At 42.6% G+C, this 288,358-nt stretch overlaps 2 protein-coding genes across 3 annotated transcripts; one reads left to right on the top strand and one right to left on the bottom strand.

Moving 5' to 3' along the window:
- Positions 1 to 71,762: 71,762 nt before the first annotated feature.
- LOC137676297 (leukemia inhibitory factor receptor-like) lies at positions 71,763 to 127,784 on the top strand. Of its 2 annotated transcripts, XM_068422998.1 has the most exons (21): positions 71,763 to 71,849; positions 81,064 to 81,170; positions 93,170 to 93,324; positions 94,067 to 94,187; positions 96,215 to 96,366; positions 99,279 to 99,442; positions 100,261 to 100,435; positions 100,716 to 100,985; positions 103,059 to 103,188; positions 105,021 to 105,184; positions 106,631 to 106,776; positions 109,428 to 109,593; positions 109,744 to 109,814; positions 110,243 to 110,456; positions 113,319 to 113,498; positions 115,116 to 115,217; positions 116,827 to 116,994; positions 117,638 to 117,799; positions 118,864 to 118,957; positions 119,509 to 119,587; positions 120,265 to 127,784. In XM_068422998.1, exons 3-21 carry the CDS (start codon positions 93,243 to 93,245, stop codon positions 120,901 to 120,903), a joined length of 3,279 nt encoding a protein of 1,092 aa, XP_068279099.1. In that variant the 5' UTR covers positions 71,763 to 71,849; positions 81,064 to 81,170; positions 93,170 to 93,242; the 3' UTR covers positions 120,904 to 127,784. The 2 variants fall into 2 exon arrangements, with proteins under 2 accessions (XP_068279099.1, XP_068279098.1); XM_068422997.1 differs by lacking the exon at positions 81,064 to 81,170.
- A 6,072-nt stretch (positions 127,785 to 133,856) lies between these two features.
- On the bottom strand, positions 133,857 to 207,345 carry EGFLAM (EGF like, fibronectin type III and laminin G domains). The gene is made up of 23 exons (XM_068422999.1): positions 207,180 to 207,345; positions 189,906 to 190,015; positions 187,802 to 187,885; positions 186,064 to 186,090; positions 181,592 to 181,709; positions 181,192 to 181,327; positions 174,728 to 174,894; positions 167,316 to 167,431; positions 166,735 to 167,071; positions 164,102 to 164,202; positions 162,738 to 162,838; positions 161,481 to 161,625; positions 158,972 to 159,161; positions 155,122 to 155,247; positions 154,114 to 154,357; positions 149,591 to 149,702; positions 147,936 to 148,052; positions 144,828 to 145,008; positions 140,356 to 140,434; positions 139,327 to 139,470; positions 136,676 to 136,759; positions 135,487 to 135,590; positions 133,857 to 134,939 (listed from the first exon to the last, which is right to left on the bottom strand). The coding sequence occupies exons 1-23, from the start codon at positions 207,295 to 207,297 to the stop codon at positions 134,785 to 134,787; spliced, it is 3,096 nt and encodes a 1,031-aa protein (XP_068279100.1). The 5' UTR covers positions 207,298 to 207,345; the 3' UTR covers positions 133,857 to 134,784.
- Positions 207,346 to 288,358: the final 81,013 nt, after the last annotated feature.

Raw genomic sequence — 288,358 nt, 5'->3', positions numbered from 1 at the left:
GAGATTAAGAATGCTTGTGATTCCAAAAGAAAAAAAAATTAGAAGTTGCCTGACCCAAAACCCAAGCCTTGTTCCTTTCATCAGAAGCAGCAGGAAAGGTGCCTGCGTGGGAGTAGCCAAGTGTCTATAAATAAATGTTGAAAATGGGATTTTAAACAAAATCTCATCTTCCTTTATAACATTCCTTTACAACAAAATCTTCTTTATACAATAGACTCTTGTGTTTGCATCCTAAGCACACCCTCTTTTCCCTGCATTCTTCCCTTCTAATACAGCTTTATTTTTTCGAATTTTTCTTTTATTGCTGAAGTGAAGCACAGGCACAAGTCTCAAAAAGGAGTAATAACTACTAACAGTCTTTTTTTTTTAATGCTGAATCTGAATTTAAAATAGCATTTGTTCCTCAGATCATCATCTGAGCAGATATAGGTACTTGCTAAGTGCTGCTGTCAACATTCAGAAACAGGGACAATAGCTTGGTTAAAATCCAGCTGTCATTAGAAAAATCTTTCTAAAAAGAGCTCTGTGGGATTTTCTTTTCATTCCATCTGCCCTTCTTCATGATTTCAAACATACCAGTATTTCTAAAAGTCAAGCTAAGTCCTTTCTAGGTCAGTCATGATCTCCAGGGACAAAAGTCAAAAAGGGGAACTTTAGATGACAGCTTTATCGATGATATATGAGGCAGAACAGAATTCACTGTTGTTTTCTGTAGCTGTGTTAGTTATGCATTGCTGTCAATTAAATATAATTTTCAGCAGTAAAGTAAGCTAACGTGATAGTTGTGGGTGATTTCTTACCCCTTGAAAAGCTCTCCCATACTGGGTAACATCAATCACAGCACATCAGCAGGACATGATCTTGAAAAAAGGATTTGCAGGAGGTTAAAGGAGTAGACTTGCATGGTTGCATATGTAAGATCAGAACACTCATCTGAAAATTGAGCAAGAGGTATGGAAACCGGTATTTCAAACCAGTCGGCCTTTCGATTCTGAAGAAGGGATGATAAATAAGGAGAGAACAGCCTTTGAAGTGATGAGAAACAGTTTGCTGTCACATAAGAAAAAAGAAGGGAACTGGTGGAAGAAATGTGTGGGATGGGATGGGATGGGATGGGATGGGATGGGATGGGATGGGATGGGATGGTCAGAATCCTGGCTGAATCTAAACAGAACTAAAAACACTGCCTCGTACTGGGGACAGATCTCTCTACAGGTAGTTAGAAAGTGGTGACCTGGGGAAAGATGGTAAAATCTCCAGTGGATTCCCTGGGAAAGGAGTGAAGAGGCTTCTCTGAGCAAGGGCCGTATGTGGGGCGTGTAGCTTCCCCAGGACCTGAGAGCTGTCTGATCATACCATACATATACAGCAAACAGCTGGGGTAGAACTGGAGGTTCTTTAAGTGCCTTTTCTGCCTGAGATTGGTGGGATCCCTGACATTGGCTCTGAGTTATTAGCTGGTCAGAAATAGGACATACATCACTTTCATAGGGCCTTAGCTGAATGGCAGTAAACACGCCATACTCCAGATCTTCAGAAGCTCAGCCTATGTGCAGTGAAGCAGTGCTACTGAAAACACAGTCCTACTAATATTCTCTGAAGATAGTATATTTTGAATTGAAGAGTATTGAATGGGACATGATATGCAAAGTGGAACAAGGGAACATGATCTAGAAGATACAACAGCTTAGTTCTGATACCAAAGCTAGGCTGCAAGTGATAGTGAGTGGAGTTCTACTTTTGCAGGCAGTGAGATGCCTCATCATTTGGCCTTGGCATCCAGAAGCAAAAAATTTCTTGTCCTTAAAGACAAGAATTCTCTTTAATTGTGTCAAATTTGTTTAGTGTTGAAGAAAATGATCCCTTTATTGGTCTTTTGTTGGAGGCTGTGGCTGGCCTACTTGGGGATTGAGGTAGCGTCGTCAGCCTCAAAGCTGTGAATGAGACCAGACGTGATACAGCTTTTTGGGCACAGTCAACCAGTGGTTCATGCTTTAGACTGGGCCTTCACAAGGGGATAATATTTCATTTTAAGCTTTCATTGTAAAATTACACTATTGTTCTATTTCAGGATTGATTGAGCATCTGAGGATAAGTATTATGCACTAGCCTGCAAAAAAAAAAACCCAAAAAACCAATCTGGTAAATGTCGAGGAGCTTAACTAGATTTTCCCATGAAGACCAGAGAGAGAAGTGAAGGGAGGGTTGTGGCTGTGGGACCAGCTGAAATCCCTCAGCTGTTTTTGGGCTAATCATGACTGGCTTTGAAGGGAGTGATTCAGCGCAGGAATGTAATTTATTTCCCCCTCTGGTTAGAGAAGGTGTAGTTCAGGCTTTTAACATAGGATCAAATGTTTTCTTGAAATCTCTAGGCTTCATTTAGAGCTTTGAGGAGCTTTGAAGATACTTGCACATCTGTTACCTCCAAGTTATACAATCCATATCCATTGATGCCCACCTGAGATACAGAAGCCCTCCCATATAAATAGGGGGAATTAATGCATCAGTGAGGATGCTACAGTACCACAGAAGCCATTTTGTCCCATCGGCTTCAGTGGGACATTTTATGGATTGGGCTGCTACTCAACACACAGATGGGATTTCTGTGGGCTTTCAGTAGCTCCACAGTTCTGTGGAGCACATTGAAGAAATATCAACCTGAATTACTTGTGAAATCTGATTTTTCCTGCACAGAGCTGCGAAGAGTGCTATACCAGCCTGAGTATATCAACCACTGAAGCTGTATTGAGAAGCCATATCCAGAGACTTTGCTAAAACAAACCTTCAGGTCTATATTTCATTTTGTTCTAGAGCTAAGCTTCATCTTTTCTTTTGGGCTGGTGGCTTAGAAATGCTTTCTGTCTTCCCACGTAATGTTTCTAGGGAGGGAGTCCTTACTTTTGATATTCTGCCAGGAAGGAAACCACATATTCAAGGTCATGACTGCCATCTGAATGTTCAGAGTTGATTGAACACTGATAGCGTGCCATGCAGCTTACCTTCCAAAATTCTGAAGAGCTCAGCTCATGACTTTTTAGTTGCTGGGCTAAACACCAGTTCTGGGTCTCTGTTTTACAGGCCTGCTAAGTTATGTCTAGCCAGCACAATCTAGAGAAGAAATTGCACAGAATATTCCATATCTGAGAGACTTTTAAGCACTTTTAGGAGTCTTAGAAGACTTTCAAGAATCTGTTTCTCACTGCCATGACTAACAGTAATGCTACTGTTGACATAGTGAAATAACAATGCCTTAATCTCTAAATGTTTGATGTGAGAAGGGGGACTTTTAATTTGCCAAATGATAGTTTCACAATGCAAAGTTTAGGGACAACTACCACTTCCATCTTTCAAACATCTGAAGTATAATAAGACAAATCTAAAGTACTTCTGAGCACTCTGTTCCAGGATGACAGCCCTGATCCCATGTTAAAGCACAACTAATGCAAGCCTCTACATACTGCCTTTGAAAAGTGAAGGAGGTTGACAGAAACATCAAATAATGATGCTTATCTCTTGGAGCACTTTTTGGCTGTAGATAATCAGACGCTTTCCAAGTATTGTTGCAGCATATTAAACTACAGCTAATAAGGGCAGGTACCCCTCCTTTTTTTTACTGCTCTGGCACTAACATTAACTGACTCATCCCAGGAAACTGGTCACAAAGAGGAATGGAACCCCTAGTTGTTGGGAGGTGGCTTTGTTTAAAGGACTTCTTTGTTTTCAGAAAACTTTGGAACTCATGGTGCCTCAGTCCAGGGAGACACACGGAACAGAACCTGTTTTGTCTTCTATTGGATTCCACTTTCCATCCTAGTGCAGGATAGGAGGGAAATCACAGACCAGCTAATACTAGTGATGCTAGCCTGCATACAAATTCAGGGAAGAGGTGTAATTAGGATGATGTCCTCCCATTGCATGTAGACACCTGCATAGGCTTTATCCCTACAGGCTTCTCTCTGTGCCAGAAAACACCATAGGAGCAGTTCAAGGGTTCCTCCAAGGCATATCAGAGCTCTCCATCACCTACTAATACAGGTTTCACTTCCTTGTCCTGGTGTTTTCCATAAGCCACATTTCTTGCTTTTTTCCACTCAGCACATAAAGACAAACGGGTTGATTCTTAGGCACTCACAAATTCTTTCCCTATAGACTCTGAGGAGTAAGAGAGTAGTAAGCTACATGGTGAAAATAAAAGTTAACCCTGAAATATTTCCATTTTTATTTTAGAAGTAAAAACGTGCATTAGATTCCAAGTTTTCAGTACTAATTCTCAGCTCTACTTGATTACTGATCTATTTCTGACTTCTGCTTTGTTTCCCAGATGGAATGTCCTTCAGCATCACTGCCTTGTCCCCACTTCAACATTAAATTTGACGCTTCTGACCATAACAGAGAGAGTCAGAGCATACTTAGAAGACCAGTAACTCCCAGAAAAAGCCTGTCTTGCCCTTAAACAGCTTCAGAAAGCTTCAAAAGTTTCAGAGAATGAAACAGTTCTTCAAAATTGCTTCAGTTCCATGAGGATATTCTTCCCTCCAAAAGCACAAAGCTTCAGGTGTTTTCCCAAACGTGCAGAACCGTTCTCAAGCAAGATTTGTCAGAGTTGTCACACGGTGAAGCTAGGAGGAACTTTGCCTGCAAGATATTTAGAGCTTTTCAATACTCTTTCCTTTCTCTGGAAAGCTCAGACAGGTAGGTTATTGTTCATCTAGGAGAAATTCAGAACTGCCTATAAAACAGTGGGTATTTTCTGCTGTACAGAAACCTTACAATATATGATTAAGTATCTTTAATATGGGAACATCTTCAATTGCCTTTAGGACAACTAGAGTTTTATCCAAGTTTTTTCTGCATCTGGACTAGCAGAGGACTGAGTCTGAAGGTTCAAGTAGCATCACCTTTGGAAACAAATTTTCTTTTTTGAAAACCTGAAAGTAACAATTTGCTTAGAAATTCCAAGACAATGCAAGTGAAAGTCATGAGTAAATGAGTGTTGTAAGAGAGAAGAGAGCTTGTGGGAAGGACTCCTGGGAAAGACATGTTCCAGCCACTGAAAGCAAACTCTGTTTTAATGTATAATAACACGTTTCCTTTCCTTTGGTCTGGCTTCCCTCTAGAAAATGTTGCAGTGCAGCTGAGTGGTAAGAAAAAGAAGCTTCTGTCTCAAAGCAGTTTTACTTGGCTTTGTATTGCAGTTATGTACTGGACCACAGAAGTGCACAAGTAAGATCTCACCTGTGCAACAGAGATGAAAATATCTTCTGTCCACCTACTCTTCCAATGATCTCAAAGTCTTCCAGCACTGAATTCAGGAGAAGCTTTCCCATTTTCTGAAAGCAGAGACAGCCTAAAATACATGAACCAGAAGGTGGTTGAAACAACAGAAAGCCCCCACATGTCTTGGTCCTGGTTCTATTCTGTGCACATAGTTTCTTGCTTTTGTTCTGTTAGAGAAGCCAAAGGGCTAACTCCAACATCCCCCACAAATGCATTACTTCCATTATCACACAGCACTACCTATGCTTCATCCTCAAAGTCTGTTTCTCTTGCCCCTCTTCAACACCTGTGAACTCATTGCTTGTATGACTAGAACTACCTAACTCTGATAGCAGTGATCAACTCTGATCTCTATCCATAATGAGAAATGTCAGTGTGCTAATGTGGAAAAGGACAAGGATTGCAGGAGAAGCTGTTGAACTTGACAAATCACAACAGTGAGGTTCAACTCTTGGAGAGCTGAGAAGGTGCCAGGGAGAAATTACAAAAAAACCCAACAAAACATATCCTTTGATCAGGTTTTCCATGTGACTGCTGCTGAGCACTTTTACACAAACAGTATATGAATCCAGGTCCATTGGAGGTCAGGACATACTTGGCATCTGTCAAGCTTGCTAAGTGCTTCAGCTGTAACTCTAGAGTGCTATTAGATGTCTAGACAAACGACCATGGGAAGTCCCAGTAGGAGGTGTGTGTCCTCACTGTACTACGTGTTGCTCAGATGTATTGATAAGAGGATTAAGTTTATGATGAGATGCAACAGATCATTAAAACAAACAAACTGACAGGCTGGGGATGAGGAATCAGCAGCACATGAGCATGGTTTTAACCTAATGACTAGTTGCCTCCACTGGGCAACCTGCCTAACCTTGGTATATCTGAGTTGCATCATTTCAGGGAATATTGTCCTTGAGTGATTAGTACTGCAATAAAGTTACAGGTCAAAAGCCCTGAAACATGACCCATTAGGAAAGATGGAAAGAAAGGTAGTTGTTTAGTCTGGAGGAAAAAAGACTGTGGGGAGGCATGATATATCTTCAAAATTGCAGAAAAGAGGAAAGGAATAAAAAGTTGCAGAGAGGACAGGAAGTAGTGGGTATGAATTGCAACAGCGGAGGTATATGCTAGGTTAGGTAAAGTTTAGTTAGTCTGTCTCTGGGTTAAGTTGCTTGGGACATTGTTGAATCCCCATCACTGAAACTAAGAATGAATTAGACAAGTATCACTGAGAGTGACACAGATACTGTAGATAGGCAGGGACATGACGTAGATGACCTCAAGCTTTCTTCTGGCGGTAGTTTCAGTAATTCTTGTGGTATACATGGAAGGCTGTGTATTTTAGAAGCCGTTTATGAAGGGCCTCTCCTAATCTTCAGGGCTGCTTGATTTTAGAGAGCTTCACTGAACATTTTGTGCAGAAAAACAGATTTGCCCCCTGCCCCCAACCTTTTTTCAGCATCCCATAATCGAGGGGAATATGGGCAGCTCTTTGCAATTTTAGTATTAGTGTAATAAAAGAGGTTTATTGTTTTGTTTCCCTTCTTGTGTTTGCAGTGTCTTGAGTTTGTTTTGCTTATTTGCATTGTCACCAGGTTCAAAGCAGAGAAGCTATAGAGTCAGAAGAAACTTTGTAAAACATTAACAACTGTTCATCATACCGTATCACTGACTGCAGTTGTAAGGGTTTTTTTCTGATTCTCAGGACTGTATGTGATAAACAAATATGCCATTACTATAGTCAAGACTCGTCTAAACCCAACCAAGAGCAGCTAGTCCAAATGTGTAGAGGTTCACAAGGAGCTGAGTGATCAGGGAGCTGAAGAGCTGTCTAATTCTGTAGTAAAGAAGCATACCAAGAGTACAGAACTGACAGCTTACTTGTCACTACTTGTTAGTGTTCTAGGAGAGAGAAATAGCTCTCTCAACTGTTCACTGCAGTGTTTTCCTGCTCCAGTACTGAGCTGGTCTTTGAAGTGGCACTGTCTCTCCATTTCCCTTCTGGCCCTATGATGCATGTTTATGAAATTTTTTGCTTAAGAATAAGGCTCTTTGCCAGCTCTGATTAGGGAACATGGTTGAAGGCATACAATGGGATGATGCTTGCTTGGTTTACTTAACTTGTGCGGAAATGTAGGCAGCAATAATCAAAGGGTGCAAATACAATGCAGTGCCACTCAGAGACACTGGATTGGGAACCAAATGACCATGTTTGTGTGGCACTGCATTGTGTTAAGACCTAGCTCAGGTGTTCCTAACCTTTCCTATAAATGTTATTTCTATTAGTTTGTGATTTGGCCAAATCTGGACAGATTTTCATTCAAGAAATACACAGTCACATATGCTCAGATTGTCCATTATCCTATTGCAAGATATAGTCAAAATTGTGATGTTTTTTAACTGAATTATTAAATGTAATACAATCTGTTTTCTCTTTCTTTTACTCTCAGAAATGGAGGTGGTATTTTGCCAAAATTAGGAACAAATCAGAGCAGTGTAGCAATGCTCCTTGAATGGCTAACATTTAGCAAAAGCAATGAAAGGTATGTAATAGTACAATTGAAACAAAACTTAATATTACCAGCTGTCTTGTTCATGGTCAGTATCATTTAAGATCTTTATTTCATAAAGAAAAGACAATGATGAATCAATTGACTTCTGGCTCGTGGAAAGCTGGTAACTTTTAACTTGAAGTTTACATCTTGCTCTGTTGAAACTAAGCTTTGAACATGGTATGACCTTTGTATTTCTTATAACAGCCAGGCAACCCAAAGTTATTAATAACAAAGTATTTGGAAATGTTGTTCTTGTTCTGAGCTGACAAGTGGCATGCATTGTGTTATCAGTTGGCGCTCTCCTGCATACCTTCTTAGGGAAGTAAATAGCTGGCACATTTGGTTAAGATAATATGGGGACAAGAGCAGGGGAGCTGGGGGTGTTGGAGATAGAAAGGCATTGTATATGGCAAATACCTGCCTACACTATTTGTGGTTCTAAGCTTTGCTTTTTATTCCTCCCTAATCATTAGCCCTGTTAACAATTTTAGATGTAAAGTTAAAGGAAAAGGTTAAGTGCAATTCTTTTTACCCTTTTTTTCAGCTGATAATTCTAAAACCTAAAGCAACTCCTATGACAGTGTGACTCAGAGACAGGAGAGAAGGAGAGAAAGTAAACCGAAGAGACGGTGACATTTGCTGCTAGACTCTTAGAATGCCAAAGAATTGGAGCATGGTAGATGCCTTCAGTATGTGTCCGCCTTCTGAAAAATACAGAAGACCAGAAGAGTGAGTCACTAAAACGTTTTTTAAAATCTAGCATCAGTTTCTTCCGTTTTTGGTGCACTCTGCAGGATTAATGCGATCCACTCCCATCAAGGACACAGTTAGCTGTCTGTCCCCCAACTCCAGAAATACACATGGGTTTTACACAATAGATTCTCATAGAACTGAGCTTAGCACTATGGCCTCTCTCCTGCGCCACACACCAGATGCAGCTGATTGGCCTCATTTGTGCTCCCTTAATCCATGGCATCTGCACATGGGGCCCTGAGCGGGATAGTGGTCATTCTACAGTGTTGCAGCCAGGACAAGAAGGGAGAATTTGTCTGTACCTCATAGCATTGTCTTTGAAATAATTGTCTTTGATGCCCCGCCCCAGCCTCAAAGAGCCCTGCCAGAGGCACACTTCAGAACTGCAGCCAGTCCCTGCCCCACTGCATCACATATGGACCCCTGTTTTTAAAGGAAATACTCCCCATCATGTGTCCTAGCATGCCTCCATCTGTCAATATCAAAGAGAAAGTCACCTGCAAGGACTGCAAATGTCTTATGGTGAACAGCTGATTTTCTTAAACATTGAGTCCTTCCTTTCTTCTCTCAGGCATTTTACAGTAAGACCAGTCTCTGACTTTGCAAAGTCAGTTGTATATTGGGCTAAGTTCCCATATTAAATGTGAGCTTCGTGGGCCATGTGAACCACAGGTTTTACTCATCACTCCTGCAGCCTAATGCATGCAGGTAAAGAAGTACAACTATGTAGTAAGAATAAATAAACCGCAGCTTGCCCTGGTGTAGATTTTCTTAAGCCTGTATTGGCAAAATTATTATAAATTGCTAGTAATATGTCACTTTGAGTGGATCACATGTCTTTTTTTTTTTTTAAGTAACAATTTTTTTAAAATATCTCAGATGAAAAAAAGGTGGGTTATCTCTGCATAAAAATAAATGCATGCATTATTAAATGCTGAAAGATGATTTTAGGCACACTTTTCTGCTGTGCCGCAGTACCAAGTAAATATCATAGAATCATTGCATGAGTGCATGGAAGTGAAAAATCATGACAGGTAATTTCTTTGATGTATTTTGCCTTTGGACAGAGATTGTCTGTAAAAAGGTTATGATTTTCTAAAACTGAGTCATCCTTTGTATGCAAAACAGCTAGAAATAATAAGATTATAACAGACAATTTAAGATTAAGCTTTTATGTATTTGAAATCCTTTTTCTTCCTAAGAAGCCAGCGTTTATAAACACATGATAAACCCCAGAATGTGCCTGATAATAAGACTAGACCTAAATTTGGTGCTGCCACTCTGATCTGTGACGTGATAAACTTGGCCATTACCACTCCAACAACAACTACAGCCACTTCAACTCTGACAATGGGCACTGCCGCCACTCCAACTCCGACAACAGGCAGCCATCTTGGGGGCTGCAGTGGCTGTGGTGCTTGGTTGCCAGCTGGGTTAAACCACAACAATCCAAGATCAAGCACCTCTTTGGCATTCTGCTACCCAAAAACAACATGGGAGGCAAGATGGAGAATATATTTTCCGCTTCCTCCTCCTCCCTTGAAGGTCAAATCATTATTCTGACTGCTTAATGAGAACTGTCATGCTGACAAGCCTGTTAAGCAGACAAGACCTCTTGCAACTAGGAAAGCTAAGGCCTCCTTGGAATTAAACCTTGCAAGAGAGGTCAAGGACAACAGAAAGGGCTTCTTCAAATACATTGCAGGTAAAGCCAACACTAGAGGCAATGTAGGCCCACTGATGAATGAGGTGGGGGCCCTGGAGACAGAGGATAAAAAGAAGGCGGAGTTACTGAATGCCTTCTTTGCCTCTGTCTATACTGCTGGAGGCTGTCCTGAGGAGCCCCGGACCCCTGCGGCCCCAGAAGAAGTCAGGATAGAGGAGGAATCTGTCTTGGTTGATGAGGGCTGGGTCAGGGACCAATTAAGCAATCTGGACGTCCATAAATCCATGGGCCCTGATGGGATGCACCCGCGGGTGCTGAGGGAGCTGTCGGAAGTCATTGCTAGGCCACTCTCCATCATCTTTGCTAAGTTGTGGGCAACGGGAGAGGTGCCTGAGGACTGGAGGAAAGCGAATGTCACTCCAGTCTTCAAAAAGGGCAGGAAGGAGGACCCGGGTAACTATAGACCGGTCAGCCTCACCTCCATCCCCGGAAAGGTGATGGAACAACTTGTTCTTGGTGCTGTCTCTAGGCACATCAAGGATAGGGGGATCATTAGGGGCACTCAGCATGGCTTCACCAAGGGGAAGTCATGCTTAACCAACTTGATAGCCTTTTATGAGGACGTAACCCGGTGGATAGATGATGGTAAAGCTGTGGATGTGGTCTATCTCGATTTCGGTAAAGCGTTTGACACGGTTTCCCACAGCATCCTCGCAGCTAAACTGAGGAAGTGTGGTCTGGATGATCGGGTAGTGAGGTGGATTGTGAACTGGCTGAAGGAAAGAAGCCAGAGAGTGGTGGTCAATGGGACTGAGTCCAGTTGGAGGTCTGTGTCTAGCGGAGTCCCACAAGGGTCGGTTCTGGGACCAGTACTATTCAATATATTCATTAATGACTTGGATGAGGGATTAGAGTGCACTGTCAGCAAGTTCGCTGATGACACAAAACTGGGAGGAGTGGCTGACACACCGGAAGGCTGCGCAGCCATTCAGAGAGACCTGGACAGGCTGGAGAGTTGGGCAGGGAGAAATTTAATGAAATATAACAAGGGCAAGTGTAGAGTCCTGCATCTGGGCAAGAACAACCCCATGTACCAGTACAAGTTGGGGGCAGAGCTGTTGGAGACCAGTGTAGGGGAAAGGGACCTGGGGGTCCTAGTGGACAACAGGATGACCATGAGCCAGCAGTGTGCCCTTGTGGCCAAGAAGGCCAATGGCATCCTGGGGTGTATTAGAAGGGGTGTGGTTAGCAGGTCAAGAGAGGTTCTCCTCCCCCTCTGCTCTGGCCTGGTGAGGCCGCATCTGGAATATTGTGTCCCGTTCTGGGCCCCTCAGTTCAAGAAGGACAGGGAACTGCTAGAGAGAGTCCAGCACAGAGCCACGAAGATGATTAAGGGAGTGGAACATCTCCCTTATGAGGAGAGGCTGAGGGAGCTGGGTGTCTTTAGCTTAGAGAAGAGGAGACTGAGGGGTGACCTCATTAATGTTTATAAATATGTAAAGGGCAAGTGTCATGAGGATGGAGCCAGGCTCTTCTCAGTGACATCCCTTGACAGGACAAGGGGCAAGTGTCATGAGGATGGAGCCAGGCTCTTCTCAGTGACTCCCTTGACAGGACAAGGGACAATGCAAGCTGGAACACAGGAGGTTCCACATAAATATGACGAAAAACTTCTTTACGGTGAGGGTGACTGAACACTGGAACAGGCTGCCCAGAGAGGTTGTGGAGTCTCCTTCTCTGGAGACATTCAAAACCCGCCTGGACGCGTTCCTGTGTGATATGGTCTAGGCAATCCTGCCCCGGCAGGGGGATTGGACTAGATGATCTTTCGAGGTCCCTTCCAATCCCTAACATTCTGTGATTCTGTGATTCTGTGCCCAGTATCCTGTCTCTGACAGGGACCGGTAACAGATGCCTAGCAAGAGCTAGAACAACGTGACCTGCTGCCTGGTATACTGTCCTACTTGTCGGTCTTTGGCAGCTTAATGACTTCCTGAGCCTGTAGTTGCATCTGGACAGTGCCTAACAGCCACTGACATATTCAGTGTAACATTCTTAAATCCTTTCTTGAGCCTGCAAGGGTTGCAGTTTACTGTGCCTTGTTTGTGCATTCTCCTGGGAGAAGCAGGCCAGGTAACAGAGAGGGTGTCTGCTTTTGTTGCCCCCCCCCCCAGCCTCAAAGAGCACCTGAATGTGCTCACCAGGAGCAGGACAGAAAGGTGGGGAAACAGCACTTTCCACAGCATGGGGTGGACCAGGCAGAAGAGAGACACAAAGGCTATATTTCTGTTTCTAAATGAGACAGGCTTAGGAGAGGAGCTCAAACACTGAACTGCTGCGTAGTTGCTAGCACACTGTGGTACAGTTATGGCCTGTGCCAGCTAGCACCCTCTGAAATACTGCCCGAGCACGGTTCAGACGATGGCATGTGCCAGGCTATTCCCAACAGGCATTCATACGCTGAAGCGCTGTCCCAGAACATAGCCCTTTTTCTATTCTTAGACATCTTAAATTGAAAGAAAAAACATGCAAAAAATGTTTTAGAGCAGCATAATCACCACATGGAGCACAAAGGAGACCCAGAGCCAGCTCTGTACAGTGCAGACACTGCCATTTGGCCCAAGGCATGGGAACAGTTGCTGCTCTTGTGTCACTTAACAGAATGAGTGGATCCAGACAGACTGAGAAGCTGATGAGAAAAGCAAGAAGCACACCCCCAGCCACATCTCAGAGGTGACAGAGAGAGCTCTTTTTTTTTATGAACCTGAGGAGTTGTGTGGAACTGGTTGCATATCAGAAATCCACTACACTGCTGGAGTAAAAGTAAGCCTGAATCCAACAGCAAGATAATTAGGAGGCTTATAAACCTTCTTAATATATATTCTGTCTCAATATGACCTTCTCTACTTTAAAACAAGTTTATTCTCCTAGCTTATGTCCTTTCATCTCAAAAATGTTAAAGCTTAGCCAAACTCAAACTACTGAAGCTTTCACAGAGGTGTCCTGAGGTCTTCATTAGACCCATGCTCTGACACACTCATAAAACACTGTCTTGAGCTGTACCTTTCAGCTGTCCTGAACAGGACATTTGCCTTGTTCCACAGAAAAAATATCAGTAAAATTTTACAGTCACTCTTCTGTGTAAGTTGTCATCTATACTACTTCCTTTTAGTCATCATTAACTTGTATAGCATGGTACTTAGGAATACGCCATGTGCCACACAACTTTGGTAATCCAGTCTTGAAAGGCTGATGGACAAGAGATGGAAGTAACTCTTTTCTTTAATCACAGGTATAGCAGCCATACAGAGATTCTCATAAATTTCTCCTCAAAAGGGCACTGGTCTTCCAAATTATCTCTCATCATAACCCTGATTCAACCAAGCTGTGCCAAGCACCATTTTTGGACAATTCAGTCTGACCACTGAATTTAACTACATCTCTTCCAGACTGTTCCCACTGGTTAGCACTAGCTACATGTGGTTGAAATTATGTTGTTCTTTCAGTTTCTTGTTTTCAGTAATCTGAATATGTTTTTTCTGGAAATGGAAAAGTTATCTCTCAACAGACATAAATTCCTGTAACAATATCATCTCCTGTCATTGAATTCACATATTTTGCTTCATAATTGATCACATAAAAGTTGATTTCTCAGCTCTTTAAAAAGAAATATTCAGAACAGAAAGAAAACACAGGAAAAAAAAGCATTTAAAAGGAGAAGAAACATTTGCTGAAAGCACTGCATATTGGTCATATGTATAACAAATATGCACACTTTCCCATTCGTCTTCTCAGTAGCCACTTCATTCCTGCAAGGGATAGAAGAAGACAGCCAGGATAGAGACAGATGTGTAACCTGAGAAAAACAAGAAATCATGATGGTGCTAAATATATTCACCCTATAAATCACTTTGGATGCCTCTTTCTCTGAATCCACAATCCTGTCAGAGTGCTTTGCAACACTTCATCAATTTGTTGTGGAGAATGAAATGGAATGCTAATTTGGGAGGGTTCCTTTTTTCCATTGGCATCTTCTGGTGCCAGTAAATCGCTAGTCCCCTAGGTTGTCATAGCTGAAAAGTCAATATATTGAACTTAGCTAGACAAACTGGGGCCTGATTTGAAGTGTTCAGCTGAGCTCTTATTCCAGATGGGGAATATTCATAGAGAGAACATTAATAAAAGCCATGAGGATGATGAGAAAAGGCAAAAACTATCCCTTGAGTAAAAAATGGACAAAAGTAGAAGCATTTTCTCCTTGACTCATTTCCTGGTTCAGAATGGTTAACAACATACAGATTATTTTTCTCTGCTGCAAATGGCATTTGCTAACATGCAGGTCGAAGTTGGCTGGCAGTAGTAATATATGCTCCAAGAAAAAAGATTTTAGATGTTCAGAGCCCATAATATGGTGAATTCACTGTTTTCACTCTCTTCCTCAATGCACCTTCAGAAGCATAAATCCACTCTTCATAGAGTACATTAGCAACTTGATGCACAGGGACTTCATGCCGTGACACCAATTAAACTTAATGAAAGTTCTGCAGCTGAATTCCCACATGCTCTCAGCTGAAAATGTACTTCTAATGGTGTTTGAACTCATTTTTCTCTATGAGTTTTTCTCTATAAGGTTTTTACCCTTTATGTCTTTAAGAATTGCAGCACAATTTGCATGTTTTGCAGTCGCTATGTCCACATGTTTAATCATGTGTTTTTCGTCATCAGTTGAATTTCAGCAGAATTACTCTGCATATTCTGATGGATAGGGCAGAAAGTGTTGACATACTGCATTGATCTCCACTACCATCTCCACCTGCCAAAATGGATCCTGACTTTGTTCATTTGTGGCAGGTTCTATTAATTTACTTACTGCCTTCAGTTTTTCTGATCATGTTTTGCATCTTGTTCTTCTGTAAGTGCTTTTCTTTTCCCTCCTTTCTATCTTGATTTTCTTCTCAACTGTGTAATCAACAGAGAGTATTTTCTCATTATATATTAATGGTCTGCATGTTTCCAAAGCTTTTATCAGAACTTTTTACCTGAAAAAAAAAGAAACACCCATGTGGGGAAGCCATATAACAGGTCTTCAAAATAGAGCTGTTACTTTTTATTTTATCAGTGACATATTCCCTGTTCATTTAATCATTTACATAAGATTATGTGCTGTTCTGGACAAATTCTGACTTCATTTAGATATCATTGTGTACAGGAGAGCGTCAGAAAGTTCCTCTGTTTTCACAATGCAGATGCTGAGATTGCAGTTTGGGGCAATGCATTGAATATAATCATGCAAGTATTTATAAAAAAGAACACTAGTTTTCATTTTGATCTTACATGCACTCGTTCTAGTAGGGGAAGGATCCCTAAAATCTGGTTGTGTCTTGTGTGTCAAGAAGCAGCAAGAGCATGCCACTCTACAAGGTAAGACAGACCATAAGCAACTATAACACAGACTGTGCTCTCACCAGAGCATAGCCCTATCACAGCTGAACAGGCTGGGCAGAATAAGGCTGCTGATAACTGGTTCCATCAACAGCTCCACACAGGGGGAGGTGGTAAATGAGGTCCAGGGTCCATCCAGGGAGTCTAGTCAGGAGCAGCAGGAGATGGGACCAGCAACAGGACTGTAAACCAGGCTACAAGTATAGGTCCAAGAGTCATCTAGGAGGTAGGACTGAAGGTAGATACACTAACAACATAGCTCAGGCAAGGAGTCAAAGGCCCAGGTCTGAGCTTACTTAGACCTCCATGGGTGGAGGTCCCATGTGAAGCTCGTGAGAGCAATTAAGAACTGTTGGTACACTCACAGTCCTGACAGTGTGGTCTTGGATGAACTGCTTAGTGCCAGGTTTTTCAGCTGTTTCATCTAATTCCTACCTACTTCAAAATTAGAATCAAATGAGCTGTTTAAATGTCTTTAGAAACCTGGCTGCAAATGCAAATGATACTTAGCTGTTAGACACATAAGAAGCTTTCAAGCACATCCCTGAGGTCAGTAAGGCCATTTATTTAGTTGGCAAATGTTTGTATTGCATTTTAGCTTTAATCCCTCTGTCTCTTAGCTTTGTTGTCTTTAAGATGGCATTCTCATGAGGATTAATTAGTTCACACCATGCAAAGAGCAAAAATTTCTACAAACTGCAAAGTGTTATGCTAAGGGTTGCTTTGCATGCCAGCCCTAACTAGAATAGATATTCATACCATATAAGCTGGATGATAGAAGGGATCTGGTAGAACCCATTCAGACTTCTCCACCTCCATGTGCTTGTGCATTTATCAGTTCGTTCTGCACTAACAAGAACGTGGAAAGTTAAAACCAGAGAAGTTTCCTTGTAGTGCTTCAGTAGGTGAGACAGAGGAGCAATGGCAAGGAAGCATGAACCTGAGATGTGCGAAGTTTGACAGATCTGTAGTTTTTTGCAATAAATAGCCTGAACTCCCACGGTGCCTCATGAACCATCCAAAAGAGCCAGAACAGAGCACATGAGAGCACAAGTATGAGATGAGACTGAGTTCAGCTTGAATGCACTTTGTAATGGATAGGGACTGGTCTTCAATGCCGAGGGAACAGAGCCTATTGAACTATTGATCTTGCAAATTCCAAGTGCCAGCATATGACTTGACTTGAGAATGGCAGCTGAGACATTTGACAAGGCATCTGTGGGAGAAGATGAGGATACCATCATAATTTGAAAGGAAAAAGGGTAGGGAATAGAGATCAACCTCTAATGAATTCCTTGATGTCTATATCTAGTGAATATTATGCAACTGTTTGTCATTTTCAAGGCTCATTTTGGATTTTTAACAGTTCATCTATGCGGCTGTATAGCTGAGTTACTAATTTGTAGTAGTGCTATCTTTGGAAGGCAAGCCATTACTAGCTGATTGCTGTAGCAGTATGTTGAGCCAAATTTACCCTGACATGACTGATTGCTCAGGGCAGCCACACAGGTCTGTTTATGGGATTTCCAGACAGTAGTTCACATCCTCCCAATGCTGAACACTTTCTATTTCAGGTCGATGTATCCAGGCTTGGCTCAACACTGCATTACTCCACATTTATGCTGGTAGAATTCCTTTGGACATATTATCCTCCTGATAATAACGCAGGTTTTCAAAATCAAACTTGCACCAGCATGACTTTGATTTTCAGGCAAGTCTGGCTAGAAGGAGGAAACTTTAAAACCCAGTTTTAGAGGGACGGTGAGGTAATGGTACAGGCTAAGAATTTGCATAATCCTTCCTACATAATCCAAGCAATAGAGCAGTTAGGTAGGGCTGTTCAGTGTACATTGGCAAGATGAGGCACAAGGTACCACAGCAGCCTAAAAATAAAGGAAAACAATTATGGAATACATATTCCAGATGTGGAATTATTCTATGACCCATTAAAGGGCTTCGATGTACCTTCTGGAGACCTGAACCAGCTGGCCCAGTCCAGCCCCATGGTTCCCACTGAGGGGCTGGGACCTGCTTTGGCAGCTTGTGCCAGGGTGGGATTTCCAGGCTGTGCCTCTAAATAAGCCATCCTCTCAAGCTACATAGATGACAGCCAGGAGGCTGAAAGGATTTAGCACTGTTCCATTAGCACTTAGAGTGTAGAGCAGATGCAAATGTTGCTCTTCCAGAAAGACCCTGTGACCAGTGGCTTTGTGATGGGAAACAATATGCCTAGCTAATGGACCAGTCAGCAGGGGAGCTGTGAGCCATCATATGGAAAGGGTGAATTGTGTAGCATGGAGAGGCTGAGTGGGGTCTGGGCCAGAGGTGTTAATGGTTTTATATAAATGCCACAAATTTTATTTCAGATTATTTATTTGGTTCCATGCAGCTGCCTTCAGTTCAAAGCTTAGATCTGATACCTATGAGAGAGCATGGTAAGTATGTGTAAGTGCATACAGATGTGAATGTGTGTTGAAAGACTACTGGTCCTGTTCAGCAACTGCATTTTATTCCCATCTGGCAGGAATGAAAATCTACCATGGACACAGATCAATGGATTTGATGGTCTGGGTGTACAGACCTTTTTGGGACCATTCCTAATTCAAGAATGTTGTCCCACTGGTGGCAGTCAGACCTCTTCCTATGTGAAGGGCTAGCAAACTTGAAGCCAAAGTTACAAATCAATTTTTATCCAGTGGGTCATGGCACACATTACAAATCAGTAATCAATCACGCTATCAGAAAATCTGCCTTTTCTGAAATGGCAGTAAGGCTTAAAGAATAATTAACAAAAAGTCAAGATTTTCCAGGTTGTAATGATTTTGCTTTGGTCAGGCTAATTTCCCATGACTTTGATGCTTGTTTCCTATGAACATTTGATCCCTTGTTTTTTATGGAACTAGTTGTCAGCATTTACATTTATTACTGTTCTCACATATCACTATCATCATCCTTTGATCTCACTATTTTTTAAACAATTATGTGTGTATTTAGAGTGCTGTTTTACTTTTAAATCTAAATGTGCCATATGAATTATAAATAATTCCTGGTATAGTTTGTCTTCCTACATACTTAGAGAAGATGTACATTTTTCAGGTTAACCAACATGATTTTGTGTTAGAGAAAGTACATACAAAAGTGATCAGGAACAGTGGGACTGAAGGATATTCACCTATCACTGGATCAGCTTCCCAAATGTTCAGTGTGAATGACTGATGTTCAACAACTGCACAGGCACATGAAATAGCAGTGGAGACGCTCTTCTCTAGAAGCGTGCAGTACACAAAAAATAGAATCTCTTCTACTTACCCAGCAGTAGATACTGCAGATGCCTTTTTACTTTATGGAGTGCTGTCAAAATAGGGTGCAAATCTTTACATTCAATATACGCACTGCACGGAAGGTACAATTAAGAGGAAGAGCCACATTGATTTTTCCAGTAAGAATTCTATTTTTTCTTATTCTTAGCTCCCTGAGAGCCAAGTTATTAGCTATCAGTAGAGGTTGCAGGATGTTTGAACTCTGCTTTTTAGTGGCAAGAAAGTGAGATTAATGGGAGTTCTAGTGTCTCTCTGCTGACAAGAAGTCCATTTCCATTTTTGCTTTTAAAGGAAAGCGACGCATTTCTCGTAATTTGCAGGAAAGCCATCAGCTAGATATAAAGAAAAGAATACATATTCAGCCTCCCTTCTGAGACATGGCATCCTGGTTGTCACACTTACTGGCAAATGAGCATGCAAAAGCCTGCATTGTTGTGTTTGTTGAGCAGTTAAGTGCAGACTTCAGTATATTGGGACTTCTTAAACCACCCACTCCACCCCCCTCACTCAATTAACCCACATGTTGACTTTGCGTTCTCTTCCTGGCCTTCTGTCTTGCATGTTTTTCCTCTGTCTGCTGCAGATAGTTTCACAGAAATCTGTGCTAAAACAAGGTCAACCCTGGTGTCCTTTGTCAAACAACTTTTCCCCAGTGAAGCTTGCCTTTGGGAACTGTGGGCTGTGGGGAGCGAAACACTGCACAAACCATTCTCTGTCTCCACTGGTTTGTGTGCACAGAACTGTAACACAGACTTGTATTTGCCCTGAAAGCTTGTCTAGCACCTTTAGATTGATTGTGCAATGATTAATTTCCTCCTTTTCTTTTCCCAGTCCACACGTACCAGCACCGATAAGAAGAGGCTGCACAGAGCCTTTTAGACTATGTGGTTTCTGTAATGTATTGTTGAACTCCTAGGCTCCTATATTTCACAGAATCATAGAAGATTTCAAGCTGGAATGGACCCATAAGGATCATCGAGTCCAACTCCCTGCTCCTCACAGAACCACGTAAAACTAAATCACATGACTAAGAGCCTTGTCCAGACACTTTTTTGTGAACTGTAGGGGAGTTCCCAAGAAGTAGAAGTAGTATATTGTAAGCCATTCTTGGACTGCTGTACCTAGGTTAGACTCTTCAGCTGTAGTTTTTATGCCAGTCCTGATCAGAGAGCATCAAATAAATTCCATTGTTTTTCACTGTGGAGAGCAAGAAGGAACTGACTGAGGAGGAAGATAGTGAAACCAACAATGTAAGGATTTTCCTCTCTTTTGCTAGCACCAGAGCGCATTTTGGTAACAATATCTCCTCCTCTACGCTTCAGCTTTTTGGGTAATAATCAGTTTGGAAGCTTTAAGCCTGGCAAATTTCAAAATGAACATGTTTGTTGAAAAGATACTTCTCAGTTTTTTGTTTGGTTGGTTTTGATCTGAAAATTATTTTCTGCTCTGTTCTACTGGAAGGCAGGGTAGAGCACACTGTATATAGTCTAGGCACTTGTATAGGAAGGTAAGATTCCTGTCCTCTGAATACATGTGCTGTGTTTGCTGTCCTCTCATACCTGTTTCTCATCTGTTTCTAGCTGCACAGGTGTCTTCAATGACAAGCATTCTGTCGTAGATTGCTGGTGTGTTTAAAGCCAGAGGCAACTTGAAAGGGAAGAAGCCCACTCTATTATCATCCTGATGTACATGATAAAAAGTAAGTAGGAAGATCTAAGCTGCTCCTGTCTGTAGGTTTTATGAGATTGGCTAAGACAGAGAAAAAGAGAAGCAAGTAGTAGCACAGCTGTTACTGTGGTGTTAGGCAACAGCAAGTGTCTGCCAAGCAGTGCTTCTGTGGTCCACAAAAGTGTCTTAACTTTAGCCCAAGTGTGGCCAGGCAATCTAAGCTGCATGCATTTGTGGGGAAAACATGGCATGTCAACGTTGGCTGCTCTGGGACTGGGAAGAAGAGGGAAACGCTGGATTTGAGGAATCAGGGATAGATGGAAAAAGAAGGCATCTGATGATGAAGATATTTTTATAGGAACTGAAAAGGTAGAGTGGAAGGGAGGAAAATACTTGTTAGGAAGTGAATAAAGCCTTGATCAGGCTAATTAAGGCCTATTGGTGCACTCACGGCTCTGACAGCCCTCTAGGAATATTATGGTAGTAGTAGTGAGTGCTGCCGAGGAGAAAGGAGCCATGTGAGGTTGTTGCTGCAGTGAAAGCAAAGAGCGAGCTGAGAAGAAGGAAAGTGATGTCTTTGGGAAGTGCTGTGGAAGGCAGGCAATAGGAGGACAAGGGGAGATCACAGAATCACAGAATCACAGAATGTTAGGGATTGGAAGGGACCTCGAAAGATCATCTAGTCCAATCCCCCTGCCGGGGCAGGATTGCCTAGACCATATCACACAGGAACGCGTCCAGGTGGGTTTTGAATGTCTCCAGAGAAGGAGACTCCACAACCTCTCTGGGCAGCGTGTTCCAGTGTTCAGTCACCCTTACCGTAAAGAAGTTTTTCCTCATATTTAAGTGGAACCTCCTGTGTTCCAGCTTGCACCCCTTGCCCCTTGTCCTGTCAAGGGATGTCACTGAGAAGAGCCTGGCTCCATCCTCATGACACTTGCCCTTTACATATTTATAAACATTAATGAGGTCACCCCTCAGTCTCCTCTAAGCTAAAGAGACCCAGCTCCCTCAGCCTCTCCTCATAAGGGAGATGTTCCACTCCCTTAATCATCTTCGTGGCTCTGCGCTGGACTCTCTCTAGCAGTTCCCTGTCCTTCTTGAACTGAGGGGCCCAGAACTGGACACAATACTCCAGATGTGGCCTCACCAGGGCAGAGCAGAGGGGGAGGAGAACCTCTCTCGACCTGCTAACCACACCCCTTCTAATACACCCCAGGATGCCATTGGCCTTCTTGGCCACAAGGGCACACTGCTGGCTCATGGTCATCCTGTTGTCCACTAGGACCCCCAGGTCCCTTTCCCCTACACTGGTCTCCAACAGCTCTGCCCCCAACTTGTACTGGTACATGGGGTTGTTCTTGCCCAGATGCAGGACTCTACACTTACCCTTGTTATTTTTCATTAAATTTCTCCCCGCCCAACTCTCCAGCCTGTCCAGGTCCCTCTGAATGGCTGCGCAGCCTTCCGTTGTGTCAGCCACTCCTCCCAGTTTTGTGTCATCAGCGAACTTGCTGACAGTGCACTCTAATCCCTCATCCAAGTCATTAATGAATATATTGAATAGAACTGGTCCCAGAACCGACCTTTGTGGGACTCCGCTAGACACAGACCTCCAACTGGACTCTGTCCCATTGACCACCACTCTCTGGCTTCTTTCCTTCAGCCAGTTCACAATCCACCTCACTACCCGATCATCCAGACCACACTTCCTCAGTTTAGCTGCGAGGATGCTGTGGGAGACCGTGTCAAACGCTTTACCGAAATCGAGATACACCACATCCACAGCTTTACCATCATCTATCCACCGGGTAACATCCTCATAAAAGGCTATCAAGTTGGTTAAGCATGACTTCCCCTTGGTGAAGCCATGCTGAGTGCCCCTAATGATCCCCCTATCCTTGATGTGCCTAGAGACAGCACCAAGAACAAGTTGTTCCATCACCTTTCCGGGGATGGAGGTGAGGCTGACCGGTCTATAGTTACCCGGGTCCTCCTTCTTGCCCTTTTTGAAGCCTGGAGTGACATTCGCTTTCCTCCAGTCCTCAGGCACCTCTCCCGTTGCCCACGACTTAGCAAAGATGATGGAGAGTGGCCTAGCAATGACTTCCGACAGCTCCCTCAGCACCCGCGGGTGCATCCCATCAGGGCCCATGGATTTATGGACGTCCAGGTTGCTTAATTGGTCCCTGACCCAGCCCTCATCAACCAAGACAGATTCCTCCTCTATCCTGACTTCTTCTGGGGCCTCAGGGGTCCGGGGCTCCTCAGGACAGCCTCCAACAGTATAGACAGAGGCAAAGAAGGCATTCAGTAACTCCGCCTTCTTTTTATCCTCTGTCTCCAGGGCCCCCACCTCATTCATCAGTGGGCCTACATTGCCTCTAGTGTTGGCTTTACCTGCAATGTATTTGAAGAAGCCCTTTCTGTTGTCCTTGACCTCTCTTGCAAGGTTTAATTCCAGGGAGGCCTTAGCTTTCCTAGTTGCCTCCCTACATCCTCTGACAACGGACTTATATTCCTCCCAAGTGGCCAGCCCCTCCTTCCACGATCTGTACACCCTCTTCTTCCACTTGAGTTTGCCCAGCAGTTCCCTGTTCAACCATGCAGGTCTCCTGGTACCCTTCCTTGACTTCCTGCTTGTTGGGATGCTCTGATCTTGAGCTCGGAAGAAGCAGTCCTTGAATGCTAACCAACTATCTTGGGCCCCCTTACCTTCTAGTACCCTGTCCCGTGGGATTTCCCCTAGCAATTGCTTGAAAAGGCCAAAGTTGGCCCTCCTGAAGTTCAGGGTTGTGATTCTGCTAGATATTCTGTTCCTGCCACATGAGATCCTGAACTCTACCATCTCATGGTCGCTACAACCAAGGCTGCCCTCAACCTTCACCTCTTCAACCAGACCCTCCTTGTTAGTGAGGAACAGATCCAGCAGCGCTCCTCTCCTAGTTGGCTCATCCACCATTTGCATCAGAAAGTTATCATCAATGCACTGGAGGAACCTCCTGGACTGAGGATGGCTGGCTGAGTAGGCCTCCCAGCAAATATCAGGGTAGTTGAAATCCCCCACAACAACCTGGCCCTGTAATTGCGAGACTGCTCTCAGCTGCCTGTAGAAGGCCTCATCACCGTCCTCATCCTGATCCGGTGGCCTGTAATAGACACCCACAACAGTATCACCCCTGCCAGCCTGCCCCTTAATTCGCACCCACAAACTCTCACCTCGCTCCTGATCCGCCCCTGGACAGAACTCAATACATTCTAGCTGCTCACTCACATAAAGAGCAACTCCACCACCTCTCCTTAGTGGCCTGTCTTTCCTGAACAGGACATAGCCATCCATGACCACATTCCAGTCATGCGAGGCATCCCACCAAGTCTCTGTAATTGCCACTAGATCATAGCCCCCCGACCGAACACAGATTTCCAACTCCTCCTGTTTATTCCCCATGCTGCGTGCATTGGTGTACAGGCATTTCAGGGAGCGAGCTGGGCACACCGATTTCACCCCAGGGGGATGGGAGGCCTCCTGGTCTACCTCAACACTAGAGCGTTGCCCCAGTGGTGCAAGCCCAGCTACTACCCCATCCCCCTTCGAATCTAGTTTAAAGCTCTCCGAATGAGCCCTGCTAATTCCTGTCCCAGAACCCTTTTGCCCCTATGACATAAACCTTTCCCATGTATTACCGTCACGCCTGTTGTCTTATAAAACCAGCCATTATCGAAGAACCCAAAGCCCTGCCTATAGCACCAGTCTCGTAGCCAGGCATTTATAGAGAGAATCCTACTATTCCATCCCACGTCATCACCTGAAAATGGAAGGAGGGAGGAGAAAACAACTTGTGCCCCAGACTCTTTCACCAACCGTCCTAGGGCCTTGTAGTCTTTCTTCATCCCCTTCAGACTACGGGATGCAGCTTCTTCCCCACCTGTCTGGAAGATCTGGAGGTAAGACATAGCATCATGCTGAGAGCTTGCAATGTTCAGTTGCTTATCTTCTTGTTATAAAAAAGCGTCAGTGAAACACTAAAAGAAACACCTCCATAAAGCTTATGGCTGTTCCACACTGGACATCTTATTTGCCTGACTTTGGTCTGAAAAGGTTATACCTCCTCTGTGCCAGGAGATGCTGCAGAAATACAGTGTCTAGTAGGATGCCCAAGGTCTGAAGTAAAGTTAATGATTTCTGATTTTGTTTCATTGAAAGTGCAATTCACAAGTTGAAAAACAAAGCCACGTTCAGCCAAGTTTCCTTATTTCCATACATGTTTTCCACAGTCACTCTCTGCACTAATTTTAGCCCTGCAAAACAATGGGAGGAAAAATGTACATGACGGAGTATTGTACATGAGGCAGTAAGGAGGCTTTTGCAGCCTCCCCAGCTTTTGAGCCACAAATGGAATGTCCAAATTTTCCATTCTTTGGAATTCCCCTCAAGTGCAGCTTCCCTGACACTGCCTTAGCCTGCAATTTTACTCTCTCCTACAATAGTGTTCTTGCTACCACCTAATAAATCCCCATGGCTTAATATATTTATGTGATCTGCTTAACAACTGTCCTGATACATTATCCTAAAGCATATTTTACTGCATCTCTTACTGCAGTCACCTTTACTCAGAGAGTGAAGTGGTCTCAGACTATCTCAACTTCTAGACTATTTTAACTTTCCTGTTATAATTGAAGAGGTATAACCCAGGCTCTTCAGGCCTTATTTATAGTAGTTATAGTGGTACACTTCCTTCCTTGGGAAAAAGACATGTACACTGGCAAAAGAGTTGTTTTGCTGTTACTGCCTTTACTAGTTCCTGGAATTCAGTAGATTTACTGACTTTTAGGCTGGTACAACTATAGCTTGAGACCTTCGGTCAACCTCAGTGAAAGGGAACTGAGCTAATTCAAACTACCTTGATTCTCACGCGGGCAGAGCATACACAGAAAGCTACAGTTATCCTGCAGAAACTTGTTTTGTCTATCTAGAAACACCACTGGGGTGTCTGCCAGCACAGTTGTCAGAGAGGTGTGTGATGCTTTTTCCCCACACTCTTAACCAGCATGTCTCTGCCAGGAAAACTTCCAAGTTTAGACTGGCTGTGGTGTGAATGCATCTGTATCATTAAAGTTTGTTTCTGTATTAGAAGAGGACAATGTTGAAGCATTCTAAGTAGCTTTATCATCATCACACTTGTATTAGGGGCTATATCAGCATAAACACTTCAGTACAAGTGAGAATTAGGCCATTTAACTATCATGCACCCTGCTCCTGATGAAAGGGCCCAGTTACAATCAGCTCTGAACCTCTGAGGAAAAACTGCAGGATTTGCTGACTAAGACAAGTTTATATATCACTGGCGAGATTCAGAGTGTCATGCAGTTGCAGTGGTAGTTTTGAAAAAAAAAGTATGGGAGTCAAGCATTAAAATATCCAATAGTTACTGTAGCAACCTGATGGGCCACTACATGTTTCCTGGCTGGTGGCATCCCCCTTGTTTGCTGGGTTTGTTGGGCTGGCCAAGGTTTTTCGGTCCTGATACTTCCTGCAGTTTGTAATGAGACAGGATTCTGTGACCTCTTCAAAGGTTTTCTTAAGCTGCAGACAAGGCTACACCTAGATTTCATGCATTTTGTTTTCAATAGGATTATTCAAGAGAAAAAAGTTTCAGTTGACAAAACACTGGAGTGTCAGAACAGCATGACAGGATGAAGAGACATGCATTGAACTTACAATTTTAATACTTTGCTTATGAAACTATGGCCCTGTCATGTCCAGCTGTGTAATCTTAATACCTTTTTATGTTATGTCCCTTACCAGATGTTGAGGGACACGTCATGTATGTGCTTTTTAGGCAGACTATGAGGGATTGCAAAGTCTTTTACTAGACATTCTGTGCACCCTGCTGTTGAGCAGGAACAGTTTTCTCCATTTTCTAGGAAATTCCGGAAGTACAATTTCAGAATTGTTTCCATCACAAAGAGTTGGAAGAAACCTGCAAATATCTTCCAGGGACCAGAATTGTCCAAGATTTATCCTTTACCTGAGAACCTCGAGCCCTTGAGCTTGGAGAGTTTTCTGGCAAGGATGTGACTTTGTACTTAGGCTGGTTTCAGTAAGACATGGAGAAGCTGAAGGAGGCAACATATCTGTGTGTGTCAGCACTCACATGAGAGGGTGTATAGGAAGAAGGTTCTTGCAGCAGTAGTACCTGACGGCACTCAGAACAAGATTTCTAAGCCACTCGTAGTACCTAGTGTATAGACTCTAGAGGTGATGTTTCTGCTACGACCTGAGACACCCCACCCTTCCCTGTCTGTACACAAAAGATTGCAATGCTTTTCTGCCTTTTAATAGTATTGTGAGAAATCATTCATTACTTTTATGTAAGTGCTTTGCAACATGGCATGCAGGGTCCTGGGAAAATGTTAAAAAAGGATTGACTCTTGTCTCTCTCAAGGTCTCTCTCAAGAGTAGTAAACTGTTTTGGATGGGCAATAGCAGGGTTTAAAGGTAAAGATGATTGCCATTTATCTGAACTGACAAAACTTCTGATGAAGCCACGATGAAGCCACACACCATCCTAACCTGAAACAGGGGAAAAGCTGAGAGAGCATTTGCTTGTCTTGCCTGACTCGAACTATGGGAGTGTACTGCAGGCTCCCACCTCAGCACCCCACCCCAGGCTGTGAGGTGGCCAGGCACGTTCTTGCGTTGCTCACAGAACTAACATAAAGCAACTCTATCAAGAGAATTCAAGCAAAGTGAGAAGCTGAAACGGATTAGCTAGTGTTTCAGTTGGGCTGTTTGCTGGTTTTGATTATTTTTATAAGAAAAATATGACAGTCTAGTTCTCCTTCTTAAATGGACCAAAACCAAATGATGAAGCCTCTAGAATTTTTTCTCAGAACAGAAACTGTGTCCAGCATGCACAACAGACTAGGCAAGTTGTCTCTGGATGGATCTTTTCATGAATTCAAGAGCAACTGCTGTCCTGTCTCACATAAGCTTGCTTCAGAGCAGAGGCAGAGTCCCTCCAGCTCTCCCTAGGCTTTGGTAAATGCATGCAGGGAGCAGGACACACTGTATTTCTGGTACTGTCCTTGGCACTCAGGTGGGTCTCCGCTCAAATACATGCTGACAGTCCATCACCATGATAGAGGCAGTTAATAAAACACTGAGAGCAAGCTTCCATGTCTGCCTTTTCCTCCTGCAGGCCTTTGCACACATGGGTCCTTTTGGTAGGCACAGAGTTGTAAAGGTCATGTTGTTCCAGCCCTTGGAACTTCAGTGTTCTGTACGTCCTTTGAAACTTTCTGTTCGTCGTTACACACAGCTTCCAACCTGTTTCCATCAGCACATTTGCTGTAGGAATCTGTTCTCTGAGTCTCGGTAAATATGACCTATCTTAACTTTTAAGATGAGTATATCTTTAATCTCAAGTTCTCCAGTCAGCTTTTCTACCCTAAACCCATTTCTCAGGGGATGAAGTGCAAAAAGCAGCAGCTAGTTTCTGTAAATGTCTGGAACTGGTCTGAGGAATTTGGTAAAATTTGGGGGATTTGAATATAAAGGGTACTGTGTGTTTTCTGCTTTTGATTTTTCTGCCTCTGCATTCATCTATAATTTGTGGAATCAGTTAAGTCATGTTATGCCACTGACATTTTTGTATGGTGTAATCATTCCTGATTGCTGTCTTTGCCCTTTGCTAGCTGGTTTCTGTCTGCAGTACAGCTCTCTCAAGGGACCACCAATAAAAAAAAAAAAAGAAGAGTACCAGCAAGGCACTTTATTTTCATCTCTGACTGTTTGAGTAAAACAGGTCTCCCATGGAAAATGAAGCCAAATGAAATGTTGAGATAAGTTAATATGCCACCTTGTCATCTTTCTTACCGATTTCTTCCAAAGCAACAGGAATCTGCTTTCATCAGCAAGTCTTAAGCGTTGGTTGCTGGAAGGGAAGCAGTCCACATTCAGTAAGGCATGTGCCTCACCATGAAGGGAAATAAAGGCATGATTCACATGAAACCGGTCCTGTTTCTGCATTGTACCATGTGAACCTCTCCTGACCTCCTGGCAGTCCCTAGCACGTGTGCCTTGCTGTTTCTGGTTACTCTCTGTGTGCCTGTGTGGACAGGTTGTGAAGGAGGCCTGTCCACCCATACAGACAGTGCACTCTGCCAGTTCTGTCCTATGCTGGCCTCAAACAGTGCAACAAGGAAACCATTCTCTGAACAAACTACTGCTCACAGTGTGAATGAAAGGCAGTGTTGTGGCCTGCCACTGGAATTGTCAGCTGAGGCTAGCTGGCTGGGAAACATTGGGAAGCTTCCTCCACTCTGGCCATACGCCCACAGTCATCACTGTGTTGTACTCCCTGTCCCAGATACCTGCACCTTTGGGGTCAGGAAATCTGTAGACAATACCATCCTGGAGCCACAAGCAGTGTTGTAGTAGGGTTTTTACAAAGGCATCCACTTTTGTGTCACTGTCATATTGTCTCAGCTAGCATTTAACCCCAGATGGGTTTTAATCATTACTACAGCACATCTGGCTCTGAGAGGACAAAACAGTGTATGAAGTCCTTTTCATTCAATTTCATTCAAATTCTAAAAAATGGTGAGCTGTGTATGAGGCCTTTTCAAATATAAACAAACACATTCTGGCCAGTCAACCTGGTGATACTAACTTCAGCCAAATACCTGCTAGATTCTTCCTGAGGGTAACCATCTCTTCAGTCTCAGCTGATTTAATCTGGTAAGTCATTAGTTAGTGCATTTGTGAGACAGGACTGTGAGCAATGATGAGAGAGGATTCACTGACAGCTTACTGCTTACAGGCACTGGCTATGATCTTATGTAACTCATTAATACAGAAAGCCAAAGGTGCTGGAGTTCACCAGCATAGCGCATTTCTCAGCAGCTTTCTGCGTGGGATTTGTATCATTTTAGTTCTTCCTATCCTCCTTCCAGTGCTGACTGTGGTCCATAAAATAAATGACAAAAGTGTATTCTAAAAGCATTTGTTTCCAAGCATACTTATCGATACCCACAAGCAAAGAAACAAGCAAAATGGAAGGAACTGAAGTAATAAATGAACATTCACAGTTTAGGCTAAGTTTCATGCATTTATAAGTCAGAACCATTATGGCAGCTCTTCCCTATATGCCTTTCGAATAATTTGTTTAACAACAAAAGCTGAGATGTCTCCTCATGAGCTTATTTCAAGGTATATCTTTTTTTTAATATGAATGCTCTATATTCTTTAAATTTAGCCTTTTGGACATTTTTATCCACTTTAAGTTCTTCTTATAAATTATAATGTCTTGTATCACTGCTCAGCTCTATTATCTGTACAAGAAGGCAATATGAATAATGAGTCTTTCAAAGAATGTGTTATCTAAATCAACCCCATGAAATTTGAATATACATTCAATCTTTTGTGTATGCTAGTGCCTATTACCACACACAAATTCTAGGGTTATGCAAAAATTTTACTAGCAATGTAGACCCTTACATTTGAAAATCTGATCTTTAATATCTCTGTGCATTAGTTCCCATTTGGAGAAACGATGAGATCTAATTGGCCTCTGCAAATTTTTTTGATTAATAGAATTCAAGTCTGGATGGGACCATGGTAATTACTTAATCTGGTATTTTACAGAAGACTGACATGGTGCTCTCCAAGACCAGGGGGAATTCTTTTTGATTGATACAGTTAAAGAAGAAGGACAAACACTCTTCCTTGCAGTTGAAATATACCTTATTTTTCAGAAAACAAATGAATGTAAAGACTTTAAGGGTGAAATTTGTCTGACATTATTTCAGCTTTAGTCTTTGATGTTTCTGTATGTTCCCTCTCCAGTCAACACAGAAATAGGCACTGCAGGCTGACACGTCTAGGAATTATGGGCTCTATCACCTCCAAGAGCCACCTCTCTCTCCCAACTGACTACAGAGGGAACCTAGACAGTTAGTTGAGGACAGATTTTCATAAGCAGTAATGGTAAAGTAAATGCCTACCCAAGTGCTAGTGTGGAGACATGCCATCAGCTCTCTAATGACCAATGCTTACATATCACATTTTTTTTTTAATTCTTTTCTAAGTATATCTTCCCACTGCAAACACTTGCCTGGATCCTTGGTAGATTAAATTGCCAGTTGTGTAAATGAGAACTTTGGTCCTTGTGGTATATACTAAAAGACAGTGAGTTTCTAATATCTTTCACAAATGTAGTAGATCAATTTGGTTTTAATCTCCATTAATAAACCAGATTTTCTAGGCCATGAATCATCTCTGCTGAAATACAAAGGATCAGAAAATAATCCTGCAAAAAGACCCTTACAGATTGTTTGGCCCTTCTCCTTTTCACAGGGTAAGATCATCTCCTTCCTCAAGACAGAACATTTGTCATTCCTAACAGGTATTTGCATAGCCTGTTCTTAAAAGCTTCCAAAGGTGGAGATCCCACCTTTGGATTCTGTAACCAAGCCATGCTAGAGCTTCACTATTTTTCTTAGAAGAAAGTTTTCCTTAAGATTCAAGATTTGTCATTGCAGCTGCAATTTAAAGTCCATTATTGCTGCCTTTGTAGTCTTCCACTCTCTGGGTATGAAGCAGTAGTGGTTTTCTCAACAGCATATTGTCCTGGTTTGGCCTAAACCAGGCCGATTTTCCTTTCAGTGATTTTTACTTTCAGCTAAGTCTCCTCTAAGTAACTGCACTTTCTGAAACTAACTGCAAGTTGGTAGTTATCACTGAGGCACCGGTAGGGATGTTATGCAGAAAGGCTCTTGCTGTACTTGTTCTTGAGAGAAACCAAGGTCACTGCTGAATTCCTCACTGCTTACGAGTGAAGAGCCGAAGGGGGGTCGCAGCTGCAGGGGGGAGCGGACAGGGCAGGTGACCCAAAATTGACCAACGAGGGTATTCCATCCCATACACGTCATTCTCAGTATAAAGCGGGGGGATCACGAGGGTCTCGCTCTCTTTCTGCTATGGCCGGTGTCCAAGGAGGACTCCGTCTGTTTTCCTGCTGCCCCCGATCCCGATCCGTGCATCCCTGAATCCAGCTCTCGACCGTCGCTAGGCCCAGCCTGGGCCTTCCCGGAGCCTGCCCTGCAGTGCCGGTGGTGATGTGGCTGACTTCAGGGGAGCTCAATCTTGGTTTTGTATATATATTTGTATATATTTGATTATTTCTATTATTGTTATTATACTCTTTTTCATTATTATAGTTTATTAAAACTGTTTTAACTTTACAACCCAGAAGTCTCTCTCCCTTTCCCTTTCCCTCTGGGGGGAGGGGGGGGATAACAGAGAGCACCTGCCGCAGGTTTAATAGCCGGCCCATCTTTAAACCGTGACAGATTTATTGGCGCCCAACGTGGGGCTCGAGAGAAGCTCCGACAGGTTGCTCTGATAAGTCAAATCCCAGCTCCAGTGGGAGGAGATCCAGAGAGCTCAGCCAAGAGAGTATATACAGGAAAAAACTTCACTTTTCCCCCCTCCCTTTGTTTCATAGAAATGCAAAGAAGCTTGAGTATTTGATTTCTTTTTCATTTTTCTTTTAACCTCTGTGTGGAGTATATGTGTTACCTGAAAATCTGTCTCTGTCTATCTAGGCACTACTAACATAATTCCTTGTTGATTTTATACTGATGAGGCACTGAGGTATATACATAGGTGAAACTGTTCTCCTAACTTTTGGATACTAAGCATAGACAAAGCATAATTAACAGTGCTTATTAAGAAAGGGCATGCTCAAAATGTAATCACTAGACTAAGTAAGTACAGAAATAAAAGGCATGGCTGTGGGAAAAGCATTCTGCTGGTGGGTTCAAGTCTAATTTCTCCAGATTACAAAAGAGCGTCAAACTGTAGCAGCTGACAGGCTATTGTTCTTTCCAGATACAGAATCTGCTGAGACAGGAAGGTGAGGAGATGGGTAGCTAAGTTTTAACTTGCATGCAAAGCATTGCCAGAACAAACAAGCTTTCTGGATCATTTCCTACCAAGGAGTCAGGGATATCATTTTACTTCAGGGATGTATTAACAACAGAAGGCTGCTGAACTAATGATCTCCGTGTCATACAAAATGCCACAAGCTTCCAGAGTTCAAACCATCCAGTGAAAATGATGGTCCTGTTCAGAAGGCAAAATGCTTGACTATAGTCAACCAAGGTGCATTTACACTATTTGACATCTTCATGCAGCTGTGTGTGATGTAAATGGAAATCAGCTCTGTTTTGTAAGGATTTAGGTCAGTATCCTTTCCACTGTGCACCTTCTGAGTGGTTTAGCAGCTGCAAGTGCATATAGAAGAGTATAGTAGCTCCTCAAATCCACCATTTATCTTGTGAAAAAATTCTTATAAATCTGCAAGTTCTCCCATTCCTTTAACCTTCAGGCTACATGCATACTGTCATGGCACAGGGTCTTCTAGACCACTGCCAGACACCCAGTGTATCATAGAAACACATGACCTAAAGAGAGATGGTGCTTGGTATAATTGGAAGCATCTTGGAGTGTACTTGTATGTCAGTAAGTATGAGATCTTTGTAACGATTCCAAAGTAGGTCTTGATATTGTTGATGCTCGGTTTAAATCTGAATGGGAGCCTAAAATGAGAGTGCTGACTCTAACAGCTACTGTGAAGTATCAGGTTGTTTAATGATTTAGAGACTCAAATCAGACATGCTAGAAAGAACACAGGATCAAGGGTTACAAAGCTGTACACACACAAAAACCTACTCTCAAATTCTTTGAACTTTAGAGAAAGATAAAATCATCTTTCATGGCATTTTTTTCCTTCTGAGCCCTCATTTTCTTCTCTGTTTTTCCATGCTGCAGTGTTACTTGTGGTACTTCTGTCACGGAGAGTCTTTTTCATTATCAGGGTCATGTCTGAATACCTTTGTAACCCCCTTCTTTAGAGCATGTGGCAAAAACAGAGCATACAATAGCTGTGACCAGTTGTAACATCTGTATTTCTGAAACAGTTTTTGGCCAGAGCCTCCATCCAAATATTCACTGCTGAAGAGCCTTCTTGTGTGATGCATGGCTGATTGGCCATGAACAGTAATACATCAGATATAAGCTTAATGCACTGAAAACAATGGTATGGTCTAAGAACAGTGTTACACGGGCATGGAGAAAAAAATGTTTTCTTTTGCTACTGAAAATGAATTGTCTTCCAATAATGTCAGTATGAGAATGAATGAAGGCTGAGGAGAAGGCAGAGAGAGCAGCAGTGAGTAAAGCTGCAGTACAAAAATAGTTAAGAAAAAAATTAGATCACACCTTTATTATATTAAAATTATGTTATAATTTCATTATATAAGTACTTATAATACAGAGATTTTAAACATTATACATATTACATATAAAATATCATACTAACAGACGATGGGTTTACGAGGAACTGGCTCCTCATACATGCAGATTCACTGAATTATTAAGTTATTCTTCAAGACTGTGGCTACTGAGACTGGAACTTGTCAGTCCCCTGGGTGTACCCATAGGTCTTAATTGCATTGACCAGCCTCACCTGGGGCCTCCACCCACACCCTGCTCCTGAAGCCAGGTGCCTTTTTTAAGCTTATGCCAGGGATTTAGTCCCTGATGGAGATACGTTGCAGGAATACCGATCTGTAACTCAGCCACAGCCCAGCCTAGCAGTGGATCCCATTGATCCTGATCTGCGGATTGACTTCCTTGCTTGTTCTCAGACCTGTCTTGTCACTGTGGTCCTGCTTCTTGATCATTGAGCTGTGTCTCACCTTGGGTTGCCCTCATCAAATCTGATCCTGGTCCTGACCTGTGGATTTACTTCCTGTCTTGACCTCAGACCCGCCGTATCACCATGAACTCACGTGATAATCTGGACCCTTTGTTGAACTTGGCTACCATCTCTGTGTCTGTCCTGCTTACAGACTTCTTGGGCAGTGGGGGGTCTGGGGTCTGGCTGATGAGGCCCCTGCCCTGCCATCCCTTTATTGTGCTCAGCTTCTGGTTCCCCACCCCTTAGGGAGCAGCCAGCCCTCACTGTACCCTGAAAAATCTATCCAAAGCACTGTTACCACTGTTGCTTCTCCAAATGACTCTGTTCAGATTACAGGAAAGCTCAAAATATCTATGCTGCATTTCAAAGACCCTCTAAAAGGACATGCTTTCAATCTCTTTTCTACATAAAGTACTGTACAGACTTTATTGTGGAATATTTTAATGCTTGGTAATGCATTAAAATGTTCCAATACAGAATACTTCTGTATTCTTATTAAGTCATATGGAGCTAAAAACAGTGCATCATAACTCTTGGGCTAAGCACCATCCTAGGAAATATGAAAATGGTAAATCTACTTCCCAAAATGGCTTTATGTAGACTTGATGTAGCAGCTCAATGGAACTAGCTTAGGTCTCTGGCAGTACTTTGTGTTGTGCAAACTTGGCATCCCAAGTCTTCCATATTACTAATGGATGTAGGTGTCAGATCAGTATTTTAGTGTGAAAGCCTCCCTACGAAGTTATATTAATTCATGTGTTTACCAAAGGCAGTCATAGGGAGGACTTCCTTGCTGAGATGTATGTTCTTTGCTAACAGATCTGATGTAGAGAGTTGCACACGAATGAGAGCTTCCTGCAGTGAAGAGTAACCTGCATGAAGTGTGGATCGTGAGTGAATGATCCACATTCACTCCTCATGAGTGAATCAAAGTGTTATTCATTTCTTCCAAATAATGTAACTTTAGAGACAATTTTGCCTCTGTTCAGGTTAAAAGTTAGATCTATTAAAGGTAAAAGATTTCCAAAGCCTCCTGCAAGAAAGGAACATTAAATAGTTGAACCACAGGCCTGAACAAAACAAAATCCAGTTCAGCATTGTTTCAAGGAATGAATGAAAGAATAAAGACCTTCTTAAGTTTTATTAGATCTCAAAAAAACTCTGGGACTGCAGACAGTTTGCAGTGTTTTGTTTTTCAAAAATAAAATTGGTTCCATTACAGTCTATGCCATTCCTCTACAATCTATGCTTCAAGTTTCATTGAGCTACAATTAGACTATGGAAGGACCCAAATAAATGCATCCAGTTTTAATATATATACATCCTTTGCCCATATTTGGCATTATTAAGGAAGTAGCTGGTACCTAAGTACCTAAGTATATTGAGAAGTTGGTGCTTGGTTGTAAATTTTGCACAGACTAATATCTTTATTTTTTTTTCCCAAATATTTAACTCTGTGTGTGCCTGTATATACAGTAATGCAGCCCCATTCTTATAGTCAGACTTCTACAGCTGTAGCCTTTCCTACATCAGTGGTACCCTGAACTATGCTGGCAGGATGGCACGAGTTGCTCAGATGAGAACGGGGAGATCAAACTGACGGTTGTATACAGGCAAGTGGTTGAGCAAACTGCTGTCTGTACTTGAAAAAGAAATTGTGATACAGAAACATAACAGAGCTAATCTCTTTGAACAGGGAGAGCGAAAGTTCGCCTGTTCCCTGAATAGTGTCTGACTATACTGGGAATACTCAGGTTTGACTCTGAAAGCTGTGGCTTCAGGGAGCACAAAGTGATCACAAAATAAATAAAGAAATAAAAATACACACATTCCCACACACGCAAGCAGAACAGGGGAAAACAGAAACGGATAAACACTGAGTTCAGTTTATTTACTTGGTTGTGATTGAAAGTCAGTTTCACAGTGAAGGATAACATGGGCCTTGGATTGTTTTTCAAATAGGTGAGGTAGTCTTTTGGTTAGAACTAGAAGAGAAGTAGTGGTTTGAGACAATGCACTTCAAGAAATGAGCCAGAGTTTCAGCGTGCTTGTGTCTCACTTAAGTCTTACTTAAGCCTGAAGCCTTAATTACGTCCTTATTTTATGGGCATTACCGGAGACTTCTAAATTTAAGTATTTGGGTCTAGTAATTCTCAAAAGTCATTTAGGTCAATAGCAGTTTCATGGACTTCAGCAAACTTGAGGTCATGTCCTTAGTGAGAGTATTTAGTTGCTATGTACATATACACATTAAATACACAATATATACATGATTCATGTATTTCCACAGAATAAAGCTATATATTACATATAGCTTTTCCCTGTCTACTAAACATTAGTAAAGAGGGTTAAGTATGCCACGCCTCTTTTTTTTTTTCCTAAGGCAACCTGTTTCAGATGTGAACAATCACATATTTGCAAGTTAATTATTACACAGTGAGTTATTAACTTTAAACACCCTTCATTCCTGAAAGCTAAGTGGTAGAGACATTTTAGGTTGGGGCAGCTCCTCTTACATAAGGGAGTCTTTCTGCCAAGTTATTACCTCAGATAGTCTTTATGTTGTAGGTGAATGTTTATACAGAGATTTCTCTTCACACAACAAAGTGCTACTGGAGAGCTCAGATGCCCAGCGTATGGCAAAAGCAGGAAGAAAGCAGTCTTGTTCTTGATTGATAAAACCAAAGAAAAACCTCTCCAAAAAGAATAGAGAATAGGAAACGAAATGCTGAATTGTAATGCTGTCTGCTCTGGAGTCCTCCTCATTGCTGCTGCTTCCAGCAAAAGCAGAGATGTCTTGACACCTTGCAGAAGCTCAGGAACACCTGGCTGGCTCTCAAGGGTAAGTCTAAACTTGCCTGTGAGTTCACTAGAAAAGCACTAGCATGTTTTTCTTTTTCCACCTGATTTTTCTTTTGAGTTTGCCTAGAGAGGCTCTGGTCAGTGCAGTTTCTACTTCTCAGAAATTCCACCAAACAAATGCTGATACGCTTGGCTTGCAACTTAAAGTGCCAAGTTAAGCAGCTGTCCTGAAGGTCTTGGGCTCCCTTGGGTGCCTGAGGTTTCTACGTCCTTGCAAAAAGAATATAGAAGACAACATAAGTACACACTCCTTTATTTTTCTCTTTTCATTGGTTTGCTGGTCTGGGGACAGCATGTACTAGCTAACAAGTTCTGTCCTTTGCTATTGTTATCCTAAATTGGTACTCTTTGGTCAAACAATTAGATCAGGCAATTAAAGGGCTCTGTTTTAGACTCCCTTTTAACGTATATTTAGATTATGGGCAGCCTAACAAGACTACTGTGGGTGTCTGGCTAGATCCATACAATAGGGTTCAGAACTACTCAGTCAAATTTTCTTTTTTCCCCCCCTAGCCAGGAAAAATATTAGGGTGTCTAAGAGAGAGGAAAGCAAGGGGTTTCTCACTAACCTGTAGTCAGACTATTAAAGAGTGGTGTCTATGAATGAACTTAGGGAAGGCTGAGAATTCTTACAGAAGAAAACAGCTTTGACCCTAAAAAAGACGTGTGAGCAAAAAAAACCTTTCAGATGTTGGCTTGCTTCCCACTCCCACTGGAGTAAGCGAGAATGTCTGTAATTGATTTCAAAGGGAGAAAACCATGCCAGCATGTTCACAGAAATGCTCATTTTCATATACTTCAATATGTGGGACCAAAGTTCTGGCCCTTCTGTAGCTTATGTAATGGAGTAACCTCCAAGGAAAGGGAAAATTGGCTGCTCTGTAGATGTGGAAACATTCATTAATCACGGGATCAGCACTCTAAACATTTCCTGTTTATATCCAGAGTGACACTTCTTTAAATGATATTGCCAGCTCCAATTTGGCATCAATGTCTTATTTTGTAAAAACAAGCTGTTATCAAATTTAACAGAAATAGAACAGTTTCCATGAAGAAAAGGATTCTGAATGGCCTTTGGTTCAGATCTTGTTTCAGAAAACAAACTTTCTTCAAAAGTGGTGATCCAGCCACCTCAGACTGAAAAACTGAAGGGAATCTGGTAGAAAAAAAATAAGTTTCGCATTGTCCTGTATTGTCCACTTCATGAGAAAAACAAAAATGAATCATTATAGAGATTTACAATTGACTGGCTCAGCTTATGGTAAATGAGCCTCTGATGGATGTGTTTCTAAAGAGAAACTGCAGTTGTACTGCTCACACACCCAGAAACATCCGTTCTGATTCTTGCTGTTTGTCACTCATGCTCTTTCAGAATTGCCATGTTCTTTCTCCCTCCCCACCCGCCCCGCCCCTGCCTCAGACCTAAACCTACCTCCTTTTTGTCATCAGGACTCAAATAACACACAGATTTAACATATTTGGGACCACTGCACGAGCATACAGACAGATTTTGCAGGGAGAGAGCGGGAGAGAAGGAATTGGGGGAAGGAAAAAAGCAGCTGAAAGCCAGACCTTTTAATATTCCATTTATATCAGTTGTCTTCAGCATGGCAAGGTCAGGCTCCTCAGGCTAAATGTATACTGGGGAATTCCTATAGTAGGAAACAAAAATCATTTTTTGGCACTGAGTTTAACTGGCGCAGAATAGCTGTGTCCATGCTGCTAAGCTCTTTTGCCCTCCAAAATGGGTTGGCTGTATCCAGACTACCAGTTGGGACTGATTCCTGGAAGCATGTCTGGGAATTGTTTGGGAGAGCCCTATTTGGCCTCAGCTAAAGCCATACCCCACTGTTCAACTGCTTTAACAGTTGAACAGTGATAGGCAGTTGATTGTAGATGTGCACACAAGTTTCCTGGCACTATGTAGTTTACTAGCACAAACATAACCTAATTGACCCCTGGACTGTAATCACTATGGACACTATACCAAAAGAAAAAGTGCAATAAAAGTTTAAATTATAAATATTCTGGGTTCCAGGATCTCTGTGTGGTAATCAGAAAGTTTCACCTTGACACTCTGATGTATCTCCTCTTCCCCCTGCACATGCCTAGCCAGGGAAGAACCTGTATGGTAGGATGTTGGGGGAAGGTAGTGTCAAACCCTGTATTCCCTAGTGCACATATGGCTTTTTCAGGAAGAGGGAAAGACCTTTTTTCAGAGATTATGGTGAAGCAATGCATCCAGGCTCCAAATTTTTCGCTTGCTCGTGTGTCTGAGCTGTCACATCAATGCATGAAAACATCATTCCCAAATGTCAAACTCCTGTATCTCTCACCCCTTGGAAAACAGGTGGGTGAGTAATTCACCTAAGACATGGTTGGTTAAAATATAGTAAATACCAGAACATTTTGTCTGTTCCAACTTCTTATCTGTTCTGCTGTTTCAGCACATGAAAGAAACAGGCTTTAACGGCATATAAACTGCTGATGGAAGTGTGAGTCTCTTGTTGTATTTTGTGTGAAGCAATTGTGATTCTCAGAGTTTGGTTTGCAAGCTAAAATCTCTTTAGCAGTCTCAGCAGAAAATTATTCTTGATGCTTCAGTGTCTTGGCATTTCTAAATCAAGTAAAAAACATTTCAAGAAGGCAGGCTGTATTTTAAACCAAGCAAATTCAGTTCACTGTAAGAGAAACTGTTTAAAATTCAGTGGGTTGTATCAAAAGAGATTACAAAATAGCTTAATGTAGTAATCACCTGTTAAGTGTTCTTAAGTTTAGGTCCCAGGATATGGCCAGCAGAGGAACTGTAAAACTTTGGCTTTCTGTTCAAGCTGTCCTGACATACATTACCCACAACAAGGCATTCAGCCTTTGCCTCTACAACACTGCCTTGTTCCGTGGCAGGGCCAGGAGCGTAGGAATGTGGCTCCCAGCCAAGCTGTTGGGGAGAGAATTCCCTTGACCTGGAGGATTCCAGCTCTCTCCACGTCCGCATCTTTTGTTCAGCACTTTATGCTGTTTGTAATGCCTGCTTCTGCATGCTGCCCACAGCTGCTGTTCTCCCTCCTGCATCTGCCGTTCTCACACTCCCAGCCTGGGTGGCCATGCTGGGTTTGTGCATTGTGGGCTAGCCAGGATGTGGCTACTGAAAGGGCAAACGTGGGGAAGGCCAGAGCTTGGCTATATGTGCATAATATCAAGTCAGTCAATGGTCACAGGCTGAGAATACCACAGTGTTTGAACTAAGGGAAGCTCTTTGTTTCCTTTTCCTTGCACTAGTGACTGGGTTACTTCAGCCTAATAGGAGGCTCTTTATTTCGTGCTGTGAACCTGACCCGTCACAAATCAATTACAGAAAGTCTATAGCGTCTTCCCTCCTACTCCTCCCAGGAAGTGCAGCTGAGAATAATTCCTGATGAATAAACTTGATAGTTCCCAGAGGACTGTATTCAGGGAGCTCGAAGTTTTTCCTTCTTCTTCAAACTCTCACTAAAACAGAGAGACGCATTTCAGGTGAGGTAGTGGTAGTAGGAGAACAGGCATTTTACACTTCATCTTCACCAGCAGGCAATTCCTGACTGCCCCTCTGATATGCTCTGTAACTTTAGAAAGCATCATCACCCAGGGTCTTCTCAGGACGTAAAGTCTTCTGTCTGAGCATCATATGACTGCAAAGCAGCAGGGCTCCAGACCCTTGCTTGGTACAGAGATGGAGTTTTACTTCGTAGTTCTCCCTGGAGTCTGAATATACCAGTTTCTGGGAAGTTTAGGGTTAAAGAAGCAAGTGGTTTATTCTGTTGTAAAGTCAGGAACTATTGTGAATTTATCCTGTGGCTCTGGGTCCAGATGTTAAAGTTGACTGAGGCCTACCTCTCATTCTAAACTCAGTGGTAGTCTACAGAGGAATTAAATTAATCAGCAAAGATTTAAATTACATCTTTTTCCAAAGCCTGTTATTATTCTTTGCTTTAATCATACTTCCATTGGGTCAGCAAATAATAACATTGTAATAACATTGTGCCACTTCAAAAACAGGAAGAAATAGAAATTGCAAACTGAACTGAACTGGCAGAGAAGACGACCACTAGAGATTGCCCAAATGGTGCTGCAGTGTCTGCACATGTTGCAGGGAGACAATAGGAGACAATACAAGGGGATAGAACCTGGTTCTGGAGGCAGGGCATTTGTTCAGGGGATGGAAGATCACAGCCTCTGAGATTTGCATTATTTGATGTGCCTTATTTCAGGCCATGTTTAAAAAGTATGTAAGTATCTAAAGAGTCAGTTTGGTATCTGTGGAATTTCAGATGGGGGCTGGGGTTGTAGGTGCTTTTGAGATCTTATTAGTCACCATTCTGCTGCTTTAAACACTGTAAGAGTCTGGCTTTTTGAGACTGGTTTCTCAAAAGCACTTGGCTTCTCTGAGGGATGAAACAATGAAACGTGAGGGATGCCCAAGATTGTGTAAGTACTGAGTAGCCTCCATTCCCATTCACACTGGTGGGGGTATGGAGATCCTGTCCTCTGCCTCAGTATTCCCACGGCCTGTAACTTAAAATCCTTAGGCCCAAAGGTAAGCTTTGACCTACATGAGATTGCTCCAACAAGTGCTGGTTTGTTGCCAGCTTTTTAATTTCCTTTCCACCTTGCAAGAGTGTTGTGATACATAATTTGCGTTTGCAAATTGCTCTGGCAGGAAGGCACTCTGACAAGCAATATGTTGTGTGCTGCAGTGTTTGGTTTTAGTCCAAAGAGGCAGACTTGGGGGTGATGGTTGACGAGAAGCTCAACATGAGCCAGCAGTGCGTGCTTGCAGCCCAGAAGGCCAACCATATCCTGGGCTGCATCAAAAGAAGCATGACCAGCAGGTCGAGGGAGGTGATACTGCCCCTTTACTCCGCTCTCGTGAGACTCCACCTGCAGTACTGCGTTCAGCTTTGGGGCCCCCAACATAAGAAGGACATGGAGCTGTTGGAGCAAGTCCAGAGGAGGGCCACAAAGATGATCACGGGGCTGGAGCACCTCTCCTATGAAGACAGGCTGAAAGAGTTGGGGCTGTTCAGCCTGGAGCAGAGAAGGCTCCAGGGAGACCTTCTAGCAGCCTTCCAGTACCTGAAGGGGGCCTACAGGAAAGCGGGAGAGAGGCTTTTTACAAGGACAAGTAGTGGAAGGATGAGGGGGAATGGTTTTAAACTGAAAGAGGGCAGATTTCAATTAGATATTAGGAAGAAATTCTTGACTGTGAGGGTGGTGAGACACTGGAAGAGGTTGCCCAGAGAAGTTGTGGCTGCCCCCTCCCTGGCAGTGTTTAAGGCCAGGTTGGATTAGGCTTTGAGCAACCTGGTCTAGAGGAAAGGTGTCCCTGCCCATGGCAGGGGAGTTGGACCTAGGTGATATTTAAGGTCCCTTCCAACCCAAACCATTCTATGATTCTATGATTCTATAAAAGCAGCAGGAAGGAGGCTGTGACTTTATTTAATCCTCTGTATTTCTGAATCCATGTAGAATGCAGCTAGATGGGCCCAGAAATCTCCAGATGTTGGACAACCTCTGAATATGCTTAGTTGCTGTTTTTGAAACTGTATTGGATTTTTTTCTCATGCCATTGACTCTTGCAGGTCCAACACATTTAGCGTCTGCAAGCTGAGAGAGGAGCAACAGTGAAGCTCAGGCTGAATAATGCAGATTGAAGAGATGCCTCTAGGTATCAAGGGTGGCTAAGTCCTAGCACCTTCACCTCTTTAGATATATGTGACTGCAATGAGTGGATTAATTCACAAAGCATAGGAAAGGATACTTAGTTCACTGTAGTGTGTATAGTGGAGGAGATACGCATGTTTGTGCAAGGAGTATAAACAGCAAACACAGTGTCCACAGCAAACAACCTCTGACTCACTATATGGTTATTAGTTAACTTCTTTAACTTAAATTTTCCTTTTAGTTAAAGGGAGAACATTGGAAGTTTGGAGTTTGTACATTCTTTCATCATTTAAGGGAGCTTGCAAGGTGTGCTTAAACTACCTATGGAGCATGGACATGCAAAGACTGGCTGCTTCTTATGCTAATTCAAACACTTGGTGTTGGTTTGATTTTGTGCTTAGCTAGTCCCAACTATTAAGTGCAAGGAGAGAGCTGCTGCTAGCAGTTGAATCTTCTGCTATTTGCTAGCTGGCAGGATGATGGAGGGCTTGGGCAAGAGAAGGAAGCATGATTTGTTGCCTTTCTTCACAGCTTTGAAGAGCCCACATGATTTGTAGCACAAATCATTGTCACTTTATAAAGAGAAATCTTCTTTGGCCAGAAGATCAGAGGGGAATGGGCTTATACATGGGGACTAACATATACAGACATGTATGTCATCTTGGAATTAAATTGTGTGTGTGTGTGTGTGTGTATACATATACACATGGATGTGTGTTGCGCCTATGCACACACATGAAAGCAACAGCGTGACAATGTCTCTGCAAGGAAAAGTAGGGAGAAATTCATAGCTATTTACAATACAGATGCCCACAGCTGAGCTAGTCACTCCACACTTCCTTGCCGTCAGTGGTGAGAAACAGACACTTAGGAGAGCACAATTCTTCTTCTCATCTGAAATTTATCATGCTTTTAAAAGGCTATTTCTCTCCATTATCTGTAAAGGAGCATAGGGCAACATCTTCAGCTGCAGAGATCCATGTTGCAGAGGTGTAACATGAAGTGAGATGAATCCCACCTTTCCTGTTTGACCTCTCCAGAGTATTCCACATACATACATTTTACTGTATTATATGTTGCTTACAATGCTTTTTGTGTGACCTGAGTGTTCACTTACCAAAAGCCAATGAGTAAACCTGATCTGAATCCAGCTGAGAGTTATCACAGAGTTCTCCACACAACAACCCCAGTATTTATTACAGTGGATAGTGCTTTCTCAAATGCAGTCTTCAGTCTAAGAGATCTTCAGTTTTTGGAGGCTTCTTTTTCGAATGAAGTTCGTTTATTGATCTAGATTATAACAAGATCACACACACAGTAGTGTTAGCACAATAAAGAGAGCTCTTCGCCATGCCGTGGGGCAAGGGACAGGAATGTCAAGCCAGTATTTCTGCTAAAATTTTTGTTAGGAGAGAAAGTGTGAAGGACTGGTTTGGCACACAGTTGTTACAAGCTGAATGAGTTTACTTCATCAGTAAAATAAGCAGAGTAGATACCTGTCTCCTGCATACACACCTGGCTAGAACGTTAGAGGGCATCCCCCAGGAGGGGTTAAATAAACTGTGTAATGTAAATGTTCACATTTCAGTAGCATCTACACTGACCACAGTTTTGTATGAGATAAGGTGCATTTCTGAGATGCTTAGGACCGTTCAGGTTCATCTTTTGCTTATTCATACATAGAGATAATGACATAGGTGAAACACAGGGATTTCCTGAGGTATACCCAGATTCACCCTACCTAGCTTCAGATGCTGAGATGCCCAAGTCAGAAGTCCAGTTGTCTTAATTCACTGTGGAGTCAGTGGAGGGAGAGAAAGGGGTACCCCCAGAGACCGATTCAGATTCAGATTTAAATTGCTTTCCGTAGATGCCTCTCTCCACTGACTATAGAAGGATCCTAGAATAACTAAGCACCAAATGTAGGTGCTCTGGTTAAATGGATGAATGTATGGCTTTCACAGGGCCCGCAGCAAGTCCAGATTCAGATCTGCGTTTGGTATGTCAAGGGAAGAGCATATTTTTCCCTAGTTACTCAAGCACAGGTTTATCAGTCAGCAGTTGCTGTGTTTGCTGATAATCTCAAGATCTCTTTCCTGAGAGTGCTGACAGAGGGATACATGGTGTAGACCTTCAGGCTGTACTAGCTAGCGAGAACAGTACTTACAAACAGTTCATTAACTCCACTCACATTAGGTACTTACACAGCGGATGTTTACTGGCTGTCTTGGCTGGAGTTGTAGTGGCAAGTGGTTGCTAGGAGGCACGAATGGATTAATCCTAAACAGAAAGGAAGGAGAGAGAATCAGCTTTTGAAAGCGAAAAGTTTTTGTCCCTTTAAAAAGAGAAGCGTGACATGCAAGTACTCTGTCCTCTGAAAAAAAGCCCATGACATCCAGCTAACCAGACCAAAGTTGGTGCAGGTGCTAGGGAAAATTTAAGGTATAGCACTGGCAATGTGTAGATCAGACCTGCAGGGTACTACTTTCATGCCTCTAGTTTTGATGGTGCAGTGCAAAAAAACAAAGATAATGCTGCCCTGGCTAATGTTGCAAAGAACAAACAGAGATTCTGTCACAACTATTAGACTGACTTGTGAAACATAATAATGTTGTCAGGACTCAGTGCATGGGACCTAGGAACACGTTTTTCCTTTTTGATAAATTCTATAACCAGTTTCAATCAAAAAGCTAAAGTATCCCACTTGGAAACACTCACTATGTTTTCTCTGTTAGTCTGGAGATTTTGTAAGGAACATTTGGAATGAAGAAGTAAGTGCACTTTCTGCAAAACAGTCTTTTCAAAGCAAGAATATTCTCAGGGGTAGTTTTGTGAGGGTTTTTTTTGTGGGGTTGTTTGGTGGAGTTTTGGGGAGGTTTAGTGGTTGGTTATTTTTGTAAAGGGGTTCTGCAGTGCTGGAGAGTAGACCACTCCATCAGGGACTGGAAGGCACTTTAACCCTCCCTTCCACTGTTGAGATGACCTAAGAGGGAATTCTAGAAACCCTACCTCTTTCAGCATGTTTGTGATTGGAAATAGGATTTTGCTGACCCCATGGGGTGCTCTTTGCTATTGCTGAAAATAAAAAGCCTTGTGCAATAGCTGGTAGAACCTACATGGAGCTACTGGAGAGAGTCCAGAGAAGGACCACTAAGGTGATTCAGGGATTAGAGCATCTCTCCTATAAGGAAAGGCTGAGAGAGTGGGGCTGTTCAGCCTGGATAAGAGAAGGGTCTGGGGGGATCTCATCAATGTGTATAAATATCTGAAGGGAGACTGTAAAGAAGATGGAGCTAGGCTCTTTCCAGAGGTGCCCAGTGACAGGACCAGAGGCAATGGGCACAAACTGAAACACAGGAGGTTCCATTTGAGCGTCAGGAAACACTTTACTGTGTTACTGTAAGGTGACTGAGCACAGGAACAGGTTCCCCAGAGAGGTGGTGGAGTCTCCAACCTTGGAGACTTTAACAGCCATCTGGACATGATCCTGGGCAACTGGTGACCTTCTTGAGCAGGGGACTTGGACCAGATGACCTCCATAGGTCCCTTCCAGCCTCAACCATTCTGAGATTCTGTATATGTGGGCCTGGAGAGCATCTGTGGATTTGTGGTTGTCAGAGCTCATGGGAAGGAAGCTGCCCTTGCACATGTAAGAGGATGTTAGTGGGAAAGAGATTGCTTCCAGCTTATCTTTGGATGTCACTGTCCTTGCAAATTGTTGAGGAATTAACACACACAGTAGCACTAACACTTGCAGGACATGGGGTCTGTGGACCAAGCTGAGGCACATGCCTCCTAGGCAAGAAGAATAGCTGAGAAAACTGTTTCATTGTTAGCGACACTTGTTTGCACACCCATGAATCAGCTTGCTTTGGCTTCTTTCCAACTCTGGGACCCAGCTGCCAGCAACCTGGTTTGGGTTCAGCTGATCTTTTGTTTACTTTTTATTTTAAATGTCATAGACCCAGGAGGTTAAAAAAGCAAAGGAGAAAACACATTTAATAACAAGGAGGAATAAGAGTTAACTACATTTTCTTTCATATGTGGGATGTTCACAACCAAGCATATTTGGTAAACACCTGGCCTATATCCTCCTACTACATCATGCTTGGGAGAAATCCTGTGCATGTAGTCTGCTCCTCTTTCTCAAAAGAGGCTGCCTGGGCTCCAGGACGCATAGCACTAAGGAGTCCCACTGGCTTCTGCGAGTGACCTTAGATCTTGTCCATAGCCTTTCTCTTGCAAATTCATCAGGTAAATAATAAGCCATAATACTGCCTATTTTATAGGAAAAAATAGTTTACTTTCAAATAAGTTGACATTGTTTGTTTAGACTCAAGAGAAGAAAAGAGCTTATGTGAAAACAAGTTAGGGCTATATCATTTGGGGTCCCTGGTATGAGGGTGTAACAGTCTTCTTGCTGAGCAGAAGCTGAATAAATGTGAAGGAAGATCTCAGGTGTATATGGGTGAAATAACTCTGCAAGTGTTGGACCCAAACAGCCCTGGCACAACACAACTCTGCTTTCACAGTCAGTTGCTCTCAGAAGTTACAGTTTTTGTGCTCCTCGATATCTACACCCTTTGCTACAACAGGATCTTTTCAGCATGATACACATGCCACATCCCAAGTTGTACTCAAAGACCTTCCCAAGCAGTTCTGGTAGGGTTCCCTAATATGGAAGGTGTGTTTGAAGAGCGGGCAGAAAATAAAAAAGTTATGTAGTCCAGAGTCCTCTGTTTTCAAACGTAATCTTGTTTATATGTATATAACGTGCCAAATCTGGTCTCTCTGTATGAGCTGAGAACTGTAAAGTTGCTGTGATTTGTGTAGGATAAATGCTTCCTCTTGGTATTTTAAAGAATACAGAGGCAGGCTTAAAATAATGTACCAACATAAGAAGTTCTTTAAATAGCACAGGAAATATGATGAACTCTGAGTTCACCAGTGACAACACAGTAAAAGGAAAGCCAGAAATCAGGTGAGACTTTGGTAGCAGGAATGATGGTGGGATAATTTATTCCTCCAGAGGTTATCACATGCTTGACTCTGATACAGGTAGACTCTCACTAATAAAGAGGAGATTCTACCGTGATGGGTTATACTTTCCTAATTATGGAGCTGTTTCTGTGGTAACAGATAGAAGCACATATACCTTGTTTTGGTGGCTTACTGCATGTTTATCTTTAATAGCATGCTTCCAGAAAAATAAGCAGAAAGCAAACAGTGATTTGTAGATAAAGGACAACATGGGAATATTGTTTGTCCTGTTGTCTTGCTTGAACACACTGACAAAATAAAAGTTGGTAAAAAGATAATTCTGGCTACTTTTTAAAGAAATTTCCCTTATAAACTCAGAGCTTCAAGCTCCAATGCCCTTCATATGCTGGACAGAAAAACTCTTGCTAACAGGCACCATATTTAATTATAGATTTAATTATAGTCCTGCAACTAGAACAGTATTCAACATTATTCAACAAGCCTTATTCTTGTTACTGATACGTTGCTGCTATTAACAATTACTGCAGAGTCCAGCTCCCTCCCCTTTATCTGTTGATTTATGTGGGTGTTGCCTCACAGAATTAGTTGATAATCTCATTACAGGTAATCCTGTTTGCTCCTTCTACAAAACAATCTTGTCATGACTGGCAGAGCCCCCTTCTTATTTCTCTTTTCCTTAGTTATTTCAGAGATATTCTCTGGAAAGCATGGGCTTTCAGAGTGAATGCTTATCCTGTTTACTGGCCATAATTCCAGCCTCATCAAATTAGCATGCTGCCCTATCCCTTTCAATAAATATTTTCTTTGGGCCAAACAGCACACAAGTATACTCTTTTATGTTCAGTTCACATAATTGCACTATTCTGAAGCAATTAAATCTTCTCAAAAGACATTTTGGGTTTACATTATCTTTTATGCCTTCAAAAAGTGGTGTCCCTTACAATGTTTCTTTATGGGCAACAAAGTAAAGAAGACTCAAAGCTGCAGTTGCCTGCATATGCTTTTGGCACTTGGATACTGAGGTGCTTAATAAGGTAGATTCACTTAATCCAGGATATTTCTAAAGCATAACTAATCACGAGTGTATTTTTGGTGACTAGCAGCTCTTAATGAGGTTGCTAAAAGCATGTAAAGGTTGTTGAGGTGAATACAAGCATTAGGAGCATGCATACGGTAAACATAACTCTAAACAGCAGTTGTAAAGCAAGGTGAGAACCATAACCACATCTACCTATTTACCTTGTTAAGTGCTAATTGTATTCAACAATAGCATACCTGACTTGATGAGAATTTGCAGAGATACGCTTCGTATTTTTTGTTTTCCTTATTAGTGCTTGTGAAAAGTGCCAAGGAAAATGAAGACTTTATGCTTATTTATATGACCTAGACAGTGAATAAACCCATTTCACGAGTTTGTTTTAATCAGATAATCATTTTCTGAAGTGATGACTTTCAAAAGTACTTCAGTACACCTTATTTATCACGATAGGTTTTGGATCTAAAGAAGGCTCACGTATTTCCTAATGATTCCTTTTATACAGTTCCAAAAGCTATAATATAGTTAGTTATACTGTAGTTCTTCATCATTAGTTGTCACAGAATTTCTACACTAAATGGGGCAAGAATTGTAGGGGAAAGTAATGTCTCATTTTGATTTAGCCCAGAAAAAGCAGATAAGCTTTTTGGGCATGTGACAAGAATCGTTCCACTCAAAAGTCTTGCCTTCAAACTTTTGGACCAAGAAGTACATAATAGGACTATTTACAGCCTTAACACTACATATGTCTTAGTTATATTGTGCATGAGAAAATTTCAGTATAATTACACAAGCTGCAGTTCCATTATCTTCCAGTATCCAGTATCTCAAGACTGCCTGCACAGAACTGCCACACAAGGCAATAAGCGTTGTTCATTTCCTATGATTATTTTTCATCCACCAACTCCTTGAGGCTTTGATCAGGATCCACGAAACAGACAATCCCTGCCAGGAAAATTTTCAGTTTAAATAGGAAAGATCATCCAATTGTGACAATGAAGAATCTCACTGCGGGAGAAGCGAAAGGTTCTCAGCACAGCCTTTAAAGTCACAGCAACTAAATTTATGAGGACAATTAACTGCCTATATATTAGGACCCATATTTCAGCACCATGTTACCAATAAGAACTTCTACAGCAGAGTCAGTTACCATGTAGCTGTCTAGCTGTTTAAAATCTTTGTATTTGACTTCCTGGCTTTAACATTTCTGAAGTTTCTACCATTAGGCATTAGCACTCTGCGTTGGGCTTCACTCAAAAGTCAGACAGCAAGAGGAGGTCCCTGTAAATGGAAGAATTGTTTTTACATCCTTACTCCAAAGTATTTGAAGAAGAAAGACTTTAAATCTAGTCCTGCCACCCCCCAGCTGAGCACTCTAGTCGCTGTTCTTTAAAGTAGATATTTTAGATTGGTAGATATTTTAGACTGTTCAAGTTTTTCTACTTCTCATAAAATGGTGAAATACCTACTTGGAGCAGGGACAAGAATCCTGGTGCTCCACAATTGTATCCTAAGAATCAGGAGACAGAAGCAGTTCTCTTTTTCTTTCCCAAAGACGCTTTCAATAATTTGTATGGAGAGGGATAGCTTCTACAGGAGAAACAGAAGAAAACTGCCCCATTTAACATAGGAAAGACCTGCTATCAAATTTGAACCAGAGGAGATCCCAGGTCACAGTCTGGGTGCTTTAATTAACAGCCCTTTAAGTTACTAATGGAGACTATTTTTTCATGAGAACAGTTGATCTGGACACAAATGGGTCCATCTGAGATGCTGATGAGCAGAAACAGGAGGTACACATACATAGACTCCCCCATCATATAATAGGAAACACATCCCACTAACTGGTACCAGTGTGGGGGAGAGGGAGGCTGTGACCAACCCAGTAAATACCCATCCTCTTATTGTTTCCTCTCAGGCAGCTCTAAGCAGCGCCAGTACTCCTGGCTCTGTGTGTTGGCTTCTGGACCTCCAGTTCTTAGGTCTGTCACAGGCAAAAGGTGTTGAGTGTTCAACCAAATCCTGTTATTTCTGTCTAGGTAAAGAAGGAGTTACATGTTCTCAATGACGAGTGTTGTAGTGTTCACCATCAGTGATGTTCTCAAAGATTTACAGCTGTGGAAGTACGTAAAAGTGAGCCCAGACCTGATTTCCATGATAGAGTCTTGCTCTTTGCAAGGTCTCTTTTTCTCTACTCATCTGCTGCCCTATGGAAATGATTCTTAAAATAGAGGGGCCAGATTTGCAATCAAGTCTATCCCGTGCTTGTACTACTGTATAATAATTTGCAATAAAAATCCATTAGAAATGCCCCTATTAAAATGGCATAGGAAGCATCCCAAGTACTTATCCATTTCAGAATTCTCCTCAGTTTCACTGGTTTCTCTCCTTTAAAATCGGAGCACTTTCGTAGTGCAGAATGTTAGCAGAGCATATTCCCTGGGTACTTCAGGATGTTGGTATTTCTGAGCTTTTTCAGACAGCTGCTCTTCCTTTGACTGCCCCTCTTGTTAATGCTGGCCTGTTTGCCTCATCTCTGTTTACTTTCACCTGTAGAAGTCTTGCAAAACTCTGAACAGTTGGGCAGTTTAGGGACAGAGCCAAAGAAACACCTGAATATCCTCTCCAGTTTAAGCACACAGAGACGCTCTCCATGTGCAAGTTTGGGGTACTTGGTTCAGGCTACTGAGTGCTCTGTAGGAAGACTTTGTAAAGTCTTCTGTATTGCACAGAACCATTATCAGTTTTGAGACAATGACTCAACAGAGCATTTCAGGGTAGAGCTATGTTTTAATTCTATTCTCAAATCCATCTGTGTTCAACAAAGAAAATAAAATCCACTTGAATTAAAACGTGCTTATATAATTTGCTGAATCAATCCTTTACAGGCAGCCTGCTTTTTCTTCACAGTGTTTCACTTCCTACTTCATTGTAGCTATGATCATGGCATCCCAACAGCAGGGAAGTATGGCTGTGCCTAGTATTACAAACAATGGAATTTTAGATAAACATTTCTGAGGAGAAATTCTAAGTCACAGTTTCCTTTTAATAGTTAAATTAGACCTACAGTGGCAACACCACCCTGCAGATATGTATAGTCAGACACAGATATATAGACAGATGTCCAGAGAAAGGGCATTCATGCTGTTTTTACTTAAGAGGACACATAGGGTTTTTTTGATTTACAGGAATTGCCACAGACTTCTAGACGCGACATTGATGAGAGCATGCTGTCTCTTGCCTAAACAATTTCAATTGATTTTATTAAGAAAAAAGAATCTGGGAATAACATCTGCTTTAAAAGACAATATCTCTCTTTCTTATTCTGACATAATAAGTGCTGACAGAAAAGAGCATAGAAGTGTATCTTCTGTGAGATGTCTCAAAGTCTCTCACAGCTGCATTCAGTGCTGTGTTTGGGCTGTAATTTTCAAAGGAGTGCAAGGACACAGGCACACAAATTCTGCGTGAGCTGGGGCCTTTGTTCTTTAAGTAGGTGCCTTTGAAGCTTAGACTTACCATTTGCTGCAAGAAATATTCTTTGCTGCATGTAATATGTACCAGACATACAAGAAACATTGTCACCCAGGCCAAGAGTACTCCAAACTATAGTGCAGCAAATGTAGAATGACATATACATGGTAGCCTTGCTAATAAAGTTTACGAAATCCATGTTGGTTTACACAGACAAGACAACCAACAGTTTAATGGAAATAAACTTTATGGTGAGTGGTGCCATGGAAAGAGAGGTATCATTCCCAGGTGGTCCTTAAGGGCTATACCAAATGGAGGAAAAGATGCCCAACGCTACTTCTGCTTCTTAGGAAGGAGTATCATTGTTTATTGTAGCAGCAAGTGTGGTAGAAGGAGGTCAAGGAGGAGGGGATTATGACTCTCTTTATCTCCACTGACATATCATCAGCCCACTGAAATGGTATTCTCAACTTTTATAAGCTTCAAAGGCAAAACTAAGCAAACTGGCTGTATCTCAAGCTAGTGGAACACCCAGTACATTAGGAATAAATAAGTGTGCTCCCAGCAAAGAAATACCTAACAACATAAAAGATTATTTCTGTGCTGATTGTGATAATAGTTTTCAAGAATCTTGCCAAGTGTGGCACCAAAATAGTGGTGGATGGCTGCAGTACCAAAGTAGAAACAGAAGATGTGGAAGACAGTGAGAGTCCACATCCATAGAGGGAGTGGATGTTTATCATGTAACTATGAACAATGACATAAGATTAATTCATTTTGTCACAGTTAAGGTTACAGTTGAATAGCACAGAAAGTTTCTTAATAAAAATGTTCTCAAGCATATCAGTTTATCTACGTAGGTGGTTCCTAGTAATCAGATTGCATATTTTGTCTGAAGATGCAAGCCAAAGATTGGAAGCATAAGAGCCGGTCACAGAGTGACATCACAAAAGTGATAAGAAGATTCAGTAGACAAGTTGCAGATATAACACAACATCCTGGAGGTATCTGAAAGACAGGCTGGAATAAATAAGGCTTCAGGAGATTTCGTGACAGACTGAACCAAAGAAGATAATTTAGGAGAATTCCAAGTATAAGGAACAAGGGATCATTGAAGAGCTTATGAGAATGTAACTGGAGAGACACACGCAACAGCGAGAATATAACTTCCAAGCTGGTCTCATGCTAAATGTGGTAAGGCCAAAAAAGACCTAAAGGACTGTAGGACTGTGCAGGGTTTGCAGGATTTAGTGGACCAAATGGAGCAAGAAGAAAATGCATATCATGTGGAGTATTTTATAAGAGCTGCAACACATGGAGACAAGAAGATCAGCTGTGAGTGTGATAAAGGACAGAATGCAAGAATGCAGTTATGGACAGAGGGAGGAAGGGAGTTCTTTAATGAGCTAATGTTACAGATAGCTGAGCTGTTTGTAGAAGATACATTTATAAGAGATTTAAGAGGCATTTTGAACTCTCAGCAACAACAAAGAACAAAATGTTGGGAATTTTAGAACTGAATTATTGAAACCAGAGAGATGATGGAAAGAACTTTGTGGGATGGTGGGATAAGATAGCTTAAAGACTATGCAAACTGACCTTGTCGGACTGAAAATAGTGTTTCTCCAGCATTTTTTAAAATGTGCTGAAATAAACAGTAATAAGTATCACAAAACTTCCTGCTTATTACAGTTTATAAATTCCCATTTGTGACATTTTGTATACCCATCCCTTACACAGAAGAGATAACAGCTGAATAGCAATGCGGTTGCTGGAAAATAAGAGTGGGAGTAGACGGAAAGATTGACATGTCATATTAAGGTGTCCTGGGAGTCATGGCACACTTATAAAATTTGCTGGAGGGACTGAAATTAGATGATCTTCACCAGTCCTTCTGATGTTGCTAACAATTTTGGTGCCTACAGAAGAAAGAAAATGTGATACAAAGGATAATTAGAGACTTGAATGAAGTAGAAAGAAAAATGGAACTTGAGATAAATAAAGATAAAACCAACTATTGGCTTTAATCTGACAAGAGGATTTTAGACAAGCTTCTCTAGCAGCTGATAACTGTAGATACCCAAACTTTATTAGCTGAAGTACCTCACAGCACTGACAGGGTATCAGTGAGAACACTGATATTAATGCCAATCTGAGGAGGTAAACGAAGTAGGAATGTGTGTTCCTTTATTTTAAAATCAGAAGACCAGAGTTTAGGATATACGAGACCATTTTCATGTATTTTGTTTCATGTAGAAGTGATGCTTGGTCACTTACTAAAAAGACAAAGAAAGAAACTAAATAACTTCAGAAATAAAATACTGCTCAAATATGTGGGTAAGATTTGATTAGGAATGATGGTGGGGTCAATAAAGAACATGAATAGTAATTTAATCCCCATAGCTTCCATGGACAAAGTGTGTGGTTAGAATGACACGAGACAGACTAAGAAGCATCTAGGAAAAGCCCTTCCACTGCTGCTTGAGGCTGGTCAATCAAAATGAAGAGAAGTGGAAACCGTAAGTTGAAATGATGTTCTTAATACGTGTGACCAGCTATGCAAAAAACATGCCCTAACAGAAGGAGTTTGGGGCAAACTGAGGAGCCATGAGTCATTATGATCTCTAAAACCATGGAGGGGGGAAGGAAGCAAGTACGTGGGATTGAAATAGACCACCAGCAGAGACTTGTGCTTTGCCAGTGTAGCCACATGCAATAAGAGACAGCTGTATAACAGACAAGTACATTGCGATTATGGTCTGCCAAATGGTGAGCAAACCAAATTGTAAGCCATATCACCATTTACATCGTTCCTGAGTTTACTCATCTAGATCTCAGAATAAACAGAAGATGAACCTCAAGTTTTATGAGGTTCTACTTCAGCTTGAACAGAAGTTTGAACATAGTCCCTGAGTCCAAAAAGATGTGGGGAATGTCCAGCTGCTGCTGCTGCTGATGCCTCTGAGATGAAAGTGAGCTGGGTTGTAGGTGCTCACAGTGCACACTGTCCTGCTGGGCTGGCCACACACAATATTGAAAGCAATAATAATTGAGATGTGCCTTACTGCTCATTTGTGATACACTGCAGAAGCTGTGCAAGGAGCTAGTCTGCCCAGAGTTATCAAGCAGGCTGTGGATTTCAAGGCAGACTTAATTACCATTATGAAAGAAAAATCTGTCCCACTTATTTTCTGCAGACTCTATCTTTTTGCCTAAGTATTTGAAAATGCACCTACTGCTGCCCTGAAATACACAGTAGTGAATAATAACACTCCTCATTCTTGCATTTAAAACATCATCCCAGGAGCCAAATGATAGCTCTGTAGCAATTTGAACTATTACAGAAGCAGTTACGTTATAGTTTTCCTGATACAACAAGGCCACATTCCTGAAATCAGGACAAATAGTTTTTTTTTTTCCTCGAAGAGCATGTCTTAAGTTTTGGATGTTCATGCTTGGGGGTGCTTCCCAGTGTATCTAAAGCAGGTGTGCATCTGCTGTCCTTGTCCACTCTGATGCAGCCAACCACCAGCAATTCCCAAACTATTTATTCTGTATGATTTCATGAAACCATGAAGAAAGCATCACCTTTGGGCTTGGAAACTGAAAAAAGGATGTTTCCCTCCTGTCAGTGATTGTTTTTAACTATCAGAATTCTTCTATCTACAATTGAAAACAGAAACGAAAGATAGACTAATGCCTTCTGGGAAGAGTCGATGGAACAGAGATAAGAGAAATTATTTTACAAATATCTTCCATATTTAAAGACAGAGTACAGCAAATGTGACCATACAAGTTGAACTGAATTTGAAGCTAAATCTGTATTTTAAGAATACAAAAACAACTTGGGGTGAGTCACTGGAGAGGCAAAAGTAACCACAAAGTTTGTGCACAGTCTATACAGTGAGCTTGACATGGTTTCCAAAACCTTTAATTTCTGTTGGTTTAGGGAAACTAAACACATCCTTTAAACAAAATGCTTTGTTTTTGCAAAGTTTATGCTTTGCAAAAATGAAAAAGTTACTGAAGACATTAACTCTTCAGTGCTGTAATCATAACAAATGCAGGAAGGATACGTACTGCTGAAAAGCTTGCACACAGGTCACCCTGGAAATGGGTGTCTGAACTATGTGCCTAGCCTGCAAAGTATTAGTTGAAGAGAAGGAATATTCTTCAGCACAGTTGCTTTTATAGTTCAGAGCTTCTCTTCTGGATGGATTTCAAGAGACAGTATGATGGAGGAGATATGATTTCATTAATGTCATAAAAATTAGGTGCCTAGTTTTTGCCAGACAATGCTGAGCTCTAGTGTGGCCACAGACTTGTTATCCAGACTGTTGTCTTCAATAAATCACTAAAATTTCTCTTTGTGCAACTTGTCTCACATACTGAGAACACATCATGCCTACTTTGCTGGTACTTATCAAAATTACTGAATCCATGTTAGTGAAGAAACATTTCTGGCCTCAGAGTCCAAGCAGCTTATCCAAAGTTCACTGAATTCAAAAGGGAGCTTCTCCATGATGAGAATTTGAACAAAGCCTTTAGTACTAACGTGAAATCCTGAAGAGAACTGTGGTTATTCTTAAAGTCATGTTCTATCAGTGTATTTGCATTTATGTCAATGCAAAGATTTTTATTGCCTTCTGTGGAAGCAGACTGGAGAGAAAACCATCATAAACATAAAATATGTTCTGAGTTACTCTGCAGGAAATGAAGAAAACAAAAAACCTATCATAATAGTCTCCTAAAAAATTAAAATTACATTTAAGCAGGTTTTGCTTTACATGTTATATGAACAGAAGTTTGTGATGATGGCAGAAATGAAAATGAATAAACTGTGTTATAAAAAATCTGGTGCCCCTAAAACATCAGTGGAAATTCTCATCACATTCTCACCTATTTGCCTGAGCCTTGAGTGTGCTATCCCCTCTCCTCACAAGGGGAATGAAAATCTTTCGCAGATACTACTTCAGAAGTGGAAAGCCTGTATAAATTTTTCTCAACAACTCACCAAGACAGTGTGAACTGGAACTTATGTTTCATCACTTTTTATCGGTATTATTCAGAGTATATATTATATTTTCAATGCCATAGGTACTTAAAAGCATAACTGCAACTCTCTATTGTGTAGACTGAAAAAGAAATAGTTACCTAAAGTGTCCTGCACTTTTGGCTCAAGGAAACTGCATACACGAGGCAGGTAATTCTTTAAGCAGTGTGTGTGACAGGGGCAATAGAGGTCTTTTTCACCCTTTCTTTGAAAGCCAAGTCACTCTTTAGAAAGACTTCAGGTCTCATCAAGCAGGAAAAAGACAGCAGGAGCCTGAATCCTTAATGCAGTAATTGAGGCACTTTCATGGACTAATGGAAACCTGGATTCTGGTGCTGCTTAAAGGGCTATTTATGTGAAACAGTAACTGGATTCAATGCACACACAGTCCGTGGAGCAGGGGTTAGAATTCAGATCTCCCCTTCTCTTGACAAGTACCCAACTTAACACATTTGAAATGTCATTATCATCTCCCCCATTTTAGTAGGAATCTGGACAAATCTGTGTCTTTCATGTTTTGTATTGGCTGTCTTCTGCAATGAGAACGCTGACCGAAGGCAGTTCCTTGCACTCGGAGCTCAGAGAATCCGTTATGAAAGCCAGATGCTCAAGGGCGAGGCAATGTGTGACTATGAAGCACCTAAGAAAGAACCAGATATTGGAAGCCAGGCTCTCCAAAAACTAATTCAAAGCCTCTTCTAGCCTCAGGTCTGTTTATCTCAGCAGGCATGGGAAATTAGCTCACAGCATCTGGAACAGAGTAATTTCCTCCAAACTGATATTCAAAATTGTAAACCTACACTCATGTAATGTTACTACACATACGACCCTCTTGCTTATGAAGTACTGTGTGTTAAGGATAAGACTGACTGACAGAAAATGATACAGATGCTGTTTAGAGTACAGGAGGAAATATGCTGAAACAGGTCATTATTTGGCTATTATCTGTGTAATGCAGAGGCCAAAAACTTTGAAAACAGATTATTTCTCCCTGTGTATATTGACGAAAAGGTTACCCAAGGTTTTCTATGCATTTGGCTCAAGGATACTGCAATATGAGAACATGTGATTTGTTAGGGAAATCCTATGTGACTCTTCTACAGCAGCTAATCAAGTAAACAAGAAGTGAGCTGGAACTTTCTGTACAAGGAGTTTTACTGGAATCATTCGGAAGCTTTTTAATATACTCAAGCTTCCTTGGGAGGTTCCCTCTGTGTTAGATCTGTTGCTGCAGGCATCATCTCAAACAAATGAACTTTGGACAACTTAAGATTTTGGACTTTAGAAAAGGTTTTTGACCCCTTTAGAAGTTCAGGGTCATGTCATCATGGTGATTTCTAAGTGAGTTGATAGGCTTTTACAAAACATGCTCTACACTTCTATTTTTTAAAGAGAAGAAAGAGCATAAACATCATTTAATACACGTTTGACCATAGCAATTTTGCTGATAATCTTCATGTACAATATGAGTATCTCTATAAGGCCACAGTTCATCTTTTTGCATATCTCCACATGTGGCTTTTCAGTCATTCAAGCTGGCATCTGTCTGTGTCATTACATCTAAAATGATTCAAAACTTCCTATCTTATTCTAAGCCTTCATCTATGAAAACCACCAGTGTAATTCTTTTCTTGACTCCAATGAAAAGCATATGGGCATCACTGAATGCTGAAAGCTCAAGTCCATCATCAAATTATGTCTCTCAGGAGAACTCATGGTAAAGTGTTCTTAAAAATTCACAAACAGAAGACATAAAGAGAATAATTATTGCTGAAAAAGTTTTAACTGACCAAAGCACCTAAGCTCATTCTTATAAATGATTTGTAGCCCTCATTCTGCACTGACATTTCCAGAGGTACATCAAGATCTGCACAGTTTCTGTAACTGAATATGGACATTAAATTTTTTTTTATTTTTTTAAAAATACATTTCCCTTATTCTAATATGAAAGTGGTTGTATTCAGAAGTTGGTGACAGGGGCATTTGGGTGTAATTGCCCTTATTTTGTTCCCTATCTGTTTCTTCTCACTTGGTTTTCTTGTGCAAGCATTTCCACATTATTTCAGAGGGAGGATCTCAACTGAGAACTGTTTGTGTTTGCAGAAACAAATGTGAACAGTGGGTGCCCATCACCTTTCAAATTCATCTCCTTGTCTTTACAGTGGCTGTGCCTGTTGGACTATGCTCAGTGGCAAACACATAGCAATATTTTATGCCAAAATTTGGGAACTACTGGGCTTGCGAAGCCCTGTCCATTGTCCTCAGAGTAATCCTCCACCTTTCTGCCATAACCTCTAGAGCCCCATGCTTTCCATTAGTTTCCAATATAGAAATAGCCTGGGAAAATAATATTTCTCATGCCAGATACACTGACACTAATAAATTTAGTGAAGAATTAAAAAAAAAAACAAATCTGCATACTTACACAAGACTTATTTGTGGATGAAGACTGGACACTGTTGGTGTGTTTAAGTTTTCAGGTTGGTTGCCTGTTCTTTAGGCTACAGTAGTAACCATTCAGGACAAAATTGAAACATCACTTTGGACATTGAGCAACTGTTCAATATTCAGTAGTTATACTTTATATCTAGGATATTTCTAAGATGCATGTATCCTGTCGTTTTGGGTAGTTTTATGTGAGCCTTCCAAGCACCATTGCCTCTCCTGCTCCCCATTTCATTTGAGCAACGAATATAATGCTAGCTGTTGTAGATGATTCCCATTCAGAGAAGGTGGCAGTGGCAGACTCAGACCTTTTGTGATATATTCTGGTTTACTTGCAAAGGACCTAGTAAGACCGTATCCCTGGTACACTGGCCTGTAAGAGCTGGAATCTCTTCCACTGCTTATAGTTTCCTGTTTCTTTCAGCCAGTACTCACAGGAGCTCTCATCTAACTTTCCCAGGTGCTTGTAGCGAGTGATTCTGCAGTGACATCTGGTACTTCCATGCTACTTTCTCTTCCTGCTCATGTCTGTCTTTGTTGGCTATACAGACCTTCACAAATATATACCAGAAGAGTCCTCATAACAAACCTTTGGGGTAGGGAAAACGTATCTTAGTTGAAACCACTTTCTGCTATTTTTTTACAAAATAACAGTAAACTCACACTTTCTCTGGACAATTTTTGATTTCAGTTCTACTATTCTGAAATGGTGGGAAATTGGATAAATATCTAGCAATGCTGAAACACCTCAAGACAGTCCTGTGACTTCACCTGGAAATGAAGAACAGAGTCTTTTATATGTCTTTTGCTAACCTGTGAGATCAGCACCAAAAGATGTGCTTTGTAGAGATTCCAAGCTCTTGTCATCAAAATCATGTCAATAAGATTACACTCCAAAGAGCTCTGGGGAGGCAGAGATCCTGATGCCTAAGGCAGCTCTACGTGATTTCAGCAATTAATACTAATGTATTAAGATTATTTAGGAGCTGCCCAATATTACTTCTCTTTTGCCTAAAAAAAGAGGATTTCATGCATAAAATCCTTCCTTAAGAAAAAGCAAAATGCATTGATCTTGAAACTTGTAAAGATTATTCAGTGTTGCATTGGTTTCAACAGAAAATTGCAAAATCACTAATTGTGTTAATTACATTTGTTTGCAAGAGCAAGCATTAACACACATCTTTTAAACATCATTAATTGGCTTTTAGGAACAAAATTATGGGGGAAGAATGAGTCATAGTGGTAAAGTATCAATCTTTCTAATGATAATGTCACTAAAGTCATCCTCTGCTCCATTCATCTTTTTCAGGAAAAGCTTTGGGAGGGCATGGGTCATATGGTAGAGAGTTCAATTCTTTTCTCACTAAAACTGACAGTAAAGGTTTGCATAGACTTGATCTGCTCTTGCATACATCAAAGACAAGGGATTCATGCTCACTTTGCCTAGCCAGGTTTGATATTAAACATTCATGCTAATAAATATGGAGCTGGTTTATATCCCTTAATAAAATTTAACAGTTATGTAGCTTTATCTTTCCAAACTGCTGGAAGCTGCAAATGACTAGCTAAACACAAAGATAGCGTCTCCTCTCTAATCTTCAGAGTCCCATGCTTCCCATTTGTTTCCAGTACAGAGATTTCCTGTGAAAGTTACTTCTCTGTACAGCTCTGCAATTAAAGGAGAAAATTTAAGGCATCTCTGGTTCTGCAGCTTGTGGTTTATCTCAAAAGGCAGGAGTAGCATCACATTTGGTCAGTGACTGCTGCAGTATGAAATGAGGGCTAGCTCTGGAAATTTCTATGGCACTTGGGACCACAGAGGGTAGCTTTCTTTAAGAAAGTGCAGGAGTAGCCCTTTAACCAGCTTCAGAATAATGAAAGGAAAGAACAATAGGAGGGGGAAGGGAGAACAAAAAGGAAAAAACCAACCAAAACAAGGAGAGAGAGAGAGAGGGAGAGAGGCATTTGCAGAGCTGTAGCAAGACATTTTTTGGTGTTTGAGGTAACACTGTCCCCCAAACTTTCTCTTCTTAAACTGAAATGCTTGCTTCTGGGTCTGTCTGAGACTGTACTGAGTAGTGCCCATTGGAATCAGACCTTATTCTTGTTCTTCCTCTTACCAGCTGTGGGAACCCATCCCACAGGTGAACTGGTACAAATTCTCCCCGAAGCCTTTGGTACACTCCCTCTTTCTGGAGCCAGAGCCAGCTGCACTGCCAGGACAGACTTCACATCCACATGCAATAATAACAGCCAGTCTGCAGTCTCTCTGGCAACCACCTCTTGCAAAAAAAAAAAGCAATGATTTGTGCAACCACCGTCATCTGTGGAGCATATAAGCTTGTCTCCTAGTTCTGGAGTCTCACTCTGGAGTCGTGGGCATTGAAGCAGTCAGATGCCTGTTCTGGTATCACTGCAGGACAGTGCTGCTCTGTACTCCCAGCTCAAAACACTAAAATCAGCCCTTACTTCTTGAGTCACCTTTTCTCACTGCTGCTGAGCTTTGGTTGGCACATACCAATGGCTACTGTAGCTCCTGCCTCCTCCAGCTGTGGAATATTTGGGGAAGGTTGTTACCACTTGGACCCTAAAGAAAAACCTGTTACTGACACAGCTTATGTTCAACTGTAGAAGGAGTGGAAACTTCAGCAAGCCTTTCTCTCAGGGCTCTCTTGTGCGGGTTTCTCTGTGGGAGGAATCAGGCCATTCTGGAATAGCTCAGCACAAAGAGTTGTGTTCCTCCGAAGTCCGGGAAAGCGGTAGGATTGCACAAGATGGGTCAAGGTTGCTGCCTGTAATAAGGGACAGGGTGAATCATAGTGTGACTGTCATGGGTAAATACAGTTTCTTCCCAACTTCTCAGCAAACCTAACTGTTCTGTGTGAAAAATACATGGCCTCTGTACCTGAATACACAAAAATTGCATGCCCTGGAGTGGGGACCAGAAGTTTGCACTTCCCCCTTCCTACCCAGGCACTACTGTTTGCACAATCACCTTCACTTCTCCACCAGCCTTTTCTGCCTCTATAGCTTCACTTTTGTTTTTTAAGGGATGTTCATGCTTCAAAAGCAGAGTGGACAGTGCCCTCTAGCCTAATGAGGTGGTCAGAGCACCCTGTGGACATGGAAACATACCCTCTGGAGCACCCTTGCCCATTGCACCCCAGCTCTTCCATTTCCCAAACAAGCCTTTAACTACTTCTGTAGTTGAAGATGATGTTTCCACTGACATATGATGGCATCTGTTGTTTCTCCCACGTGACTTCATAGAGAGAAAATTCTCTGGTGTTTAAATCCAAGAGAGGGTTTCAGGCCACAAATGCCAATTGGGGAGGTCTGAGGATTGTGGGTATGTAGCACAAGATGTAACACAAAAGATTGACATCAGTGTTATCATCTCCAAAGCCAGGAGAGACTCCATCTAGATGTGACTTCACACAGTGTGTATATTCTGCATCTTAAAGGTCAAGACTTTCAGAGAGTCTTCCTTGGCATTAGTCTTGCTAATTCCAGGCATGAGAAGGAAGACTATATATAAGGTGAGGGGTCTGGAACAAGGCATGGTGGAATTGCTGCCTGTTGGTGCACATCAAAAGAGGCAAGACAACAAAACCTCAGCTTACAGAGCTGTGAAGGAAAGCAAAACTGAGAAAAGAAATGAGACAACAGGAATTTCCTTTTGGCTAGAACAAGTGCCCGGTGCTCAGCAGGTTGCTTCCTGTGAGCCTTCTTCCCTGTTCACTAGATGCCTGTATGGATTTGTAATTATGTATTTTAGGTTCAGCAAAGAGTGTGTCTGGGCTTTGATTTTCTGAGCTCTCAATTTTCCTATAAATGAAGGAGAACTAGCAGCCTAACCAAAAATGACAGAGAACTAGCAGCCTAACCAAAGTACGAGGAACACTAAAACGCTGAGTGCTGCAGTGCCCATAACTTGCACATGTTCATCTCGAGGTTGCATTCCACAGCAGTGCCATGCATATTCCAGGGACGAGGCACAGGCTGAAGAGGCATTCAGCACTTGGAGCTTGCCAGCATGCCAAAGCCAAATACCTTCACTGGGGCTTCACTGAAGTACATCTAAAATTGGAATTAGGAGCCCAATAAAGGCTTCCTGCGTGTATGTTCTCCTGAAAGCCGGGTGTTCCTCCCAGGCAAAATGGTTTCCATGTTCCAGGGGATACCCAAATGACTTGTTTACAGAGGTCTGTGGGGGATGAGCATTGTTCTTATGCTGAGATGTGGGCTCGCAAAGAGCAGAGTCCAGATGATCTTTGCAATTAGGGACACAGCTCTGCTCCTGCAACTGTCACTATGTTGCTTCAGGCAATGGACAAAAGGCAAGTTCCCTGTTTTCCTCAGGTTCCTACTGTCAGTCCATCCTGGCTATTGCATGTGTCCTTGGGTCCCTGGCAATGCCTGAAATACTCCAGTCTAGTGGCTAAGGCACATAGCTGAATGCTGAACTCACCACCTCTCCCAGACTAAAGACAGCCCAGGACTGTGGTTTGACACACGGCAGGAGTGCTCCTTCAACTTTTGCCCTTAGCTGTTTATTCCAGCCCTATAGCCCTTCAATCTATGCCCTTGGCTGTTTATTCCTGTTTATTCCTACCTCCTACCAGCTTTCCAGTGGCTTGACGTTTGTGTTCAGTGTAATTCACACCAGGGGAACTATTCAGTTAAAAAATACCTTGAGGGGAGGTTCATTAAAAAAAAAAAAAGGAATTGTTTCCTTGATCTGTCTTACTGCGTGGACGTGTGCAAAGATTTATGCTAACACAATGCAGTAGTGGATCATAGAAGAAGCGACAGTATGGATGCTCAAGTTCATAGTGCTGGCAGAAAAAGCACCTGCCAAACCCTAATCTAGGCCAATGTGTGTGTTAACTCAGACTGTGCCTCATGCACTCACAGTATCTGTCTCAAGAACATGCTTCGCAGCCTCCCTGGTGAGCTATGCTTCAGAGCAGGGAGCACTGAACAGAGCCAAATGTGAATGTGAATCAGGTTTAGCTCAGTGCTGACAAATGGGGTTTTATGACACAGGGATGGTTGTTCTCTGCATCTCAGGTGATCCAAGTGGGTAAGGATGTTGCCTAGACATCGAGCTTGGCAAAGATGGGAAACAAGACAAAGCACGCTCAGTCACACAATTTTTTGTATGTACAATTCTGGTGCCTCCAGTGCTGTCCACACATGTTCTAAGAAGTGTTTTACAGAAAATAGTTTTCTGCCTGAAGAAGCTTAATCTTACAGCCCTGATGCTACAACAAATCATTCCCTGGGTGGGTAGATCCTTTGGCTTTACTAGGGATGGGCAGAGGCAGATTCAGAGCGCTGTCAATCTGCAAATTAGTGAAAGCAAAGGTGCTTGTTACACCAGAAGGGAGGATGTGAGGATGTACGCAGATATGTAATTAAGTGGGAACTAGGTTAGGATTGTATGTCACTGGTAGAGACGTTTTTGTATAAAAATAAGAACACAACAGAGGACAAAAATAGGTCCACCTTGGTGGAAACTCCTGGAACAGATACAGAATTTGCCGCAGTATTTAACCTAATGCAAACAATTGCCTGCTTTTGTGAAAACATCTCTCAACCTGACTTTCAAATATGCTGGGATTATCTTCTTTACTAGAGTTAGAACTTCTGTTTATGTACCAATACAGACCTTTTATTAGCCTGCAAGAGAACTGTGGTTAACCAGGGCAACTGAGACACACCAAACAATATTTGTAAAGTCAGGCCCAGAAAGGATAAAGTTGCTTCTAATAAATGGATTTTGCCATTGTGTCCTCCAAGGCCACACCTTAAGGTATCTTATTTGTACATTATTTAATACTATAAAATCTCAAGCTCTGATGCACTGTGTTAAGCAGTATTGAAACCCACATCTGAAAAATGACTTGGAAAGACTGACAGGAAGAATTCCAGGAACCAGGTAAATATAAAACTTCATATGCTCCTGAAAAGCACTTGTTAGGTATCTTCACCTCCTCCCTGGTTGAGCTCTCTTTGTCTCCGTACTTTTGCACTGATGCATAGAAATTTGGTTCCAAGCAGTGAGTGGGCTTACAGCTCAGTCCAAGGATAGTATGGGAGAAGGTGTATTTCTTTCCCTGGATATGGTTCAGTGGGGGGAGATGGTGTTGCTGCCTGGAAACTTTGTGCAAGCAGAATTTTAAAAATTCTAGCCACTTATTTGGGATTCACTGAAGCTGGCAGCTCAGCTGAGTTACAGGAATTCTGGCTGAATGGCTCCTGTTGATGTAGAGATCAGCTCTGGAGTGCATGTAAAGTTCATAACAGCTTAGGGTGCTTCAAATTCATCTGACATTCATCAAACATGTTCAGGCCATGGACTGAAGCACAGAAAATCTGAAGCATCAACATACTAAGCTTTGTAGTACAGGGGACATTTCTGTGTGGGAACTCATAGAAATAGAGAAAGTATGGCAATATCTAGCTGATAAACTGGTGAGCAGAAAGGTGTGACTGACGGGAATGGCACTGCATTGGAAACAGAGCCAACACCACAGTGACAAGAATTACTAAATAAGGAGCATAGGTGAAAGTTGCACAGAGCAAGGCAGTATGCTTGAATGTGATACACTGATGTGGAGGAGCCAACAGAGGGCCTTGCAATATTAAGAGTATACAAATGTCTGCGATGTTCTCAGTATCTTTTATTTGCAGATTTCCATGCTTCTCTGGCTATTATAAATCTAAATTAGCTCCTGACTCTCATAAATCCTCTTTTTCATGATGTAATTAGGCCCTTCCACTACTGTGCAAAGTAAGCCTCCTCAATTTCATATCCATAAATCAGACTTAGTTCTAGGACTAGTTCCACCAACCCTTCCACAGTTAGTAAGATTGTTACCATTTGTTGGTGTTTCTTCAGAAATTTATATTTAGCTTCATTTCTTTCCAAGAACTATGCCATATCTTATTTCACTGACTTGAAGACTGACCTCTCATGCTACTGTATGGGACTCAGCAATGGGACGCATCCAACATGATGATTAAGCATGTGCTGAACTTTACACTGCCAGTATAATCAACTGCAGGATGGCACAAATGCTTAGATTGGGAAGCAGGCCTGCAACTGTTAATCAGTTTACAACACATAGATTGTTTTAGCAGAGGAACAGCAGCAGTAGGTCCCTTCTCACGCAGTAGTTCACTGTAGCCACCATAGACATTTGTAACTGAAGTGTTAAGACCCATCTGAATGAAGTACGAATGGAAATGCCTGCATGTGGAAGCATCAGAAGATGCACTATAGCAAGGGTGGAAAGAATGAGCATTAATGGACGTGATGGACATGAACAACAGCAGTCAAATCAAGGAACAGCGAGGAGTGTGTTGCTTACACAAGACCACAAGACAAGACCAAAAATTCAGTCCCCTTTCTCTGATAAAGCCATAGCATAGGCAACTCGTTAGCCACAAAACCATACTCTGATAACATGGGCTCAGATAACATCTTCCCAAGAGGAAGACAGACATAAAGATGACAAAATAAGGGAATAAGGCAATGGGCAGAAACTTTTCCTGGAGGATAAGGCAAGCAAGGATCTGAGGCAAAATCATTGCATAACAACAGCTTGACTCAGGAAGATATAAAAGATCTGTTCAAAAAACTTCTTTGTTGTTGCCACTCATGACAGACATACTTACTGAGAACTCAACAGCAGGTGCCCCTCACAAATGATCCTAATAAGACCACTTGGACACAAAGATCTTAACACTTGGCAGTGTCTGGCAATGAGATCCACCTGCTAGCACCTCTGTACTGCATGGGAGAAGCTTTACCTTCACTGCTGACCATAAGGGTCTTATTATTGGTAGTGAATCCAGTATTTACACACAATGTATTTTTCAGGCATCTGAGGAAAAATTTTTTCCAGTGAAAGGACACAAGTGCCTTCAATTTAATTGTTTTTGGCAAGTAGTGTTTTTCTTTCCATTTCTTTTTAAATTCATGGCACTATCTAAGTTAGTGCAGGTCAGTAGATCAAAGTCTTTCATTGCTTCTCCCTGCAAACACAAAAACCACAATAGACTGTATGGTTTTCCTGCAGACAGGGGAGACCAGGGAATTTTTTGAAGCCCTTTAGAAATATATTGCCAACATGTCACTGGTTTTATGGGCATAGGTCCCTAATGATGAAGAAAATTCTCTGTATTTGAAAAATATTAATTACAAAGGGTTTATTGCTCTGGGGTCAGTGTACTCATTTCCAAGAATAGCTCTGTGCCAGCTTGACAACACGGGGATGCTTCCACTGAGACCTCATAGGAAAGAGCTGTTGCTTTGTCAGTGCACCAAAACACATGCACTATCCACAGTACTCAAGGTTATTCTTGGCGTGAACACAGGCTACTCTTGCTCTTATCACCGCCAGTGTGAGTTTTGTTATTGGCTTTCCTGAATACATTCAGTCAGACCCAAATTTGCTTTGTTGGTTGTATTATATAATCTTTTTTTTTAGGAAAACAGGGATACTCCATAAAAAGAATTATTGGCAGACCTTTCCTGGCAATATTATATATTTACAATCATCTCTGGTGTTTGTAAATGCTGGTAGAAGTACAACCTCTCACACTTCTGGTTAAGCTGTATGGTTTGTAAAGTGTGTGCACAGCTTCTCAGCAAAGGAAGTTCTTTAATATTCTTTATTGGCTAGAGGAAACTGGGTGCCAAATACAACTGTGAAATGGGAAACAATGCACAAAGGAAAAGTTCCAGAACATCAACACATCCGTTCGTTTTCTCTGCCATAAATAACCAACACACCCTTAAATACAAGACTAAAAGGCTCCAGGAAACTCTCATTAATGAAAACGTCCTAGCTGGGCTTCTCACTTTCATTTGGCATTTACATGCCCAAAGAAGTTTTTTTCTGACCTACACAGCAGATATGTTGTTCTCTAAGTACTAAGCACTGAGATAAATGAAGATAAACTAGAATTAGACTACTATCCGGAGAGACTTAAACTTTCCTCTCTCACTCTCCAAAACATTAATGTTGAAAGGCACACCCCTGCTGCTGTTAAAATCAATGACAAAATCCTACAGTGAGTATATAAAGATGTAGTGTGAGTTCCAGCATCCGTCCTTCAGTTTCTGGAAACCAGAGATAAGGCAGAAAACAAAATAAATGGCCTGCATATATGTACTACATGCAGGTAAGTTTCATTATAAAATATTGCAGCTATGATATTTTACAGGCAAGGCCTCATGATGAGACAGGATGCATAGATAGCATATTTTCTGCAGATCAGAAGTAGTAGGGTAATTAGACCAGTCATTTGTCTAGGGGATATTTATATTAAAATTAGCATATTTCACTGTATAAAAAAGAGATAAGTGATACCAACCATCTGGAGCTTTATCACCTTGAAATTTGTACTATACAGAGTTGTCCTAAATAGCATCAGATCTAGAAAGTTTCTTAACTTCCAACTGAGTCATTAAAAATTGAGTCATTAATACAATATCAAAACCTTAAAATAACTTCAGGAACTACCCCTACCTCTGATTTCTCCCGGCAGCTTCTTCCAATTTCACAATCACATTCTTCCGGTTAAAAAAAAAAAAAACAAAACCCCACACCTCTTTCCTCAGTTCCTGTATGGAATGTCTGCGAATTACAGGGAAGCTGCCTTGCTAAATAAAAATAGAAAATAGTAAACATTACTATTGCTTGATTTCATCATATACAAAATGAGCCAGATCATCTGCAATTACTCATGGTACACACGGTACCATGTGGACGGTACAGGGCTTCCTGTACAAGTTAGATGCCTGTGAGTGTTTGCTAAAGGTGAAATAACATGAGCTGCGGAAAAGGAGGTGGTACAATTTCATTTAACATTTTCAATGCCTTTGAAATAAAGTTTTTGTGTTGCTTTTGTGGATGGAAACTTGTATTTGTGGGTCTGTCATCCACAGCACAGGCGCAAGCTGCATCCTTCTGAGCCTTGGATGCAGACTCTGGGAAGGGCACCAGGCTCCAATGAATGAGGTCTGGAAACAGAGAAAGGCAGAGGTAGTCCTCCCTTGGATCGGTCACACAATGAAATGGCTGCCTTCTGGTGCTATGGATATTGCCAGTTTCATTGTGATTTGGCTGCTGTTGCACGGAAAGAGGGCAGGAAGGCTTCTGGGCCAGAATGGGAATGGGGAACTAAATGCAACGATGGTCTTAGGCAGCTGACACACCAAACCTCTTGGTGCCTGGAGTGAAGTCTACACAGAATTAGCCATCCAGCACACCTTCCTAGTGGAGAGACATTTGGGACTGTGAAGAGCTGACTGATGTGCTAGAAAGGTAACTGCATAAACCTCCTAGAAAGAAGACCCCTAAGAGAACTCTCTTAAAGTCTGTCCGTCCTTGGAGTTATGAATGTTCCAATGTGCATCAGAAGACATGATCTTCTGCTTGGGATTCACAGCCCAGGGCTTCTCTCCAAATACTGTTTAAAGAAAACCCTTCTTTCCCAAGAATTGTTTGTGTGTAAGGAGACTCAATCCTTCCTCTTCAGAAGGTGACACAGGTCAACGGATAGACAACTGTCTCAGGATACAAGGCCTGAAGTCGAGTGTGCTCTTGAGCCAGAAGAGAACTGAATTGATATTCAGATGCATGACGTAACCACAAGGTTCACGCATCTCTTGCTGGCCTACTGAAATTTCAATTCTCTTTGCACAAGCAAAAACACTGGAAAGGGGAGGAAACGGTAGATTTCGTCTCTGCAAAATAGCCTGTATTCACTTAGCCTGAGCAGGGAATGTGCAGGATGGCAGAAGACTCTGGCTTTGTGGACCTGAAATCATCTGCTTAGCCAAGATGTGACAGAAGTCTGTCCCAGGACCTCCATATAAGTATTTGCAGTTCTTTATCATCTAGGTTCTGAGAAAAACAATCTACAGCAACTTGGAAAACCTCTGTAGGAAAATGTAAGCACAAAAATGCAAGGAAAACTGAGCAGTTACTTTTTCTCCCTGTTTTGCTGTGGTTTACTGCAGAGAGAAGCCACAGGCTTGCCAACTCTTCTGATTTTTATGGGCCTCGTGGTATACATTTTTTTAATTGCCTTACTCTTGAGACTGTGGGATTGTGAGGATTTCAAGTTTAATTTAAAAGAGAGGCTGGCATGTAGCTGTTGTGGCTTCAAAGAAATGTTGGAGGTCCAGTCCCAGACCTCAAAAACTAGAGGCAAATACAAAGATAAAATGAATCAAGAATCTCCTGGGTTTGGAGGGCCATGGGTACTTGACCGTGTCACGGAGAGAACCTGAAACGATCAGACTAGGTCCGTGACTTCGCTCACCCCCACAGCAGGCCCTCGGCAGCCCGCTGAGGACCCAACGATACCACCGGCCGCCGAAGTATCTCTTAACAACTCAGTCCCCACTACACCCCGGCAGCACAGCTAAAGGCGGAGGTCAGCCTCAAATCCTGGTCAGCTTCGGCCCGATAAAACCTGGACTACCGCCTGCACGCCTCACTCCGAGCGCGGCCGCACAGCGGCCCGTGCCGTGCCGTGCCGGGCGGCGGGAGGCGGTGGTGCCCCCGGGCCAGGGCCGGGGGCGGTGGCGGCGCCGGGCGGTGCGCGGCGCAGGCTCCTCCCGCAGGCAGCCCGCCAGCGGCTCTCCTCCATCCCTCCCTCGCTCCCGCCCCGGCTCCATCCCTCCTTCCTGTCGGCGCTGCGCACTGCTGCCCGCCGGAGCTGGGCCGGCCGGACCGCGCCGCGGGCAGCCCGCGCTCCACCCCCGCGGCATGAGGCTGCCGCAGGGCACGGCGAGGCGGCGGCGGGTGAGTGCCGGGCCCCGGGCCGGGCGGCTTCTCCGGGCGGCGGCCCCGCGCTGGGGCTCCGCTCGCACCTGGGAGGGGGCGGCGCGGGGGGGCGCGATGAGAGATGCCCCCTCCATCCCTCCCTCTGCCCGCCCCGGCAAGCAGGGGCGAAGGGGGGGCTGACAGCCCAGCCGGGACCCGGCAGGGCCGCGGGGGGGTTCCAAGCCCCCCGCCTGCCCTCCCCGCTTTCCTGCCGGCGCAGGCGCTGCGGCTCGGGGCTGGGCCGGGGGCGGGGGACAGGTGGCGGGGGCGGTGCGGGGGCGGCGAGCGGTGCGGGCGCAGGCGGCGGCAGCTTCCCCCGGGGCACGGCGGGGCGACCGGCGGCTCCTCGCTGCCGCTGCCCGGAGCCTGCGGCTTAAATAGAGGCTGTGTTTTGTCAACAGCTCATTCTGCTGGCCGGCAGGTTGGTTGGTGCAAGGGCTGAACTGCGGTTAAATAGTGTTTATGCCTCTTATTGTGCTTTTAATTTCTTTTTTTTTTTTAAATAAGTAGCACCTTTCCAAAAAAAAGGGGAGCTTGGGAGGTGAATCCGGAGCCCCTTCTGCGACTGGGGAGCATCCGGACGCGCTGCGTGCCTTGCCACTGTGCAGGGACACCGGCGCAGTGGCAGGTTGCCGTGTCTATTTTGAGTGATTCAATTTCTAATGTGTTTAAGAGATAGTGTTTAAAAAAGATCTCTCTAAGCCTCTTCTAAGGTAGTTCTGGAAAGAACGTCACTCCCTTGTTAAAATTCAAGTAAGTAAATTTGAACTGGGTGTATTGTGCTGGCATTCTGTGTGTTGCTTCAGTAGGAATTGGTGATATAAATGGTTGGTTTGTTTTTTAATTGCAATGGGTGGTGGATGCCTGGGAACTTTGCTATAAATGGGAGTAAAGCTCTGGATGGATATTAAAATCATCTTGTGCTGGGGAGAGTTGGGCTACAAGCTGCTATGTAGGAATTGTCGCTTTGATTCTTGTCCACAGACTTTCACACTTAAAATCTCCATTGCAAAAATACTTGTATTCCATAACCACGCTGGCAATGTCCTATCAAGTTCCCTTCAGGGAAGCACAGGCATGGGGTAGCTTTCTCCTGTATTTGAAACCCATCTTGTTACCTAAGGCAGTGTGACTTGCCTTTGACATCTCACCTGGAAGTCCGTTGTGGCTTTTTTTCCTTACTGTAAAAGAATTCTTTAAATTCTTCTTAAAGCCTTAGTTCAACTCCACAGCATGAATCCAAACTGTTAATCAGACTTAGCAGGTTTAGTAGCTGTGGGGAAGATTAAGGTCCATGTCGTGCAGTTTTCCCTCTCCAATCAGCATGTGGCAGCGCCAGCTGAGACAGTACGTTGTTTGATGTAGATCCATCAGTGCACATGTGCTTTATATATAAAGCATTGTACATCCTGTAGGGAACGCCTTGATCTGCAGAAGGTCTGTGCTTGTCCTTAACTTCTCAACCATTGTATGGTGTATGGTTTTGGTGGTAAAGATAAGCTTTGATTTCTGTACGCTTTTGGTGATAAAGGTAAGCATGTGCACAGGAGTCTCCTGGATCGGGCCCCAATGTGAATCAAGATGAAAACAAAAATTATGTTTGATGAGGGCAAGGATTAGGATTTGGAAAAGACAGAAGCAAATGCAGGGAGTGGATCCACAGAAGTAGTGCCATATCTGCAGTTGGTTGGTATTGCTCAGCATGGGTTGCCTGTCATTAGCTGTATAGGGGTCTGCAGGTCGCTCCTGAGAGGTCTGCTGAGGCTACTAAGAAAAGACAGTCTAGTGTCAGTAGGCTGTTGGGCTATATATATCTAAACTGCAAGATGTTGCAGAGGTCCACAACTGGCAGTCTTAAAAATCACTAACTTGGAGCTGGTTTGGAGTATAACTTCTAGGCAGATCACCTGATTTTGTTTGATTTTGCTTTCTGTTTACTTAGTCTTCGCATCTTATCACTGTTTCACATATTCAAACTTTTATCAGCGTTATTAAGTGATAACAGTTTCCATTGTGCACTCTGCAAACATATCCCTTTACTCACTTAGAGCAACCAGTGGCAAGCGCTATCTATGAGTTATATTGTGCAAAATCCCTTTATAAGTGTGCTGAGGAGAGGGAGAGACTTAACCTTTAGGTGAGGGCATTCTTGCAGACTTGCCAAAGGCAAGTCAGAAATACATGGGAACAGCCGTATGGGTGGACATGCTCTCCAAAAGAGAGTGAAACTGATTTTCTCAGGTAGCAAAGCTGCTGCTGCTACTTTAGCAGGGAATTCATGGGGCTTTAATTTTCAGGTGCTTGATGAGTTACGATCTATGGCTATAAGGTCACATCTGTTTCAACATCCTGCAGCTCAGGGCTTTAGTAAATGTTGAAAAAAATCTGAATTTATTAATATCCATAAGTAATGCTAGAACAGAGTCTGTAAATCTATTAGAAACAGCTCTCTTAGAGCATGAATATTAGATTGTTTAATCCAGTGGGTGACTGACAGCAAGTTTTATGCCATATGAGAAGATGTATTTAAACTTGATGTGTTAGTAAAAATGCCACCTGAAAGATGAAACGGTACCTCAAGAAGAAAGTGTCTGGCAGTCTTAAACAATCTAGATGTTTATAAATACTGACTCTATCTTGCAGGGTACAATGCATCACAAGGCTGATGCAGATGGATTGTTTTTCTGCAAATGACTCAATAGATGATGTGACCAGGTAAATGAGGTTCTTTTCTACTCATGCTGTGTGCTGGTGCTCAGAGGAATGCAGAGGATGCTAAATTCAGTGTTTCCTGTTGTGTTGATACATTGGTTGGATGAAAGCGAAAATTATAACAGTTTTAAATGATGAGGTGGTGGAGTCACCATCCCTGGATGTGTTTAAAAAAAGACTGGACATGGCACTTAGTGCCATGGTCTAGTTGACATGGTGGTGTCAGGGCAATGGTTGGACTCGATGATCCCAGAGGTCTCTTCCAACCTGACTGATTCTGTGATGCTGTGTATTATCTTGTAATGAGCCTATTTGAGCCGTTGAAAGGCAAATTTTGGATAATGGAAGGGGAAGGGAAAACAGAAAAAAGAAACTGAGAAACTTCTTGGAGTTTGTTTTTTTTCCCGTTTTCGATAATACATATTGATCTAGGACAGTTATAATAGAAACACTGGGATCTCAGACTTCAGACTCGTGTTGAAATACAGAGATGATTCAAGTGAAGGGATGTTAATTAGCAGTAGAAGGAAAGGTCTGATGAGGGACGGTTAAGGATACGTAGGTGGAAGGGTTGAGAACTCTAACAAAGATACTGGTGGCTCTTTGAGAGGGGACGCTGTTGCTCTGAGCTAGACATCGATTTGCGTGCAGGGAGATATGGACAACAGGTATAAAAGTCAGTTTTACTCATGTTTCCATAATTAGCTAGAATTAGTTGAAACGATTTCAATGTTTTGGTGCTTCTTTTCCCCTGAGATTTAGTTATGAATCCTTTTTTTACCATTAGGCACCAAATGCCTGTCTAAAAATAAGAAAAATAAATCACTTCTAGATAAGGCTTGAGAGGCAATTGTAGTCTATGCCCCGAGGCTGGTTGATGTATTTTATTCCATAAACAGTTCAATGTAAATGATATAAATAATGCTTGGGAGCAGGACCTGGAACCTGTGGTCCCTCGCTCCCAGTGAGTGCCCTCTCACAGGGACACAGAGTCCTGCTCTAAGTCAGTGGTTACTTAAGGTATGGAGAGAAATGCCATGTACAGAAAGGCTGGAGAAGCCTCCATCCTGACTCATCTGTTGGTTTGAGCAGTCTCTGGGGTGGCCAGAGGTGTTTCCCACACCCCAGTGAGTGCTGCAGTGGCTGGGCTGCCTTAGAAAGGGAGCACCGCTGCTGCTTGCTTTTTCTGTGTCTGTAAACAAAAGCAACAGCTACTGCTTTTTCTGGGGAACCTGATTCTGTGGTTCTGCACACATTTTATCAGCAGACACAGGCAGGGAAATAATTGCTTTGTGAATCTTGAGTGTCTAAGCATCAGGCAGGTGTTGTGGCCCTGTCAAAGAAGAGACTGTGCATCTGTGCATATTGATGCCTACAAAATTTATCATCACCGCTCTCTTCCCCACACCCAATACTTAGCTGCGGTAAATGGGATTTTGGAACATGTTTGGTTTAGGTTTAAGCATCAAAAATTTGTTTTTTGTAGGTACTTAAATGTCTCCAGGGATCTCTTTCAGAATCTTATGTATCTTTTCCAGAGTCATTAGCACAGCAATGATGGGGGCCATATAAATTCCTAGATGGCCAGAGCGGTTTTCTTACCTGCCTTTGGGGGGTGGAAGGGCAGATAGGATACCAATCACCAGCAAAGGAAGAGGTTCCCATGCTCTTTTCCTGCCTTACTTAATGGACTTACACACTAGCAGATATTAATTAGAATGTATGACATCTGGAGGTTCTGATCTGACACTGAGAAGAATTCCTAGGGACTGTTTTTCATACACACCATCCTTTTTTTTTTTTTTTTTTTTTTTTTTTTTTGCTTATCATTGCTGTCCTCCCTCCCTGGAAAATTTGCAGTCCCTGAATTTGTGGGAGCCCTCCTGCTGTGCATCTGTAAGGTCTTTGTGCTTCCCTCCAGAACCAGAAACTCTCAGCAGGGGCTTTTGCCACTTTGCTGCTGTCTGCCTTTCCCAGCTGCCCTGCCTTGGAAGCACTCCTAGTAGTGGGTTTCACTGCAGGGAGAAAGCGCTTAAACTAAAAATAACTCCTAACCCATCGGTATGAATGTTGGTCAGGGTGTAGGGTTTTGAAGGGCATATGTCTCCCCTCCTTTCCATGCACGGTCGGGAGCTGGCATTGGAGTGAGGTCAAAGACTGTTGCTACAACAGAAGCAGCTTTCCCTTATCCCACAAGCAGAGAACTGCTGAGTTGTCAGCTGTTGAGTCCAAATTATGCCTTTTACCTCAGGGAGCACAAGTTATAAAAGCGCGTGCCATGGAAACAAGGACAGCACTGTGGCAATTCCCTGCTCCTGCCTCACTTCCCACCGTGCCAAGGATCAGACCCACGGGACAGCCCGCAGCAGAGGATGGGCAGCCTGTGTTGCCAGCTTGGTGTTAGGGGAGCACTTGAAGCAGGATGGCTCCCTCCCTTGGGGTGTGTTCTCAGGAAGCAGAGTCTCTTTTCTCACCTGTAAACACAGCAATTTAGGGGCAGCTTCCTGCAAAACTAAAAAGCCCAGCCTTTCAGCCGTCCTTGGCCTCCTGAAATTTCCTGAAGTCTTAAGTAGCTCAAGTAGTGCTTTCTTTGGCTTGCTTTTATGCTGCAGCATTTTTCTTGCCAGCCAAATAGTTTCACTGATATAGTAACATTGATTAGAGAATTACTGAGGGTTATTTTTTTTTTTTTTGTGAGGGGATGCTTCTGTATTGATGAGCATCATTATACCAGTGTTCTCTGCCAGTATAGCTTACTGCATTTTGATCATCAGTCAAAAGCACTTTCTTTTGGAATATACATATATATTGCTAAAATAGAGGTATGTATTTGTGCTTGCGGTGTACCTATAGCTGCACTGGTAATAGCTTTGTAATACTGACTGAACCTTGATAGCCTTACTGGCCAAGAAGGCCAATGGCATCCTGGCCTCTATTAGGAATAGTGTAGCCAGCCGGTATAGGGAAGTGATCGTCCCTCTGTACTCGGCACTGGTGAGGCCGCACCTTGAATCCTGTGTCCAGTTCTGGGCCCCGCACTTCAAGAAAGATGTTGAGGTGTTGGAGCGAGTCCAGAGGAGGGCGACCAAGCTGGTGAAGGGTCTGGAGGGTCTGACCTACGAGGAGCGGCTGAGGGAGCTGGGGTTGTTTAGCCTGGAGAAGAGGAGGCTCAGAGGTGACCTTATTGCAGTCTACAACTACCTGAAGGGAGGTTGTAGTGAAGTGGGAGTCGGCCTCTTCTCCCGGGCAACTAGTGATAGGACAAGAGGACACAGCCTCAAGCTTCGCCAGGGGAGGTTCAGGTTGGACATTAGGAAGAATTTCTTTTCAGAAAGAGTTATTAGACATTAGAATGGGCTGCCCAGGGAGGTGGTGGAGTCACCATCTCTGGATGTGTTTAAGAAAAGACTGGACATGGCACTTAGTGCCATGGTCTAGTTGACATGGTGGTGTCAGGGCAATGGTTGGACTCGATGATCCCAGAGGTCTCTTCCAACCTGGTTGATTCTGTGATTCTGTGATCAAGGTAGCCTGGTAGTTCATAAGGCATAATCATGAAATTTAAATAAAGCAATGTATTTGTACAGTTTCTTTAGGTGATAAACACTGTCTGAAAAGCATTCTGGAATGCTTCTTATGCTTGCATAATTTTGTCATTGTCACACAAGTTGCTTGAAGGTATAATAAAAGTACAAGTAACAGGGGTGGTTGAAGATGGTTTACACTGTCAGTCTGGCTCAGAAGTGGTCCATGTTTTGCTTCTGGGCCTCAGCCATCCACCTCAACTAGTTTTGCTCCTTGAATAAATCAATTGCTTCCCTCCAAGAGGACATGCAGGCTCAGTTGACTAGATAGCACGGTTAAACGTTTATTCTGGAGGGTGTGGATATGGCCTATGGCAAGCTTGGCTAGGATGGTGAGCAGAGCAAGCCAGCTCTACCCCAGCTGACTTTATGCCCTCAAATGCCCCCCACGTTGTGCCCTTGGGCATGCCGCACGTTTCAGCCTGAAGCTTTAAAAACTACTTTCTCTTCATTTCAAGCACTTTGAATGTAGAAGCACAGAAAAAGCTAGTTTGGAGCCAGATGGTGAGCTGGGCCACTTGCTGCGAAGTGGTCTAGTCCAGACTTGGACATGTTGGTCCCAAACAGTGGGAAGGCAAGCCCATCTGCAGCATTTAGGCTAGGGGTGAAGATACCTCTGCATGGCAGCCCACCGGGCTGGTTTGAGCATCTCGGAGACTCATGCTTTCTGTAACTTTACAAATTTCAAAATTACTTGCATGTTTGAGAGTTGCACAGCACGTCCCACGTATCTCGGAGAGCCCAGAGCAGGGGGAGATTTGGACAAGTGGGAGATGAGGCATGGCTCTGCTTAGCGTGGAGCTAGCCTGGGCAGGCAGGTGCCTTTTGGGGCTGTCTGGTGGTATCTGTCTTAGCCTGGCAGCCCTGCTCTCTTCCAAACAGGACTTACATGGTCACCCAGAAGCTCTTGTGCCAAGAGAGCAGTGCTGCTCATTGCATGATGCAACCCTGTTTGTATGGCTCACCAAGGATTTGCCCTTCTTGAACTGGGTGATCTAATGGCCTCTCTTAACTATATAACTACTTAACTATAAAATCAGTGAGGACAGAGCTTCAAAATATCTTTCTCAAATAATTAGTCTTAATATTACTGCAGGGCAAAAATGCAGCTTAAATCAAATGAACTTCAGAAGAAAATTATAGGGGCCAGTATTATAGGTGGGGCTTCTGCAGACTCTGAAGCCCAAAGGTGAATGTAAGTTTTAAGTATTCCAGCTACAACTAATTTTCACAGTATTTCATGTTTTGGATCAAGTTCAGCACTTGCGGCAAAAGAGATGTTTGACCTCTGAGGTTTTACAGCTACTCTGGAGCTAAAACCAAGGAGATAAGCTTTTAAAGTTTAATCCTAGGCAGAGAGAGAGGGGGAGGGAGAGAAAAAACAAAACAAAAATGTGATTTATTTATCTTGTAGACTTCAGTGTTGTCTTGAGTTGTGTGCAACAGGCACTGAAGTATTGTGTGTGTGAGGTGGACATAAAGTCAAACTCTTTTACTTCTGCAAGGGTTTCTGCTGGTTCTGAGGATAATAATATCTGTTCCCTAGGGTCTACCTGTTCCTCTTCCTTTTCCCCTCCTTCCCCCTGCTCCATACTCTTCCAAAGGTCATGGCTATGAGAAGTCTTTAGTGTACAGGTCTCCAGGCACGTAACTCATAATTCATCAGCTAGAACAGCTTTGTCATGGTTCCCAATATAGAACAGCCTTCTCCTCCAAATCAAATGCGATTGGGCTGTTTCTTTTTCAAAATGCTACGAAACTTTTGAGAGAAGATATTTTTGACCAAATGTTTCCTCATGTTTCAAATGACGGGATCAGTCTGGATGTCATGTGACCCTTATTTTAAATCTCACCTCAAAATCTGTGTAGTTTGTCCCCTGTATATTGTCTTCCTTCACCGTTAAAATGCTCATTAATGTGAGATCTGTGGAAGATTTATGCTAATCTAGTCTCATGTTGGTGTAATGTAAACCCAAGACTTTAATCTGGGAAGACTTGCATTGAGCCCATATTTAGGATTTTTTTAGGAATGTATCCAATCTTATTTTTTATTTCAATCAGTTCACCCCATCCTTGAAGAGCTTTGCCAATACTTGATTAGCTTTACATTTCCAAGGTGCACTTTTCAGTGGAGGTCCCTTACATGGTATTGACTCTCGTATCTCATATATTGTGGGTTATGTTTAAATCCTTTCTCTGTGTAGGTAGTTGAGAACTACCTCAATCAAGTAACCTCATTGAACTAAATAGTTGCATTGTTTTAGGCTTTGCAGCAACAGACAATCTCTCAGACCCGAACTGCTCTAAGTAATTATTTGGTTCTGTGTATAAATCGACTCTGTACTGTACTAAATCATTTCCACTGCTAATGGATAGCTAGTTTTTCTCTTGTGCTATTGGATCAAGTGCTTTTGTAAGGTAGCCTCACCCATACAGAGTGAGTTGTGAAGAGTTTTATTTTCAGCAACTTTATGTATTTATTTGCTTGAGCTGTGATAACTGATACTTTGAAAATGAAACGTTTTCCAGTGGCTTCCCCATATTTCAACTAATGAGTGGTGCAGCTGGTGTTAATATGCAAAGAATGTGTCCTTGAAAACATTAGATTCTTGCCTATTATCCTTTTGCCCTGCTGTATGCGTGCTTGCTAATCAGTAGGTAATTCTGGGTTGGAGTTTGGGCAGCGGTTACTGGGCAGAGAAATGGGAGCAAGCGCTCGGTGTTACAATAGCTGCCTGTAGAATTAGGTCACTAGCAGGCTTTCAGCAAAATAGTGTTAATTTTCCTCTCTGCATCCTTAAACACGGAAGGTATATCTATAATTCCACATCTTTTCTGAGTGATCCTCTAGTGTAGCATTCTTCCCGATGGATTATAAATGAGTCTTTTAACTTCAGGTACCCAGTGTGACTGCTCGGTTCAGCATTCGGCTGTTCCATACTGAATACTAAGGACCAAGCCTGTCACGGGCTTCTGCAGCTGGACTCCTGCCAACACTGCAAATGTAAGTTTATGCATACCCTTATTCATAAGATGAATTAGTCATATACTTACGTGTTTGCAAATTCAGGAGCAATATCTGTATATGTGTGGTTACTGAGGCTTATTATCTTCCATAAATCAGCAGTTAGTTAGTCACAAGCATCAGTCCATGGCTTTGAAATACCTTCTCATCAGCGGGCACAGGTGATCTCTGACAGCATTTAGCTGCTTGTTTCAGGGGACTTGAGAAATAAGATGAGTAAGATGCTGCAATCTGAACCCAGATATTTGACGAACTGATAACTTTAAAAAGAATTTAACAGGTGTTGGTAGTAAGTGCCTGCAGTTGATCTCTTCTTTTGAAGTAATGTGCATTAAAGTGTACCATCTTCAGTGATAGTTGATTGTTGGGGTTTTTTTTTTGTATTATTTGGAAAGAAAAGATACTTGTCACTTGCATTCCTAATACGTATACGTACCTCTGATCTTTTTAATCTCTTCTGCTGTAGCTCGCAAAGACTTTCTGTATATATTCTTCTAAAGTCAAATATTTATGTCCCTGAGGCATATGCATTGTCATCTAAGTATGTTCTGCAAACATCATCCTTGTACAGACCCAGTGTGTAGCTCTTTAATGTGGAAAATTGCAGAAATGGGAAAAGCGGAGTACTCTCCAAAGATGTTTGAGGTGGTGCTATTTTTAAACGCTCTGTGGGTTCTAATGACTTGCTTTGTAGTGAGATTGGCACAAACTTTTGTAGAAGAGGATTTCACAAAAGGAAGAAAAAGTTAGACACTGGTGTTTCATACCATGAAATTTACATTAGAGGTTTTGCAGATCTCTGGATTTAGACAGGTGAGCGTATAAGAACGTGCTTGGCCTTGTGAGGCATGCGCTGTGTATCTGGATGGAACTGGTTAGATGCATAAAGAGCAGAAATTTTCCTAAGGAGTAAAATACTGGAATAGAAATGAAAAGTAAACTGAAGCAGAACATGTCGTTCATGTAACTACATCAAAAGGTTAGTTGTCCAATTTACTCTCTTCTCTGCAGTTAGGTTTCCCTTCGCCCCCGCCTTCTGCCCCCCGTGCCTGGGCACCTCGATCTGCAGCCACCAGAGAGACGATTGAGAATTGTCACACGTCTCTCATTCCCACAGTCGGACTTGCTCAGCACTTTGGAAACAATAGCTGCTTCATTGCTGAGTTCTGAAACAAAAAAGTTAAACATATCAGCAACAATGCATGAAAAATGTGATGAACAGCCTTCCACAGGAAGAGATTTTTCCATGCCAGTGTGTAGGTATACAGGATTTATTGGTGACAGAAGCTAGTAAGTAAGAAATCGTTCTTCTTTTGTACATCATCTGCCAGCTCAATATGGAGAGCAGTAAACCGTGAGATTTGCTAATAATAGCAGGAAGGAAGAACCCTGTTAAACACAGATAGCAAAGTTGGAATGACTTGTGTGTGTGAAATCCAAGGTTGTCTTTCCCTCTCCACAGCCCTTTTTTTTAATCACCCTTGAGAAGAGAAAGAAAAAAAAAAAAGATATCTTCAGCAGAAGAATCTTGCTTTCAAGGGAACATTGAGGGAGAATAGGCAGATGCAAGTTACAAATGATGTAGTGATGGTCATGTGAAAATGATGTGAAGATGTGAGATGAAGTGAGTTGTGGGTTTGAAAATTTCTGGTTTGTATTCTTATTGTACATGTGAATCAGGTCAGGAGAGACTTATGGAACTGACTCACTGTATGTCCTGTTAGTAGCAATCTCAATTTTCTATGAGCTGCTTTCAGTTTTAAATGAGGTGTGGCATCATTAGCTGTACAGACACTGCTGTTTCAGCACTTGCTGATGGATTATTTACAGGGACTCAATTCACTGCTTTTGCTAAGTTCTAAAAGGAATGACAGAAAAGCAGGGCTTTATTTTACAGCAATAAAAATGATACATATGAGTCCAAGACATCTTGCATATTATTTTAAAACATTTGGCTCTTCATTGCTTTTTGCCTTTTGCTGAGCATTATTTTAATGGTGCCGAGTTTGCTCAAGTGTTTTATCCCCCTACAAAGTACTTTATAGAAGTATTTGCCATTCTGAGACCCTCCATGAAACTGCTAAAGAGCTGCTAGTTTATTTACATCATGCAAAATCAATAAACTTTCTAACATAGATAAATCCAACCAACAGACAAGGTGTAAACTTCTCATATGGAGTACTCGGAACAAATTTCAGATATATTTGGCATCTTTTTCACTCTCATGGAGTGAGAGATCTCAATCTATGTTTGAATTGGATTTGAAATCATTTAACAGAAATTGAAAACAAAATTTGAACTTTTTTATATGTTTTGTTTTAAAACGATGTTCCACCTAAACTGACTATTCCGCCTAAATTATTTGAAATGAAAACCAGGTGTTAGTTTAATTGTAAAACAACTACATCTTGTGCCTTTGGCATTGCAGTTAGTGATTTCAGTTAGGGCAGTACAGTTAAGGAAGTGCCACATGTTTGTAGAGCTGGGGATAACATGCATGCACAAGTGCAAGAGTTAGTGTTTATTCTTTATAGCCTGGCAATGGTCTCTCTTGAGTCTACAAAAGTTAATGAGGAAAGAGACCAGCTCTGATGCATATCAGCTGTAGAAGTCAATATTTGTATTTCTGAGTACTTAATCTTAATTCCTACACTTTGCCACCTTAAAGGGAGAATAGGCATGTATATGCATAAATGAAAAGCTGGAGGGGAATAAGGTATAACTAAAACTATGTGGAAGAAATAAATGCCAACTGCTATGTAATTATGCATGGACAAACTTGTTCTGATAATGTCGTACTATATTGTAGACCTTCCTTCTTTGGAGAGGTTGGAAGGGGAATGGCATCACTTGAGCATCCACTTGGGAGTGGAGCAGAGAGGAAAGCATTTGCTCATCCCAGTGGAAGGGTAGCCTGCCCATGATAACGTGCTGCGCTGTGTCTTCATGTGACACGTCTGGTACTTACTAAGAGTGAAAATACAGCAGGGCATGAGAGCTTTTAAAGTCTCAAGAAAGATTAATACAGTAGGAATTTATCAGAAAATATAGAACTATAGTTTCAGGAATTGCCCATTCCCTCGATTACTAAAAAATCAATTTATTTCTCGTAAGTGACTCTCATTCCTTACATTCACTGTAAAAGGATATTGCATAACTGTTGCTCGTTATTCTCAATATATTATTTAATGCAAAAGCCACATTTCAGCTTGATCTATTTATATGCTGTTTGTACACATGGAGTCAGACTTTCTTTGGATTTGGTTCATTGTGCCTTAAAAATAATTCGAATACCACAGGTTTCATTGTAAACAATGAAGAATTCCAACCCTCAGGTCATTGCCGGTTGTTTAAAAAAAACCACACTTGGAATTGCTTCAGTAATTATCAGTGTTCTCTTATAAAACTAAATAGGCTTTTCCTGTGATGGAAAGGTGATTAAAGGTCATATAGTTCAAAATAAGCTTTTGGACACTGCCAGATTAAGGAAAATAAACTCTTTCATTAATAAGGTCAACTTCTTTAATGTTTCTTAGTTCATAAGGACGTACAAGCTGAAGAGAACCGACAGGGACGGAATTATGTAGATAACATGATTCTTCTGAGGCACATCAATTTCTTTCTGCAGCCCTCTTTGTAAACCCTGAGTGTCGTGGTCTGGCCCTTGAACCTCACATTGAGTAAAGCACAACTGGCAATGTGGGCAAATGATATTTTCCTCTGAAGATACGCTGTCTTGAGAACTACACGGAGCTAACAGTACTCCCAGAAAATGCTTTGGAATATTTGGTTTGTGTTTTATTTCAGTTATGTATCAGTAAAATGCAGCAAGCACTGGAGAAGTGGGAAGCCTTCTGTGTGTAATTTACTTTGATTCTAGGTTTATGCACTGCAAGAAATGTGGTTGTATTTGTTGGTACGCTTTGTACCTGTATTAAGTGTTGAAAAGGCATAGTGGATAGCCACAGCATTCATGATAAGAGGTGGTTTTTATATATGCAAAGTAATCGGGCTTGTGTGCCTTTGCTCAGTGTACTTGTTCCATGCTGCGTTGCAAAGCGCAAGAATTCAAGGAAGTGTGTCGACCATGAGGTCACCAAATTCAAGCGTATCAGGAAATGTGTGTAGCTGTATCAGATTTACACAAATGCGTAAGTTGAATCCTTACCTTACTGCAGTATTAATTTGCCTGTTGTAGTGAGTATCAAGAAAATTTTTGAATGGGTTAAAATACTAGTGTGTAAATGACTCTGAGCCTGTTTCCTTCTCCTGCACAGCACAATAGCCTAGAAGATCAAAATTTATCTTTTGGCCAGCAGTGTCGCTTAACCTTCACCCCTTTGCTTTGTTCTTTGTTCAGATGATTAGGTGTTTTCCATCTGCACCTCTATGGGAGAAGAATCCGTGCTTGTTAATTTGCGGTCGACTTCCTAAGGAAGTCGGGTTTATATGATAATGCTTCGTCTGTCCTCTTACCCCAGCAATAACCTTTGAACACGATGCCCAGGTTCAGTTCGCTCAGAATGGGGAGGTGAGGTCTCAGCATACTGTGTCCTTACAAGCTTGAGGAAACACTGCAGCTGGATAGAGAGACCCCACTGATAAAACAGCTGCAGAGTGAACTCAACCTTTACTCGATTGCAATCCATGCCTCTCTAGCTTGCCTTCTCTGCCGTCTAATAAGGCTTAGGGGGTAATCTGTAGTAACATTTGCCTAATATGTAACAACAATAAATTGCGAACAGGCTTGCAGATATCCCAAAAAGTATTTAGTCTATTTTTGGTAGTATTAGGATTCACTGTGTTTCTCAGAAGAGTTTGTTTTCTGTTGTTACCATGTGGACAGCAGTGCTGTGTTCCTAGTAGTGATGGATGTGCTTGTATTTAGCCAGGTGCTCGGTGGTTAATTGATATGGGCAAGGACTTCCAAACTCAGGAGTTAGACACCCAATTTTCTTTTGAAAGTGTCCGTGATTTTCTGAAAATCTTATGCTGGGAACATCAAATGCAGCGTCTGGCTTGGGACCACTCTTGCATGGTGTACGTTGGGCAGTGCGTGGCAAATTACTCCAGTGGGACTAACAGTTCCTAACTTAGCATGCAGATTAATTGAAAACAGGCATAATTCAGTGAGAACAAAAGGCAAACTGTGCAAAATGTATATTTAGCTTGAAAAAAAAAATAACGTCATCTAACAAGTTCAGTTTTAGTTGTGGTAAAAATAAACCATTGATGCCTACAGTGTCTCTTTGCTTTGTTGTGCCCTTTCAGTACACTACTCTGCCTCTTCAGTGTCACTGCGCTGCTTTTTTCTCTCCAACCCGGCTGTCCCAGCAGGGATATTCTTCCCAATTCTCACTATAAGCCACCTGCTTTTTTCTTATTTGGTAGAGTTTTTTTGGTTGACATGAGTAGCCTGAAGGAGTCTTCCGTTGTACTTCCCAAATCCTTCTCAAGATTGTATCCATTGCTATGATTAAACTATTTGACATCTGCTTCTTCTGTGTGTTTTCCTTTCTTTCTAAAGGCAAGTCCTGAGGGTCTCAATTTCTGTGTGTGTTTTTCTGTGTGATGTGCTGTCCAACGGGTACTACATGCTTTCCTAAAGTCATCCTTGAATTGTGGTGCCTTTTCATGGATTTCTTAAGCAAATGACTTCAAACTTTTCTGATCCCTGTCGTGTGCGTAGCCGTCGTGCATCACCCTCCCCAAGTCAGGAAATCCCTTGCAAAGAGTCTCCTCTCATCTCCTTGCCAGGTGAGGGTGCTTCTCATGCTAATCGCTACCTGGAAGTACCCACCAGCTCTACCTTTGCAGCTTGCTTATTTGTATTTCTGTAGTGTTTAACAGCCCTGGGATCGGAAGAAAGGAAGAACTGGAAATACTGGAAAGCAGGTGCTGCTGCATGTTGGCTTTCACCTGAGCCAGGTGGAATATTTACCCCAGCTGGGGTGCACCTTTACTCTTGTTGGTAAAACTTCTTGCCAAAATGCTTGCCTTTGTAGATGGTGCTTGTGACCAGGAGCTTTGAAAATTAATTGTTGAAGAGTTGATCCCTGTTGTTGAGCTTGCATGTTGCACCCTGACATCTCACTCACCTGGCAGAGCAGAACCAGGCTGAGGTGACTGCAAGGTAACTGCAGTGACTTCCAGCATCTCGGAGGTGATGCTGCCATTTGGCGGCTAGAGGAAGCAGCGAGGAGGGAGTTTTTCTCCTCGTGCTTGACAGGAAAAAAGGCAACAAAACAAAGTTTGTCTCAAAGGACTGAAAATCTGGCCTTGTGCACTCCTGCACATTTACTGTATAATATCTTGACACCCTGTCTTCATTTCCTTTTCCTTCGCTGCAGATTAGGAGAGTGCATTTGGTGCAGATAGGCAACTTGAATTATTTTATCAGCTTTCAGAAAGAGAAATAGCAGATTCTTAAATTAATTCATCAGAACTGGGGAAAGCCAGATTCCCAAATGGGATTCAGCCTTCATTTATAAACGAGTTTTAGTGACTCATGTCCTGCAAATCTTTTATAACATGGAATGCTGCCATGTTATAAAACAGAGAGGGAAAGCCTGTGTTTAGATTGCTTAAGAGAGATTTTTGTCTCAACTTTGGGAATTTTTTTAAGGAGGTGGAAGAATGTACTCTATTGAAAAACAGCCAGACCCCCTCAAATCTTATTAATTCTCCTTCCATTTTTTTTATTACACAGCTAGCTTTAAAGTCAAAAGACTGAAGGCTGTGGGATCAGCAAAGCTGTTCTAAAGAAAGCCAGTTCATCTTCAGGTTCTGTGTTCATTGTCTTTACTGTCAGCTGTATTGGCAATTTGCTTGGTTTCCCAGAAATGTGTAGTTCTGGCATGGTCTTTCAGATAGGGGAATTTTTTTGGAAGCTTTCTCTTGGCAATAGTAGGATGTGTAATTTGATATATGCATTTTTATCTGGATATAGGCGTGTTTTCTTTCACTTTGAAGGTTAAATTAGTATCTTTGGGTAGAGACAAGTAAAATGACCATTCTCCACCTGCTAAGCAGAATGATTTTTCTTCTAGCCCTAAGGTTTTGATCTAGGCACATACTTAGCACATTTCTGCCTGGCTGTATTTGGGATGATGGCTGTTCAGTATTGCCAGAAATGCAACCTGCCACCAGTCTTTACAGTTTTTTCATGGTGTGCTATATAAACCTTGAGAGCTTTTAATGTTCCATTTGGTGGTAAATTATTGTGATGATGCCTTGAACTGTGGAGAAGAAACAAATAAATTGTAACTTGAGATTGACAAACAGGTTTCTTCTATTATGTTTAATACATATGTTTTTACTGATTTCATGGTTTCATCTAGTATTCTCCACTTAGAATTTCCCTAAACCTTTTGTATAAGCTGACTTTTTAACTGTTTCTTTTTAGGTATCTGCTTGGAGAGCACAAAAATAGCCACAAAAAGTGTGACCACTGATCCTCAATTCATAGATTTTTTTTTTTAAAAAAAACAAATCTGGAGGCTTGTGACTGGCAGATCAGACTGCAGGCAGAAAGTAGGCCAGAAAGATTTTTGATTTTTTTTTTTAACTGTTTTGTTTGTTTGTTTTCAAAGTGGTTTCCAAGCACTTGACAATGAAATGCATTTGGAGACCAGAAAACTCAAAAGCAGAATAGAGCTTTGGAGTACTTCTATGCTTAGAGAGCTGAGCTGTTAAAACTGACTAAGAAAACACTTTTTTTTTTTTCTCCCTTTAAAGACACTCGAGCATTTGGTCAGCTATGCTTTAAAAAAACATACGCAGAACCAGTTAAGCCAAGAAATACATAATACGGAACACTCTTAGTAGGAGAGATACCAGTTACCTTCTGCTTCTCCTCTCTAAAGAGGCCGGTAATGTCTTAGCATGTCACTGTCAAACAGCTGGTGCTGCTCTCGTTTTCTCGGCTAGTCACAGAACCTTTAACCTTCTTTACAGCTGACAAGGTTTTGAAGGAAAGCTGTCCGCAGATATTTTCCCAGGCACGCGCACTATTGACTTGGGGTACTTTCCCTCTCTTACCTATCTGATCACCAGTAGGTGCACTGTGTGCATCAAAATGTCTTCAAAAGTCATTTAAAAGTCCACAGTTGGTATTGAGCTATTTTAAATAAGGGCCACCATCCACTGGCTTCAGTGACGAAGAATCTGAATATAATTGTTCCTTTGTTAGCTCATCTGCATAAAAAACAATTTAAAATGACTTCTGACCATGGGCAGAGGGGTGGTTCCTCTGCACAACATAAAGCCCTTAGCAGAAGTCAGGACATGTCCCTGTACTGTAGCTTCCAACAGTTACTGTGGAATCCTGCTTGTAGTAGCTGCTCTTAAATAAGGGCAGTTATATACTGAAGCCTGCTGTGCCTTTGCTATTGGTGTGGCATGAATTTGCATGTGAATACTTTCTGGATACACATACGATGTTGATCCTTAGCATAGACTTATGGGAGGCTTTTTCCTTAGTTTAAAGCTTCAAAACTGAAAGACCTTTTCAGGCAAGGCCTTTAAGATGAATTTGCTGTGCAAATGTACTCATGCTAGGTCAGGAGGTTTGCAGTCCATTTGAGGATGAGATTGGAGTCTGAAGTACTAGATAAACAGCTACGTGGCAGCTTTATACAGTAGTATCCGGGGCTGGATCACATGCTGAAATTGAGTCAACAAGGTCTGAATGTTGAGAGAGAAGCAATTATGGCATGGGCTGTGTAAACATGTGCTACGCATAGGTTTGTCTTAGAAAAGTTCCTTCATTGTGCTTGATAATGCTCAGGCCTCAGGGGACAGAAATATTTCAAAGCTGAGGATACAGCAGATTTGGTCCACAGAAATATTTGTTCCAGGAATGATCAGAAATCTAGAAACTGAGACTGGGAAATGGTGAAAAAAATTAGAGTTTTTAAAGGAGGACCTAGCAGAGACCTTGGAATCAGTCATCTTCTGTGTAAGAGGTTGCTGTAAAGCAGAGGATAAACTGCTTTGTCTGCTGGAGATAGGACAAAGTAATGTGCTTGAAATAGCGCGAGAGATAATTGTGTAGCACATTGGGAGTGCTAATGATAATGCCAGTGAAGTGACATGGATAGATTGCCCAAGGAAAGGAGATTGTTATGGGATGTGCTATTGCTGATGTTTTTTATGGTGGATATCTGTTGAAAAGGTTTAGTCAGCCCTGGTGAAGGTTTTACCTTCCTTTGACAACGTTGAGGTGTCTTGTCCTACATAAATGTCTCTGATATTGTCGTATCCATCTTAAGAGTACATCAGCCTAGAGGATAATATGCGTTTCGTATCTCTCCAGGGTAAGGAAAAACCTCCATGCCTTGTTTGAATTAGTCTTGAACTGATGGAAGGCAGCTTTCATCCAAAGAAAGTGAACTTTCTATTTTTAAATTACTTCAATTATTTTGTAACTTTATAATTAAAACAAGGCTATAAATGGGTATCTTTTCTCCTGACTAATGGCCTTTCATTATGTGACACAAGGCTTCGAATTGCCAACTTTTCAGCAAGCTGTAAAATGTGTATGAGAAGACAAGATCCAGGGAGTGTATGCTTCTTACAAAAGACTGTGGTTTACACGACAGTCATCATGGTCTGCATGAGAGTACGTAGGTTCCCTTCGATGCCTGACTCTGAAACAGAAATTAAAACTGTGCTTGAGTTAGGAGAATTTGGTATGACTCGAATTTCTTGTAATTCACTGCTGTGATGTTACTCTTAAAACTTCTGGAGTAGGGGAACTACTCAGTAAACGATGTATTGAAAGAGTGTACAAAAAAATCAGAAGGTCTTCTTGAACCACACACACACACGTGTAGCTGCTGAATCTGCCTCATAAACCTGGCATTACCGTACAGGTTTTGCACAATCATGTACAGATAACGTGTTTAGAAAGTGAGGGGCTTGGGATTTTATTAACTTCACAATGCAGTTTTCTCTCCTTCAAGTGGCATCAGTGCTTTCCTTTTTTTTTTTTATTTTTTTTATTTTTTTCTTGGCATCTGCTAGCTGATAGGGGACTGTCAACTGATTTGATATAAAACTTGGAATTTTTATTTTGGGCTTTTCTTCAAACCCGAAATAGGCATTGAAGAAATACCTGAAGTACTCACAAACAAACAGGTATAACTTACATGTACATAGCAAATTGAAATCAGTCATTTTGTTCATGTAGCTCTCAGGTCTGTGTGTGTTCCTCACATTTTTGATAAAGTGAGAGGTTTGTGAGCAAAGTTTAAACCTGGAGCTAACATCCCAGGCTTTCACTGGTAACAGGGACAAATACGATGTGAAGACACCAAAATGCGGTGGGGGACTTCTGGCACAGAGATTGTTATATTTTATGTGCTGGCAGGTTCTTGATTCATCTTCATCTGATCCTGAATTTGTCAGACTTCACTCTTGATTTGGCCCTTACAAAGTTACATGGCATGGATATTACAGTTTAGGAATGTATAAAAAGAACTGAATGTGTCTGTGGGCATTATAGCTTAAATTAATATGTGTTTAGCAAGGTTTTCAGGTGGCTTGAGAACATGGTGAAAAGCTCTAAGGGTGTTTCTTCCCTCCAGGTGTAACACTGACCTTTACCATAGCATCTCCCTCAGCTTCTGTGCTGCCTGGAGCCTTTCCCTCTGTCTGGTTATTGCAGACCAAGAGAAAGGAGAGGTTTGGATTATTTGACACAGTGCTGATTGATAGGTTTCTCCTTGCACCGTGCAGATTGCTGAGAGACGGAAGAGCGTTGTGGGCATGCCCAGCTGTGCCCTGAGAGAGAATGCCTTAAAAAAAAAATTGCAATTGTATTGCAGGGATGAAGGAGCATACTCCTGATGGCACAGAGGACTTCAGGGAAGAGAAGTTTCTTTTAAAATTACAGAGACTTTTAGGCAAAATCTGTTATTCTGACAATGATGTACACCTAGCTGTGGAAGTGACTTCTAAGACAAGGTCAGGACCCTTTTCAAAGAAGTAGCCTGGACAAAATGTAAGTTTTAGATAACTGCTCCATAGGGGAGGCTGGCTCAGATATGTTCTTAGTGTGAAAATGGCCCAGCTCCTGTTGTTTGTCATGGAGAGAAGACCCCTTGCTACCTGTGAGTTATGGTCTCTGTGAGAGTGCTCAAGTCTTCAGGGTGGCAGGGAAACAATGCAGCAGGGATTGGCTGGGCTTTAGGATGAGCTTTGCTGCAGTTTTCTTTTGGAGGACAAAAACTGATGGTGGCCGGTGTGGGTGGAACTGAATGTGTTCCGCAGATCCCACTGAACAGTTGAACTTCTCTTTGGAAAACATGTACCCCATTAATCTTCAAAGAACACATTAAACATAATTTTCTAGATAGTTTTTACCTTAAGATCAATATTTATAGTGTCAAGCATCTTTCAGTAGAGACATAGCTCTCAATTTTTTCCCCTTTTTTTCTCCAGACATTATTACTTTACACTGGATTAAACCAGTGATCCTAGGTAATCAGATGTGGTTCTGCAGTGTCTCAGGCATCCCATAGCTTTGAATAGCAGCAATACAAAAAGTGAGCAGAGGGGAAGGGAAAACAGATGGACTCTCCTGTCCCCTTAAACCCATATCTGAAGCAGGGGACATATCCATTCATGGTATACAAGACCTTTTGTGAACGTGACATTTCATCTAAGTGGAAGACACCTGTTCTAGGGGAATACCCTGCCGTGTCCACTCTGTTCTGGCCTCAGATAGTCCTGAAGGAGGCCTGTGGACAGTTGAGTTTTACGTATCTGTGATTCTTAAGGTTACCTTTGGAAACATATGCATCAAAGAGTGGTTGGGACAGTGAAAAGATTTGCTTGCGAGACAAAGAGTAGAAAGGGGTTGCTGGCCTGGGAGCAGCACTGAAGAAGAAAAGTAGATGGAAAAAAAGTGGCATTTTTGGAGTACCAGCTCTGGAATTTCAAAGCTTTTTTTTTGTTTTTGTTTTTAATTTTAGAACTGACCAGCTTGTTGGAAGATGATGTTTATTCCTTCTTGAAGCTGCTGTTCTGAAAACAAACAGTAGAAGAATGTGGAAGAATTCAAGGCTCCGCTGCCTGTTAGCACTAGCTGTTTTATGTTTAAGAAGCTTAATATATAGCCAAGAGATAGGTGAGTTTATTGCAATGTAATTCACTAATTACTTTTTCTTTGTAGCTTCTGTACTGACACCATTTAATTGCGTTGCTTTCCTGTTATATGTATGTTCAAAAATTGTCACCTCTGTGGTTCCACACCATCCTAGGGACGGAGGTGCTACCATGCCTGGTCTCTGCTTTGCAGCAACCAGTGGCATCTTGTAAACCAGTGTTTATTGTTTTTTTGGTTTTGATTTTGGTTAAATTGGGTGTTAAATTCTCCATATTGCGACTGTGATAGTCTGCATAGGCAGTTGGTGTAAATGTCTGCATTGAGACCTTCTTGCTGTACATGTCAGCTGTTATGACAATTTCACACATTACCATTAATTGCCCTTCTGTCATTAATTGCCCTCCATGTGGGACAACAGAGGAGAGCAAAAAACTCATTAAGTTTATCATCGAAGCTTGTGGTTTTGCCATTGGCCCAAAGCCTGCTTATTAGGCTGGGCTAGGAACGGGTGTTGTGGAAAGAAACAGCTCTCTGTGTCATTGCACACAAGTATAAACCCAGTTTTTAGGTGCTTCTAGAAACCTGGCAGTCTGTGGCTGTCTGTAATCAGGCACACAAATCATTCAACAGTTTTAAAATACTGGCGAGACAGCGTGCAATAAAAATGTAAAAAGAATGGCTATAGATGTGAATAATAGCGGTCGTTTTTGAGTTGGTCATTTTTGACCTGCAGTTTGTGACTGTATTTCTTATATGATTTCAGGTTCACTGGGGCACCCCCAGAATTTGAAATGCGTAACGCACAATTTACGTAAAATGATCTGTGCTTGGGACGTCTCTTCTAAAGAAAGACATGGGCAAACTGACTTTTGCTACACTACAAAGTAAGTCCCCTGTATACCTGGTTGAAAACTACCACACTGTGCTGAAAGTATAATTATTCCTCAGGCACTGCCCATGGAATATCTGATGCTGTTGTTTCCCAGCATCCCCCAATCAGTTTTCCTTGGGTGGTGCTCCCTCCAGGCACCGTTAACTCAGGCAGTGGCGGGGTTTCTGGCAAAGTCTTGTTTCATTCTAACAATTCTCCTGCCAAAATCTCCTGCTTGCTCTCTTCAAAGGGCTGGAAGATGCTCTCGTTTACTCAGACTTCTCTGCGTGTCTGCCTAGCCCTTGCTCAGGGTTTTCACGAGGGACATCTTCGTACCATGTTCAATCCAAAAGGAAATGGTAGTTGGAAGAAGCAAATCCTGATGTTATGGGCCAAAGCGGTAGAATATATGACATAAGTGTTGAGATTCGCATGCGGAAAAACATGAAAAATCTCTTGGTGGCTTTATAAATTTTAAACCTTTATAAATTTTAAGCTGTCTGGAGAGCACTGTATTAGAGGAAATATAAAAATTATTCCACAATTACAATAGCTAGCTTTTCCGAAGTGAATGCAAGTTGAAAATTTTGCGAAATGTTAAAAAACCCTTAAATCTTCAGAAATCTTTCACTAATGAAAACTACATGTGCAATTCCCCAAGCTGCAGGTCTGCCAAATACTTATCATGTGCTAGAGATGAGTTCAAATCCTTATTCGTGTCTTGATCCTGCCCCCAATCCAGATATTTGTACTGTATTTTTTCCTGTAAATTCTGCAGGCAGCCCAGACTTGTCCTTGGGGTCCCAGGGCTTGGCTGCGCTTCTTCCACCTACATGTTTGATTTTCTATGTCTAGTTATTCCTCCTGCATTGCCAGCTATCATTTCTGTACAGAACAATACATATATGTGAGATTGCGGCCAGAGTTCAGGAGTGCAGAGTTCATGAGGTACTGCTCTCTAAACAAGAACAGCCATGTAGCTGCTGCTGTTTCTCCTCAGCAAAGCAGAACAGGCTTGTGTCCCCAAAGCAAAGAGGCTGAGGGCTGAGCTTAGTGTGGACCTCCCTGAGGGAAAGAGATTTTCGATTTTGGTTGCCCAAACATCCTCTAACAATATCTCAGTACAGAAGAGGAATAGCCTTTCTGAGCACTCAAGTCTCAGCTGGCCTTTGCTAGCCCAGAGTCTTGTGTGGATCTTCAGAGTTCAACCAAAGCCCTTGACTCCAGCTGATCGGAGTTCCACGGTCCTGTTCCAGTTCTTAAGTGAGTAACAGTCCCTCTGCAGGAAGTCTGGCATTGTTCTCATTGCTTTCCTTCCTCCCATCACTGCCCCAAGAGGAAGGTCTGGATTTTTCCAAACTTTTTGCCTTTCTAGTTGCGTATCAATGAGAATGAGCAAAGGGACTTGACCCGTCCATTATTGTTTCCTGTATGTATCTACAAGCTCCGGACAAAGGCCAGATCACATTGTGCTGAGCACTGCACAAACATTATGCGGAGACTGTATTTCCAGCTGGGATCTTAGCACTTCTCTCCCCTGCCCTCTGCTCTTTCCCTACGAGCTGAGCAGCAGAAGGGGGCTAGAAGATTTGTTCTGAGATGGGGACACAGATGGGTGAACCTGCTCTTTGCACTCATATGCCATCACTTTGAGAAGAAACGGAGGGAGAGGGAGTCAGGGAACATAAAAGGAGGGGGAGCTACTGTTGGGTTTTGGGGGATTTTATTTTGCTGATTTTGAAATATTGATTCATGGTGACTGTAGGTTTCAGAAATATGTCTTTTGGTTAAAAAGTCAGTTTTTACTTTGCAGTGTTCTCTTAACGAGGTAGCTGCATTATACAGCTAGTGCACAGGGAACGCCTATTAATCTGATACTAACCAAAGCCCATGCAATTCTTACTGCTTCACAGACTTGATGTGGAACTCTCTGTTATATTACAGAGAATTTGTGTTTTATTAGTGCCCTGAGAATAGGACTTAACTTGCTTTAGCTTCCTATCAGCTGAAATACCTGCTTAATCCTCTCTGTCTTTTCAGTGACCTCCCCCCTCCAGTGTGTTTTAGAACTAAGGAGAAAAGGGTCGAGATTCCAGTCCCAGAGAGCTCCACCATGGTGACAATAACCACAAACAGCATTTATGGAACTGCTTTTGCTACCAAAGAGTTTGAAATTCACCAGAAAGACATCTGTAAGTGTCAGGTTTTATGTGTGTACATAAGGCCTTTATACCATGATTAGCAATGCTCCAGAAGTGTATATACTTGCAGTTTTCTTTGGCAATGTTTCTGTATGTAAAATGTTGATGTGCTGAGTCCATATGTATCTATCATGCGTAACAGGCTGTTTTCTCTCCCGCCTTCAGGGGAAAGAAGACCCCTCTTATCCGTAGATCATAGCAGAGAAATCAAGGGCAGAATGTGAGGAGGAAAACAAAGTACAACACTCTTATATCCCCCTAATCACTCTTCGCCTTTTTTTTTCCTAATTGCAAATCAGGAAGGATTTGTAAACAAGTTCCTAATCTACATACTGAAGTACCTGCATGGGGCATAAAGCGCATTTGCTCAGACTTGACATGAGAAAGGAAGAATAACATTCCTAGCGCCCGTTCTTCCATTTTAAATGCAGAACCACTACAGAATTAAGTAGTTTATTCTTGTAACTTCATGACATTTTAAGGGCAGTTATATCATATGTCACTCCTGACAGGATCATATTTTCTTAATATATGCCCAACTGACCCATTCTTTTCAAATGTGTATGAAACTGAGCAAATACATTTATGCTTCGGACGTAGGCTGCATCATATTGGAGTCATAGATAAATTAGACTTTTTCCCACTTTCTTCCTTCCAAAGGAGGAAGTTGTAGGCTGAAGATGGCATTGAGACCATCTGCCACGCTTCCTCCTAATTTAGTCTTTGTTTTGTCTTGCATGCTTATTCCTTTAGTGCAGTCAAAATCTAAAGTCAGTAGCACTTCTTATTTAGGGATCAGTTTTCTCTTCAGTTGAGAGCAGCTCAAGAACTTTCACAAGTTGGACTTGGCAGTGCTGGATTAATGGTTGGCCTTGATGATCTTAAAGGTCCCTTCCAACCAAAATGATTCTATGATTCTGACAAAACAGAACTCAAAAATATGTGGGCAACACGCTGGGTTCTCCAGGATCTTACTTACTCTAGGCAGGATGGGTCTCTGGGTTTGTCACACGTTATGTGAGGTAGATCAAGAACTGTCCGAATGACAGAGCTCAGAGGATTGCAGTCAGTGCCTCAGAGTCTAGTTGGAGGCCTGTAGCTAGCAGTGTTCCCCAGGGGTCAGTACTGGGTCCAGTCCTGTTTAACTTATTCATCAATGACCTGCACGAAGGGACAGAGTGTACCCTCAGCAAGTTTGCTGATGACACAAAACTGTGAGGAGTGGCCGATACACCAGAAGGCTGTGCTGCCATTCAGCGAGACCTGGACAGGCTGGAGAGCTGGGCGGAGAGGAACCTAATGAAGTTCAACAAAGGCAAGTGTAGGGTCCTGCACCTAGGGAGGAATAACCCCATGCACCAGTACAGGTTGGGGGCTGACCTGCTGGAAGGCAGCTCTGTGGAGAAGGACCTGGGAATTCTGGTGGATGACAAGTTCACCACGAGCCAACAATGTGCCCTTGTGGCCAAGAAGGCCAATGGCATCCTGGGGTGCATTAGGCAGAGTGTGGCCAGCAGGTCGAGGGAGGTTATCCTCCCCCTCTACGCTGCCCTAGTAAGGCCACAGCTGGAGTAACTGTGTGCAGTTTTGGGACCCCTCGGTTCAAGAAAGGCAAGGAACTACTGGAGAGAATCCAGCGGAGGGCTACAAAAATGATCAGAGGACTGGAGCATCTCTCTTCTGAGGAGAGGCTGAGGGAGCTGGGTCTGTTTAGCCTGGAGAAGAGAAGACTGAGAGGGGATCTTATCAATGCTTACAAATACCTTAAGGGCAGGTGTCAAGAGGATGGGGCCAGACTCTTCTCAGTGGTGCCCAGCGACAGGACGAGGGGCAACAGGCACAAACTGAAACATGGGAAGTTCCATCTGAATATGAGGAAAAACTTCTTTAGTTTGACGGTGACAGAGCACTGGAACAGGCTGCCCAGGGAGCTTGTGGAGTCTCCTTGTGGAGATATTCAAAACCCGCCTGGACATGACCCTGTGCACCATACTCTAGGGGAGCCTGGTTTGGCAGGGGGTTGGACTAGATGATCTCCAGAGGTCCCTTCCAACCTTAACCATTCTGTAATTCTGTGATTCTGTAACCTGGGTAGCATGTTGACTGTGCTGAAAACCTTGTAAGCTCTCAGAGCCATGGCTAGGACTGAAGTTGGATAAATCACACTTGTCTAAAAACAGGATTTACCCTACACCATGCCCAATGAGCTGCCATAACGCTTGAACTGCTATACCCCTTACCTGCTTCTCAGCCTTTTGCTTCACCACTACCCATTCATAGAAGAGATGCTTCTGTTTGATCTCCTTGTCCTGACCCCATCACCATGTCATACCTTTAATATTTATTGTAGCTTAAAATCACATTCCCCATGATCCTTTTCAGAGCCTTGTGTGAGCTTCTTCCACCCTGCGCTTATGCTCTCCTTTCTCCCTACTCTAGCTTTTGTTGCAAGTCTCCTCTTCCCTGCTGGTCTCCAAAACCCCCTTCTTCCTTTGGGGGTTTTTCCATCATCTTCCCTAGGTGTGTTCTCATGTACACTTCAAAGACTGTCTCCATGTTTCCTTTATCTCTGCGGCATTGAATGAAGGTTGTGAAAGATATAATGTCTTCTTTACTATGCATTATGAAGAGTCATATTCGTGATCAGTTACTCACACATCTGCATGTTGAGGTGTTAGAAGAAAATGCTACCTGGTGACTCATCAGCACCTGTGCTTTCCTGGGAACTTTGATGCTCAAGTATTGACAGAGCTCATCTTGTTCTAATTACAGAGGTTGAGTTACATGTTTGTATGGCTACTAGCCAGTTAAGAGCAGAGACATGTGGCTGTTAAACACCTGTAGGGTTTGTGTTGCTGACTAATGACTTGAACATGGCTTTTTTCCCCTCTGTCTTTTTCAAGCATTTGTTCCTCTCACTCCACGTATTCTTAGTTTTACACCTGACTTTTCAACTTCCACATTAAATCTGAAGTGGAGTGACAACGGATCAGTCTTCCCATATGGACTGGGTGCCTTTTGGCAGATTCAGATACTCCGTAAAGAAGCAATGGAAAAAGTCACACAAGTAAGTCCTTTACTTCCTTTGTGAAAAATATATATACAATTTTTGCCCTTGGTGATATTCTGGGAGGTCATTTGAAGAAAGCAGAGAATAATGAAGATTGTAGAGCTTTGCAAAACCTGAGTGTAGTCATGCTTCTGGTAGGTTACTTCTTGTTAAGTGTCAAAGTTATGGGGACACTGGCTACTATACTGTCAATACTTACTCACAGTCACAGCTTTTTTTTTTAATCTAGTACAGTTTTTTTTTAATTGGAACTTGCTTATGAATTTGGCAGATATTTTACACCATTATCTCTGCTTTGCTTCTCCAACAGTGTCCCAAGTCTTGGTGGTCTTTGAATGTTCAGTTTGCTTTTTTTTTGGCAACCACAGTTATTCCAGGCCAATTTATAGCTCTGTTCTATAATTTTTAGGAATGGAGAAAAGATAAAATATGCATCCTGGGACTAATATTAGAAGAGTTTCATTTTGGAAAGGTTGGAACATTTCCCTGCCTGGGAGAGGCCCAGGATACTGGGATGCAACATATACCTTTTGAAATGCTTGGCGAGCTTCCTGCTCTCCCTCAAATGTCTGCCCTCTGGTATTTCTGGCTTGCAGTCTACCTGGCTGGTGGGCTGTTTAGCACCTTAGGCTTCCATCCAAGTAAATTCACAGCACAGCTGAAAGTTAGGTGGGACACTCCAAGCATGTATCAGGATTTTGTGATTTACTTCACTTGATTTGCCGGTCTATTTACAGTGGGAGGTTGTATGTCATTGCTAATAGCTGTTCATAAACTGTCTCTTGGTTGTGTTTTTTTGGGGAAAAACTTTGTAGGTGACTTACTATTCAAAACTGACTCATGAAGACATCATTCTGTCTTGGAACTGGACATCAGATATGCCTTTGGAGTGTACATCGCATTATGTGAAGATTCGCTATTATATTAATGCAACACAGTTTGTTGGCCCCAAGGACTGGAGTGACTGGAGCCCGGTAGAAGAGGTCCCCGGTATGTTTGTTCCCTTGCCACCACATGGACTTTGATTGCTTTATGAAAAATATGCCAAAATCAGAGGAAAAGCGTTAGGCGGTGATGAGCTGCTGCTTTTGGGGGTGTTTTGATGAGAGAAATAATGCAATCATTAACTGATGAAACCTAGTAAACATTGATTTGTATGCATTGGAGTGCTCCTAAGTCACATTTTAGCTGATCAGCACCATGTTTATAGCAAATTGTTCATGTGAGGTTTTTTGTTTGTTTTTGTTTTCTGTTCTTCCTTGTCTGCTAGGCAAAGATACCGAGCCCAATGGGAGTGGGGTGTTTCCTCAGGACACCGTGGTGGCAGTAGGTTCAGATGTGACAATTTGTTGTGTCCATGAAGAAGGACAGCAGATACAACGGATGACTTACGGGCCAGAAATATACCCAATGATACATCTGAGCAGTCGGAGCAGTGCAATCAGAGTGCTAAATGCCAGTGCTTCAGATACCAGTGGGACAAATGTAGTATGCATACTGTCCGAAGATGAAATGGATGGAACTGTCTTGTTTGTAGGATGTATGTATCATTATGTTTACTAACCTTAGGAACATCAAAGTCATTTTGAGACTCTTAGGATTCTGCTAGGAAACAAATACTATCGTGGCTTTTTTTTCCCCAGGCCTTTGGTTTGTGAGGATGAGCTAGGATCATACTTGTTTGATTTCACTGTGGGTACTCCAGCCCACGAAAAAGACACCAGGGCTGTGGGAGGATGAGGAGGTACCCATGTAAGCCCTCTTCTCTTAGAGCCTGGCCCAGTGCTTCTCTCCTTGATCTAAGGCACTTCTTCATAATCTGGAATACTTAGTAGTTTATTGCCATGTGAAGATTCATCCTCAGTCTCTGTCACTTTAGGTTTACGTCTGTTCTAGTTTGGTCCATGACAAGGCAAGAGTAAGAGCAAGAATTTTAAGTGAAAACATTCATTTACCAACCAGTCAAATGGAAGACAATAAAACAGTTAGACTTGCAACAACAACAGATGCTCATCCAGGGCAGTAGCTCCCTGGGAGCTAATTACAGCAAAGGAACCCAGCTGACAATTCCTCTTTCCTGGAAAAGCTTCTAAACATTCTTTTAGTATTTTCTTTAAAGACACTGAATCCCTGTATATCTTCTCTGTGTAACCATGCCAGCCTCAGAAGTCTCTTCCAGATACAGATACCTCTTAAAACAAACTACTGAAATTACCTGGTTCTTCTTTCCTATAATTGGTCACTTCAGAGCTTTGTGTGTTTTCCCCACAGGGGTTTTGAGAGTTATCATCTTCCAGTAGCTGCCCATTAGAATCCTGTTCCCCATTACACTGCCTTTGAACTTAAGAGTCCTTGGGGTTGAGGGAAAGGAGAGGAGAGACTGGACTCAGTTTGAAAGTGTGTTCCCTACTCCAGCCTGTGCCTCCTGTCATTGACTTTGTGTATTGAGTGTGTGATAGCAAATGCAAAACAGCCATTTATGACTTCTCGGTGAGATGCCATTTTTACATTTATTTGTGCAGGATTTGCTTTTGTGGGAGAATCATCCAGGTAAATAAGTCAGTGGTTCATGAATGAAGGCTGTGATAATCCCATAGGTTTTTCCCATACAGTGATTTTTGAAGAGCTGGGATGTGGTGAAGTCTGTTTCCTGCCAGTGTTTCTTCTTGTGGTACCTACTTAGTGGGAAGGGAGAGGACTTGTCATGACATTCTTGCTGATGAGAGGCATTTGGGGAAGAACAGGTAGAGGAAGTAAATGGGTATGCACACCACCTCAGTTAAGCCTAGGCCAGGCAAAATAAGTGTTCGTTTTGGCCTGCTTCTCATAATCTGAACTAAGCCTGCCACTGTGTCCTCTTGTGTTAGTGCCCCCTCTCTAGGGCAGCTACATAGATATTATTGTGCTGCCTTTTGGAGAGAAGTATATGAGACTTGAAGTAAGTGCTCTGCTTAGGCTTACATTAGCATGGTTACCCTCTCTGTTGGGAGCACTGCGCATCTTCTCCAGGAAGGCACTCAACAGTGCTCTAGTATGGGAACAAAGAACAAGCTTTAAAAGAAAAAGATAGGCACTTCCAAAGCAACGTGAAGAGGACAAGCCAGTCGCAGCTTGCTTTAACTTTCAAATTCAGTGTGCAATTCATGCTAAAAGGAACATCTCCTTGACATGACATGCTTGGAGGATTCAAAGCAGTGGTGGGGCTGGCATATAAGAAAGTGTGACGCACAGCCGACAGCATTCCTGCATTGCTCAGGAGCTAAACTGATGGTCAGGATTTTGGAAAAGTCTTGGCAGATTTTCAGTGAAACGCTTCCAGGTCAGAGCCTGGAGCTTGTGAACATATTTGCATGTGATTTACCAGATTACCCACCCACTTAGAAGCCTAGAGTCAAGTGTTAGTCAGATGGGGCTGATAATAATTATCCTTCTGTTTTATTGGGGTTTTTTTTAAGCATATTATTTATATGGTTGGAGCATAACTATTACCATGTATTTGTGAGGCACGCAATCTAGACCCAGCAAAAACGAATGGTAATGCTTTCAGGAAGTGTCCCAACTGTCCACTAGGATGGCAAAACATGGGCTAACTTGGTTTCCTTTCATGATACAGATGCCCCTGATATTCCCCAAAACCTCAGCTGTGAAACGTCCAACTTCCTGATAATAAAATGCACCTGGAAACCAGGCAGACCCAGTGGACTATACGGAAAAAGAAGAACAAAGTACAGTTTATTTGAAAGGTAAAACAATTCAGCACTAAAGGGATTAAAAGGGCAGAACTGGAATATACCCATTGCTGCCTGTGACCTACTGCACTGTGCCTATTTAAATGAGATAGTCACCATTGTTTAGAGACTAAAATACTTTTCAAGAGCTTGTGGAAGTTGAAACTAAACTAAACTTGGAGAACACTTGTCTAGCTATGCAAAATTGCAATGGGAATTAAGGATGGCTTTTCCCAAAGACTTAATGCCATTATGAACTCATGAGAAAAGAAAGTGCTTAGTGTGTCAGGCTGCTGCCAACATGTAGATGAGACCAATATGAAAATACAGGGAGATTGTGGGAGTCATTTACTAATTTTTAAGATTTTTTTGTATGGAACCTGTATCAGATCATCTGTCAGACATTTACTGAGCTTCTGCTGTGCAGGATAACAGAAACTCGCTGAGGAACAGTTGTAAGACAGGTCACGGGGCATTTTCCAAATGCTACTAGGGAAAATAGCAGTAAACCTACATCCGTTCTCCTCCCAGCATCAAGAGCTAGATAGTGTAGAGCAGGCAAAGTGCACGTTACCTGGAAAAGATTGAAGGGAACAAGTAATAATGGCATCATCCACAGAAAGAAGTGAAGACTGATGTCCCATTAGTTTGTATTACATCGTAGGCTGTGTAAAGCCTTAAAAGAGAAGAATCGTTTCGGAATAGCACTTGCAGATGGGATTCCTTGGTGGTTATGATTAGAAGTTAGTGAGGGGTTAACAAAATTCCTGTGGCAAGGAGGCTCCCTAGTAATGCCGCAGGAGTAGTCGGGGAAAGGAGCCAGGAGAGGCCTGAGTCACACAAACTGATGGGAAATGGAGTCTTATGATGGCTTTGAAGCAAGTCAGAGGCAATGAGGATTGAGTTGTGGTCACAGATGTCGTCCAGGATGCTAGTGCTAAAGAAGTCATTGGGTAGGGTGCAAAGAGGTAGACAGAACAGAGCAGGTATTCAAAGGAATGGAGCTCCAATCACTGGCTGCTCGTATTCAGCTCATAAATGAGGATGTAGTTCAGACTTGTTTTGCTCAGCCCAAAGGTGTGAGGAGATGAATGTAATACATTTCAGGGTAAATATTCTCATCCTTGTTCTCAGCACACCTGGAGCTATTGAAATAGAGAGTATGGTGTGGAGAAAGCTCAGAGCTCAGCTAGAACACAATAAAAATGCCTGAAGGAAGAAATTAAATTTGTGTTACTAAATGAGAGGTTTACACAGATTGTAATTAAAGCAACTTCTATGTACATACATACATACAGATACACTTTTTAGATTTTACCCTGAAAGATGTAACTCTGGTCTTGGCTGTCAGCAGACTGCCTCTCCTGCTTTTGATTTAAAAACGGCTGGGACTAGTACATGTATCCCAGGTGACAAATCTTAGTTTAGATTTGGCAGGGCTGATAGAATGACGTAAGGCGTGCATCTCCCTAGTTCAGAAAGCAATTAAGAACCTAAGAACCGTTCTTTAAATGCAAATGTATGCTGATCTGAACAAAGATACTTTAAATCAGAATCTTAGTTGTGACTTGTGAGGTGGTTTTACAGGACCTACCTGTTTTCCAGGCTTTTGAGAAGTGAGAGAATGGAAATGTTATTTTAATGGAAGAGGAGAGTTTCACGTGAGAACAGCGCAAGTCATGACTGATGCCACTTTAACCTGCGTTGTGGTGTTAGTTATGCCTCTGCAGTCAAATCATTCTGTAAGCCATGTGTCAGCGAACCCATCGCTCTTCACTGTGTTTTCAGTCACTAGAAATTATCTTATTCAAAAATTAAGTTGCTCCCCCTGCCTTTTTACTTTGTAGAATATCTGGTAAAAATGTTTCTTGCGAAGTCAATGAAATGAACAGAGAGCGTGTCTGTGGCTTTCCAGTACTGGCTGATCAAAAAACCTACGATTTCATATTAGGAGTCTCCAATCCTATCGGGCAAGCAGAGTCATCGCTTTTGGTTGATTTAACTCAAAGAGGTAAGACTTGAGAATTACAAAGGCAAAAAGATACGTTTACTGCATGCTAACCACTTGTTTGTTTGGGGTTTGAAGAACTCTGACATGGTACACTTGTCATTATTTTGCTTTATTGTCACCAGTATTTTGCCGTGTTCGATAATTTGAACTTGAAAAGAAAATAGCTTAGGACATGTCCTGAGGCAACAGTGAGGTGTACAGGGAGATGCCAGTTCTCGACAGCAATGCTATGAGATTGGATACACTGGTGTGTGGATAAACACTACTTGTGATCTAATAATTAGCCAGCTGCTGTTTATGTATCACTTCATATTCTATTATGCATCGATAACTAAAATTTAGGTATAACTTTATGAACTGTGAGTGACTCTGTCTTTCAGTGTCTGCTTATAGGACAAAATATTATGCACATTTACAATAGCAGGATTTGGAGCATGAAAAAAGTAGCACTAAAAGGTAAAAGGCAATAGCAGGAGTGTTGCCTGCTGTTGGTAAGAGCCGGATCATCTGCTGTTGTGGTTTGTAGAAAGAAATAACTTCTTTCATTAGGCCTTCAGTTTAAACAAGGGAAGGGAGAAGATGACCGCCTTTCTAATGCTGTTTTCCCCATCCTTTTCCGTCTGCCTCCACAACCACAGCTGAGGATTCAGGGGTTCCTAATGGTTGCAGCATTCTGCCATTCTCTCTGAAAAACTGATCTTGAAATTGAAGATGGCGTGTTTTTTTTGTCGATGTCCCAGTTCAACTAGCCTGAGATTAGAATTGTCAGAGTAAATTGGCAGGTCCTAGAAAAGCGTAATTTGTTTCTGTTAATTATAAACTGGGCTGTTTTACACCCAGTTGATATGACTGCTATTTCCTATTTGTTTCCTTTCCCTCACTGTCCACTTAATTCCCAACATAGAGTACATATTTCATTGAGGGTAACTGGACCAATTCCAACAGTAGAGATTTTTTTTTTTTTCTGATAGCTATGAATAGTAGTACTGAATATTCTTGAAAAGTTCCAGAAAAGAGTTTTGGGGAGAGAGAGGTCATTCAGGAGTCCTACTCTGTCCTATTCTGCAGATTTTAACTTATAAAGTTCCCAGAAGGTGAAGACAGTTGAGTGAATTTCATCTGTCACTGTGGTCCTTAGAAATAGCCCATGTTTCACTTTTTTGATAAAGTCAGTAGGAGGGGAAATGATTTTCTGCGTCTCCAATTCCTTATCACATATGCCAGTATGCTCAGCCTTAAGTAGATCTGTTTCCATGTTTGATAGCTGAGAAGAGCGTCAGGAATGAGACTGCTTGCGGATACCTTCCCAGCACCAGCTGTCTAAGTTGCTGAGCAGATCACTTATTTATCCTTCTGATTGTCTTTGATCTCTTAAAATCAGATTTTTCTGAACTAAAGTGAATGATTTTTTTCTTAGAACTGACGTTTTTTTCCTTATCGTTTAAGTTCGTCCAAAAACTCCAGAAAAGTTAACTGTTTCTGGGAACAGCTCTACAAGCGTCCGTCTGCATTGGTTTATAAATGGCAGCTTTGCTGAGATCAGGCTTCTGTGTCAAATTGAAATTAGCAGTGGTCACTCTGAGCGAAAACTGGTAAGTGTTGCTTTTAATGTTTGTTTTTTTTTTTTGGCTCAGATGTTGATCTTCACTGAACTAATCACATTTCAAATTCTTTTTTCTCTAAGAGCTTCATTCTGATCTTACTAAATGATTAATGTAATAATGACTAGAAGTTCATCTACTAAAATAAGAAAAAGTTCTGTTCATCCTGTGGTTGTCTGCCTTTTTTTTTTTTTTTTAGTTGTTTTTAAACAATTCAGAGAAAAGTCAAATTACCCACTATGTTATTTGGTACTTGGGGGAGGTGCATCGTGCTTTATGCTGACTCTTTAGGTAACAGTCCTCGTGCTTTGTCGTTCCACAGTGGTTGTTTTAGATTGCCTTTTGCAGTCTGTAGTTGAATTTCTTTTTTTTTCCCCCCCCCTCAGAATTGACACACATGTGGCTGTGACAGGGAGCTATCAGTAGGTAATCCCCAGTGAAGACCTCCGCAGCTGGAGAGAAGGTGGTATTTCTGGGTGGGGTTCAGATTTTCCAGCATTCAGGCTTACAGCTGCTGCTGGGCTTTGATGTTCTGCGTCACCAGCTGGAGCCGTTATTTACTCTGCTGACTGTTAGAGGAGCTTAGGGTACTAATTTAGACACCAGCATCAGATACTGAGTGTAGGCGGTGGGGATATATCATCCTCTTCCGTATTGCCCAACTGAGTGTGGGGGTGATCTGTGCCACTGGGGAAGCCTCATGTCAGAACTGCACGTGCAGTTAGCCTGAGATTTACCCCCGAATTCTGTGTTTGTGCGTTCACATGGAGTATCTCCGACCAACTTGGGTAGGCACATGCTGAATTACCAGGTCTTAGTGCACAGAGCCTGAATTCATAATTCAAACATATCAACCTGAGAGGCTGCTTTTTACAATACTTGTTTGATTTTTAGCAGGAGTATTCTATTACCCACTGCATTTAGTTGCCTGTTGGGCACAGCTGTTGGGCACAGCCTTGAATAAAGTCACTCAAGCCACACAAGTGATGCAGCTAAGACTGAAGATAGTAATTATACACATTGCCTCTGAAGTAATAGGGTAGTAGTTAATGCATTATCTATAGGTGTATTTTTAAAATACTTTCAGAGCCCTTAATGAGTGTTGAAGCCTGAAGCTTTTATATTTTCTCTATAATGACATGTGTTAAGTAGTACCCAGAGATTGGGTACTGCAAAGAAAATCACAGGTATCTTTGGAATTATCAGCGGGAGGAACTGGCTTTTAGATGTACATAACAGCTCTGACGGATGAGCTGTGCTGGGTTTTGGTGTATAGTCTGATACACCATCACCCACACTTGTCTTCATTTCTCTGCTCCCAATAGTTACTGCCTCTGGAGCAGTCAGCAGGGGAAGCAAACACCCGAGTGTCACCCACCCCCAGCTCAGTTAGCTTAAGCTGCTAAAAAAGTAGGTTTGCACAGTTCTGTCTAGCCAGACTGATGCTGCTCAAAGCCTGGGACACACACTGGCTTGTGACTCTGCTGCCAGGTCAGTCGTCTGGGGCAGTGGGAGATGGTAAGGTCTTCTGCTGCCACAGCAGTTTGGTTCACTGCACCTGTATCAGATCCCGCAGCTACAGATACTTTGAAACGCAGCAGACAGCTTGGTAGAAGCTTGTACAGTCTTGTTGTGTTGTGTCTGGTTGCTTAACAAAAAACCTCCAAGAGTTCCCTGTAATAAACAAAAGTAGCTGTCAAATTGTTATGGGGTTTTACATGGCATTTTGAGGCTGTTTTCAGAAGCTTTTCCATCCAGATGAGAGATTATTGGCTTTTTTTAATATCTTTCAAGTTGTCATTTGGCTTTAGAAATGCACAATTAGTTGCAGCTTAAAGTCACTTGGAGTACAGTTTTTGGCAGCACGTGTGTTATAATTAGATTCAGTAAAAAATATTCTAGGCTTAGAGTTTCTTTAAGTACTCATGAAACTGAAATACTCCCTAGACTCGCACCATGTTAAGAATAACAGGAGACACTAGTCCTGTCATAAGAGCTGTGAACAGAGATCACCTGGGTAAGACTTGAAGGAAATTAATTTTCCTTCTTTTGAAGGAAAAATGACTGTCTGGGAAGAAGACTGCATGATAAGCATCTTGCTTAGATGGACTGTCTTTAGCACGCTTCTGTGCATGTGTCTTAGGAAAAAGGCCTTTGTCCACCCAGTTCGATGTGCACGTGCACGGTGGAAGTGCGGGCTCTGAATACCAGAGGTGAAATCCTCACCTGCCTTGTGTGAGCAGAAGTTTTGCTGCATAGAGGAGGGGGGACCGGACGGGATAGATGGGAAGCAGCAGCCTGCTGCTGTGTGCAGAGCTCATCCCGTTGAAGGCTTATCAGTTTTATCTCTCCTTTTCATGCTTTACATCTCAAAGGTTCTACCTACTGTGATACTTCAACTTCTATGCTGTACATGACTTTATTTTGGCAGATCTCTGAAAAAATTTCCTTTATTTAGGGTGACTGCGTAGGAAATATTTTTCTTTTTCATTCATTTCTTTGTATGGCTTGACTGCAGCTTTTTTTTCACACTGTTGGTATTCTTGAGGAAAAATATCACCTTTTTAAGTGTTAACTTTCAGCGTAATCTAGGAGCAAAAAATATATATGTAACATGTTAATTTCTGTAAATTTTTTAACAGCACAATGTCTCCGTGCCTGGCGGAAAATTTTCAACTTACACAGCTCAGCTGAACGGATTGAACCCATATACCAAATACCAGTTCAGAGTGCGCTGTTTGGCTGCTGACCACTTCTGGAGGTGGAGTGACTGGAGCAGGAGAGAGCAGCACACAACACTGGAAGCTCGTAAGTTTGTTTTGTTCTTTGATGATAAAATGTTGAACTTGTGAAGCCATATATTTTAAAATTAGCCATCTGAAAAGCTAACTTTTTGATAGATGGTAAATCATCTACTGTGCAACTTGAAAAAAAAAACCACCTTTTTTTTTTTCTTAGCTCCTGCAAGAGGACCAGATATCTGGCGAGAGAGAAGTCCTTCTGGAAAAAGTCTAAAAATCTTCTGGAAGGTAGATAGGACACTTAAAGTTTTAAAATATTATGTAACGTAACTCTATGAAAAACCATCTCGTTACACCTTTATAATTGGGTGAAGTTTATAGTCAATAAATCGGACTGTTTTTCTTAACTTTTAATAGAACAATCCATTGAGACAAACATTTTTCCCCAAATTAGAATATTATTAAAGTTTTATAATTTAAACATTGCATTGAGAAGCATTTCACATAAAGAATTAAATTTTTAATACATCCCAGCTGAAAATTAAAAATTTACGAATTTATGTGTTAACTCTCAAAGTCACACTTGAGTCACTGTCTTTTCTGCCTCGTAGTCATATACATTCATCAGACTAGACCAGGACATTAAATTAATCTCATTCTATGTCTTCTTTTGTTTATTCCCTTTTCGTTTTAATGCACTCTTTGTCTGTTCATAGCCCTTATCCCTTTCTGAAGCCAATGGAAAAATAGTGTCTCATGAGGTGTCCTGCTACCTGCTAGAGACGCTACTGGAGTATAAAGAAGTCACTGAACCCTCAAACAGTACAGAGATAAAACTTGGAAAAAATGACTGTGTCATTAGTGTTGTAGCCAAAAACCATGCAGGCTCATCTCCTCCTTCGAGGATAACGAGTGTAGAACTTCCAAGTGGTGAGTGCTCCCAGCAGAGAGCTAAGCACCTTCAAAGCTTGGGGAATACCTGGGCGAGTTTGTTTATGGAAAAATAAGATGATACATGCTTTGTTTGTTTGTGTTTGGTTTCTGGTTTATTTTCCTAACCAAATGTACTGGGTGGGGGAAGAAAAAAAAGTTGCTACTTTACTTTTAGGGTAGCATCTTGCCAATTAATTGTGCTCTCTGTATAAAAGGAGGGTGATAGTGTGCAGTCTCTGCAGCTATGTTGCACTTTTCTGGAGACCTCCCAGCTACAACAAGGATGAGGCTTCAAAGCATTAGTGTCATTCTCGTGTTTAGGGAGCTCAGTTTTGTGTGTTCTTGTTGAGACGCTGAAAAGTGTTACATGCTAAGATGAATCAGAATAAAGTTTTGGGGATGTTGTGTGGCTTTTTAGAGGGAGAATTGTCAGTTCAATGCCTGTGAGCTCTGCAGGAGGATATTAATTGGGCTTGTTGGTAAAGTGTTGGCATCCTTGCGCTAGGAGCCGGGGTTCGAAAAGGAGGTAGGACTTTAGCTTCCCAATTAAAACACTGCCACTCTTGCTGTGGGCTTTTGTAAAGAGCAATAGCTGAGCCAGATAATGATTTTCTGCTCCTAACACTGAGCTTCGGGAGAAGATAATATTGCATGTGGCTTTTGAGAGTCCATGCTTCCCTGCATGCCAGGAAGAGCTTAATCTCCCAAAGCCCAAACCTTTAGCTCCAGATCTGCCTGATGCTCGGCAGGGAGGACAGATTTACACAGCAAGGCCCCTCTCTGCTTGTTTGCCACGAGCATGTGTGGTGCTGCTTCTCCTTCCCCACCCAGAGAACAGGTATCACAGTTGCCTGTCTTGCGACTCACATTCTCGTAAGGCAGTGCCATTTCTCACAGGGAGAAGTGTGCTTTGATGGAGATTCACGGTGGGAGAAAAACTACTTTGTTTCTGTGAAAGGGAAACCATTGCTCTTAATGTTTATTGTCCTTCTCCAAAACAACAATACCTAAAATACATTCTTAAACTGTTCCTTGGAGGGAAAAGTAATTGTATGGGACAGTTGAATGAATGAAAACGCTTTTATAGCTCGCCTTGAGCAGTGAAAGGAGACTTTGGGAGTCAGGGAGGTCTCTGTAATAGGTTTGTGGTATGGGACAGCTGATGGCAGCTGGAGCTTTGCATTTTTTTAAAGCCCTCTTTCAGATGTCTGAGGTTCCCTTTGGTGTTACCCAACTTGTACTCGCTGAAGATTTGCTCCCAAGTTGGTAGAGGAATTATCTGAGTCACTGACTGGAGTCATGAAGGATGACTCATTTACTGAACTGGATGACATTTCTGCCCAAACATCTTTTGTGGCTGCTTCCTGTGTACAGTCTGTAAGTGCTTTTAGTGTCCATAAGAGAGCAGTGGCTCTGAAGCTTGAGATCTGCTGAGGTTTTGTGAAAACTGAAAACACAAACAAAGGGTACTCTGCCTTAATTAATTTGTCACTGTCTCTGAAAAGTACTCTGTAGAGAGTCGGGGCATATAATCTGCCTGTTACAGGCTCCCCTACCACAGTAGTACTGTAGTGCTAGTAGTTATTTCTACTAGTCTAGGTTGCAGCTATAAATACACCAAAATGAGCAGTACTGCCCTGGGTGAATTTCTAGTCATCGGGCTCAGGGAATAAAATTGAGTGTGGTGTATTTAAGTAATTTTTAGAGAGTATGTGCTCACTGTCAGTAAAAAGTCATTCCTGTAAATAGGAAAATTAAAGCAGTCTGATTAGAAATATGCTGTCTTCCAGCATTGTAGAAGTGTAGTTTCACTGGATGCATAGTAATTTTTTAGGGAAAAATATTGAAAGACTTCAAGAGTTTATTTGCTTTTTTTAATCGTGTGTTTTTCTTGCCATGAGCAAGCTAGAAAAGGATTGTACACTTAGCTCTGTGTTAAGATTATTTAGAAATATACAGTCCGACATTCACAGCACGTCCGTGAGAGTAAAGTTTTCACAGCGCTGGTTCTTAAAAACTGCCCTTGCCCTTCAGCCTTCCATAGTTTATGGCTTTAATAACATGAAATAATAGACTCAATAGGGAGCATAAATGAGAACACTGAAAAAGGAAAAACTGAAACGAGATTGTTTTTGCAGATCTGTCATGGGGCCACCGCTGTTGTGGTGGCCTTTGGAAAACATCCCTCAGCGCGGCAGGGTCCCGTCTGATGGACAGCCCTGGAGGGAGGCTGCAGAAATCAGAGGTTGTTCCCACATCTGATTACTTCAGAGCAGCTAAACCTTTGATAATCAGAAACCAGAAAAACAGACTAAAGGCAAAGCTTTTTTTTTTTTTTTTTTGGTTTACCCTTGATAGACTGGAGCCTCCATAAAGTTCACCAGGGAGTTGACTTTTGCTGTTGATTCTCGGTGAAAAATGGTTGTCTGTGGTCGGGCGAGTGACAGCAAGACACTTTGAAAGAAACACAAAGCAAACTGTGTGATGAAATGACAGCAGGAATTTATAGCTGGAGGCTCCTGCCAAATTGGTGTCAAGTCAGATTTGAACCTGACATCTGCTGTAAATCCTTACCTTGAAAAAGTGCTTTTTAAGCTGGTCCTGAGCTGCAGCACTTCTCGTCATCACACTTAAGGCTGGCTGAGGGATTTGCTGCAGGCTACGTCTGATTTCCAGCCCTTCAGAAAGCGTAGCTGAGTACACCGTTCTGCATTTCACGGTACCGGGAGCGCGTCTCCTGTTCTTAGAAGTGACTGCAGTGTAGAAAACCTTTGTGCTGTGGCTGGAAGGCTTTCTTCCAGCTCGGACTACAGATAAGTGTCTGCTCTCTGATGGATTTTTGTGTCGTCTTTGTTGCAGACAATGTCAAAACAGATCGGGCCGTGGCAATGGGGAATGGAATTTATATTTCTTGGAATTCTTACCCCAACATGACCTGTGGCTACATAGTAAAATGGTGTCATTCATCTGGGTCTGAACCTTGTAGTGTGGACTGGCAGAAATTTCCTTCAAATACAACAGATGCAGCGATAAAGTCTGGTAAGTCAGAAGTAATTTTTTGTGAGACTTGCTGGTTGAGAGCCTGAGCAACAAGTGGAATGAGAGCAGCACCATGCTATGGGTTAAAGATTGTTGCATTGCTGTGTGCTTGTGTATATAAAGGAACCCCTTCTTGGTACTGTGTTTATTTTAATTTCTTACGCAGCCTTGCCAAATCCAAATATCAGTCTTGACTTAACTGTTATCATCCTGTGTTTATTAACTGTTTTAAAGTTACCTCTTCTAGCTACACCCAACAATTTCCAACTCAGCCTAATACATAATGGTTAATCTAGGGTTTGGGGTTTTATTTGGATTCTAAACATAAACAGTGCTGCTCAGGATGGGGGGAAGACTAATCCGTTGTTTTCACATGAGGCGGATTTTTTTAAGTGTGACCTCCATGTGTTGGCTTGCTGTCAGCAATTGAAATTTCCTGGAACAGGGCACATTCCAGGTTTCTAGATGCTGGTGGGCACATCAAGGAAATCAGACTCAGCTGTGGTGGGACTGGTAGGAGCAGAAGAGGAAAGAGAGGACCCAAAAAAGATGTAGGATTTTCCTCTGTTATCTGAAAGGGTGTATATTTGCTTTTTAGAAGAGCTTAGTATATAAAGCCTCCATTAAAGAAGACAACTTGGAACTGTGTACACAGGAAAGCTGAGGGGGAGTGGGACCTGGAAGGGGAGGCAGTATGTTTTCCTGCATGTAGTTACAACACTGTGTCCCTGTGGTTTTTGTTTGTGCTGGCTAGAGCTTGCTTTTTCTTAGGAGACAATACTATGTCTATCCAACGATGCGCTGCTCTACTCCTGAGCTTTTCCCTGGGATGCTTCTTGCAGTACATTGTGGGAGTTCCCAGGCTGCTAGGGCCAGGCTCAAGCTGGTAAAATGACCTCTGTGCTTAGTCCTGCCAGGAGAATCTCTCAGGCTGGACCTGAACTCTTGCAAAACCCACTTGACTTCTGTAGAGTTTCACAGTGGTGTCTTGTTTAGAAAGAATCTTGAAAGTAGTGCATACCCCTGACTTGAGGAGATCCCCAGAAGTGGTCGGTTATTTACACGTTGTAGTATCAAGCACCTATGCCTCCACCAAAGACATGTGAAGCAAAAATTTGTTGACTACCCATGTTTTGTAGAGTCAGTTCAGGCCTGGAGTTCATCGCTGAAGTGCTTCACTATCACTCTTGAGAGTTCTCTGAATTTCTTTTGTACTGTTGCTGCAATAAGCCTGGGTATTTCAAAATGCATTTGTATTTCAGAGGAGGAGGCAGGATCTACATGGCTGCCGTGGGAGGAAAGGAAGGGAATTGTTTCTGGTAACCAGTTTGTGTTTCCCCATGGAAAGAGCAATTTCTGCAATTTGAGTAGCTTGTTTTGAGTCCTATTTGTTCAGAACCAAAATTTCTCCGGGAGCTAGATTTGCTTACTGCTTCTAAAGCACATCTGATGGCATAGCTTTCATAGGAATTACAACTAGGGATAGTATTTATACCTGACACTGGTCTGGGACTTTGTAATTTTTTTAATACATATTTATGTAAGTCTGCATCGTGTGAAATCTAAAAGCATCACTCTTCGTAAATGAAATATTCTTACAGTGATTTTCTCTTGCAGCTCTGTTTAGACCTGGTGTGAGATACAACTTTTCACTGTATGGCTGCAAATCCAGCGGATATCAGTTATTGAAAAACATAACTGGGTATATGAAAGAGCTGCGTAAGTGCACTTTATCGTTCAGGATCTTTACAAAGTGAATTCAGACTGTGTCTAATTTTAGCTCAGTGTTGGCAGAAGAAGATTGAGACCAGAATCCCCATGCAGTACTACTGACTTCTGCTTGTTCTCTGTATATAATTGTAATACGTTTTTCCAGCCACTTCCAGTTCCCAGCATGCAATAATCCTGTGTTCTCCAGCTTGTGTGGTGGCACAGGGTGGCACAGAAGTTTGCTCTGAAGACATTGGTCTTCAGAGTTGCAGGCACAGGCATAATTTGAACCACAGGCTGGGGTCACTTCTGCAGGAGACGAGGCAACTTTTTTTCATTTGTCAAGTCAAAGTAAACTTCTGAGCACATTTGGTACAGCTCAGCAGACACAAAAAATGTCTACAACATTTCTGTTTGAAAATATTTCTTAGACCAGAACTAGAGCTTAGAGTACAAGCCACTCTGAGAATTGTACTTGCATTCTGACCCGTACCAGCCCCGTCTGGGTAACTGCTGTTGATCCAGGGCTGAGCTTTGCTTGCCTGGAGATGCATTAGTGTCTGAGCGCTTTCTGTTCCCAGGAATCTGAACATGGCTTCACCCTTTAACATCACAACTGTATTGTATTGTAACTACAGCATCCATTTCACTTTGAAGTTTAATGTGCTTTCTGCTAAAATAGTTTGCTTGGAAAAATGAGCGGCTGAAATAATCTGAGCCCTTGGAAATGCAGTTGTTTATTTCATTGCTAAGGTTGAAGGTGAGGTAAAGGCAATTTTACCAGAAATTCAACTTTCAACCCTTTGTATCTCTGTAAAAATCCTGAGGAGTTTCCCAGAAGGTTTTTCCATACATGTTCTCAAGAGATTGGAAGCTTTCAAGGTAAAAGGATAAAGACTTTAGGGAACTAAAAATGCATCGAACACACAGAAGAAACTTACTAGGAACTGAGAAATGTATTCACTGTGCACAAGAGCATAGATTCATTCTAAAACTTCAGATTTGCCTTTGGACAGATAACCATCAAGACAAAAATAGATGCATTCTTAAACATGAGTTCAGCACTGATAGATCAAGGCCAAATGTCAGACTAAGTCCTGATGCACATGACCTTACACAATATCTGATACACTTTTAGTGAGGTACAGGTATTGGAGTAAGGACTTGTGATGCCTGCTAAGAGTAGTTCTTTTAAGCTGAGATAGATTTCCATGATAGGAATGTGGAGTTTATTTAGTTTGAAGGCAAGCTATGAAGTTACAGAGTTAAAGCCTTTAAAAGCTAAGTGATTTGTGTGCTCTGAATGTTTATGCAATCTTTTGGGGTTTGTTGCATGAAGAAGGGTATTTACATGTAAGGCTGCCCAAGGAGAGATCTTTCAGCTTCTGTTAGTAGATAATACTGCCGTAATTAATAACAACGAGACAGGCATACTTGTATTTTTGTAGTATCACCTGCTAAGTCTTTTCACCTGTTCTTGACAGTGAGGGAATAATATTCAGGAAAAAGCTGAAAATGCTAGCCCTGAAGTAAAACTGATGAAACACTTAAATGGATTCAGCATTTAACGATAAGGTGGTTTCTTACTAGCTTTTTTCCTTCATAATTCTCCCTACAGCTCCAAAACGTGCACCAAATTTTACTGTAGAAGAAACTTCTTCAGATTCTATATTGGTAAAATGGGAAGACATTCCTATTGAAGATTGTCAAGGGTTTTTAGAGGGGTATCGGCTTTCCTTTGCAAAAGGTGAAAAAGATGCTTTAAAGCCTAGGCTTTCGGAATCAGGTAAATGAAATCTACAAATTCCAACTTCCTTGCTCAAGCTTTTTTTTCTTCCTTTTTTTTTTTTTAATAATTTAATTTAAAAAAAGATGCTTTTATCATAATACGGTTGCATTCCTCACTACCATAATTGACCCCTGATATGTGACAAAGGCATTTGAAATAATTAGCTCCTTGTGTGGTTAGCACAGTTGCTTTTTAATATAAGGCAAAAGTCAGAGAAAACCCTGGCTCACTGAGGCCATAAAGCTGTGCAGTGACTAAGAGGCAGTGTGACACGCTGCCCTGTGTACAGATACCCTGGGTAGATGAGACATGGGGGAGGTGACGTGGCTATATTTAACTGGGTGTATTCTTCCAGTACCCATCTTGTAAGGTCATCTCTGTACCGAACTGAAGCCTGACTCGCATTAACATAAGAGGACAAGCAGGAGTGTAAGAAACTGAAGTCAGTCTGCAGCAACAACATACTCCTGTGCTGTTTGGTGCTGTGTGAGCAAGCAGCATTGCGAGGATTCTTTATTTCAGTTTTCCTTTACACAGACTGTTCTTCAGCTGACTTCAAGAAGGTCTTGCTAAACCTAAGGCTGTCTTTGTGAATCCTTTCTTACAAAGTATGCTTTTCTTACTGCTTCCAAACAAACAGGGAATCCAGAACTTAAAGTTAAGAATATCACTGACTTAACAAAGAAGTCTCTGAAAATATTTGATCTTCAAGGCAAAACAAGTTACCAACTGGACCTACAAGCCTATACCGCTGGTGGGTTGAGCCCTCCAAACAGCCTCTATGTGGTGACAAAGGAGGACTGTAAGTTGAATATCCCTGTTCATTAATAGTCTTCAGCATAGGGGTTGTGCAATGCATATAAGGCTGAACTTATTTTGTTTTTTTTTTTTCTGGTCCCCTTGGGAAGTTTAGGCCCACAGTCTGATTTTTAATTTATTTAGTTGGTTATTTTTAAATACAAAAATTGGTACAGTTCAGGGTGAGGAAAAGATCCTTTCCTGTACAGCTACCTTGTAGTTCGTGGTAATGTATGCAAGAAAAATAACTTCTAAACTACTACTAAATATGATGGAGTCTGAACTTACATCTTCTCAAGCAGCTAGTTGTTTTTGTCACATTTCCCATGATGAATATCTGCTAAATACATGGTGGGAAGAAAGACACTGTGGAAATATTTACCAGTTTCAGAATTATAAACAGATGCCTCTCTGCTTTGAATTCAGTTTTATCAATCCCTTGACAGAAACAAACACAGAAGGGCAGTTAAATAAAAGAGATTGACTTTAGGGGAGCGAGGGGGCGGGCAGGGAGTATTTCATATGAAAGACTAAACACTGGGGTGCAACTAAAATACATGAAAAATCAAACTTTAGGCACTTAACATCAATGGAGGAAGGCAGTGGGAATGTATCAGAGGTAAACCCTGGGGATCAGAAGCCTTATAAGCCATATAAAAGGCAGTGCAGTTTGTGCAGTGAGCTGTTGGCCTGTAAGAGCCATTACCAGAGACTTGGCCAGCTCAAGTAAGCTGAAAGTGCAATTCCAGTGCTTACTGAGAATGGGATTACAGTGGCAATCAGTCTTGTGTTGCACATGAAGCCTTTCGCAGTTGCGCAATCGGAGAGAAGCATCTGCTGATTCCTGTAGTTATCACTGAATCAGGTCTGTTTATGGATGGACTTTTGCCCTTCCGGCAAAGGGGAAGCGTATGGTGTGCATATGCATCACTGTCGCTGTCTGCAGACCACTGTTAGATGAGCTTGATGAAACAGTCTCTAATCTGTGGGGATGTTAGAAAAGGCATAAAACTTCCTGGCGACTTTGGATATATATTTACTGTCTCGTCCTTTTTTTTTGTCCCCCAGCTGTAGGATTAATCATTGCAATTCTCATCCCCGTGGCAGTGGTTGTGCTTCTTGGAGTGGTGGCCAGCATCTTCTGCTACCGAAAGAGGGAATGGTAAATGCTTGCATTTGGTTCTGATCTTTTCCTGGATGTGTTTGCTTCCATGCTAGAGTTTTCCATTATTTTAGTTACTCTGTGTTTTCTCCAAGTACCCAAAGATGTCAGTGGGCTTTGTTTAAAGGTGGGTGGCAAAAACACATTGTAGAACGTGAGGGAGAAACTGAGTTGGGGAGAGGTCGAAGTCAGCAATAAAAAAGGTTTTGCAGGAGCCTGTCTCCCAGTGAACCATGTTCATAAATTGTTCCCAAGTAGAAGTAAGCTGGCGACATACTATAATTTGTGAGCCATCCATAAATGCTCAGGTAGACATCCCATCTTCAACTTTTTGTAAACGTGGCATATCAGGTTCCCAAGTTTAAAAATGAAAAAAAAACGGTTTGCTGTTTTTTCCATTAAATACTCAGTGAAAGTGTAACACACTAAATCTTTGTGCCAGATGTCTTCAGTATTCTGAATTAAAGGGAAATGCCCTGACTCCTTTTGTGTATTCACAGTCTGTTTCAGGGCTTGGTAACTTTTAAAAGTTTAATCTTTCTTTTTTAAAGGATTAAAGAAACGTTTTATCCAGAGATCCCAAATCCTGAGAACAGTAAGGCACTGCAGTTTCAGAAGAACATCTGTGAGGTAAACCTCATTTTAAATCTAGTGTTTTAAAGTTCTGAAAGGTATTGCCAGTAAAGAATTCTTTTGCAAACTTTGAGTCTTCTGCTCCAGTTGTAGAAAAAACTCTGTGGCAGGCAGGAACAAGGCAAGTTGCTGAGTAACTTCTGTCAGGTGCTATCTCGAGCTTTCTTGTTGTTAATATAGTTACTTGTAAGGTTTGAAATAGGAAAGGACTACTGCATATCTCTCCTACTGCACTAATGGGAAGTGTCGTACATGGTAACGACGTGGGAGTAAGGTAACCATCTTTGTCATGGTGTTAGAAGTAGAAAGTCTGGAGAAGCGCACATGCCATATCCCCAACCTCATGGTAGACATGGTAGCTGGAACTGGGCGTAACATTTAAATAAACTTCTGGAATGGGTTATACAAAGCTGAGATTTGGGGAAAGAGTTCTCAAACACTTACTGCAACATCTGAAGTCTCTTGAAGTTGGCTAAAATACTTTTAACATTAACAGAAATATGTGATGAGCCAGAAAATGAGAACTAAACCACTTTTTTTTATATTGTACTAATGACAGTGGGATGAGCGCAAGCCACAAGCCAACATACTGGTTTAATTTTGGCAAGTTGTTGCTTCCAGGATTTCCAGGTCTTTGGCTTAGTCTCTCCCCCTTCTCCTTTTTCTCACTTCAGGGGAATAAGACACTTAAAACACTGGAAATGAACCCCTGCACCCCCAATAGTGTTGAAGTGGTGGAAATACGGTCTGCAGCTCCCAAGATTGAAGACACAGAGATGATGTCCCCGGCAGCAGACACCGCTGCGCCTGAAGATGGCTCTGACTCAGAAATGGAAAACCATGTGGTTGTGTCCTACTGCCCCCCTATCATTGAAGAGGAGATCTCAAATCCTCCTATGGATGAACCTGTGGGGTCATCTCAAGTGGTTTACATTGACATCCAGTCAATGTATCAGCCTCAAATTAAACCAGAGGAGGAGCCAGATATAGACTTAGTGACTACAGCAGGCTATAAGCCACAAATGCAGCTGCCTATCAGTGCTCTGAAAATAGAGAGTTGCTCACCTGCAGAGGAAGAATTGGATAAAACTGCAGGTTACAGACCTCAAGCAAACACAAATGGCTGGAACATGGACACTCCAGACTCTCCTGGATCAGTTGAAAGCAACAACGAAAATGCATCTTTTGGGAGCCCGTGCTCCGTTAATTCCCGACAGTTTCTGCTTCCCCCAAAAGATGATGAAGACTCTCCAAAACCCAATAACATAGGGTGGTCCTTCACACACTTTTTTCAGAACAAACCAAATGATTAACAGTGAGTCCTTGTTGCACCTGAACCTGCCTTCTAAATAAGCTCTTATTCCTGATATTGTTAAGAAAGGAGGAAGAAAAGTGCAAAAGGCACGAATTATTCTTGGAGACAGTCAGCAGAGGTTCTGTGAGCTAAATGTTACGTTTAAGTCAGCTAAAGTGTTAATGTTCCATTTTAATAGAGGCCAAGAGGCCAAAGTTATAGCAATTTAGTTATTATTCTAGTAAAATATATTGGATATAAGGGATATTGAGTTTAGAGCTCCTGTTAATCGTAGTCAAAGAACTCTGCCTACCTTCACATAGTGCTCCAAGATTAATATGGTCTCATGCATCTTATAACTTCGAAAGATTGCTTTGCTTTGTTGTAGTTGTTCTCAACCGTGCATACTCAAATGATGCAGCCCTAACAAGTTTCCTTGCTGAAGGTTTCATTTATCACAAACCTCAGCCTAACACATGGAAACAGTGTGGTTGGAAACTTTTGAGATTTTTTACCTAGTTATAAACTAAGAACAAATGAGAGTGCTATTTTTTTTTTCTTCACCCATATAGAAGGGTATTGTCACTGTTTAACACTTCTGAAGCAATGGCTGTTCAAACCTGTTGCTTTTTAACTAGACATTAGTTTCTGTACCTGCTGTACAATGTGTATTCAATGTTTGACTCAGGGGTACAAACTTGGGAAAAAAAAAGTGTAACACTGATTTAAACTTCATCAAGAACTGCATAAAGTTTTAAACTTTTTTTTTAAAAAAACTTAGAATGCTCTATATTTTTTCTATCTTTTGGTTAAGGACTTAATCTTTCTTAATGTATTGCACTAATGCATTTTGTATTTCATAGCTTCAGCTCCAGATCTCCTGCTTCAAAGTGGTACAGTGCTGCATTCGCCCTCAGTGTTCAACAGTCTTTGCTCTACACAGTAATGTAAGCCATGGGGATATTTATCTACTTACATTAGCTGTTCAAGCAGTTTGTCATGTGAAATTAGAGGTATTAGTACTAGCTCCTTGAGAACCAGTTGCTCTTTGGATGGTCTTTATTGTATTAGCTTTGCCACCTGCTGCCTGGCTGTTCTCCAATGTCTACCCAACAGGACCTTGTCTACAAATCCTACCTGGGAGTACAAGGTGGGATTTCTCTAGTGGCAGAGAGAAACCGGAAGGTTTTAGTGCCACTAATTCTACCTCTCCTTTACCAGACATATGATGCAAAGACAGCTTAAATGATGTACATTTGTGTGCTTAAAGGAGTGTTCAGGACAATCATCTTTGAAAATGCTTGTTTTCACATATGCATCTCTAGGCAGCTGTAATTGTAACATTTCACTGTGTAAACTTCAGACTGTGGCACACATGAATTTTACTAGCTTACAGGAGAAAGTGCTTTCTAACTTACCTGTTCCATGCTGTAAAACACAGTGGTGAGAGGTCAAATGTTAAAGAGCTTGATCAAAAAGGGTCTCTCCCTAACTGAATCTTTTTTTTTTTTTTTAGATATCAGTTTCCTTAGCTACTTCATATTTTTTTGAATAAATAAGACAGGGGAGTGGTTTTCTAAACAAGATCCCCAAACAGATAAGGAGGCTGAATTAGCTAAGCTGCTAGTTGTTAAGGTGTGAGAGCAGCCCAGGAGGATGGCTAGCTTGGCAGACATATGGTCTCCAAACCATGTGATCTGGCAATCAAAGTAAAACCAAGCATTACGTTAAACCTAATCACAGCAACGGATGGTGCAGTTTCAGATGTTGGTATGTCACTGCCATCTCTGTAGGATGAAAATACAGAAAGATTTCAAAACTGACAAAAAGGCAAAACACTAAATGGCATCCAAGTCATCATCAGTAACAACTGCCTGGGTGTGTGTGCCTCCTGGAAGAGGGAAATGTGAAGACAGTGAAAATAGATCTGTCTGCAGGCTTGAGAGAGTGTAAAGCATGTCTGAAAGAAGAGAAAGTGCAGATAGGATTCTGCTCTTGAGATTGAATCTTGGAATTAGCAGAGCTGGGAGTGAAAAGACAGGCAGCATGAAGAGCTGGTGTCCATCTGTCACCAGACATCACAGCAAGAGAAAGTTTCGTGCCTAATCTATTACTGCCTATTATTCGGAACACTAAACTAGTACATAAAAGGAAGCGGTTGTGGTCTTTGTGCTTGATAGCTGGGAGGTGGCTAAATCCTAACAGTTACAACCCTTTCTCTCAATGTCTCTTTTAGAGCAGATTTCTTTTCACTAGGGCAGATTTGGCTTAATGTGTTTATCTCCTAAGATGAATTTTAGATTGTGCTGCCATATTCTTTTAATTGAAAGCAGAAGATGTCAAGGACAGAGAGTATGGGTAGTGGTTTGAGGTTTTTATGGAGCAGTTTCTGAATGCAGAGGAGCAATCAGTATTGTATGGTGACCTCTGTAGCAGAACAGCTGATCATGAAGAATAACTGTGCTTTCATATGGCTGTGTATTGCGAGAAACTGAACCAAACTGAACTTTGAGAGTACTAGCAGTTTTTAATTCAGCAGACTGGAAGCCAGGGCAGCTGCAGAGAACACACAGAGCTCACAGGCAGCAGCCTAACACCCTTTGCAGTGCTCCCACAGTGAATCACTTAAACACAACCATCACATACTCAGGTTTTCCTTTGTGCTGCTCTTCCTATTCAGTAAAGGCAACAGGATTTTAAATTGCTTCAGTTCTTAGTGATTGGGTAGGGGAAAGGTCCACAAATACAGGGACTGCCTCGATGTTATCAAAGCACTCTCATCTAATTATCCATCACTTTTTTTTTAAACTTCACTATATATTTTATTTGACTGGTGTTCTGACTGCAAGGATGTAGGGCAGAGGAGTCCTGTTCATAGCAATGGCTTACCATGCACATCATCTTGTATCAGTAGCAGAAGAGTGGGGCAAATGGGGGAGAGTCACAGGCTTGTGCAGCATGTGTAGCATCATTTACTGTTGCTCAATGGTTATGAACCAGTGAGCAGTTGTCATTCCAGCACTGGAAAGCTCAGCTGTTTCACCTCTGTGGTTTCCTTTGAGCCTGTTCAGCGCTGCTGGTGAGGACTCCTTTCAAATGTCTATCTTAAATCTTCAGCAGTGAATTCAAATACCAGATGGGTAGTGAGAAGTTGTGTGCCAATTTACTGATCGTGTGAAGACACCCCTAGGTGCATGGAGCAGTAAGAATGAGTGACAAGGACTGTCAGGGAATGGACTTGCTTTCTGAGCCCAAGTGCCATGTTAAACCAGTGGAGCGTCTTTAGGAATGTCTTTGTACCAAATTCACTTTCAAAGCATGGTGCTGTTTAGCCTCTAAATGCATTGATAACAACTGTGAGACTAAAACTTTGGGCATCAGAGGGGATCAGACTCCTTGTACTAGTGCCTTCGGGCTTCCCGGTGAGCCTCTTCAGTCAAATTGTTTCTGAAAAATGTCTTGGGAAACTTAAAAGTACTGCGTTTCCTAAACATCATTTTCTGAAAGATCTTATTCCTTTATTGAACAGCTATTTTATTTTAGTTCTTTTGGCTTTTTGTTTGGTTTTTTTTTTCTAGAAGAATAGAAAGTTCAGCTTTTTTAAAAAACAAAACAAACAACTTCCAGAAGGGATATGACCAGAAGGGATTGTGTCCAAAGCACTGTTACTCCTAACTCAGTGCTTCAGTCCTCCAGTTGGATCAGTGTTCAGAGATGCAAGGTATTAATGCCAAGCAATTTCTTTCTGAAGCAAATCATCGGTGCTGCTGCTTTTTGTTTTTGAGCCGTGCCTGTCATATGTGACAATTTGGGGTTTGTAATGGGTTTTTGTACTGTTCACTGTATGCGTGGAACATCAGTCACGTTTGGTGTAACATCGTGCACTCTCCTGTTTGACACATTCATTGTTTTTGTTGTTCTGACATGCAAGGGGATCTGAGATCTTGGTTTTGTGGGTTAAGTTTGGGGATGATAGATCTGCACGTGATATACCTCACAGAACTACTAGCTAATATATCAACGAAACAGTAAGCTAATATTACAGGCAGGCAGTGAATTACCTCCCCTGCTATGCAGTGGCTGCATAGGCAGACTTAGGACCCAATGACTGGCGTTTGCTGTGGTAGCTGTCTTTATTATCTGTAGTTGCTGCTTTCATGGGTAATCTATTTCCAAAGGGAACCGGTAGCCATGTTGTCCATCACAGCACAACTGGCAAATGCGGTGTGTTTCTTCATCTTTGGTTTCTGTGGGGGACCAGAGCTTTCCTCTGCTGGGAACATGGCAGGAGCAAGCTCCTGCTGACCTCGAGTTTTAGGCTGCTCTGAAGAGGCATGTTCAAGCCGCCTTTTTTTTTTTTTTTTTTTTTTTGATACGTTCAGCTGGGTAAAGCTTAGGGCTGTGGTGTTTCCTGTGATCTTGTCTTCCAGGACACTCAGCTGAACATGAATAGTAGCAAAACTGAAGGCAGTTGGATGCATTGGAGGGAGGAGGTGTTTAGACATCACTCTGAAAAGGCAATGAGATACCATGTGCTCAATTTTTAGACAAATACTGCTTTGTAAATAGAATATTTGTATACCTACAAGTAGATAGAAATATAGTAAAAGAATTTGAAATACATAGGAAAAATGTAACATTTAAAGAATCAGATTGCTAACAAGGCTCTGTGTACCACAAATCTGTCAAGAGCTTCCCATGTAAACAGAATCTTCTGTTCTGCCACGGACTATAATGAAGGCTTTGGTGCAAATGGCATTAGTATTTTTAATACTAAGAAAAGTCCTCCTTATGCACATACGTGCTTACATCATTATGTACCTAGGTGCCTATTGCAGAGGAAGTTGGCTTGCAGTTCCCAAAGTGATTGTTTTTGGAGCCCTGTACTTGAATATATGCCTTCTGAGATGCAGTTTTGTCTAGAGGAAACAGCTGCTGTCTGCGCTCCTTCCAACACACTACGTGGAGTTTGTGCTGCTGTGCATTATGTGGTGCCCTGTGTGGCTGATGCTCAGAGATGCTGCGGGCAGTTTGCAAGATTTGTTGTTGGCTTTTTCTTTGCCTTTTCCTTAGCAAGCCTGGAAACACAGTCCCAGACCCCAAATGCCAGACACGGATTCAGAAACGTTGGGAGTGTTTAAAATCTAATTTCCTCATGCTTAGGCCTGTCTTAAATTTTTAAATATCTCCTTAGAAGCTGGAAAACTATTTCTTCCATAACAACTTTCTATCCTCTCCTCCCCCATTTATATAACTCTGGATTTTCCCCAGTGTTTCTAAGATAGCGAGTGTTTGTTTCCTTTTTGCATGTTATGCAAACAAACCTCAGATGATATTGGCAGGGGTTTCCGTAACTTTACAAGTTGTCCCAGGGTGCCTAACAATACTTTTCCTCACAAAAATGTCTATTAATTCCTTCTGCTTTTACAACAAAAGTTCTCTGGAGTTTTTTTTTGTATTTCAGAGGTTGGGGGCTCAGCATCCCAGTGCAGGTGAGCTGGTCTAATGGCAGGGTGCTGTGTGAGAGGATGGAGTTAATCCTTCTGCGCTCTCACCCTCTCCTTCTGCCAGTGCTGCCTGGGTGACTCTGTGGTGCAGCAGAGCAGATGGCATCCTTATTTTTTAATGTGACAACCAACAGAATCTCCAGTTAGGTTTTTGGCAGTCCCAAATCTGCACTTTGACTGTTGTTACATGAAAGCAAGCTCCAGTGGAAGTGTACGCACAACTTCCACGAGAAGGTTCAATACCATTGCAACTCATTTGGTCTCACGTTGTGAAAAATGTAGTAAGTAAAACTTACCCAGGGACAAAGCAAAAACTGAAATGTTCCCATTTTCATTCTTTGGGCTGAGAAAAATTCAAAAAATAAATAGCTCAAGCAGGGCAAAGTAAAATAGAAACTGTGAAGGTCTGACACTCTTTAGTAGTAATACAATAAAAAAGGAATCCTTGAACATCACTTTGTCAATGTTTCCTTAATGTGATTTGAGAGTGGCTTAGGATGAACAACACTTTATGCTTCGTAGCATGTCAGAAAAGTTTGTAAAGCAGGGGATAGCAAAAAAAGAAGGTAACTGAATCGACTCGTGTCTGAAATCCTACCCGAAGGTAACAGTAATTCAAACTGTGATCCTGTTGTGGTGCACGAAACAGTGGAGCAGCGGAGTCGTACAGGTCACCTGAGAAAGAAATAAGTTGTACTATAATGCCGTAACTTTAAAAATGTATACTGTGAACAGGTTCAATTTTTTTTTTTTAGCTCTTTTTATACCATATTTTTTACAGCGTAAATAATTTGTTTAGAGATGTTTTTATGTTCTGTTTTTACAAAGATTTTAATGGACTTTTGTTTAATACTAGTGAAAATATTGTTTGCCAATTTTAAATAGTCATCTATAGAAATTAATTCTGAGAATAAATCAATAAATCAAGCTGGCAAAATAGTCTTCCTAACACACCAAATTAAGTAGTCATTCAACATATTTCTGAATGATACTGAAGATTTCCAGCTTCCAAATCTGCTGTTGAAAAAATATTTCTTTCACAATTTAAGCAAAATCATCACAAGGCACTTTAATGAAGCTGTAGCATACCAAGTAAAATACTGATTCAAAGAAGTGTATCAACATGAAAATTTATTAGCTAAACAGTTAAACAAATGCATGCTTAAAAAAGGAAGCGTGGGATCATGTTGGGGAAATAATATTCCAGTGTGGCAGATGACATTTAAGACTAACCTAACACTAAGATACCAACTTTGCATACATTTTAAACCTAGTTTGCTTGGCCATTGTAACTCCTGTTGTATTGCTTGGGTGTCTAAATATACGCATGTATTTAACAATTTTACTGTAGTATTGCCATGGAATTTAATAAATATATTTTCTTACACTCTTACATGTTTTGATATTCCTTGCTTGCATGTTTATTTTTAAGTAAGAGTTAAATTCTGCTCATGCTCCAGTACAAACAGAGTTATTTTAATTTTGTGCCAGAGTAAATAACCACAGGATCTGGCAAGCACAGCCTTGGCTTCTTGATCGGCAGAGCGGGTAGTAACACGGCTATTCTCTGAGCAGCTTCTCCTAAGCACAGCATGCCGTGCTATGTACACACATGGTTCCCTGAAGCCCTCCTGTTCCTGCCATGCGATGTGGTGGTAGGAAGAAGGCCAGCTGACCTGCCCAAGTCCTCCTCGGCTTACGGCTTTAACACAGCTGGGGTTTTGAGATGTGATCTCCCTGCAGGCTTGGGCCGAGGGCTTGCAGAGATGAGCAGTCGGAGGCGCTCTGGGCGGACAGGTCTGTGCAGTGGGCATCCCTATTCCAGGATGAAGGATGTAGCAGGAGGCAGAAGGGGCCCAAGGTTGCACACCGTGAGGTTGGCTTGGGTGACGTAGGACACTTCCTCAGTGTGTTCTAGTGGAAGGGAGGTTATCAGCTTCTATTATGGCTGTAACCTGGGCCTTAGTTTGAGGCCATTTATGTCACAGCACACACTTGTCCTAGCCACAGCCAAGGAATTTTGTGGCTCATCTAACCACAGCGTCTGAACTAGGGAGCAACACACAGGCTTAGCAGTGTGGGGGCAGACAGGCGCCGCATCACGGCACGTCACATGAAGCCAATGCATGGTGGCACTGTGCTCTCTCTTTGGAGGCAGTCTCAGAGTCAATTCCTTGTCTCTCAATAGCAGATCGGTGCAGCTCACTGTTATGACAGCAACTGGGCAGGATGTGTGAGCTCCAGTTAGCACGGGGGAGCTGTGGGATCAAGGCTAAGTCCTTTAAGCAGGACTGAAGAGTACTGCCCTGAAAAGACTGAAACCCATAGAGCCGTGGAAACAAGGAAAGGCTTTGACTGTTCCAAAGGTGAAATCCCACAGCTGCGCTCTCAAGCCCTGCAACTGCTTTGGCCAGTGCGGGAACACCGGGGATGAGTTCAAGGCAGGTCTTGCTCCATCACCTGGGCCTCAGGTTTAAAAGCAGTAAGGGGATGATGATTTTGCAGTATCTTCTGAAGATAACTGCAAGTTGTTCAGATACAGCTCATTCAAACCTTGGCAAAACCAGACTAATCTTGTTGGGTTTTGGTATGTAACACAGCTCAGTGACAGCTGAGGCTCCCCGTCTGTTGGCATGGAGGTACCCATGTGACAGCAGCACCAGAGGAACATGGAAGCAGCGGGTTCCTTCACAGGGATGGAGCTGTGTCATGTGCATAGTGTGTGCAGACCAGTTAGCCCGGGACGTGCTCTGCCCCTGCAGAGCGAATGTGTGAGAGCAGCTGAGAGCTCTGGCCCTGGAAGAGGCAAGGAGGGTCTTCCATGGACACCACCGTCTCTGCCCTGGCGCAGGCGAGTGGCCCTACCGCCTGCCTTGCCCATGGGCAGGGTGTTTGGCCCCGCACCTGCACCGATTTACCCAGCGCAAATCAGGGGAGTTCTAGTCATGAAGGCAGTGCAGAAATCAGTTACTGACAGCATCTTGCCATGTGGCGTTTACAAAATACAGCCAATACAGATGCAATACCCCAAGCCAGTTGTGAGCTGGAGCTTTCAATTTTGGGTGCATTTATGAGGTACCTGGGAATTACAAATACAGGCACTTCTACAAAGTAATTAAAATCAGAGAGTCTGAGATTCACGTCGCTTCGCAGCCTTTGAGAGAAAATAAGTTGTGCTAAAAAATGGCAGCAACTGAGCTCGAAGGTTGGGCAATGATGGAGCATATGGACTGCCCCATTTTTCACCATCAGGACTAGGGTGGGGAGAGGGACTCACGCCGTCCATGTCTCCTGGCCCTGTTCCAGCACACATCCTTATCTTCTGCTTGACTCTCCCTGTCCTGCTCTTAATGCAACCCTGGCTGCAGCATTAGCGTCCAGCATCTCCCCGCATTTGCAACTGCCTAAAGTTACTCAACACATAAACAAACGTTACAGACTCTTTGTGTATGATGTATTTGTTAGTACTTAAAAAAAAAAACAGGTTTTGGTAAGAGCAACCAGAAGTTCAAATGAAAACTGCCTAAACATGATGATAAATCGGTGATTTCATTTTTGAATTCTGCTTTGCTGACACCAAAATTAAAAACTGTGGCGAGGAAAAAAAAAAAAATGGAAGCAAGAGAAATCGTAAAGAAAACACTAAATATTGCCTCTCCAGTGCCTTCAAAAGAAAGGAAAATTGAGGAAAATTCCACCGTGTCCGCAAAAGTGACCATGCGCCCTGCCACCGTGGCCACTAGAAACTATTTAAGGATCTGCAAAACAAAAAAAAAAAAAAGGTTGGAAAGCTGCTAGTTTGTGAGCCTGAACATGGGTTGTCCGTGCTCAGCAGCCCCATTTCTGCCACGCTGTCCCCACATGTCATGGTAACATACAGTGCTGGAAAACATGACCTGTGGGGATGGCTGCTGAAAGAACCGGCACCATTGTTTTCCTAGAAAGGAAGAACGAGGGAAGCTTAAAAAAGAAATAGCGAGGGAGGGGGAGGGGAGGAACAACATCGTCTTTGTCCTATGCACAATAAACAAAGAAAAATGCTCTGACAGTGAACGGATATTCGAGAGTAATAAGGGCAGTCAGTCTCTGCGCTGCCAGGCAGTCTCCATTGCAGGGGTCTGGGAAGAGGGCACTCACAGACGAGCCCGGTCGTGTCCCTGGGGGCAGAAGGCCAGGACCTGGCAGAGCTGCGGTGACCGCAGGTGCTGGTGCCGGGCTGTTACTCATGTGTGAGATGCCTGAGCGCAGGGGTAGGGACACATCATTGCCCAACGAGGGGACCAAGGATGCCCACAGTGACTCAAACCGATGGGAAAATGGAATGGGAGGGAGGGATGCGCTCATTGGCGCAGGCAATGCCCCAACTCGGACACCAGCGCAAGGTGTTGCTTTGGAGAAGAGAAAACCCACGGTGTGCACACCGCCCCCCCACTAAGAAATAAGATGCTGATAAAAAAATGCATCTGGATGACAGGATGTGGCTGCTGCTCTCTATGAATAAACCATGGCTGCATTGTATCTAGTCCTTTAAAGTGAGGAGGTTTTGCCTCTTTAGAGGTGATGCTGCTGTGGAGGGAGCTGCACATGCAGAGCTGGGATGATGCATTTCCCACACGGCTTATTTTGCTTTATCAATAGAATGAAAACGTCTTCTCAAAAGCAAAAGCTGGCTGACAAAATACTAACTTCTAACAGGCACCTGTGGCAAGCTAATGCGCAAGTGGGGAACAAGCAACTTCCCAACCCTGGCAGTCCCTCCTCCTCTTCACCTATTTGGTCCCCAGGGCCAGGCTGGAAGGACTGGCATGGAAGAGAGCTCCTGGCCCCCTCACCTTTGACCATCCACGACACACCAGTGCAGCAAGAATTTGCCTACAGTAGGGACCATTGAGAAGTCTCATCTGGCTTTAGTTCCCCCTAACGTCTCTTTTTGCTTGCCTTTTTTTTTTTCTTTTTTTTTTCTTTTTTTTTTTTTTTCTTATTTTGCTTTGAGATGACCTGAGTAAACCTAACTGCTGATTCCCAAGTGGCTGGTCCCGAGGGAGATGGAGGAGTAGTGGAGAGCAGTGAGATACACTGTGCCCTGGGCAGGGTGAGGGGCAGGCAGGGAGCAGCTCTGCCCAACAGCCAGTGCCCAGCACAGAGCCTGACTTGGCCTATCCAAGGCTGGCGCCAAAGTGGGTGTTCAGCCATAGAAAGTGGAGGGGGATGTCTTTTGGGAGTAGCGTGGAAAATTAGGAAGAAAGCTAAGAACTGCAGTTTTAGAAAGGGGATTAAATTGCAAAGAGGCGCAAGCACCTGGGACTGCTGGCTTCATTGCCAGTTTGCACAGGGACCTGTGGCAAAAAAGACATGGCTTTGTCAACAGGCAAGAGCTCATCCTGCAGCAGCACCAGGGTCATGCCGAGCATCTGATATGGCCCAAGCAATAAATAACGTGATTAATAAACAGCCTCAGAGACAGCGAGCACATCCAGGCCAGTTCCTGGGAAAATGACTAAGCACTCTGCCATGCACTGCCTGCCTTTCCCCTCTCCTTCCCTGGCCCAGCATATGGGGGGTGGGCGGGGGGAGGTGGCTGAGCCTCCACATCTGGTCAGATGTTCCTGAGTTTCTGGCACCTCTGTCCTGCTCAGCCCCTCAAGTGGAAACCCCTGCCTCTCACTCAGCCCCAAGCTTTGCCAGGGAGAATGGAGATGTGGATGCAGGATGCTTCCCGCTTTGCAAGTTTCCCAGACTGTCTTTAAAAGGATGCAGAAAAGACTTTTTTTTTTCTTTAAAAGATTCAAACACCACAGCATCTTCACTATTCCCCCCCGGCCTGCCCCGCACCACGCAGCTGTACCGCTCCTGCTCAGCCCGTGCCGCAGTGGGGTGATGCTGCCAGCTCCGAATTCCCGCGCGGTGATACGCACAGTTGGAAACAGGCGCTTGGGGAGCTGCTGTTTGTTGCTCTTCCTTTTCCTACCCACTCCCCCCCCGGCCCTGCATTTCAAAGAGCAGCTTTTGTTCTGGAGAAGTATCGCCTTGTACCAAAACGCCTGTTACTCTGCAATAAATTATCTTAAAATAGAGACCTGTCCTGCCAGATGTTTGTCTTGGAACTGCTCTCCAAGCCCTGCGACAGAAGTGAAAGGATGGAAAAGGCGAGGCACGTGTGATAGAGGGGAGGCTGATGCAGTTTCTGGACCAGCGTTGTCCCCCATCACCAGCAGCATGGCAGGTCCCCAGGACCCAGGGTACAGCCGGCCACATCTCCCTACCCCACACCAGGTCAGGACAGGTCACTACAATTTGGGAAACCCCAGGCACATAAAATGCAACTCTTTCCTCTCCAGCAGCAGCAGCTGAGATGCAGCCCAAGCACAGGGCTGCTGCAGTGAGCAGCCAGCAACACCTTCCGCCTCCACAGGTTTTCATTTCTACTCTTTTTCAAACTCTGCACATTTCCCCCTTAACATCCCATGGCATCAAATTCCACTTACTTTCATTTTAAAGCCACATCTTGATCATATACTTTAACCTGCTTTTTTCACGACCAAACACAGGTTTCTCTCTCCCCATGGAGCTCCCCCAGCCAAACACAACTGCATTTCTCCTGGAGGGAGAGCCACGCATGTCTCCAGCTCCTCTGCAACCTTCCCACGTCTTCTGCAGATAGTTTTTCTGAAGGGTGATTTTGAATGGGGGGCAGACCACAGATGCACATGTTACATGCTGGCACCACCATGTATTTTTCTGTCCCTTTTTATTTCTAACAAGTCTCAGTATTTGTTTTTGACCATTGATGCCATGTCTACAAGGAGCACAAGATCTTCCACCTAAGTGATCAAGGTATCCCTTTCAGCATGCAGAAGAGGGACTGGGGGGGTCTCCTTGGCAGTTATTTTGCTTGTGGCATTATCCAGTACCAGCTGCTATTTTTTCCACTCGAGTCCGCAGCTGCTCACGGTCAGCTGTAGGTGGGACAAGCCTCAGGAATGTGTTTTAGCTCCCAGGGAGCTGGGAGCACCTGGGCACAGTAAAAATGCAGTAGAAACCTCCTGAACTCCATTGCATTTGCCACATCAGGTGCTTTTAACTCACAGGCACTCAGACGAGCCTGCGCCGCTGAGGAGGTTTGTGCTTCCCCTGCTGCCAGCACGTGGGGAGCCGTGGGGCGACCTGCTGCACGGTGGGTCTCTCTTCTCCCACCCAATGGCTCACTGATCCACTTTGAACAAAGAGTTAATGAAGAAAAATCTCCAAACTATGAAATTCTGGACCACTTCCTTAGTGTCTCGACAGCACTCTGTTCGCCTGCTAAAATTACAGTTTGGCAATCAAGGTTGCATAAGTGTTGGTCCAGTGCCTAGAAAACATTTTAAGAGGACTGTGACCCACCAAGGTCTCTTGCACATCCCTTTTCTCATTTTTCAGCAAAAAAGCTAGTGATTTATAATACCACAGTAGCAAGCATTTGCTCTTTCTTTTTCCTAATCTTTTAATCTGTTTAAGCCAGGAAAGCTTCATAATGTACAATTTTAAACTGTCAAAATTTACAAAACAAAAACAGTGAGAGTTAAAACTGGTCATAACTCACAAATATCCCCAGCAAAACTGTATAATACAGACATTAGGCCTCCTGTATAACAAATTTAAACCACAGGTCACTTTGCTACTTTTACGAAAGTGTGCAAAGAGCTAACTGTATAGTGCACCTGAATGTTAAAAGTTATACCGTGCAAGCAGGTCTGCTGCTGCTATAAAAAATATACAAGTATAAAATTACTTCTACAAAATTGGTTCATTGGTTTTGTTGCTTGTAATAAAAAAGTAGACGTTAAGAACTTTCCTCCTCAACAAACAACACTATTTTGAAACCAGTCACTGTAGCTGGTATTTACACAGGATGAAACATAATTCAGACAGTGGTGAGGAGAACTGCTTGCTCCGAGACATACATTTCAATGCATAGATACACTGCCTGATGGTGTATTTGTTGAACAGCACAGTCATTGTACCACTGCAGGGCGGGATGAATGCAGATGTTTCAGGACTGCTTGCTCTGATATTACAAAAGATAACCTAAGGACCACAACACAGTCATTGAGCTACTCATAACATCACACATTTCTTTGCCGTTTGCACCGATGCACAACCTTTAGCATTTACTAAACACTTAACGGGGAGAGGGGGTGGTTCCTACACAAAATACTTCATTTGGTTTGGTCAGGAGAGGAGAGGAGAGGGAAAAATGCTCTTCTTTTTTTTTTTTTTTGTGTTTCCCTTTGGCTCTGTCACTTTCCCAGACGGTGAACGTGGGCTGGCCGCAAAGGGCTGTGGCAGCCAGCTCGCGCTCAGCCACACACGCAAGCACACGACGGGTCCTCGGCACTGGGATTCCTCTCTTGTCACTTGGTCCCACAGGTGTTGATGTTCTTCCCGTCGGCAGCATCCTCCACCAGCGAGATGTGGTAATCGGTTGAAAGCGTGAGGTGGGAGATGCAGCCCACCAGGCCCCGCAGGTACTGCCTGTTCGTGTGCAGGGCTATTTCCTTTATGCCACCTGCGGGAAAGGCAGCCATGAGAAATCCTTCCCTGGCACAGGTGTCTGCGCTCCTGCCTGGCAGTCGCATGCCCGGCAACACCACTAGCCTTCCTAGCGCAATTCCGAAGTGAATTTTAATTTACAGGTTGCTCTGTGTTTTTTTAAATACAGCTTTTAAGCACTTTGAAAGTACAGAAGGGATAAGCAGGAGATAGTAAACTAGGATGCTAATTATTTATTGCAGAAATTGTAGTATCAGTAAGAGCTGAATAAGCTTGTGCTCAGGTTCCCACTAAGGTTCAGGGGTTGCAGCTGCCACTTGCTGCTTCTCTATATATCTGCTGCAGGTATCACAGTGCACCCCATGGTGCTGGTCCCTTTTCAGACCAGCCGCCTGCATCCCACATAGAGAGGCCTCCCCACAAAAACCAGGCTGTGGAGAAATAGCCGCTGCTGCCTGAAGCCTGCACCTTGAGATGGACGGAGCTGGGATGCCCTGCCTTGCAGCCAGCCTCGCAAACACAAAAACGCGTCTGGGTCCTGAATGTGAACGGTGAGCACTCACCTACATAGAGATCTCCATTGATGTTTAACTGCCTCATCTTCCCAGGGGATTTACCAGTCCTGGCACCATAATCATCCACGGTAACTTTGCCAGACTGTCCATCCCTGAAAGGAAAAACAAACCGTTCTCATGCATCCAGCCTACAACCAGGCAGGAGGAGGAGCAGCAGCATCTCCCCATTGCAAGGAGACCAGGCCAACTCAGTGCTCGGCAGGGTTCACAGTGAAGGCTTGGGATATGCTGGGGAGCCCCACAGACAGCAGTGTGCTACGGCAATCCAAAGCCTTCAAGGTGTTTTTTATTCCAGGGACTAAATGTCAGACACCTGCAAAGGGTGGGGTGCACATTTACAGAGGAGAAAAAAACGGGAAAGAAGTAAATTGCACAGCTGGAGGAGAGGGGAGAATTGACAGGTTTTGATGTGTCATTAAAAATCAGACGTACTGTAAAAAAAGTAAACAGCAGAAGCTTCAACAGAAGGGAAGCAACAGGCAAGCTAACGTAAGACATACTTACGAGCAGTTTTGTTTCTTACTACAGCTTTTAGGCCACTTCCATTTTATATACAGTCAATAACCATGCTGACAGAAGAGCCACTTGATGGGCCCCTATTCTCACTGAATTTGGTGACAAGTTGTGCTAATGTTAGCCTGTTATTTCCAGGGAACTGACATCCCATGAAGAGAGGGATGCATGCTTTCCCTGCTGGGCACACTTGCCTCCCATGAGGCAATGAGCTATAAATATGAGTTATACATACACTGCAAGATGTCTGCACCTCCCCCAAATAGAAAAAGTGGGCATATACTGTCCGTGCTCCAGGGCTTGTGCCAGCCCGCAAAATGCTCACTAGGGAATTCCAAAATGCAGACATTAAAGAAAAATATTCTTAACCCAAATGGTATGGGTTTCAGAGAATGTCTGTTACAGCCCCAGAATAGCCCTGCATGACTTTGGCAGCCTGCCTTGAGCTGTGCTGAGTTTCAGAGTTGGCACTGTCACCTCTAATACAATAATCTTTGTATACATCGTCCTGAAACAGCCAAGTTGCTAACAGTTCAACTCCTAAGCGATGTGAGAGCGCAGAGCCGCAGTGATTCACACCCAACCAGCATCCAGACACACCAGCCAGCACCTTTAATGGCAGGGTGGCTCCAAAACACCTCCCAGATGGAGCATGGCCACTTACCGAACAGCCTTGACCCTGTGCCACCGTCCGTCACTGAAAGAGCTGTTCACCATGATGGAAGTAATGCCACTGCCCAAATTGTAGCTACAATTAAAAAAAAATAAAACATTATTGCCTCCCTTGCAAAGACTGTCTGCCTGCCAAATTGCTCAGATGTCCTTACTCTGTGACCCATTCACCTGCTCAGCCCCAGGACCAACCCTTGCAGCTCAGACTTTGGAGGGACTGGTAGAGTCCTGTGGAAGCCCAGCAGTGATGCACTTATTTTGCAAAGTCAGGCTTGCTGAGGAACAGGCAAAACTCTCTCCTGCCCAGGTCGGAATGGGTACCATCACCACCATCCCATGGAAGCAAGGAGAGGGCTTCTGCATGGCAGTTCCCCCTGAAACAACAGGTTATGACGGTCAGTGACCTACAAACCTTTGGCCTAATGGAAGAGAGCAGTGGGAGGTTGCAAACACAGTTAATAAATAAACTATTACAAGAGCAAATAAACAGTGACGTATGATAGATCTACAAATCATCTGAATCATAGTGAAGGCTGAGACCTGTGATGTTAGAAAGGATGAAGCCTAATAAACACAGAGATAATCATGAAGTTCCCTGCTTCAGTTGCAGCTATGATTATTTCTCTGTGTTTGCTGCTACTAAAATTACTCAGCAGATATAACGTCCCCATCATGTTTACACTTCAGGCATCTTAATTTCTGGGTCTGAGAAACTTGGGCCAGCCTTCACGAAGGGGAGGTAGGTGCTACAACACAGTGAGCTATTGGGTGCTCAGCTGCCTAAATAAGCAGGATGAACTGGCCTGAGCTGCTGCTGCCGGCCTTCTGCCTGTACCAAGAGAGTTTAAAGCCAAAATCATTCTCTATTCAGAAAAGACTGAACCAGGAATTGAATTCATGGCCAGGCTTAGGTACTTGAGAATAGTACGTTGTCAGCTGCCCAGAGCAAAACGTTGTCGTAAATTTGACTCCTCCCCAGAGGCTTAACTGAGTCTCAAACAAGCATCTCCTTTGACCAGGACGCAGGTACTAGTCTAGGTTGAGAGCTACAGAAGGACTGGGTGTTCAGGATCGTGTCTAAGTGTTAGACCTTTGGTTACAAAAATGAGAATCATATCTCTAATGAATGAGGATCCCCTACCATAGTGATATAACCTTCTACAGAAGCAGGGAGGAACAGAAAGGATTCACAGTAGCAGCTACACTGTACATGGTATCTACTTTGCTAGGCCATAGAAAATGGGAAAGAAAAGGTGTGTTTTGAATTTCAAACTGGACCGGAACACAAATATCGAGTGTTGGGCTGCAGGAAAATACTTCTGATCAATTCACAGCCCTGGATATTCTCCTGACCTCACCTGTCAAAAGCTGCAAAAGTAGCGTGAGGATCACTCTTTGTGAAAGAACATGATACTTCTTTTTCTGCATTTGTTCTTTCACCATCTTCTCCAGTGCTCCCTTTCAGTATGCAGTGAGTGTTAATAAGAGTTTTCATTTGGGATCTTAAATTTTACACCTTCCTAAATGTGTGCAGAAGGTACAGATATCTTAATAAAATTCATCTGTTTCAGTCTAAAACCTTAGTGTATCTTCATCTTTTGGGGATAGCAACAACCCTAATAAAAATTTATTGTGCCTAGAAAACAGACAGGACAGGCTGGCCAGTTACTACTCAGCATCTAGGAAAGAGAGGCTCTCCCAAAGACATTTAAAAATGCACCATTTCTGCCGAGTCAGTGAGGAAGCTGAGTTTTTGCAAAGTTAACCACAGAAAACCGCATAAAGAAATTAATGCAAATAGAAATGTGCAACTTTGTCTATGTGTCCATTGTAGCAAACTACAAGGTAACCGATAGCTTCATATTTGCTTATATTATTAACAAAATCTTTTGTCATTTAATCAACAGTGTCTCACAACAGTCCATGATAATGATGGCATTTGTAGTTTGCTGTTTCAATATGTGTCTTACACAACCTGGAAGGGTATCATGAGGAAGGATACGGCTTTCAAAAGGCAGGAGTCCCGAAAAGCACCATGCAAAAACTTGCACAGAGTCTGCCTAAGTGTCTACAAGGGAGAAAGCGATTCTGGAGAGAGAGAACATGAATTCAGCCATTTCCCAGCACTCCTCAGTTTCAGCTTTTTGACAGTCGTATTATTTCTTTATTAAACATTGGTAGTAGCAATGCCTGGTGCCAGCTGGGTTTGTGTCACAGGGCTGGATGTGCAGGGGAGCCTGCAGTCAGCATGGGCGTCAGCAGGGTTTCTTTCCTTGACCCCTGCTTTCTCCTCACACCCTACACCTGCTCTGCTTAACTGAGATGGCAAGAGCTTCAAGAGGCATGGGGGGATTTACTGACAGTACTCGTACCCTCATAGGGTGACTTTTAGAAAACCATGCTAAAAATCTGATGTTTTAAGAATTGGGAGGGAGGGAGTGGGAATGATGCAAAATTAGCAGCACATTACCTCTTCAACTCACATCCTTCCCCAGACAACAATGGGACCCATAACTGAACAAAACCTTGAGGATGTAATTATCTCACACTATACCAAAGGACAAGTGCACTGGATGTGCTGTGGAGATTCCTTCGAGCACTGACTGTACTGCATGCAACAAAAATAAGGGAGTGACAGTTTACCTGAATATTAGTGCTCCTTCTTGAAGGCCCAGAGAAATGAAATCACTGTTGGGTCGCATGGGACTGTCTCCCCTCCACATTAAAAGACCTTCCTTCATTGTGGTTTTAAACCTCATGAACACATTCGTTCTTGATCCCGATACCCTGTTTAATGTAGAAGAAGGAAACAGCAGTAAAATATTGAACTGGAACAGTCTTCTTTCAAACAAACCTAAAAGAAGATAGCACGATTTCTTCTCCACTGGTCTTGCTGTTTACTGTCTTGCAACTTGCCTGTGTGCTGATGTGTGAAGGACTCGGGTTCACATCCCCATTTCCAACATTTCAGAGTGGGGAAATTGAACTTGGTCCTCCAGAATCCCAAACACAATAGCTATTGGGTTACTCTACACAAGAGAAAATACTTTTTCTCCCCAAGCCTAGTATGAAATCCAGACCAACAAGCAAATTTTGAGAACATCCAGTAGGTTTGCTGCCCTCAGAAGCCAGTGGAAGAAGCATAAGAAAGGACATATCAGAAAGTCCTGGTAGGTCAGAGGTACCGAGCTGCAGGTGAGGACATCTGCAAAGCCTCCCCTAGCCAGCGGCTGAAATACAGGAGGTGGATGAATTTGTTACGACAACCCAAAATCTTCTGGAATTTGGGCATCTTCTAGGGTACAGAGCAGCCAAAAAGAAGTTTGAAGACCTAAATTCTAAGCTAAAGCAGGAGTTATAATCCCTAGTCTCTTCATGGATACTAGCTTTGTATGTCTGCACTTTGCTCTCAGAAAGCGCACACCAGTCCTTCTCCATGTCAGATGTACACTGTGCATACTACTTCTTTAAAGGTTGCAAGATGCTGAGATATTATAACAAACTGAGCCGTAAGTATATGCAGAGAAAATTATTTTTTTCCTGAAATTTAGAAATATGGTAAATACTTATTAAAAAATAGCTTAGAACACTTTACAACATCCTCCCTCATGAGGCTCCTACCATTATAATGGTTAACAAACACCATATTGATGTTCACAGGAGATACGTTACCTTTTCAGGATATCTGGATTATCATATGTGAGGTAACTGCGACCAGTAAACTGGGGGATTTCAATTGCTTCCGTAATGGCTGAAAAGTAAATTAAAAAACTAAGATGAGTGTCAGTTAGCTGACATGGAAATGGAAGAAAAAACCAGACAAGACTGTTTTCTTCATTTACTCCTGCATGGGCAGCTACCTGCCGGTGGCACAGAACTGAGCTGAACCCACAGCAGGTTCGTACCTAAATGTAACGGCAGCAGTTGAGGCAGTTTAAGCAGCCAATAGTCCCTCTACTCATGACGTTCATGTCACAGGCCTAATGTATTGCTCCACCATAGATGTTAGCACAGGAAAATATGAAGTATTGGGAAAAAGTTGCAAATTTTGTTTTTATCCCTGTTTCTACATGCCTTACTTGTCTGTGTAGTTCAAGCCACCCTCCTGCGAAAGCCTATGCATTAACCACACTTTGTTCCCCATTTTCTCCTTTTGTGTATGTGACTTGCACAGAGCAGCTTCTGCCACGCAGGGCTTACCCCTGGTGAGCAGTGTGGGGGAAGGCTGACCCTGGGGAGGACATACAGGGTACCCCTAATCACTTTAGGTCTATTGCGAGCAAATGAGACTATGCTAAAGGCCGTACAACAGAGGCTGCAAGGCCTCGTAGCGTGCACATTCAACATGCTGCAGTGCTGCCTTGGAGGGTGTTTTTGCTCCGAGCCCACTGGTGTCCCACACACAGCACCTCCCACTTCTCTAGGGACAGCCCCTGGCCCAGCTGTGGTGTACAGCTGCTGGGATGACTGCAACCAGACCTGGAGCTGGCGTACTGCTGCCCATGGAGTAAATTTCAGCAAAGTAACTCAGATGTGTGATATACATCACTGAGCATCCCTGATACACAGCCTTCGGTAGGCTATGAGCACTGGTTTGAACAGATTTTCTTTCGAGTGAACATGCCAGTTTGCTGCTGGTCTCTCATAACTGACTGCTGCATTAATATAAGCCAGTTTTATAAATTCCTTGAAACAGCTGCCTTCATCCTACATTCTTCCTGAGAACTAATCCCTTCAACCCACAGCTAATCCCATCTATATAAATTTCAGCTTTTCAGGGCATGGATGCTTGCTTGCTTTGTGCAATGCAGAGGCTGGCTGGGCTTTAAGAGATCACTGTAACACAGATATGCAACAATCGGTGTAGCCTGGCAGCCAACAACAGCAATATGAAATTTAGCTTTAAGTGCCAAGACTGAGAATTTTAGACAGTGACAAATGCCTGTTTTCATGTGTACTGAAATCAGGAAAGCTGCCTAATGTGTCTAAAGAAACCACCACAGGCAGTCCGCAGCCTACAGCCTGCCAGCATCACTGGAAGATTGCAAAAGATGTGTTACACTAGGCGAGACATTCCTCACTGGGTCTGACGCTTTCTGCACTGGACAGTCTCTGACCACTGCGGATGGTGGCAGAGCGTGAACGGAGCCCTTCTTCCCCCGTCACACCCCACACCAGCCCTAGAGCCCTGCTCCTCCTGCCTTCAGCAGGGGAAGGTGCCTGTGCCCTTGCTCCAGCACTCCGATTTCCTCTACGGAGCGCAACGGCATTTATCACTGCTTGCTTTTTCACATGCTTTTCATTTGCTGCATGGAATTTGACCACAGAAAACCAAGTACATTTTAGTAATACCCTAGATGCATGCAGGATCTTTGCAACTGGAAGGGAACAGGGCCAGTAAGGAGAGCTAGGATGAAACACCTTCACTCCCTGCTCATCACAATTCGGCAGAGAGGCAGCAAAGCTCATGGCAAGCAGGAGTGAGCTCTGAACTGCAGAACACCTACCCCTACAAAGCACTCAGACAAGCTGCCTGGCCCCGCTGCTTTGTGAATACAGGGACCACCTCTGCAGCCACCGCTCTGCACTTGGCAGATGCTCTGGATGCAGTTTAAAATATCAACAGGACAAGATTTAAGGAAGTACTGTATAGCCCCAGAAAATATTTTTGCTTATTGACAGAAGTTTACCAGGCTTAACAGAAATCCAGCATCCAGCTTGCTAGAGCAGACACAGATGCACAATGACAGAGCAGTTTTCACATCATTCGCAGTACTTACTGTTTAGGCAGTAACTTCCACACTCTGCAGTGAGTCAGCACAAAACAAAACAAGAACATTCTGGTTTTATTTTTCTATAGCATAAAAGTATCCCTTCCAATGACTGTCCAGTTTCGTGCCCACCTTTCTGCAAATGCGTAATCCCCACTTCCCTTTTGCATAGGCAATTATAACTAGTTATGAAGGTAGCACTCTTTTATTACTGTTTTGCCCAAGTATTTATATTTGCCTGCTCAAAACACACAAAGGTGCAGACAGGTAGGACCAGCACCAAACCCCTCTACTAGTCCTAGTTTTCAAATCCCAGTGACTCACCATGGTTTATGTGGGGATCAGCTCTAACCAGGGGAAAGCAACAGCTCCATCTTACAATTAAGTATAAAAATACCTTTAATACTCCCCACAGCATGAACGAAAGATATAAAACCCAGCAATGCCAGCAGAAACTCTTGAATCTTTGGCCAATGATCCATTAGGGTATGAATCAATATCTCATTACCTCACACCAGCATCATTTAAGTTGAATTTTATAAGTGGCATGTGTAAGTTTCAAGAATGAGGCGCATTCCCTCACAAGCACGTTGTTTTTTAGGGTGTGGGGTTCCAGCAGCCCACCAGGAAGCAGGATGGAGACTGCACCTTCAGCATCCCACATGCCCTCTGAGTGCACTAACCAAAACCCTGTTCTGAAGGAGCAGACACACACGTGCATCCTGCCTTAGCTGTGTCTACACTCTACCGAAGAGACACAGGTAAGGATTATTTTGAGAAACCTGTTCCAGGTTCATCAGAGCTGTCCTGGACTGAGGTTCAGGAGGAGGGACCTCCACGTTCTCTGCACATCCATCAGCAAAAACTTGGATTTTCCGTGGCAGCCGAGGCTGCACAAATGCAGGGAGGCATTGAAAGGCACCTGAACAGCAGCCACAGGCAGGAGGAACAGAAGACTGATGACTCGTGCTTTGGGACACTCCTAAAAATGAATTAAGGTTGGATTCACATAGGAGGCAACACCCAGGATCCAGCCTAAGCCAAAGGCACAAGGCACTTCAGGCTGTCTCTGAAAGCCTGGGCCACACATTCAGGTTACAACAGGGAGGAGAGCAGCAGCAGCATGGCCAGTGTCATGAGGCAGGTGCAGCACTGGTCAGCTCATCACACTGCTCTTGGGGCTTAGCACAGGTCAGAAGCAGACAGGCAGTGAGGAGCGGTGGTCCAACCAATGCGCAAAAGCCCATTGAGTGGTCAGGCAGTCACACACCCAAGCTGCAAAGCATTCACTTGCCTTGAGTCCCCCTGGAGACCTTTGTACTGCTGCAGAAACCATCTTGAAGTCAGGAGCTTAGCACCCTGCACATACCTAGAAAGCCAAAATCGCAATTCTCCTTCCTCCCCACTGAGAAGCTGGGATAAATGACGTTGCTCCAGCTATTAGTTAGACCACAACAACGTAAGCGAAGGGGTTCTTGCATTGTATTTTAATAAAATGTTTTTGTTCTAAAGATATGGTCTTTTTTGGAAGAAAAGGGCAATCTATTCATCACAATTTAACCAAAACCACTACTTTTAACTTTGAAGTTTGTGCCTGTGAGAAACGAACGAGTGGGTGAAGACAATAATGTTAGTCAGCTCTTTTGAACTGAGTTCGCTGTTACATTACAAAACCTTCCCTTAGGAATTTTTCAAGATCAAGCCTGACAGAAGGGAAACATCTCCATCTAGTGGAATAACCGAAAGCACATTTTTTTATAAACACTTTTTAACACTTCATGCAATATGAACACTTGCCTGAATCTAAGGTTTGAACCATTACAGTGGCTCTGAGGAAGAATAATCATCTGGGCAGGTTTTCCTCCTTGGTGGTCTCCATTACTGTACCAAGGCAGGGTTTGTGCAGATGGAGAAATCACCATCAGAGTAGTCAGTGTCTAAAAAAGGACTAGACCTTTCTGTATGTGAGAACAGTGTTTGTTGTGAGCCCTAGGGAGGATAAGATTACAGGGGTTATCAATGCTCATGCTTCAGCACATAACATGATCACTGGCTGGAGGACATTGGCAGGAACTCCCCCTTTGTATAGCACTGCATAATTAGGGAGGTGTATGAAGTGTTTCATGGTGGCCACTACGAGCAACCAGATACCAGGCTGCTATCTATGGACCATAGCTCTGTGCTGGGATAACAGTTATGATGTTCCTAAATAACAAAACAAATTCTTCCCTGGGTACACGGGATGTGCACAGATGCCAAGGGAGCTCTGTTTTCTATTTCAAGGGATGTGTACAACAGCAGTTGTAGGTGCTAAATCTCTCTTATTTTCACAATCAGCTCTGCATTTCTGGATTGAAATGCAGCCATCATTACCTTTTTGGCAACGGTGCCCATCGAAGCCCAGGGGACAGTCACATTCGTAGCTGTCCTTCTTTGGAACGCAGGTGCCTCCATTTGCACATGGTGAGCTCACGCAGGGGTGGGCAGCATTTGCTAGGTTGACTCCAAAAGTGAAATCATGTTTCACATCGATTGTCCGGTCATTCAAGATAATCTATGTGTTAAACACAAACAAACAAAAAAGAAATAAAGGGAGAAAAAATTAATGCTAAAACCTTCCAGATTTTCAGTATGGCAATGCTAATCAGAAGACTTCTCTTAAAAGACTTCAGACAAAGGTAAGCCTCAAAACTTGGCCAAAAACATGTATCTTGTTTTCCAGTTGCAGAGGTCCAGCTCATTCTGTTGCTCACCGTAACCTGCTGGAGATTAATTTCTTTTGTGTTTTGTGACACAGACTTAGGCAACCCCCATAAGGGGTGAAACTGTGTGGAATTTGCCAGTCGTGTCTGAACACCCACACAACGCTTCGTAATGGAACCGTGAGCTTAGGACTGTAAAATTAGATGAGCACTGCTGAGGAAAAGCGTTTCTGAGCTCAGGAAACCCCCTAGGAGACAAGTGTTGACAACAGAAACACTAAGCAGAACAGCTTGTTTTTCACATTTTCTATTTCTTTCTAGTATCTCATCTTGCCTGAAAGAAGCTAGACTTAAGAATGGATGAAAAACATAATTAATGACTTCACAAAACTGTTTGTATATAAACCCAAAGAGAATTGTTAAATGTTGGGCTTTTTCCAATGTGTCAGCAACATACGTTCTCCAATACAAACCAGCATTTGTATAATCTCAGCTGTTATCTTGGCAGAGAGATTACATACATGTAGGTATGGCTTCTGATCCCAGCTACATCAAAATAAGAAGTCCATTTTCACAAATAAATAAATTTTTAAGGCCAGAAGTAAGAATGGCAACAGTTACTCTGGCTCCTGTGTAACTCAGACAATGTACCTTAGGGAGTGGTCTATTGCGGGGACAGATTGCATCAACCATATATACTCTGTTTGAAACAGCATTAAACAAGTTCAACAGCAGAAAAACATCCAGTCCTGTCATAAAGATGAATCAGCGAAGAATCCACTACCTTTTCAGCTTCCTTCTTTCAGCTACGTTGTTCCAGCAGTTAACAAGCCCACACTCTTAAAAATGTGTCTCTTATTTCTGGGTTTAAACTTACCTTCAGCTTCCAGCCATTGGCCTTTCTCTGCATTATTTCAGAGCCAGGTACTCAAAGAAATCTCACAGAATGGTTAGGGTTGGAAGGGACCTCTGGAGATCATCTAGTCCAACCCCCTGCCAAACCAGGCTCCCCTACAGCACGTTGCACAGGGTCGCGTCCAGGCGGGTTTTGAATATCTCCAGAGAAGGAGATTCCACAGCCTCCCTGGGCAGCCTGTTCCAGTGCTCTGTCACCCTCAAAGTAAAGAAGTTTTTCCTCATATTCAGATGGAACTTCCCATGTTTCAGTTTGTGCCTGTTGCCCCTTGTCATGTCACTGGGCACCACTGAGAAAAGTCTAGCCCCATCCTCTTGACACCTGCCCTTAAGGTATCTGTAAGCATTGATAAGATCCCCCCTCAGTCTTCTCTTCTCCAGGCTAAACAGACCCAGCTCCCTCAGCCTCTCCTCAGAAGAGAGACGCTCACCCTCACTAGCAGACCTCACTAGCAGGAACTAGCAGACCACAACAAAGTCACTTCTTAACCTTATCTGAGTAAACTAAATAAATCGAGATCTTAGGCCTTTCTACACACGGCATGTTTTCCAGTACTTGGTGATGTTTGTAGCTTTATTTCTATACAATTATCCAAAATCCTACTATGTGTGAACACAGCAGTCAACTAATAGTCTCCCAGTGCCCAGAAGGCAGGCAATACTCTTCCCTGACATCCCATTCAGGCCTCTGAGACAGTAAATCCACCTTCTTAACTACATCACAGAAGTAAAAGCTCACCCACAGCATTTCCCAATCCTTATCAGTGCCTCTGTACTCGAGGGTACAACCCCTCACCTTGTAAGTGTGACCTGTGTTAATTGCTCCCAGGCTCCCTATCTTGCTCTCCAAAATGCACTGTATTTATTCAAGCCACCTTTCCAAAGATGGTGGTGTGACTAACCTGTTCCCATCACTATTACACACTCCTCCAGTTTTCCTGAACTTCATGTTTTCTGCTAGACAGCTGACAAAGACAGCAAAAAATGTCGGACCAAGCGATGAAACCATTTACACTGAATTGCGATTACCTTTCTTCATGTGATCAATTGTTCTGAGACACACTATGGGGTTTTTTTAATTTGTTATGAAATTCGATGCAATAATCCACTCATTTAAAACTCTGAGGATTCAGGGCTAACCTTTCAGCTTTATCCAAATTATTCTCAGTATGCCTAATCTTGGGAGAGCAAATGTTAGTTCAGTCCGAACTTTCTTTTGATCACTTATTAGGAATTACTATGAATTTACAGATTTATTCTCCAGAAGAGAATTGCACCCATGCACAGCTGACCCCACTGGAACATCACCCCTAAAGTCTGACAACAATGAGAAAGATATTCTTGATTCACGTGCCCCAAATAAAATTGTAAGAGGGGAAGGCAGTGAGGCATTCAATTGCTGTGTAGTATAAGAATATGCTAGCTGGACTGGGATCCACTGTAATTTGCAGCTTCTTTTTCACTCATTACTGTATCGGTTACATCAGACATTTAGCTGCCTCAGTGTGCATACCTTGAAGTATGTGAATATTTCTTCTGTTCATTTATTTATATATGATGCTTAAGGGCACTCTGAGGACTCTAATCTTGATATAGCTTTATGCACCTTTCTGAACTTGATCCCGAATGGCTTCTGCTCACTTATTAGTACAGTATGAAAATTATGGCCGTGATAATATTTACTGGCTATTAAAGTTACAAAAAGTTTTCACTGTGAAATATGTGTTTAAGAACTCTGTGGCAAGCTCCTGAGGTGAAATCTTGGATTATTTTCAATATTGCCAGTGGTATGAGGGCAGGTTTCACCAGGTGCACTGGATGAGATGGAAATAAACATCTCCAGTGCGCAACTCTGGACACATACCTTTTGGATGCTCCCACTGAAGGGCCTGAGGATCCCAGAGTTCTTCTTCACAGCATCGTAACTAGGGACTCCACCAATATATATTTCAGAGCTGCACTTAATCTGTGTGAAAGCCCCCTGCAAGAAACATAGGAATAACATTTTATTAGTAGCTGGAACTATGCTTGTATCTTCAGATTAGCTTACATTAGATGTTATAGCTTACTCTTTAATCCCTCTTTACTTCTGTTAATTGCATTTCTTTGTACAATTCTCTCAAGAAAACCACTGTAGGACACTCTCTACTGACTGTGCTTTATCCTAATCAGAATTAGCTGAAAAATCTTAAGTATTTCAAATTGGGAATACTGAAGGAAGAAAGAAAGGAAACTGACTCATTCTGACTTCTGACTGCACATCTAGCTCTATTTGCAATGACTTGAAGGACATTGATGTGAATCTAGAACCAGAATGAGGTTCATCAATTTAAAATCAGAGCAAAGTCCATGGAACAGAGACTCATTTAATGTTTCCGACATCTGAAACGCTAATCCATAGCAAGATATGGGGCTAAATGGAAGAAACATTGAGTTTGCAGAAGCAGTTGCTCAGGATACCTGTCAGGACTAGTCAGAGTCCTGGAGTGAACTGGAAGCCATTTAGTGGCTAAGGACAAGATAATTGTGTAATTCCAGTCCTGCAGAAGCTCCTGTGATTTCTTTGTTGGCAGCTCCCAGCCAGCCTCCTGCTGCAGCTGCACTGCAGCACTTTGAGAAAAAAATGATCCATCTGTCTTGACCCATCTATCTAAAGAAGTCTCGACTGCTCTGTTTGAATGTTTCCCACTCAATTTGTTTCTTGACAGTCAACCGGAATTTCAATTTATTCAAATTTTTCAAGAAGAGTCTAAGCTTTAAATAGTTTCCCAGTTCGCAGAAAAAGCTGCAGATTCTTCTGCTAACAGAATCTGGAGTTTGGTTTTCTGGCCAGACTTACCACTAGGAAAGAATAAAAGACATTTTCTAAGCAGTTCTGGCCTCCAGTTCTTGGGGTAAAAAAGTATCTCTGTGTATGCATTTGAGGGCTTACAATACCCTGCTCAGTACAAGCAAAATTGCACTTTATTAAAAACTTGACTCACTATGACCTCTTGGTGAATGTAGAATAAAATGCAAGTCATCAACTGTCTGGGTATTCCAGCCCTTACTCTGTCCTGAAAATTACTTTTGGAAGGAAAAGACAAAAAACAATTCTCTTTTGGCCTCCTTTCCAGCACTATATCCAGAGAGAGGTGAAAACAGGACTTTCTGTGCATGATTTTCGATTTCATCCTTCTCCAGATGACGCATTTCATAGGACATACGTTGTTCAATGGACTCGGTCACAACTAGTAAGTAGCAAGAAAAGAACCTCAAGAACATCTACAAACCAAATGCAAAAATGTGAGTCCAGGCACATGGCAAAAGCAGGTAGTGATTTCAGCTGCCTTTACAGGATCCCTGTCCTCAGAGGGAAGACTTCATGTGCAAATTTCCAATTTTGGGCTTAAGAAAATGTTGCTCTAACGTGTAGACTTTTTTGAGCTTATAAGATCTTTAAGAGCAGCCTGTGTAGCTTACCATACAATCATTTTGTAGTCTAACACCATATTCATGACAAGCCATGCGTATGCTCACCTCTGCCATCCCTTCCACGGGCTTTTGTTTGTCCACTTGCAGGATACCATTCTTCGCTGTGCGAGACACTTGCAGCTCATGCCATTGACCCAGACTGACAGGTTCTTCACTCCTGTTTTAAGGGGAAGAAAACTTTCAAGTATTTTATGCTTTTGCCTTTCTGGTATTTTCATATTGTTGTCATGTTAAAAAGTCAAGTCATCTGGGATGATTTTCTAAATAAAAAAATAAAAATATATCACTGTGTTTCTTTCCTTATAAGGAAGTAACATAATTTCTGAGTCCCATCAGCAAAGGAAAGTAAGACCACGTTCCTATAGCAAATAACAAGCACTGTACTTCTATTTGTAAATGAAACATTTCTATAATCAGCATGTGTCTCATCTACCTCTGAGCTAATGTTTTTGCTCAGTCATTTATAATGCACAAAACCAAATTTTTGTCTTAGCTGTACATCCTCATTTCACAATGACATAAGCCTGGAGATAAAGCTTCCCACTTAGTGGTCAGTCTAGTCCCACATTCTTCGTTCTCTTTTAAAACAGAACTACTTTGTGTTGGCTTATCAGCTCTATTATGCAGCTCTATTTAACAGTGACATCTACACACACACACACGCATGCACGCACGCAGCCCGGCTGCTGTACATTAAGGGGAAGTAACTAAAATATGATCTTAATGATGTGATGAGATCCTGGCTAGGAACAATAACCCTCAGTTGTGCAAAGTATTCACCAGTCTCAAAGGAAGCATTTTAAAACTGTTCTTACAATCTTTATTAGTTCAGCACTAATATGAATAGCAGCCTGGGAAAAGGGCAAAACCACATTCCCCTCTACAAGTGCTACAGAACTTTGTATCTTGTTTTCAAATGTCATTTTACTCCACTGGTTAAAACACTTTATGTCTAAATGTTATCTTGCAGCCTTTCCTCCAGAAGCGATGAAAACTTGTGTTTAATTCACTGGTCAAGCTAGAAAAAACAGAAATGGTGCTATCTGGGACACCTGAAGACTTTCTAGCTTTCACTGAAAAAATACAAAATTGTTTTGGGTGAAATAATGTCTTGTATTTTCAGGCTACTTACATTTAAAAATGAAAAAAAGATTCATTTCAACATGAAAGGACTGAAAAAACTGTGATTTGAAATAGTGAGTCAATAGTGATTCAAATGCTGATTAAAAAAGATATATAATTTTGAAAATGTGAAAATAATTTCATTTTTTTCTTTTTTTCTGAACAATCAACATGAGCTTTGAAATCTTTTTTTCTGTCTATTTTGCTCCTCCAAATTTTCTCAATGCCCATTTTCATCTATTTGAACTATGCTGGCAATATTACTTTGACACTTGGTTCAGAAAACCCCATAACAAAATATCCCTGAGCAATGCCATTCACTTGTCCTTTTTTCTTATGCAGTAGCATTTAGGGTTTAACTACCTTGGTTAAATCAATAGGTAACAGAATTTAATCACCTTGAAGAAGTAAATGTATACATATAAAGGAACAAGACAGGTCTGGCTACCTAATAATTGGCAATATATACATTTAACTTCTCTGATGATTAGGTCATCATCATGTTAACTCTCCTGCTCTGCTAGATTTAATTACAATTAGGGATGATTAAGCCTTGCAGAGTCATCACTTCAGAGTTGCAGGCTATTTCTTGGATTCACAGGCGTTTTGAAACCAGCATGAGTTTGGTAATGCTTTCTGCAGGCATTTGAACACTTCTGGCTCTTCATGTGCTGTGGGGTCAAAGGATTACTTTTCCCTGCATAAACCGAACCTTAAAAAATACACCAAATGATGAAGTTCTTGATCCTGCAAATGCCTGGCCAAGGGAGATCCCAGAGGACAATAAATTCTCCCCTGAGACATTTTGGTAAATAGCTCAGGTTCTGCATCCATCCGTCCGCTCAGCATCCCTGCTTCTCCTGGAGCCCCCGCGCACACCGTGCTGTTTCCATCCCGGGACACTTCAGGCAAAACCCAAACTTCACCGTTGTCAGCTTTCCCACTGCTGCTGCTGACATACATAAATGAGCTTGTCTCATCCTTAATTAGAAAAACATTACAACTGTGTTCTGATTATATTGTAATTTAACAACCTGGTCCTATGGAAGAGATAGTCAGGATGCAGAGTTATATCCTTGTTTAGAACAAAGGGTAGGCGTGAAGCAGGATGATGAAGATCAAGGCAGACTTTTAAGGGGATACTGGCTAAGCAGGCACGAAAAACAGGGAATCTACTAATCTTAATCACCAACAGAGCTCATGACAGGATGCGAGTTGCACACGTTATCTAGAAAAAGGAGCTGAACTGGACATCCTAACAACTTTCAATGAAGCCTGTCAGTCTCATGGGCTTCCCCCACTACCCAGCTATCACACCACACTCTTACGCCAATGCACACGACCCAGGTGCTAGCTGGTGTCCTGCTCCCTCTTCTGCTTTCCAAGAGAAAGGGGCAGTTTCCACTCCCAGGCACGTGCTTCTGGCTCTTGCCACAGTTTACAAGCCGACATCTTGGCTAAACTTTAGTCCAAGGTGTTTTGAAGCACTACAATACTCTTGGGGGGAAAAAAAATGATGCCTACTTTAATGTCTTATGTTTGCCAGTAATAGGAATTAGACAGCTGTAATCAGAAAAAGATTTAAGGCTGTTATGAGAAGGGCCATTTTGGGTTGGAGCAAAGGTCTCTGACATTAGCTATTTCTGCCATTTTTCAGCAAGAGAAAAGAACAGGGCAAGTATGGAGTGATTCTTCCCTTCGTATATCCTCCCGGCTTCTGGCAACTTGTCATTTAGCAATTTCCTGAGTCAGAGGCTGCATCCGTACAATTGTGTTTGATCTCCCTCAATGGAGCTTTCTTCAAATTTGTCTAATTTTTTTTTAACCTATTTATAGTTCTGGCATCTGTAACATGCTGTGTCAATTAGTTTCCACAAATTATTTATGTGCTGTCTGAAAAAAAAAGTCTTGTTTTCTTTGTTTGCTACTTTTTGGTCTGCAGTTTCACAGGACTCCTTCTAATTCTTCCATATTGAAAAAATACAGAATAATCATTCCTTATTTATATCCATGTCATTTACAATTTAAAATCCTTTCTCATACTTCCTTATTTATATCCATGTCATTTACAATTTAAAATCCCTTCTCATACTTCCACCAAACTCTTTCTTTTCCAGGTTGAAGGGTCCTGCTGCATTTGTGGAAGATGTTTCTTTCCCTTCTCTGGATATCAACACTAATCTCCTTTTTAAATTGTACTAATTTCTTCTGAAATGAAGTGACCGGAATGGCAACAAGTTTTCAAGACAGGGTGCATTGTGGATTTTTGCAGAGGCATTGTTCCTTATTCCATTCCTAATAATTCTCTGCATTCTACTTGGTTTTCTGTATTTGTCTCTAAGCAGCTAGCTGTTGCTTTCACAGAACTATCCATGATGACTCCAGGATCTTTCTCTGTCTCACAACACTAACTGTATTGCCACCGCTGTGGACTGTTAGTGTTGTGCATTATTTTACATTTGCTCCCTTGAAATACCATCTCTCACTTTGTCATCTGAATGGGTTTGTTTGCTTGAGTCCTCATTCACAGTGCAGCCAAAATTCCTGATGTCCATCCACAGGAAACACATGGTATGCAAGACTTGCAGGCAGTGTACATATTTTGCATAAGCTTTATATAAATTATTTCTAAATATTAGGCCAGCCTGGTCAAACTGGCAGCCTCTTGGACCACATCCAAGGTACTGAATGCCTCTGTTCGGCCCATTGCCTTTACAGAAGAGTGCAGGGAACAGCTGCCCGGAGACTGGGCACTCAGTTGTACAGAGAGAGCGAGCAGCCCTTTTTGAGGCATTTCATTGCTCCTATCCTTGACAATAATTTTAGGATGCAATGAGTCATTCTCAGAAGGTCTGTCTTTGCCTGGGAGCCTGGGTCACTCGTTTAGACCATGTATTTATCTGTTAGACTGCTGAAGTTATGTAAATTAGGTATTAGCCTCAGATCCCCCCAAACCAGCACTATGAGGAAAGAGTGGACCTGGAGGTGTATCTTCTTGTGACACCTCCAGATCGGTACTTACTGCCTGGAACTGGAGACCAGGGAGGAGGATGCTCACAAAAGTGCCAATATTGTGCAATCCTGTGGCTAGAAAGTAGATGCATAAAATATTTACAGATCCCCTAATTAGCTATGGTACAATGTCATGGAGGCAAGAAGGGGACTTCTGTAATACCATACAGAAACAAAAGTATCTTCTGCAGTAAGATGGTGGCATGACATGATAACACTGATAATAAAGCTTTGAAACATAAACTTATATAGGAAGAAAATTCCTGTCCCCTTGAGTACAGTTGTAGTGTTTCTATGCTTCTTTAGAAGAAGTAGGCACTAGAGACTGATGGGCTCCCATACCTCATTATAGGCTATTACTCTTTGCAGCCCACTCCTCTCCTGGATCAGCACCATGGCACTGTTGGAAAGGAAACACAAGCAACGCTGTTTACCTGATAACAGCCGTTCCTGAGCCACAGTCGAACCTGAACTCCACGTATCCAGCCACCATGTTAATGGAGAGGAAGTCCTTGCTGTCTGTGTCGTAGCTGTACAAAAGGACACCAGTCTCTAAATCTGGACGAAATGTCATCTCAAACTCCATGAAGGAAAGGTAATTCTGTGGTTCCAAGGGCCAGGGTGTGCTAGCAAATGACCTTAAGGACTCGTTGAACTGAGGTATGGCCAAGGTGAGTGCTGGAAATCCAGAATACACAAGCAGGTCACTTGAGGCTCAAAGGCAAAGGATTGACTCCTACCAACCAGTGTCAGCTCCCTTTGTTAGGTACTTAAAGCTAACGTTAAGAAAAACAACCTAAAAATTTCATCGGCCAAATTAAAAATATTTTTTTATCCTAGCCAACACTGCTTCTCTCCTTAATCCCTTCCTTTTCCAGGGATGTATTTGTATTATAAAGCTTTGTGCTCCTTTTCTTTAGTGATTCACCATAGTGTTTTTCAAAGTAGCAAGCACGCACACAATGGGCAGTGGCATGAAAGTTCTGCAGCACAGAAAATAATGCTGTATGTATTTAACTATTTGTTTGTACCTCTGTGATTTCAGCAGGAAATTGCTATTGGATCCTTTACATTTCAGAACATACAACTGACACTGGTTTTAGGAGAAAAGTGGGGATTTTTTAGAGTTAATGTGCAGCTGCAGAGTGGCACATTATTTTAACTTCTGACAAGTAAGTTTTAGATGCTTAATTGTAGTTAGTTTAAACAAGCAAAGAGGTTTGAGAATCACTGATTATGCAGGAGCCGGATGTAGCCCCAGAATGAATGGTGGGGGAGGGTTTCACTATGTAATTTTAAAAGTACAAAGGAACAAGTACTCTCTTCTGTCATATAGCATATATGTAATAGCACAAGACCTCCTTGGATGTCACTATGTGGAAAACACATTGAACACTAAATAACTCATACAAAGAAATATAAGCAGCCCAGCATCCTCTCACCTTCTTCACAATGATGACCTTTAAATCCAAGAGGGCAAAGGCAAATGTACGAATCCGCTTTGCTCGCAGCACAGGTACCACTGTTGATGCAGGCAGTCTCGTCACAGATGCCACTGCTACACTCACCTAAACACAGAGACAGAATATGGATTTATCAGAGAAGTTTGTCAAAGATTTATTTGGCTGTTGATCCAATTTGGCTACTAACCAATACAATTTGCTCTGCTGCCTAGATTCTTTCCCAGTTTGTCGAATAATGTGCAAATTAGACAAGGTAACTTGATTTTTAGCACTTTTTTTAAGCACCAGACCAGGAAGAGGCCCTAAAAATATCAAAAATTAGCTCTTAAAAACCATGACAGTTGTAGCTTTCAGTCACTCCCTGGATTACTTTTCTTCTGCTCTTGTTCCTATCATTATTTTCTCATAAAACAGAAATCTCTCCAGATTGTTTACAAGCACTGTGACTTGTTTAATTTCAAATACCTGAAGTGCTTCTTTGTTCACTGTAAATTCATGCCATGGTAAGCATGGAGGGCGCTAATCATCATCAACTAATCTTATTAACTAAAATGAGGTTGTCAGCCCTCTTGTCTGCACTAAAAGGGATCCGTATCATCAGCACATGGGCTTTTTAAGAAGTATTTCTGGCACATCAACTAAAGAAGCATATGCTGGCACATCAACTAAAATAACAAGGAGATGATTTCTTCTTGCTAGAATTAAGCTGAAATTGTTGCAGAACAAATAATTTAGTCATTTACTTCTTAAAACTGATATATGTAAAGTTAGATTATGCAATGGTCAAACGTATATCTGATTAAGTTCTTGTTGATTTTGTCTACCTTCTCCTTTATTTTAGTTTGTGATTACACAATTCTCCCCTCGTTGATAGTAACAAACTGATCTTATACATTAAGAAAGACCAAACAAGACATTTGTGGTACACAAGTATAAGCACATCATTTGGAGGGGCAAAGTGCTCATGACAAACTAAGAATTGGACATTTATTTTGAGGCATATTGAAATATCACCTCTGAGAGGCACAGGCGTCATGAGGCAGCTCTGACAATAAACACTCAAGAACAGTTTTACTATCTGAGATGACTGAGAGAAGTCTCGCAAAACTACTGCAAGAAGGGGATATGCCCTTTTTGTTTTGTTTAAATACAGCACTCTGATTGTAAAGATGGTTTCCAGACCAGGACTCTACAAATCTTCAATAAGGTACTGGCAGTAGTACAGCGCTATCTTTACAGTTTGGTTTCCCATCCCATAGCCAGAAAGAAAAGCAGAGAGAAGTATGCAGATGTACATGGCTAATGTGCTGGTTCATCCTGATCACATCCAAGGTGGAAAACAACTTTTTCTATCCCACTCAGGACAGAGGCAGTAACTCTCCGGTCACCTGGTGCAACTCCCTGCCAGACCAAACTTGTTTCGTATGGCACATCTACAAATCTCCTGCCAGGCCCATTTTTCATTGTCGAAAGGAAGGTCTGAGTACAGCAGTCATAACACAGGGCTCCAGGGCTAACCCACGGAGCATAGCAAAACATACAAGTCCCCCAGAAGGGAACAAATTCTCCTTCTACGTGGAAGGGGGCAATTACCCCTGCAAACGGCTGCCCCACGACCAGCAATGGGGGTAGGGGTGCTCACAGTGCTCACTGAGCCACCTTTTTCCCTTGTGGGCTGCATTGTAATGGCCACGGTGCACCAGAGCAGGATGGGTATCTAGTCTCTGAGATTCCCTCACATACTCACCTATTATCATGACAGTGACAGAAATGACTAGCACTAGGTCTCTTTTATAGTTGAGGAAACAGAGCAAAGACGTGAATAAACAAGGATCTAAATGCATCGAGTCTGAGACACAAACAGAAAACTAAGACAACGCTCACCTTTACTGCATCTGCTGCACTGTTAGTCAATGCTGGCAGTATGTTCAAACAGATCAAAGTTAAACAAAGTCTTTGAGAAATAGAAAAGACAAGGGAGATAACAATAATGGGACAAGTCGCAGGCTCACTGGTTTGAGGGACAGCTTGAACTGGAGCAGTGCTGGTGTTTAAGGACAAGCTGCTCTCACAATCTCTCAGTGACTTATCACGGCCTTCGGGCCAGCATAGGTGACTACACCGAAAAGGCAAACCAAGGTCTGATGGCTTCATCTGCTTGGGTGCAGTGGCAGATGAGGAAGGCGGGAAGCTGCAGTGGAGTACAGGGTCCTGCCATGCCCGCTCCAAACCCCTGTCAGCCCCTTAGCTCATGGTCTGGTGGGACTTCTACTGCAGCTGGCAGAGATGGAGCAGGGGCAGGACGGACCCCTCTCCTTTCCACCCTCAATTCCGCCGTCCATGTACCACAGCACCCCTGATTTATACATTGTGCCAATAGGAAACAAACAGAAGACTGGCTAGATAAACCATCCCTAAACCCTAGTAGAGTTCACTTGCAGTTTATTTATTTTAAGCTTAACTTATATGGCATATTGTTTGCAAGTCTCTCTTGGTACAGTTTCATATAAGCGTGTGCAACCACGTAAGGACAGTAAGTCTCTATCACTCAGTTTTGAGTCACACATGGCAGAACCCAGCATTTATTTTCACTGATGTTGATTGTTAATGCAGTAGTATGTGGAGCATTCATGGATGAGAATGAAGCTAGCTGCAATCCAAAAGGCAATAGAGATTAGGGCTCAGAGAACTTCAGCAGGGCTTTCATCTATCTAAATTCCATAGATTCTCACTCTATCGTGAAATTACTCTCTGCTTCCAAAGCCCTATTTTTTCACCATCTGTTTCTTGGGCCACTCTGTTCCCTTCCTGTATTGCACAGAAGTTTGGTCATGTTATCTAGAGAATACAGAGTGATTGTTAGGAAGTTTCTCATTAATCACTTCCTTCTTGGGATGCCAAATGCACAGCTATAGAAGAGAAGAAAGATGACTTTGTGGCTGAATCATGGCATGGAGAGTTCAGTGATACGGTATTTATTTCCTGCCTTTACCACTCGCTTTATGACTTGGGTTTACTCTTACTCTAACTGTTTAGACTGGGAGGTCATTAAAGCAAGAATTTTGTTGCCCTGTACTTTTTTCAAGTGCCCATTACATGAATGAAATAGAGATGAATACATAATACAGGACTAGTTAATTAACTTCCCTACTTCTCCATCTTTTAATCTGTGAAGGGGAGATAATGTTATAATACCACTTCATAAAGCTGTTGAAAGAATTCATTCCACGGCATTTTTAAAAAGTACTGGAAAATAAAACAATGGATGGTCGAGAGGAAAGCCTATTTGCCTCAGCAGTAATGGGGTTTCATGGGGAAAAGCCCTTTGTAATGGCCACAGCACTGCTGTGGGTCTGAGAGATCCCTGCATTGCTTTGAACAAGTGCAATGATGCCTTAAGGAATAACACATTTTGTTGTGTCCACAGTGTTTTAAATACAAACACAGCGTGCATGCTATCGATTTCTGATGATATGACTGTGTCAGTCAGGAGCATGAAGAGGCATCCAGAGAGACGCTGATAGAAATACTGGTGCAGACGTAATTATATTGGCAACACTGAGTTTCCTGTTTGCTCACAAGAACTGGTTTTACTATTGTGCTGCATAACTGCATCCACGAGGGGTTTTGGTATACTACAGTGATGTTAACTTCTATAATGCGATAAAGCTCTCCAACTACAGACCCAGCAAAAGCAATGTGCAAAGGCACAGAGAAATACCATGCCAAAAATAGAGACCACGCCTTCCATCTCAAACCTGGACCATTGCTCAACTTTTTGCAACCCCTGGTTTATCACTGATTAAAGACCCCATACCATTACACTTACCAACATCAGCACCACTGAGAGCTTTCCCTAATGGCCAGGGTCTCATATCAATCATCTGTCCGTTGACGCTGAGCGACTGAACGCAGCCCTGAAACCCACGGTTGGTGCCTGCAGCTCTGACCAGCCAGTACACGCTGGGGGCACCGCCAACGTAGAAGGGAGTCCGGAATGTAATTTTACTATATTGGCCCTGAAGGGAAAACAGAGGACAACATGATGTAGAACAGACATAACACAGGATAACTAATTAAGCCACACTGTGTATAATCAATTTTTTTTCCTCCACAAAAAATTGTGTCAGGGGATATGCAGGTTGCTCATTGGTAATTCCTTGCTATTAGTCATTCCTCTACTCAGTCTATCACTTTAAACGTTACTTTTTGCACCCACATCCATCATGACAACAAGGACTATTTAATACAAAATAAAAAGCTTAAAACCCACTATGTTCTGAGGAGGGACTGTGATCTGTCTTTTGCTGCAGTTTCTTCCTTTACTTTTGCCAAAATTGTTTGTCTTCTAAACTCTAAGCCCTGCAGTACACAGATCAATGGGATATTGCCTTTTGGACAGAACCCAGCAAGTGCTTTGTGTTGAATTACAATAAAATGACAAAAAACAACAGTAAAAACCAAGACAAGGCATAAACTGACACAACTACAACTTCAGTGGGGTTCTGCTCACTTTGCCAGCACTAAATTTACTCCCCATCTATTTTTTTGACCTTAACCTGCCTATAGAAATGTATGCATACCAGTTTACTAACACTGCTATAGAGCACAGGAAGGAAAAAAAAAAAATGGCCAGTTTTACCAATGTGTCCTTCTGCCAGCGATGACCTTTAGTCTAAAAGCTCTCTGTATTTTTCATCCCTGCTCTGCCTCCCTAGTACTTATAACAATAAATTATATCCCCATAGCCTATATTTTGCCAGGCTAAATAAGCCAAGCTTATTGAGTCTACAGGTGTTCACTGCACAGTGCACTGCAGAAACACATCAAACGGATCTCAATTTTAGCAGAGAAGAACAATTCAGGTGGAGCCTGTGGCTAAAGAGAGTTCAGATGTCCACAGGGTTTCCTGGTGGGCATATGCCAGGGCTGTGGGCACATAGCCCTCCAGCCTGTGTCCAGCTGTTTGCCATCTTCCAGCTGTTCGCCATCTTCCATCGCCTTTGATGCTCCCGCCCTCCTTGGTCTGTCAATCTCCACTTCTCTTGTGGGCACTTTCTAAGACTGTTCAAGTCAAAATCAACCAGGTCAGAAAAGACCGCCACTCTGCTGAGACTAATCCAGGTCATTCTAACTAAGAAGGACTGAGGAGGACTCACTGGAGCAACAATACTACTGGAGCAGCAAGTTCTGGTGGAGAGCAGCACCTGGAGCAATTAACTTTTTTTCCTTGTATAGCTGCAGCTAGAAAAACGTGTGTCCACTGTGAAACTCTTCTTGTAATAGACTCTGTGGACCATAACCCTCCTACTAGCCCTTTGTGGCATCGTTCCTTCTTTGACTTCATCTTTCTTGGCTACAGGTGATCATAGCCCTGCATAGCCAGATGCAGTCTCACCAAAGTGCTGCACAATGGCATTACTCTTTACTGAACATATCTCTCCTGACTCACATCTGCCCTTTGCGTGGCCTCACAGCACTGGTAACACATAGCGACACATGACAGACACTGAAATCCTTTCCTCTGCCATTCCCAGCTGATGAGAACTCAATGCGCAGCATTTTTTCCCTGCAGTGCCCACATGAAAATGTAAAGTAATAAGATGTGTGAAGCTGCTTTTTTTCAGGGCTAGGGATGGCATGCTAATAGTGGCTATAAAGGGGAAGAGGAAAGACATCTGAAACAATTTGCAACTGTCTTTTTTTTCAGTGCCTGAATTTCACTTCCGTTTTCTGGCCTGGCAACAGATGAGCAAGTCAAGGCACCTTCCTCTATTATATTTTATCCTGGCAGCCTCATATGAAATTGTTGGTGTTAATGTAAGTCAGGGCAGAACGTCTATCTCCATTACTGTGCTTAAATCTATGTCCATGGTATACACGTAATTACACCTCTATATACAAACATTGTGTGGCTATATGCATATAATACATAAATATATACACATATGCATCTGATTTTTCTGGCTGAGGAAGCAGAGCAGCTCTATGAGGCTTGAAAAAGGAAGCAATTAGGGACAGCAGCTGTAAAACCTGGCAAACTTTTAACAGCAGTCTGCATCTGAGACTAGCGAAGTGCAGCAGAAGGGTGGCAGAGCAAGCACAGAGGACAACAGGGGAACTGTGATGGGATTCAGCTTTGGGATATTTATCTATGTGATTTCTAGACTACATATGTGGAAGAGTAATCTGTACACTGATCCTGATGCACTAAATGCCCCAACACTAATAAATAAAAATGTACCTTTTAAATCTGATCAGACTTCTGCTGGCAGGAAAAAATGTCATCACAATCTTGAGAGAGACCAAGGTCGAGCTGCAGGTGCAGGACTACCTACCTGAGATTTTCCTGTCACCGGAGCATCGTTGTTCATCCTGAGCCATCCATTTGTCCCATCTCTGAACAATGTGACGCTGTGCCAGTTCCCCAGCTTGATTTTGTTTTCACTCGTTATGACTGCAACTCCAGTGCCACAGTTGAACCTGGGAGCATGAGAGAGAGAGAGCAAGGTGACAACCTTATGTTAACCAAATAACTGGAAGTCAGTTTTAGACTCCATGTATTCCCTTCGCTCCTGGGAACCTCTCTGTTTCACACTGCATATTAGCAGACCACAGGAAAATTAGCAGGTCTACATATGATCTGTTCTAAGTCTCAAACTTCATTATCTTTCTTTCTCCCATGGAGAAGATTTTGCACCCTCTGGCCATACCAAGTGAATTGCAAAGCTTGCCAGCAGCTGAAACTGTTTCAAGATGGAGGGTATTAACAATCTGAGTTCCTGCTATCACTAATTTCTCTTGGGAATTTTTCTAGCTCCCTGGTGAAAGGCAGTGCTACATTAATAACTCTGCAATTCTATATGAAACTCAGTACTGATTGACAAGGAGACTCCAGGAGAGTCTCTGCGGAGCTGAACGTGCACAAAACACGCCATTTTCTCTGACTGCTGTTCAGCGCAGGTGAACAGAAACACAACTAAGGCACATCACATACTTCGTTATTCCCCACTTTCAAGGACTCACCCTCCCAAGTAAGAAGATCCTCGAGATACTCCTTCCTATCTATGATACATGCTTCCTATCTATGGGACTGCAAGAAACCCCCTCCATTTTCATTTAAAAAACCTGCAACTCCCATCTAAACAAGGCATATAAGACGAAGTTCCAGACCCCTTGCTGGCATTAAATCCTTTATTTTGCTACATTATCATTATTTGCAAGTCCTTGTGCTGTGAAGCAAAAACATTGACTATGCACAGCTTGATATAGCATAAGCTTAGCAAACGCAGTGGCTCACTAGCATTTCTGACAACACAGCAATGAGCCCCAGACTAATGCCTTGAAGAAAACTGATTATTTCGCCTTTACACCAATGTCTGAGTAAAAAGAGTTCAACAGGGCCCATGTCCACACGCTAAAGAAGAGTGAGAGAAAAAAATATTGAAGAACTGTTAAATGAAGTAATACTGTCTGTTTTGTACACTGCATGGGGCAGAAGTCAAAGACACGACAGATATTCATCACATAGAGCAAGTCCCAGGAGGTAGCAACGGTCCCTTCTCTTCACATGAGATTTAGGGTGGATGTTTTACCTGAACTGGATGCTATGTCGGATGATTGCTAGTGACATAAAATCACCACGACCGTGTTCATTTTCTCCACAGTACAGCAGCAAACCATCTTCTGATTCAGCCTGCAACCACAGCATCAACATGAAAAATCAAAGTCTAAGCCTCACAGTGACAGATAAATGCAAGCAGCACTGGAAGACTTTTCTCCAGGAAAGGGACAACATTTTTCACATGGAGTTTTTAACTTGCAGAATCGGAAACTGGTTGATCAATTTTGAATCCTGCCTTTGAAGAACCTAGAAAAACATTGCCTTAATGCTTAAATAGTTTAAGACCATCTCTTCTACTTACTGTATGATACTATCAGACCTAAAAACAAGCCTGAAATCATTAAAGACTGTCAGACATGTCCCATATGAGACCTCTGAGCACAAAGCCTAGCAAGGATGCCCTAGCAAGCCTGTGAAGTGTAGACACATTACTCACTGCACATGAATACACACACCCTGCTTCACACGTTCAATGAGCCTGACACTTTTCAAACCGAACAACCTGTGCAGGCGAGACTTCTCCATATGTGCATAGCAGCTGAGACAGTGGCTTTTCACAGCCATCCTGCATTTTAAGCTGACAAATTGCCAGAGGAGTGCCAGATCACCACATGAGGCAATAGATTGCTGCTGCTCTAGTGTCAGTCTCATACCTAGGCTTCGAGGCTGGCAAGTCTGCCTTCTCTGGGAGCAGAGGTGCACCTGAGAGCTCAGCCATCCTCCCTACAGGCAGCCCTACCAGCTCTGTCTGTAACACACAGACAGCGTTAACACAAGTCACTGTGGGATGTACACTTCAGAACTGTAGCTTTAGTCCAATATCTTGCACATATTAGTAGCCAGTGTCCCACACTTCCGAGGTGGAAAATAATGCCTATTTAAATCCTGCAGGATAGGAAAGGAACGCTGGATATAGGCAGTACTTTGCTCAGTACAATAAGATCACAGTTTCTTATATGCAAAGATACTGCATGCCACTTCCAAACCGTAATTCACAAAAATTCCAAGTGTACTTCAGCCTGTAGCTCATTCACATGGTTATAACCTTGCCAATGTACATTGCCACTAGTCTGAAATGCCAGTATTACTAGTCCCAGGGATTCTCTCATACACTGCCTACCAATAACGGATGCAAACATTTTAGCTCAGTTTACCAACTTCATTTGTATTCACTGAAGGTGAAGCCAGATTTTTAGAGATGAAGATTATGTATAGGTTCACCACAATTACATTATAAGCTATACTGAAGCTAAGTTATTGTTCCATTGCCCACATAACAGAATAAGAAAATAAAATTCAAAGCTCCTATGTGAGCTTGGAATTGCGTAAACTTACCCTGAATTCAAGGGTAATTTGAAATGTCTGATAGGAGTTTTTCAGTGGTTCAAAGGTGATGTATGAGTAGCCAGAGAACTGAGGATACTGGACAATAATATCTGAAAAGCAAAGACAGAAGCATGTTATTTAGCAGTTTTGTCCCATATAAAAATCGATAAGACACATTTAGCACTAGATAACGTCAGGTGAAAATGCAAGGCAGAGCTCCTCCAGAGACAATCATTAGTCAGCATCAGTCAACAATCAGTTAACCTATTGCCTTGTCTTCCCACCACCTTTCACAACTAATTCTTTTATTCCCAAGGACCTCGTGAACTTGGAAAGAAACAGGATACTAAGGGCCAAATACTGCTCAACAGTTTAATCGCTGGCTTCAGTGGAATTTTCTCCAGATTTTCATCCTTGTTACAGAAGACAGAACCCACCTACTTTATATTTATCTCATTTTAAGAATTAATTTAACACAAGAGACAACAAAGTAATTTTCTATTTTGCAGGATTATAAAAACACACGTGGGAAATGTGGCCAGACTCCACACTGCATTAGTCATTGCTGCTCCATAGCTGCTGTGTCCAGCATCCGCAGAATCCTTGGATGGCTCGTAAGAGCCCAGCAGCTTCCAGCACTTCCTTCAGTCAGCTCAGGGAAGAAGGTAAAGGGAGTGATAGGAAGAAGAGAGTCCCTGCAGGCATCTCTCCATCCCTGGCTGCAACAGTGGCCCTTCATATTGCTCGTCATCTGGCATTATCAATCCTCACCCTTTGTTGTCTTATGTTAGAAGACCATCCTGGCTTCAGCACAGAAAAAGAAAATCAGAGAGATGTCTTACTGCTACCTTTGCAGCTCATTTTCCTAAGAAGCACTGAGGACAGACACAGTTTCAGGCCTGAATTTTTATTTTTGCAGTGGATCTAAGTCTAATGACGAAGGAAGAACGAGAAGTCCCATTCCTCTTTGCTATTTGAATACTGAGTGGGTTTTTCTTGCATATTTGGATTACAGCACTCTCAGCTTTTTTGTTTTCAAGGCACACATTTCAGGCTGAGGTGAAGAGAACCGGTGCTATAAACCTGAATGCAACCATAGCAGACAGCAATTAACTCATGCCCCGATCACAAGCAGAAATGACTGGACCAGAGCACCATGCAGCTGTTGATTGTAAAGAAAAGTCTGTTTTCATTCAGATGAATATACTATTTAACAATATTGGCTGCCGTGGAGAAATTCAGTACAAGGGAATATTGGTACATGATGCTACTGCTTACCAAGGAATAACAAACTCCCTTGTGAAAAATAGTGGTTTTGGACTGACGTTAACAAACCCGCTCTACAAGTTGTATACAGTTATGTCAGTTCAAATAAATTCCCAACTCTTCATACTTGATCAAGGCCAAAAATCACATCTGCAGCTGTTCCACGTGGCTGAGTCACAACAGATTGTTTTCAGAATGAGCTCTCTTTACTCCAGCACTGGGAGGAGAAGATCAAATACCCTCAGTGTCTGTATCCCCGATGCTGTGCATCACGAATGTCTAACGTGAGCCTGCAGAAGAAACGTGTGTCCCTGATGCTCTGCTGTGTGTCAGGAACTTGGCAGATCAGATCAGCATGCCAAAGGATGGATCAGCTCTTCCTTAGCTGATGGGACAGCACCACTACAAGCAACGGGACACTTGCTTTGCATGAGCTCTGGCATTCATCTGACCCCTTGGTCATACCCCAAATGAGAAGCAAATTAACTCCAGGGGGTAAAAAAAGTGATCTGCTTATGGCCTGGGCAGCAAGCTGGACTGGCTTACCAGCTGATCAGCTCAATGTCAGACCCAGCAAAAAGGCAAGGTTAGGTCTGCAGATGGAGAGGACGGGAAAGTGGCAAGGGAAGGAGAAGCAGGACGGCCTCCTTCAGCTCAGCAAGCTCTTGCCCTGGCTCAGCCGCACTGCAGAGAAGCAAGAGGACGCATGGGAAGTCCTGCCCGGGACAACCACACCTCCTCACATTAACCCAGGCTTCAGGTCATGCTTTTGGAACTGGGGAGAGGGTTTTGTTCCTCCTTTGCCACAGGCTGCCTGACATGAGTGCTGGGCTACCCCTCCAGCGCTTCTGCCCTGCAGACCATGGGGAAAGCCTCCTCCGGAGATGGTTTTACAGTGGGGGCTCTGTCTCATATCCCTGCTGCAGGATCAGCATCATCCGATGGACCACGCTGAAAATGTGGGTGGTTCAGGGCTTCAGCTGGAGGCAAAAGGCAAGGGTCAAAGGTGGGGTTGAATGTCCCTGCTGGAAGCTGTGGATGCCATGGTTGGACCCTGTCAGGCCTGAGTGCCTACCAACATACCTGGCTCCATCACCCTCCCACTCCTAGGTGGAGGAAGGAGGATTAACCTCCCCTGTGCACTTTCACATGGATCTGCATTCAGCTTTATTAAAGAAAAACTTCTTCACACCTAGCTGAGGAAAGAGAAGCAAAGCGGCCACTGTCTGAACTGGGACGTGAAAGCAGCTGCTGTCCCTAGGGATCCATTAAGCCCAGCTGGCTATTCCCAAAGTGCACTTTGGTTGTTTCATCACGAAGCTGCTCCTTGCCCCAGACAAAGAGAAGCCAGCAGCAGCAGGCATGCAGAAACCTACCTTCCGCACACATCTCTCCTCCTTTTCCCAAGTTGCAGTGACAGCGCGAGCCGCCCCGGTCATAGTCATTGACACAAAAGCTGTCTGCAGAACAGATGGCCTCATCACAGGAGAGATCAAAGAGGCGCGTTGCAGGAGATATGCCATCCCTCCTCACTGCCCGAGCCGTAGTCACCCTCACCGTGGTTGAAGGCCATGTGGTGGTGGGAGTGGAAGTAGTAGGTTCAGAAGTGGTTGTAAGGACCCGTGACAGGAGCCTGGAACTAAACCCTGGCGTGACCTTAGTTTCAACCAGAAATTTTCTGTTGCCTTCTTTGATAGCAGGAAGTGGTCTGAGCTGAAAGGAAATAAAGAAACACAAATTCAGTAAAACCTAAAATGCTACACGGAAATGAAATTAATAGCTTCCAAGATACAGATCTGAGGTAACAAATTCACCCTCACCAAAGAAAAAGAAACAACCACATTATTATATCTGAGCATGTAATATCAGATATTAAACTTCCCGACAAGATCAGACACTTTAAAATATTGAGACTACAACAAAAACAGAAATTCTAATGTGGAATTTTTAAATTTACCTCTTCTATGTAAATGTCATAGTCTGAGTCATCAATATCAAATCCTTCATCATCACCAGTCACTGTGTCTGTGACATATTGATGCCCATAGCTTCCACTTCCTAACTCCTCAGAGCCTGAAAAGACAAAACTGGCATATTCAGTTCATATATTTTTTCTCTTTACACAGAGCAACTCAGATCTTACCACCCACTGATTCGCCACACTGAAATCTGAAGTGGTGTTAATGTTCATCCTGTACACATAATGCAAGTGTCAGACTGAAGATGGGAGACACTGTCCAAGTGATACACATGCAACTTAAAGTGAAGACCTTCATTTAGTCACTTATTGTGGTTCCCAAACAAAGCAGGCAAAGCTCAGTTCTCCCACTGCAAACTGACTTATCCATCATTCTTCCAGGAAAACGGCTCTGAACTTTTTCAGCATGGACAAAATTTTAATAACTGTATTGTTTTCAGATCAAACTTTTCTATTTTAGATCAAACCAGAGAAACAGACTGCACATTTATGAACTGGTCCCAATCTTGCATTCATTATGGAAAACAATAAGTATTATCAAAATGTGGGCAAAACCTCTTACTCCTAGTATTCACTTCTGTAGTCACTCAGGTTAATCACCATCACATGATAACTTTACTCCAGCTAGGAAGAATGAGTGGAATGGAATGGAATGGAATGGAATGGAATGGAATGGAATGGAATAGAATAGAATAGAATAGAATAGAATAGAATAGAATAGAATAGAATAGAATAGAATAGAATAGAATAGTTCAATTGGAAGGGACCCACAACAATCGTCTAGTCCAACCACAAGGTTGACCTCTTCTATCCACCACTACATCAGAATCCCCTTCTTTGGCAATAGTGATTTTATAAGACCTGCATTTCTACAAAAGAGTTTCAGTGTGCAAAACCTCAAACATAAACATCATAAATGTGACTTGTAGTTTAACAGAAATTATATGAATGAAGAGCCCAGCACTAACTCAGCTCCCAGCAGATGCAGCAATTTTCAGTTCACTGGAATACTGTTGCTTTTAACACAGGTCTGTAATATTCCTTACTGCCTTTATACTATGTGTCTGAAACTATTTCAGAAATAATTCGGTTCAGATGAAACTGTAATTTACCTAACAGAAGCTATAAAGCTAAGCTGGGAAAAGGACAGGAAAAATCACAATCACGTGTCAGGGAAAACAATCTAATCTGTATTCAAACAAGTTGTGATACACAAACTCCATTTTCTAATTTAGAGGACACAAGCTACAAAATAAACATATGTTGTAGTCCAAATTCTGCCACATTTTTCCTCTTCTCAAGCAAACTTTCTATTGGCTTAACGGGATTAGGTCCAACAAGGATGGAAGGAATTAAGCAACACAGAGAATGAAGTAGCTTCATATTCACACGTAGGAAAATGACAGGTCTTGAATTCACATGCAGATATGCACGTTTGCTCACATGTACAGATATAACTTTAATGCCATGCCAGTTTTACAGAAGTGTAACTCTCCCGATTTGAGTGGAGTTATCACTAAACTACATCACTAACCACCAGCATGCAATGAGACCTGGTAATTTAGGAGAGACAGGCAGTTCCCCAAGCAGAAGGTGTGCCTCTTTCATCTGGCAGGCCAAAATGTTCCATGCTTTTCCAACAGAAGACCTTGGGAGATGAAATGTACCCGCTATTTTAAATCAGACAATGATTCCTTTCACCTTATTGAAGTGGTACAATATTTAGAGCCTGGAGAGAGCAAAGAAGTTACAGCTTATTGTGGCTGGCAGAAAAGACTTCTTCAAAGACCTTCAGGATCTAAGTTTGGCATCACCAGGAAAAGTGTAACTTCAGAAGGTGTCCTAATATCTACAGGTCTCTAATATGGCCCCAAATGTCTGCTTTCACTCCCCCTGGCTCCATCTGAGTTTCAGCCAGCACATGCTAGGTTACTCTTCCTGCTGATCTGTGAGCAGTTTTGGTAACGCATAACACACCTGGGAGCAATGCAGACATGGAGATGTACTGCCTTCTAACTATGCCTGAATTTACACAGGTGAGTACACACACAAATGATGAGACCACCTAACAACAAGGCTTCTCCATCATCTTGCTCTGCCTTACATTTGGTGTTTGTTCACTGGATGGGACACGATGCCCACATGTGATGTGATGAAACAAAACTGCAAAAAATGGAAAGCACAGAAGCTAACGTGACTTTTTGTGGAGAAACACCCACACAAGACCACCTCTTAAGCGCACTGTGTAGCTTTGGTGGAGAGCTCATCTCATAATGGGTAGCAAATCAGGGACAATTAAGCAAAGTGGTACTCTGCAAACACCAAAACAATGACTACAGAGATTATAAGCATGCTGTATTTCATTAAATCAGTGTTTCAGTGTACAAGGAGATGAAGCCTGTTTAAGACCCTTTACCAGGTCCTATAATCCTGTTTTACAATTAATTGGAAAACCTGCAGGGGGTCATGAACTTTAGACAGCTTCTTTCCAAATAATCAGGGATTAAGTTATACCAAAGAAATCTTTTTCAAAACAAACAGAAAGCCACACAAACTTTTATTTTGCCAATTAGGTGGCCACAACTGATCAGGAGGCACAAGAGAGCATAGGAGGCAGACCACCAAGCACTGCAACGCAGGCAGTTTGAATGGAAGTGTTAACAGTCTGATCGCCTTCACGTAGAACCCCTAGCAGGTCTAAATCCAAAAATACATCAGGGGTATTTTAACCTGAGTTTTACTCTTGTCAGTGACTCACAGTGAGGCACTGCATATCGCTTGGCCTGTCCCTTGCTTTTTGTCCCTGTCTGTAAAAATATGAACGCTGCCTTTGTAAAGCCTTTGGAGATCTGTGGGAAACAGTTCTATGGAAAACCTCCTCCATTTGCTATCTCCAAGACACATCACCATCATTGACATCAAGTTTTGGGCCCAAGGGACTGCCCTTTGAGCCTCAGCAGACACTTTCAAGCACCGTGCAGAATGTTTAAGCACCTGTGGCAATGCCTTGCTCAGTATGAGCCTGGTGGTGACGGCTGGGACCAGAGGAAGGGATGTACCCAGATTAAGCAGTGACTTCTGTCACGTATGCTGTGGAGACAAGCAGGAGGGTATTTTTAACAGAACATGCTTCCTCTGTTGGTCTGGCAAAGCCCACGGCTGGTGACCTTCCAGGCTCAGTGCAAACCCCATCTGTTTCCCCAGGCAATGAAGGGTATTTAAGCAATGCAGGTGATGACACTTTGTTTGTTTGATTCTTTGGGACTGTTTATTTTGTTGTTACTAAACTTGATATGTGAAATCTTTTCTTCAAGTAAATTGTCCGTGACACATTGAAAGATTTGATAAAGCAAAAAAACAACCACCATATAAGTGAAATACCTGCAACCTGCATCTGTAATTAAGAAAGGAAACAAAAATTGATTTACCACATCATTTCCCTCTAGCAAAAGAAATGAAACCAAATCACAAATAAATGAGAACCCTTGGGGAAACTTGCCCTCTCTTTCCTCCCTGAAAATGGAGTGATGTAACATAAACCTAGCATGCATTTTTACTAGGTAAGGGGGTAACTGCTTATAATCAAGGCCACATGTTCTACATGCACAGACCTTGGGAGGTCTGTCACATTAGGCGACACTGTCAGCAGCCATTCAGAGGAACATTTTAGCAAAGACAAGTTTCCTATGCTGACCTGAAACAATGCAGTCAAGAGTACTGCAAAGCCAGATGTCTTTTAAAGCCAAAATGAGAGAATTACATGTGAGAACAAGATAAACCCCAGCAGAAAGAATTCCCAAGTAGTGTGGACTCAGTGTCTGCAGGATTCATCCCTGTCCTGTCTCAGCCTGCCTAGAAGAGCTGCGACAGCCTCTACGCAATGCAACACAGACCCTGAAGGTCCACTGCCTTTGAGGTAATGCTGGGAATTTGTTCTTCAGTTAAAATAAGCAACAGAAAACCACTAATTATTTCAAAACAAGCATAAAAATCCAGGATATACAAGCACGTTCAGGTTAGACATTAGGAAGAATTTCTTTTCAGAAAGGGTTATTAGACATTGGAATAGGCTGCCCAGGGAGGTGGTGGAGTCACCATCTCTGGATGTGTTTAAGAAAAGACTGGACATGGCACTTAGTGCCATGGTCTAGTTGACATGGTGGTGTCAGGGCAATGGTTGGACTCGATGATCCCAGAGGTCTCTTCCAACCTGGTTGGTTGATTCTGTGATTCTGTGATAAAGCTATGAATTTCTAAAATCCAAACACACTAAGGACCTTAGTGCCAGTCCTACATGGACTAAGTGTAATGCAAGGAGCCAGATATTGTATGGACTTCTACCACCTTCTTAAGGTCTTTCACGTATTTCTGAGGAATATATAGGCACTCAGAAAATCACATCAAATATTTGTGGCATGTTTCACTGTTTATATGGGAGAAGATACCATTTTAATAATGAAGATAGTAATTCCTACAATGTGTACTCAGAAGAGCAAAGGTGCATCATTTTCAGACATGACAACTGTCTGACACCCTTCCCGCAACCATAGGTGACCAAGAGGTATTTGCTGGCACTTTGAGAGATTCAGGCATCTGGTGCCATCTGAGATGCATTACGGTACCTGAGACATCCCCAGAGCACTGTCAGGTGTCTGGGAGACGCATGGCAGGCACATGTCCTTCTGCAGTGACAGCTGAAAACCACAGGACCTAGGGGGCCTCAAATCCACCAAATGTTTATACCTGAGCAACTGAAGTGAATGATTAACTGGAGCAAAAAAGGTAACCATTGGCTTTCTGGTTACTAGAAGGGGGAAGGTGCCTGCAGATACATAATGCGAACTAGGAGTAAGTTTTACGTGGTTGCCCTTAAGCTTAGAATGCATTTTTTTGTTACATTAAACTTGTCAACGGTTTAAATCACTCTTCAGGTTTTTGTGTTTTGGGGAAAAATAAATGTTCAGGCTATGCATGGTTTTAATCAAGACATTTTTCACAACAGAAGTTTAGCTTTTCGACTAATGCACAACGTACTCATGTATCTGGTTAACATCAAACTAGTTTCTTACACAGACATCCCCACTAAAGCCGAGTGAGAGCTGCTATACGCAGTTACCACTCCCGCTTCCAGAAAGCCACAGAACTTATTTCTAAATGCACGCATCCTTTGCTGCCTTTGAACACCACTGCCTGCTCTGCCAAAAGCTGGTTGTTATGAAGATGGGTATCCACAAGATAACACAGGCTTTCATGGATAGCGGCTATATGTGCTTTTAAGCCTATTTGCAAAATCCACCCTGGAAACTAAGAGCAGACTGGCAAAGGGACCACATTTGCATTTGCCAAAGGACCCAGAGTTTGCTAAAGCAGCCCTAAGTACAGCCTAGTGTGGTGCTCAAGCACATCATGGACGTGACATGGCCTCAGGCTGAAGGAGCTCTGCCCACTCATGAGGGTCTCACCCCAAGCACTGCCAGCCCCTTGGTGCAGGGAGACCAACCTCTCAGCACCCACAGGCCCACCATGGAACAGCACAGTGGTTTTTGAGCCTATTCAGAAAGCAGTGCAACATGCATAATACATTCACTTTTCAGATCTGATCCAGGCACAGAGAGTCAAGCTCATGCCCCCTATGAACCTCTCCAGAAATCAGTGTTTATATACCTCAGGCATGAATTTGATTCCAAGCTCTACTGACAAGACTCCGTGGTTTAGAGCCATCTTGACAGGTCTCTGCAGAACAGGCAGCTTCCAAAGGCAAAGTGCCTTTCCTAGAGTACTGCAGTAATAAGCGCAGCATGAAGACTACTCCACCCTTATTAACAGAGCTAAACACTTTTATCTTTTCTGAACAAAGAATGCAGCCACTCACATCCAAACATAAACAGGATGCCGAGGAGCACACAAGCGTGCCTGAGGCAGCAGGAGCTGACCCTCGAGGAGCCAGGGGCCAAGGAACCCCAGAGCGTGCTGCACCTTCATGGTTTTCACAAACCGTTGCTTCAGAAGTTAAACTTATGAGTTCAGCAGCCATAACAAACTTCATGCAAACTGTTCAAGGGATTGAATTTATGACAGAGGGGAAAGAAGAATGGAAACTGCCATATAAGAATCAATGAAAACAAGGGATTTCAATATAGGGAGGCAATTTAGAAATAAATCCTTAGTGGGTTAAACTGGTGGATCACTAAGGATGTGGTCCACCTTTCTGCAGCATGCAAATTCTTCTTGCAGAGCTCACAATCCTACCTGAATATCAGCTGCTCATTTTCTACCAGTTAATTAAAGACGTTGAGAAAAGAAAAAAGAGTCAGTATTGTTGCTCTTTTTTATAGTTCACTAATCTGCTAAAATTATATCCAGGCATTATCTTGAGTTGTATTCTGTCCCCTATAAATGCCTTCAAAACTGGAACTTAAAACACTGAAACCTTTTAAACACAACAAAAAGTTTAGCACATTAAGGATACAGCTCAGTTAGTCCCCATACCCTGCCAGCCTTGGCTCTGCTTCCTGCATCGACTCTCTTGGTGACATTGGGTTTTTCGCTGTGCGAGAGACGTGATTTGTATGATTCTCAACATGCTCTGTGTCAGCTTGGTTGGCATTCTCACATACAGCTATGACTTTGGGGGTGATGAGGAGCAACAGCACCTCAAAGTCAGCCCACAGAGACACTAGCACTGATGGAGGATTATATCCCAAGGAAGGCCATCAGGAGATGTGCACAGGACCTACCCCTTATTGCAGTGTGTGTGGCCTACATTGCTACACAAATGTAAACATAACTGTTAACAAGTTGTGATTATTCAAGTATGTTTGAATGCACTTTCACCTAATATTTTTGCTATGCAGCTTCTGATCAAAAAGGGACACTTACTTGTTTATACCATTATTTTCACTCTTAACTGTGCTTAACAGTTAAGAGCCTTACTCCTCAGAAACCAGCATAGATTTAATCTAGTCTTTCAGAATTGTTTAATTTATAAATGTAATACATACAGTTCAGTTTCAAAGAACAGAAAAAAAATATGAACAACAGACTTGTCTCTCTCATTTCTCCCCATGACATTCACTTATCAGTTCTGCTTGAAGCCAGCACAAGAGTCAGGAATTAGCAATCCAAAAATATCTGCCAGTGACCTCCAGAGCAGAGAAACGGCACGAGAGCACTTCTGCCTGGAGCTTTCCAAATCTTTGCTTGTGGCTTGACTGTCACAGGATGCTGCAAGCTCCACAGACAGGACCGAGAGAAGTCAGACTGGGGGTGCCAGTGCTTGGAAAGTGACTCTTTCCACCAGCAGCCCCCCATAGGCTACCCCAGATACACTTTATTTACAGATATACTTTATTTTTGTATAGCTTTAAATACAAAAAGGTGGTTCTACTCACTGAATGTTCGGATGACGTCGCTCAGTGCGCTGGCGGAGCTGGATCCATAGGAGTTTGCTGCTCGGACGGCAAACTGATACTTGGTATTTGGGAGAAGTCCCTTGAGAACCATGGATTCCATCTGGATCTGCTCTCTTATTACTGTCCAATTGCTGTCAAGGTCTGGCCTTCAGGATCAAAAAAAGCCAACATCATAAATAATTAAAGCTGGCTGTATAAATTAATTGCCTTTAAACTCTCCTGGAAAATACACAAAATAAATGAGATATAAGCCTGCTAAATGATCACTGAAATCCTTCACGCTTAAGGGGCCAGACTGTGCAACCATTAGTAAGCTGTGAAGCCTGTGGTATCAAAACTATACAGTGATACAAAACCAATATTCGGACTTTGCTTATAAAGCCAAGGAGGTTGTTTAGAGGACAGTTTGACAAAACAAGTTCTGTTTATCTGTTTTCATGGATTTCGTGTTCACAGTTTTCAAGTGGAAGTATATTACTAGCAGTTCCCAATCCCCTATTTGGCCATATAAAGAAATACTTCACAATAGAGGGAAAGATCCTGATTTATTTCTAAGAGTTTGTGCTCTAATGCCACTAAGTCCCTTCAAACATATACAAGCATTAGCAGAATGAGAATGTAACATCCAGTCTCCCAGGTAATCAGGTTAATCCACCCATATTGGAAAATCTGGATCCAAAGTCTTCTCGTCAGGAAAAAAAAAAAAAAGAAAGAAAAAAACCCACCAGAACAATAATGCAGAGAACCTGGCCTATATATGGGGATTTTGCAAAAAAAATTCCCATGGCTGCCTTTGGACAATGCCCATTTAACTCCTGATTCATACTGGAAGCCAACTGCCAATAAATGCTTGCTCTAAGTGCATTACAGTCCATCTGAAATCAGTACAACCATTCACATGGCAGTTTGCTCTCAAATGCTTAAGTTCATATGCAGAGGGACATCGGAGAGGGGAGGGCTACTTCAAATCCTTTGAGAAAGTATTCTGATGCTTTCACACCATTTCTACTCTCTCTAAAAGTGGTCTCTTCTTATCAAAGAGAGAATGGAATGAGAAAGTAAACAAATACAAACAAAATAAAAATGTAAATATTAAGTCTAGGCCACCCAAAATATTCAGATTGAAGCCTATGAAAGTAAAAATAGGGACAGAAATGACTTTCAGAGAAAATTATTACAGTGTCCTTTTCTAAGATGTCCTTGTGATATTTATTACAGGAAATAACCTCCAAGTGCTCCCTGAATCTACCACTGTTTACAGAGGACTAGCTGCAAATGTCTCCAACAGTCTTCCAATGAAAATTATAGCACAAGGCAGGCATTTTGTATTTGTTTATTTGCAGCTAGAAGGAAATGCCAAAGTTAATGTATGTTTTCTTTTACCAGTCAATACAAGATTTATTTATCACTGAGGTTTCATTGCTTTGTGCCAGCAGAGCCAACGCAGTGACAAGGCAGCAGCTCCTAGCAATAGCACACAGGGTGCGAATATTTCATTGTCTTGCTAAAAATAAAAATAAAATCAGACAAATGCACAAGACACAATGACAGCTAAACAGACCATCTTAAGTCACTCTTGACCACCATTTCCTGGTAGACAGGAGGGCATTTATTTTGTCTACTCTTTCACTGTTTCCCTTCTCTGAGCCTGGGCCAAAATGAAAATGCATAGTGTTTTCCAAATGAACGCTGTTAACATCGCTTCCTTCCACATGCTTGCTTAGTAGTGTCTTCAGTTTTCCTGTACGCATCTTTTTTTGGCTCTAAATCCAGTCCAAGGAATTCCTGCTAGGTCAAGAGCTGCCTCATAGTCTCTTTGTAACAGACCCTGCCGATGTCTGTGCCCAAATGGAAACACATGCCTCTGAGGAAGGGACTCGAAGCAGGTACTGCAGCCTACGAAGATTCAGGAGATAACATGCACCATAGGCTAGCCTTCAGCTCCACTGACTGCGTCTTGCAAGACTTCCTTCTGCAAAAGTGAATAATAAAGGAAATGCCTGCAAACATGTAAGCATCTGCGCTGAAGGAAAGAGGGAGATTTATCCCTTGACCTTTGCTATTTCTCCAGAACGTCCCCTGTGTGAACAAATCGGTACAAGATGAAAAAATGGCAAACAGATGGGGAAAGGAACACAATAAACTCAGCTGGTGACGGCGTTCAGGGCCAGCCAGCTCCGGTGTTTTCCAAGCTGGGAACACTTTGTTGAAAACTGTCTCCATGGTCCTTTCTGCATCAAAATTCAGCTTGTGACAGCTTTTACATTGGAAGGGCTCATTCTGATGTCATTTTCCCAATCTTTCTGCAGAGCTACATTCCCTGGACCAGCACAGATCTCTCTGTCTCCAGCCAGGACCTCGCAAGGCTCCTCCAGACAATGTATCCATGCATGGGGAAGTCAGACAACTTCCATGGGCATTTTCTCTTCTTGAAGAGAAAATCTGTGCATTTCCAGTGCAGACAGGCCATGCAGTAAGAATCTGGCCAGTGACAAAGTCAGAGTGTTTTTAAGATAATAAACATATGGGTAAGGTCAATAGGACTGGACAGATATAAACTGAGGGCAGAATTCTGCCCCAAACGTACCCAAAACATTTGGATCATTGCTCTACCTTGTAATCTGGGGACTGAATTTAGGAAAGGAAATCTTTCTGATGTGGAGAACAGCAATTTTATACTCACTTGAACTTCCTCTAAAAATCAACTAGAAATGATTTAACAGAGTGAAGCACCTGCTAGCAATCCAGTTTCTATAGGGTTTTTGATTGTTCTTTTGTGCCATGTTTCTACTCACCTCAAGTGGCAAATTCAGCTCTACCAATATTTTTAAAATATTCCTACAAATAATAAATATGGTGACAAGTACAATACATTCTTATTCACTATGGAAAATAATGCAGAAAATAATGCACTATAGGATATTATTTTCAGTGATTATTATTATTATTATTATTCAGCTTTATTGGAACACCTTCTACGAAATATATCAACCAACAGGCCAGTTCGACTCTGAGGAAAGGAAAAGTAGACAATTTTCTAACCTCATTCTTTTGTTAAATATTACTCTGATGCTGTCTAACATTGTTAAGAATTTCCTTCCCAATTTCTACATTTTCCACTCCTCTTTCTTCATTAATTACCTTTTCAAGGATTTAACCCTCACAAATAGTGAGATAAATGTTTCATGCATTAATCAGGAAAGCAGTATTAAAGGTATTTTTGCTGGGTATTAGGAGGCTTCTCCCTGGTCAGTTCTGTTGTCTCGGGTTCTTTGCAAACTAAAGCAAATACAGCTGCCCAGTTCAGTTAAGCACCAGGGACAGCTAGTTCAACACGGAATAGATTCATGGATACACCTTTTTTTTAGGGGGAAAGCTTCAAACTAATCAAGAAATCTGCCCACAACACTATGCTGAATCTGCTCCATGCTAACATCTGTATATTGATAAATGTCCCCAGTTTTATTGGAAGAACCCACCTAGTTCATTGCAGCAGAAGTTTCATGTCACTACTGAGATACTGAAAAATTTTCCCTGTATGTCAAGACTAATATTGAAAGCTGTTGAGTCCATCTATGCACCAAGGAGATGAAAAGAAAATGACCTACTCCGTTTAAGGGATATGCTGCTGAAATGTGTGTGGTTCTGTAGAAGCTAGCTGACTATGAAAATCTGGGTAAGTTAGAGGCTCCAAGTTTAGAAGATTGGGTAGGCATTCAACAGATGATTAAAAATTTGAGTATTTGGAGTATTCCAGTGAAAATATCCAGGACATTTTTTGAGAACTAACTTTTTATAGTATCTTTAGGAAAAACACACAAACTAGTATGTTTAAGTCTAGGGTCTTGCTTTAGGGGCTTTCATAAGAATGCCGTTTGCCATAAAATACTTCTCAGCACAAAGCAACAGACTATTAACACTGAGCCTGCAATCTTCCACGGATTCCATTAGCTGTTTTGGGTTTAACACATTGTTTTACACATTTCCTATGAACTGTGCAGTGAGCAGCGAGACCTACATTCACTCTCCTGATTTTCAGCATTTAGCCAAGTTGGGACTGTGGTCTCCTTAGTGTCCTCTTACAGTCAACAGCAGAGCAGAGCCTGAGTCAGCCCAGTCTGTCCTACACCTGAAACTGCCTGCAGCCCTCCACTGCCTATAGCAAACCAAAAAGTCCCAAGGGAAACCCGTCCAAGTGCCTAAAGAAAGGCACAAATTCAGACCCAGACCAGAAACAGACTGCAGGTTAGCTCTGGTTCTGATTAGATTCTGGTATGTGCAAACAATTAATGTATTGACTTTTCACGAGGTTTTAACCCCCAATATCAGAGTTGAGCAAATGAAAAGTGTTTTTCCCTCATCTCAGTCTCCTAGCATGGTTTTTCTAGGGTTAAAGTCATAAAGTTAGTTCTAAGGGGACTGAAATGACTTAAACAATGTCATAGTTTTTAAACCAAGAGAAATTACAGATTTGCTTAAGAAAGTCATTAATTTTGCAAAAGCACAGGATAATATTGTATTTCTTTGACATGAGAGGACTTAATTCTAAATTTACTTGCACTGTTTTGTTTTGGTTTTACATGGGTTTAATTTAACAGCTTTAACTCATGTTAATACATTTTATAGTAATTAAAACTACATGCAGCAAAAGACAATGAAGCTTAAAGTTAAATCTTTACCTCTAACTGCCATTAGGGCTTATGGCTCATTGAACTTTCTCCAAATATATAATCAAGCTTCCAAGTCTAAGGGAGTATAATCCCAAAATTAACAAATACACTTCAAGCTTAGCTTTAAACCTCAAACTAAACAGTGTAATCAAAACATTATGCTGTTAGCACATTCTTTCCCAAAGTCTAAAACCAACAAAATACTGAAATTTCAATTACTCGCATCTTTCAACTTAAACAGCGAAGGCAGCTTTCCACTCTCTGGCTGAACAAAAACATTCAAGTGCGCACTTTCAACATGTCAGATGGAGATGATGGTACCCATTTCTTCTTCCATTAGCAGGCCCCTGGTGCTATGAAGAGGTGTACATAAGCCTGCAGGCTCCACTTCTCGGTAAAAGCACAGCAGCAACAGAAGTGCAGTCAATCAGAACCCAACAAAATCCCTTCCCCATCCACCAAGCAAATGAGAGAGAAGAGATGGGGAGAACTGAGACGGGGTCAGATAATGATTGTGTTAGAAAAATAGGTATTGGAGAAATCGCATGGTAATTCTACAGCAGAGTTCGCATGATGGCCGTAATGTGTCTTCAGCCTTCACGTCCTGCCTCCCAGTGCAATCAACACTGGATGGCTTCCCACTAAATATGGGGCATTCCGATTCAAACACAAACTGCAACATAAGTTAACAAGTAGGCTTTCAGCCTGGGAATTCTTTTCATTATATCAGTATCTTTTAGATTGTAACCGCACTTCGAGCACTGAAAACCAATAGCTCCTTCTGTCTGTTTTAACAACAATTTTTTTAAAAAAATGAATGTGTTTTACAGAAGGACGATTTTTTGATCTTTACAGCTCAGAGTAGTTAAAGAAGCAATTCTCTCTTCTTATCCAGAAACCTCAACTAAAACCTCTCATCAAGTGTTCACCCAAAGGATTAAACTTCCAAAGGTTGAATTTTGCATTCAGTGTAAGGGTAAATGTAAGGGCAGGCAAATTAAAACAAACAGCTTTGTATGCAGACATGAGCTTACACAAGCGTATGAACAGTCAGCTATGAATACTTGTTTGTGCATGCAGATACTACCACTTCCTCCTGACCCTTCATATGCGTCTTAGAAAAGCAACTTGACTGGCAACTTTTCACAGTTCAGTTCTATTACTGCAAATTTTAGAGAGTTCAACATTAGAGAAGAAAAAAAAACCCATCAACATCCTCCCTCCCCCAAAAAAATCTAAACAGAAAGGCCAACATTTCATGTAAACTTGATTCGCATTAGGATAACAAAGCAAGTCTGAGTGCTGCAAGCTCAAGACCCAAAAGACTTTTGTCAGATAAAACTGCCCAGCATACTGAATTTGCAGTCCCCGGATTATCTCCTATAGCAGCCCAGGGTGCTGCTGCTCAGGGGAACTGCTCTGCCATACATTCATTTCTCAGCATGATTTGACAGTGTTTGATGATGGGAGAAACATAAAACTTCATTCAACCAGGCCTTTATTACAGAGAGGAGACTAAATTAGACCTTATTTTCTTCAATCAGAAGACACAACTTATTGGCGATTTTATAACAAATCAGATTATTTCTGGTATTGTCATTAAATTTGCACGGTCATTCAATGCACGTTGAGAGGAAAACTAAGTGTACTATACACAGTAAGTAAATAAATCATGAGCAGAACCTATATGCAGTTTAATAGTGCAGTTTAGGTAAAAAAAAAACAACCTGTAGTGCACCAACACTGAAATTCAGACTCCACTGGAAAACTTGCCTGATAAACTCCACCGTGTAGTACTGGACGGGAGAACTTCCTTCACTCACTCCAGGCTTCCAGGATAACGCAACTTCTGAATCAGAAACTACCACGATCTGGGGCTGATAGGGTGGCGCAGGGGGCATGCACTTATCTAAGACAGAAGAAATGCAAAGGAACAGCATCAGAGAAGTGGATGGGCTAACACAGACTTAAACCCAACACCCACAGACTGCGGAATCAAATGTAGAGGCTTCTCCCTTTACCTGTTGCCCTTCTAAAACCCCACATTTGTGGAAAAGTAACAGTAAAATATTACAATACTGCATATGGCAGAGACTGAGGTGTGAGTAACCTGCCGTGTCACAGACGTGCGCCCTGCCAGTTTTTCAATGGAAATCGATGTATGCAGCGTTACCTTGGGGTAAGGTTGTCACATCTCTGGGCATGCTGGGTCGTCCTTTCCCTGCCCAGCCATACGCTCCGACACTAACACGGTGTGGAGTGCCTGGCTTTAGGTCACCGATAACAACCTCCTACCAGAGTCAAGAGAAGACAAGACAAGAACATTGTGAAAGCTCTTCCATGTAACCGGGGACGGAGCTGTGAGCTGGGATTAAGGGATCTTACACGTCATTTTCCATGTAACCTCCCAGGAGGGTTGTCCCCAGCCCAGCTCAGAAGCAACAAACAAAAACAGCACCACGTGTTTCCTCTCAAGCTGCAGCTTCGCCCCGGGGGAACCCACAGGGATGACCTGGACCCATTTCTCAGCATAACTCACAAGGTTGCAGATTGTTTGCATTCGCTGTCCAGCTTTTTTGCTGGTGAAGTCAAAGTCACATACTATTCCCTCCCTTGAGCCAGTTGCTGGCATTCGGTATCAGTCTGGTGCACTTTCTTTTTTTTATTTTTCTTTTACATCCAGAGACCATAGAAGCTCCTGAGAAGAACGCAATTTGCCGCAGTGTGAACCAATGATCTTTAATTTCTCACGGGGCAGAGACCAGTCCCATCGCCTCTCACAATTTTCCTAGCCTAGCTATCAGCCTTGACCTGAAGTGAACATTTCCCTTATTTGTCCTTCTGCCATAAACACAGAAAGATTAACCCACAGACAACTACTGTAAGGGAGGCAACGCTAACCTCCACGTGAAGAGCTTGTGCTGCTGAATACTGTTTGGAGAAGCCTGCTCAAATCTCCCAGAAATTAGCAAATGTCACCAAAAAATTACATTTTATCACTGGCTAGCACGCATAGCATGGATCAACTTCAGACATATAGATTTGGTCTTTAATGGAGCATGTGTACATGTGTATGGAAATTCAGTATTCTTTACCTGCAGCCTACTTGTAAAGAGATGCAAATCCCAGATTTACAAATCTTGACAGCATATACAAGTAAACAGAAATACCAGGTTCTACACCACAGACAGCTTTGGTGTGAAAAAAAAAGCACTTACAAAAACACCTTTACAGAGCTTTTCTTCTGTTTTTCATTCTCTGATATTAAAAACATTATTCACAGTGCACGTGAAAATGCAGAGATCTCCTTTCTCTTCATGCTGGAACAGACTTTAAGTCTGCATTTCCAGTTGCAGTAAAATAGTAAACAACCCCAAAATTTTATTAACTGCTAAATTTCCTTATGACAGTCTTTTGGACAAACTCTCCCTCTCTGTTCTTTGGGGAACTTATGTTATTACTACAACATTGTTCGGCAACACCCTGCCATCTGTCATTGCTCTAGCCGCGGTTTTGGAGCTCCATCACTGATTTCCTATTAACATGGACCACATGACCACTATCCTGTTTTTCCATCATTCATCCTTAATCCACTTGAATGATCTGGATTCATCTGATGGAGATGATAACAACGCTGGAAAAGTAACTGCCCAGAGAAAGGCAGCAAGAACACTCACACCGAAAGATTTATCTGGGTGTTTCAGTCTCGTAGCTGAAGCGACTGAGATCTTTCAAAACATGATCTGAAAACCCAGTCACTGAAAATCCAGCACGTCCTCCTGACAACAATACTGATGATCCTGCTCCTGCCATTTTATCCTCCATGCCATACATACTGTCCATCTGTATTTATACTGTGTGCATTTGTTCCTGCCAGCATCCCTCTTTATTACATTCATTCTTATAAGAAAAAATCCTTCATTATGTATCTTATTGCTTTCACACTATTCAGGAACTTGGCCTCTACAGAGAGTGGGATATTGATGTACTCACCTCGTACTATTACCTCCAGACTGAAGTCTACAATAAACTAAACAGAATGAATCTCATTGACTGCAAGGCCAATCAAAATCCAAGTACTCATATCTACTTAGGTATTTAAGTTCAACGTCTGTACCCTCAAAACCTCAGCAAGGTGCTCTCTTGCCTTACACACATGGCTATCTGTGTCTTTTTTCTGGCAATGTCCTCTCCATGAATACAGCTGTTGGACATACAGTGGATATCTTTGAGATCAAGTATCTTCTAATCTTCTAGGATCAAGATATTAGCGAATAGTTAAAGATTCAGAACATCATCAAGCTACCCTGACCTGTGGCAATTTCAGGGAATACCCACCTCGCACCAGAACACTTTCAAATGACATTCTGGAGAAGAAACACATTTCCTTGTATCCCACTGTCCAGGAGTCTGGGAGTACATATTTCATTTCTTTTTTTGCTTGTATATAGAAGAAGGGTCTTAAACCCAGTTTTCCCCATTTCAGAAGAGACACAGTGGCCTCACAGATAAGGAATTTAGGCGATATGTGGAACAGTTAGCTCCCCATAACTCTTGTAGTCTTTCCCTCCACTCAGACTGCCTCTATATTTTGAAGCATGATACCCCAAACTGGAGATTACATTGCCTTTACCACGCACCAACCTCAATTTCTTGTCTTACACAACACTCTTGCTAAAACCCTGCAAAACGACATACGGTATTTTCATTACAATCTCACATTCTTGAATGGGGTGAAGCAACACAATGCCTTTTTTGTGGTAGAGGAGTCAGGTGTACGTAGAAACCGTATATCCCTCCCTGCCTTGTCACACAGCTTGCCCTCCCTCCAACAGTGTTGAAACTGTTTGTGAGGCTGCGCAGTAAACTGCCTCACAGAAACCTGGATTACAAATTATTCTCCAAAGAAAACTTGTTCTCTGTTGTTTTGTTTTAATCAAAAAAAAAAAAAAATCAAACCCTGGACTACAGCAGCTGCAGAAACTGAGATGGGTTAATGACACTTGATCCCCTGACAACTCCTTCCCTGTGCTACTGGTCTCAGCTGGTCACTCCCCATTTTGTACTGGTGTGTTTGGTGATTTGATAGGGAGCAATATCACTCTCCAGGGCTCTGTGCCTGACCTGAAACCTCTCACCTTTAAAGCCTGCTAATTTCTCTTGCTTTTTTATTTTTTTTAATACCTGTGCTCAACTTCATGAATATTATGCCTAGTAGAACAACCACTTATTAAACTGTACTGCATCTGCACTCCTCCTGGCTGCTCTCACTTACATGTTCTCTATTACAAGATGACATAATACAGCTATAATACATTATCCACTTTGGTAACGCAGAGGCACTTGCACACAAACACACACAGAAACAGGCGACACAGTTCAGCTCTTGCTATGACAGTCTCCCACGGCCCAGAGAAGCCTCTGAGAAAGCGGCAGGGTCGTACCCGGTACCAGGAGAGGAGGCTTAGTGGTGGAAACACGAACTACGCAGACTTAACCACAAAACTATTGCAGATTTCTGTTGAGTTTGGTATGAATATAACAGAAAGCATTTCAGCGAGAACACCACTTCCTGAGGATTAATGACAGCTGGGAGCTGATTAATCCCAGTCAGTCATACTTCTCCACAAGTTCTCCTCAGAAGTGTTATTTTTATCAAGCAGAAAAAAAGGGCCCAGCATGGAACCTCAACGAAATGCCATAATCCAGACTCAGCTAGGTTGGGATTGAACCAGATAGTCCTGGTTCTAGCCCATCCTGAGGTCTCATCTGGACATCAGCCTCCTACAGTCCAACCAAACTTCCTTTAATTTAGACCATGAAAGCTGTGTGAGATCCACTAACTTTGTGGGATTTCTCCATTCCTAGAACACATCTCAGAGAAAAAAAAAGTTTGCAAGAGGTTGCTGATGGTAGGAATTTCAGTTAAACACTGAAATTGCTGCCCTCATCCTACCTAAACCTGAGCACCTCCTGCTTGCTAAACTCCCTCACAATAAGCCCGATCTGTTTACTGCTCATAGAAAGCAGACTGGACCAAGTGCACGACTGGAAATAATTAATCTGAATAACGCACCAGCTGCAAAGCCATTAAAAGGGCTGGTATTTCTTTCAAACCTATTTTATACTAGTTATTCACCTCCCACTCTTTCCTCCTGGGCGTTCTGTGTCTGGCCTCTTCCCGCGCTCCTCCTACTCAGCTCTTGCTGGACTGGCTCAGGTTTTTTCCTCTCCGTCTCTTCTCCCACTGCTGGACTGTTTTGCTCTTCCCTGTCACTCTGTGTCTCACTACCCATCTGCCCGTCCCCTGTAAGTCCTCGCTGCCTGGACACAGCTCATTTTTTACACAAATTTCCTCCAGCAAAACGTGACATCCATAAATACTTTTGATGACCTATAGGAAAGTTTATCCATTGCTAAATGGGAGCCGCTATACCTACACATGTCCACCTTCTTCGCATCTGGATTTTGAGCTTTAGCTACTATTTGTCACATTTTGACAAGAAAAGATCCTGCATAAGTGCTAACTAGAACCAACGTTTGAGATCAACTTTTGTGTGTGAATCTGTGGACAGACAGGTCAGAAACGTTCAATTTCATTTTAAATCACAGCTGTGACCAAGTTTCATGTGAAGCAATACTTACAAAAATTGCTTGTCCTTCAAGCTGACCCTGGGAAAAAGCAAAATAGGACGTGTTAATGAAGTAACATACTAAAAAGTGATGGCAAAACCACATAAATAACGGGTCAGGGGATTAAAACAAGGCCAATGTTGCAGCATATAGTAGTCTATGTGGCTGTCGTTACTCATCTGTGTCAGTACTGGGATGCAGACTCTGTTCTAGTGAGTAAGAATTACTGCTATCAGGTTTAAGATAAAAAAACAATGTGCTATTTGATCTTTGTTGGTGATACTAGGAAGAATGTTTTTTCAGGGAAAAAAGCAAGTGAGGAATACAGAAATAAAGATCAGAAGGGAGAAAATAATGCATAAATAAAGAAATAATATATCACGGCAACAGGATTCTTTCATTTGCTGTGATCCCAGAAACCTGCAGAAGTCAGAACCAACAACCAGAGTGACAGAAAACTGCAGGAAATCTGAGCATCCCTCTCACTCACGTGTCTCACATGGAAGGTTTCTGAGCACTGCCCAGCAGGGATCAGGAAATATCAGTGAATGCATATCATTGAACATGAGGTGGGGAGGCTGAAGGTAGAGGGGTGAGGAAATAAAGGAGAATGAAGATGAGTAGAAGAGAAAAGAGATAAAAATTGAATTGTGAAGAAGGATTGCCAAATAAACATTGGAAAGCCTGCAATGCTCTTCTGTGCATACACGTAAGCCTTTGATTCCTGTGCTGGTAATGCTGCTGTCTTGTGGAGAGACTGCCCTTTGCAGAGCGTGGTATGAAAGTGCTCCCCTCACAGCACCCAACCTGCAACACTCCTTCGCTCTCTGCGTGAGCAGAGGCCGGAAAACATCTGTTCCTACCTTGCTGAACTCAAAAAGCAGCTTCTCCGCACTAAGGAAGCACCAGCATGTTTCAAGAATACCCTTTAAAAGCAGACAGTATTAAAACCATCCAGAAGCACAGAGGAATTGCTTTCATCTCGGCACTAATTGTTCGGACGTGCAGCAGAAGAGGATGGGTGGTGCTCATTCGTGAATGGAAAAGGAGAATTCAACAGAAAAAGGGAAGGAGAAAAGAGAACAGGAGAGTGAAATAAAGCAAAGTAAGAAAGCAAAGGAGTGATAAAAGGAAAAACAGAAGTAAAGGAAAGGCAGAAAATGGGAAGCAAAGAGGAAAAGTAGTGCTTTCAAGAACAAAAAAAACTAGAAGCTGAGGAAATCTTCCAGGAGATGGATTTGTACAACTGCAACCAAAGCAGCACTATTAAACTTTAAATTATGTATTTCAGGAGGCCACAATCTCACACAGAGACAAAAATACACTGAAAACTCTGTCTCCTTTAACTCACACACTTACCCGTGTCAGATGCTGAAATACACACACACTGATAATTGCAACTGGGACTGTGCATAGAGTCATGCAATTCCCCTTCCATGTGTGGAAGTGCAAAGAAAATGCATGTTCGAAATTAAAAGTTCTATTTTAGTAGATGCCAAAGGTCAGTACTAGGAAGACGCAAGCAAGTCCCAACAGTTTTACAGGACAAGCTAGTCAGACAACAAGGAGCAAAAGTGTATCACACTGACTGGATTACTGAAAAACATTGTGATTTCCTTTTGCTCAATACCCAGAGCAGATCTGGGGCTTGGATCCTTGGCATAACTCACAAACCAGCAGCAAGTAGACAGTTGCAAGTTTCCACTTGCAAGTTCCGCTCCAGTGCTCTGACTGTTGATGAAATACTCACCATGCTAAGCATATCCAAACTCAGGGGAACATCATGCCAGAGCTGTTTAACTGCTTTGTCATCTTCAACCTCTGAGTAAAAGACCTTGGGAAGAAGATATAGTCAAGCCGGTTAAAGCAATAATGCGATGCTTCAGAATGACTTAAAAACAAGTGCATTGTTATCACATAGGGGACAGCGCTTGAGCCTATGATCCCCTACCTTTTCAAAAGCATGAAAAGCTAACACACTTTAACATTCCCTTCATATCTGCTATAAGTTGTCAGTATGACCAAAGGACACCATCTTACCGTGCATATGCTGAACTGAGGTGAAACACAGCCTAGCTTTCAGGGCAGACTTGAACTGACAGCTTTAATGGTGCATCATTTGGCCATAGTCAGCTTGGAGAGCAGAAGATTTGTGGGACTGGTCTGCACAAGTTAGGCATTTTACTTCGTATAAGGAAGATATTAACGTTACATGATTATGTCATTATAAAAATTGCTGTATCATAAATGTCTCTCCATGCCTGTTGCCATGTATTGGAGACTAATGAGCCAGGAAGAGTCTGATTTCCTCCTGTGCACAGAGACCCTGAGATGCCAGAGGGTCAAAAGCTAACATGAAGTGGGTATGGCACTATCAATGCTTTCTGTCATCGGTTTTACCACCATGCCACACGTGAACTCAAGACTTAAAAATAAACTGGGGCTTAGAGGCTTGATGTACTGCGTGAGCAGTGAAAACTGTTTATGATTTGTGACTATATAGTATTGCAACTGTTTAAAAAATAGCATGACCTATAGAAAAGCCACCTACTCACTGCACCTCTGTTTTCACACAGAAGAATGGACCCAACTACACACAGACCCCAGCTGAGGCAGGGTCTGGCCAGAGAAAGTGCTTCTCGCTGTCCTAGATGACGAGCACTTTCATAACAATAAAAACAACCCTGCACGTGGGCTGCATTTGTGTCATTTACATACCATGAAGGGGCATGCGTTCCAGAAATACCTATTTCAGGGAATTTTCTCACTCTTTTAGTGTACATTAATAATAAAGGTATTCAGAAGTTTTCTGCTTCCCACATTTTTTCATAAAACTGAATTTTGGATTTTTTTTTTTCTGGGAATTTCAAATCTTTCCACAGAAAATGCTAACAAAAACAACTGCTATTTGCTTTTTGTTAAAGGAGAAACCAATCAATTCTCATCAATATCCCACATCTTTGGTGCTAATTTCCCGCTGACTAACTTCTATTTTGAGACTGAGTTTCATTGCCATGGAATACCTGTTAAAGCAATACCTAATAAACATGAATATAAGGCTGATCAGTGCTCATTGTTTTTCTGCTTTCACACTAAAACACAGTGCCCAGTTTAGGCTAGCCACTCCGCTTTGCCCAACAGGCAGAATGTAAAGTGGCAGAGGCTTGCAGGGGGTCAGAGCCTCCCCTACAAAATTGCTCAGTAAAACAGGAAAACCATCCGACTTCTTTAAGGGAAATTCACCACAGAGGTAGGAGGGAATAAAAAAAAAAAAATTCTCTTTTGATATTTAAGCTGTGGCTGGGCTCCCAGGGATGCAATGCAGTACAGTATCTACCAGAGGAAGAGATACCATAAAACTCTCCTTCCCCTCTACCTGCCGCCACTCTGTGAAGGTTCAGAGATGTAGCTTGGAAAAGCTATTCCCACTAAAGCAATCCTCAGGCTGGAAGTACGAGTCAAAGGATCTGAACAGCCCTTAAATCACCATGGATCTCACTTCACTTGCACAGTGTAGTATCGACCTGCTCTGCTCTACTTCACTGCTTTACCAGCTGCAGAGAGCACCGAGATCCTTGAATAAAAACCACAACAGAAAAGCAATCTATATCCACTACCAGCCCTTGGTATCCAACCCAAATTCCCACCATAGCCTGCTTCTGAAACATGAACTGCTTCTTTCTTAAAGTTACAGCTCAATCCACTCAAGCCCGCTGTCCCCTGACCACATTCTGGGCAATGGAACGATTTGTTACGAGCACGGGCTCTCCTGCTTGTTTCTCCGTGCCGTGTGCGTCGTCTGAGGCCACGCAGGGTACTGCAGTCCTCTCCTAGCAGCATAGAGGATCACCTACCGTATAGCCCGAGATGGTGCTCACATGCTGCTTTGGCATCTTCCATTGCACGCTGAATGCGGTGCAGTTCAGTGAATCCAGCAGTATATCAAGAGGAGGCCCCAGCCTATCTGCTCAAAGCAAAAGGACATTGCATAAGAAGCTATAGGACACAAAACCTCTCCTTTAGCCACCTAGAAGGTATGGCTTTGAAGAATGGATGTGTACTGCCCTCATTCCAACCTGTCAAACATAGCCCATCACTCAGATTTGACTTGGGTGCATCTTTTCCCTTTCCACTTCTGCCTTCCAAGGTAGTGGTGGGATAGCAGGAGAGAGGGCGAAGGGAGACATCCCCTCTATCAGTGGCAAGGAGCTGTGAATCAGCTCAGGACACCTCATGGACACCTTTAGCCTCCCCCTCACCGCCCACCCCAGGCTTCACGTCCAACAGCAACACCCTGGTGTCAGGAAAATCAAACCAAACCCAAAACATGTCTCCTCTTCAGCTCTTTGCTGCTTTGGCACAGGCCAAGAGACCCCCTTCACAGACCACCGAGAGGTCTCCCGATCACCACCAGCCTCTGCAACCTCAATTCCTTCATGACAGCTATGGATAGGAAGGCCAATGATTTAAGTAAGAAGCAAGTTTAGCCTGATGAGAAGAATACAAAGGACCCTTCAGTTCCCGCCTGCTCCTCTCCAGATGCAGGTTACAGCAATGGGATCTCCTGCCATCACGCTTTCAGTGCTGCCACGATCAACCCCATCTCTCACTGGCTGCAGCGGAAGGAAGGCATTTTTATGGGGCTATACTGGTCTCACAGCACCTATCCATCTCCTCTTCCCATGGTACAGGTTGGCATTTCAGTACAATGGCTAGTTCAATCACTGCAAATAAAAAAGGCTGTAGAAGAAGGAAACCCTGAGATCCACATCTCCAGTAACCTGTTAGCAGCTGCATTTACTGTCTGAGAAAGGGGCAGGCAGAGGAGCATGTCTGCTCTTCAACCCAAGCAACATTTTTAACACAACTTCTCCAAACCACCATAATCCATGCTCTTGAAACCAAACCCACCTAACAAACAACTGTAGGAGAACTGAATCAGACACTTACACACCTTCTTTTTTTTTCAAGGCAACAGTTTTACTATACTTAGTTTTTTGCATGCCTTTACCTATGAAAATTTTAAGTAAAGGCTAAGGAAATCCTTTTTTGCCCTTTTTTTTCCACTAACTCTGACAAAATATCAAGTGAAAACAAGCTACTGTAACGGTCATCTAGATGTGAAGCAAGCCGACATCAGATTTACACTTGTCACTTCCACCAACATATTTGATTTGAAGCTAAATACACAATTTAACAGCTTACAATCTCTGCATGGCATTAACTGGCATCAATACCCGAGTAGTTAAAACAAGAGCAGAACTGACATTCTGGTCCTTTTCAAACTGACCCTGCATTTTCCCGCTGTCAGGAAACTTTTTGGATTATGTTTCTTAATTTGAGTTAAGTGTGGCCAGTTGGGTTCCACACCTCTTGGTTAATACCAATGACTCTTTGTTTTCCTGGTCCTTTTATCTATTTATTTCTCTTCAACACTAAAAGAAATCCTGGACAGTTCTAGGTGCAATCATAAAAGGATAAATATATACATGAGCTTTAAGAGACCCTAACTTCTCTCACCATTTGGTCCCTGCAACTGAAGCTTCAGTCATTCTTACCTAAAAAATTCCCAGCAGACAGTCTCCTGGGCAAGGCTGCACAAGGACTGCATGCGGTGGACTCCTCACCAAGAACTTTTTATTTTTTTCCTTTTATTGTTGAAATGACACAGTAGGGGATAAAAAAAAAACAATACACCTTCAGAAAAAGGGACTACCTGCTGTATGTTAGAGGTTTGTACTTTCTACATACCCCAAGGATCTTACTTATCAGTTCAATTTCAAAGAAATTCTGAAGACTAATGCACTATTATTCTAACATGCCCGAGAAGTCCGTGTAGCCATAACAGGACATTGCTACACTTACACATTAAAGAGAGAAAACAGTTAGGGCTCTACCTGCACGATTTGTCCTCATTCCCTGCAATGATCTAACCTGAGTTAATGGGAGCATGCACAAGAATTACAGTCTGCCCCAACAGAGCTCTTACACCATAAACATAACCCACCAGCCAGATTCCCAGTTTGCCTCCCAGCCTGTTGTGTTTCCCAGAGGGTAAAACAGGGAGATGTAACCCCCTCTCAGCCCCTTCCAGGGACACCACCAGCACCCCCCTTCCCCTAGCTCCCAAGGAAGGGTCACAGAGGACGTGAGCAGATACTAAATGGATCTTCAAGTAAACAAATAACCACACAGTGCTTCAGGCAATGCAGCTGAGCAACCCACAGGCATTTAAACATGCTCCTGAGATGCTAGAAATTACCCAGGACCCAAAGAGAGGGACATCCAGACATCCATACTGAAAAATTATTTATTAGCACAGACTTAGTCTCATGGATCCCTGCTTGGTTCAGGGGCTCTGCACTCATCATAGATCCACCCCTCATGCTCACCTCTAGCCTCATGTTCAGCAGTAGCTGGACCACACACCAGCATATACAACCCATTATACAAAGAAGAAGCAGGGAAGAGCAGCCAGGGCTGGGGTATCGCTGTCTATTTAAGCAGCATTTCACATGCAGAAAACACCCTTCCAATCTTCACAATACCCAGTAAGGCAGATTAGTATTAGAGCTGCAACAGTAGTAAAGAAAAAAAAAAAATACCCCCTAAACATTCACTTTTAACATATTCATGCTATCCTTATATTACTTTCTGGAGAGGCTCTATGAGACAAGTTTGCTGGGAGGCATAGCTCCTGAAACAACAAATTTTAACCTGCAATGACAAGCAGTCATATAAGGCAGGCTTCAAATTCATGTTCTGAATGCACTACAGGCCAATAAAATTATTTACAGATAGTATTTGGTGAATAATTTGGAACAACAAATAAATTTGAAAAAAAAATGCAATCCATTTGCAGACTATCTGCAAACAGAGAGGCGACATCTGTTTAATAAGGAGCCGTGCCATGAATTATTCACCCAGCCCTACTAAACACTACTATCTCCAGTTTGCAGATGACGAAAGAGACACAGAGAGCCAAACACTGACGTCAGTTACACCGGCCTATAAATTGTCACTGGAGGGGTAAACTTAAGTCGGGGAAAATGAAAGCAAGGAGCTGGAGAGGTCTGTATTTCCATCCTCGTTGTTTAATTCTCCCTATAAGTCAGGGAATTGCCCTAAAGCAACAAAGACGGTGGCAGGAGGTGTGCTTGGGAACCAGGTGTAAACACCACTGGCACCCAGCACTGCCTTTGTGAGCAGCCTCGGGCTGCTCAGCGGTCACACGCTGGTTTGGGGACAAAAACAAAACTGTGTGACAAGCAGGTGCATGGTGCTCATCCTGCTGGGGACCGCGCTGCCTCCTGGTTAAACCCGGGAGCCAAGAGGAAAAGGAAAACCTGGGCCAGCCTTGCCCCGCGCACAGAGTTGCTTCTTGGGGAGGATGGAGGGCAAGGCAGAGAGGAGCATCTCATGCTGTGTGGCAGTCCCCACAGTTTGCTGTCACCGCTTGCTGATGTGCGTCTGGGGACTCGGGGTCACTTCTGGTTGGCAGAGTCTGAATTTCGCACAACCCGACAGAAAGCAAAAAATGTCCATTTTTGGACTGAACTCTCCCTTCATAACCATAACAAAGTAACTGTGGGATCTGACACAAGCAATGTTTATGCCACCAAGATGCAGGAGATGTCATGGCTTTGGAACAATAGTGCTGCAGCACTATATCAAAGCAGTTTGTCAGCTGATCACAACTGTTGCAATACACATCACCGCTTCACTAACAAATTATTTTGAGATAAATGTGCAAGATTGCCTTTTGCAAGATTTTGCAGAACATCATGTATTAGGCACACTAAAAATGTATATTAAAACTGGTCTAAACATTTATGTCTTTATGATACAAAGGTCATGTTTAGACTATAAAACATAAAAACAGTTTTCAAGGGTAAAACTCAAGGTATTTGTAGTTTCCCCTGCAATTCAGGTCAGAAATACCTCTCTTAAAATTCAGCATCGAATCTCTGTTAATCTGGTAGCACCACACACAGTGCAAAACCTCAGTGGAGCCTGATCCCCCTTGCAGCCTGCTGGTTGGGAACCTGCAGACAAGGGAGGTGCAATACATCTATTATTTGTACACACTCTGAAGATCTGCCTCAGTGATGATCCCACCTGCAAATGTCCTCTGCAGTTGGATCCTGTGAATACCTAAGAAGGCATGGAGAAGAACAAGGAACCAATTTATATAAAAATAAAATGAAACACAATCTGTACAAACACAGGCATTCTCCTCTCTGGCCCATCAGGCACAGAAAATTCAATACTGTCCAAAATGCTTTGACGAAACTGGTAATGGAAGTGATGACTTTGGTCCCATGCAAAGAAGCCATTAATCAGGGGAGGAGCACTCTTTCACATATGATGACTACACATAGTAGAAGTATATCAAATACAAGAAGTTAATAAGGACTCGGCTGTAGATAAACAATGTTGAGTTGACAATGTTGTATTTACTTTCCTACTTACAGTTATTTTGTTTCTTGTTTATACATCTTCGGTTCTGTACTTCTAAAAGTATGCAAAAACTGCTAAAGCAGTGAGGAAGTCACCAAACTCTCCAGGTGAGCTGAAGAACACATGAGCCCTCTCCCTAAGCTGGAGTTGATTTCACAATTTCAAAATAACTATCATTATTTAAATTTTTGCTTCACAAAAGCAACTCAAATTAAAAATGGTAAAAAAGCTTTTCCCATCAATAGAAGTGTCATTTCCATTGCAGCTCCCACTGCTGCATGCAACAGCCTCTGCCCATATATCAAACACCCACAGGCTACCATCAGGGTGGCCACAGGCTAAGTGCCTCCTGGGAGCAGTCCCCAGCCTGTGACAGTCAATGACATACCGCTGCCTCAGTATGCTCCCTGCCATCACTGAATCCACTAGCAGAGATGTCACTTCCATGTCTACCCTTGTGATTTTAAGCAGAGTTAGCTTGGATACCTAATGGGAACTCTTCAAATTAACCCGCCCACTGCTCCCAGCCTAACCATGCTGGTCTCATGCAGAGCTCAGGAGCAACAACTTCAGCTCAATTCTTTCCTCCAGCTACCGCAAGAAAAGTGCTAGTGCAGACACAGGCAAGCTCCTTCCTCCTTCCAGTCATGAAGTGACCCTAAAATCTTCCTACAGTGATGAAAAATGATGGAAAAAAACTCAACTTCAAAACAAATACTTTTCTTATGTTCACAAGCATCACATCTGAAGCACTTTGGATGAGTTGGATAAAGCTTATCACATTTGGTACTTCTATTTTAGAGGACATTTCAAAATAGATTTAAATTTGAAATTACATGAAAATAATACTGTCTGAAAACAGTATTTTTAAAAATATTAATGAAAGGAATATCTGAAAGGATTGGGGTTGGAATATTTTATTTTAGAATTTTAATTATATTTTGCATTTCATCTTATCTTTCCTTTTTAGATGTTTATGCTGTTTCAAAACATGCAGGTCCTGAAATAATATACAAATAATACAACTGATACAATCCACATGCAATAATATGGTAATTCATTTAAGGGAAAACAGATGGTTCATTTCATCTTCACTAGTTTGTGGTTTGGAAAATTAAAATCTTTATACTACATATTCCGTACTACTATTAACAATAGGTCAACAAAATGATATAATCATTTCATTATTTTACTTTTAAATCTCTGTGGGAAACAGCTAAGAGGTACCGACTGAAGGACTCCCCTTATTTTCCAGGTAGATGTGTCTCCTGTTTGTGTCCCATGAAACAAGAGAAATTTGTTGGTGAAATGCCAACTGTCACTACTATGTCACAATATAAGGAAACAGGAATAAAAACCTCATGAAAGACAATTCAAACTAGTTCTAAATTGAAGTTTTCAGAACAAAACGTTTTCCAGAAAGAGAAATCCCTTTGGATTTCTTTTGTTTCAAACATTATTTAATTCAGTTCACTAATTCATTAAAAAACCTGAGTTTTATTGAAATAGCATTTTATCACTGAAAAAGCTGTTTTCAAGAAAAAAGTCTGCCCACTCCTACATGTGAAACAAAGTGTATTATGGCCCATTCACTCTCTCACTGAAATATTGGTGAAATTCTCATTTGTAAAACAATAAACAGTGATAGGGTCTTTTCTGACTTCCCTTCTTTTTACAGACTGAAAAAGGTTATGCAAACACCACAGTGGAATGAAGACAAACCGAAAAAGGCCAGGAAATCCTAAACGAAAAAAATGTGCCATCTTTTCATCTCTTTGAAGCATTTTCCAGCTCACACTGCCCAGCAGCGGTTCGTAAGGGAGCAAGAATCTCCCAGCCGCAGCAGCTACAAAGGATGACAACTTGAAACCGGAAAATCTCAGCCGGTCTCTCCTGGTCCTCATTGTGGTGCCCTGAGTAGCAACGTCAACGTGGAAAACATCAAAAAATGGAGAAACCATGACAGTCGTTGCTCTGAACGAGTCACCTACCGCTGCTAGTGCACTAGGTCCTGACAAGAGGAAATCCACTGGGTCACCTGCACGCTGCAGAGGCTGCAGGTCGCATGGCCCTATAGAGGCACCATGGTTTTCGACCCAGACCACGGTGCACAAACGTTTGGAGGGACTAACCCGATCTTGGTTAGTCCTTTAAGAATGCTGTAATAAACACAACAAGAAAACCCCTCAGTGTTATAATAATAGCAGGCTTGGACCCACGTGTTGTTTTTCTGATGCAGTATATAGCATCTGTTGTCTGCCCCAGGTACATCTGAGGTGACGGTCGTCGGGGTATTTATAGCCTAAGGAAGAGGAATGAGGGAGGCAAAGCTCAGAACTTAAGCTACAGCGCAACACAGCGAATCCCACTACAAAGGAACAGGCACAATGTCAGTGGTGACTTTGTTGCAGCTCTTCCTGCTTTGCCTCGGCCCTGCAGATCACGGAAGAGAAGGGCAGAGGTGGGAAGCCCCGCTCCCCTCCCCGGAGCAAGGCTCTGCTCCTGGGAAGGCTCCGACTCTGCAGAGAAGGGAAGGAGAGAAGAGGAGAGCTCTGCACAGTGCACAGCGACTTCCAGGTGGGAGAAGGAAAAGCGGAAACTGAGTTTTTAAATAATTTTTTTCAAGAGCTAGATATAGAAAGAAACTTCTAGCTGTGGATGGTTAGGCACTGGAACCGCCTTTGGGGAATTCCTGGTGCTGAAGGTTATTAAAAGCAGGGGACACCATCATCTCTGAGCAAAGGTCTAGTTTATACCTGTCCTGCCTTTGTCAAGTGGAACAGACAGGGCAATCTCTGGGTAACTCTTCAAGGCTTGTGTTTTAAATAATTACTGATTAGAGGCCAGTCTGACTAACACATGTGAGTACACTGTACCTGCATCTGAGATAACTTGGTGAAATATTTCTCCTAACGGAAGTGCTTCCCACTTCCAGTACAAATGTAGTACAGATGCCTGTAAAAAGCCCCACCAACACACTCCACCTGCATAACCTCAGGTGCACTCCTGGAAGCCTGAGTCAAAATCTAGCACTCACACCCCTGAAACCAGGCTTGTGCTGCTCCTGGGGCATGGCTGCCCTAACTCCTGATATCCCCACAGCATCTTGGCCTAGCAGAGGAAAATGGTAGCCAGGACCCTCTGCCCAGAGAAGGGGAAGCACTGAGGCTCACCCCTCCCTGCTCCAGCCCACAGGCTGCTGGAATGCAAAGCTCAACATTTTTCCTGGCTTGGGATTTCCTGGCTGGGCTTGGACCTGCCTTGTCCCTGCGGATGTGTCCAGCGGCCAGTGGGCTGCGGCTGGCCCTGCCTGCTGCCACAGACCTGCCTGCCCTGGAACTGCCTGCCTTCTCACCTGCTACTTCACCAGCTTTCAAATAACTTAAAAAAAAAAAAAGTCTCTGGGAGGTTTAACGTTAAGTATCACAAAGTAGCTGAAAACAAGCAACAGCATGTTACCATGTCTGTGCAATAGACTTTAATAATCCATAGGAGAGGCTGGATAAGAACCAGCACGCCAAGTGCATCCCCTGGTATACCCTCCGACCCCACGTCTCTCCGGGAGCAGCAATCAATTAAAAAGCCACTCCGCTGACAGGCAGAAGCAGCTTTCCAGTCAGGCACCCCAGCGGGTTTGCACGGTCTGCTCAGTGAGCCACAGTGGAAACTGCACCCAAGGAAAACTCTGTCATCCAGAGTGCAGTTTCATCCTATGACCGAGCAAAAGCAGCAGCTCGCTGCCAACAGCAAGGGCGAGGTCTCACGCCTTCTCCTGCCCTGCCACCTCCCCAGTCCTCCATCCCTCTCCATCTGGGCATTTACCTCCACATTCCTACCCCAGGGCTTCTCCCCCCCTCTTCTGCACCGATTCGGGTGTCATATAAGAGAACCCAATCCACTTCCACCAGAAAAAAAAAAGGGCTGTTCTCCTTCCTCTCGTGGGTTACGCATCTGAGGTGTTAGGAAGCACAAACATCAGAGGAGCTCCAGAAAACGTGACACTCCAAACACTAGTGGAAGCAGAAACAGGAAAACATTAAGAAAGTTGATCACACAGTGCTTGAAGTTCCTAACCGAGTCTTAGGCATGGTGAAAATAAAATCTACCAACCAGGCTATTAATGTTCCGAAATTAAATTATAAAAATAAGGATAAAAGTCAGCCTGCTATATTTTCTAAGCTTTTATAACACTGGTAAAATACATAAGAGAACCACATATCAAAGACTTCATATTTATTATCAAAAAATACAGATTCATTATATATATAAGAAATATATATAAATGAAAAGGGCAGTTAAAACTACAGAAATGCCAAATAAATAACTTGAAAATTTCTTTTCCCATCGATCAATATCTCTTAAGGGTATATTTTCCAAGTGCTCACTATCCAAAGCTTATTATCTTCAATGAGAACCATGGTAAAATTGTTCATGATACTCGAAAAATGTTCTCCTTGATGTCTCTTAATATCTTTGCTTTTTATACTACAAATTTCTGTCTCACTGATACACAAAACAAAACTGAGCTCTTGAAGAAACAGCTTACTTGGTATAAGAAAAAAAATTCAACAGGTGCTTCTGGAAAAGTGGTCAGATAGAAAAAACTGACAATCATACATGTATTATGGACACACACACACAAAAAGGTTAAAGTATAACGAGGACAAAGCTGACCATTTGACAAGCAACAAATGTGCAGGGTGCAGACAGGACATGCAGCATCTTGGGTTCCCACAATCCCTACAAGTCCTGAGTAATTGCTTTGAAGCTCATTATTGGTGGACACAAACAATCTGGTCATGTGGTACTCCAGAGAGTATCACACAAATAAACACACGGGTTGGTTATCCCCAAGGTCTCGGCACAGGCCTCATATGGCTACACCACCTCAAATGGTAGTGGCCTCCCACCAAACACCTTCGTACTGATCACAAATAAAGCAAACACTCGCTGTCTCTGTAGAAAGTACAGCAGTTGGTCCACTTCGTGTTTTCAGGCCATGACAGGATGGAGATCAGCTCAAAGGAAGCTAGACACCAGAGCTGAAATACAGTTTCAAAAGATACTTGTGACACTTTGCAAAATCACAGAGAGGATGAGCTTGGAAGGTGCCTCTGGAGATCATCTAGTCTAAACCCCTGCTCAGAGCAGGCTCAACTACAGCAGGTTGCTCAAGACTTTGCCCAGTTGGGTTTTTAATATCTCTAAGGATGGAGACTCCATCACCTGTCCAGCCAAGTGCTCAGTGACCCTCACTGTAGAAAAGTTTTATCTTATGTTTAAATTGAATTCCCTGTGTTACAGTTTGTGCCCATTGCCTCCAGTCCTGTCACAGGGCAGCACTGAGAAAAGCTTGGCTCCATCTTCGTCACTCCCCCCATCAGATTTTATATACATTGATAACATCCCCCCGAGTCTTTTATTCTCCAGGCTGAACTGTTCCTCTCAGGCTCTCCTTGTCCCTGAGATGCTTCAGTCCTTTAATTATCTTTGTGGCCCTTTGCTGTACTCGCTCCAATATGTCGATGTCTCTCTCATACTGGCCAGCCCAGAACTGAACCAAATCCTCCAGATGTGTCTCACCAGTGCTCAGCAGAGGGGAAGGATCACTTCCCTCAACCTGCTGGCAACACTCCTCCTAATGCAGCCCAAGATGCTACTGGCTTTTTTGCTGCCAGGGCACAGCCATCAGGGCTGCCACTGGTCAGTGATCCTAACCTGACTGGAGAAATCAGCTCAACTGCAGCTGTGATTTTACTAAAGGCTGCTGAAGGCCAGGTCAGGGAGGAAATCTGGCATCTTCTCAAGGAGCGGGAAATTCTTCTCCGACTCAGTTCCTCCATAAGAAACGGGGTAATTTCACTACCTTCTGTAGTCAGGAAGTCTCTCCATTCACCAGCAGTATCAGTAAAAAACACAGAGGAAATTCTTTGTCTCTATTAAGTGACAGAAATAGATGTGTTTTTTAAGCCTGAATCCCCACACTAATGTAGTGTGGGACATGGCTGTGTATCCAAAGAGCCAGTGACAAGTAGTGGGATGTGAAAGCTAGGAGAATGACTGGGAGGGATGAAACCTTCTTTGCTGCAAGAGACAATGAGACATGGAAATATATCTCAGCATAAATAAAGACCAAATATGTAAGGGAACAAACAGCAAATGACCCAGGCACAGTTACGATGTCCACAAAGCTAGCACCTAACACTCCTTAATCCTCTCAAAGCGTTCCCTGCTCCACCGCAGCTTGCAGAGTCCAGCCCTTTGGCCCCAGCTCTTCCCAGGGCTGCCCCACCATGCAAGCCATACCCTTCGCTTGGCATCAGCTGGTTAAATGTCTCTTTCTTTTCCCCTTTCTGCCCATTTTAGGTGCTGTCTAGGCCTTTGTCTAGCAGTGACTTTCTTCACCTTATATTCTGCAGGTTTCTTCTACCATCCTCCCCATGACCACTGCATCTTACAACTCCACAGAGGTAAATGGCTCAAACGCTCTCATCTCAGCATACTAAGTCCATTACCATGTATATGGAGAGAGCTGCAGTCCTTGACTGTATAGTTCACCATACCATAGCACTGCCATTATGACTATTCATTTAAGATGAAAACAGTAGTAACCCACACGCAACGGGTTCATGTGGGAACAGGAACGTCATGAAACGGGAACAGGAACGGGATCTAAAAATGCCAGCAGGACGTTGGCCTCTGTGTTCACACTGCACTCGGTAGAAGAACTGGTGTGAGCTTCGTGTATTTCACACCATACACCTCTCACTTGGAGAGTTTTATGGGTCATCACACACCGTATTATTAGCTAGGTTTGAGTCAGTTAGCTGGTTGTGATGGACCTTCCCTCTAAGCCTCCAATTTTCAGTGCCTTATGCCCTCCTGAAGCAGTTACTTTCAAAGACGAATTCGGCTGTACTTGTTCTCACCTCAGCGACTCTGAGAAATCTGAAAAAAAAACATTCATCTTTTGCCATGATTTGGATGCTCAAATTATATGAAATAACTAATTTGTTTTTTATGTGTAAGCACCTCTGCTAAGAATAAAAAATAAAAGGAAATGCGATCTTGCCTATTCTTACACAAAAGTATTTCCTTTCAGTTGGAATTAATTATGAAGAACAGGTTTTGGGTTTTGTTTGGTTTGTGGGGTTTTTTTAGATAGCTCATTTGTTTGCACAGAAAACCATCAGGAAATTTTATTCAAGATCACATAGCTAACATAGTCTCCTGTGTGCCTGTGGTTTATTACATGATCACAGACCACTGTTGCACATTCACCGATAAATATGGCACCAAATTGTAAGCTCTTTAGTATATGAAATAATAAGTCTGCAAGACCTCTTCACGGTAATTTACTCAGATTACCGGCATGTTTGACATATTTTAATAACTTTTCAATATGAGAAAAACTTTCTTCAACCATTTATTTTAGAGTTTCACTTCATTGTGGCGGAAAAGCTGTGAAAAGGTCGCATCAGTTCTGTTTTGAGTCTCCATCACAAAGCAACAATGTTAGTCACCTATTTTTTTATTTTTATTTTCAGTAAGACCGCATCAAAGGGATATAAGCAGAATCAGGCATAAGGTTAAGTCCAAATATAAGTATGATCTGAGGAATGGGAAACTCCCAAGTACACTCTCAGCTAATTGATGTTTGTGGGGCACTGAACTCATCCACTGAAATTTTCTGTTTCAAGACAACAGGGTACTCTCCTGCTCCTCAGGATGTCTTTTGGGTGACTGACACTCAGAATCCCTGCCATTAAGTTTAAGAAGGTCAATCTCATTGTCGGATGCGCTCACTCCTGACGAGCTGGACACAGTACACAGTTCTGTGCCCTGTCTAGTCCACTGTCACTCTGTATCTGCCAGAGAAAAAGAGGGTGTTTTTTTCTGCAAGGCAAGCTGGAAGATATGGAGGCATTCACCTATGTATTATTACTCACGTAATGCCTGGCAGCCTTGACTAAAATTGGGGTACAGCTGTGCTGAGCACCCTACAGAAGTCCTATTACTGTCCAATGTGGCATGGCTGGAAAAGGATAAAAGCACAAAACCACTCTAATCTCATTTTGAAAACTGAAAATCTGGCCTGGGAAGGACTGGAAAACCCTCAAAGCAAGTCTGTGACAGCCTCAGGATAGAAAGATTTGCCAAGGCTCACTCTAGTGCCTTAACTCCAAAACAACCTCTTTTCTCCAAAGCATCACTGGGAATCCCAATATCTGGTATAGGTATAATTCCATTGTTTTTTTTTAAATTTATTGGCTACTTTTACCTTTCTCAACACTGATGGAAGTCTTAGAGGGGGCACTGGCAAAATGGTGTCCAAGAAAAACATTTACCAAAAGTTTCCTTTTACAGGGGAAGATTCCGATTCCAGAATGGAAAAGACAGAATATGTTTTGCTGTGAATAAGACTAACTAAAATGAGAAAACATACTTCAGAATGAGTGATTAGCTGTCAGATACCAAGTAACACGCTCAAGTGAAATAATTCAGTGCATTCCCATTGCAGCCCTGGAGGGTATTAGGGGAATGCTCGTATCTGCACGAGGTGGTGACGGGATTGAGCAGCGCTAGCAGGATTTACCAGGAGATGGGCGCCAAAGGTACAACAGCAAGTCCAATCAAAATGAAAATGTCACACAACATTGTGACACAACTTACACCCAAATGCAATAAACAACATACATATATAATTAGTGCTTGGTCGATTTTATTGGTGTTGAAGACATCGAACAGTACAGTCTGATAGCCCATGTTTTGGCCTATGTCTGAAACAACAAAAGAAAGATATTAATCTTCCCCAAAATTAATTATTCACATGTTCTTTATTAGTTTTAGCTCACATATACACACCGTCTCTGCCAGCTCTGCAGCCCTCACGTTAGGAATCATTCAGCTTTGGACTCATTCCCTTCCTCAGACACTTGACATTCAGCAGCAGATCAACATTACCCTTGTATGCTTTATGTGCAGAATTTATTATAGCAGTGAATTACAACTTATTCTGTTGTTGTTCAAAAAAAATGTAATATTTTAAAAACTCAAATAAGCACCTCTCTTCCTAAAGACTGCTACATTTTCCCTATCTGTAGACTTGATTTTCAGGGCAGTTTGACCTATTTTGATACCTAAATAGGGCTAGACTTTCAAAAGTGTTCCATATCCAGCAGCTCTTATTATAGTCAGATTTTCTAAAGAATTCAAGTATCACAGTGCCAAGTTCTTTGGAAAAAAAGTCATTTACTGTAGTGCTGATGAGAGAGCTGGGCTCTTTGGAAAATCTGGCCCTTATATTCAGTGCTACACTCCCGTAAAGTCTTCAGACTTTGACCAGTCTGATTCCTCCAGCATTTACACACAAAGCCAGTGATGTCTCCCGTTACGGACATCTGGGAAATAGATACAATACAAGCCCAATTCTCGGTTTATATTAGCTGGCAAGCATAATATAAAAAAAAAGATTCAGATATGAATATTTTATTTTCCCTGTGCAGACCAACTCAACAGTTTTAATATTTCACAGGGCATTGGAACTTTACACTCTGATACTTAAAAAGTAAGAATGCAATATAGTGCAACAAATTCACCCCATGAACACCCCTGGGAAATCAGCTAAGTGGTCAGCTCTTTCCCCTACAACCCTCTAAAATCATAGAACCATTAAAATTCAATATTATTGTGTTTATATTAGTAGTAATATTACACAGTGGGGGCTAGGTTTAGGCTTTCCAGCCTTCAACCAGTTGACTGAAACTTGGAACAGAAGTAGTGAAAATCTGTGTCTTTGCAGAAGGCAAAAAAAGCAAGAAAACAATGTGAAAGCAGCAGCATGAGTGCCAGCTTCTGGGAGTACAAGATTTAGAGAATCCCAGCTTAATCTGTTCCCAACTACGCCATTCACCACACGGTGCCTAAGGATTTGTTTTAAGCCCTTCCCAAAGTGTCTGTCATCCCATTTCCTTGTCTCCAGCAAATGTATCATGTAACTGTACATAAATGTTCAAACGAGTTTAGCAGTCAGCAGGATGTTTTGAATTTGAGCACGACAGCTTTTTCCCCTGAAGTTTGATTTAAGAAGTTGCATTTGTTGCCATTTTATTATATGCTTTATTTTTAACTTCACAGACAGATTTCTCACTCCGCTGCTTTCTTGGGATTACAAAATTGGTCCTTGCAAGGTGAGCCCTGAACAAAAAACTTGGAAAACGGAGGTGCATTTTACTATCTTTTTTTTTTCTTTTGACCCACAGGACCCCCCAGTCAGCTCCACTTATTGAAGATGAACTGGTCTTATCACTTCTCTCTCAATACAACACTTCTCTTTCACCTCAGTTACAATTCCTGTACAAGCCTCACTTCTATTGCTATTAAAAGTGCAAAGTGAATGGGAAAAAAAAAATCTCAAAGAACTTTTTACTATCTTATCTCTTCTTCACCCGCTACTTTTGGATGTGTGAGTAAATGACACTTTCCTTTCACTCTTAACCGCCCTGCATGTAATATGCTACAGAACAAGGCAAAGATGTGAGCTACCTGGAACTATACCTGTTCTCAGTGTTTTGACAGCAACGGTTCACAGTAGGGACTCAGCTGCGGGATTCTTGGAAGCCTGCAATTACAATAGCCCTTGGCAGAACGCAGGTGGGACTTAAATCACACACTGCTGCACACAAGCTGTCTGGGGGATTTCCCTCTTCAAATCTTGCTACAAGTGGATTTTCAAATGTTTGCATAGATTTTGAAAAAATTGTTCCCATACAAAACTGGCTACTCCTTATACAGCAAAAAAAAAGCAGAAAAGGAACGACGGAATCAGTCAATGAACCTGAAATAACATATGTTATATAAAAAAACTAACATAAAATGTGTAGCTAACAAAACTAACGTACACACAATTTTATCAAATTAATTCTTCTCCTCCACAGTACTACAGGTTATTTGTTTCCAAGTTTTAAACTGTTTTTATTCAATGCATAAGAATACATTTCCATTAGGTCTGTCATTCTGCCATGATCAGGGGAAACAAGTACACCAGTACGGTAGAGGGATCTTTAAAAATATTTACACGTTTCCATCCCTAACTTCACATATCCACTAGTTTAAGGCAAGCTACTAATCAACTCATTCACAACTACTGTCTATCTAATTTCCTCAAGTACTTAATGGTAGCTATTATGATAACCAAGGATCATGGGACTAGATCCCTAAGAGACAAGGTCAGACCAGTAAAATTAGCCATCTGTCCCGTAAAGGCTTTAAGCTCAGGCTGTATTTAAGTATTAAGTTTCCAACTGTACAGGCTTTTTTTTTTCCTCTCACAAGAGCAAGAGAATGCACAGTACTGATTCTAAAAAACAACAATGCAAATCTTTTAACACTGTGGAATATATACAAAAAGGGTCTGATCCTGCGAACACTTTGTGAGGCAGAATTTACTAAACTTGTTACATTTTCCATTGATCTGACACCAATGAAGTCAGTGATAAAAATCGGCGCTGGCCTGAAAGACTCCAGGATAGTCTCAGTGCTTGAAACCGTCCTGGGTGTTAGTATTTTCTCTAAGCACCACAATTTTTTAAGTATGCAGAACGTCAAACTTCACCATGCACTGTGTCCTATCTCACTGTTCACATTTCACCTTACTGTTTCATATGCTGCAGACTGCAGGGGCTGCAAAAGCTGCTCAGAGTCCAGGTTTTTAACTTTCCACCACTAAGGACCACATACCATCTTGATCAACGTGCAAAACCCCGCGACAGCCGTGGGTACTCTCACACAGGTCACAGGTAATGCTCTGCCAGAAGCATGACCTTGAAGCACCGCACATCATGCCTGGTACAGAACGACTACATTTTTTCATGGAGTTACTGCTTCCCTAGACATTCTTCTTTCACATTTACTATGTGTCTCAGGTTATCCGCTACCACACACATGAATGTCACAGCCAAAGCACAGCCTTGCTGACAGGAAACCTCTGACAGGCACAGAGGTTCACCTGGCTCCTAACTCTGCTTACGCAGCACCACAGGTTACCGGCTCCTGGCAAAAACGGATAAAATCTTTGCCAATTCCTTCCGCAGTAGCAGCACTCGGGTCCTGGTCAGTAACTTGAGTGAACCCACCGGCATTGGGTGTAAAATGCCAGAGAAATTGGATCGCACACTGATTCTGCAACTTCACCGCTTCTGACGGCACATTCCCTGACATGGCCTGGGCATCCTCCCCCACCCCCGGGCGAAAGGACAAAGCAGGGGCTCGCAGGGAAGGGCGGGGAGCACCGCCCATCCCGCCGGGCACCCCGGCCGCCCCCGCTGCGGGCTCGGTCCGCCCGGAGCTCACGGACGAGTTCATGTCACACGGCAGCGCGGCCACCTCACCCCGAGAGCCAGCAGCCGCCCGAGGAGCGGCCGCCGGCGGGCACTGCCCCGCCACCGCCGCCCGCAACCCCGTCACCGCCGCCCGCCGCCCCGCCGCCCTGCCACCGCTGCCCGGCCGGCGGAGCTCCTGCCCGGACCCCGCTGGCGTCTCCAGCCCCCGTCCCGCGGCAACGCCAGTTTTAAAGGGACGCGAAACTTTGCTGGGTGCAGGGCGCGGCGCTCAAGGCCATCCCCCCGCCCGGGCACATCCTCCCGCCCGGGCACCGGCGTCCGCCCTACCTTGCCGGCGGGGGATGCTCCTCCGCGGCGGCACCGCCGCGCACCCGATGCTCGAAGCCAGGAGCAGCAGCCAGGCGAAGCAGCGGGAGCGGCGGTGGCAGCGGCCCGGTACCTCCATGTGCGCCGCGTTCCCTCGCCGCCGCCCGACCGGGGGAGGTGGGGGCCGGTGGCTGCGGGCGAGGGGCGCCGCCGCGGGCGAGGGGCGCCGCCGCCGCCGCCGCGCGTCCCCTCAGAGCGGCAGCCGGGCGGGGAGCGGGGCTGGGGCCGGCGCGGAGCGGCGGGGCTTGTACCGGCGCCGGGCAGGGACGGGGAGGGAAGGAAGGGAAGGGGGGAGGAGGGTGGGTCCGGCCCTTTGATGGGATTACCGCCGCCCGTGGGGCGGCCGCCGCGGCCCTAGGCACGGCTCGGCACCTCCCCCGCGGGGCGCCGCCGCCACCCGCCGCGCCGCAGGCCGCGGCCCCCGCCCCGGCCCGGCCCTGGTGGAGGGGTCGGGGCGTCCCCTGCCGGGTGACCCCCGTGCCGGCGGAGCCCCTCGGCAGGCCGGCCCCGCCCGCGGGGTGGGCACTCGGGATCCCCGCCCTGGGGCACGGTGGGGCGGTGTGTCACCCCTTCCTCAGCGGGGACCCCTTGCCCATCCCCGCCCTCCCCCTGCGCGGAGGGGCGGCCTCGGCTCCCTCCCGTCCTGCGGGACCACAGCTCGGCTGCTGCTCTCCCCAGGGGGCATTGGCATTGACACTTGGGTTCACGGTTTCGTCCTTTTTTCCCCTGTTTTCCCTGGAGCTGACGCGGTAGCCAAGTGCTGGGGCGCAGGCAAAGCTAGGGAGAGGATTCAGTGAGGAAGTTGTTGGTAAATTAAGAGGATAAATTAAGTTTAATCCCCCCAGATGGAGGCTGAGACCTACCCAGCCACTCAGACTAATATAGAAACCCCTCTGGAGATTAGAAGGGATGGGGAGGGCTGGGGGAGGAAGGCAAGGGGAAGCTGCGGAGTTTGAGGATCCCACGAAAAAACAGGAAAGGATGAGCAAGGAGCCCAAAGCATCCCTTCAGAGCAATATAGCATTGGTGGGATGAAAGGCCAAAACTGTTTGGTCCAGTATTCCATCTTTGAAATTTAACAGACAGAAGAAGGTGCAAGAAACTTTGTATTAGGCAGATGTGGGATTATCTGCCCTCTGCTTTAGGTCTCAACCTAATCTCAATTAGAAATCAGTTTAAACCCTGAAACATCATAGTTGCTATGTCTTGAGGATTTGTGTGGGCTTTATTTTGGAAATGAGCTTCATTTGTTTGTTTTGCTGTTCACTTTGATAACGCTGAGTGGGTTTGATGTCCGTATAAATTATGTATGTTTACAGTCTCTTTTTGAATTTTATTAAATTCGTAACACTGATACTCTGTTCAATGAGTTCCAGGCGGTAATTTTATGACACGTGGAGAAAAAACAGGAGGAGATGAGAAAAAAAGCTGTCTCTCTGCGGAAACAATGCTGAGGCAGGAAAATAAGGAAAGATGCACCCTTTCGGGGTACGAGAGGAGACAAGGAAATGGTTATGAAGTCCTTTTGGACAGAAGATCAGAGAAAGGGAGTTGGAGCCCATGTCGTATACAAGCACTGCAAATACCTCACAAGGAAGTTGGAGTGGCAAATCAAAGTCCTCACAGGAGATGGTGGAGAGGACAGCCCTTGTGTCCCTCAGGGACAAGGCAAGGAACAGAAGCCTGGTTCCCTTAGAAAGGGCAGCGTGCGAGTTTCGGAGTGATCTCTTCCAGGAAAGCATGCTCGAAGCTGCAGGAATTAGAGGTGAGGAGAAGTTCTGTAAGCGTATTTGAGATGCCGGTGGTGTCTCTCTCACACCCTTATCAGCCTGCCTTTGCAGAGCTGGCGGGATTGCAGTATGTGTGAGAGATGTGCAGGGCCCACGGCAGGAATTCCCAGTGGGGTCAGGGACTGCGGTGCATTGTGAAACTGCAGTTCACAAGGCAGAGAATGAACTCTGGACACCACATTTGCCCACAAGTCACATGGGACTTCTCACTGATTGGTAAAAGATGGCAGACGGATCATGGGCATGGGTGGAGAAAAGCTAAGTCTGTCCTTTATATACGGTCCAAGCAATTGTTATTTGTACAGTGTGCTGTCATCAAATACATTACTACTTCTGCTTTTCTTCTTCCTTGATCTCCTTCCTTCCTTCTTTCACTCCTCTATGTCTTCTTTCTTCTGACTTTCTTTTCTGGCAGCACTCATATTGGCCACTGTAGTTTGTCTTCTCTCTCACATATGCCTATCTACCAAAAGTAATCTGTGATTAAGTAGTAGGAGGACATATTGAGGCCAAATTGATTGGACCACAAAAGTTCGTACCGCTGAGTTTCGTCCAGTTGTAAGATTCAGACAGATTTTGTAATTTTAATTACAGTTTTGGAAGATTATCTCTGCAGCCATGCAAGCTGGAAACTTGCCTTCTGCTAGGATGGAGTCGGATATTCAGTTCTGGGTGTATGGACAGGTGCTCTTCTTGAAAATCCTACCAACAAAGGTAATCCACCACAAGCCTGTTGAATTCCCTCTAAATAACAGAACGAACCCCAGTGGCTTTCTCACTGGTAAGGTTTTTACACTCTCCTCATTGGCATAGTCCCTGGTTGTCTTCCAGTAGCATACTGATTAACAGGAATAATGCCTGGCACACATTTGTTATTGCAACCTCCCTCCAGAAGGAAAAGCATTTTCTAGAAGTGGAGTATCTAGAATTAACGCTTAGAATCAGGGTTAAAAGATAAGTGTACACCTTGCTGTTCATTGATCTGGGAGAAGGCAAGATGGGTGAAGTGTACCACATACTCCTGACAGTGCTGTGTTTTGGGAGGGATTCATTTGCCAATCTCAGACCAGCTTCCAAGATACATCATCCTCTTCACAGATGAAAAAATTACCTTTATCATGGAGGACTCTGCTGTGCCAGAGGAGCACAGCTGTTACTCATGACACACCGTGGCTGCATATTCATTCAGTTGCTTCTCCTTGTCCTGACCTGAAACTTATTTTGTTTGGATTCAGCTTTAATCAGTGGTCTGTGATTGGATCCAGCCTCAGAGCCATCTCTATGCCAGCGATGAGGTTTTTTTGCCATCCAGAGTACGTAGATCCATAAACTATCTGTCATGTGCCTAGTTCACCAGTGATTGTATATAGTTGTTGATATGGACTGAGACACAATCTTTCAGAAGTCCATAAGCCTAGGAGTCTAGTGGTGGTGGAGGCAGTTTTCCATCATTATCTGCTGAACCTACTCCACCAGGGAAGATGCTAACTAAGCCAGCACATGAATTTGGATATACTAGACATGTGTACAGGTCAAATACTCCATCCTTTCTCCCATACTGTAGCTATGGGAGGGAACTGGGCTCCAGTCCACATAGTTTTTTACTCTGGCAAGGATACAACACAGCACAGAGTTTTTCCCTCGTATCTCTTCTCTGAGAGGCAACACATGGCCCCTCTCTGTGCATACAGGAACAGGAATGCAAGAAATGATGTCCTGGGCAGGCAGGAGAAACACTCTCTCATACTTCTGTGTACCCAGAGCCCTCTAAAAGGTCTACATCCAGAAGGGCTGACTCAATTCAGCTTGCAACTGCATTACACTGGTATGTCACATGTGATTTGCAAGTGCTGAAGTGCCACCCCTGTTCTTTGAAAAGGTAAAAATAGATATGAACATAAAGCACCAAATGTTCAAACATGGCCATAACCTCCCTTCCAGGTTTTGGAGGTCCAGTGTAACATGACTTCAGTTTTGGGTAAACTTCGTAGTTGGCACATCAAGGCTTATGATGAAACAAAGTGATTTTTAGCAGATATCTAGACCGTTATTCATTCATAGTAAAAAATAGGTCCCTACAATTATTTACAACACCTGATTTTTCAATAAATCAACAAGGAAGCAGTTTACTGTGGAAGGAGCTAAAGCATGATGTTTCCCCGAAAATTGTTTTGTAAAAGTGAGGAAGAGTTTCTCTGTGAGCAGTTAAGTGAGCAGATGGAGAGACTGGAGAGCGTAGGAGTCTGGCCAGTGGGGTTAGCAGGCTTTTCCACTGTGATTCATGGGGAGAAAAAAGCCACGTCTTTGCCTTGGGGTTTGTCTTCATATTTGGGATAAAAGGAGCATGTAAATTTATAGCATTTTCCAGAGTAGCTCCATATGTGGACACATGTAGTCCAGAATAAGATTAAAAGAAAACCAGTGAAGAAGTCTTTTGAGGTAAGTATAAAAATGGGGTCGTCTGTGATGAAATGGGATATTTCACACCTTTATAGTTCTTTTTATGATGACAGTGTAGGGTTCAGTTCAGGAAATTAGGAATCAGTACATTTTCATAATTGTGAAGAATGGATTTTTCTCCCTCTAACTAAAGCCTCAAAAATTTTGTTGTTCTCCCTCTTTTTTCCCTTAATAGTCTGCAACATTTTAAAAGATGAATTCTGAATGTATGGCATTGTGTCAATTCATCTATAATCCACTACAGATTTTTGTGAGGAATTTTGCATAGGTTCCTCTTGAAAGAAGTGCATAAACTCTTGACCTTTTAAGGTCCTCTTAGTATGCCAAGGTCATTCTACCTATTTTACCATCCTGATGTTAATTCCAACATGAGATACTGACTATGACATATACCAATCTATATATGTGATATATCGAATTATATAGAAGTGAGGATCTTTTTATTGACTTTAGTAACTTCATAAATTTATGGAAAATAGGATGACCATTACTTATCAGTTTTCAAATACAAACCTCATAAATGTAGGTGTCACTTAAAACCAACAAACTCTATTTTAGCAGGTCACGTTCAGTTTTATAGCAATAACAAACAAATCACAGTAATTTGCATCTTATTATAATTTAATTAGAAAACAGTAATGTTTCATGAATGTATATACCTGTTGCTTCTACTAATCATTATAATAAATATTTGTCTAACTGGTAAAAACCCAAATAATTAATTGCCTTGCTATATAATGGCTGTTTACATTTATTATTTCATTTATCACTTACAAAATGTCATAGACGTGCATGGAGTGCATATTACAATATGCCATCTAAAGTCATAACTCTTCTGCTTACGCTGTTTCCGTCTGGCTTAACCAAGTAGAGTGTGTTGGATGGACTTGTTTCTGATTGCACAGAGGATGGTAGTTGAGAGTATTTAAGAGCATTTGAGTGCCTAGGGCACCAGATAAGTCTACAACACATACTTAGAGCAGCTTTATCCACAGGAAAAACTGGCCCTACAGCCAGCGTACATGTGAACAGGTCAGGAAGGAAGTTCAGGCTGCCCAACAAACTCAAGGAGAAAGGGTCATGGAAACTCCAGTTTCCCTGCAGAGTTGGTAGGATTTCTTCTTTAGGATATTGTTAGAAAATACATAAAGGTTAATGTAAATTTAAACTGCCTTGAAATGGTGAAGGGATAAGTTTATCCTGTTAGGTTCTTAACTTCTGATACCATCTACTTATTTTAGATCTGGGTCTGAACTGAACCTTTAAGGCTCTTGTCCTCTCCGTTTTCCATCAGACAGTCTATGGAGCCTAGACTTAATTCATCTGGGGAAAAAACCAGAACAGATTCTGCCTGCCATTTACGTATGTTTAAGTTAAGAAACAACTATACATCAGAGACATACTACACATTTACACATATTAAATGCTGAAAATATGAACCCAAACAAAGAAGCATCAGTTTTCTGTCATGTCACATCAATAAATATTTGCCATATATTTATTCACCAAACTGACAGCTTAAGCCCATTACACTTTTCAAGGACTCAGAGTCTTTCTCTCCTCCATTGTGTCTCATATTGATTGGCTGTGGCGTAGCCAGAAAGTCAATACATGTGAGCAGCCCATATATCTGCGAGCGATACCTGTGCTACAAAGAAGGGCCGCTACTGACCACATCTGCATCAGATGAGAGTCTTGCAGTCTTCTTTCTTTATACTGTCATCTTTGTCCCCCAGTCTCCCTGCTCCCTACTGTATTTCAGGCTATTTTTATTAATTACTTTCACCAGTTACTTGTACTGTGTCAGGATTCACAAACCCCACTCAAGACTAATAGTTCTACACACAGAGACAAACAGGTAACATAGAAATCCTTGTTGTGCCCAAAACTTCTGAGCATGCAACAAGTAAATGCTGAGAACAAAAGGGAGGAATGGGAGGCTGATGAGCAACCAGATAAATAATAGTCATAGCCCTGCAGTCATCTGGTCACTATAAACCATTACGTTCCTCATTGTGGTCTCACTCTTTTGCTCTCACTCATTTTCACCTTTTTATGCCACATTAGCATTTATCGTGTTATAAAGTGCTCTCCTAATACGCTATACATTTTTATTAGTCATACTGCTGACACTTTGGCAAGTGTCAGCAGTATATTTATAGTTAAGAATTATTATGCATTACGCTGTTAAAACAATAGGATTATACTGATAAACATTTAATATCCCTTTCTTCCACTTGTGGGCCAACTTTATTGCTTTGTTTAAAATTTAAAATAAATGCGATTAGCAGTGAGCACAATCATTCATTTGTGCCAGCACTCCAAAATAGATGTTGTAGTCTATGTGTTCAAATCCTAAAGTTTTATCCTGCAAGCTTCTATTTGTAAATAGTACTGTTTCTTACTTGTATAGCAAATTATTTTACAGCACTTTGGTCATAGATTAGGATGCCAGTATGCTACAAATGCCCAAGGTAAACTCCAAAATTCACTCAATCTGACTAAATTTAACCTGAAGATGGACAGATTCATAAGCACAAGGAGCCACTTGGAAACAGGGCTAGCAACATGAGTGGTAGCTTGTAAAAGCCAAACCTTACACTCGTGATTTATGAGAAAGTTGTTGAGTTATTCTTTCTCTCAGAGTTGTTTGTGGATTTATAGGTTCCAGTTTTAATAACTTTGTTTTCCTTCTCCTTTTTTTCTTCTTTGGCTAGGTTTTAGTAAGGTGGAGAAGGTATTGTTTTGAGCTCAGAGAGTTCTTTGTATTGTCCCTTATTCAGCTCACAAAGAAACTACAGAAGCACAAAAACCCAAATTCAAAAAAAATCTCACGTAAGAATCTAAGTGTATTGTTGTGCGTTTCTCTCACCTCTCACCATCTCATTTCAGATAGGTCAATATTTGCCAGTTTTATTCCTGGTGATTTAATGGAGCACATTCTTACCTTCTTGTTAACAAGTCAATTCTTGCCAAACTTCAGACCTATAGTAAATGCAATGAAAAGCAGCAGAAGGAATAAATGAGCTCTTTTACAAACTTAAGTGTTGCTTTAGACACTATAAAACTTGCTTGCATCAAATATTACATGTTCAGTGTTTGCAAGTGTGGGAGGTGTTGGGGAAATGATGTATTGCCCAATATAGGCTTTTTTTCTTCTTTCTTTTCAGTTTATGATGATGATATAAAGAAAAATGAATAATCCACAGTGCTTTGAGGTGTTCAGAGCACCATCTTCATATTTGTTTTCCCATTTCAGTCTTTCTGCTACTCTCAAAAAAATAGGACTTCAGAGATTGACTTTCATTGTTTTTCTATTTAATGTAATATATATGCTCTTCCCATCCTCTCATCGGTTGACCTCACAGACCTGTACATAGCTCCTGCTTATGATATGATCTCCTGGGGTATTTCCTGCACTTTCCTCATCAGGATTTCAGAATGAGGAGAGGAGGGATGGATCACAAAGAACCACCCGAATTTTACAGTGAACTCCGTGCATCGTTGGACTTGTACAGTTTATTTACAGTGAATAAGGGGGAGAGGTGATGAATTCTGCTGAAATAACACATGAAAAGTACCACAATTCATGGCTTTTTCAAATTTGCTATTAATTCCCATTCTGTTGGAAGCAGTACCCATACACTAGAAGCAAGTGCACTATTGTCTGCTTCTGCTCTGTGTGCAGGAGGCATGTGATTCTCGTGAATCTCTGCTAGGGAAAAGTGAAGTCTGAATGGGAGAATACTGCTCCAATTTTATCACTTCCCCCTTAATCTTGGTGACGCTCCTGTAAGGCAAGTAACAAGCAGAAGGATGAATGTATGCAGCTTAATTTCCTTTACTCTCTAATACCTATTTATTCTGCCCCAATGAATTATCTGATTCTCCATGAATCTCACCGCCCTCTTACTTTCAGGAAAGAGCAGTAAAGGATGGATTTGCAGAAGGAATGACATTTCTGGGAAGGCTGTTAAAGGAGAAGTGGAAGACCACAAGATCTGCTAGGTCCCTCAGTCAGTCTCGTGTGCTCCTTCCGTTGGGAGATGTAAGCAATGGAGGAAATAGTAAAAGTTTTATGAAGTTGAATTTTTCTTTCTAAGTCAGAGGATCGAGGAGAAAACTGCAGAACAAGCACCACGTACCTTGTAGGAACCCAGTCATGTTCTTGAAGTCTCAGTTTTTGAACAGATCACCCTGGATGCAACACACTCCATCACATACTGGTTCACCTCTGGGACCTGACATTAAAAAACCCACTTGTAGGCATCACATGGTCTCACAGTTTGGATGAATGTAAAAGATAAGAGGTCTCCAACTAATTTTGTGCACTGATTCATGCAAGATACTCCTCCTCTGTCTCTTTCTGAAGATGACTGAAAACTTCGCTTGCCACAGATTAATTGACTGTCTCAGAAACACAGAGAGAATACTGCAGAGATAATTCCAGTTGTCTTGGAGCTTGATAAACCTCTAAGAAGCTTTTGAAAAATCACAAAACTTTTAAAAGGCCTTTAAAAGCAGTTTTATGTGTTTGCCCTAACAGAGTAATAATACTTCCTTAAAAATAGTAGGTAGCAAGATCCAATCAATAGACCATTAAGATACTGACAGCAGCAAGGTGGGATTACATGGTGAAGAAATTGTGAAACCTTTAAGTTTTTCATCTTTGGCCAAGAAAACACAAGAAAATTGCATTATTTTTTTCATAAGCTAGCTTGAAATAATCTTACCTCTTTCTTGTCATCAGAAAAAAACCCTGCTTGCATAAACATGAAACTAGTGGGTTAGTAAGGTACTAATTTTGTCATAGAACCATGATTCTTATTTTTTGGCCTGAAAGATGTTTCACACAATATAGCAATTTCCCTTTGCTTCACCTGCACAGGGTAATACTGGGGTTCCATAAAATTCTTGAAGGACAAGTTCATCTCATGTGGACACTGGAAGAAGAACCCATCAAATTAGCTTCCTAATAAAAAGTTAAGAAGCAACAAATTATGCTTTGGCTTACCAAGACAAGAGAGAGAGGAAGCTATTGACCCAGCCCCCTAGATACTGCTCTCTCTAGTTCTTCAGGCGCACCTGCTACAGATTAATAGGTTTTCCTATGTAGTCTTAATATCTGCACAGATATGATGGAACAAGGATGGTAAAGTTAAGGCTGACCTAAAGCAGCTGTAATATTGAAAATAAAGACCTAAAGGGAAAAATAAAAGAATACATTTGTTTTGGGTTTTTTTTAAGATTCTATATTATAAGAATTGAGAACTTCACATTTTTGAGGGACTTCCTTACAATATGCCACATCTTTTTAAAACTGTTTTGGATTATAGTACTCTGTAATATTATAATTTCATTAGTACTGCTGTATTTTTGTCCAGGTTTTCCTTTCAGAAACACATCTGCATGTGCATTGTGTGGTGACTGCTCTGCTTGTGTAAAGAGCATGTGTACTAGGTGGATGTGGATACTTAATCAGCATCATCAGACCTGCTGCTGCATTAGGGCTGATACGCAGAAATCCTGTAATATGTGCAAAAGATCTTAAGTTCTATCCAGACAAAATTTCCAGACAGAACAAGAAAACCCAGACAAACTGTTGCTCTAACTATATTGAATAACAGCCTACTTCATGTTTTATGTTCTAGTAAGTGATGAGTTCTATTAAAAATTAGATAAATTACCTTCTTTGGAGAAGGAAGTAAATACTGGCCTTTACACAGCTTGAAAAATGAAAATACAACAGCTTATACTCAGAGTAATCTATCCATCTCTACCATATCAGTTGAGCTATTCTGGATTTATACTACCATTTTTCAGTTCAGAATCAGTCTCAAGACAGAGCAGCGATAAAGGGCATACAAATAACTATAGATTAAGTGGAATGAACTGAACTATTTTGCAGTATTCTAGTTACTAAGTGACAGTATTATATATTTTTTTTATTTTTGTTTTTTTCACAAAAGGACTTTCCACATGAAAGAGTCAAATCTGATAGCTACTGGGTGCAGGAAATCCAAGGATGTTATTAAGAGGAGATACTGAGTCATTTTTTGCTATGTAACTCTAAACTTGTGGCTTCATCTGGACCTGCCATAGCAACAAATGCCATCAATGTCTTTGTTTGCAGCCACCCTTTGTGGTGTCAACGTTGCTGCTGCCGAACAGACAGGTGGCCAACAAGGATATAAATGTATGTCCTCTTTACATCAGCCATATTATCTTGTGTAATATATTAGGTCAGATTCTTTGGGAGTTTAAGTCAGGACAGCACCCTGGAGACTGCATCAGCTTCAGAAAAACACAGCCTCTTACAGTGACCAAGGGTCTGGCCCCAGCACACAACCCTACAGCAGCATGGGGAGTGGAGACGAACAGCCTACTCATGAGATAACATTCCAGTGTTGATGTGGCTTCTGTTTTCCAAACCCTTCCTCAAAATCTGCAAGGCTTTTTTCTCACCTCATCCAGGTGAAAGACAATGACGATTGAGTCTTCCTATTAATTAAAAGTATTCTAACATGATATTTAAGATTACAAACTATTTTGGCTTCTTATTTTACACAGATACATGTGTGTTTGTTCTCCTTTTGGCTACCTTCAGAATAAAAAAAAAAAAAAAATTATTTTCAAAAGAAAGAAGTACTGAACAAACTTAAGCCCATAAAAACTTGTCATAACTTTACAGGCTTCCAGATGTACTTTGTTAACAGAAATAATAGAAGCTTCCGTCCTTTGTATCGTATCTGTGAGACATCATGCTGCTTCTTGGATTAAGCCAATTTAAAATGTGTTGAACCCTGTTTTGCCAGTGTCATATTTAGGTCTCTTTCGCCAAGAATACTGTTCTGTAATTATTGCAAATAATTTTTCTTTGATTTATTTCTATTCCTGTACCAATCCCAGAAGTAAGCCATGCTTTTTTCTGTTAAGAGAGCCACTTGGATCCGTCTAATGCTGTCTTCTTTACATGCGATAAAATTTCCGTTACTCCAGGCTCACTCTGTTAACCTCCCTGCCCAATAAACTGTGTATATTTCCTTCTTCCATAGGGTGTCATCAAGATTTTGATTAACCAAATCTATTGCATGATGCCTATGTGGCACGTAATTAAGAGCCTATAATAGTTTCATCTTCATTTTGAGAGGTATTACATCAATATTTACTGCTGAAAACCAATACTGTAACCTTTCCTCTCACTATTAAACTGATACTGACTTGATGCAGACTTTAATTCTTAAATAACTAGTATTTTCTCTGTCCAGCATGGCCAAAAAGCTTCAGCAGGAAGAGGGCGTCTGCAGTGCCCTGCCTCCTCTGATCTCCCCAGGATGCTCTGGCTTTCAGGCTGTGGCTCACAGCCACACTGCAGCACCACTTGCTGCCAGAGCCCAGAACCCACACCAGAAAATCCACAGTTTGCACGCAAACACACCCACACGATAGTAAACTGTTGTGCAGTCAGGCCCCTGACTTTGAAGCAGTTGTGACACCACAGACATCTGAACCTCACTGGCACATCTGTCACCTCTGAGCGCAAAAGGCTTGGTGTCACTGCGGCTGTTACAATCCTTCCAGACGTGCTAAGCTGCTGGTTACGATCACATGCTGTAACCACCTCTCTTGCCATTTGTAAACCCATTGTTCATGAACTCTAGAAAAATAAAAGGCAAAATTGTTTTAGGGGCTAAAAAAAATTGTCTAATTGTCTTCTTATGAACCAGAAGGATTTCAAACAAAAAATGTGACTCAGAAATGCAGCCATGCACTGGGGGGTTGGACTCAGGGACTCTATTTCTCTTTAAACACTTACCAATACCTAGCCATGTTATAAGCATTTAAATGCCCTGCTCATGTTGTACGTACACAAGATAGTTTATATGTCACGTAGAGCACTTAGAAACAAAACGTTAACTTACCTTTCCAATTAGCTACAGTGGGAGCCTCAGAAATCAAATGCTGAAGTGCAGGCCTGTGAAAGCTGTAGGGGATCATTGGGGTTTATTTATTTATTTGCTGGTGTGACACGCTGCCTGAGAACTAAATTGACACTGCTCCAACTTAGCAGGCGAAGGAAATAAAAAGACTTTCATTCTCCCCGTACCACAAGAAGGAAAGTGGTGCCTTACATAAGGAAATGGGCACCAGTAGAGTGGAGAAAAACTGTGTTCTCCTGCGGAAGCCCAGCCACTGTCAGGGGCTGGTGGCAAATGGGGTGGAAAATTACGTAGGCTAGACATAGGAGCTTTTCCAGAGCAAGGGAATGGGCAGGAGGTAAGGCTGAAGTCTACACTTTGATGTCCACCCAAGGTAATGCTGCTCCTCCTGTCCAGCTCAGCTTAGACTGGAGATGCTGTGCTTCCTGACCTCCACCCTGGAGCACTGCAACCCAGTCTGAGATATAAAACTAGTCCTTGTGATGGCGGCTGCTCTTTCCGTGCAACTGGGCAGAGAAAGGATGGGCAGAGGCGGGTTATCACAGCTAAATTTTTCCCCTTTGAACTGAAGGAAGCGCTGAGGACAAAGGCCTCTATGCCAGCAGTGGCTGTATTGTTCCTCCCTTTCTCATCAGAACAAGGGAGAACCATGACTTAGGCTAGACACAGACTCCTGCAAATTTTGCCATGCTTGTATGGTATTAGGTCTATGAGATGTCCTTGACCTCACCCAGGTGACCCAGCTCTCCATTTCTTCCCTTGGAAGTCTGTGTAGCTCAGTAACTACTGTTCGGCAAAAATGGACATATTTCTGGTTGGTGGAGATGTGAAATGGATAACTTCTAGTGACTGAATGACGTGATCTTCAGTGTAACAAGTTGATCTATTGAATAGTGAGAGCCATCATTTCAAAGCAAGATTAATATTGTGCAGTTGCCAAAATGGTGTATGAAAATATGGTTATTAACCATGTGCATGGTCAATGCATAATCAAGGTAAATGCATACCCATCATGAATCTCTAGGAGGAAAGAACAAAAAAAAATATTGCTGAGGGTTGTATGCAGGAAAGTGGTGCTAGCATTCACAACATAATAATATGGCTTTATCACCTGGAGAGTCAGAAAATACTTGGTCAGAGACTAACAGAGAAGATAAAATCCACTTTGTTTGCAAGGCAAAGATGAAAGTACATGGATACAGCCCTCAAATGGGTTTAGGATAACTGCAAACGGGAAGATTTGAGAGGCACATTCAAAAAGAGGATGCATCTTGATAGACAGAGGAAGTGAGTGCCAGATGGAGCAGGACACATGAAGAACAAGCTCCAGGGGGAAAACTAGAGCCAAGTCTGTAAATGTGCAAGGTATATCAGGTCAGAGGACATGGAACAAGGCTAAGGAGAGCGCTAAAGTCAAAGACAAAGGTAAAGGAACCAGCTCAGAACTATAGTTCTCTTGAAAAGCTATAGGAGCTCTTGATCTCTCAATTTTTAAAGGGAACATTTGGGATGATCGTAAAGCCTGAGCATCAAAGTGATTTAAGGTGTGAACTTAATATGTATTTTGGCAAAGAAAAGGAATACATGCAGTGCAATGAGTTAATATTTCCCTCACTTCCCATAAAAGATTTTGTGTGAAGTGATTTTTTTTTTCTGCTTGCTGAGGAAAGCAGTATTCAGCAGCTGACCTGAGATCGATCTAGGTGGGAAGAGAGAGTGGCATGTTCGGGACAGGAGGGTGGGCATTAACCACCCAAGAGAGGACCATTTTGGTACAGTGAAAGGCTCAATGCCAGTCTAAACTGTAATACTCAGGTAGAGAGGCAATAGGCTCTTTGTGGGAGCCTTTTCTAACATACCTCATGCCTTGACCTAATAACAGCATTCTTAATACACCATTTTGTGGGCTACTCTTTTACTAACCCTCTTTCCTGAGTAGGAAGCATGAGTCAGCAGTGCTACTCTAGGACCAAACAAGACCAACTCATTACCCAAGGCTGAGTCCCAACTCTGCTGCTGCCTGGCCTGAAGAGGACAGAAGGCTTTTTCCTTATTTTGATGATGCACACCTTGTGTGTTTGTCAGCTTACCCAGCTTGTTTATGTGCATTGTAAAGCTTCAGCTTCTGGAGTTACATGATCATGTGAAGAATTAAGGATTTAATTTTAAAACACATCTGATGTAGTTTAAATTGGAGAAAAGTGTTCTGCACTTATCCTAAGGAATCCAATGGCAAAAGGGTGGGAAACAAAAGGGGGAGTCGGTGGAAAGCAAATTGATTCTTCTGGGTATTTTTTACATGATTTTCAAGCCAATAATATTATTTCTGAACATTCATAGTCCCCCTGCCTCCCCAGTCCCACTTTGACGAGAGCCATTCAGAGGAGTCAGAAGAAACCTTTCCAATCCTGTTTATACCCCCTCACAGCTCAGCAATGGCTACGGCAGACTCACCTGATGTTATAAAGATAAATGTTATGGTGTTTTACATTGGGACCAGAAAATATGTATTTTAAAGGAATTAGCCTGGTAAAAAAACATAGAATCATAGAATCGTTTGGATTGGAAGGGACCTTTAAAGGTCACCTAGTCCAACACCCCTTGCAATGAGCAGGAACATCTTCAAGTCGATCAGGTTGCTCACAGCCCCGTCCAACCTGACCTTGAGTGTTTCCAGGGGTGGGGCATCTACCACCTATCTATCTGGGCAACCTGTGCCAGTTGTAAAAAATTGTAAACCCTCATTGTAAAAAATGTCTTCCTTATATCTAGTCTGAATCTACCCTCTTTTAGTTTAAAGCCATTACCTCTTGTCCTATCACAACAGGCCCTTCTAAAAAAAAAAACCTCTTTGAACATGACATCCATGTACAAACACATATTCCTGAGGTTACCCCACTTTTTCAGGGTGAGGACAGGGGGTACCATAATAGAACCGATATACAACACCTTTGAAGCCTGGGGGAGAAGTGAGGGCTTGTACAAGTGTTGAGTTCTCCCTTATCCAGTACAACTTAGTGCTTACCAGCAAGTCAGGAGGTCTTATGGCTTCACAAGGAGGTGTTTGCACTATCACAAAAGAGAATGAGTGATGAAGAAAGGGAATGTCCAAGTGCTGTACTAAGCTCGTGCAAGGGAGCCCTGCGAGCTGGAGTGCTCTGTCTGGCACCTGTACAGCAGGACATGGCTGCATTCACTCTGCTTTTCCTCACAGGGCATGACAGCAAAGTCCTGAAAAATGAACCTTCTCCCATTCCCTGAGAAAATGAGAAGCTAACTCGGTATCTACAGTAACTCTCAATTCCATTTCCTTTTTCACAGTATTCCAGGATAACAGTCTTATTTTCTACTTGGCTACCAGAATCAACCAGCTACTAACAAAAAATCAAAATAAGGTCCAGACTTGTGATTTCATGCTGTGACAGTGCAAAGCTTGCAAGCTAGCACCTGAAGGGAAGAGGCATATGATCCTGGGGGAAATATGGGTTCTCCTGTGTGCCAGAGAGTCAGTACTGGCTTCTTGGCTGTAGCGGACAGTGAAGCACAGCAGACCGTAACATACGGAGACAGACTGTTCTTTCCTATCAGCATGTTCTAGATGTCAAACTAGATTTGGAGGGGGAAAGGGATAAAACCAGGCTCACTAGAGACAAGCCTGCGGGTACCACGCCAATGTTTGTGGGACAGTGTGCTGGTGACGTCCTTCGGTCTCCCATCTCAGTGGACGCAGGTGATGGAGAGCCATGTGGCAGCAGAGACGCAAGGGTTATTGATGGGTTAGAAACCATGGAAGTGCCTGAGAATGGTCGTGTAGGAATTAGGGCTTCTCTCCCCACAAAGGTGGCGGGATCAATAGCCCAACTGAAGTGCGTCAACAGCAATGCATGCAGCATGGGCAACAAACAGAAGGAGCTGGAAGCCATCGTGCAGCCACACAACTGGAGTGCTGCAATGGATGGCTATAAACTCTTCAGAAGGGATAGGCAAGGTAGGAAAGGCAGTGTGTGGCCCTGTATGTTAGGGAGTGTTTTGATTGTCTAGAGCTTGAGGATAATGATGATAGTGTTGAGTGTTTACGCGTAAGAATCAGGGTGAAGGCCAACAAGGCAGCTGTCCTGGTGGGAGTCCCCACCCAACCAGAATGAAAAGGCAGACAAAATATTCTGTAAACAGCTGGGAGAAGTCTCACAATTGCTAGCCCTTGTTCTCATGGGGGACTTCAACTTACCAGATGTCTGCTGGAAATGCAATACAGCAGAGAGGAAACAGTATGGGAGGTTCCTGGAGTGTGTGGGAGATAACTTCCTGACACAGCTGGTGAGGGAGACGACCAGGGAAGATGCCCCACTGGACCTCTTGTTTCTGAACAGAGAAGGACCTGTGTGATGTGATGGTTGGAGGCCTACTTGGGCATAGCGGTCATGAAATGACAGAGCTTTCAATTCTTGGAGAAGTAAGAAGGAGGGTCAGCAGAACTGCTACCTTGGATTCCGTAGGGCAGACTTTGGCCTGTTTAGGAGCCTCGTTGGCAGAGTCCCTTGGGAGGCAGTCCTGAAGGGCGAAGGAGTCCAGGAAGGCTGGACACTTTTCAAGAAAGAAATCTCAAAGGTGCAGGAGCAGGCTGTCCCTATGTGCTGAAAGACAAACGGACGGAAAAGAAGACCAGCCTGGCTGAACAGAGAGCTTTGTCTGGAACTCAGGAAAAAAAAGAAGAGTTTATGACCTTTGGAAGAAGGGGCAGGCCACTCAGGAGGACAACAAAGATGTCGTGAGGTTATGCAGGAAGAAAATTAGAAGGGCCAAAGCCCAACTAGAACTTAATCTGGCTACTGCCACAAAAGACAATAAAAAAATGTGTTTATAAACACATTAACAACAAAAGGAGGGCTAAGGAGAATCTCCATCCTTCATTAGGTGCGGGGGGAAACATAGTGACAAAGGCTGAGGAAAAGGCTGACGTGCTTAATGCTTTCTTTGCCTTAGTCTTTAGTAGTAACACCAGTTGTTCTCAGGGTACCCATCCCACTGAGCTGGAAGACAGGGACAGGGAGCAGAACGAACCCCCATAATCCAAGGGGAAATGGTTAGCGACCAGCTACGCCACTTAGACACACACAAGTCTATGGGGCCAGATGGGATCCACCCAAGGGTACTGAGGGAGGTGGCGGAAGTGCTCACCAAGCCACTTTCCATCATTTATCACCAGTCCTGGCTAACCAGGGAGGTCCAAGTTGACTGGAAGTTAGAAAGTGTGATGCCCATCTGCAAGAAGGGCCAGAAGGAGGATCCAGGGAACTACAGGCCTGTCAGTCTGACCTTGGTGCCAGGGAAGGTTATGGAGCAGATCATCTTGAGTGCCACCAGGCAGCATGTACAGGACAACCAGTTGATCGGGCCCAGTCAGCATGGGTTTATGAAAGGCAAGTCCTGCTTGACTAACCTGATCTCCTTCTATGACAAGGTGACCTGCTTAGTGGATGAGGGAAAGGCTGTGGATGTTGTCTACCTAGACTTTAGTAAAGCCTTTGGCACCGTATCCCAGAGCATTCTCCTGGAGAAACTGACTGTTCCTGGCTTGAACGCGCATATGCTTCGCTGGGTAAAAATCTGTCTGGATGGCTGGGTCCAAGAGTTGTGGTGGATGGAATTAAATACAGTTGGCAGCCGGTCACAAGCGGTGTTCCCCAGGGCGCAGTACTGGGGCGAGTTCTGTTCAATATCTTTATCAATGATCTGGACGAGGGGATCAAGTGCACCCTCAGTAAGTTCACAGATGACACCAAGTTGTGCAGGAGTGTTGATCTGCTGGAGGGTAGGAAGGCTCTGCAGAGGGTTCTGGACAGGCTGGATCGATGGGCCCAGGTGAACTATATGAGGTTCAACAAGGCCAAGTGTCAGGTCCTGCACTTGGGTCACAAAAACCCCATGCACTGGTACAGGCTTGGGGAAGAGTGGCTGGAAAGCTGCCTGGTGGAAAGGGACCTTGGGATGTTGATCGATACCTGGCTGTCAAATATGAGCCAGCAGTGTGCCCAGTGGCTTGTATTAGAAATAGTGTGGCCAGCAGGACCAGGGAAGTGATCGTCCTCCTGTACTTGGCACTAGTGAGGCCACACTTTGAATACCTTGTTCAGTTTTGGGCCCCTCACTACAAGAAAGACATTGAGGTGCAGGAGCGAGTCCAAAGAAGGGCAGTGAAGCTGGTGAAGGGTCTAGAGCACAAGTCTTATGAGGAGCAGCTGAGGGAATTGGGGGTGTTAAGCCTGGAGACAAGAAGGCTGAGGGGAGACCTTATTGCTGTCTACAACTACCTGAAAAGGGGTTGTAGCCAGGTGGGTGTCAGTCTCTTCTCCCTGGTAACAAGCGATAGGATGAGAGGAAATGACCTCAAGTTGCACCAGGGGAGGTTTAGATTGGATATTAGGAAAAATTTCTTCACTGAAAGGATTATCAAACACTAGAACAGGCTGCCCAGGGAAGTGATGGAGTCACCATCCCTGGAGGTATTTAAAAGACGTGTAGATGTGGTGCTTAGGGATATGGTTTAGTGGTGGACTTGGCAGTGCTAGGTTAACGGTTGGACTCTTAAGGTGATCTTAAAGGTCTTTTCCAACCAAAATGATTTTATGATTCTATGTTCAGGTTTAGGGGGCAGAGCAGAGGAATGAGCAAGAGGATGTGGTGTTTGTTCTGTGGGCTAAGTCTGGTGCAGATCCAGGCGCAGCATGGTGGGGAGGACACTGGAGCAGGCTGTAAAGCCAAGTTTGATGGCTATCTGCATCTCTTTGCTTGGGCAAGATTAAGAAGAGGTGAGACACAGGACAGTGTAGTTTGGGAAGTCCTTACTACTCGGGTAATCCCAGTGTCTGTCTGTACTTTGGCTGCCAGTCATTACCAACCTCGTCTTGCTGCTTTTTGCTGATCTCAGGCATGTTCTTACTGTATACAGCTGAAACAAGTGCCTCCTCCAGATAAAAACCATCATGCATTGTTAAATTTCAAATCTTTAGCTATGAAACTGGAGCAGGGATGAGACCAATTTACCAAATCAGACACTAGAGCTGAACTTCTAAGCTTAGCAAGATTAGTATCAGCTCTGGATGTGGCACAAGGGGGCTGAGTTTGTCTGGAGCGTGAGTTCTTTTCAGGTCAAGAAAACCTGCAGAAAATCAGACTCGGTGCAGTGAAGTGATGGTCTTGAAGAAAGAGCTGAAATGTGTTAGACTTCAGTGCTCTGAGACAGATGAGTGACACAGCTACAGCTGCAGCAGTCTGGAACATGCAGAGCAGCAGAAACTCCTAGTAACTTCCTGAGAAGTATTTAGAAAAAAACAGTGGGCTAGAGTGAGTGTTTTAAGCTACTTCCCCTGGACATGGGTGGAAGCCCTATACATTGGCTCATTAAATGTTACAGTGAACTGGACAAAACTCTTTTGATTCTTGTTTGCACTGTGGCAGAAAGCAGGATATCTTTATGCTTAACACTGCACAGATGTATATTCTGCTTCTGTTCCTGCTCTGAAAAGCTTTGCAAAATGCAGAAAATGTGCAATATGAAATAATATTGTGCAGTTGGAGAGGCACACTGGAGTTTATTCTTCTTTCTAGCCACTTAATTTTGTTTTGAAGATTTGCCTCATCTGCGTTGTCATATTCCAAAGTCAAGTATATGAACTAGTGTAGGAGAAAAGTTTCCTGCATTCTCTAATTTAAAGAGCCCCATCCACTCCTAGGAAAATATCAATTTTGAGAAAATATCAATTTTGAGAAAATAGTTCCGTTTTCCAAAGCAACATTTTGAAACTAACCAAAGTGCTTCATTTCAAAATGTCAATGCTTCATTTTGAATTGCTGTTTTAACTCAGACTGTCATTTAAATATCACTGTGCAAGGAAATATCAATTTAAAGTAGAATGTTTCAGTCCAAAGTAACATTTCTGGTGGAAGGTTGGTCACAACTGGGGAGAAACACATACAAAGGACAGGTTTATCAACAGTCTAAAATTTGATGGTATTGTTGCAAGCCTTGGATAACTTTCAAGACTCAAAATCATGTTACTCATTTGTCTTAATTTTCTTTAATGCAACAAAGAAATTCACAGAGAGAAAATCTAAATCTTTTCTTGATATTTAGTTTTAAGAAAATGTGCTAAAGAGTGGACTGTAAGGATATTTAACAGTTCAAGAACCCTTAGTTATTGTTTCTGTGACATGTAATGATTGGATTTCACATCAAAATTTGTGTCCTTGTTATTTCTTTTTTTCCCTTCTAACACTTCTATTACACAGCATCAAGTTAATAATAATTTCTCCAGCCTAACAGACAAACATAGATTTAGATTAAAGCCAGTGGGAAGTTTGCTATCAACATTGATAAGGACAAGGTGCATCCTCAGGTTCATTGCCTTTATATTTTTACCTTACCAGTGTGGTTCAACCGAGTGTTTGAACACTGCCCGATTCACACATTGATGATGCAGGATATGCAGATTCCACCATTCTCTTAAATTCGGGGCCTCAAACTGTGAATTCATCAGTGAAAACCAACTAATGTTGTGATTGGATTTAAATCACTAGAAAAACTTGTGTATTTTCTTATTAGGAATTAATCAGAAGAGCAAGCCTAGGAATATGATCTATTTCTGTATTTTATTAGCGCATTTATATTCTCGTTCGATGTTTCTCTGTTTTACCTCCCCCTCCCCAGAAATGAACTCTTTTCTTATTTGCTCTGAGGTATTCATGCCATATAAATCTCATCTTTCTCATATCATTGATTGTCATTTATTTTGTTATTGCACTGGATTTTATATACTAGATTCTCCAATTCCCACATGCAGTAGGTGAGACAGACACAAAAGGGTGAATCCTATCCACAAAGAAACTTTTTCATTGAGTGCAAAGGGCCACGAAGCTGTGGGTGGTGTAATTGTATAAATAATTTAAAAAGCAAAGAAAATAGATGTGGAATGTAATTGCTGAACACATACCTTCTGTCACAGATGATTAATATTTTTCTTCAAAGGAATGAAGTTAGTTTTATTCTACCCCCAGGCTGTTAAAAATACACACACACACAACAGCGTATGATAGCAATAAAGGATGAAAATACTTTCCTGCGTTAGCTCCAGCTGACTCACCCTGTTTTTGGACAGTGTCTTTCTCAGTGCATCATTGTTACATTCTCTGAATTTCTAGTCATTTAAATGCACTAAGGTAACAGGTAATGTTACTACTGGAAAACATATCTGAAAAGCATCTTCAGTACTTGGGGAAACATCTGCTGTCTCTCCTCTCCGTGCCTCTCTCTCAAAGATACAGGGCATGAGCCTGGGGCTGCATCCCTGTACTGCAGCAGGACAGCAGAAGGGTCCTGCCCTCCTGTACAGGGATGCTGGGAGGATGAATTTGTTGCTGTGTGCAGCTGTTTCTGTGCTATAATGATGAGTAACAAAGAAAAACCTGCAGAAAAAGCCCAGCATATGGAAATGGAAGTTTCTTTCACAGACTGGGAGTCCTGGTGGAGTTTTGGATGCACAGGAGATGTGGCTCTTTCCTCTTCTGCCCAGAGAAGCCCAGCTGTTACAGCTGAGCAAAGACATTGCACAGCCACACTGTGCCAGGACTCCCAAGAGGGGTCCCTTGCTGCCTGGATTTGTCCACACACAGACACTGTTCAGCCAAGCTCAAGCAAATTTCCCTGCAGACACTCGTATTGCAGTCTAGGATAGGCTTGTTCCACACAAGCAGTTAAAGCAGTCCTCATTTACTGGGACAGCAGACACAGCTGGTGTAAAGCAAAGCAGTCCCAAGAACACATTTCACTGCACTGGTTTAAGATCACACTGTGAAGAAGGCGTGTCTGCCCAGGAAGGTCACTGCCTGGTGAGGGAATCGCAATATCTTGGTTATGTCATGTTAATTACCCTGTGGGTGCTCATCTCATTTACTCTCTGTGGAGGAGATAAAACACATCAACGGGCTATCGCCTCATCACTGCAATACAGCCTCACAGGGCAGAGGAACCCCCACAGCACCTAGCTGGATGTGCTGCCATCATCATCATCAGAGGACATCTCACAACCACTCTGCACATCATCTCCTACCTTGGACCCTTTGAATAACTAGTCCAGCTTTGGGAGAAACAGGAGAAGCATGGGATCTACTAGACTGATTCTCATGTGGAAAATGAATCATCAAATAATAACAGGAATTTAAGAGCATTCGTTATGAAGGATGGTGCCTCTGAGGTCTTCAGTCTCAGACTTCTGCCCAGACTTAGAGAAAAAATGAGACTCCCAAATACATCTCCTTTCTCACACAGTATATGTAGCACTGGTGTAGAGGCAAAAGAGATTTCTGTGGAGTATGTGTGGAAACATGTTGTTAAATATGGGCATTATATTACACCCCTGCACATCCCATGGATCGATCGCCTTTGCTGAGAAAGGCACTTCTGAGCAGCTCTGTAACCTCCCATCACTCCAGAGCTGATTTCTCGGAAATCTCTGCACAGTCGTTACTTGGTGATCTTTTCTCCTATAGCACAGGGCCTCCCTACTGCAGAAGGATCGAAAGCTGTGCTGTATCCAATTTACCATATGGTAAATGGGATAGACACATATACTTTCTGTGTCAGAACACTTCTTGTAATGCATTTTCAGAGGGACTGCTCTTACTGAACGGGTCTTTGCATGAAAAGCTGAGTTGTTATGAGATTTGGACTTTGTATCTAAGAACTAAGTTTTGTTCTCAGTCTGACTTTCCATGCCCCGCTCCCCTTTCTGCTGTCGCCTATAGTTGGTAAAGTGCATAGTGCTGTTCTGTTAAACATCTCCTGCACACAGTCTGACTTTGTATTCTGCACATCCATAGGCATTGCCTGATGAGAGGGGGCATTGTGCTGCCAAGAGCTGCTCGTTGTAAAAATATTTCTGATCATGTGTAGTGCTATTGTTGTTCAATATCACTGCTTGATCGGCAAAGCTGTATTCTAACTTCTGCTACAACATCCAAGGGAAACATGTATGTCAGTGAGGGAACCTGACAATAAATCCCCAATGGCTTAAGAGCTGGTGAGTGGCCGAGTCCTGTATGAGATGCAAAGTTCACCCTTTTCCAAGGAGAAGCTGCACAGGAAGATTTAGAAGGATTTAGAGTTTTAATTTCCTTTCCTGCAATCATCATGTCAAGTGCTGAGAAGGCACTTGCCTAGTGCAGTTCAATACTGATTAAGCATGTAGAAGTCAGTCTTCTGCAAGAGATGAGGAAAATACAGGAACTGACCACAGCAATGGGCTGGGGAAGGCATTGGGAGGTCAGAAGAGCAGCACAGCACAAAGATAGAGAACCCGTGAGGTAAGATCTGATCTTTGAATTTATTTCAAAGTGGAGGTGAGAAGTTTAAAATCACTAATTGTGGTGAACAAGAAGGAACCTTTGGAAGAGTGGTTAAGCATAGCAAGGAATGATCACAGGTGGAGGATCTGTACCAGTAAAAACAGAACTCGCTGAAATTTCTTGCCCCTAAGTTAACTACCAATTCATCTGATCTTCATTTGTCCTTCAAGAGTACCTGGTTCAACCCATATTGTAAACATTACAATCCCACACTGAGAGCCTCATGTGCCAGAGTCATGAGATTAACCCAGCAGTGCAGGTTCCATTGAACATAAATAAGTTCCTATCCTTTGCAGTGAGAAGGAATGCTTATAAACATGATTGAAGGTAACCGATACAAATAGCTGGAAACCGTAGTAATGAATCATTTAAGCTACTCTTGTATTTCAGTGACAGCCCTATTTTCAGCCCACTGGGTGTGGCAGGAAGAATCATCCTGGGGTGTTGTAGGACAGAAAGAGTACAGAAGGGCCCCCAGGACAGAAGCTTATAGGTCTGCGAGAGGTCTCCTGTATCGTTCTTCCTGGGTATTACAGGCAACCATGGAAGAAAACTTCAGTGTGATGACACCAAGCTTCCTTGGGTACTAGGGGGGACTGGCTACCAAGAGTCCACCTCTGCCTTGTCAGCATCAGAGATGATAGACACAAAGTCAATCCTCTGAAAGGAAGGGAATTATTATACATGTTACATTGTGTTTAGAAGAGCCTTTCTACTTGCTCTCGCTTGATTGTAGAAGAAAACTCCTTCAGATCATTTTCAACATGAAGCTGTTGGTGAATGTCTTTGACTACTTTCACAGAGCTGTTCTATGTGCAGTGTCTACCTGCAATGTCACTAGAATATGGTGGACACACCCTCATGCTGCTGCATTACAGTACTGATCGTCCCCAGCTCTTAGACCGCCATCAGTGGAGCTGAAAGTGTTTTACTAGGAAGGGGTTACACCTGCAGAGCTGATGAGAAAACTGAGCTATAGAGAAGTGACATTTAAAGGCCATTCAGCCATGGAGGGTCAGAACTACTCAGTAGAGTCCAGATCTCTCGGGTCTTCTAGGTCTGAGTGGTGCCTCTGCCCCATCTGTGCCACAGGAGTGGTTCTAGGCATCGCAAAGGCCACTTCTGAATCTTTCATATGTTGCAGTGGGTTCCCCATCCTTAGCATAGATAAACTCAAGGTAAAACAGGGACTGGAAAGTGTGAATATAAGCATTTGGGTTAATACAAGCATTTGGCTGTAGCTTAGTGGAAGGGTTCTACTGACTGAAAAGCTGCCACAACAGTGCTTCAGTTTGTTATCCTGATCCTATGCCTGTTCTTGTTACTCCTTTAAAACTGACTGTGTAACTATTTTGATAATAACCCCTCAAATCTGCTTCTCAGCAAAGGCAGCAAAGGCTAGACAAGACCACATCTGTTAAAAAAAAAAACAGCTCAGATTATCCCTGGGTCATTTTGCTAGCAAGAATGGAGGAAACAAGCCATGGAAAAGAAGGATAGATTGGAAAGGGAGTGTGCTGGAGAATGATAGTTCATTTTACTAACGTCCAGATAGCCATCTGAGTGCCGGCAAGACACTCAAATTGAATTCCCAAGTCTTGTGTGGTACATATGTCCGACGGCTGTGGTAGGAGTAAGCAAGAGGCTGTTCTAACACTTCTGTGTCCTCTGCAAAGAAGTCACATCAACCCTCATTGTCAAAGCTTGTTAAGTTGGATACCTAAATTAATGGTCATGCTATCCCAAACCATTTCCTTAGATGCATAAATACAATTTAGGAACACTGGAATATGTAACTCATCATACCTGTCCATAGTGGGATCGGATCTCTGGGTAAAAACTGAACTAAAAAACAAAAAGAAGGGCCTTATTCAATGGGAGCACAGTTCCTCAGTTTTCTGTTTTTTTTTAATGCAGCAATACAAATATCTTATTTACTTCGTTGTAGATTATGGATGTGCGACTTCTAGCTACACAGTGCAATGAAAATTAAATCTTCGCCCGATGGGCTTCTATGGAACTTGCAGGAAGCAACATAAATAAAATGCATTATTCATTTCTGCCTTGCTTATTTGCTGGTAAGGATATGAGAGCTGCTGAAGTGGCTTATGATTATTGAGTGCAATAAAAATGAAATCAATGGCCAATACCTCAAACATTTAAAAACAATTCTTTATGCTATAAAACTTTATTTCCTATGGTGCCTTTCATACCAACTATATCCCAACAGGTTATGCATACTCAAAGAATACAATTACAGAGATAAATAATAAATAGGAAAGGGAAAGTGCAATTAAAGAGATACTGGCAAGGGGGAAAATGTAACTAATATACTATAGAGCAAATGTTTCTCTTACTTAGCTTTGTAAAAGGACATTGGTGCATAACGATTAATTTGGTGAATTCCTGTTGGAAGTGGTAAAAACCCCGGCATACTCCATTTTCAAAGGCCAAAATCAGCACCAGTTTATCAACTACTGCACTGGAGGATATACTAATATTTAAAGGGCATCAAATCAGGCCCATAAAAGCTAATGGAAGTGTTTTGCTTTCACTGTGTATTGGATCAGGCTTGAGTGTACTTATTAAACCAATAATATACATCTTTTTTTTTTATCTAGGTCTCTACATCAAAAGAATAAAACCCCAAAAGGCCTTTTTCAACAATAACAAATCACCGAAGGAAGAGAAAAACTCTTTTAACTCAGAAAATTTGATGCCTTTGTGGCACTTTTTACTCAGGTGTCATTTCGTGAGATACTCGGAAGAAAATGTGTTTTCAAATTGTAAAATAAACTCAGTGGGGAAAAAAGAAGGGAAACTATTAGGTTCTTCTGAAATGCAAAATGCAGTAACTGAGGTAGTTGACTAATTGATATATTACTTCCATTAGGCATTTTTTTTTTCTGATATAGAAGTTCAAGTCCTCCACATACAATGGGAAAAGAACAATCTGTTATGGTGGAAAACAACAAACAAAATACTTGCACAGAGAGAAACCAGTGCAGAATGCAGAATAAAAACAAGTGGTAAAAATACTATGCTTAAACTAACGTAGTTCAGCTTCAAAATCTACTTTGCAAAGGCTTGGGATGGGTTCTGTTTTCTATCTGACAGAACAGGTATGTTTACAGATACTTAAAAGAAAATTACAATAATATAGACTCATTTCTTTTTAAACATGTTATGCTCGTTTCACAAATAATCAATAATGGTTTTTAAATATTTATGAATGTAATAGATTTAAATAGAAAATGTTTAAGGAAGAGGCACTTTTTATAAAAAAAGAGAGATACTATCTTACAGGAGTGGACTAAACACTAAGAAAATGATGGCTGAGAGAATGATTTCTGTCTATGTTTATATTCTGATGGTAAAAATGAGGGAAAGAAAAAAGTTATTTAAAATAAAGGGCAATGCTGACATAAGAAAATGGTTGCAAACAGCGTCAGAGCAAATTTAATCTGAAAATCAGAACATTACTAACCAGCAAAGGAGTAAATGTCTGAGCAAGTGCTCCAACAGGACTAACCATGGGGCAAGAACAAAGTAGTTTCCAGAAGCGGCTGGACTGGGTCTAGGTGAGATGGTGTCCTAAAGGATGCCAGACCTACTGCCCAGGAAAGCCCCTTCCCACCATTGTCCCACCTTCCTAAAATATGCTGAACTAACCAGCTCGCTTGGGTCAAAACCTTCCCAACTTCAAGAGAATCTTCTTTCCATTCCTGTCTCAAACACCTTTCACAAGCTTTTTTCTTCATTCAGTTTCCTGAATTTCCTTCTGCTGTCTCAGATTTTGCTCCATTGTAACTTAAAGGTCAGTATCTAAACCACTTTCTCAACTGCTTTCTTATTACTACAGGACAAATCTCCCCTCAGTACGCATTGTGTAGCCAAAGTCTCTAGTGCCTCTTTCACCCCAGGCCTGCTAGAAAGTCTCCCCTGAGACATCACATAAGTAGAAGTATGAAGTCAAAGAACTCCAGATTTTGGCAGCAGCTGCTGAGAATGTGCTGAAAACATGGAAGTATTTTCATTCTCCAGAGGGAAGAAAATTTTGTGATAGGCTTGGAGAAAAAAAGGAGCACTAAAAATCTTGTTACCAACAAGGAAGACAAGCTTTGTTAGTCGATTTTATTTTAACACTGCAATAGCCATAAAAGTTCTTGGGCAGTTTTTCTGGATTATCCTGATTTATCTGGTTATCTGGGTTTACACAGTCACCCACCCACCCACCCGCCAAAAAGAGACTGTGATTTCAGAGAAACATTAACTAGAGAAGACAACCCTCACTTTTCATTTGAACTTTACCAAATGCTCTGCCAGGCAGTGCTGTGAAAACACAGAGGCTTCCCCTCCCACTAAAACACGGTACTCTCAACAATTTTTATTTTCTTTTCTCAAGCTCTGACTGAGCAGATACTTGGAGGGAGAATGGGATAGTCAAGTCTCTTGAACATAACCTTCTTCCTAGTAATCTAAATCTGGTTCCTGCAGTCTCTCTTCTACATGTCTTTATAAACTTCTACCATGTAGATACCATGATGTGTCTTAAAGTGTTGCTGTAGAGCAAATACAGCAACCTTGTTCCTTAGGCCTTGATCTTGGTTCTGGTAGTCTTCAGCCTAACATGGAAAGGCATTATGAGGTCCAGTGTCTAATTAAAGCTGGACAAATTCAATGTGGAGAAACCCACACATTTTTAACAATTAGAGTAATTAGTTATCGGAACAACACACCTAGGATCATAGTGGATTTTGCAGTCTTTCACTGAAGGTGATGTATCTTTCTAGAAACTACGCTACTCTGGGCAAACAAACTCTCCACCCGACAGCTCTAGAGACCTTTCTGAATACGTGTATTAGCAACTGTATGGCCTGTATCTCTGGTCTGTATTATAAAGGGTGTCAGATAAAATGTTCTTGTGGTTCTTTGCATTTATTAAAAAAAAAAAACAAAACCAAAAAAACTTGTTAAGCCATTTCTTGAGCAGTGTCCCTACTGCAAAAATAACAAAATTCATCTTGTCACTGTAAATGTAGTTTATCAACATTTAGAGCAGCAGATCCCAAGTTTAAGTACCTAGATAGCACAGAAAGGGAACTCCAGGGCACTGTGCTAGCTGTAGAGTCAGTAATTGCAATGGCTTTTAGCTCATGCATCGAGCACTGTTGTCTCTCCTGAAGCAGAAGCAACAGCTCTTAGCTATGGGTAGAATAACAAAAAGATACTGATACTCAGGCAACTAAATCTCCATATCCTCAGTGCAGAGCTAATAAGCAGATCTCTCTACCCTAAGCAGAGTAACCTGTATGTTCGTGGGGATCTCTGTATTAGATCTTATACATGTTTAGAGAGGGAAGAGTTGAAGCTTGAATGCAAAAGCCTTTCTTACAAAGGCAGTTCCCCAAAAAAAACCAAAAAACCTCAAACATCATTAATAACAAGATGTGACCAGCTTTGAAAAGAACCCTTGTGTTGTGCAGAATCGTGTTGCAGCCCGAGAAGCACCAGCTCCTAAGCTGGTTTGTTCATTCATGTCCCCTGTGGTCCAGTCAGACATTTACAACTCGCTTGTCTTGGATCCTTGAAGGAAGTCCAGCTTGTAACGATAAATTCCCACTGAAATTTAGATTAATAAATGTGCTTTGGAATATTGAGCTTACTATGCAGTACTATCTTAAGCAGCAGCATGCAGATGAATAAAGCATTTATATTTAGTAAAACCCTTTATTTTAAAGACAGTAAACTTTCATAGATGAAAGACGTGCCAGTTGAGCAGAATGACTGCAATCACTGGCTTTGTGAGACATCTAGTGGGAAAAAAGGCTGTTGTCAGGGATATTTAGATACTCGGACACACACTAATACAAGGAGACGGATGATCCTACAAACACAACAACATTAAGCAGAATTGTCATGAGAAACACAAGGGTACTTGCACCTGAGCACCTGGGAGAAAAGCCACCTGCTACTTTGAGTGTGTTTCGCAGAGCACAAGCTCTTTCTGCTCTCCCATTGCAGTCTAGCAGCACAGGTGCAGTGAAAGAGGAATTCCTGCTGCTAGCTGTGATCTTGCATGTTGTTACATGGTAAAAACAGTGGTGAAGGCAGAGCAGCCCAGATATTAGCATGGGCTGACAACTTCAGTGTGTTACCAGGGTCTTGTATAGCCCGTACTCTGAGCTCACCTTCTCCTCTTTGTTCCCGTTGCTACTTCTGGCCGTAAGGATGTAAGTAAGCTATAGTGGGTCACACTATATATTTACCCAGTTCAGCATTCCTCTGCAGGAATAGCCCCTGAAGAGCTACAGGCCTTCCAAGCCTCCAGCAGTTTCTGGCTCAGAAACTCCTCTGCCAGAAATTTTACTTTTGTGTCAAACAGGATTTTCTTCCATTCAAGTAATAAATCACATTTTTTAATCCATGCGAACTTTCAACATTCACAAACCTATGCCAATGTCTTCCGTACTTCAGTGCCTGTGATGAAGTACCTCATAGAATCATAGAATCGCAGAATGGTTTGGGTTGGAAGGGACCTTAAAGATCATCTAGTTCCAACCCCCCTGCCACGGGCAGTGACACCTTCCACTAGACTAAGTTGCTGAAAGTCCCTTCCAGCCTGGCCTTGAACAATTCCAGAAAGTGCTGTGACTTCCTTGTGACCTCCTTGTGACTTCAAGTCTGGCACTATCTTGTTTCATTTAACATCTCCTAGTTCTGGTATTGTGGACCCTCTTTCTATAGACTTTCTCTGTATTGCTCACAGTTTTATAGCCATCTCTTCTGTTCCCCCCCTCTAAAGTATCTTTTTTGCAGGCAGCAGAATCCTTGCCTGTTTAGCTGATCCTTGAGCAGATACTGTTGCAAATCTTTGCTCATCTTTGCCACTCTTTGAAATATCTTTTTTTTCTTTTTTTTTTTTAGTTCTGCTATGTCCTCACAGAACAGGACTTCTGAACTGGAAACAGTGGTCAGGATACACTGACAGCATGAATTTCTGTTGTAGCATGATGGTATTTCCTTTTTTGCTTACTTTTTCTTTCCTAGTAACTCTTACTATCCTATGCTTAACTGCCACTGCAAAGAGAGCTGACATTTCCACAGAAATATGCTATGAATCTCCTTCCTGGGAAATAATAACTAGCGCTGAATCCATCACTGTGTATGTTTTCTTCTCCAAATGCATCATTTCATGTTTGGCAGCACTGGGTTTCCCTAGGTATTGTATCCTCCAGCCTACCAACAGTATGAGATCTTTCTGCAAGGCAAGTAGTCCTTCATAGGTGTTTCTTGGGTTTACTGCCCTGAGTAATTTATTATCACATGCAAAATTTGTCATGCCCTTCTCATGCCCTTGTTCTACATCATTTATGAATATGTCAAATAGTACAGGTCCTAGGACAGAACCCCAGAGGACTGAAAAAACTTACTTTTATTCCTACTCTATTTCTACCTGTAACCAGTTATTAATCCATGAAGGACCTTTAATCTCATTCTGTCATAGACTAGGGGTTTTTTTGACACTTTGAGAAATCTTGTCAAAAGTCTTCTGGAGATAAGCACATGCTCACATAACCAAAAGCTTCTTCAACAAGTTCCAACACATTCCTGAGGTGCTATTTTCTTCCTATAAAGTTATGCCCATCCTTCTCCACTATGGCATGTAAATCCATGTCTCTACCAGATCTAATTTTTTAACCAAGCTTCTACCAACTTTTCCAATAAGACTTATTAAGACTCACTAGTCTGTTGTTGCTTGGTTCCTCTGCTGTGCTAACATGCTTCCCAAATGCCAGATGCACGTAGCCCATGAAGTATTGTTAATTACCCACCTCCCAAGCACATAAAGTGTAAGCTTCTTGTCCATTATGCTAAAATGAGTTTGACATGAACATGAGACACATAATGAAGATGAAAAAGTCCTGCCTTTATAGCATCAGTCTTGTGAAGAAGAACTAACATGAAGGCCATTTTGCAGTGGTGTCATGGATCTTGGACCGAGCTCCCCTGCTCTGTCTGTTCTGACACGCTCTTTCGTATCATCCCTCATCCCCAGTGGCTGCCCCAGGCAAGAGCAAACCCACCCTTGGGGGTCATAACAATCCAGGAATAGAGGGCCAACGACAACCAGCTTCTACAGCTCTGAGACTAGGCTACATTAAAGGTGGGTATTCCTGTCTGAATGCATGTTTGGTATCTCTGGTCCTTTTAAGGCCCCCATCCCTTGTCTCTTAGAAATAACTTACCATTAAAGCAATGACCACTGGGAACAATCCCCATTCAGGACAGGAGCCTTTCCCCTGATTTCAGAGAGCTTATAATACATACATCAGGTTAAACACAGGTAAATGAGAGCAAGGTAAAATGAGAGACCTGTTTCTGTTCTTGACCTTGCACAATCCTCCTTTCAGTCTTCTATATCCCAGTTCTCCTGCCCCTAAATGTCTCTTCAAACACAATTCTTTTAGAACCATCTCAGACTTCACTTCTGGAGAATTTCTCAAGTTCTGCAGGGTAACATATGTGTTGGGATGCTCGCCTGTCCTCATGAAACAACCAATAATTGAGAATAGAGCCCTTAATTTTTTGTTTATTTTTAAGTCAAGTAAATGAAGGCAAGTAATTTATTTCTTTCTTATTTGAACAATATGTCCTGCAAAGACCTTCCTCCCTCCCTTAAAAATACAGTTCACGAAACAGGAGAGTTTACATAATTTTTAATTATCACTGCACTACCGAGGTTCACTAATAAACACTGATGTCTTAAGATTAAGGAAGAGCACAGCCTGAAAGATCAGCTTTGTATCGTGCTTTGAAGGTTAGCAACATCTGGCTTTGATGGACTGCCAGAGAAATTCTGGGATGGTTAACAGATGCTGCCCTGCCTCCAGTTGTGAAAAATATTCATTTACAGACAGCTAGCAGAAGAGGAGGAGAATAAAGCATGTTACATCTGCCTTCTTGCCACCAGCCACAAAAAAAAAAAAAATTGGCTGAGAGATGCATTCAAGTAGTTAACAGAGAACTGCTTGTAATAAGAAGAGACATAAGAGGGTTTTTTTTAATGCTAGAAGTTAGCTGCGCTACTGCTAGCAAAGGGGAATTCAGAGCATGCCCTCATACATCAAATCTCTGCTATGTTGTTTATGAGCAGCAATTTGAGATCAGGATTGGATTTGCAGAGGTATGTGAATTGTAAACAGTTTGTAGAAATGGCAACCAAGATTCCAGCATGCTTACTGTAGGCCTGGAGAGGTTTGTGAGGCATTATTGTTCTTTAAACTTAATTACCAGGTACAGTTAAATCCTAGGCCAGATTTTTATCTTACATCATGCAAGGAAGGCTGAATTTGATCTTTTGGAGGCATGTCAGTCAGTTGCTGGGAATATCATATGCATGATCAGCATCAGATATGCTCACTTATGCTATTTCAACACTGCTAAAGGAATCTCTCTAATATTTTATGTTCAACCCTGAGATGAATTCAAATAACTACAGCGAGGTCCCTGCCTAGAGCCCTGTGCAGAGGATACTTCTCACTAACAAAGCTTCATCAAGAACGGAAAAGAAGAGCTCTCTTACAATGCTTTGGAAGAAGCAGAAATGGTTTTATGCACTACTGTGGTATCAAAACTTGCAAACTCACAAAGTATATGATTTGGAGAAGCAACAAGACTCATTTGTACAATATCATAGAATCATAGAATGTGATCACTTCAATCACAGCAAGTGCAGGAGTTCAGACTTGCAGTTCATTGGAAGACCACTAAGGAAAGCAGGCCTGTCACTAGTGGGTTTAAGTGGCAAGTGAGAGGTTCCACCTATCAGAAAAGTCTGAAAACTCCCATGTTAACATATTGCCAACAAAGCAGCCCAGGAGCAAAAATTCAGATTGAGGTCGATGTTTTCAATGTTCAGTATCCCAAGTTTTGGCTCAACAGAAACTTGCAGAAATTTCTGAAGATATGAGCTGCCTAAGAAATTCAAGTCAGCATTCAGAATTTGGGTTGCACCAAGTACAGCTTTGACCAGAGGCGCTCTCAGCACTTCCCCTCTGTGTAAAAATCTACGCAAGTGTGCCATGGCAAGAATATTCAGTCACTAAATGGGGATTTGTAATTTTAAAATAGCGCCAGCTGAAATAGCAGGCTAGCATCATGTAAACGTTTCTGCACTTTAAATCCTGATGTCAGAATCTGGCCGCTGCTGCCGCCATTTTTTCAAGCCACTTATATAACGTAGGATAACTACCAAGACTTAACCAAGAAATGGAAAATGAGTTTTGACAGACGAAGATTGTTGCACCGAAGCAGCGAGAAGGGACGCGCGAGCAGGTTTGCGCCCGCGCAGCTGTGCCACACCGAGCGACCGAAACCATCGCGAGGCCCGCAACGAAGCGAGCAGAAGCGGCTAGATGTCTGGCTTGCACGGCTTCGCACGCCGCGTTTGCGGGGACCGGCCGTGCGTGGGCTGCGAGCCCCTGGCGAGCGGGCGGGGGCGGGCGGCGCGGAGGCCACCGGAGGGCGCCGCTGGCCCGCGGGCCCCGCCGGGGCTCGCTCCGTCCTCCCCCGGCACCGTCTCATCTCGGTGATTCCCGCTTTCTTCCCCCCTTTCTCCCCGCCCAAACTCGCTTTCCTGAGCGGTTTTACGGAACATGTTTGTGCTGGCTTCAAACGCTGGAGACGTTCCCTCGAGAGACAGAAGGCGACGTGAGGTGGGAGAAGCCGTGTAGAACAAGGCAGTGTGGGACAAGCACAAAGGCAGACCCCGAAATGAAACAAAGAGAGAGCAACAAGTCCGAGGGCACATCCAGAATGGGGGTGGAAGGGTGAACAAGCACAACAGCAGTTTAGCCTGCAGCGCTGTTTCTCCACTCTTATTAGAAATAAAGACAAAACTAGAAGAAGATCTGAGCTGAAGTATTACTACAGAATTCTTGCAGATGTTAAGTTTTAGGACGCCTGTTTTTCAGCCACTCACAAAAATTTTACCCTTTGTTCTCATTTTTCTTACATTCATTAGGAGAGATTTTTTTCCTAAGAATCTGATAATTGCTGCTGACTATTAGATGAAAGCACTTTCCACGTATTTTACATGAGGCTGAATAATTTCAAGATGGTTTGGGGTTTAACTTCATATGGTCGAGATTCTTATATTACTGACACGGGCTTTATTTTCATTATAACTTGTTTGAAATGAATGGAATTGGTCGAAATTAAAATGAGTTTGTTCCGAAAGAAAATCAAGTCTTCAGACGAGAAAAATAGAGTTAAATGTTATTTGCAGGGTTTTGTTATTAGCAGGATTTTGTGTATTCTGTTCTATTGTTCTGCTTATGGAGCAGTCTGTCTGGGTCATAGAATTATGCCCTCTATTGTCAAAAGTTTTTTAAGTATTATGTTAATATATAACCCTTGCAATTCTCAGGAAAAGACACTGAAAATCGAGGCTGAGTAATGCAGTGATGTCTTCGGAAGCTCTTAAGGGTTTTTCCCCATAAGTGAAATTAAAAATTAGTTATCAAAGGTGTTAATTGCCCTATTTACTTCAACAGGTTGAGTCTGAAATCTTCTGTCAACACCTGACTTCATGAATTATTTTCAGTGCTGCTGTGCTTACCTCACACTGCCTGAAATGCCAGAAGCACTACCTGCTAAAACATCGCCAGCTTCACCTCTCCGTCTTTAATGTTCTAGTTACTGCCCTCTAATATAAAAATATCTGGGCTTACTACTACCATCAGACTAGTCTGGTGAAACATTGTGGAGAACCTACCTTAAATGTAGTATTTCCGCCAAGGATAGAGCTGAGCAAAGTATGAAGGATTATGCTTAAATTGAAAGCCTGCATGTAATCTCACAGTAGTTTATCATACAACTAGGTGCTTCCTAAACCTGTTTCTAATTTAAGAGCTCTGGACTTCTTACCTTTTTGCAGAGATTGAGGTTGTAATAAAGACTGAAAGAAGTATAAAAGCACAGTCCTGAATCTATCAGGAATGTCAATAATGCAGTATGTAATTCCTTCAGTTAATACTGGCTTTCAAAAATACTTGTGGTACCCATGCAGCTGAAATCTCTTTGAACAGAGAACACAAGAACACCGGATACAGCCCTTGCATGCATTGTCTTTCTCAGCCACACTGCCCACTCCAGTCAGTCTCAGTTTTTTCAAATGCCAATTAACAGGTGTGAGAAATGCTACTTCTTGCCCAGAGACCGATGTCTGCATAACAGTGATACTATCTTGGCAATCCAGTCTGCAGCATAAATATCATGGTGTTTGAGCCCTTGGGGCTTGCGGCGTTTACAACTATGCTGTCAAGATCTCTTCGTTGGGATAGTCCTTGAAGTCCTGCCAAGACGTAGGGGACTCCAGTGCTTTTATGTGCTCCCAAACACAGCTCTGGCTCCAGGAGTCAACACTCTCGTCAGGCTGAGTGATGGTGTGAATCTCAACCCGCGAGTTGAGATTCCAGTGGGGAGTGTGACAGTGCATGCTTGCCTGATGATGCCAGAGAAGCAGGTGACACTGGCAGATAGCTGCAAGGAATAGTAACTGGGTGGCTTCTTGTTACATATCCTCAGAACTTCACAGGATGGAATTAGAGAGAGAGGAACAGTTATAAAATGAGGTTACAAAATCCGGATGTCCTGATCAATTCGAGACAGTTGTAAGGTACCTAACACTTCATGCACAGGCAAGAACAGCATTCAGCACTGGGTCAGGATCTGTTTGCATCATATTTTGACTAATCCAAGGATTAGTCACATTGCAAGTCAATGAGCTGTTACACTCTTCCAGGCTCTCCAGAGACTGCCTGGAGAGAAAAGTAGAGGTTGGTATGTCAAAATGGTGACATGAAGAGGTGTAGAGCAAGTATGTTTTCCTTGTAAAAAAAAACTACACAGTACCAAAGTATTTCAGCCAGCTTGGAAAGAAAAACAAGAGTTAAAAGGGCAAAGTTTATCTCGGCCACGTCGCAAAAAATCAGGAGAGTTGCGTCAGTTCCGAATTTGGCCCTCTGCATATATGATAAATGGAGAGGAAGAGCAGCAGTTTGGAGTCTGAAGCACTTCACCTTTGGTAATTCTCAGAAATCCTCAAAGCCTTCAAAATTGACACAAATCTTGCAATATACAGCATCATTAACAGGTTTCTGTGCATTACCTACATTTCTGCTGCTGTTAAGCCATGAACACTGAGATAGCATGCCTGCTTTTCACCTGGGCCAGAGTTCAAAGGCAGGTCCAAAGAGAGCATTTAAATGGCAGTGTTCATTCTGCTGACAGCTGTGGCTGATTTTGTACTTATCCTCAAGTTCTACTACCTACCACAAATAAATGAGCTAAAATCTTTCAGCTTAACCATGGAAGCTCTGCTGAATGTCAAGTGGTTCTGTCACTGTCTTGGTTTTTAGGCTATTTATCCAAGGGTAGCATTTAACTCTGTGACGATCTTTGCAGATGCCTGTGTCTGCACCAGCAACCAGACGTGCAGTCCTAGAATGGTGAGGGGGGCTGCTAGACCACTCACTGCTTCTGAAAAGCTTTTCTCTTGTGGTTCATCAGTAATACAAGGCACAGTATCCAGATGAGGCAAAAATCAACAGCAGAAGCCATATCTGAGAGATATCATTAATGGACATATTGTTCCTTTCCCTGTGCTGACCTTCAGGAACAAATGCATTTAGATAAGTGTTGGTTTGAAACAGTTTTTGCAGTAAACAAGGCTGTTAAGTGTCACCGATCTCTTCTAAGACTGTATGAAATAAATCCATGTTCAGGGTCAGTTCAGCAATTTACTCGGTATCCTTAACCTCTGGTAGAGAAAGACTGTTATAATGAAACACTTTTGACAGGATTGTCCAGACTTTTCTTTAATGTTCAATACTGGAAGGTGCTGAGCATCCTTCTGTTCACTGAAAGTAACAAAAATTCGCATAAATTACAGGTTCAGAACCAACATGCTGTATTCCCTGAAAAGATTCATCTTGAGCTCAATTCTGCAAGGTATTGCCTGCGTACTGGAAACCTACAGTTAAAATACAGAGTTGATGGTATTCAGTAGCCTGCCAGAGATTCTTGGCCCCTTGTAAAATTGAGCTCCTTTGAAAAGCACTTTAAGTGCTGATCCCTTTATAAAAAGGGAATAAAGCAAAGCTAAATTCACCTGTCAAAGTGGTTCCTCCGTAAAGCATCATGGAAAATTATTCGTTTGAGTTAAACCTGTGAACTGAAACTGGTGTTGTACTAAGGATAATGAAAGTTATACTAGGATTGTGTACAGACACCTTTAAATTCCATTTAAAACTGCAAAAGGACCGGTTTGTGTCTTATCACACAGTTCCTAATGAAACAGTCACATACTGTCAGACCCAAAACGGAGAGACACACAGTTAGAGGTTCCCTGCAGAGGAAAAGCAGGTTGGTACTACAGCATCCTGTACTTGTAACATTTCAGTTGATGTTCATAGTAAACACATGTAGGCTCATTGGTAAACATCAGCTTTTCCCAGTGACCATCACTCGATGGGTTACATTTACAGGATTCAAATTGAAAGAGTGTCCCCAGCACTCTGAGAGATGGAAGGGTGAGTTTACAAGCTGACAGATTTAGCTAAACCAAGATCTTCTGTGAAGTTGTGTGAACAGAAGATTTGGCCTCACAAAAATCCCTGGTCATGTGGTCCTGGAGTTAACAGCGGTGATGCCCACACCGAGAAGCTGCCACGCTACCAGGCAGCACTGCCTCTTCCTGCTGTCACTTGCTCTTGGGCTACCTCTGTGCCTGCCCAGCACTGCTCCGGCACTTGGGTACATCCCAGCCACCAGCTTTGCTTTTACATCTGCAGTCAACAGAAGATTGAGCTGTGCTGAAATACATGGAACAGAGGTCCTTCCTGTGGGAAAGATGTATTTAATTTATTCCCTTCCATCTTTAAAGAATTTTATACAGAAAATATTTTTGGGTTTGATTTTCTTAAACATGTTTGCAGAGCAGTCTGTGCTGGCCCTGAAATTCCTTTTATTTCCTCTTCAGGGTATATGCATTTACTAGCATGTTAAAAGCATTTCCTTAGGTTGCTTCATCACTACCAGCTTGTATTCTGCTGTGTTGTGCTAAGTGAAGCATACTGAATACAAATATTTTTAGAGAGAAGGCAAAGCCAGCAGCCCATTTCCTAGCACAGTATCAGTCACGTGTGAGCAGCTTACAGGCTCACATGGCTGTGACCAGCAATCTGCTCTAATCCCATGCCTGTGTGGATCATAATCTGGGGCAGACAACTGCTACTGACACTGTTCACTGTATGGTGTGGTGACTCCATCCCGATGGCAGTGGGTAAATGATACTGCCACCCACAACCACCTGTTCTGCCCACGTGGCAGCATGCTACCGAAGTGGTCTGTGGAGACATGGCAGCCACCTCCAAACACCTCCAGACAATGTGCCCTCTGGAACAGGGCACGTCTGTCTGTTGTTATGCACTCCGACATGCCAGTCTGGCTCTCAGTTCAGGCGTCCAGTCTATAATGCAACCCAGATCATTAAAAATGTGTGCACCAAGAGCTTGGAAATGCAAATGGACAAATTCTCTGCAGCAAAGCCTGCAAGGCTGAAGGAGCCATGGCTAATCTCCATTCAGGATTCTACTTAGGTCTTGTAAATGCTGATTTTCTTCTCAAGCTCTCCCAGGACTTCAGAGGCTACTTCATACAACATTGTTTACTCTGCCACCAGGGCAGAGTAAAGCTGTGGTGGGGAGACTCTGAGTAAGGTGAAGCTGCACCACAGGCACACAGCTCCTTGCCTTAAGATTCTTCAGATATTCCTTCTGCGAAGAGAACTGGAAAAGCTATTTCCTTAGAGACATGGGAGTACTGTGACAGTCTTACAGCATCATTCCAGATGTTCCAAAACATAGGGCAAACTTGTTCTCAACATTAGGGCATAACCCAGAAATGTGTTATTAGTCGGATTTGTGCCTGCTACCATTGGATGCACTGCTGAACCTAAGTGGAAAATTCACTTTATTAAGAATATATTCCTATGGAAGAAGTTTGCAGGATTCTCTTTATTTAGGACTTATATTTCAGAAAAGTGAATACTGTAAGATAGTGATTAAATTTTTTGTCCAGCTTCATTCACCCTATATCATACTTTGCACCGCTCTATTGGAGGGAAAGCAATATGAAACTATATGAGCTTCCAAAATGAGTAGGTTTTACCTTCAGATACTTCAGGCTGCAATTCCACCATTCCCAGAGACAAGCATGCAGGTTTTCCAGTGCTGGCCATAGGTGAGATATAGATAGGGAGAGGAAAGCTGGAAGCTGAAGGTGAATGAGAAAGCAGAGAAGAGGAGTTGAGGTCATCAGAAAGTTCCCTCTGATGATTACTGAAACTGTGCTGTACTCGCTGGAGGGAAGCAAAGTATTTTGGGATGTCTTATTCAGCAACTGTTCCTAAAGTTTCAAATGCTATGCCTACCCAAAACATCCTTTTATCCAGCTGTGGCTGAACCTCTGTAAGAGAGTATTAACCAGGAAGGATCACATTACTGCAATTACAGTGGCTGATGTTACTTCCTCTGGGTAGGTGTGCAAGGTGCTCCTTTGAACCTGTCCAACCTAGCTTGGCGTAAGCCTCAGCTCTCTGGGACACTGCCTTCCCTTAAGAGCTGGAGCAATCCCAAAATTGAACCTTTCCTAAGAGTGAGTCAGGACTAGGAGATTTTCTGGACTAGGAATTTGATTCTGAAACCAGCCAAGCAGCTGTAGAGTCTGGGATCTTTAGGCCATACCAGCCATTATTGAACACCAAAGAGGGATGGTCAGCTGATGGACGGGTAAGAGTTTGCTTGAGGGTACTGTGAGAAGGAACAGTTACTTTTTTCTTACCAAGAAAAAAAACAGCCCTAGTGCAACCCTGCAGTTGCCAACACAAGGAAATTCCTTCACTTTCAAAGCCAGATGATGTTTCGCACTTTCAGAATGGAGTTGTTCTCCATATCATCTGCTCACTGAGCACATTTCCATGGACAGCTAATGCAGAGCAGGAATGCAACACAAATCACACACTACCTCGATACGCAGTATCTATCTTCCCTGCCTGTGTCAGCCCTCTGCTGAGAAGGGTGCCTTGATGCAGTCAGCCTCAGCCATTAGCTTATGTCAGAAAAGGTGATCAGGTCAGGAAAACAAACTGTCTGACTACAGAGTTGGCAAGAGCAGCCTAGTTCTCAGCTAGAGACAGGCCTAGACAGGGAAGTATGCTTAGAATGCAAGTTTAATCCTTATTAAATAAATGTATATGTACACACGCACAACAATGGACTGGATTATTTGAGAAAAAAAAAAAGGTACTATATCCACAGTATAAAAAAAACAAACAAAACTCCATTCATTTCAGTGAGAAGATGAGGCTCTGACTCATTCTGTGCATCCAAAAATAATTATAAATCCAGTCTTTTATTTATCTAGTTCTGAATTATTACTATGTGTGGTCTACTGTGTATAGTCTTACTGTGGTAAGACATCTAACTTTAATTTCTTAGGACATGAAAATATCCCCTCCTAATCCAATTTTCCTTCTAATTCAATTCAGAAATCTGCATTCAGTCCCCATAAGTGTTCTAGCTTTGAGCTTTAGGAAATGAAGAAAGTGTTTGAACTTTGGAAATTTATTGCATCATTAGGTTTAGCAGATGTACAATGCAGTAATCATCACGAGTACTGGAACACTCATGTAGCTGGCATTTTATTAAAAAATGGACAGATACAGATGGGATAATCCCTGCAAAGTGCACATGCATCACCACAGATGACTTTTTATTCTTAGGCCATGGTGGCTAACAGAACAAATGTGTGGACATTAATGATTTCCCCTGCAGTGAACTCCACTAGGTTATCATCCCAGCACAGTGTTTATTCTAGATGAATAAAATGCTCTGGGCAACTAACATCAAAGAATCTACAAGCTTGGTAGCAGGGTTTTTTTTCCTTCTAAGATGCACCCAAAGGATCATTACTATCTGTACACGTGCTTGCGTGGGATAGCCCCTGAGGGGTAAAGGTGATGCACAGGCACTGAATGAATGCTTCGATCTCTGATAGAACTGCTGCTGTGATTTTCAGACATGCCTCCCATCTCTTTGTAAGATATACAGCAGGTATCAGGTGTACTTAAAGATAATAGGTCTGTGAAAAGTGGAAACATGAGTTAAACAGAGGTGTTGACTTTTTATCTGAGATTGTGGATGACACAAGCAGTCAGATCACTAAGTGAATAAACAGAGCTTTTTATTTTCCCTTCAGCTATGTGAGCTCTGGTTATTTCTGACACACTTGCAAAGCCTCTGTGAAGCTTAAAATAAGCGTCTCCCAGAGAAAGTTTGACTTAAACACACTTTTGCACGTGGGATATGATTTTGGAAGAGATGGGCCGACAGTGTTATTAGAGAGACATGCCAAAGAACTGCAAGCTTGAATATGTACCAGTTAACATCAAATCCCTTGTTCATCAGGGAAAGTGCATGTGTGCACTCCTCATAAAAAAAGCAGGGCTGCATATAGAAGCAGATAAAACCCACGTATATCTTCCTTTGCTCTCTATTTCTGAGAATATTTGGATTAAAAGAGGGAATCTCTGTTTTACCCCATTGCCTATTCCGCAAATAAAATCATCACCACTTGCATGAAGATAAGTTATAAAGCAGCAGCTTCATTGCTCTTTAAGAGCCTCTGGAAAATACTGGTACCATAACCTATAGATAAGATGCTGCTTCTGCCCAGAGCCATCAGCCTGCACAGTGCACTAATCTTGCCAGCACAGTTCCTCGTCCAAGCCAGGGCAGTAGGTTGACCCCAGCTGGGGAACAGTTGTTTCTTCTCCTTCCCTAGAGTTAGTTTGAAGGAGTAAATGGAGCCAAAAACAGCTGAGGTACTCAGTTTGTACTGCCTGTTCCTAAGCATGCCAGAGAATGTACCAGAGGGGCCTTCTTTCTAAGGAAAGATTATCACCCCAATCTATCCAAAAAGATTTGGCGCCAGAAAATCTTTACTTCTCCAGTCATAAGGGAAAAAAATTCCTTTGGATTTGCTTATTACAAAAAGACCAATTATTTTTGCTTGTAGTAAAAGGCAGAAGCACCTTCACCTTGACAGGCTGGAGAGCTGGGCCTGGGCGAACCACATGAAGTTCAACAAGGCCAAATGCAAGGTCCTTGCACGTAGGTCAGGGCAATCCCAAGCACAAATACAGGCTGGGCGGAGAATGGATTGAGAGCAGCCCTAAGGAGAAGGACTTGGGGGTGATGGTTGATGAGAAGCTCAACATGAGCCAGCAATGTGCGCTTGCAGCCCAGAAGGCCAACAGTATCCTGGGCTGCATCAAAAGAAGCATGGCCAGCAGGTCGAGGGAGGCGATTCTCCCTCTCACTCCGCTCTTGTGAGACCCCACCTGCAGTACTGCATCCAGCTCTGGGGCCCCCAACATACAAAGGACATGGACCTCTTGGAGTGAGTCCAGATGATGGCCACAAAGATGATCAGAGGGCTGGAGCACCTGTCCTGTGAAGACAGGCTGAGACAATTTGGGCTGTTCAGCCTGGAGAGGAGAAGGCTTCGGGGAGACCTTATAGCAGCCTTCCAGTACCTGAAGGGGCCTACAGGAAAGCAGGAGAGGGACTTTTTACAAGGGCATGTAGTGATAGGACAAGGCGGAATGGTTTTAAACTGAAAGAGTGTTGATTTAGGTTAGATATTAGGAAGAAATTCTTTCCTGTGAGGGTGGTGAGACACTGGAACGGGTTACCCAGAGAAGCTGTGGATGCCCCCTCCCTGACAGTGTTCAAGGCCAGGTTGGATGGGGCTTGGAGCAACCTGTTGTAGTGGAAGGTGTCCCTGCCCATGGCAGGAGGGTTGTAGCTAGATGATCTTTGAGATCGCTTCCAACCCAAACCATTCTGTGATTCTTTGATTATTCCATTCCAGTTCCTTTACCATCCAGAGAGAAGCAGGCTGTTTAATGAGGTGACAGTTAACTAAACTTAGTTTACACAATAAAGCCTGTGAGAAGCAGTTTGAGAGGCAGGAAGATTTAGGCTCATACAGGCTCAGGTACAAATGCTGCTGATGCTAACTCTTCTCTCATCAGATAAAGATGTCAGCCAGGAATTTCAAATGCGCAGTTTCTCCATTTTCGAATGCATACCCTGGAGAATAGGCTGTGAGTAGTGTCAGGACCTGAAGTGACGGGGAGCGGGCCAAGCCTGGAAGTGGTGTTAGCTGAAAAATCACAGGCAGCCCATGATTTGATCCTCTGCTCCCTCTTAAAACTGTAACCAGCGTTTGCAATAAATGTCAGGTCCCTGAGAGTTTCACCCATTGCCAGTGAAGCCAGTGGGAGCTCTGCTGTCATTACAGACCAAGTGTCCTGCATAAGAGTACTTAGTGTGGCTTTGTTTAAAAAAAAGAAAATAAAAATACAAATTATCTCTTACTTTACCTTTGAAATACAGCCTGGCAATGACCTATCTCCACAGGAGGCAGGCAGCACTGCCTGCAAGACCAAACTGGTTGTGACTGAAGCTGAACAAGGAAAGGGAGGTTTGAGCCAACTGCAATATTCATTCCCCAGCACTTCTACCTATCTTCCACCGTGTCTGTTATTAAGAACTTGGTGTTTTCATAACAGCTGGATAATGGGCAGCAGGTGTTTCTGTGGCGACATATTAAGAGCTCAAAGATTAATGTGTCATTTCACTATTTCCATTCTGGTATCTCTATGCTGATAAATGCCTGGCAAACTTACCATCCCATTAGTAATATTAAATACTGTAAACCTGGGGTTTAGGGAGATATAAACTATTTTAAAATTGAGTGTGACCAATAAAATGCTCTCTGGGCAGTTTTCCAATGCAAGCACTCTCTGAGTTCACTATCAAAATATGGCATAGAAGAGAGCTACTAGATATTTCTTTCATAATCGAGGGTAAGAGATGGGAGCTTTTGGGGTAGTCCTTTATGAACAAGCACAGAGATGAACATGAAGATATTTCTGGTTTCAAATAATATTACAATATGAATCAGTACATTTGGAGGAGCTTCATTTAGATTTTCCCATCAGTGTTGTATTGAATCTTTGGCAGATGGAAGCCTCTCTGTTATATCACTCTGTTCTGACAAACTCTGCTCCTCTCATCCATAAAAGATGGCATTGTTTTCTTCAAAGAAAACTCAGAGTAAAGTCCAACGGGCACTGAAATAAGCTGAATAGGGCCTGGGTGGGGTTATGTCTTTGACACAGAAACCCTTCTTTTACCAGTACAAGGCTGAGATGAGTTAGTCAGCAGCCTGATGAAGTGTTCCAGCACACTTTCTCCAAGGTCATCCAATGAGTCAATGAGCAAACTGGGCTAAGAATGTACGAGATGCGTCCTACAAGAGCAATAGTTCTATTATATTTACCCACGCTCTTGTAATTCTTAAAGGTTTTTTTTTTATGGGGAACATCGGCAGGCAGCCCCAAACAGGCATTATTTGAGATCTCACAGAAAATAAGGTCATAGCAGATCAGCATCAGCAGACATGGAGCAAAGAGGTGGAAGTGATGAAGAGGGCTTTGGGAAAGATACAGAAATTCATCCAAGACTCACAATGAACATTTAAACATTTGCTGAAGGGAGAAAGAAAAAAAAAAGGATTCAATCCCCAAATGAATGGGACTAGAACGTGACCCCAGGAAAGGTCATTAAAGCACAGAGGCACTTTTCCACTCTGTTTGGTTTAGACACTAGAATGCAATCAGGATGCTTGGCAGCTCTGAGCTTCTACGAGCACCTTAGTAGCATTACATTTAGATGTATATATCCTGCTGCCTTATGTCTCAGCCATAACAGGATCTTTTCTCTGCCCTGAATAAACAAAGCCTGATCTTTTCCCACATCATTCCTATTTCAGTAGAAATACAGAGGTCTGGTTATTGGTCTTGACTTCAGTAAGCTGCTTTCCTCTAAACATGAACCGAGTCACACAAAATCACAGAATCACAGAATCACAGAATCACAGAACCACAGAATTACAGAATCACAGAATAGTTGGGGTTGGAAGGACCTCTGGAGATCATCTAGTCCAACCCCCTGACAAAGCACGTTCTCCTAAAGCACATTGCACAGGGTCACGTCCAGGCGGGTTTTGAATATCTCCAGAGAAGGAGATTCCACAGCCTCCCTGGGCAGCCTGTTCCAGTGCTCTGTCACCCTCAAAGTAAAGAAGCTTTTCCTCATATTCAGACGGAACCTCACATGTTTCAATTTGTGCCCGTCGCCCCTCGTCCTGTCGCTGGGCACCACTGAGAAGAGTCTGGCCCCATCCTTTTGACACCCACCCCTAAGGTTTTTGTAAGCATTGATAAGATCCCCCCTCAGTCTTTTCTTCTCCAGGCTAAACAGACCCAGCTCCCTCAGCCTTTCCTCATAAGAGAGATGCTCCAGTCCTCTGGTCATCTTTGTAGTACTCTGCTGGACTCTCTCCAGTAGTTCCTTGTCTTTCTTGAACTGGGGGGTCCAGAACTGCACACAATAATCCAGATGTGGCCTCACTAGGGCAGTATAGAGGGGGAGGAGAACCTTCCTTGACCTGCTGGCCACACTCTTCCTAATGCACTCCAGGATGCCATTGGCCTTCTTGGCCACAAGGGCACATTGTTGGCTCATGGTGAACTTCTTGTTCACCAGAACTCCCAGGTCCTTCTCTGCAGAGCTGCTTTCCAGCAGGTCAACCCCCAACCTATACTGGTGCATGCTGAGCTGCTTCTGGACACAGTCTGAACACAGACTCAAGATGACACAAGCAGAAGCAGATTTATTCAGACCCACTTTGTAGGGGCACTTCCAAGGAAACTTCAATGAGAAGAGAAAGTGTTTTGAAGCAGCCCAGAGAGCACCCTCCAAAGCACTGACCACCAACAGTACCTGTAAGGTATGATGGTGAGAGTAAACATGTTGGGCATGGAGGTGAACTGGAGATGGCTTAGCATCTCAGCTGTGCTTAAGTTTAAATAGTCAATACTTACCTTCTGTTCCCTCTTACCTTTCCCTATAGTTATGCAGGGTCTTCACTTGAATGTATAGTAGTTTGTAGCACTAAGCCCTCAACAAATACAGTTCAAGAAACACCACTGATGAGAATCAGAAAACAAAATGCAACAGGAAATCTTCCACACAGACTCTAAGGCCACATAAAGAAAACGTACAAGTTTGTAGATTGTCACAGGATATTAACAGAAGGAAAAGGATCACAGCAATGTGAGCATTAGCAAAGGTAAACACAGCTTCAATCCAAAAGTATCTTCAGAAGAGCTGCCAGTCTGGAAAACCATTACAATAAAACAGAAGGCCATGTGAACACTAACACGTGGGTCCTGACTCACCTGTGTCCCCAGATGACTGCGTAAATGCGGAACTTCTGGACATCTAGATATAGTTAAATATCAGTAAGTTTGGCTGATTTCTCAAACCTACAAGATTCTAGTTGACTAGACATCCTAATTTCCAAATGTCACTCTTTAGGAAGGTCTCTTTGCAGAGGCTCATGGGAAAGGGTGTGGGGTGAGAAGCAGAACTGCTTACTCTTCTCCTCCACATATCCTTTCTCTAGGACACTCTACCACACTCTGAAGATAACCGCTGGGTTTCACCTATTCAGACAGCAGAGTAACCTGACTTGACATCTGCTGTTACCATTCAATAACTGTTTCCTCTCCTGTGTCCATTGTTAAATGAGGACACGGACAAGGTGGCTTCCTATTTCTGTCCTCTTTTGTGACCCATGAACTTGAATTGCCTTGTTATGTCTGATTCAGCCCTTTCCCAAAAATAGGTGTTCCCAGTGCTGGCCTCTCCCAGCCTCTACCTTCCTTCTTTTAGAGCAGGACTGTGGAGGCCATGCTGGTGCTGGCACTACACACGGAAGAGATTGTAGGAGGTGGGTGATCTCACTGCACACAGGAAGAGGATGCACAAGGAGGCTTCTTACCTTACTATTCCCTCCTGAGGACAAGAGTGCCCAGGAGCCAGGTGAACTCAGTCACAAGCCAGGCTCAGCCTGCTCTACAAAACCTTCTCATGGCAGAATATATTCAATTAAAAACTGTGCAACACACACTCAGCTGCCCAAAAATTGGCCGGGACTCAGGAAGTCCCAAAGCTGGGTTTAAAAACCTGTTCTCACAGCTTGAAAGTAATGCTTTTAAACCTAGCGATAGTGTCAAATGGGGACTGATTAGCAGAAGTTTGCTGCTGATTTTGGAATGTAGTTTCCTCGTATGAGCAGAGGTTAATTTCAGTTAAACAGATCATAGTGATATCCTTTGAGTCTGGGTAAGCTGATCTAAGATGAAGCTGCCAGTTCAGAGATTTAAAATTAGAGCAATGCTCTCCCTCCTTCAGGCCCCCCAGCATCATTCTTGCTACCACATGCTAACCCCGCTGCAATCTGATGCTGTACCCAACCAAGAATTGCTATGCTCAAGTGGGAGGCCATGAGAACACAAGCACCATGGCTACAAAAGTCAAATAGAATTTTCTTAATTACAAAAAGGATGAACAATCATGAGGGCCCATTTCTGTGGCACCATGACAGCCCTGTGTGCATCTCCTATGGACCACCATTTCTTTGTAGGACAGGGATATGCCCTCTCTTGAGAAAGAGGAGAACTCCCCAAAGAGAGTAAAATACAATAGTTCTGAGGGGCTTCTTACCATCTGGAAGACAGGAATGGGCAGACAGGCACCAAAGGGCTGATAGAGGATAAGGACTCCTTCATTAAAATCAGATATCTAAAGAAAGGGAGGAGAAATCCAAACAGCACACTCAACTACCTATCACCAATTATTAATAACCCAGCTGGTTGAAAAGCAACTCTTGCTCAGACTTGTGGCAGTCTGATTCTCGGGGAAGAACAGCTCTGGTGCCCTTCTACAACACATCAAAGCCCACATCCTCTGCTCCTCAGGGTTTGATCACCCTTGCCTGGCAATGCCAGCTCTGCTCATCCACAGGTAAAATAGCAATGTCATGGCTGGTGATCTGGCCCTGTGGGCTCATCTCTTAAAACCCAAAAACTGAGTTTCAGCCAGGAGAGAACAAGAGATTCTGGCTCTTGGCAGAATTTGTGTGGTTCCTTATTGGGACAAAAAAAGCCTTCTCTTTTAAACATCGGAGCTCAGCATCCCGTATCTATGTATGCGGACATAGTACAGCAGAGCTGTATCCAAATGCTTCCCAGGTGTACCAGACCAATATAACACAGATTCTACTGGGTTTTATGGCCCCTTTCCATTTCCTACTGTCTTGTTACATGACAGGTCTTAAACTCTCCATAAGCTCTAAGCCACATTTTAATCCAGAGCAAACATCTCCAGTGCACCAAAGGTAAAAAGGCAGTGACAGACCATGTCACACACAGAGCTAGGATTGAAATCAGCAAACTGTCACTCACATACCACTCATATGGAGTCAATCTCTGGGTTAACACATATCCAAAAAGCCCATCCAGCTTTTAAAATGATCAATAGTAGCCCATTTTCAATGATCACAGCTAGTAGCCCACTAGCAATCCTAGATAAAACACTTCCCTACTCTCCTTTCCCTACCTAGAACTTGTAAACCACAAGCACTTGCTTTTCTGCTGTGCATCATTTTTAAGGATGTAATTTTACCTTTCTCTATACTGAATTAATTGTGGATCCTGGAAACAACTGTTCATTTTTCTATGCCCCACTACCGTTTTCCTGTTTGCCAAAATTTCTTCCCTACTTCCTTTAAAATTCTTATTTTCAAATGCTTTCCTGTCACCTGGTCTCACTCAAAACTTTACTAAGTTCATCTTGAAGTCCCTGATTCAGTTCTACTCACGGAGATCTGAGCAGGGAGATATATGCACTGCAGTCGGTATAACAATATAAATCTGTTTTGAGAGAAGAGACAGATGAAGAGAGACACATGAATCCTGGGCATATGAGGATGCACTTACAGGATTGACCCTGAGGGGTTTCAAAAGAGTTAATGCTGTCACTGGATTGAAAACTCTGGTTTATGCCAGTAGCACATAAAGCTTTTCACTCTTCTCTGTGGTCTCTTGCAACTTTTCAATAAGTATTTACTGTGCATTTTTCACATAAGTGACCTTCATACTCTCAGTTTGGCGTGCATAGTAACGCCTTGTGCTGCAAGATGTATCTGTTGTTTAATAAAACTGTTGTTAGCAGCAATCTGAGAAATGCATGATCATGTCCTTCCCTTGTGGATCATGTCCTTTTTCTTTGTGGTGTAGAGGATGAGGGGCATACAGCTAGGATGATTGGTAAACTTTCCCAACAACTTACATCAGAAAAGTTTAATCTGTGATCTTAATTTTACCTTATAATACATTGGTTTTACTACCCCCTTCACCTAAAATCAAAGTCCCTGCTCCCACCAAGGGGAAATTTGGCCCTCCCAGCCTTAGGTCATTCTAATGCCAAATGGAAGAGTTTCACAGCAGGAAGAAGCCAGAAATCTGTGCATCATATCTAAAATGACATAACTCATGGTAGAGCTGAGGATTTCTCTTGTACCCTCAAAGCAGTCGGGTGAAAAGGTTTTGCTTTCTCCAGACTATATCAGCTGAAAAGCAGGTGCTGCTGAAGGCATCTTTGATGGGAAAATACTTTAATACTGAGAATGAAAGACAGGCTGGCTACAGGTATGGGCCATCACCAGTGCCAGAAACATGAACTATCAGCTAAACATAGCCCAGCCTTGGGATGTAATTTGGGTCCACTTTATTTGGACAGCGTGCCCTAGGACTAGCCCTCAGAGAAGTCATTTACCATTTTCAGAGCAGCCCAGCAAGGCACCACGAGGCAGAACCAAGTGCCTGCTGATCATCCTGAGAAAAGCCTGCAATGTGACACTCCTGCCCCACATGGCCTGGAGCAGCTCCTCTCCTCCACACCAGGGTCACATTTGCCTAAGTTGAACCCAGTCAAACATGGAGCTGCGCCAACCTCAGCAGGATATTTGTTGTGTACTGTCACCTCCCAGCAGGACCTTCGTGGTGTGCAGCTGTACCTGTTCAGCTGTGCTGTTCCTCTGTCAAAGCTATGGGTGTGTCAGACATTAGCAGGGCAAGACAGATTGCCCAAGAGCCAAGCCTTTACCCATCACTCCTCGGGAGAGAGGAGACACCGCTCCACTCTCCCCTCCTTGTCCTGTTTCTGGGCACTGGAGGACTCTGACTGCAGCTTATTGTGATGAGGGTGTTTGAACTCAAAGCATGAATATTTCAAAGCCTGTCTTCCCCCAGTAACATCTGTGACGGCTCTTTATCAAGTGTTGCAGTCTCATGCACAACTAAACATGCTAAAATCCGTGAGGCAACAGATCACACATCTCTGAGATGTTCAAAGGGAAAATGGGATGTCTGCTCACTTGAAATAGGCAGACCAAGCACATGCACAAGAGAAGGGATGAGGGCATTAAAGAGTTAATACAGACCAGTTAGGATACTATTTTTGGACTGCCCTCTGTGAAGAGACAGCAAATTTTCCCAGCAAGTCAGTGACCTTGTCTTGCCTACACGTATCTAAGGCTACGCACAAGTCTGCTGATGAGAGTTATCACTGGAGCCTTTAAAAAGCCCATATACCCAAACATTACATGGAAGATGGGACACTAAAAGGACAAGGTGAAGGATTTTGTTAAGTGATTCATCACTAACACCGTTTTGGCATGTACTAGTGACATAGGATAATAAAATTTGCACGGCACTGTTTTATATCAGAGGAATTTACTGTTTGGGAAAGCTGCCGTGAGAACAGCTCTGAAGAGACCTGCTCATGAGAGCGGTGCCCACAGGAGCGGTGCAGCAGCCTGGCCCCAGCCCGGCAGCTCGCCCAGGCTCACTGCAGGCAGGGTGACGGCTGCCTCCTGCCTCTGCCGGCTGCAGGCAGCGTCCTGCCAGTAACAAACAAGGTGCTGTTTTTGAGGAACTGGCTGGGGTCAACCAGCTGGGTTAAAAATTGACTAACTAATGTAATTGTCCAAGTACTATCAGACTTGAATGATTTTAAGTCATTACCGAAATGTGATGGTTCGAGTTGGAAAGTCCTGGGTCCCATCACAGCAAAGAACGGTGACTTACATCAGCTCTCCATGGAGCAGGGACAACTGATGGGAGTTTAACACACGATGATATTTTCAAAGGTGTCTCCGCTATTTCAGAGAATAATGTAAGAAAAGGCTGGCCCCAGTTACTCTGTATTTCCAGAGATCATCATCCAAACTCAGTTGAGCAGGTTTGAACTTCTGTTTCCACAGGATTTAGGCAGTATTATCCAGCAACCCCTCTGAATGCAAACAGCCCTTTAAAAGATTTGAAGATTTACTTGTTTATAGAAAAACAATTCTTCCATTGCAAAATTCTACATACTGAGTAAATCACATCGTTTTGTGATTCATTTTGCAATTTGTTTGGATAACGGATACAAAAGACTTCCAGCTGAACACACGCCTAGAGCTTCTCCTGCACAGCCCACGGTGGGTGGCAGCAGAGGCCCGGCAGACTGGGCAGAAGCAGCTTGAGTCACGGAGATGTTTATCCAGACAAGCAGATGTTGCAAAGGGTGACTTCTCATGTTGTTTTGTCCCGTTAAAAAAAAAAATAAAAAAGCTTTCTTGTAACTAAGACAAAAGAAGAGACAGAACCCGTTGACAAATACATTCCTGTTAAGCATCCTGTCCAAAAATGTTCATGTACTTCCAGCAGTATGCATAACAGAGTCTGATTTGTTTGATGCTGAGCATGAGTAGAGACTGTTGAGGCTTGAAAGACATTGTACATGCTATGTAACGGAAGTATCTGCTTTTAAACTACTTGCTGCATGATGCAGGCTGCAAAGTATTCAGGCTGCATGAGAAGAAATGTTAGAGATGTCAATGATAAAAGTTGTCTCAGTGGGGACAAATGATCAGCTGTAGCTAGAGATCAGGAGGCTGCCATCAGATGTTAGGAAATTATACCCAGGTCTTTATGGCATGGTATCAAGATTTTTATGACAGTCATTCCCAAGACATCCCTAACACAGAACACCTGTTAGAGGGAAACCTTCATTAAAGTCTGTATCCATCAAAGACAAAATCTTTAAAATTCCACTTAGCGCAGCTAAAAGCACAGAGCTAACTGTTGTCTCACATGTGCCTTCAGCGTGCACGCTTTAAAGGTTTTGGCCATTTAAAAGCTTTTACTCCATTCCAAAGAATACCTGGTCTCAGCCACCTTGTGGGAAGCACGGCGGCAACCTTCTGCATTTTCACAAAGAACACGGTAAAGGCACAGTCATTTCCTTCTAATTCGCCTTGCAACCCAGGGACCCAACAGGCTGCTTTCATGAAAGCACTCACAATATTCAGATTCCTGTACTAAAAACTGTCTTCAACAACAGGTAGGATGGAAGAGCCTCCCAAACATCTCTCCTGTTCCCAAAACATGGTGGCACACCTGGGACAAGGCAGGCACAAAGGGAGGTCGGTCAGGCCCTAAACCAGCTTTTTTATGGAGCTGGCTCAAGGTTATTAATATTTTAATGCATATTTTAGTGAATGATTTACATATGATTTATGTGCACATTTTTTCCAGAATTTTCAATGTAGTTTTCTTTTATTTTTGTGGATAAAAGTTTCTAAAATCACATTAAAAGTACAATCTCTCCTGCCCCAAACTACAGAAATTTCTTGTTGTAACTCCTCCTTACTGGGGTGCATGGTCAAAGCCAGCATTAGAAAACACATACTGTAAAAACACTAGAAAGATTAATAGAAATAGAAAGCACTAACTATCAAGCATTAGCAGTAATCCAAAGTAAAATATCATATGTTTCCATAAAAACCTATTTTTTCATTAAAAATCCATCGGAATATATTGGAGCTTGCACAGATATGGGTCAATTAAAATCCACTGGAGTAAGAAAGGACAGAAGAAATACAATCAGATTTCACTAAACTGCTGTCTTTCAATGTGGATGCCTTGTCTACACTAGTAGATTCATTCTTATCTCAAGATCAAGCACATTTTTTTCTTTTAAGTATATAAAACTAATGAACTTATCAGAAAAAAAAAAAAAAAGAAAGGATCATAATTTGCTTGAAATTCTGTAGGGCAACTCCCAACACCCAAGTATCTCATGAGCAAATTTTTACTTCAAATGGTGCATTCGGAGGTGACTTTGTGGAAATCATGCTGTCACTGTGACTGGAGGGAAAAGGAGGTGTAAAACGATTGATATTCTGACTGTTCCTCTGGCTTTTGGGACCACAAGTCACAATAGAATTTTAACTCATTTATAAGGGTAAAAACTTTGAACATTGCTTTTTTCTTTTTTGGGTTTTTTTTTTTTAGACTTTCATATTAAATTTTTTGTAGTGAAAGGAATAAAAAGCAACTCCCAGTCTGTTGCTTGACTGTTTAGGACAGATGTGCTGCCAAAGTCCAGCATTCTTTTTTAACTGCTTGCACATGTATCCCAGATGAGTTTACTGGTGAAACCTAGGTTTTATTCTTAGGGATATGGCTATAAATTAAAAATACAAAATAAAATGACAGCTTCCTCCTACTCTTGCATGTTAACTTAATCTACTAACTAAACTATTTTCCTTTCAAGCCTCTCTGTTTAAATTTGGCCACATAGGCTAAAAGTCCAAAGCTGATGGAGATAAGGGAACATTAGGAAAGAGTTTCAGTTAAGACTCGGTCTAATTGGCGTAGAGATCAACAGATGATAAACGAGCTAACAAATGGATTTTTGGAAAACATATATATTATTAAGCTGTCTCCCAACTGCAGAGTCCTTGGCACTTGACAATGTAAGAGATCTCGGGCTCTGCTCTTTCTGGAGCTGCCACAACCTTGCGAACTTTGTGCTCAATCAAAAGAGGAGTAAAGTTTTTAAAAACTAAACAATGGGTAAAATTTATTCATAGTGCAGTTCCATTTACTTGTCTGAAGTTACCCTAGTAATGAATTGTAACCATATACTTCACCTAGAGGATTTACTGAGTGAAACTCAAAAGGTGGCTTCAAAACAGTCTATCAGGTCAGGCAACACAGGAAAGACCACACAGTATTGGAAACCCAACCATGGTCTCCTCAGCCTACTGTTCACACATGCCTAATACACAAAAATATGTCCTCAAAATTAACTATGGGAGTTTAGCCAAAACAGCAGTTGTAATTAACCCTGTAAACAATTTGTGTAGGAATAGTGAATTCTATGTTACTTGAAGTTTTTCACCAAGATCCTTCAGACGTGTACATCTGAGTTGAAACAGAAGTTGCATGCTTAAGACAAAAAGGGATTGGTTAAATTCTGTGACATGTGCTAAGCAGGAGTTCACATATGGTCATCACGAATTTGTTAAAGATCATGGATCCATGATGTGCCATAACTTTTTAAGACACAGTTCAGGAAAACTGCTAGAGGCTGGCTTCATCTCTCCTATACCTTGTCCTCTGAATAGCTTCATCTAACTCCAGAACAAATCTCATCTATTTCATTGTCTTCTGAATATTTCAGGGACATACAAGAGCTCACAGACACAAAAATTAAAATGAACTCAGAAAGAATCACATAGGATTTTCACCAGGGTAGCAAGAGAACAAGGCACAGACCCTCCCATCGTGAGGGAACATCTCCTTCCTGTGCTGGCCCCATGAACGATGAGTACATGCAGAGTTTCAGGGAACTGGACTCAGAAGTTACATCACAGTCTTGCAGAGTGGCAGAATAAAACCTTGGAGCTTTATTATTCCAGAACAGTTACATGTGACCATTGAAATGTCAGCTACTTTTCTAACTCAAACCATCTATGACATTTAAGTTAAAATAAAGTGTATTGACATCTATATCACAAAGTCACGATTCAACTTTAATGAGAGGCTTAAAATTTACCAGCAGAATGTATTTTTTGAATGGGTCACCCACACCAATGATGCCATATTCCATCACAGAGATAATATTTTAAAAATAACTTCATAGATTCACAACCTTCCAACAGGAGGGAGGAAGGGAGGAAAATTATAGAGAGTTCAGTCTTGACAAGGGCAGAGCGCTCTTCATTCTTGCACTAATACTGCTGTTTGAAGAACAGATTAAATTGTGGAGGAGGACTGAGAAACAGAGGCCAGTCAGAAGGAAGAGAAAGCTTGCTCTGAGAGAGGACACCTTCTAGATGTGCCAAAATTAACTGACTAATTAAGCCAGTAATTCAAATTTGAACCAGCTGGTTGTTTAACATTCCTCAGACCCTTATTCAGCAAAATTTTTGAGTGTTTGCCTGGTTTTAGTCCTACCAAAGTCAATTAACAATCAAAGAGCAGTTCAGAAAGTTTGAAACCTGAGAATCATTTCCCCTATTTTTTGGAAACTGCTAAATTAAAGATTTCTGGGGCTTTGACCTGGTGTTAACTAGCTGGGTCCTGCGCAAAGGTTTTGTACAACGAAACCAAACCACCACTACATCTTGTGCAGGCTACGTATAAACACAGCAGTGCAACACATGGGGAAAGTTTTTGCCTCTGTGAATCATCCTGCTCACGTCTTGTTTCCAATGGTGACCAGAGCCACAGTTTGAGTGCAAGAAATCCATTCTACAGAGACCCATCACAGGAAAAGTTCTTCCTTATCCATTTAAGCGATGGCACTTCATTGGCATCTGAGACCTCATTTCCCTTTTAAAATTTCTATATAATCTCAACTAATACAATTGCTTCAGATCATTTCATTTTGCTTCTATGACAACTTGAGAAAGTGAGTTCCAGTGATTGATTACACGTCCTGGACCAGCATCTTAAACTTCTGGCTTTGTCCAAGCTGGCCACATCAGCATCAGTTAAGGACTCTTTTTTCATGTCAGTACAATGACCTTCTTCCTCCAGAGATGCACTAAGCCCAGGTAGGTCCACAAAGGCAGGAGGCCAGGAGGCAAGCAGGTCCGCGAAACTCCCCTCCAAAAATCCCAGCATTAAAGCATAATAGAAAGTCTCTTCCTCTAACAGAGCCCTTCACAAGAGCTTTCAAGTGAGTCATGACTCCTTTTTCTTTAACGGTTGCCAAGGACACAATGCATCACAGGCACAGAAAAACTGAAGTGGTTGTTGGCAATACCAATAAACTCCAAAAGCTTTAGCAGAAAGTTAAAACTTCCCATACTACTGTAGATGAATAATTTGCATTCCCTCCTGCTATCTCAGACCAGGTGGAGTCACGTCTTTCTTTAATGGCCTCTTCAGATTTTATTTTGGGGTTCAGACCTCATGGAGAAGGATATGTGGTGATTTTCTAATACTGCTAACTTTCTAGAAATTTAAATACATCCTCATGTTATCTCAAGCAGTTTGGGCATATCCTAAGGAATGTAGCCATTTTTGTACTGTTAAGATTTTATGGCTGCTATTTTGGGAAGATATCTTGTATTTGCCACAAAGTTGGCTTTTCTGATACTTTCATGAAACTGCGGCATGCAGCTCCCCTGCTGCATTCCAAATAAAGGTTTATTGATGAATCTTTTTGATGCACACAGGTTGCCATCATCTCGGAGCATGAGATAATGGATGTAGCATGTGGAATATTGTGTTATATATTTGGGAAATAAATCACACCCTAAGTTCCTTGATGTGTATTTCACAGTGAGGCATGTGTTTTATCTCTTCTTGTAAAAACATAGGCAAGATCTGCAAATATTCTTAGCAAAAGGGGGCAAAATTCTTTCTTGGCTTCCTGAAAAAGTTTTGTATGAATTGTCTGAGCAACAATCTGCAACCTAGCAAATGCCTTGCTTTTCCATAAGATAAAGCTCCTTGGGAGCATATTCTATTCTGAGAACAGGGAGCAAGAAAGAAAATAACCTTGCAATATCCTTTAAGCCTTATCCAAACAAGAGTCAGGATTTTTTTAAAGTGACTAATGACTGTAGGTGCCTTGAGACTCCATAAAGAGGTCTGATTTCCAATGCTTAAGGTGTTGCTTTAAAATAGCAGCCTTGCTGGTGCCTCATGTTAGCCAATCTAATACAGAGGACTCAAACTCACTAGATTTTTCCCTTGCATCAACTTTGAGTGCAACCTACTGGTGATACTGTATGGCAAATAACCTACAACCTTGGTGCTTCAGAGACTCCTCCATGTTTCATTGCCTGCACAAGACCAAAATATCTGTCCTGGTTGTTTGAATCAAACTTGCTGTAATGCAATTTGTCAGATAGGGAAATTTTGGAGACTCTCAAGACTAAGAGCTTCTCTACTTCCAAACCCCAACTGGGAAGAGGAGAAAATGAAGTGCTTTGCCCCTTTAGATGTCAAAGATAACCTCCAAGCTGTAAAACAATCAACTTGCGTGTTATAGAGACCTCAAGCAGACAGACTAAAGCAAAAACAACCAAGGTGCTAATTTCAGCAATTGATCTCCAGGCCAGTGTTCAACTTCAAAGGATACTCGTGATCGTTTGAGTGTTGACATTTACAAACAACTAGTATAAAGAGAAATATCCTGTACTGGGTCAAATGACTTTTAAAAAGAGTAATTCATTTTGACTGATATTCCAGGAAACATATGTTAAAAATAAAACTATGTGCAGCATATGAACTGTTACAATTAAAATAACGGAAGCCAACTCTCTAGGGTAAAAATGAATCTGCCTTTACCAATGATAGAAAACAGCAGTGCAGCATTTGGGACCAGAAAACTGACGTTCTTCCACTGCATCTTGAAAGGCATGTCCAGACCACCTTCAAGAGGGGATCCCTTGCCCATGAAGATTTCTCTACCCAGTGTGCTCACTCCCGTGTGCCTTGGAGTTTTGTCCACAACAGTGAGGCTGTAGGTGTCTTAGGACAGCACTGGGCATGAAGAGTTTTACTACAGATTTTTCCAGATTGCTTGCAAGAGCTAGGAGGCAGGGGATGGGAGACATTCCGTGTTGCAACTGGAAATATTTATGGCATAGAACTTCATGTACATTGGCCAGCATAGCATGATCTCTTGCCTCCTCTCTAACTGTAGAATTAGGATACCATGTGCTATAACTGAAACAAAGGGAAACACAACCATGTCTCCAGTTAACCAGAGTCTGCATGTCCTGAGCAATGTTGTAGCTTTAAATACAGCAATTAGGTGTGAATTAGCCACATTCTGACTATCCATGTAGTTTATTTTGCTTGTCACGAACATGTGTACCTGGCAGGACAGAGAAAGGAGCTTGGGAACACAGCAAGAATGTTATCCACTGATAGGTCAGCACTTGTCCACCACTTGTACCCAGTGTGCTTTTCTGCAGATGAGCTTCTCGCACCAGAGAGTCTGTGGAGCCAGACCAGAGAGCAGAGACTGGGCTGGATTCCTGTCAAACCCCACTAATAAGGGCACATTCACACTGGCCTGGGAGGAGGCCAGACATCAGACCCACTGACTACTTACCACTCAAACCTCTTGCCTTGAGCCAGGTCATGTTTTCAGGCACCTCAGAAAGTTCTCACCTCCCAGGGAACCAAAAGCTTGCCAGGGAGCCAAAAGCCTGCCAGGCCTGTGAAGAGTATCTAAGCTCTCTGTTCAACTGCTATGTTAATTGTAAGGTGCTCACATGCAATGGCAAACCACAGGCTCACTTGCAAGACAGCTCAGCTGTCTAAGTTATGTTCCAGCTGTCCATTGTCGATTCTCAGCTAAGACGAAATAACTGCCATGTGAGCACTCATCCCACTTCAGGAGACGGTGGAACAATTTCAAATCAACAGGCAACTGAAGTCACTCTGTGCTGCTCAGCCATGGATCAAAGCACTCACACGAGCCACCGTGTCTCAGATGAGAAGGGCTAACCAAAAAGCTGGAAGATCCCAGCCGACAGTTTTAGTCACTGCAATGTTCCCTGCGTTGGGATGGAGGTGTAGGAATCAAACCTCTCCTGCATCTGGACATTTTATGTTGGAGGCTACTAGAGAAAAATGGCCTGTGCTCAGGCTACTCCTGGATCTGCGTGGAGTCAGTCACAGCTTATTTTATACGCTAACTCCAGAGCAGCAACACGTGATGATGAGATACGTGGTCCCAAGCCATTGGTCAGGCACAAAGATAACCCTGCAGAGAAACCTTAAGCAAACACACAAGCAAGTATGCAGTAGTCAGGACATCATTAAGGTGGTTGATAGAAAATACTGTGGACAAATGTCATTAACTGGCTTCTTCTGGAATGGCACATAAAACTGCCATGGTATCTCTGCTTCATTTTTTCTCTGTGCTGGGCAATGTGTGCAGAGCAAGAAGGCTTTTTCTGATTAACAGTGCAAATTCTGCACAACAGGCCCACCAAAATTAATGCTGTCTTTATCTTTTTAAGATAGGTCAGCCAGAACTTTTTTATCCTAGTAGCCCCAAACATTTTGTAACATGGCAGTGTTCAGTCTGAGCTTTCCTTCTGCCTTAGCATGCCCTGGCTCTGCCCGACCTTCTATACCAGGATTTCTGAATGTTTCTTTTAAGGGATGCTCAGGCAGATAGGTCAGCCTTGGCCTTCTGGACAAGAAATCTTTTATTTCTTGGAAATGTGTTAAATTGTATCCAGGATCTGTTATATATAATACAGGACATTGCTGACTGACATAATCTGCTGACTGACAGCTCCAGGCTGGCTGGTCAGTTCAAGCTGTAGTTGGCTGCAGTCCCAGGGAGGGTGGAAGAGACTGTGAAACTAATGATGTGCTGGTTCTATCACAAACATCCACAGCTGAAAGCCCTTCGCAGTTGGATCTCTGCTCACTCACTTATGAAGGACCCTACCTCACATTTTAACTCTGATACAGCCTGTGCTCCATGAAAGCTTAAGAGAAGAGTTTCTCTTGCCCATCTTTGAGCTGCACTGCCTAGTTTCACGCAAGAACTCAGACGATAATGAGCGAGTCCTTCAGGCTATGTTCAATCCTGCTGCTTTGCTGCACATAGTAACAACTGTCCCTCACACAGAGACAAGATGCACTTGGTGCACTGGCTTTGCACACTGAGGGAGCAGGGCCCTTGCTGGCAGAATGTTTGTGTCACCCAAGCAGGCAACAGCAACAGCCTTCTGACACAACCTCTCGTTCACCAACAGTCAGCAGAAGCGAGCCCCTTTGCTTCCTCTGCTAGGAATCCCACAAGTCTGGGACGAATGCACAAAGAAATTGAATTAAGGCCATGTCAATTGTGTAACGTAAACTACAGGCATAAAGCTGGGAGCAGACAATGCATACATCCTCCTCTTGCTGAATGTCCTACTTATTAGGCTTTCCTCTGTCTGGCCATGTCCCCACTGTTTTAACAGCACAGAATTAAACCTAGCTATCTTAAAAATATTCAGTTGCAAAGCTGCAAATGAAAGTATCTGAACACAAGGTCCTTGTCCTTCTCCTCTCTCATCTTCTTCTATCTCATCTCTTCTCTTCTCCCTTCCCCCTTCCCCTCCCAGTCAGCATTTTTGCAGTTTATATCATACTCAGCTCTGGCATTTCAGCAATGCACTTGGAAGTGGCTCCTAGAGGCTAAACTTTATTCTTCCATATGAGTTTTTTTGTTCCACTCTTGAACAGGCATTTCTTGGAAGGACAAGTACTCACAGAACTATAGCACATGGCAATCACACTACATGTCCAGATGGTATGTAAATATTAATATTCACACAGCACTGAAGATTACAAGATAATTAGGGGCCATATAACCATGAAACTCAGTTTATAATTAGTATGACAGTTATAGGACCAAATTTTGTCATTCTTCCAGGCCTGACTCTTTGGAATCTCTTCTTTTTCCTTTGCTTATGAGGAATTAATCATCTGGAAGCTGATACAAAAAACTCTAGCATCAGTGCAAGCCTTGCATTGGCTGCAGCAGATTTTGGTGGAGATCTCTGATTAAGTAAACTCCCTTGAGTCCTTGGCAGGTCAGATCTCAAGCACATTACAGGTCTCCTGCTACCCCATCCCTCAGTAGTAGCATCAAAGTGAGAACCTGCCACATGAGATTCACTCTTTGGAGCAGATGAGAGGGTCAGGAAAAGCCTTTCATTTGGACAGAGGACATGACGTCCTCGAGCACGCTAGGTCACGTACTGACAGAGTGTTATTAGGCTACTATGTCTAAGGGTCCGCTGCCTGGCTCTGCTCCCACTTGGGAACACCAGCCAAGCTCCTGCCAGTCAGTGACACTCACATGGACCCCAAAGAAGCAGAGGGTCCTTGGGCTGTGCCATAGCCAACTCCCTACAAAAGGAGCATGGAGGGGAGCTGTAAGAATGAAATGTGAGCGCGCTTGGGCCTCGTCAGGCACAGCGTCAGGAAAGAGTACTTCCAGCTCTCCTCTCTCCTTCCCAGCCACCATATTTGATCAGACTTTGCTTTTCTGGTGGTAAGACCTATTTGCCTTTGTGGCTTGCACACAGTTATGGAGCTGGTCAAACCATTTAGCCATCTGAATACAGCCCTCGGTGGATATGTACCCTGTTGCTCTATGGGAGCTCTTTACAGGCACTCTCTGCTCTTTACAGAGTTATTCCTTTGACTGTTTTTCTGCTAGCTGTGGATGGGTAGCAAGCACTGTGAGGAAGAGAAGCCAGTGGACAGATTTCCTCTCAAGTATTGTAAGAGCCCATCACAGAACCAAACTGTCAACAGACTACCTCCCTTACTGAAAAATGGACGTGTTTTAAACTGGAAGAAAACTGACTGGTGAACAGCAAGCAACAAATAATTAAAACTGGCCTTTTTTGTTCTTAGCAAACTGTGGAAAGTCAGTCCTTAGTTAATTATGTTCACAGAGAGGCATTTCAGAGAAGTTCACAGATAGGTAACGAGCAACGGCTTCACTTTGCTCTAACAATGAGACCTAAAATAACATTTTATGCATTCTCCCTAAACACAAAGAACTCACTTAGAATACCATTTTATTGTATTTTCTGTGCACATGTTCAGTAAAACCCAGAAATGTCACATGAGATGTCATGAGTCTTTTGAAGTGAAAGTGTTTCTCAGGTAAATACATGTGTTTTAGGTATTTATTATTACAGTATGTTCTGAAGCTGTCTCTATCCTGTGTTGCTGGAAGACTGGATCGAAACAGATCTTATTTAAAGCCAATATTTCACCATCAGGTTATTCCATGGTACGCACAAGAAAGCAATTCATAAGGTAATATCTAAATAGTCCACATTTCGAAACAATATAGTTATCTGCTGTTTCTCCCTCTGCCCATACACACTCTGTGCCCTGGGGGCCGAGGCTTCACAATACAACAGCCTGCCATGCCCCAGCAGCTTGTTCCCCACACCCTCTGCTGCTTCTCCCTGCTCTTTCGTATACCCACCAGAACAAGCTGGCTCATGTTTTGGGCAAAATTTCTTCAGCAAATAATGCTTGAGCTGCAAATCATTTGTAAAGTAATTGGAATTACATTTGTAAATACATAATTTAAAAGCTTACATTGTAGTGCTACAATATGGATTGTGAAGGCTTTCTCCTACCCACTTAGACAACTTTGTATGTATCCATTGTAGGATGAATTCCAAAACATTAGCATTGACTGCAATTTAATATGGGCTTTTTGCAGTCACTTTAAAAAGGCAAGCTAACGTGTCATTCATTCACATGAGTTTTCACAAACAGCAGTCTCCCATTGATCCCTGAAACTAAATACACAAAGCAGGCTGAACTCAATTTTGTCTTTGATGTTAAATGAACTTAAACAAAACCGTTTGCTGTTACTAATTTCTACTACTACATTTTTATTTGCATGTAAATGGTTGTGATTCAATTTCATAACTACTGACTGTTCAAAGCTAAGGAAAGAAGTGATCGGAATTACCTCTGTGCTCCCACCAATGCCTTTTGCCTATGTCATGCAATCGGTAAGGAACAGGAGGTGGCCATGGACTCGCAAGCTCTCTGCTGCTCTCTCAGCAGTGTGTGAAGCTGCAGAAACAGTGGTAACCAAACCTTTGGAGAAGCACTAATTGGACTTCACTATTGTAAATTCAACACGATGGTGAATTTCCTCTGAAAATTAAGTCTGTAGTTGCGTGTTCCTCTGAACAGCAGTAAGTCTACGTTTAAAAAAAAAAAATCTCTATTCTTGGTTTAAAAATTAGACTCCACCTATGGAAACGGATGCTCTGCATTCTCCCCAAAATTGTGCTGCCATAAATAATACCTAATGGGTCACAGCGTGTTAGCAGGTCATTTCTACAAACCTCTATAAATGAGTAACTGAAGTCAGTCAAAGTCAACAGCTGTAGAACAAAGTTTTACTTTGACTGAGAGAGGTTTTATGTTCAAAACTCACTGTAGAGAACAAGAGGGTTACAGCCTTGCATTTGGAAAAGGAGTCATATCTTTCTGCCACGTAAACTCAGTCCCAGCTCCTGAGTGAGGCATCAAAACATGTGGCAAAGAATATGAGAATGAGATCTGAGCAAAGAGGTATCAATGGACATTTTCACCAACTACTCAAAAAATGGAAAAAATACAATACCTCCCAGAATATACATTAAAGCAATGAGACAATGAAGCTGTTTCTTTATCTTGATTGCTTACATTTATTAGGCATATTCATCTAACAGGAAAACTACTAAATTTTACCATGGATCTGGACAGTGGATCAAGAAATGTCATAAATACTCTTTTTGACTGTATTCATAATATTCAGTGCCGCTGTCTGATGGCACCAGACAGGATGATCCAATGCCTTACCCCGAGAAGGTTGCAGGAAGTATTGCCAGCATGCCTGTATGAGGGCTCTGTCCCTCCATGTGCAAGACTGTCACAGAATCATTTGGTGACGCCCAAGTGCGGAAGGAAAGCTTTCTAATTATACCAGCTCTCAACCCCATACTACACAACCTTTTCTATAACATTGTCTCTTACCCTACTCAGCCTTGTACTTTCGTATGTCCATACATAAATCAATTGAAAATTAATTATCTTCAAATGGAGCCTATCATTTTTGAAAGACCTAGCCATAGACCTTGTTTGACAGAAAAAAAGATTCATTTCTAATCTAGGTAAATGTGAATGTTAGAGCATCTTTTGAGGGTTAGATTTGGTGTGGCTAAGCATCTCATCACCTTTGTTCCTCCCATGTGGTTGATTATCCCTGTGCCTAGTCTCAGTCACGAGCCAGGCATCATCATCACTGATACTGTTTATGGGTTTAGAGCAAGTACATCTACTACTATACAAGTTGGCAGGCAACCAAAGGCATGGTGGGTGGAAACTGTGAGACGCAGAAACATATGCGCTGCCAGCTCTGCCACCGATGGAAAGCACTAAGGCCACAGCTCCCATCTGAGCAGCGTCAAACCTATGGAGGACATAGCATAAGCTGTCTCTGCCTGAGGGTGAGGGAAGAGTGATAGTGAAAGGAAGTCTTTACGAGAGAGCTGCTACACAGATGATCCCTTCACCCAGGACAGAGCTGGCCCTGAAGAGTGCTCCTCGAGCTGCAGATAGAAAAGGCAGCAAAAACACTGACACTGGGTTTGGGGCATTGAAAAGTCAGCGGATACCTAAAAGATCCTGCTAGATACGAGCTTGCTCTGATTAGATTAAGTGTTCTCTTTCTGTAATTTCTTCATCTACCTCTTTTATAAACATTTGTAACTGTGTTGCCTATATTGAATGCTGTAAATACTTCTCCTGGCACTCTTCCCAAACTCTCCTTTAATTTAAACCAGGCTAAGGTAGCTGGGTAAGATCAAAGCGTTTTTCATCAAGACTGTGGTGAATTAAAAAAAAAAACGAGTACTAAGAAACCGTATCAGGTATCTAGCTCCCCAACATGATACTTCAAGAGAGCCAAAGGATAAAGAACCTACCCTTACAGAAGCTACATGGGCTAATTGGCACTATGGGGAAGGAGAAGCAATCCTGTGACCATAGCCTTCTCTGGCATACAGTCAGGTGGTAGGAAGCGGTCCTGAGCACAAGGAGCCTCCAGGCAATACAGGAGATTTTTCTAAGGGAAAAACATTTTCATTTTCCATGCTTGCACATGGCAGACAGCATTAGACAGCTTGGCAGACGTGCCAAGCTTTTGAACACTTTCAGAAGTCACACACACCTCTACTTACAAAACCAACCCTGGAAAATCTAAGCGCAGCTGGAAAAAAAATGGGAAAGTTTTGAGCGTGCAAAACCTGTGGTTTCACAGCCCAGCCACAAAACCAAGCCACTGTTGTGTCAGAGTGGCATGATACCAATTTCTGTCCCATGTGTTTTCTGTTAAGGGTTTCAAATAGGGATTTAAAGTTAAAAAAAAATAGCTGTTTGAACAGTTGTGTTTAATCTGTATGTTGGATTCATGTGGTCAGTTACTATCCTAGGGGACTTTTAGTATCAAAGGCAGCAAAATCCTTTGACCACAGAGTTAGGTTTTGGTGTGTGTTTAAGCCAGCATGCTCCATCTACAGTTGGATTCCCAAGACACCATCACAATGCAAACAAAATTCGTTGTTACTTATAACCTTCATTTCACTTTAAGAACCAGTGGAGAATGAGGCTTTGAGCTAGGTGCCACACCAAGAGAACAGCAGACTGGACCCACAGAAGGAGCTTATTGACCAAATAGAGACCTAGGGGTGGGAAACACACAAGCCCTTGGACAGCAGAACATGCACAAAACAGTAGTTCCTTGGCATTGGAGAGGGGGATTGGCCAGAAGGTTTAGCCAATGAAAGGGAGAAAGCTGCCATAAAAAGAGGTAGGCAAAGGGGTACAAGTGGAGTGACACTGAGCCACAGAAGCTGAACAAAAGGGAATGGGAGGATGGACGCAAACAAGTGATCAGCACAGATAGCTGAAGCCCAGGCAAAACTCTGGTGAGTCCTCTGAGTGCCAGAAGTCCCAGGCTGGGGCTGGCTGCAGCCTCTGGCCAGCTCCTCTGCAGGTTGCCCTGTGGGCCACCACACAGGGGAGCAGGGAGGATGAGGCATCTGGGCAGGGTCCTCCCCTGCACACTTCTGGGTTCAGAATGTTGCTGGCAAGCTCCATCTCTCTCCTTCCCCTCTGTGCAGCAGGCCTGGTTTTGGCTGCCTTCACAGCTGCAGCTGTTCCTACCAGCTGGAATCAACCGTCCTGGCCTTGTTCCAACTCAAAAGCAATTACATTCTTGCAAGTGGATATTGCAACTTCCTGTCCTAAACAATCATGTACTGTTCCTCCACACTATTAACCAGCTGCTGCCTTCTACCCAGAGATGGCTGCAGGCACAGGGTGGGGCCCTGGAAGAAAGATGGTGGTGTTCGAGTTAAGATCATTCCTGTGTAGATTCGCCTGCAGTTTAAGAAGGTCAGGGAGTGCTTCCTGCCAGCCCTGAATGCCTGCAGGTAGCATTCAGTGCTCCAGAGCCATAAGGGTGATGAAGAACAGCATTATCTTGGGCTAGACACCGCAGCAGGAGAGTGCTTTCTCTTGGCCCAAATCTTCCAGGGGAAATCTTCCTTTATGCCTAATTTCTGTGTCCTGTGAGGACCGGCAGGGGAAACTGGGATTGTTTAGCCTGGAAAAAAGGAGGCTCAGGGGAGACCTTATTGCTCTCTACAACTACCTGAAAGGAGGTTGTAGCGGGGTGGGGGTCGGCCTCTTCTCCTGGGCAACTAGCTACAAGATTAGAGGACATAGCCTCAAGCTGTGCCAGGGGAGGTTCAGGTTAGATATTAGGAAAAAATTCTTCACAGAAAGGGTTATTAGGCATTGAAATGGGCTACCCAGGGAGGTGGTGGAGTCACCATCCCTGGAGGTGTTTAAGAAAAGACTAGATGTGGCACTTAGTGCCATGGTCTAGTTGACACAGTGGTGTTAGGTCAAAGGTTGGACTCGATGATCCCAGAGGTCTCTTCCAACCTAAATGATTCTGTGATTCATAAAATAAAGCATCTCCAAGAGCTGATGCAAGAACTCCCTTGCCTTTGCCAAGCATATAAAACCAAAGCCTGGCCCATAACACCTGGAAAACACTTTTGTAAAACATGTTAGTGCAAAAGGTGCTGAAGGCATACAAATTATTAAGTGGGATTACTGGTCCCAAACTAACATACAGAGTTTCCTGCAGTCTTCTAAAAATGTTCCTCTCAATCTCTAGATTCTACATTGCACGTACATGAGAAAAAGAGCAGATACATATATGCCAGAGAAGAACCAGCATCTGCCCAAGCGCAGCTCAAGGCGTATTGTTGCCCTCTAACTTTGCTATGTGAGTAGCGTGGATCTGAAGTCATCAAAACACTTTGTATTTCTTTAACTTTTTCCACATCCAAGTTCTCAGAGGCATTGATTATAGAATCACAGAATGGCTAGGGTTGGAAGGGACCTCTGGAGATCATCTAGTCCAACCCCCTGACAAAGCAGATTCACCCAGAGCACATTGCACAGGGTCGCATCCAGGCAGGTTTTGAATATCTCCAGAGAAGGAGACTCCACAGCCTCCCTGGGCAGCCTGTTCCAGTGCTCTGTCACCCTCAGAGAAGTTTTTCCTCGTATTCCAATGGAACTTCCCATGTTTCAGTTTCTGCCTGCTGCCCCTTGTCCTGTTGCTGGGCACCACTGAAAAGAGTCTGGCCCCATCCCCTTGACATCCACCCCTAAGGTATTTGTAAGTGTTGATAAGATCCCCTCTCAGTCTTTTCTTCTCCAGGCTAAACAGACCCAGCTCCCTCAGCCTTTCCTTATAAGAGAGGTGCTCCAGTCCTCTGATGATCTTTGTAGTCCTCTGCTGGACTCTCTCCAGTAGTTCCTTATCTTTCTTGAACTGGGGGCCCAGAACTGCACACAATAATCCAGATGTGGCCTCACTAGGGCAGTATAGAGGGGGAGGAGAACCTTCCTTGACCTGCTGGCCACACTCTTCCTAATGCACTCCAGGATGCCATTGGCCTTCTTGGCCACAAGGGCACATTGCTGGCTCATGGTGAACTTGTCCACCAGAACTCCCAGGTCTTTCTCCGCAGAGCTGCTTTCCAGCAGGTCAACCCCCAACCTGTACTGGCGCATGGCGTTATTCCTCCCTAGGTGCAGGACCCTACACTTGCCTTTGTTGAACTTCATTAGGTTCCTCTCCGCCCAACTCTCCAGCCTGTCCAGGTCTCTCTGAATTGCAGCACAGCCTTCTGGTGTATCGGCCACTCCTCCCAGTTTTATGTCAGCAAACTTGCCGACGGTACACTCTGTCCCTTTGTCCAGGTCATTGATGAATAAGTTGAACAGGACTGGACCCAGTACTGACCCCTGAGGAACACCGCTAGCTACAGGCCTCCAACTAGACTCAGCACCGCCGATCACAACCTTCTGAGCTCTTTCATTCAGACAGTTCTCAATCCACCTCACTGTCCACTCATCTAAACCACATTTCCTGAGCTTTCCTATAAGGATGTTATGGGAGACAGTGTCAAAAGCCTTGCTGAAGTCAAGGTAGACAACATCCACTGCTCTCCCCTCATCTACCCAGTCAGTCAAGCCATCATAGAAGGCCATTAGATTGGTCAAGCATGGTGTCCCCTTGGTGAATCCATGTTGACTACTCCTGATAACTTTCTTTTCCTCCACGTGCTTAGAAATGACATCCAGAATGAGCTGTTCCATCACCTTTCCAGGGATGGAGGCGAGGCTGAATGGCCTGTACTTTCCTGGGTCCTTCTTCTTGCCCTTTTTGAAGACTGGAGTGACACTGGCCTTCCTCCAGTTCTCAGGCACCTCTCCTGTTCTCCATGACCTTTCAAAGATGATGAAGAGTGGCTTGGCGATAACATCTGTCAGCTCCCTCAGCACTCGGGGGTGTATCCCATCAGGGCCCATAGATTTGTGGGTGTCCAGTTTGCCTAAGTGATCTGTAACCTCATCGTCCTCAACCAAGGCTAAGTCCTCCTCTTTCCAGACTTTGCCTCTTACCTCCAGGGCCCAGGATTCCCGAGGGCCGGCCTTAGCAGTAAAGACTGAAGCAAAGGCAGCATTCAGTAACTCCACCTTCTCTGCATCCTCTGTCACCAGGGCACCCACCTCATTCAGCAGCAGGCCCACATTTTCCCCAGTCTTTCTTTTGCTACTGATGTACTTGAAGAAGCCCTTCTTGTTGTCCTTGACATTCTTTGCCAGATTTAATTCAAAGTGGGCCTTAGCCTTCCTCATCACATCCCTGCATATGCTGACAACATTCCTATATTCCTCCTGAGTGGCCTGTCCCTTTTTCCACATTCCGTAGACTTCCTTCTTCCATTTCAGTTTTGCCAGAAGCTCCTTGCACATCCATGCAGGTCTCCTACCCCTTTGCTTGATTTCTTACTCATAGGGATGCACCAATTTTGAGCTTGGAGGAAGTGATGCTTGAATATTGACCAGCTCTCTTGGACCCCCTTACCTTATAGGCCCTAACCCTATCCCATAGGATACCCCCAAGTAGGTCCTTGAAGAGGTCAAAGTCAGCTCTCCTGAAGTCCAGGGCTGTAATCCTACTTATTGCCCTGCTTCCTCCACGCAGGATCCTGAACCCCATCATCTCATGGTCACTGCAGCTGAGGCTGCCCCCAACCTTCACATCCCCAATCAGTCCTTCTTTGTTAGCACGAGGTCCAGCAGCACACCTCTCCATGTTGGCTCCTGCACCACCTGTGTCAAAAAGTTATTGTCAGTGCTCTGCAGGAACCTCCTGGACTGTGGGTGCCTAGCTATGCTGTCTTTCCAGCAGATATCAGGGTAGTTGAAGTCCCCTATGAGAACCAGGGCCTGCGATGATGAGGCTACTTCCAGCTATCTGTAGAAGGCCTCATCGACTTCCTCTTCCTGATCAAGTGGCCTCTAGTAAACACCCACAACAGTGTCACCCATATTAGCCTGCCCCTTAATTCTTACCCATAGGCTCTCTACTCGTTCTTCATCCACCCCTAGGCAGAGCTCAATACATTCTAGTTGCTCTCTCACATAAAGGGCAACTCCACCTCCTCGCCTTGCTGGCCTGTCCTTCCTAAAAAGTACCTAGCCATCCATGACAGCATCCCAGTTATGCGAGCTACCCCACCCTGTCTCTGTGATTGCAATGAGATCATGGCCCTGTGACCTCACATAGATCTCCAGTTCTTCCTGTTTATTCCCCTTGCTGCGTGCATTGGTGTACAGGCATTTCAGAGAGGTAATCGAGCATGCAGGTTTCCCAGGAGGGGTGCAAGAGGATCCACCATAGCCATACATACCCTTGAGGTGGTTGAAGTTCTGGTTCCCATCTTGGGAGGCAGCTAAGGAACATTTTATTGCTGTTCTCATTGGCTCGGCTTATTCCCCCATTGGATGCAATGGCATGAGCATTGCCACTCTGGACCCCACTCCCTGAGTCCTTCAGTTTAAAGCCCGCCTCACCAAGTTGGCCAGCCTGTTGCAAAGATTTCCTTGCCATTAGTTAAGCTATCCACCCCTATGAAGTAAGGTGCACACACATTAACTAATATGAGCGCAGCACAGAGTAGCACAGAGAGATGCGAAGTACCTTGAAAGACAGAATAAACACACGTGGAAGCTGGGAACCAGGCTCTCGAGTAAGAGGCCATGAGCATGGTGTAAAAGTTCAGGAGGATTTTGGGGATAGCAATTCCCACTCAGAGAGGCACCATCTCTTATAGTGAACAGTAGACCCACACCAACTAGTCAGGACAGTTAAACCACTTATTTCATCTAAGAATAACTGGCTACACATTAGGGGAGGGAGGGCTTTTAAATATTGCTGATACTCACCTCCTTAGTTCCTAGTGCCTAGACCATGCTGCTATAGTTACTGGCCTGATGGTGTACCTGTGAATTACTTCTACTCCCATGTCAATGAGACAAAGCAGCACAGCAAGTAATCCAGAGTTGCACTGGAAATCTGCGTGGGAGTCCTACTGTAGGTTTGTCACAGCTTGGGGAAATACCCCATCATCTTGCCTTCATTCTTGTATCAGGCTCTGCTTGCAAAATACTGCTAAGCACTAGGACATTTCACACTAACAAACAACGTGCTTTGTCTTGGTGGAAATACCATATATTCCATTAACAGAACTGCCTCTTAACATGACTGAAAAAGCCTGGTAGATATTTTCTGAAGAAATTGCAGTAACACCATTTCCCATGCACTTTAATAGCGTAATATCAAGTGATGCACTGACAAAAGAAGCATTTTGCAAAAAAAGGTTTTTTTTAAACTGCCAGTCACATGATTTTTCCACCTAGCATCTGAGAGTTGTGAGAGGCTTTGTCTTGGCCGACAGCCAGTCAGTCCTAAATATAGTGTAAAACCAAATATTTAACTGTAAGTCTGAACAGACAGGTTTGGGGTTTTTTTTTAACACATTCCCTTCAAGTGCTACAAATTCTGCTGCAGATGCAGCTATACATAGCTATTTCTCCTCCAAAGGAAGTATCACATCCCCTGGATTCCCAAGGTGATGCTATAGGACAGCAAATACTGAAGTACTATTACGTATGGGTTTGAGTGCCATAATTCATAAAAATGTCTCCAAGTGTTGTACAGTACAGAAAAGTAAGCAGATAAATCATAGAAATATATACATAAGTACGGTATATTTTCAGTATATCCTGTCTGCCAGCTTATAACATATACACTTGCAGAGGGGAGTGCTAGAAAGCAGTACATTCAACATGATTTATTAGCTATGGTGTCACAAAACTGTCTGTGTCTGCATGTATCACTTGAATACTCTGCTTTGCACAACCATACTCCATTACCCAGTTATCTCGCCTGTATGACACTACCTGGACAAAGCCAGCAGAGTGAGAATGAAACAGGTCCACTGAAAAGAAACTATAAACCAGGGTGTCCTATTGAGTTTCCACAGATCCTCTCACAACATCCAGGTCTCACCTGGGATTCTTATTTTCTTCTCTTTTTTGTCTTACGTAACTGCTGTCTCCAGTTTCTCCCTCTGCTAGCTTTGTGCTGGACGGTGTCCAGACTGTTTCGCACATGAGAACACCTCACTTGCCCCTTCATTAGGTAATATTTGTCCTTCCTGCAGCTCTACTAACAGGCCCTGAAAAAAGGCGTCTTGTCCCAGGAGACAGATCTACTGCACAAAAGGGAAAAAATTCCTTGCACTAGTGAGCAAAAGAGTGGATCTCCAAGTGCTTGCACTAACCCAAGTCCAATAGAACTCTGATCCTAAGCTAGGGCTGAGGAAATACTGACATGTAAAGACTGCTAATAAGAAACCCAAGCAAATTCAGCGTCAACTCCACAATCATCACTGAAACTTGGCTTTGGGGTTTTTTTTTCTCTTTTAATTAGAAAGCTTTGGGCTTTTTAAATCTTTAAATACTGGGAAAATTTAAATTAACCAAAGAAAATATCTTTCACTTACTCCTATCGCTGGCTTCACACTCTTACACTGCTTCCAACACTTGACAATATCACCTATACTCTGATTGTTAATCTCCTTCCAATCCTCCTCCCAACTTCCTTTCTCACATAAATCATCTTGGTCTCATTTCCATCACTTTAATAACGTTTCCCATCTTCATCACATGTTCACCTTTTTCTTGCCTTAATTAAAATTTTCTCAGAGCTTGGAGAGTGACCTATTCTACAATATGAGTAAAGGGCAATTTAAATTTGAAGTAACCATCTCAGTAAGAAAAAAAATAATTATTTAGTGTGGACACATACTTTGGAATAGGGAATTCCAGACATCTAGCCCTCTTAGTTTTGCAAGTCTTGTTAATCAAAGAAAAATAATTATGTTATCACAGAAATTAAGACAATTACTATAGTGGTGAAAGGAATTCCTCCTTTTCTTTCTGTCACCTGCACCTTGCCGGTCCCTTGTGCTGCATAGCAATGGTCACACAGACTGAAAAGCTTTGATTTGTTTTTGCACTTGCACATCTATTGCACTAGCTTTATTGGATGCCACGTCTGTTATTCTCTTGGGAATTTAGATTGTCTGTATTGGTTGCCCATTAGTAACAACAGAAGATGTTGATGAACAGTTTAAAGAAAACAAACAGACAATTCACATTAGTTTTAAAGCTTCTCTTTGAGTGTCATATTTAAGCAGATCCTCAGGGAGTGCTTTTCAAAGTCAGCCCATTTTGTTGATAAGAGTCTGCCACAACATACCAAGCGTTCAACTGAGCAGAAAAGGATTTAATGGGACTCTGAACCTGCCTAATTTAGGCAGATGCTCCCTTCCTGTCTACTATTGCAGGACATTTTATTTTCTCCCCACAAAATCTGATGAGCAAAAAAGAAGGTTCAGGACATGACATTTTCCAGGGTTATGCAGCTGTGTTAAATCTATTAAAGAGCAGCCAGGATCCCTATGCTTCACCATAAACCAGTAAATACCACACAATGGGAAAGAGATTTTTATAGCCATCGCTTTTACTTTGAGCAGTGAGTTTACAGCTTTTCAGATTCAGGGAGGAGAGGTTTTGCCCCAAAGTCATTATTTTTCTGTCATTTTATGTGCCAAATATAAATAGTGGATGCTCCATTCCTATTCTAAGCCACCATCATGTACACTTCTCTATCGCTGCAGGTGAAAAGCAAGAATGCTTTTAATCCACTACCACTTATAGAGTGATGCCGAGTGAGTATCACTTGTTGGCCCAATACCTTTGGTCAGGTGCAGGATAATGAAGCTCCACCATACACTGCTTTCCCCAGCAAAGCCACCTCGCTGTATTTCTTAATGGCTTTGTTCTCAGAGCTGAGATGTTCCTTTTTACCATTTCTAACCCTTCTAGATTTACGTATAAGATGCGGTAGGGCCACATGGTTTGCACACATACTGTAACTTTTCTCTCTTCACCTGCCAGATTTAGCATGGAAGAGGCTGATGTTCTCTGTGTGGCCCACGCAGTCCAAGTTTAGCACGTGGCTAGATGGAGGTTTTACAGGATAACGTCCCTGAATAGATCGGGGAACCTTCCACAGAATCACAGAATAATTCAGGCTGGAAGGGACTTCTGGAGGTCACCTAGTCCACCTCTCAGCTCCAAGCAGGGCCAACTTCAAATGTAGATCAGATTTCTCAGGGCATTCCAATCTCAAAACGGGCTGGTCTCTGACAGCATGCAATAGTGACACTTCCCAGAACAATAACCGTTATAGCAACTTTCCAGTAAATCAGCAGAACAAATAGGTTTATTTCCAGCTACTATGCTTTCACTGTTGGATACTTCCATGACACAGGATACTTTGGTATACATGCATCTTCCCCTCAAACCTTCAGAAGAGGGGCAACCAGCTCAACTGGATAGTAGTTACAGACAATTAAAGCTTAAAAAGTTTGGCGCCTTAAAGTTACAGAATAGTCACACATGACTATCTGCAACATGCCCAAGTCACCTTCAGTCTGTCCAACCCCTGGGACATCCAACTAGCCTTTCCTCCCTGCAGCCAAATAGTTATTTGTTTCAATGTGTAATACAGCACTAACTAAACCAACCCATGACATTGTCTGTTGCAGCTTTTTTGCATATATAAAAACAAAGAAAAAGCCTATTAGAAAGCAAATATATTTTACAATGTCTGCAGCATTTGAGGCCTCAGGTACAGAGAAGTGCCTTGTTGACACAGCTGTGTTTCCCTCGGGACAAGTCATTCTGGGGGCTGGCAGTAGCATGTCTTCAACAAAACCTAGAATGCTTCCACAACCATGCAGTGTTTCCAGTCACCTTTTTATAAAAGACAATCCAAACAGCTCCCAATCTAAGCAACTTTTAGACTAGATAAGAAACAAAGCGGAAAAATGCAGGAAAAAAAAGTAAAACCATCACAGCAGTAGGAGAGACTGATATATTTAGAAAAGAGATTCAAAGGAAAATCTTTTTTGCACAAAGTCATTCTCTCTTTTGGGGGATGGGTTGGGGTTTTTTCTGTTATTGCTGTTGGACAGGAAAGGAGATTTTGCATTGTCCAAACAGGAGGGAAAATGCAAAATCAAAGCTGATTTGATTTTCAGCTTTCCAGCACTGCAGATTATAAGGATTTGTCCTTTACTTCCAAACAGCAGATTTCACTGGAAAAAAAAATGTAAAGAAATGTAGATATTTCTATCTCCAGTCTTCATAAAAAGCTTAGAAGATATTTTTGTGTGTGTGAAAATAGACCTGGAAGAAACTTAAGTCAGGGTGATGACTTGAAACAAGAGAAATGCCAGATCAGGTACCACTTACATTATTAAAGGAGAAATTAGGATTTGTTCCCTGTAAATTCTCCTACTAGCATTACTCTTATTAGTATCGCAGTACAAGGGGTTTTAGTCAAAGCAGCACACAGTGTTCACTAAATCCATGCATAAAACCGAGACCAGAGACACTTGTATCCTAATTCCACTTTTATTATTCTCAATAAAATGAAGTCTTTGAAAACCATAAAGGATCAGCGATGCTAACAAATACGTCTTCCAGCTGTTTTAGGCATAACGACTGTATGACTAATGCACAGGTAAAGCAGTTAGAAAACTGAAAGCAGTTTAATTATATGAAGACTAGTGATGGACAATACCATGCCGGGCTGCTACTTATACCAAAAAAGGCATCAAAACACCACCAAGCCTCTGGGAGGAGCGAGGCAGTGTGCTCAGTCTCCTGCAAGCGAGGCAGGAGTCTGTCCATGCCCCCTCTCCCCCATGAGACCAAGATCATTTAGGGATGCTACACAGCGACAGGGACTGCAGCATAAGGAGGTCTGATATTCCCCCTTCATCTCAAGGACATGCAATCACCTCAAGAAATCTTTTCCATTCCCAGGATACTCTGACCCCATAGATCTCCCCTTGCATAGAGTTTTGCACTAGGGCTTTGCTGGGCAAAGGGAGGATCTTCCTCCAGAGTGGAAGCTGGCAAGCAAGCAGGCGGGGAGGGCAGCTCAGGTGAGGCAGGGGATGGAAAGGGCAGAGGACAGCACAAAGCTGGGCCACGCCAGGCTACACAGGGCAGCCCAAAGTAGGAGTCAAACAAGCATCCAGGGTAATATCAGCAGCTCGTCAGTTTGACATCGTTGATCACGCGTGTTATGTTGATCGCAGTACTCCAGTGGTATTGGTAGATCAGCCACTACAAAGACTCTCCAAGCAGCATGGAGAATTTAGACACACAGCTCCCATGAACTTCAATGAGAATGATGCATCTGTCTCCTGCGGTAGCTTTGAAGTTCTCGGCCAAAAGTATTCTTAGCCCTACTGTCATGCATGTCCCCAAAGAGACAAAAAAAGAAGGTGCGAGCATATGAGACCGAGAGCGGACGTGGTTGAGGAAGTCAGAGACCAAGCAGAGCCTGATCTGGGAACCCTGCAGAGACGGATCATGTCCCTCAGGCTTTATGTTATCAACACTTATTTGGAGGTAAAGGACAGGCCTTTTTCTCTTAGCAGAACGAGGGAGCCAGTCCGGCGCGCTGGACTGCTGACACTGAGCTGCTTTCAGTGGCATTCCCAGATCATTAAAGTCAGCTCAGGTATCTCTACCTGACCCTGTGGACACACAGAACAGAAGAAGCAGGGCACAGAAAATGGTACAACAAAGATACAAAGGGAAGAAAGCTTTGCAAGAGCTGAATTTGCAAATATTCAAAATCAAGTCTCTTCTCCATTTATCAATTGTTTGCATTTTCCCAGCAAGTGCTTAGATGTGAAAAGGGAGAAAACCAGCTCCTAGACAGATGAAAATAATCCCTTTGCATCAGTACAGCTCAGTATTAGTGTATCCCCTTTCTTCCCACTGGTACACACAAGTCTTTACTCTGACCTGCTGCACAAGGTTGAATTTCCTTCCCCAACTGCACCTGTGTTCTTTACTTGTATGTGGGCTCTTGCCTTGCCACTACACTGATGTCTCCTACTTCTAGTTCAGAAGGTCTAGAAAGCAGTGGCTAGAGTACATTAATAATAAGCAGTGTGTCTCAGACTCCTCTGCAGCCTTGACTTATTCAGAAAAGATCTGTGTGGAAAAATGTTCTGTGCAGTCTTGCTGGAACAATTGTACGTGACTGACTTCTCATCCTTGTGGAGCTAAACCAAGCAGTCAGAGCTCCCTGTGATGAATAGGTGATACACAGGGAGCAGCTCCTGCACTTTGGAACAACCCTCTGTACCTCATAAAGGCACTTAATGGGAAGGAGACAAAAGTTGCAGTATTTTAGATGCAGTTTATGTAGATCTTAGAAATAAAAAATGTCTGAAAGCTTGGTAAAAAGTCAAGGTCAGTAATCTTATATGCCGAGTAATTAATGAACTAACATTTTTTTCGTTCTTATCTTCATTGTATCTCCAAGGCCAGAATGCCAGCCCATAGCCTGATCTCAACTGACCATAGATGTTGCTGTTGTGTACCTTTTATCTGCTGCAACACCCCTTTGAGCTTGACAGTTTGAAATTACATTTTCATGTTGGAGCAGTATTTTCACAAATCCTGGAAGTTAAATAACCTTGGAATAACAGAGGAGAGATTAGATTGGCAACTAGAGTTGATATTAGTTTTCATTATTTGTTCCTATAAATAGGTATGATTTTTTTTCTGGAACATAGTCTTACATAGAGCAATACCTTTTCCTCAGATGGCATCAAGAGGCACAAAGCAAGCTTAAATTTCGCCCTATACCACCTCCCTTCAAACCTACACTCACAGCAGACAGGGCAGATGCAAGGACATGTAATCATGCTGCTAAATAGGAGCCCCAACATATCTGAACTTTGCAGGTGTAAAATTGGAACCACAAAATATCCATTCCGCTTGAGAAGCCGTTCCTACATATTAGGTATCCCTACTGTTTTGTCTCCTTTCTGCTCTTTTCCAAAATAAAGTACAGGGTTACTAGATCCACAAAGGCTGCATGCACAGAATGGGGGGGATTTCCACAGCCCCCCTAATGCCCAAGAGACTGTCAGCTTTAACAATTCTGTTAACAACACTGGTGGCGTGTATTGGTAACAAATTAAATTAAATGAATTTACTACTCAGGATTTCTTTTTGATGGCATTTCACTGTTTAGATTTCTAGCATAGGTCATTTTCAAGATAACAGTAGAAACTTCCATTGCATATGTTTTCTTCAGTGCCACAAACCTCCAACATTCAAAAATCACAAGTTAGGCCCTGATATCACAGTTGGTATCAATGAACCTTGGGTTCTTCTCAGTTTCGACCCTAAGAATGCCATTTCAAAGACAGTCTCCCTAATCCCATGCAACAGAAACTTGCTTTTAAAACAGGCACATTTCAATTTTTCTGCAAGCCTGATTATAGAAACTTTGGTTTTATGAAAAACATATGATGACCAGAACTAAATTTGAGGTGAATGAGCTGATAGTAGCCCTCTACAAACAGAAACAGGTTTTAATAGCACAATAGACTCTGAAACAAAGGCAATGAAAAATGAGAAATAAATCCAGTTTGACAGAATTCTTTAGATTACACATTCTTTAGAGCAGAGACTGCCTCTTGATTTGTACAACATTTGGCAGGTCTCAGTCAGGACCATAATGTACTACAAGAATTTACGCACATTCAAATGGAGACCAAAGATGGTTGAATGAAAGGTTTCTGCTGCTGAACTGCAAAAATCCAAATATGCATTTATGCACCAGGGTTAAGGAAAGCAGCCATGGCAACTAAATTCTTTCCAGTCAATTGATTCAAACTGAAATGTAGTTAAATTGTTAATTTCATTAAAATATTCTTAGCATAAAAAAACCTTACAGGAAATACTCAGCATGGCAGCCAGCAATGCAAAATAGAACAGAACATTTCCAGCGCTATTGTAAAGGAATTGTGTGGGTGTCAGAGTATTTTCTTTTCAGAAAAAAAAAAAAGATAAAAGAATCAGATGTATAAAAATCAGAGCTTACCTAACATGCAACAGTCCTGCACTTTCTCACACCAGATCTGTACCTTTCTTTGGAAGTTGCCATTAATACAGCAGTTTTTAGATGGGTCAGCTCCTGTCAGTGTACACTTCTGAAGTATCACATATGTTTAAATAATGCCTAGCAATTTCACAGTCTCTAAAATTTAATGAAGTGAGCTTCTCTTTGATTAATTTAGGGTATTGTAAAATTTACTGCTTGTATCATCTCTAGGAAATACAAAGTCAGCTGGATATAGTCACTTTTTGCTCTGTCCTCCAGAAACAGGCACAACCCACGAGCTTGTGGAAAGGTTTCAAGAGCAGGATTTGCTACCACGTATTTGAGTAGGACTGCACCAAAGCAACTCTCTGCTGTGCCTATAACAGCTCTTGGGATCATTCCACCACGAAAGAAAAAAAAACAAAACTAGATTTAAATTCCTCAGTGGTTTAGGGCACCATTAGTACTGGAGGGGAGAAAGTGGTAGGTAGGTTTTCCACCTCACAGAAGCCACAGTCACCGGCACTGCGGTAAACCTGGGTCAGGCAGTGGCATCCTGTGCATTAATCAAAAGGACTGATGCCCTCCCTCCTAGACTGCCATTTGTTTAAGCAGATGGACACTGAGCTCAGGCAACAACAGGTCATCTTTAAATGGCAGCTGCCGTTCCTTGGGTATGAGACCTGTAGAAGAGCCTTGGCACAGTCAAAACTACCCTGTCTCACCATGGTTTGGCCACGGGTGTTGCATTTCAGTTTTCAGAACAATGGACAGGCAAGGTAGAACTGAGAGCCAGCTTGGTCTGACTTTTACACTCATTTTCTCCAACAGTTTAGCTCACTCACACGTATGACTAGATGTATACACATTTATGAAACTATGAAGATCACTTACTAGCCTTCAGGCATACATCACCTTTTTCAAAATAACCTCTGGACTGTGCTACATTGACAGCCATGGTCACTGTCTCTGTGAGCAACTTTAGCCAATGCAGGTACTCAGACATCTTTGTAAACGAAGCTAAGAGTATCATTTTGACATCAGGAGGTAACTATGGATTAGCTAAATGTGACAACCTAGGGTAATTTCTTCACACGCTTAAGCTTTTATTCACCCAAACAAGCTTGAAAATAGCTCCTTAATCTCAGACAGTGTAAGTTATGAACTATATTGTAAAATATGAAAACAGCCTGCACCTCTGAAGCATCCTGGCCTACAAATAGGAAAGAATTTGTTGATAGGATGCATCTCTTGAAGCACAACATGCATCTTCCTTTGAAAGATTTCCATTGTTCCATCGGTTGTGCTTTATTCTTAAAGTGTCTCTCAAGGGAAAATAAAATTTGACTTCAGGGATTTAAAGGTTGCCTGACTGCCAGACCTGTTTAAATCATCTACACTGGCTGAGAAAACAAGCTCCAAATGTCCTGAGCAGTGAGCACCCCTGTAAAAGCTGGAGCTGAGGATGGTTACGCTACTCTGTGTTTGCCGTATTTAAGCACTAGCCTATCTCTGTTGCAGTCTGGAGCAGTGACCTCAGCACGTACAGAATTTAAGCTGTAGCAAGACAGGCCTCAGTGAGGACTGTCCAAAACCCATGGTATATC

This window comes from Nyctibius grandis, chromosome Z, assembly GCF_013368605.1.
Source record: "Nyctibius grandis isolate bNycGra1 chromosome Z, bNycGra1.pri, whole genome shotgun sequence".
Classification (NCBI taxonomy): Eukaryota; Metazoa; Chordata; class Aves; order Nyctibiiformes; family Nyctibiidae; genus Nyctibius; species Nyctibius grandis.
This window is presented reverse-complemented; position numbering and strand designations above follow the sequence as displayed.

Coding starts and splice junctions, on each gene's coding strand:
- LOC137676297 (XM_068422997.1), top strand. CDS start 93,243: ATGTGGAAGAATTCAAGGCTCCGCTGCCTGTTAGCACTAGCTGTTTTA. Junction 93,325..94,066: donor AATATATAGCCAAGAGATAG/GTGAGTTTATTG, acceptor ATATGATTTCAG/GTTCACTGGGGCACCCCCAG. Junction 115,218..116,826: donor TGGGTATATGAAAGAGCTGC/GTAAGTGCACTT, acceptor TTCTCCCTACAG/CTCCAAAACGTGCACCAAAT.
- EGFLAM (XM_068422999.1), bottom strand. CDS start 207,297: ATGGAGGTACCGGGCCGCTGCCACCGCCGCTCCCGCTGCTTCGCCTGG. Junction 167,432..174,727: donor CGACGTCATCCGAACATTCA/GTGAGTAGAACC, acceptor TTGTCTTTTCAG/GCTCTGAGGAGTTAGGAAGT. Junction 159,162..161,480: donor CGGTGACAGGAAAATCTCAG/GTAGGTAGTCCT, acceptor TTTTCCCTTCAG/GGCCAATATAGTAAAATTAC.